This window comes from Lepidochelys kempii, chromosome 1, assembly GCF_965140285.1.
Source record: "Lepidochelys kempii isolate rLepKem1 chromosome 1, rLepKem1.hap1, whole genome shotgun sequence".
Taxonomy (NCBI): domain Eukaryota; kingdom Metazoa; phylum Chordata; order Testudines; family Cheloniidae; genus Lepidochelys; species Lepidochelys kempii.
In genome coordinates this window covers 77,185,284-77,473,641 of record NC_136380.1, presented here as the reverse complement: position 1 = coordinate 77,473,641, position 288,358 = coordinate 77,185,284, and the positions used below count along the sequence as shown (strand labels likewise).

General features: G+C 39.8%; 1 long non-coding RNA gene across 2 annotated transcripts; it reads left to right on the top strand.

Annotated features, from left to right (window-relative positions):
* Window positions 1-59,035: 59,035 nt before the first annotated feature.
* LOC140903845 (uncharacterized) lies at window positions 59,036-166,950 on the top strand. 2 transcript variants are annotated; one of them, XR_012156373.1, is made up of 4 exons: window positions 59,036-59,093; window positions 73,217-73,263; window positions 159,816-159,959; window positions 166,726-166,950. It is a non-coding gene; the product is annotated as an uncharacterized LOC140903845 (long non-coding RNA). The 2 variants fall into 2 exon arrangements; XR_012156354.1 differs by having other exon boundaries at window positions 166,869-166,944.
* The last annotated feature ends 121,408 nt before the right edge of the window (window positions 166,951-288,358 follow it).

Sequence of the window (288,358 nt, the reverse complement as noted above, 5' to 3'; positions counted from 1 at the left end):
CAACAAGGGCACACTGCTGACTCATATCCAGCTTCTCGTCCACTGTCACCCCTAGGTCCTTTTCCGCAGAACTGCTACCTAGCCATTCGGTCCCTAGTCTATAGCGGTGCATTGGATTCTTCCATCCTAAGTGCAGGACCCTGCACTTATCCTTATTGAACCTCATCAGATTTCTTTTGGCCCAATCCTCCAATTTGTCTAGGTCCTTCTGTATCCTATCCCTCCCCTCCAGCGTATCTACCACTCCTCCCAGTTTAGTATCATCCGCAAATTTGCTGAGAGTGCAATCCACACCATCCTCCAGATCATTATATCCAGTGGCATCATAATGACTGCCACTGGAAATCTTACATGGGTTAAACTCTGGATTGGTGTTGTATGTGTTGGTTTTGTTTGGAATTTAGATAGCAGGATTACAAACACTTTAGAAATACCTACAATAGATCAGTGGGCGAGAGAGCGAGCGAGCAAGCAAGGATTGTTCATGTGAGTAAAGACTGCTTCATTAGGCCAATGGTTTTAGCTATGGACATATGGATTGAAAATGCAATTACTGTGTGAGATTTTTCTCTGCATGAAACAGTGGTTTGAAGTACACTTAATATTTATTGCATTTTATTTACATAACTGATTTCACACATTTTAATTAAATTAGCTTTGTTTTTAGATGATGCTCTATTTTGTAGCCTCTGACAATGGAGATAGAGCAGTAAATATACTTATGACTTTGAAACTACCCCATTTCTGACTGCAGTTTTGTTACTACTATGGATGACTTTCACAACAGGAACACAGGCCAATTTAGAGTCCAGGCACCAAGCAATTTGAGATCCACCAGCTTTATGCAGTAATATAATTATTCCCTCGGAGGCTCTTAATTGTATTCATCACACCATGATTTCTGCACAAATTAAGCATGCATTTACTGCTATATATAACTTGCTTTGCAGTTAACATTCTGGAAACAAATTTCAAGGAGATAGAATTTTGAACTTCGTCATCCCCTGAAATCACCAGATCCACAGCTCAAAAAAGTCACTTAGACTGACTGTAAGGTCATTATACACAGAACTATTAAAAGCTTCATACTGAAAGGAGGAACAAATATTTATTAAGCTACTTTTGTGTATACTTAGTTTTCAAATAATTTATTGAGGAAATCTTCAGTTATTTCATATTTTTAAAGTCAACATTTATTAGGGAGACATTTGTATAGTATGAGAAAGATAGAATTGTTAATCTCAAAGTCATAAATGATTCCAGAAGAAAGCATTTTTGAAACACAGTAACAAAAAAAGCCTTGACAAATATTAAAATATGCCCATAGTGAACCATTACTTTGCTAGTTTTATAACATGCATTTGTGAAGAAGTGTTTCTAACATAATGCTTAGCACTCAAATGGAACTTCAAAGCATTGTGTATGCAGCTAACTGAAAGCAGTATAAGATCTTCAGGAAGCAAAGCAGCACAGAGTAAATTTCTGTGTGTGTGCATTTTAATTTTTAACAAGTGTATACATTCTGCAGTGGATCTTATTTGCAGTGGACAGGAACTGACTTTTGAGAGTTAGGCTTAGCAAACACTGAGACATGAAACATAGAAGAGAAGGAATAGTCACTCATTTTCTTCTTGGTTAAAGTGCCAAATGTTTATTTTTTTGAAGAACTGCAACAAACTCTTATCTAACTCCATAAGCCTATAATCTGTCAAATGTAGGAGATTGGGGCTTCATTTTTCTGCCTCATTCATTGTGAATACATTCTTTATTATTATTTATGTATGTATTTCTACCATACTGTACACACAACTGACACTCGACAAGCAAATCAGAGATTCTTGCCTCGAAGAATTTACAATCTAGGTGTAACTGGGCACAGACTCACCGGCAGCACCCCCTGTTGGTCGTCAAAGGAATTAGCATTCCAGCCCCCAGCGTGCCCTCTTCAGGCCCGTGTCTTGCCTTGCTGCTGGCTCCTGTGTCCCTCCCAGGACCCCAGTGCCCCTTTCACTGGGTGCTGCCCCCTGGCAGTACCCCACAGTTCTGGGTCTCTAACTCCCAGGGGAACCCCCCACCCACTATCCCTACCTCACCTCAGTCATAGACTCCTGCCAGTCACCAGCTAGCCCCCGTGCTTTGGGGCAGACGGCAGTATGAGACACTCATCACAGGCAAGGTTGGGTTTGGACCTGCTGCCTCTGCCTACCCATGGCTGCCCCTGCAACTCCCATACCTAATAGGCCTTACCAGGCCTGCAGCCTGAGGCTTTCCTAAGCCAGAGCTCCCTGGCTCCCTTGGCCTATCCCCAGCCCCCTCCAGATACTTGGTTAAGCCCCTGCAACCAGGCCCTTCTCTTTCTCAAGGCAGAGAGAGACTCTCCTTAGTCTTCTGGCTCACAGACTTTATAGAGCCAGCTAGGCCCTGATTGGGGTGTGGCCCGCAGCTGAGGCTACTGCCTCAATCAGCCCTGCTGCCTTCCTTTTACAACAGTCTTCTCTCAGGGCTGTTCTAAACCACTCTGGGCCGGAGCGGGTGTCCACTCCACTCCACTCGGTAAGATGTAAAATATCAAGGAATGATAAACAAATAAGAGAAGGGCAAGATGCAGAAGGAATAAGAATTACAAGTATAAGGAGCTCACAGACTAGATCCTCCCATGTTTGAGCAGTGCTCAGTGCATCAGGGGAAGAAGGAATATAGATGATTTCCTGCCACTTTTCCATACCCCTTATCCTGGGATTGTAAATAAAAGGAGTTTTGTGGATTCCTTTAAAGCACTGAGGACTAGCTGGTCAAAACTTTGAATTTCCATTCTGTAGGAAATTCCAGTGTTTTGAACAAGTTTAACAAAAATTAAAAATTTAGAGATTTTCCACAAAATGGAAATATTAAGCATTGTGTTTTTGAAAAACTTGAACCATTTGATTTCCGTTCACCCCCTCAAAAAAACGTTTAGCAGCTGGAGCAGCCTGGAGTCAGGGGAGTTGTCCACTCTGAAGCAGGCAGACTAGAAGGTTTGAGAATCTTAACTCCAGGCAGGGCAGGAAACCCTGAGAGACCTCGCTCAAGATGAGGCTGTCAAAGCTTCCAGGTTCTAGGGTCTCTGCCACAGAGGAGGGAGACTAGATACTCTGAGATCCTTATCTTGAGCTGGGGCTCGTAGGACTGCCAGACTCCTAGATCCATGGCAAGGATCCTGGAAATTCTAGGTTCCCTGGCTCCAAAGCGATTGGCATGGCAAGGCTGTCCTGGCGACGCAGACCCTAGAAGCCTGGCCTCCCGAGTAGACCACCAGGCAAGCTGACATAAAACCAGGCAGAAAATTTGGGATATGACAAATCAGCATTTTCCTGATCAACTGCACCTAAGATACTTGTAGTGCTATATAAATTATACAGGTTATTGCTAAAGGCCAAGAAGTTAGCAAGATTCAAAGAGGGTTTGGGCATCTGTATGGGTAACAAGACTTAATGCTAGTGAGTTAATGTTAACAAAAAAATTGGAAGAGATATAAAACTTCATGCTTTAGCGCTTAATACAGACTCTAACTATGAATTGTTTATGGAGGGAAGGACAGAGTATCTCACATCTGCCTACAGCATGATGTATTGCATCTTTTCTGAAGCATCTTGTAGCTGCCACTATCAGAAGCAGAATGCTGGATTAGATGGGCCATGAGTCTGATCCAATACAGCAATTCCTAATTTCCTGCTATTATTAATAATAACTGATTATTATTAGCAGTAGTTTTTCTACTCTCTGCTTTCTTAAATTTTTTTCTACCTGCCCCATGTTTACTTTTTAAACTCTTTCTGATTTCATTTTATTTGCACCCAATGAAATTGGTGAGATTTGTCCAGTTTCTTTCCTAAAATTAACCCATTCTTTATTCTTGTCATAACTGCATATAGTGCAGTTAAATTAATGGAAAAGTTCAGGTGTATTGCTAAACTAAGGTCTTTTCAGTAAACAGATTAAGAGTCCTAGAGTGTGTAATTGCACTACAGACATAAAGTTAGAGGGTCAATTTCTATTCTCAAACACAAATCCAGGACCAGATTATGTCAAGGGCAAAACTCCTACTAATTTCAAAGGAACCAGGGTTTAGCTATCAGCCTAATGTAAACAAGAACAGATTTTGACCTAGAATCTTTGCCAGCCGTTCATATACCTCATCTCACAATATCCCAAAGGGAGCACCTCCCTCACTGTTAATTGATATAAGAATTATTACATGGAAACTGCATGTAAATGACTTGGGATATTATATCAGAGCCAAGAGAGCCTTTAATTGAACATTTCTCTTTTAGTCCCTTCGTCAACTTTGCATGTGTGAATCCTGTATCCTTGAAAATCATATCAGTGTTCCTTCCTACAATATAAATGTGAAAGAGATTACCTTATTCATCTAGCTACAAACACCAAAAAAAATCCCCTAAAGCCCATTTCATGTACTAGGCGTTATGCCATCAGTTATTAAAAATGCAGTCCCTAACCATAAAACAAAACTAACTGCAAATTCTATCCAGCATACCATGCCTACCTAGCAAGCATCTATTAGCAAACAAAACTGTCCACCCCTTCAGTCCCCAAAAGAACATCCTCTCACCAACCTCAATCCTCCCTGTATGTCTGTTTAACCAAATGGGCTTTTGTAGATTACCTCAAAAGTTAATAAATTTGGGCTATTTTGGAGCAAAAGGGGAGTGAATTACAAAGATCCCATGGAGGTTGCTGTTTCAGCATTTCCCTCTCAAGCAGGACTACCATCTTGAATGACTTCACTGAACCTAGTGGTATTGCATGGGAAAAGAGGTGCATCTTGGGTAACCATGTTCTAAATGATTTAGGGTTTTAGAGGTCAGAAAGGACACCTTTACCTACTCCTGGAAACCAGCAGGCAGCCAGTGAAGAATGTGGAATCCTGGTTTCCAGGTATCATAGTAAAACACTACTATTAACAAATAGTTGGCCAACAGTATTTGCCAGTAGTTTCACTTTCTGGATGGATTTAAGGCATAGCTCTGTGAAAGACAACAAAGACATGAACCATGGCATCAATATCTACATCTAAGAGAAAAATATCTCAATCTTTTGACAAAGCAAATATGGAAAAAAGCAGTCCTGATCCTTGAAGCTGTTTGATCATTTAAAGCAGCTGGGAATCTAATCTGATCCCCAACTGGTAAATGTTGGTAGTAAATGGCCATACAACCTCGAATGGAAGGGCTGTTTATAATAATAGCTATATCCTCCAATTTGAATGAGGAATTATGTCTCCTTTTCTGTTTGTACAGTGCATAATCCAACAGGGCCCCAATCTAGATCAGAAATTTTTGATTCAACTGTAGCATAGATTGAATAATACTCCCCTCAGTTTTATATGGATTAAGTCGCAACCATTTCACTCATCCGTGCACCACTCTCACTCAGATCCTGAGAAATTCTTGACTGCATTCTTTGGGGTGAAATGGAGCTGAAAAGGTTTGGTGTTATCATCCAAATGAAAACACTGTCTGTAGACCATATCTATTTCCTAAAATCTTGATCCAATGCCCACTGAAGTCAGTACATGTTACTGAATTGGGCCATAACTCCCCTAACCTCAAATACAACTGATTCAGAAGGGTCACAGTGCAGAACCCTGCCATACCACACATGAGGTTCCTAATAATTATATGTTTAATTTGGTATGAATGACCATATAATGATACATCAATGGTAAATGCAAAAAGGAAAAAATGGTTTATTGTGGCAAATGATCTAAGGTAGTATAAAACGAAGTACAATTAACATATTGTAAAACAAGAATGTTAATAAAATATAAAATGTTAGATTGTCTCTATTTCCCCCTTAATTCATTATTAAAATTGCAAAGGAAGGACATGAACTGTGGATTTGTACGAAAAATATAGTATATAAATTTTCTTTGGATAATGTAATTGTTATGTTATGTATATTAGAAAAAATAATAAAAAATACATTAAAAATAACTTGAAAAAATTCAAAATGCTTTGCACATACCTCCCAAAAGTATTGCAACTTACAGTTTTTCATGTTTCCTTTTTCAGTTATGGATTGTTGAAATCTGACCCCAGTACTGCCGTTTGTCTCGTACCTGTAGTTTGATGTTAAAATAATCATAGAATCATAGAGCTGGAAGGGACCTTAAGAGGTCATCTAGTGCAGTCCCCTGCACTCATGGCAGGACTAAGTATTATAATAGTAATATAATATAGTAAAGTTCACACGATTCTAGAAGTATGTCACACATATCACTCTGTCATTTAGTAATTGACATAATGAAAAAGTGTCTATGGAAAATGTAGGAAGGGGATTTCAACAAGTGGAAATAACTGTGCAGAAGAACCTGTAGGGACAGACTGTATGGAGCAAGTGGCACTCCCAGCTGTAGTCCCGTTGTGTTGCAAGTACAAAGTCACTTCTCTACTACTACTAATAAAAGAAATCAAATATTCTTGGCCTTCTAGGTATACAGTAAGCCAGGTAAACATAAAATCTTCTGAATTTCTACTTCTCATGAAAGGACTATCAAGGTTACCATCCAAGATTCTCTAAGAATTTTGATAGTCACTAAGCTATAGTTTGAGAAATATAACTGAACAAAAATGAACCAATAGGATTCTGTAATATCAAAAGAAGAGTTTGTTGGCACTGTGCGTACAATACTAGAACAGCATCCTGAGTATAAATATTAATGCTGCTAGTGATACATATACACAACAGCCTTAATGAGAATTTCTTGAGACATTGGGGCACTGTGTGTATTAATCCAAGTTATGTCCTGAGAACAATAAATGTTTTATAACATTGATAATAAAGCCTATAGAAGGGGAGGGTGTGAAATTATTTGCAGTAGCTATTTAATCCTCAATGGACCTTGCTGTGTATCAGTAGTTTACTCTGCTGGCATGCAAGAGACCCATGATCAAGACAATCCTTTTGACTTTCACTTCCATGATCAATGAGAGGTGCTCCTATACCTGGAGAGCCCTGCCATACTTCAACATTGTGTGAGAAGGTATCAGATGCTAAAAGTAACTCAAGAAACTGAACCAGTGACCGTCATTAATTTTAAAGTAACTAATTTACCCGCTATCCTTCTTGAAGGTGACTTGGTATAATACAGCTGGGACTGAGTCCAGGAAACTTCAGTAATAATATTTAACGGGGAAAAAAGCTAATATCAATGATACTGTTAAAGAATTACTGTATGAACAACTATTGTCAGCTCTGAGGGTGAAATCCTGGCCCCAATAAAGTCAATTGCAAAGCTTCCAGTGACTTAAATGAAGTCAGGAATTCAATCTAAATTATTTTGTATATTGAGGAAAATCCAAATATGTCTAATTTTTTATGAGAATTTATTTATAATCAAGCTGAAAACATATAAGGGTTTTTGTGATGCTTAGAACAGTTGAGATCTTTTATGCCATTCCCATGGCACATGGCCTGCCAGCCTTTACAGGACATATGCATTTGGAGTTTCCCATTGAATTAAACCCATGCATGTCTATTATCAAGATAAGAAAGATAATATATATATTTTTCTGGCTGTCTCAGAATGAATTATGTTGTTTATACTTTTTTCAGCCATCAAAATCAGTGTCCAAAGCTCTTAAACTGCTGGCTTCTTATTTTTTGTACTTTCCACTGAAACGTCTGTGCTGCTAACTTTAGAATGTTACCAGGCTAGAGACTGTAGTGGTTGTTCCATTTCTTTGTTTTCTTTACATGACCTATGTTTGTGTCCATGACTTCAAAGACATGACATGTATTTTTGAGAGAAAATAATGGCGGGCAAAAGTCACTCATGCCATCACCTTAGTTGCACAACAAATTATCAGAAATATTTTAAATAAAAAGGCATTTTTGCAATTCTTTCAGTCTGTTGATGCAGATTTCTCTCTTCAAAGAATAGACAGATCTGGGATATTACTAGTTTTTAAAAAATATTTATTCATAAAAGCTCAATTGAAATGAAGAGGCTTATTTTCATTACGACCTCTGTCTTTTACCTGTTCGTCAGCTGGGATGACTAAAACATCAGGATTGAAATCCTGGCCCCACTGAAAACGCTGGCAAAACTCCCATTGGCTTCAATAAAGCCAGCATTTCACCCTAGGAAGTTAAGTGACTTATCCAAGCATGCATTTCTTGCTAGATTTTCTGACTGACTCAGTATGAATTTAGAACACAGAATTTGCTTTCCTCTCAGTTCATTTGCTCTAACTAATAAACCACCTCCTCTCCTTGGGAACAACTCCTGTGATATGACAAAGATAGTTACAAGGAATTAAAAGGCTCATCAAAACTCTGAAATATATCCACAGTTGTTATCAGACTTTAAAATTCATGTGTGAAGAGGAGATATAGGAGATATGATGGCTCTTTATCTACTGCCAGGCTGTTGCAGTGCCAATGATTGGCTGACTCTTGTAATTCACAGGTCTGTTGTCCTGATATGAATTGTGTTTGATTCCATTTTCCTATTTTGGCACAGATTGCAGTGAGCATAACATGGCCTCCCGTGTAGTAGCCAGGACTAAACTTCAGAACCAAATCCTGGTGACATTTAAGTCACTGGGGATTTTTCAAGTGAATTCAATGGAATCAAGATTTGAGACTTGATTATCCACTTCATTACACCAGTTTTATGCTGGAATTATGTCAGAGTGGAAACTCAGGCCTGTGGCCTTTAGTGATTACAGGTTTCCTGGGAAGAACTGCCACAATGCTGCTATGAATAGTAGCTGCAGCCTTTAAACTTAATGTGTGATTCATATGTGGGAATGTTAGCTGTAAGGGCAGTAAAGAAAACTATTTAAGGCTGATGACCATATTATAAGTAGATTTGAAATAAAAATTTTAGGCCTGATTGTGCAACACTGGTGAGCACAGTGAGTAGTTTCACTGAACTCACAGGACTATTTGACACAAGTGTGTGTGAGTCACAGTTGGGGTCTTTGTGGTTTTAATAGATCTGGACTCTTATTTTATTTTGCAGGTAACTGCCCTGATCCGGATGATTTGCATATGCAATGTAAGGGCGCAAGATGTGCATTCATAAAACCATATGGGCACAGTTTTGATGAACGAATGGCAGGCAGGATTTGCATATATCCACAGAGGACTGAAAGAAATAGTAAAGAAGTAGTTAGACTATGGGGACATTGCCAGTTTCATTTTGTTGGCTATACAAAGCATAGCAAAGCAATTCATATGCTTTAGTGTTTGTGAAGAATGCATGGTGAAGGTAAAGAGGGTGGTAGGTGTGGAATACATGAAATCTTCACCCACACTAAATAAGTCTTCATCATGATTTAAAATTCATATTTTTTATTTGCAATAGAAGTTCCATCTTCATTTGAAAGCCTTTCCTAAACAAAACATTGCTTAGTTCAACACAATTTCCAAGCCCAACAATGCACATATGTAAGGACCATTACGAATTTCTCCTACTTGCCTCATTAGGCTCACCACTCAATAGAGATCAATGACTCTGGTGTGAATTGACAAAATGTGCATTTTATCTTTTGCTGGTGCCCTGTGTAAAGACAGAGGAAAAATGTTTAGCTTACTTTTATTTTCTGAACCATTTCGACTTTCATTTCAGAAAGTGTTATCACATTCAGCTGCTTCAACATACTCTCTGCTTCACTAGCAATCTGTTAGTGATCTTCTCCTTTCATCTCTCCACAGATATATCCTAATGAAATCATTATGGCTGAACTGCTGGTTTTCATCCTCCTTTACTCCTTCAGTATATGGTGGTAATGATCTCATTTTATTTTTTGATACACTGACACTACAGCTGTCTTATTTTGCCAAAAAATGATTTTATGTATTTTATGTTTATTTAAATAAATATATTTAATTATTCAAATCACACTGCTAAATAATCCTGCTCGATGTGAAAACATTTGATTATCAGATAGGGGATAATGACATGGCTGCTTACATTTGTTTTGTTGTGTAAATTACAAGATGTTAAACAATAATATCCTGTACTACTATGATTAAAAAAATAAGGATGGTTTGATTATTTGAAAAATTGTGCCATTAAACGGGGAATGTGTGTTTTGAGATATGTTTTTTCCTGACTCTTCAGACATTATATCCCATAGTCAGCTCCCTCTATCCAACTTTTTCAGCTCATAAGACAGTAATTCTTCCACTATAAATCTCATTTTAACTTTACTGGTCCTAACCCTACAGTGGGAGTTTGGTCTGAGTAAGGACTGAGGCAGGATCATGCCCATATTATTTATTAGAGGATGTCACAGTACTGAATGTGGAGGTATATCTTTCTGGGAAATAATTAGTGTCTCATTATGCAGAAGACATGTGGAATGTTTACACATATTTTGTATCTTATGTGCTATTTGTGACGTGCTCCCTCTTCCCAAGGTATTGTATGTGTAACCCTTCTGCCGAGTGGAACCAATATCCTGTGTTGTGTCCTTTCCATTGACACAACCCAGAACTGGCTCAAGCCCCCACCCAGTAACTTGGGAAAATTACACACTGCCCCATGGCACCTCTGGGACGCAATATTTCCCCACTCGCAAGCACAGAGTCTGAGTGTAGAAAAGAAATGTTTAATGAAAGGAGGGAAGTCACCTGACATTAGTTTGTGAATACTGCTTGTGGAATTTTCCCTCTCATAAAACTGTGAACAGGACACCCACCCCAGAGTGCACGGGGCAGTGCCTTCTGCCTCATGTTCTTGAGTTCTACAACCAACAGTTCCTTTTCTGTGCCCCTCTCTGCTCCCTCACTGCACCCCACTCACAGTGGTTGTCCTTGGTCAGAGAGGACCCAGGGTTCAGAGGCACATCTGTGTGAGTTCACCTCCCACCCAGGGAAGAAGGCACGTTACTTGCTCCACCATCTGAGCACTTGCTTTGGCTGGCTGCTCTGCGCGCCACTGCTCCTCTCCACCTGGCCACCCCGCCAGTCGCTGCTCCTCTTCACTGGATGTCCCACCAGCCACTGCTCCTCTCTGCTGGCGATCTCTGTTGTGACCTCTGTACATCAGTCTCTTAGTAATTATCAGCTCTTAGCAGACTGGGCAGGAACACAGTCCCACCACAATGGATTTCAGCTCTGAATGAGCATTTAGAATAACAAAGAGGTTCCTAATGAAGCCTGTTTAGCTCTTTCTTTGAACAATGGTGAGGAACAGGTTAATCCAGTCTGGGGAGAACCCTTGGGGAGGGTCCAAAGCCCCAGGTCAAGCCCAGTTCTGCTCCCCTTATTCATACAATAATGACAACATTGGTAACAGCATTTAATTTGGGGATTGGTACTGCTTTGAGCAGGGGGTTGGACTAGATGACCTCCTGAGGTCCCTTCCAACCCTGATATTCTACGATTCTATGATTTCACTACCCCCGCATTCAGTACTAAAGTGATTTGTAACCCAACACCAGCCAAAGTTGATTACTTTGAGCAACACACCACTCTATCCGCTGGATATCTAAGCAGAGCAGGAGCAAACTGTATTTACATGATCACACCTAAAGTCTCTCCCACTGCCAGCTAGCTGTCAGGAAAGAATTCATTCAGAGCCTGCTTACATATGTAACATTGCCCACAGTGATGTCCAGTCTTTTCAGACTGAGGGCCAAGCAAACTAATTCAGAAAGGTCAAGTAGACACAATCAAGGCTTTGGGATAGATTCTCTTGCCTGGTCTGTTCCCTTTGTCCCACCCATAAAACCCTGCTGGAGATTCCCCTCTAATGGGATACAGCCAGTGAAGCTAGCTTCTGCACCTCCCTTCATGCAACTCTGGTGCAGAGGGTTTGTTAGGTGTGGGAAAGAACCTGTCAGGGAGTGGGCAGGGTGAGTGGCTAGAATGAATTGCACTTCAGCTATCCCTGTTTGGAGTCCACAGCTAGGAAGCACAAGTTAGAGCAGTTCCTAGACTGCTCTAAATTGCTCCAGGGCTGGGGCAGGAAATCAAGGAGTCATCACTGGTTGGTTCTTAGATGCTCCTGTGTTTTTCTCCCTCTCCTTGACTGCTCTGGCTGTGCAAGGGAAAAGAGCCATCCTTTGTTAGGCAGCCTGCCTCACTCCCATGACTCAGGCAAACTTAGGTGAGCACCTATCTTGCTTTCCTATGGGTTCCGACAGTCCAGATGAAAAGCGGACAATGGAGCAACGAAAGGTACTTGCCTATTTCTCTTGTGATGCTGCAGACAACCACCAGAGGAGATGCTGAGCACTGCACCAGGGAAGGGACAGCAGCTGCTCACACCACTCTGGGATAACATCAGAGCTGCCTTTAGAGCTATAGAGTTGGGAGCTACCACCTCCCCATAGTAATGCTCCTAATTCAAACACTTCTATTTAAAAATCGCAGGGTATGGCTCAGGGAAGATGCTTTCACTTCATATCAAATACAAATATTCTCCTTAGCATAGTTGTCCAAGCAGGACACAATTTAGAGTCTCTCGGGCCAGAAGTCCCTCTCTCCCCCACCGCTGGGTCATAGCTCAGATACTATGTTCAATAAAGAGAGCAAATGTATTCTGAGCACTTCTTGCACTCAGTACTAGATTTTAACTTCTCTGAGTTTTTATTTCAGAGTAATAATATTTTAGATACTTTTAAAGTTCTGATCCTACGGTCCTCACTGGACATGACTGGAAGGTTTACATAAGCAGTGGAGCTGGGTGAAATATTTTGGCCAGAAAATGTTCACCAAAAATTCAGCTCATTTAAAACATTTCACAAATAAGTGTCAATTTCACCAAATTGTTTCCTTTTTGGGGTGGGAGAGGGGAACCCCAAAACCAACCAACCAACTAAAAAAAAAATTCTGAAAAAATCCCAATGTTTTAATGTTTTTAAAACAAAATGTTTCTAATTTTTTATTGAAAATACTTTTTTGAATTTTAGTTTAATTTTCCTTTAAAGGGGTTTTAAAAAACAAAGACCCCTCCCCCCAATCACTAAATAAAACATTTACTTTAATGTGAAACACATTTTTTTCAAATTTTTTTAGTTCATCAAAAAATTCAAAACATTTTCATTTTGGGTCAACCCCAAACACTTTTTTGTTTTTGATTGTCCAATGAACCAAACAAATTGGTAATTCACCTACCTCTAGTAAGCAGTATTGCCAATCCCAAGAGTTCCAGAATAATGAGTCAGGCCCCCAAAATCATGTTTTATGAAAATGTGTGGTCTTTTTACTTGTCTACAACTTTTGTAACAATTCATGTTCAGTTTTTCAAGCTTTTCTCCACAGTCATGAGGGCTAGAAATGGACTTTATTTTTTAAATGAATGCTCAGATTCTTACATAATTACAGGGCTCAGCTTGGGCTTTAAGAAAAACATCACTACTTCTGAATTATCCAACACTGTCATCACTTAAGCAGAAAGTATTAATTATATCATCTGAACAACACTGTGAATGACAGATAAGAGCAATGTAGATCAGGACTAAACTCTTCTCTCTGAACCATATAGTAGATCTAAATTCCAATATTTTACTCTCCCTACATGTGCATTTCCCACTGATGAAATATAGAAGTGATTTCTTCCAGTATTTCCCTGCCACCAGGTTACCTCTTCCATCCCTCCTTCTGCTTGTTTTTACTTTTGAATCCATCATTTTGTTGTCAATTATCACATTGTATCTATAGCAATGCTTGGAGTGGAAACTCCTTTCCACAATTGAAATGTGTCAGGCTGAAACAGCAGCGTATGTTAGTAACTAGAATAATATTGCTTCTCTGTGATAAATTTCTCATAATGCCTGATCAAATCAGTGGACGCTAAGGAACATTCAAAGTGACTTAAGAGAGTTCATTCTCTTTACTCTTGTTCTGCCACGAGTTTTCTTTCTGTAGATTATATTATTTCTGATTCATTCACTTATTTTTTGTCTTTGAAAAATGTGCTCAATTGGATGAGTCTCTGAAAGCTCATCACCAAAACATTCATTTCAAAATCAAACCTTCCTGCCCTCAAATAAAATTACACACCTAAACATGCTATTCGTACAACACCTCAGGCAAATGCCGAGGAGAGCTGAGTCTAGCCCAGTGCTCCGAAGGTCAGCAAACTCGGACTCTCTCACAACAGTGGAATTCTAGAACTGAGGGTCCCCAACAGCTGTAAACTCTAATCCCACAGTTGTGTAAATCTGGCGAGCTTTAGTTTAATCACAAGCGTATGTGGGAAGAGGGCACATGGGAAGAGAGCAATTGTTTAAAACTGTTATATGGGGCCTATTGTTTAATTATGTTTTATTGTAAATTAACATTTCTCTCACTGCTGCCCTTTCCACTCTTGTAAGGAAGTTCTCTTACCCCGAGCTCATCAGTTTGTTTTCTGCTTGATTCAGGCATGCTGTTTACCTTACATATGTCATATACGATTTTTTTGCTGGGTGATATCTTATAACCTAGCAGATATTTAAGTTTCTGTTACCAAAAAAGGCTGGAAAAGTCTCACAAACTCAGGTCTTTTAAATTAGTTGTGACCAACAGTATAAAGAGATGAGCAGAGTAGCAGTTCTTCGCTGATGTTTTTTCAGCACCTCAGCTAAAACAGAGCTGAACATAAGTACACATGTTTTGGCATTTGAAGTCTGTGGGACTCTTTCGTTTTACACCATGGCAATTTCCAGTGATTCCAGTGGAATTAATCCTGATTTACGCTAGTCAGTGGGAGAAGAATCCAGCCCTCTGTTTGCTAGGGTATATCAGTTGCACACAGATGCATCACACTTCCCATGCCAGCTCAGGTCAGGACACAGTCCCCTATCTTGCCTCTAGCAGTGGCTAACAATTGATGCAGGTGGCCTTGGAGGAACCTTCTGTTTCAGTCTAATGGCTGATGTGAAATGCACCACTCTGTGCACAGATGGCAGTAATGGGGGAAAGAGAAAGAGAGCCTACCTTAAGCACCATCTCCCTGATGCTAATACAGGGATAGCGTGGCTCTGTGCCCTCCCCTATTTACAGCCCAAATGAAACTTGTATCTGAAAGTTTTCATATTTAGCTCTGCTACATACTTTTCCAATCTCTGTTTCCTGAAGAAATAAATGAAGGACTAGATCAGGGATTGGCAATGTTTAGCACATGGCCGGTCAGGGAAATCCACTGGCGGGCTCGGACAGTTTGTTTACCTGCAGCGACCGCAGGTTTGGCCAATCGCAGCTCCCACTGGCTGCGGTTTGCCATTGCCAGTCAATGGGGTCTGCGGGCAGAGGTGAAACTAAGCCGGTACACCCCGGTACGGTGTACTGGGAAAAGCCTGGGTTTGGCTTTCCTAGGCGCAATTTAAAGGGCCTGCAGCTCCCAGCAGCAGCTGGAGCCACTGGCCCTTTAAATTGCTGCCAGAGCCCCGCTGCCAGAGCCCTGGGATAGCAACAGCGGGGCTGGAGCAGCGATTTAAAGGGCCCGGGGCGGTAGCGACGGCCAAGCCCTGGGCCCTTTAAATTGTCCCCGGTGCCCTGCCACTGCTTCCTCAGGGCTCCAGCAGGTTCCGGGGATGATTTAAAGGGCCCAGCGCGGTAGTGATGGCTGGAGCCCCATCCCCAGAGCCCTGCAGGGGCAGGGCTCTGGGGACAATTTAAAGGGTCCAGGGTTCCAGCCGCTGCTACCACCCAGGGCCCTTTAAACCCCTGCCAGAGCCCCAGGCTGCCGCTGTTACCCTGGGGAGGGGGAAGGAGGCACTTGTCAATACAAGGTGGGTTGGGGCTGGCTCTGACCTCCCCCAGCCCCGCCCCTTCCGCCTGAGGCCCTGCCCCTTCCAGGGGCCAGAGCCAGCCCCAGCCCAGCCCCATACCAGTAAGTCCCTAGACTTACTTTCCCCCCTGGCTGCGGGAAGCAGTGGCCAGCACATCCCTTGGACCACGCCACTTCCCGCAGCCCCCATTGGCCTGGAACGGTGAACTGCTGCCAGCAGGAACTGTGATCGGCCAAACCTGCAGATGCTGCAGGTAAACAAACCAGCCCGGCCTGCCCGTGGATTTCCCTGACAGGCCATGTGCCAAGGGTTACCAGTCCCTGGACTACAGTGTGCCTGGGAGAGAGTGCTAAAAGAGCCCCTAACCCCTTATCCCGTGTGTGTGTGTAATTATCCTATCTAGTGTAAATGTGGATGTTCTCACTGATCTTAAAAATGTCTAATCCTTTTTTTATAATCTTACTAGACTCTTGGCCTCACTGATACCTTTTGGAAATAAGTTCTATGTGTAAAATAAAACTGTGTCCTTTGATCAGTTTTAAATTTGTTGTCTTGCAATTTTGTTAACTGTTTCCTTATTCTTGTGTTAAAAGAGGATAAAAAGAATGTCTGATTTACCTTCTCTTGTAGATTTCATTTTTAATACCTTTAGTGTCCTCTCCTATTCATCTTCTCCCTAAATAGCACATTTTTTCCCCCAGTCTCTCCTCATATAAAAGTCTATGTTTCTAATTATTCTTGTCAACCATTTCTGGGCACTCCTTTATTTTGCTCTATCCTTTTAAGAGAGGAAGACCAGAAGAGAACTCAGTGAGCACATACCATTGATTTGTTTAATGGCATTAAAATTCCTTTTTGTATTTTTCACATTTTTGATACTTTCCCATTTTCATGATTGCCACTCTAAGGTATGTTTACTCTGAAATTAAAAACCTGCAACTGGCCAATGCCACCTGACTTGGGCTTGTGGTGCTTGGGCTAATGGGCTGCTTAATTGTGGAATAGATGTTTAGGGTCGGTCTGGAGCCCGGGCCCTAGGAGTTTGTGAGGTGGGAGGGTCCCAAAGCTTGGGCTGCAACCTAAGCCCAAAAGTCTACACTGCAATTAAACAGCCCCTTTTCCCAAGTCAGCCGGCACAGGCCTGTCCCGGGTGTCTAATTGCAGTGTAGACATGCCCTTAGAGGTTTTATTTAATTGTCCATAATGACACCCATTTTTTCCCTCCTGAGTTGTTAGTTAATTTAGAAACCAGAGAGGTATATAAGTAGCTCAAACTAGTCCTACCAATTTGTGGTAAACTGTATTTATTGACACTGAATGTTACAGTTGATTGAAAATGGTATTCCTGTCTAGCGGGAAATTCAGATATTTCAACCTTTTTTTACTTCACCAATTGGGACAAAAGGTCAAAACTTTCCACAAAGTTAAAAAAATTGATTCAGACATATTAAATCATTTAGTTTTTACATTTTGATCAAATCAAAATATTTCAATATCCCTTAGTTGAAACATTTCAGTTTGATTTGGCAAAGTGAACTGCATCCATCTGAGTCTCAGTGGTGACTCATGGGAGTTCTAGTTTGGGTGCTTCATGCCCCTAATCTTACTTACAAATAGGGTTCCTGACCTTACTGCAGGTCTATAATGCATTGCAGTCATTGGACTTCCATGGTCAGCCACAGGAAGGGTCACAGTGTATCATAGGAGATGTAGTATGACCAGGGAGCCCAGCCCTAGAAGAGAACAGGGCCATGAAATACCAGCAATACAACGTAAAAACATTTGGCAAAAGTGATATTTGCCTATGGAAAATCATGATTTTTTTTGTGTGTGTGTGAAAGAGCTGAAGACCCTAGTGAGGGCAAATAGTCTATTTATTTAGTGGTCTCTTTAATACTTTGGAAGGGCTTCATTTGGACTTTGTGATTTGGCCAGAGGGTCAAGCCACATGAAGACCTCACAAGGTCAGCTGGCAGCCTGCAGGGGGCACCAAGGTGAGAAAAGGACTGTGATACCACACCCAGCTGCTCAGAGACACTCCAGAGGTGAGTGCCCCATTACACCTTTCTACTGATAAAAGTTTTGTCACTGATACAGAGGATGCTTCATCTGTAGTTACATTAAATACCTTTACACCAGTGCAAAAATCTTCATTCTTGGTAGAGAAAGGGGATTCCTGAGAAGAGAGACCTCACTCCATGTCTTTGTTTTGTGTTTTAGTATAGACGGTGAAAATCATGATTTCTGCTCCCACCTTTATCAGCATATGTAGCAACAATCAATGCTTCTGGATCAGAAACATATTTACATTTAAAAATGTCAGTTGTACAAGCATTCAACTTGATTGTCAGGGGTGTGATGGTAAGTGGGTGAGCTGCATCTTAGACCTATTTTTGTCCCTCTCAAGTGCATTCCTATTGTGATAGGCCTGGCTTCCTGCACCTCACTCTGGTGGAACCAGGTAGCCCGACCACTCAGACTTTTGTACCATGACTGCTTTCTTGTTAGAATTAGCTGGTGGTGACATGCTTGTTACTATTTCTGATTCAATCAGCAATTTTGCATGTACAACTATTATCAAATTTACATAACTAGTACAATTAGTTCTAGACAGGGGAGATCACCAGCTAGCACTAGTTAGCTCTATATGTTGTATTTTGTATCCATGACAACTTATTAGAGAAATGAGTAGAATAAGTAAAATATTGCAATGATTAGTTCAGGAGAATATAACACTGTACAAAACAAGAGGTAAGAAAACATGATTCTGGGCATGGTGTAGTGGAAAGCAGACTTTATTGAAATAGGGCCTGGTTCTGTAAGCAATACTTGGCTTACAAATCAGAATTATGTAGTTGAATCAGTACAGTGTGTACAGGGTTAAATCCAATTTAATTTACTATTCCAAGGAGTGCCACTGACTTCAGTAGGACTACTTGTGCAAGTAATGTGAGCTAGCTTGGTCCATAGTCTCCTCCCAATATACATGCATACTCTAACACCCACAAGTACAGTTGAGCTATATTACAGATAACATATTCACATTTGGACTAAATTTTGCAATTTTAGATTTGGGTATTATTAGTTTCGTTCATCTAGGCATATAGCTATTATGTCCACACAATATGCCAGGATAGAGTTTTAAAGGGGTGAGGCTCAGAATATGTTGCCTTTTTAAAACTTATCCTGTACTAATTTTGCCTTAGGCCTGCTGTGTCAATTCATTCATTCCCTTTTATTATGTTTCTGCAGATAGAACCTCAGTAATTGTAAAGCTTCAGCATTCACAATTATTGTGATCATTCTAGTAGCTGCACTGGCAATGATGCTCTCATTTGTTAGCACTGTCTAACAATAGCGATTTTGGTTAAGCATTCTCTGCAAACTCTGGCATTCTAGAGAATCTGTCCCTTCATTAATACCATCTTAATTAAAAGCAATCCCCATAGTTTACTGTGATGGTTGTGGCATGTTTATAGTAGAACTCAAAGCTGGCTATCATAAGTTGGGGGATAGTCTTTAGTTTTCTTTCCTTTCATTCTTCCATGGTCCTTCTGGACACCTACTACAGTTCATTATTTCTGTAGCCACCAACACATGTTAATCAGAGCTTTGTAAAACATAACCATTTTGATTTGTGGAGGTTTGTGCAAATTTTCCCCTCCCCCTAGCTCATGAGTTTGTTTCTTCCTAATTTCATTTTAGGTTTCAAGTAGCAGCAGAGAGGGTTCTACTGATGTATAATTGATGGCCAGTTTCTTGACCTTACCCCACAGCCTCCACTTTGATTATTAAAAGATGGTTCCACATTCTAATTCACAATCCTGCTGACATTGCTGTAGTGAAATGTGTCATTTTAAAGAGTGGCAGCTGTGGATTTAGCAACATGCTGTACACAGATATAGAATAAAAATCATAAGACATATTCAAAGTCTCTGGAATTGTGCAGCCAATAATGGATTCATAATCAGTAAAACCCTGCCTTAAAAATGTTTCCTTTGCCACAGGGGGAATCAAATCTGAAGATTCAAAAGAGTTTGAAGGGGCAGTTTCCTTTTGAAGCCTTAAGAGCATTCTAGGCAAGTGGCCCATTTAAAGATTCACATTCTACAGTGGTTCATTTAATTGATGCCTCCCTGTTGGTTATACTACCACCAGGAATTGCTGTTGAAGCATGTACAGCTTTATTTCTGGTGACAGGATTAACAAAACTCTTCTTAATCTAGTTGAGTCTGATTAATAGATACTGATGATAAAGTCTCTTTTTCCTTGTCCAGCCCCCAACCTCAGTATCCTGCAATTAACTTTCTTTTTGCTGCAGCTTGATATTGACAACTAAATCAACTTATTTACAATTTAAGCAAATAAAAACAGAACAAAATCACTTTAAATACAAAAACTGTTTAAATGCTGGGTGACAAAGTGCAAGTTTAGCCTTTGCTAAGGTCACAATGCACGTATTTCAGTGAAATATTTTCCCCTAAATTATATGTATATATATATATATAATTTATATGATCATAGGAGTGATATGCCAGCCTGAGAAATTATAGCATGGTTTTCTGAGACACAGTTTGAAAAAGGCTATTTTGGTCAAATTAGTGGTTAATTAACTCCTTATATATCTACTATTATACAGTTTAAAAACACAAAATCCTTGAAGTATAATATTGGAGATGCGTTGCTCCTAAATTTTTCTTAACTTAGATGTAGTAGTTTACTAAGAGACATGGCAAGATATATCTACTCAAAACATTTCTAATATACATACCTGCGTAAGAGGATATGAGCACTTAGGTAGTGTTTGTGCTAATACTAATTCCACAACCTTAAGACACTCTGGTAACTTCTCATTTCTAATCCTATACATTGAAATCCTAACTATCTATATCTGTATCAATAACTAAGACCATGATTTTGTCCAAGATTGGGGCTCCATTGTACACAAACACAGTAAGAGATAGTCCTTTCCCCAAAGAGCTTGAAATTTAAATATTCCAGACAGAGAAAAGATGGAAGGGGAACAAATACAGAAGTGATTTGCCCAAGGTTGTGCAGGATATCAGTGGCAGGGCTTGAGGTCTGTGCACTTCACAGTTTTATCCACTAGACCACACTTCCTCTCTCAGGTTTAAAAAAATAATCAATAAAAGGCTTAAACATTCATTCAGAATTCTAAGGGTGCATCTACACTTTGAGCTGGAGATGTAATTACCAGTTTGAGAAGACATGCCCATGCCAGCACTGATCAAAATAGACTGTCGGTACAGGTGTGGAAATGGTGGGAGGAGCTAGCACCCTGAGTATTTACTCTCCTGGAGGTTAGGCGCCACTCAGGAGAGCTAGCCTCCTTACTGCTCATGCCAGTTCAAATGCACACTATCATTAGTGTCCTAGCTCAACGTGTAGATGTACCCTAAGTCAACTCCCTTCCGAAATTTCTAAAACATTGTCCTATTTTGATTTAGCTACATAAATAACAGAGAATGACTGGAATGACAGATAAATCTCTGGCATATATCTATGTGTGCCCTTCAAATGGCCTCATTGTTCTGGCTTCACTTGGGTCCAGCTGTTACTCCATGATTTCCAGCACAGAAAGGATCTTTGTGCTCATCAACTCCATTTCCACATGGAATTGGATGATCAGCTACCTCTGTGGTTCAGTTCTCCGTACCCAAGAACTGGCAGAGAGCCCTCCAGTGGATTGGGTTTGTCTAGCAGTTGTGGGACAGGCCGGGGCAGAAGGGAAAGGACTGGGGTCAGGCTTGGGAAACAATCATCACCACCCAGATAGCAGGGAAAAGTAGACAAAAAGGTAACGGAGCCTGAGACTATATTAACGGTTCTGCAACATCCTCTGTACTGAAGAAATTGTGGGAGAGTTGGACAGGAGTCCCGGGGAGGGGGCGGGCAATGGGGAAGGTGTATCATTCCTGCCTTCTCAAACCCATATGTAAAGTGTTGTGTAGGATGAGGACATCATAAGACAGCCAGTTCAGCCTGGCATGACAGAGTGGTGTGACTTGTACCAGTAGTTAGTTGTCAGGCAGCTGATTTCTAATTTCAAAAATGAACAAAGGTAGAGGACTAGTGGGCCATAACAGATTTATGGCATTATTGAGTGAGCTAGCTGACGGGGTCTTTGCTTATATGCAGGGCTCACTGCCTTGTCCTTGCTGGACTGTTGTATATTGAATAGAGGTTGTTTTGCAGCAGCATCTACACATCCAGAAATGAAAATAATCTTTTTATATTATCTGTGGTATTTGGATCTTTTGTCTCTCTTGGCGTTTTCTTCCAACCGTCCATTAGCTAATACAAGTAGGATTCCTTCCCTGCCTAAACTTTAGTAGGTCAGTGTGCCTCTTGGCTTTTCTAGGAAGCAATCTGGGGGTTTTCTAAACCAAATAACCTCAAGTTGAGCAATAAACATTTTTAAAGTGTAAGTACTGTACCACTGCTGTCATTAGAACCTCAAATGTACATGGCTGTGGCTATCCTATTTCCAATACAGTATGAAATTATAGATGCTTCCCCATAATATTGATTTATGAGACCTAGCAATAAAATAACAATGCAGATGGTTTCTAGTTTGCTGTTTGGGCACCTCTCACAGTTAGCTTTGCAGCGTGGGATAAACTCTAGAGAGAGGTGTGCTACATTAGTATCAGAGTCAAGCTGACGTTTCAGGGTCAGTGAATAAATATCCTAAACACCCAAGTATTTATTCTTGAGCAATTTGGTATATACTGACCTTGACTCTACATCACTTCTTATGTTTGCCTGTATTTTCTGTACAAATCACAGCTTGCTGTAGTCCAAGAACACTATTGCTACTGTATTAAAATAAATTAATCAATGCTGACTATATAGCTTTCCTTTTTCCACTTTTTTTAACCAGCTGTTACATTGTTGAAATCAACTAAGGACTTTGAACCATTTAAAAAAAATAAACATATATATTTGGTATAATTTGCTAATCTGTGTTTGAAAAGTTGAGGCCTCATAAACATGGCTAAAAATAGTCAACATTTGGTTCAACATCAAAATCAATCAGTTACACAAATCTGCATTCAAGTCTTGAAAAGCTAATGTCTGGCTCACCTTCTCCAGTAGCGGGAGCAAGTCTTGGAGGTGCAAAATTCTGGATGGATATTTTTGTTGTGTAAGAACCAGAAAGGAGGCTAGCTCCCAATCCCCACAGATCCCAAGATCTCCATCCACATGGAGGCCGTATGTTTCCATGCTGGCTGGGGGGTCCCCTTGCCTACCGTATGCTTCCTGATAGTGAAGCTCTATTGAAGCTGCACTTCCAGGGCTTTTCTCTGGCCCCTGCTCCTGGAATCATGCATAAGGGAGAGGGGGCAAGGAGGGCTTCCTCCATGGTGGGGCTGTATTACCTTCTGTGTGGAGGAAGGAAAATGTGCATCCTCACTGATCCCGCCCTCATCCTCCCACCCTTGCCTGTTGATTTTGGAATCCATGGACAGTCCTTTGCAGATGCCGGGCTAGGGGGCCTGATATAATGGAAGCACCTGGATCTGTTCTGCATGGGATCAGGGAGATGCACCCACAGAGAATCTCCTTTGTATGTGGATCTCAAGGATACAAGCCAAACCATTTGAAAGGTACATTTTTGGTATGAAACATAGGAAATGACATACAGCTTCCACCACTATTAACAAGAGGAGCAGTCACAGTAAATGTAACAAAGACAATTCACTCCCAACTATCATGTCAACAAAATTCCTTAAAAGATAAGATTTAGTGAAGACTTGTGGAGGGACAGATGATGATTTTGAGCTTCTATGGCAGGCACTGTTAAACAGGTTTTTTGTACGATGTATTTTTGCATAATGTCTAATAAAGCAGGGCCCCGCCCTAGTATCTGTGAAAGATGCCAGATTGATCTAATTAAATGCTAAAGTCCTGTATTTCTCCATAGAAATAAGTGTTATATAGTGGAAATAGTAGCAATTCAAGCTTCCCACACTGCTCCACCGGTACACTTTACCCTGTTATGGAGGACCTCTCTCTCGGGGTAAGAATGTATTGACTCAGAGGGCCAGCTCTTGATCCTTGTTAAAGTTCTTTTGTACTGCTCTTGCAGCATAATGGGGTTTAAAACTGCCCTAAGTAGACCGAGGTTACTAAGGATTTCCTCATAACAAAATAGCTGCCTTTTTTCCTCTTGTGTACCCTGGTGTAGGATGCAGGAGGGGGCATGGCTGGAGTGCACTGTCCTTTGGCAATAGCCTATAAGACTATGTTACAATCCTGGAAAACTTAGAGCAGCCCTGAGACTGCTGTAAGTTATCCCAAAGTCAAACTGGCCTTAGGCTGGCCCCAGGTGCAGGGGAGGTACATAGATAGATAGAGCAAATCCACCTTTGTCTTCCATGTCCTGTACACCAATGAGTCTGTAGAGTGAAATCCCCGTCCTATGGAAGTTTTGCCAATGAACCAGGACTTCAGTCTTCATGTTTATTCAATCCCTGTATGTTTATTCAACACTGTAGGTATGTGCCAAAAGACTTTGGGTTCTATTGCACTGCTAACAATAAAAGGAAGCCATGGATTTATGTTGTCTTACCCCCATTTCTTCTCTATGCATACAGACATAATGACCCTCTCATAATCCAGCATCCATTACTCAAACTGAATCAACTCTGGCTGAATGTCATCAGTCAGATATAATACGAACTAGTACTGTGCTATTCAGCCTACTACAGGATAATGGTTTCACCAGTGAGCCAGCCAGCTCCCCTGTTCTAGTCCAAACACAGCAGCAATCAGCAAATCCTGAATAAGTTTATCTGCCCATTTTTGTCACTGTTGGGCCTTCCTAAGCCTAGAACACTATGGTATGAGCATTAATCTGTTACATCAAAAAGGAGTTAGCTGCAGCACATCCGATGCCATTTGCTACATGGCACCTAACTCTACATATTATGAGTTTATCTGATCTCTGGGTTGGTTATAAATGTATCAGACTCAGAATGTGAGGTTTGCACCTTGCCTTTTAAGCATTGAAATAGTTGCTTCTCACAACCTCTTATTTATCTATCTTTTCAGATGGGAAAACACTTTTCTGTGAATTGATGACTACTTATTTTTCAGCTAAAGTAAATACAGGTCTATATCTCTTTTCATTTGTATGAGAAGCTGACACATTCTGTCACAACATAGCATGAGTAAATGTGAAAGTGACAGCTTCCTGGCAAAATTTTAAAGAGATAAACATCTATTTTTGTTTAAACAGCTACTAAAAAATTCAGACGCTTTCCCAGCTGAAAGGCTCTGGGATGTATGAGTGGTGCAAATTGGTAAATGAACACACACTAGTACACTCCCAAAGTTTATTGTTACCTCTACCATTTTCACTGATTTTATGCATCCTTTAGTATAAAGAAGAGTCTCACTGAGGAAATAAAGTAATGCACAAACACCTCTGGGAAAACAGGAAGCAAATCAATATTGTTTTTTAACAATTAGACAAACACATTAGAGAAATGCTACTAAATAGTGATGGGAATTTGTTTCCTTTAACAATATAAAATTGAACATTCTTGTTTAAGTAAAACAAACCAAAATACTGGTTGGGCTACAGTCTAGTGTGCTAGCGGGTTCATATAACCTATGATTTTAAAATATTATAGACTAAAGTCATAGGTGTCAGAAGCATTTGGATGACACTCTTTAAATATCTGGTTAAAGGAAAGGAAAGGAATACAGACTCCTTGAGGAATACCAGGAAGGAGGAAAAGAGAGAGGTGGGTGAAATTATGTGAGCGAGTCCGAGAGAGAATGTAGAGTGGGGGAAAGAGGAAGAGTCACTTTGGGGGTAAAGGAAGATAAGAACTACACTGATTGGAAGAAGACAAGTAGATATCAGAAAACTGGAGATCATAACTGTGAAAGGAAAAGAAAGTAGACTATCAGGAAGGGAAGGAGCGAGAAGAGGAACTGGGGAGAATCATAGAATATCAGGGTTGGAAGGGACCTCAGGAGGTCATCTAGTCCAACCCCCTGCTCAAAAGCAGGACCAATCCCCAATTAAATCATCCCAGCCAGGGCTTTGTCAAGCCTGACCTTAAAAACTTCTAAGGAAGGAGATTCCACCACCTCCTTAGGCAACGCATTCCAGTGTTTCACCACCCTCCTAATGAAAAAGTTTTTCCTAATATCCAACCTAAACCTCCCCCACTGCAACTTGAGACCATTACTCCTTGTCCTGTCCTCTTCTACCACTGAGAATAGTCTAGAACCATCCTCTCTGGAACCACCTCTCAGGTAGTTGAAAGCAGCTATCAAATCCCCCCTCATTCTTCTCTTCTGCAGACTAAACAATCCCAGTTCCCTCAGCCTCTCCTCATAAGTCATGTATTCCAGACCCCTAATCATTTTTGTTGCCCTTCGCTGGACTCTCTCCAATTTATCCACATCCTTCTTGTAGTGTGGGGCCCAAAACTGGACACAGTACTCCAGATGAGGCCTCACCAATGTCGAATAGAGGGGGACGATCACGTCCCTTGAACTGCTCGCTATGCCCCTACTTATACATCCCAAAATGCCATTGGCCTTCCTGGCAACAAGGGCACACTGCTGACTCATATCCAGCTTCTCGTCCACTGTCACCCCTAGGTCCTTTTCCGCAGAACTCCTGCCTAGCCATTCGGTCCCTAGTCTGTAGCGGTGCATTGGGTTCTTCCGTCCTAAGTGCAGGACCCTGCACTTATCCTTATTGAACCTCATCAGATTTCTTTTGGCCCAATCCTCCAATTTGAGAGATAGGAGAAGAATGATACTGAGGTAATGGAGGGAGAGTGGCAGTTAGTGGAAAATGGGGAGAAGAGAGAAATTGCAGGGGGAAAGAGAAGGAAACACAGGAGAGTGGAAATAAGAAACTGGGCAAGAAAGGAGGATACTTGGGGGAAGACACAATGTGGGAAGAGGGTAGAGACAGTAAGTTTGATGGGGAAGTCAAGGAAAGGCTAGAAAGATAAATGTGAAGAAAAGGACGGTGAGTTTTTGGGAGGAAAAGGAAGAAAATGATTGGAAAAGAAAACACAGAGATTAGGAGAGAAAAAAGTTAGAATGATAGGGTAAGAAATGGAAGGCAAGAAAATGGGAAATGAAGAAAAGAATAAAATGGGGAGATGGAGGAACAGAGAGATCTGTTTAAACCCAGTGGGTTTATGGGATTTTAAGGTCAGTTATAGTCAGGAGGCTGTGAAGAGAATCTGCAGGTGGATTGTATCCCAGAAGTGGGACCATAACAAATTGTCTCCCAATTTGAGTACTGATTCTAGTGTCTTTTGAAGAGGAAGAAGCATTTATGCAGCACAGTCCACCCTGTGAGATATGTGTTATTATTCCCATTCTTCACATGGGGATCTTGAGGCAGAGAGACTAAATGAATTGTGCAAGGCTACAGAGTATGTCAGTGGCAAAGCCAGAATTAGAGCTTTGCTTCCAGACTCCCAACCCTGTGCTGAGTCTTTCAGATCAAATTGCCCATATGTTATACTTATTGGTGCTTAAATACATTGCATTCCACTTGTCAAGATTCCTATAAAGCACACAGCAGTAGGAATGTTGGGCTTGGATTTAAATATACCATATCTTCAATTTCCATCAATTGTTTCTCACTTAACAATAGAAGACAACTCTCTTGTAAGCATCTGCAGTGTCAGTACTTCCATTAACAAAGAAGCCACTTTATTATCAACATACTGTAGATTCATTTTAATGTGTCATTTGCACTTCAAAGTCACAAAACTTTTATTATGGTAAATCAATTAAAACTATTTCTCATGATAATTTATCTTCTACAGAGTTTATCATCTCAGAGAATGCAATATTTCCCAATTTAACTTCCAAGACAAACGTGATATAATTTGAATGCCTTTTACTGAGCTTATTAAGCATAAAGATCACAGAAATTTCAAATCCTGAAAGATAACTGTTTCATCTGTGATAAAATGGAAGTCACATTTTTGTAGCTTACTGGAGGTAGTGGGAGACAATATGCTAATTAGTAATATAACCTCATTTACTGATTTGGTATGTCTCTTGTTTTGAATGATAGTCTGTCTAGAATAGATATCCAGTCTGATATAAATGTAAAAAGGAAATCAAGTGAAGCTACTGTATATGCAATAAAGATGTGTGTAGCGTTCTTATCATTCTACTTTTCTCTGGGGTGTGTGTGTGTGTGTGTGTGTGTTGGAATCCAGGAATCTCCTTAAAATAAAGTAGTTTCCCCCCTAAGATCTGCTCATTGAAAAGAAGGCTATTTATATGCATGGTTCATGCCCACATTTTGGCCTTAAGGAGCGACATATGGGTCAGATTACCAGCTAGTGTAAATTCACATATCTCCAGTGAAGTCAATAGTTATGCTGATTTACTTCAGCTGAGAATCTGACCATAATTATAACTTCTTTAAACTTCACAATCAAATCTATAATACTATGAGGCAAAATCCCTCTTCTAGATTGTTTCTTTGTGTGACTCAGAATGACTATTACTTTAAAATCAATATGCTTGTAAAATAATCCTACTAATTAAATAATGTGGAATTTTCATTGACTTTCAGTGGGACTTGTGCTCCTAAATTACTTAGGTGCTTTTCAAAACCTCACCCTCAGTTAGCACACATTGCACCCCATTTAAAGGTGTTGGTTCACAGAAATACACAATAGGAGCTTAATAAAAAATAAAATCTACTCCCTTAAAATTAAAATACACAAAGCAAATGAGGAGCAACAGTAGTCCCTATATTCAGCAATCCCTTTCGGCCTCTGTCATTTCCATTGGATTAGCAGTAAATAATTTCAATAACATCTAGACCAGGAGAAGGAAGAGTTGCTATTCGATAGTGTGTGTCATTTGATTGCCTGTCACTAGCTCCTCACAGTTCACCAGAGTAGCCTCTGATACATAGCAGATCTCAGCTGGAGTAAGTGCTGTTGTCTAGAGTAAAATAAGTGGGAATTATGTGCTGCTATATGGGCTAGTATGGAATACAAATGAACTGTTCTGGGACCTGACATACCCTCTTTAAAAAAAGAACCAGATAAATTATTGGAGGATACGTCCATGAATGACTATTAGCCAAGATGGGCAGGGATGGTGTCCTTATCCTCTGTTCGCTAGAGACTGGGAGTGGGCCACAGGGGATGGCTCACTTAGTGATTGCCTGCTCTGTTCATTCCCTGTGGGGCACCTGGCATTGGCTGCTGTCGGAAGACAGGATACTTGGCTAGATGGACCGTTGGTTTGACCCAGTATGGCTATTCTTATGTTCTTATTCTCTTTAAATCCCTGACATGGCCTATCTTTGGTGTCAGAGTAACAGCCGTGTTAGTCTGTATTCGCAAAAAGAAAAGGAGTACTTGTGGCACCTTAGAGACTAACCAATTTATTTGAGCATAAGCTTTCATGGGCTAGAACCCACTTCATCAGATGCATGGAGTGGAAAATACAGTAGCAGGTGTATATATACACAGTACATGAAAAGATGGGAGTTGCCTTACCCGACTTGGTAAGGCAACTCCCATCTTTTCATGTACTGTGTATATATACACCTGCTACTGTATTTTCCACTCCATGCATCTGATGAAGTGGGTTCTAGCCCATGAAAGCTTATGCTCAAATAAATTGGTTAGTATCTTTGGTGTCTCTTTCTTGCAGGTTGGACTACACAGTAGGTGCTTTTTCTATATGTGGAATTTCTCTAAATATTTCATGTGGAAAGGATTTTGCTTCAGAATTGCCCTTTTGTACACTGGAAGTAGAGTACTGTTGAGAGTCCTTGCATATATCTTGTTATACAGCCCTTATGCCTGGAACAAACTAGGTTCTCTGTCTATACTCACAGCTGAACTCTTTCAAGAACTGAGCTCAATAGACCAGCTTTTGCATCACCAAAATCCAAAATGGCTTGAGAACAGAGGTAGTAGACTCTCTCTCAAAAGTACAGTAGAATATTTTTAGTCTGAAATTCTGGCTGCAAGACTTTTTGCTCATTAGTTAATTTAACAAATACATGATATAAAATGTATTAACAAAATATTTGTATGAAGGTGCATGAAGATATAACTAGATGTACTGGGATGAAATTAAAAAAAAAAGAAAGTTTTTAGCATGAAAAAGTGTTGTAATGGTGTGATTTATTAGGCTGCAGTATAGTCTCCCAAGGGAAGTGGTAGAAGCCTCATTAAATAATGGAAAAACTCACATCTCCTGAGTACCAGATCTTAAGGGAATTAACACAAGAAAATGGAACAAATTTAATCTAGGCTAGAATTGGCCAGTTCCTTTTGCCATTATTGTATTCCCAAGGCAGAACAGATATACAGCATTTCCCCACTATTTGTGCCTGCATGGCATAAACATTATGAAATGTGTTCCAAAATAATTGCCCTTGATGATGATTGTTACTATGCACAGTGACCAGTTTAACAGTAGGAATATTGTACTTTAATTAATCATTCAACCTCCCTAGGCAATTTGTTTCAGTGCTTAACTACCCTGATAGGAAGTTTCTCCTAATGTCCAACCTAAGCCTCCCTTGCTGCAATTTAAGCCCATTGCTTCTTATCCTATCTTCAGAAGTTAGAGAACAATTTTTCACTCTCCCCCTTGTAACAACTTTTTATGTACTTGAAAATTGTTGTCAAGTCCCCTCCCAGTCTTCTGTTCCCCCAAATAAACAAACACTATATTTTCAATCTTCCCTCTTAGGTCATGTTTCCTAGACCTTTAATTATGTTTGTTGCTCTTCTCTGGACTTTCTCCAATTTGTCCACATCATTCCTGAAATGTGGCGGCAAGAACTGGACACAGTACTACAGTTGAGGCCTTATCAACATGGAATAGAGCAGAAGAATTACTTCTTGTGTCTTGCTTAAAACACTCCTGCTAATATATCCCAGTATGATGTTTGCTTTTTTTTTTCAGTTGTGTTACACTGTTCACTGATATTTAGCTTGTGATTCACTACAATCTCCAGATCCTTTTCCACAGTACTCCTTCCTAGGCAATCATTTCCCATTTTGTATGTGTGCCACTGATTGTTCCTTCCTAAGTGGAGTACTTTGCATTTGTCCTTATTGAATTTCATCCTATTTACTTTAGACCATTTTTCCAGTTTGTCCAGATCATTTTGAATTTTAATCCTATCCTCCAAAGCACTTGTAACCTCCCCCCAACATGGTGTCATCCATACACATTATAAGTGTACTCTCTATGCCAGGGGTCGGCAACCTATGGCACGTGTGCCAAAGACAGCACATGAGCTGATTTTTAATGGCATGCTGCTGCCTTCTGGGTCCCAGCCGCCGGTCCCGCTCAGTGCCCACTGCCGAACACAGGCTGGGACCCCGGCAGGCAGCAGCATGCCATTAAAAATCCTGCCCGCCCCGGCCTGCTCTCCTCCCCCCACCCCAGGGCAGGGTGAAGAAGTTTGGTCCTGCCACCTGCTGCTGCAGGGCAGGTGTCAAGTTCCTCCCCCACTCTGAACTCTAGGGTACAGATGTGGGGACCTGCATGAAAACCTCCTAAGCTTACTTTTACCAGCTTAGGTCAAAACTTCCCCAAGGTACAAATTAATTTTATCCTTTGTCCTTGGAATAACTACTGCCACCACAAAACTCTAACTGGGTTTACTGGAAAATGTAGTTTGGACACGTCTTTCCTCCCAAAATCCCCCCAACCCTTGCACCCCACTTCCTGGGAAAGGTTTGGTAAAAATCCTCACCAATTTGCATAGGTGACCACAGACCCAAACCCTTGGATCTGAGAACAATGAAAAAGCATTCAGTTTTCTTACAAGAAGACTTTTAATAGAAATAGAAGTAAATAGGAGTAAAGGAATCATGCCTGTAAAATCAGGATGGTAGGTACCTTACAGGGTAATTAGATTCAAAACATAGAGAACCCCTCTAGGCAAAACCTTAAGTTACAAAAAAGATATACAGACAGAAATAGTCATTCTATTCAGCACAATTCTTTTCTCAGCCATTTAAAGAAATCATAATCTAACGCATACCTAGCTAGATTACTTACTAAAAGTTCTAAGACTCCATTCCTGGTCTATCCCTAGCAAAGCAGCATACCAACAGACCCAGACCCTTTGTTTCTCTCTCCCTCCTCCCAGCTTTTGAAAATATCTTGTCTCCTCATTGGTCATTTTGGTCAGGTGCCAGCGAGGTTACCTTTAGCTTCTTAACCCTTTACAGGTGAGAGGATTTTTCCTCTGGCCAGGAGGGATTTTAAAGGGGTTTACCCTTGCCCTTTACATTTATGACAGCAGGCAAGCTCCTCCCTCCCCTGCTGTGCTGCGTGCCTGCCCCTCCTCCTCTCCCTCCTTGCCAAGGATCAGCTGATGGCCCTTGCAAGGGAGGGGGAGAAGCAGAGCTCTCGCTGCTCCGGGGAGGAGGCGGAGAGGAGGTGGGGATGGAGCCTTGGGGAAGAGGGAGTGGAATCAGGGCATATCCAGCCCCCTGCTGCCAGTCTGGGGTCCCGGCCGCCAGCCCCGCTCAACCCGCTGCCAGTCTGGGGTTCTGGCTGACAGCCGGGGTCCTGGCCGCAGGCCCTGCTCAGCCTGCTGCCAGCCTAGGTGAACGGATCTCCAGGCTGGCAGCGGGCTGAGCGGGCCGGTGATGTAAAATCAGCATTTTAATTTAATTTTAAATGAAGCTTCTTAAACATTTTGAAAACCTTGTACTTTACATACGACAATAGTTTAGTTATATAATATATAGACTTATAAAGAGAGACCTTCTAAAAATGTTAAAATGTATTATTGGCACACGAAACCTTAAATTAAAGTGAATTAATGAAGACTCGGCACACCACTTCTGAAAGGTTGCCGTCCCCTGCTTTATGCCATTATCTAAATAATTAATGAAGATATTAAATAAAACTGGACCCAGGACCAATCCCTGGGGGACCCCACTCGATATGCCCTTGCAGATTGACTCTCAACCACTGGTAACTATTCTCAAGGAATGGTTTTCCAACCAGTTATACACGCACCTTATAGCAGCTTCATCTAGGCTGTATTTTGCTAGTTTGTTCATGAGAAGGTCATGCAATTCCATATCAAGAGCCTCACTAAAGTCAAGATATACCATGTCTACCACTTCCCCTCTATCCTCAGGGCTTGTTACCTGTAAAAAACAGTTATTAGGTTGGGTGATTCTTGACAAATCCAAGTTGACTGTTTCTTATAATCTTATTATCTTCTAGGTGTTTGCAAATTGATTGCTTGATTATTTTCTCCATTGTCTTTCCAGGTACTAAGGTTAAGCTGGCTGGTCTGAAATTCCCCAGATAGCCCTTATTTCCCTTTTTATAGACTGGCAGTATATTTGCCTTCTTCCAGTCCTGTGGAATCTCTCTCATCTTCATGAGTTTTCAAAACTAATCACTAATGCCTCAGTTATCTCCTCAGTCAGCTTCTTGAGTACTCATAGATTCATAGATTCATAGATATTTAGGTCAGAAGGGACCATTATGATCATCTAGTCTGACCTCCTGCACAATGCAGGCCACAGAATTTCACCCACCACTCCTAAAAAAGACCTCACACCTATATCTGTGCTATTGAAGTCCTCAAATTGTAGTTTGAAGACCTCAAGGAGCAGAGAATCCTCCAGCAAGTGACCCGTGCCCCATGCTACAGAGGAAGGCGAAAAACCTCCAGGGCCTTCCAATCTGCCCTGGAGGAAAATTCCTTCCCGACCCCAAATATGGCGATCAGCTAAACCCTGAGCATATGGGCAAGATTCATCAGCCAGATACTACAGAAAATTCTTTCCCGGGTAACTTGGATCTTACCCCATCTAAAAACCCATCACAGGCCATTGGGCCTATTTACCATGAATATTTAATTACCAAAACCATGTTATCCCATCATACCATCTCCTCCATAAACTTATCGAGTTTAATCTTAAAGCAAGATAGATCTTTTGCCCCCACTACTTCCCTCGGAAGGCTATTCCAAAACTTCACTCCTCTGATGGTTAGAAACCTTCGTCTAATTTCTAATCTAAATTTCCTAGTGGCCAGTTTATATCCATTTGTTCTTGTGTCCACATTGGTATTGAGTTTAAATAATTCCTCTCCCTCTCTGGTATTTATCCCTCTGATATATTTATAGAGAGCAATCATATCTCCCCTCAACCTTCTTTTAGTTAGGCTAAACAAGCCAAGCTCCCTGAGTCTCCTTTCATAAGACAAGTTTTCCATTCCTCGGATCATCCTAGTAGCCCTTCTCTGTACCTGTTCCAGTTTGAATTCATCCTTCTTAAACATGGGAGACCAGAACTGCACACAGTATTCCAGGTGAGGTCTCACCAGTGCCTTATATAACGGTACTAAAACCTCCTTATCCCTACTGGAAATACCTCTCCTGATGCATCCCAAGACGACATTAGCTTTTTTCACAGCCATATCACATTGGCAGCTCATAGTCAACCTATGATCAACCAATACTCCAAGGTCCTTTTCCTCCTCCGTTACTTCTAGTTGATGCGTCCCTAGCTTATAACTAAAATTCTTGTTATTAATCCCTAAATGCATGACCTTACACTTCTCACTATTAAATTTCATCCTATTCCTATTACTCCAGTTTACAAGGTCATCCAGATCCTCCTGTAGGGTATCCCTGTCCTTCTCTAAATTAGCAATACCTCCCAGCTTTGTATCATCTGCAAACTTTATTAGCACACTCCCACTTTTTGTGCCCAGGTCAGTAATAAAAAGATTAAATAAGATTGGTCCCAAAACTGATCCTTGAGGAACTCCACTGGTAACCTCCCTCCAACTTGACAGTTCACCTTTCAGTAGGACCCATTGTAGTCTCCCCTTTAACCAATTCCCTATCCACCTTTCAATTTTCCTATTGATGCCCATCTTATCCAATTTAACTAATAATTCCCCATGTGGCACAGTATCAAACGCCTTACTAAAATCTAAATAAATTAGATCCACTGCGTTTCCTTTATCTAAAAAATCTGTTACTCTCTCAAAGAAGGAAATCAGGTTGGTTTGGCACGATCTACCTTTTGTAAAACCATGTTGTATTTTGTCCCATTTACCATTGACTTCAATGTCCTTAACTACCTTCTCCTTCAAAATTTTTTCCAAGACCTTGCATACTACAGATGTCAAACTAACAGGCCTATAATTACTTGGATCACTTTTTTTCCCTTTCTTAAAAATAGGAACTATGTTAGCAATTCTCCAATCATATGGTACAACCCCTGAATTTACAGATTCATTAAAAATTCTTGCTAATGGGCTTGCAATTTCTTGTGCCAATTCTTTTAATATTCTTGGATGAAGATTATCTGGGCCCCCCGATTTAGCCCCATTAAGCTGTTTGAGTTTCGCTTCTACCTCAGATATGGTGATGTCTACCTCCATATCCTCATTCCCATTTATCATGCTACCATTATCCCTAAGATCCTCTTTAGTCTTATTAAAGACTGAGGCAAAGTATTTGTTTAGATATTGGGCCATGCCTAGATTATCCTTGACCTCCACTCCATCCTCAGTTTTTAGCGGTCCCACTTCTTCTTTCTTTGTTTTTTTTCCTATTTATATGACTATAGAACCTTTTACTATTGGTTTTAATTCCCTTTGCAAGGTCCAACTCTACTTGACTTTTAGCCTGTCTCACTTTATCCCTACATATTCTGACCTCAATAAGGTAGCTTTCCTTACTGATCCCTCCCTTCTTCCACTCCCTATATGCTTTCTGCTTTTTCTTAATTACCTCTCTAAGATGCTTGCTCATCCAGCTTGGTCTACAACTCCTGCCTATGAATTTTTTCCCCTTTCTTGGGATGCAGGCTTCCGATAGCTTCTGCAGCTTTAATTTAAAATAATCCCAGGCCTCCTCTACCTTTAAACCCATAAATTCTTCAGTCCAATCCACTTCCCTAACTAATTTCCTTAATTTTTGAAAGTCAGCCCTTTTGAAATCAAAAACCCTAGTTGCAGATTTATTTTTGTTAATCCTTCCATTCAGTTTGAACTGAATTAGCTCATGATCACTTGAGCCAAGATTATCCCCTACAACCATTTCCTCTATGAGATCCTCATTACTCGCCAAGACCAGATCTAAAATGGCATCCCCTCTAGTCGGTTCAGCAACTACTTGTTGAAGGAATCCATCAGCTATCGCATCTAGGAAAATCTGAGCCCTATTATTATTACTAGCACTCATCCTCCAGTCTATATCTGGGAAGTTAAAGTCTCCCATGATCACACAGTTTCCATTAGTATTTACTTTATTAAAAACATTAAAAAGGGCTCTATCCATATCCAAATTAGATCCCGGTGGTCTATAGCACACCCCAAGCACTATCCTAGGGGAGGCTCTAATAGTTTTCTTCCCCAATTTAATTATTGCTCGAGGATGTATTTCATCAGGCCCTGCTGGCTTGAAGACAACTAACTTGTCTAAGTTCTAACTTGTTCTTTTTCTATTTTAGCCTCAGATCCTTTCGTCGCTCATTGTCTCATTTTCACTGGCATTCACTAGGTTAGATGGCCATTGCTACAAACCTGAAACAAAAAAGTCATTTAGCACTTCCATTTCCACATTTTCTGTTATTGTTTTTTTCCCTTCCAGTTGGTCAATGGGCCTACCTTGCCCTTGGACTTCCTCTTCCTTCTAATGTATTTGTAGAATATTTTCTTGTTACCCTTTATGTCTCTAACTAGTTTGGTCTTGTTTTGTGCCTTGGCCTTTCTAATTTTGTCCCTACATACTTGTTTTATTTGTTTATATTCATCCTTTGTAATTTGACCTAATTTCCACTTTTTGTAGGACTCTTCTTTTGAGTTTCAGATTATTGAAGATCTCCTGATTAAGCCTCGGTGATCTCTTACCATACTTCCTATTTTATCTACCCCTGCATAATTAGCCTAGCACACATGCATTTAACAGTCACTCATTTAGGACCTGCTTCTGCAATGAGAACAGGAATGAGCCTTTAGGGAGCATTTCCCAGGGGAAGCTAAGTATCTCCTAACCACTACCAACTCTTGCTGAAGTCAATGATATTTGTGTTTGCTGAGCATAGAACAGGTGGTGGTCAGCACCTTGTAGGCTCAAGCTATCAGTCCTGATTCCCATTGAAGTGAATGGCAAAACTCCCATTAACTTTATGAGACAAGGATCAGAATTTTAAACAGATAATGGAGCTGAATCTCCCTTGTGTAGCTTCGGCATTAAACTCTACTATTATGTCCCTGGGTTGACCACCCAGCTTGCCCTCATTTTGCACAGCTAAAATTGCAGTGGAGAATCAAGCCTGGTCTATATAGTGTCATCCCATATTTAATCTCTTTGAAAAGTAAAGACTCAAGGAAGACTACTCATACATATTCTTTTTTCATCTGTCAGAATATCTTTCAAGATATTTGGAGTAAAGTGTGTAAGCCTGGCTATTTATTATATTGCCTTCTGAACATGTTATTGAAATGTTACTGGAACACTACACACTGATGGTTTCATGCAGCAAGATTACAGTGGATGGCATTTAAGAATATCATCCTTGCATTATTATTTTTAAGACTATTGATTTTTTTCTAATAGCCTCTGAACTATTTCTTCAGTTCAGTCGTGTTTCTTTATTCTCTAATTGCAGAGAGCTTACTGACTATTATGCTGTTCTTTCTCTCTCTCTACTGTTGACATTTATGTAAATAAGGGACTGTTTGCTGGGTTTCAATATATAGTGTCTTAAACCAGGAAAGCCCATAATAAATATGAAACTAGAACATTCCTTTTTGTATATACATCTGCAAACTTTACTGCATCTCACTAAGTATATTATAGATTCATTACATTACTTGGCTCACATTGAAGTCACCTCAACTTTTATTTTTATTTTTTCTGCCTGGTGTATGAATAAACGTTGGCTTCTGTTAGGTGGAATAATTGGAAAATATCCAGCATCTGCATGTAATGTACGGAATCAGGAAAATATTAGAGTTATCATCCTTACATATTCATTTTTCACATTTGTGTTTCACATATTAAGCTTTTTGGAGGGGGGCAGCATAGAGCCATATGAAAAGGTTCACAGGGAGACAGGAAACTGAAAAATTATTTCTCACACCAATGTCAACTGGGAATAACTCCAGTGATGCCTACTGATCTACACTGATGTAAAACTAGTGGGTGAGTAGAAACCCCAAAACCTCTTGCTATTTTAGGTTTAGCAGATTAGTGGAAATTAAAGTGCCCTGGGTCCAACTATTTTGTGCAGAAAGAGCTGAAAGGGTGGTCTTCTACACAGGCTCCTGAGGGTGACTCTGGACCCTGGGTGCCACTTCAAACATCCGCAGGGACAGCTGACTCTATGTTCTCCCATCTGTGCTGGAGGAATTCCCAACAGGACAGTTAAACCAATTTTTTGCCCGCTTTGGTCTGCCAAAGTGTTCTTATAAGTGCAACAGGACCTCGTATCTGGTCTGAGGAGTCAACATAAGTAGGGCAATCACGATTCTGTATTCCTTACATTTCAACAACTCCCATAGATTACTAGCAGGTAGAGTGGTGTCATTGATCAGACAACTAAAGGTCAAGGTACCATCACTTCAGATATACAAACACAGATTAGGTAAGACATTAGTGGAAATGATACAGTGAGTGAGCCTGCAAACTGAAGAGGGCCAGACTTTGAAACTTCCCATGTAATTATTTTCTATGCCCTTTGGTGCCTTGTCCTGCCATCATTCTACAAAATTCTTTGGACTTCTCAATTAATAGCAAAGGCAAGATCAAGCCCATTAATGTTAGTGCCTGTATTATAGGTCTTGAGAGACTTTCATGCAAAACAAATGATTAACTTTCCATCAACATGAGCCAAATGTTACATGTCCTATTTAACTGTTATTGATATTAGTTATTGACTTTTAGCTGCAACTATTGCTGGCATCAACGTTTCTTGAAAGACAGCATTATTAGTATCATCCAAAGCATCAACAAATACTTAAGGTCTGTCATACAGTTGGGGGTGTGATTCCCAGACTGAGGATACCTATTTGTGCTAACTCTCATGGAGCTACCACACTAAAAATAGTAGTTTCTCCATGGTAACACAAACATCAATGAGTGGGGAGGGCCCAGCCACTCCAACTACAAACCCAAGTCCGCAACCAGGACGATAACTAGCCTGAGCTGCTGCCCTTGGTACCGTAGCTATGCTACTGTTTTTAGCACACTAGCTCAATGAGAGCTAATGTGAGTATGTCTGCTTGAGCTGGGAATCAGATCCCCAGTTCCAAGTGTAAATCAACCTTTTGTTACTTGGTCAGCTATACTAGAAATCTTTAATTCACCAGCATGAGCAGTGGTGTAAAAAGTCAATACAGTTAAGATCAATCATGTCATATCTATTGTTTGGGTGGATATAGAACTGAACATAGATTTGGGGAAAAAAGATTCACGAATAATGTATTTAACATTGACACTATTTGTAAACCCTCAAATAATAATTATTTATCAAATGTTTACTTGAGGTGAAAATCGGACTTCACCAATTAAAAACAGAACCAAAGATGCCTGGATCCTTAAGGGTTTTCTTCTTTAAATTTAAACTTTGCTTACCAGTCTCTTGAGATACATCTTGTTTCTGAGGACCCTAGTGAATAGTTGGAAATTCATACATATCTAATATTAGTCAGATCATCCTATGCAGTAACCTTGCTAAAACAATTATGCAGACTATTTATGTAAATATGAAATAGGAATTACATGTTTTTATTTAGAACATTGGAAAGACTTGCAAATTATTTAAATTAAGTTGACCTGCTTTGGGGTGATTTTGAGCAATTTATTTACAATATACACTGTAGCAAAAGATATTTATGTTTTCATACTCAAATCAACTTCAGCTTGGTTAAGATTAGAATGGTCTTCAGAGGCCAGAACGATGATGATGATGGCGATGGTGATGATAAAAATATTTAAAATGGTTTGTCTGGTTTAGAGATGAGTTAGTTAATATTTTATTACAAATATTTTCTACCTAAGAGATCTGGCAAAATCAGGAATTTTGTTGTTAATAATACACTGCACTTCTATAGCACCTTTTAGGATCTCCAAATGCCTCATCCATTTTACTGAATTTAATCTGCACATGTAGATTCCTTCACATTGTTGGTCCACATGAAATAGGCTATGGAACCCATTCCAAAACACTTTGAATCCAGTGGCATTCACATGTCTCTGGGAGGAAGAGCAGGATGCCTTTGCAGCAGCCCAACTGCAAAACTACTAGCTATGGTTTGTAGCCTATCATTTAAATCAGCTTTTGTACCAAAGACTGGAGGATAGCTAATTTGACACCAATTTTTCAAAAAGGCTCAGGCAATTACAGGCCAGTAAACCTAATTTCAGTACCAGGAAAATTGGTTGAAACTGTAGTAAAGAACAGAATGAACAGGTATGTAGATGAACACAATATGTTGGGGAGGAATCAACATGGCTTTCGTAAAGGGAAATGATGCTTCACCAGTCTATTAGAATTCTTTGAGGGGGTCAACAAACATGTGGACAATAGTGATACAGTGGATATTGGATTTTCAGAAAGCCTTTAACAAGGTTCCTTACCAAAGGCTCATAAGAAAAGTAAGCAGTCATGGGATAAGAGGGAAGGTCTCCTAATAACTAATAATAATAACTCAGTAACTGGTTAAATGTCAGAAAACAAAGGGTAGGAATAAATTATCATCTTTCAGAATGGAACAAGGTAAATAGTGGTGTACCACCGGGAACTGTATTGGAACTAGTGCTGTTCAACATATTCATAAATGATTTCAAAAAAGGAGTGAACAATGAGGTGGCAAAATTTGCAGATGATACAAATTACTCAAGATAGTTAAGTCCAAAGCAGACTGAAGAGTTATAATGAGAACTCGCCAAACTGGGTGACTGGACAACAAAATGGCAGATGAAGTTCCCTGTTGATAAATGCAAAGTAAAACACATTGGAAAACATAATCCCAACTATACATACAAAATTATGGAAACTCAATTAGCTGTTATCACTCAAGAAAGAGATGTTGGAGTCATTGTGGGTAGTTCTCTGAAAATATCTGCTCAATGTGCCTCAGCTGTCAAAAAAGTTAACAATGTTAGGAACCATTAGGAGAGGGATAGATAATAAGATAGAAAATATCATAATGGCACTATATAAATTTATAGTATACCCACACATTGAATACTGAGTGCAGTTCTCGTCATCCCAACTGAAAAAAGCTATATTAGATTTGGAAAAGTTACAGAGAAAGACAACAAAAATGATTAAGGATGTGGATTAGTTTCCATATGAAGAGAGATTAAAAAGACTGGGACTTTTCAGCTTGGAAAAGAGACAACTAAGAGAGGATATGATAGAAATCTATAAAATCATGATGGGTCTGGTGAAAGTGAATAAGGAAGTGGTTTTTTTTTTACTCTTCACATAATATAATAACCAGGTGTCACCCAAGGAAATTAATAGGCAGCAGGTTTAAAACAAACTTCTTTGCACAACACACAGTCAACCTGTGGAATTTGTTGCCAGAGGATGTTGTGAAGGCCAACTATAATGGGGTTAAAAAAAGTACTAGATAAGTTAATGGAGGATTGGTCCATCAATGGCTATTAGCCAGGATGTGCAGACATGCAACCCCATGCTCTGAGTATCTGTAGCCTCTGATTGCCAGAAGCTGGGAGTGGCTGACAGGGGATGGATCACTTGACGATTGCCTGTCCTGTTCATTCTGTTAGAAGCACTTGGCATTGGCCATTGTCAGAAGATAGGATACTGGGCTAGATGGACCATTGGTCTGACCCAGTATGGCCGTTCTTATACTTTAATGTACCTCCAATGAGAAGCCACACCAACACGGATAACCCCTACCTGTAGCTGCCCTTGTTAATATCTACTGTCATGTCAACAAAATCTTGTGGTCAATACTGTCAATGATAATACCTAAAAGGATCAGCATGAGGGAAGAATACTTGGCATAGGGCTATCATCAACTACAGACACCATCAGTTTCTGTATCTTTTCCAGACTTGAAGCCCAACTGGAAAAGGTCAAAGAAATCCAATGGCTGCAGGTGGGTATCAGAACTATTTTGCAGCCATCTGCTCAATTGTTTTGCCCAAAGGATAGGTTATTGACATAGCAATATCCAGAGAGTTCATCAATGTCAACATACAGTGTCTTGATCAGAGTCCTAACTGCCAAAGTTGGGTAAGGTAATCTTTCATTAGTGTCCATAGAACCCTATTGCAATTTGCTAATATGAGCCATAGAACTGTGAAGACATTATGCAGGCATGCTTCTTAAAGTCTGGAAAATTAAAACGTTTAATTTTTTTTTCGTTCTCCTCATTCCAATGTTCTCCCCTCATCTCACAGAGATAGAAATAGGCTTATTTTGGTTCTTTTTCTCATAGTAGGCCAAGAGGCTAAGCTAACACTTCTTAGCTTTGCACCATTCATCACATGTTTCAAAGACAAAAGATGTATTTGTGCCTGGCAGGCATAGTTTTATGAGCCAGGCAACTAATATGCCTCACTTAACCGTTCTGTCTTTTGCTTCTGCTGTGTTCACATACTCCGAAAGAGCCTATACCTCTGAGGTCAAATTAGACAGCAATATCAACTAGAAGAAATCAATAGATATATCACTATATATTATTTTTTGTTTTTATCCTAAAATACCCTATTGGTTCATTTCAGCAAGACTTGTGATGTGATTGATTCATGAGCATAACAACTTAAAATATGAAGCAAGAGTAACTGAAAATATTTGTTAAGATAATTTATCTGATGGGAACTAAATGCTTAATATTATAACTCTGATGACGGTGATCAAGCAACGGGGAGGGCAATTACACTGTCGTGGATTTTAAAACGTAATGTGATTATTTCATTTCCGGTAAGTTAGTGTTCATTATTGCATGGAATGCCCACAAACTGAAAAATCTAAAAACATTATATCATTCCTTACTGTCCAATATTCCAGTGTGTTAATTATTAAGTTAATTGTAACACTATGGGATATTTTCATTTATAATGCACCCAATTTAAATCAAATAATTCTGTTTTATCTGACCTGATTCCAGAGTCCATTTCGTTCCTTTAGTAAATTAATGCTGCTCCTTCAATTCCTTATAATTCCTTTACTTCCATTTCTAACAAGGTGATGTTTGCGAATCTAAATTAGAAGTATGCCAGTTTATATGAGTTGATGATCTTTCCCAAATACCCATTTTTGCCTGTACCTTAGCAAGTGCATTACAATCAATTTTTAAGCTCACGTGAGGGGAAGAACAACCCTTGAATCTTCCCTTCTGACTGGCATATGTTATTCATATTAAAAGTTTTAAGAACCTCTCTTTAAGGATATTTCTGCAGAAACAATGTCATTAATCATTCCTATGTGTTAGGGTTTACAGTATAACCAGGTTTCAGAGTGGCAGCCATGTTAGTCTGTATCAGCAAAAACAACGAGGAGTCCTTGTGGCACCTTAGAGACTGACAAATTTATTTGGGCATAAGCTTTCATGGGCTAAAACCCACTTCATCAGATGCATGGAGTGAAGAATACAATAAGCAGAATATATATTATAGCACATGAAAAGATGGGAGTTGCCTTACCAAGTGGGGGGTCCGTGCTAACGAGCCAATTCAATTAAGGTGGAAATGGCCTGTTCTCAACAGTTGACAAGAAAGGGTGAATACCAAGCGAGAGAAAATTACTTTTGTAGTGCTAATGAGGCAAACCCATCCACTCCCAGTCTTTATTCAGGCATAATTTGATGGTGTCCAGTTTGCAAATTGTTCTTGGAGAGGCTCATACTGAGGGATTTGCTCTGACCATTTTAATGGTGTGATTCGTCAAGGAATTTATTCTAAAACTATCATAACCTCACTGAAACAACTTTAAAATAAAATAATATAATTCTGATGTTTTTTTCTTTTTAAATAAATCTTTTCTACTGAGACAGTCAAAAATTAGTAAATTGAGTACCTTAGCTTTCCACTCTTGTTGGAAAAATGCACCAATATTGTATGTACTATTGAGAAAGTGGCAAGATTCCCATTTAATTTTGATGAGCTCTGAAAGTTGAGATAAGAAACTACAAGATAAAATGTGGATTGAAATAGTGAGTATACTATGCAAATTATGAATGGTAAATTGGACAGATTGATTAGATCCTAGTCGGTGGAATAGATTGAAGAACGATGTCTGGCAATGAAATTTTTTGACAGGTGTCAAATAAACTGAACTATTTTATAAGTGAGATAATTTAAAGTATTCATTGGCCACGCCTTTCCTTATATGTTTTATCTATTATACTTCTAGTGTAGATTGGGGTTTATATATTTAAATGATTGGATCATCTTTATTTTTTAGAAATTCTGGCCTTTTGGCTGTTATAGGTCCCACAATAACAACTCTGACACTGGGTTTTAACCAGTTATTATTACACTAATTCATTATTTATTACTTATTTAGTTTAAACACTGTCAAGGTTCCTCCCCCACTCTGAACTCTAGGGTACAGATGTGGGGACCTGCATGAAAAAACCTCCTAAGCTTATCTTTACCAGCTTAGGTCAAAACTTCCCCAAGGTACAAAATATTCCCCCCGTTGTCCTTGGACTGGCCGCTACCACCACCAAACTAATACTGGTTACTGGGGAAGAGCTGTTTGGACGCGTCCTTCCCCCCAAAATACTTCCCAAAACCTTGCACCCCACTTCCTGGACAAGGTTTGGTAAAAAGCCTCACCAATTTGCCTAGGTGACTTGTCATAAATATAAAGGGAAGGGTAAACCCCTTTGAAATCCCTCCTGGCCAGGGGAAAGCTCCTCTCACCTGTAAAGGGTTAAGAAGCTAAAGGTAACCTCGCTGGCACCTGACCAAAATGACCAATGAGGAGACAAGATACTTTCAAAAGCTGGGAGGAGGGAGAGAAACAAAGGGTCTGTGTCTGTCTGTAGTCGTCTTGGCCAGGGACAGAACAGGAATGGAGTCTTAGAACTTTTAGTAAGTAATCTAGCTAGGTATGTGTTAGATTATGATTTCTTTAAATGGCTGAGAAAAGAATTGTGCTGAATAGAATAACTATTTCTGTCTGTGTATCTTTTTTGTAACTTAAGGTTTTGCCTAGAGGGGTTCTCTATGTTTTTGAATCTAATTACCCTGTAAGATATCTACCATCCTGATTTTACAGAGGGGATTTCTTTATTTCTATTTACTTCTATTTTTATTAAAAGTCTTCTTGTAAAACACTGAATGCTTTTTCATTGTTCTCAGATCCAAGGGTTTGGGTCTGTGGTCACCTATGCAAATTGGTGAGGCTTTTTAGCCAACATTTCCCAGGAAAGGGGGAGTGCAAGTGTTGGGAGGATTGTTCATTGTTCTTAAGATCCAAGGGTCTGGGTCTGTAGTCACCTAGGCAAATTGGTGAGGCTTTTTACCAAACCTTGTCCAGGAAGTGGGGTGCAAGGTTTTGGGAAGTATTTTGGGGGGAAGGACGCGTCCAAACAGCTCTTCCCCAGTAACCAGTATTAGTTTGGTGATGGTAGCGGCCAGTCCAAGGATAACGGGGGTAATATTTTGTACCTTGGGGAAGTTTTGACCTAAGCTGGTAAAGATAAGCTTAGGAGGTTTTTCATGCAGGTCCCCACATCTGTACCCTAGAGTTCAGAGTGGGGGAGGAACCGTGACATGACTACAGACCCAGATCATTGGATCTTAAGAACAATGAACAATCCTCCCAAAACTTGCACCCCCCCTTTCCTGGGAAATGTTGGATAAAAAGCCTCACCAATTTGCATAGGTGACCACAGACCCAAACCCTTGGATCTGAGAACAATGAAAAAACATTCAGTTTTTTACAAGAAGACTTTTAATAAAAAATAGAAGTAAATAGAAATAAAGAAATCCCCCCTGTAAAATCAGGATGGTAGATATCTTACAGGGTAATTAGATTAAAAAACATAGAGAACCCCTCTAGGCAAAACCTTAAGTTACAAAAAAGATACACAGACAGAAATAGTTATTCTATTCAGCACAATTCTTTTCTCAGCCGTTTAAAGAAATCATAATCTAACACATACCTAGCTAGATTACTTACTAAAAGTTCTAAGACTCCATTCCTGGTCTATCCCCGGTAAAAACCAGCATACAGACAGACACAGACCCTTTGTTTCTCTCCCTCCTCCCAGCTTTTGAAAGTATCTTGTCTCCTCATTGGTCATTTTGGTCAGGTGCCAGCGAGGTTACCTTTAGCTTCTTAACCCTTTACAGGTGAGAGGAGCTTTCCCCTGGCCAGGAGGGATTTCAAAGGGGTTTACCCTTCCCTTTATATTTATGACAAACACTAAAGCTCATTGAATTATTCATCAGATGATCCATATTTCTGCAAATCTATTCTATGATTTTTTTCATGACTTTCCCTTTTTTCTTGTTTGCAGTGTTGTTGTAGCTGTGTTGGTCGCAGGATATAAGAAATATAAGATAAGTGAGGTAATATCTTTTACTGGACCAACTTCTGTTGGTAGAAGGGACAAGTTTTGAGCTTCACAGTAGCTCTTCTTCACGTCTGGAGAAGAGACCCACAGTGTCTGGGCTAAACACAGGTTAGAACAGATTATTAAGCATGTGGGTTCACACATGCTTTAGGAGACTACTTAAAATGAAATGGGCAGTTAAGCCTTAGCAGGCAATAGAGTATGCTAAAAATTGTTACAATGAGCCATAAAACCAGTGTTGCTGTTTAGTCCATGTTATTTAGTGTCTTGCAGAGTTAAGCTTTTAAGTTCCCAAATTTGTCTTGAGAAGGTGTTCTGTGCAGGTTTCCTTTGAGCAAAAGGATTGAGAGGTCAGATATGGAGAGATTGATTGGTGAAAAGTGTTCACCCATGGGTGATATGGTATTTTTGTCTTTCATCATTTTTATCTGTGTGTTCATTCAAGAGTGTACTGATTGTCTGGTTTCACGCACATAGTTATTGTTGGGGCATCTGATGCACCATGTATTTTGAAAGGAGTGTTGTGGGAGTGCTGGTCACTGAAGCAGTGGATATATTTCTGCAGGTTTTACATTTGTTTTTCTGGCAGGCTCTGGTGCTGCTTTGAGTTGATGTGTCCTGGTCTGTGGGGAGCTTGCATCTGATGATGAGTTTGAGGAGGTTGGGGTTTGTTTGAAGGCCAGGAGAAGAGATTCAGGAAAGATTTTTTTTAGGATGTAGTCCCCATCAACTATGGGTAGTAATTGTTTGATGATGCCCCATATGGGTTCTAGTGTGGGGTGGCAAGTGATAACTAGGCGTGTGCAGTCAGTGGTGGGTTTTTTTCCTTCATTGAAGCAGTTTCTCCTGGGGTGGGCCCATTCCATGATGCAATCTATTTCTCTGGTGGAATGTCCTTGTTTAGTGATGGTGGTTTTAAGTGTGTGTCAATGTGTATTCCAAACTTTATGATTGGAGCAAATTTTATGGAATCTAAGTGCCTGGTTGTAAATAACAGATTTCTTGATGTGTCTGGGGTCGTTGCTAGATCTTGGAGGTAAGTGTGCTGATCCATGGATTTCTTGTATATAGTCATTATAGGATTCCTTTGTTGAAGCCGATCATGGTGTCCAGAAAGTTGATGCTGTCGTGGGAGTGTTCCAGAGACAGTTTGATGGGAGGATGGTGGTTTTTGAAATTGTGTTGGAAATCTGAGCAATTTTTTCCCCTTTTAATATCAGTTTAAGAACCAATCTATGTAAAGTGAGTATTTTAGACACCTCACAGAAGTGTTTCTACATGAATCCTTGTTTATAACAGATTAAAGCAGAGCTGTCCCACAACAGCTTCTGTGGGACACACACTAGTGTGGGATGCCTATCAGTAATTCTTAAAGCTGTCTGTCTAATTCCATAGATCTCCACATGCTAGCAGTGTTATAGGCCACCAACTTTATTCCTCTTATCCAATTGCTGCTTCCTCTTACAGTCTTCACTTCCCTAAGTCTTAGCATGGGTTTACTTATTTACCTTACTTTTTTCTCTGTGGCAGTCTAACCTATATACATCATCTGTTTCAGTTCTGCTTCCTTGGTCAGAGTCTGTTGTTCTTTCCTTTTTGCTATGGAAGAGCAGGCTATGGTTTAAATCCATTCTGCATTGCAAATTGAGCATTATTAGCAGCTTGTTCAAAACCACTGAACAAAAGAATAGAAATGTAGTAATTTTTTCTGTTCCTGGACATTTTTCATGCCTTGTAATGGTACAATTCCACTATTAATTAGTAATATTTATTTTTAAATATTACTTTTAAGTAGGAAAACTTGCAAGAACCCTAACTTTCATTTTTTTAAAAATAAACACCAGAAAGAAGTCTCCTGACCTGGACAGAAAGTGGTACGTTTTTAGGGTATTTCATGGAGTTTTAACCACCTGGCTGCCATGAAATCAATGTGTGTGTAATGGATGAAATTCTAAAACTCTTTGAAAATGTATCCCCAAGCATATAGCTCATCATTGCTATTATGTAAAACATAGTGAAGCGGTGATTTGCCTAGTAAATTGAGAATATTACAGAGTATACAGTAAACACACATATTCATAGGAAATAATTTTATATTTTAAAAGAAAAAGCAAAATTCTCACTGGTAAGCCACAAAAATCCTATCTCATGGCTTTGATGCAGAAAGCTGTATTTCACTAGTGCAAATATGACTTTTTAATCTACTTTCACAGGATTATAAAGACATACGGTACTCAAATTTGGCCAACAATGTAGATTTAGTGAAAACAATCTCTTATAAACCTTAGATTAAGACATTTCTGCATTAAAAAAAATCCAGTGGAACTATTTTTTTTAGAAGAACAAATACATATTCTATCCATCCATCCACGTTGGAGCCGACCACTATAGCCTTTGAGTGCCTGTACATGAGGACCAGAAAGTGAAAGCTGATTAGAAACTGACCAGTCTTTTTTACTATCCAAGCCTAAAGCAAAAAGTAACCAAACAGCATTAAGTAAATTAGGGGACAAATCTTCTGGACTACTTAAGCCTGCATATTCAGAGGTACCAGTTCTGTTCTGTTGTGAGAGATGTGAGGGAAATGGAGTGACTATTCAGGAAAAGTTCACCATGCACCATGGAGTAGTGCTTCAGGCTTGTGCTTTCTGTGGGAATGGAGGGTGCGGGGAAGGGGTGTAGAAGGAATGTAGTAGAAAGGGAGAGCCTGAAGCATGGGCCTGGTGCAAGGCCTGAGGCCTGAACCAAAGTTAGCAAAAGTTATGCTCTGAGCAACAGTCGGGTCCTGTCAAAAGCAGATGCTTGCCTGCAGGTCAGTATCCGGTACACGAACTCGGCACCAGTGTTGCTAGCATTGCTAAAACACACTGAATATGTAAACACGTTCCAGCAGGCCAGCACAAGAACACCCCAACCGAGCACATGATACAATGGTTTAGCAAAAGTGATGAATGGTGACATTTTGTTTGAAACATCAGGAGTAAAAGTACAAAAACAAGTGGTGAATAGGAATGTCTTGTCTGAAATATCAAGAAGAAAGTACCAGGGGAAGGTAGAAACATGTCATGAAATGCATAAGATGATACGTAAGTTGTTTATCCCAGATTGTTTGCCTCAGTCTATAAATGTTGGAATACCTTGCTTTAACCCTTCATCTGACTTGCGGAGTGGAAAGTCCCAACACTGACTGAGCTGGTCCATTGTCACTGGCATACATGCGTTAGTGTATCTGTAACCATTGCGCTGGGGCATTAGCACCATGCTTCATTGGCAATAAACCTGGCTGGGTGCCTTTGCTACTATATCAAGTCTTGTGGTCTTACTGAGCAGTTTGTTTGGAACCTGCTGTATGGGTTATCTGGTCAGAGCCAGTACAATGCACAGAAAAACCACACGCATGCAGCTGAACATCTGAAGACAGAGGGAAGGAATGAAAAGTGTGGGAATTATCTGCATTAATTTTATGAATATCTGTGGTCTTAGTGGATATTGTGTTGCTGGCTAAGGGATAACTAAGAGTTAAATCTGGTTTAGTTAGCTTTGGTCTGCAGGAACTGAAAGTTAATGGTGGTAGACTACCCCAATTGCCAGAACCCCACCAGAAAATGGAGGTGATAATTTCTTTGAAGTTTACCTCCACTGATGTGGAATCAGGGTCTGGTTGGTCCCACAGGAGGGTTGAGATGTAGTGCATGGGGGAAAGATTCCAGCTTGGAATCCCAAGGTCTTTAAGGTGCGAACTCTCAAACAAGGAGCTTGCAAAAAGCTGAACCTCAGAGAAGAGAGAGAGAGCGAGGTTCTGCAGAAAAGCAGGCTTCAGCTTGGTCCCTAGGAGAATGGGAAGGGGTACCAAGGCTAAGTCAAGCCTACTTACGGGCATGAGGCAAATGCCAAGTTTAGACCAGGAAATATGGTTTAGTTTTTTATCGTCTTAATCCATTTCTCTCTGTTTGTCCCCATACTGAACAAGTAAATGATACTTATTTTAAACAAGCTGTTCTCTGTCACTGCATTTTAAAACTGGTTACAGGTCCTGGAAAGAAGTCTGCTGCAGGGACCAAAGCCAGTTGGTAATGCAACTGATAACGGGAGGTGCTGTAGCCTGGTATTCTACTCTAAAAGTGGGATATGTTCAGGAGTAGGCCTGTCACTTGAAAGAGGTATTCTTTGAGAAGATTGAGAGGTCAAAGATACAGCTCACCCTGAACTGTACACCAGAGAAGTGAAGGGGGATATTTAATAGATCTGCAAACTATGACCCCTGTCCTGCAAGCACTTATGCATATAGGTAATCTAATGCATGTAAATATTTCCATTAAACTCATATCCAAAATGTTTGTATGAGAGTGTGTGCAGGATTGGGGCATACAAAAAATGAATTATATCTACTTGTAGAGCCTATATCTTAAAGATGTTGTGGCTCAGCTGTGTAGGTGCTCTGTGCCTTGTCTCTCTCTTGCGAAGAAGGATTCACAACCCACTCATTGGTTCCCTATGCAAACCCTCTTACAAAAATTTTTGAAGGGGATCAGAAATTCAAACTCTTAGTTTTAAGACTCTGAGAGTCTCAGTGTGTGTGTGTGTATGAGAGAGAGAGAGAGAGAGAGAGAGAGAGAGAGAGAGAGAGAGAGAGAGAGAATATATATAAAACCAATCAATTAACAACTAAAATTCTGAATAAATGTTAACTTGCTACATTCTGTACGTGGTATTATATGACTTCCTTTTTTCTTGAAATCTTGTAATGTTGTTCAAATATATAAAATGCAAAGCAAGAATATAGAATGAGACTATTTTTCACACAGTGCACCATTCTAATACCATCACTAACCACCTGATATTCATTTTCATGATTCCCATTGTGGCAGACAACCTCCTTGAAGAAAGAAAGAGAAATTGTTTTTACTTCCTAACTTCAGTTTTAATCAATGCAAAACTCCTAGTTATGACCAAAACTTCTTATCATGACATAATTCTATTCTTAAAATGTCATTTTCATTTCCAGATATTGATAATTGGAGTTAGATAAGAAACTTTACTTTGCCTTCAAGCATTAAGAAAACGTCTCGCATTGCTAATCAATTATCTCTTCATCATTAAAAAATGTGAGTTCAGGAATGAGAGAAAATGACAGAATATTCTATGTGCATACAACAATGTATGTGTATATGTCTATAAAACTGTATATTCTGTCTTTCTTTTGCAAACTATAACTCCAGAGCATTTAATTACATCCTGTCTGCAGGAAGAGAGTAGATTTTTCCTGCAGGAACCCAGGGTGAAATCTTTGCCCCACTGATGACAAGAAGGCCTGTCATAAATATAAAGAGAAGGGTAACCACCTTTCCGTATACAGTGCTATAAAATCCCTCCTGGCCAGAGGCAAAGTCCTTTTACCTGTAAAGGGTTAAGAAGCTTAGGTAACCTGGCTGGCACTAACCCAAAATGACCAATGAGGGGACAAGATACTTTCAAATCTGGAGCGGGTGGGGGGTAAGGTTTTTGTTTGTCTGTGTGATTCCTTTGCCGGGAACAGATCAAGGATGCAAGCCCTCCAACTCCTGTGAAGTTAGTAAGTAATCTAGCTAGGAAATGTGTTAGGTTTTCTTTGTTTTGGCTTGTGAAATTCACTGTGCTGAAGGAAATGTGTATTCCTGTTTTGGTGCCTTTTTGTAACCTAAGGTTTTGCCTAGAGGGATTCTCTATGTTTTGAATCTGACTGCCTGTAAGATTATCTTCCATTCTCATCTTACATAGTTGTGCTTTTGTCTTTTTTGTTCTTCTAATAAAGTTCTGTTTTTTAAGAATCTGATTGGGTTTTTTGGGTCTTTAAAATCCAAGGCTGATTTGTGCTCATCTTGTTTATTCTCAAATCTCCCCAGGAAAGGGGGTGTAAGGACTTGGGGGGGTATTTTGGGGAAATAGGAACTCCAGTTCTTTGTCTAAATCACTTGGTGGTGGCAGCATACTGTTCAAAAACAAGGCAAAATTTGTGCCTTGGGAAAGTTTTTAACCTAAGCTGGTAAAAATAAGCTTAGGAGCTTTTTCATGCAGGTCCCCACATCTGTACCCTAGAGTTCAGAGTGGGTAGGGAACCCTGACAGGCCATATATGCTGGGCATTCTTTTGTATCAAGAAGCACATTTTATTAAGTATGCTAATAAGTTTCAAACTGGTTTGTGTAAAAAGAAAATGTAACCCCCCTTTTATTTTGTTCCTCAGCTCCTTGGCAATTGTGGCTGAATCTTAAATGCTGATTATATACAATGTATATTATTAAGGAGTTATGAAAAAATCATATCAGATGTACAATTGCAAGTCCATTTCTCAACAGTAAAGTCTTAACTTCTGTACTAAAATTTTAATGATAAATCTAAGACACATGCATTGCTGATGCATTTCCCTTGAATAGGCTAGAGTGAGGGAGAAAAAAGGACTATGATTTGGTCAAAATGTTCTGTATTTTCATAAGTCATGTTAAATACTCAAAAAAATAGTAAAACATTTTACCATAGTGTGGATAGGTGATAACAGCATTAAGAAAGGGGGAAAGCGCCACCTATTGATCACAGCCTGTAAGTTGTTTAATGCTCTTTGGTACCTGTTGTAATCATGGTTAAAATGATCACAACCTACATTTAGAGCGCAGATGGCTATTATAAGTTAATATTTTCATGACTCACTGCTGAAGAACTTACAGCATATAATTTATAATATTCAAGAATAAGATCCACATAGATATGGATAGGCCATAGAATATATCCTGAAATGAAACGCAAGCTTTCGTTTCAATTCTAAGGGTGCTTGTCTTTATGATGAAAAAATCACAAGAAATTCAACAGCATTTTTAATATAATGTTCATTAAAATGAATGGAACATAAGGATACACCTAATGCAGAATCTTGTGTCCTAGTGGATACGCTCAGATGCTTTCCGTACAAAGAGGATAAATAAACTGCTTATTTTGGCTTTGGTGGAGAATGGGGGTTTGTCACAGATATCAGAAGAGTCTGTAACAAAGGAATTCAATCTTTGTTTTAAAGGTTATTACGTGAATACTGCAATATGATTTAAGTATGCTTCAGACCTCTTCAGGATCTATGGAATTTGTCTATTATTATTATTATTATTATTATTATTATTATTTTCAAATAGGTGTTAATGATGCACATATTGTGACTTTGAAATCGTAGGGTTCAGTAATGAATAGTTCATTGACTTCTGTTCAATGAATTGTGTGGAAATTCATGGACCATGCAGGGAAAGAGAAAAGGTAACTGTTATTTCAAACGAAGATTTTATGTCCAAGTGGCATTGTGAAAGATTGACCTTCATATGAGATATTGCTGTTCTTGCATTACCACCCGATATCAATAGAACACTGCTTTTAATCTACAGAAAGGGTCCTGTTATCCTCTCAATGCATGGGGGATTATCATGCTTAACTCTCCAGCACATCCAGAGGCAAAAAGACCTCACAAGTCTCTATTGCTATGGTGAAGCAATTTCTTGAACATTTATCAAATGTTTTAAAATGCTGGCATTGAAAACTTCTTTAAAAAAAAAACAGACTGTACAAGACCTGCACAGTATTTGATATGTGCTCGGTAAGGAATTCCTAAGTTTTCAATATTAGTAATTAGATTAAAATATTCATGATTTTCTTAGTTAACTATATGATCTTTTCTCAGTAATGCTCATCTTAACCATATGATCTCTTCTCAGTAATGCTCATTTTAAGAGCTAAGTAATTTGTGTCATAATGGAGGAGTAAACGTGATATTTATACAGGATTCTGGCATCGGGGCACATCTATTTTACAAAGTATATTCATGATAGTGATAGTAATTTGTTTATCATTATCTGTTTCACTAATCCGTAATTGTGATGGTGTGTCTTTTACTAAGCCTGCATTACAGAACTCATTTTTGCTTTTCCAGATCAATAAGGTAACTGTGGATAACTATTTATATATATATATATATATATATATATATATTGCATCTGCAGAGTGGAAACTTTTAAATATTAAAAAAGAAGAATTGCAGTCCATATTTCATCTTCTCTTACAAGACAGGAATGACAGTATTAAGATGCACGTTCAGGATAGCACTCTTTCTACTTTGAACGCTGTCAAGAACAAAGTGCTTTAGAGACTTAAAATAAATCTAGGTACTAATCCATTGAATTTCTGACAACAGGAGCCCAAGGTTTCCATGCACTTAGCTGAGTACTGCATAAGAGCTTGTGCATTATTTATGTCCACTAATGGTGTTGCAATGCTCTTTGTGTGAAGCAGTGACAGTGCAATCTGCTAAGATAGCTGCTGCTGTGGACAGAGCCATACATTTTCTTGAGCTTGAGTTTTTGACAGAATACTCTATTAATGCCAATTCTGCTTAAGTAAATGCTGAACAGAGGTCAGTTGTTCCTTTTCCCCCTCTCTTATTTTTTAGGAAAACAGTGCCATGAAACTGAAAATGATGTTCTGGGCTTTGCTGAATTTTGCCACACAATGGTAACTGATAAAGGTCAGTCTAGTTTGTCTACTTTTGTGATTTTGTGTGATGATCCACAGATTAAATAGGAAAGCTTTTAGCATTGGAAAAGGGGGGTGCTATTAATTCCAGTTTCATTGTCATAATACTCTTCAGTGGATCAATAGAATTAAATGAGCTGAGATATTAGGAAAATATTGTGAAAAGAAGTATGGTTGTGTTATCTGACCAAGGTTAGGATAGTAGAAAATAAAGAATCATCTATACTGGGCTGTCAATAAATCATAAGACTGATAAGTAAAATGTAATAGGGTGTAAAAATCATAAGCCTTTAAATAGTTGTAATATCTTTCTTTTGCAATATAAATGTTTTCCTAGCAATTTACAGAGGAATTGCTAACTCAATTTTTAAATTGATTATTTAGAAACAAAACAAAACATTTTCTGATAGAGTACCCTTTAAACAATAATAATATGTCCTGATTTTAATAATATTAATTATGTTAAAATTATAAGGATTTCCTGCTGTCCTGTGACTTTTAGAAGTGTCTTCTTGGAACGCCTGGCATTAACACCATGAACATGCTCATCTTCCCACCTCGCCTTCCTCCTTGTGCACATTGCTGCCTGTTGCCTCTGCAGTTTCCATTTCATCTGTGCTGCTGCTATCGCTGGTAAACAGTGCCCTGTTGAAAGGGTGTGTACCATCAACAACACTGTGGAACTGACTAACACTGTGGAACTGACTAAGTGAGGGCCTGATTCAGCTCCTTATGGGATCAACTTCCATTGACTTCATTGTGAGCTTGAGCAGGCCACCTGGTCAAATGCTCAAAGTACACAACTGGAGGAAAAGAGAGTGGGGTGGCGAAGGAGAAAAGTATATTTTTCTTTAGTCTTTTCCAGGAAAGGTATATTAATACCTAGCTCTTTTCATCATCAGATCTTAACATGCTTTGGAAAGGAGCTCAGTATCGTTACTCCCATTATACAGAAGGGGAAACTGAGGCATGGGGCAGTGATGTGACTTGCCCAAAGTCATGCAGCAGGCCAGCGATACAGAAGGGAATAGAACCCTGGGCTGCTTCATCCCTGTCCAGTGACCTACCTACGAGACTACACTGCTGCCTACAGTGGTCTTGATGGTTGCTTGTAACAACAATAAGTGTGCAATTTTCAGATGGAAATGGAAATGTCATGTTAAGAGTTCTTAAAATAAACAAAACACAATGAAAAAGTTTAGCTGATATGTTTAGCAGTAAGGCTTTCAAGGTAAAGAATTGAGGTGGGAGAGGGAGTACCATGAACTGGGGAATTGGTTATGTAATTTCTTTAAAACAAAGTGGCCAAAGCTTTCTTCCACCCAATTTTTTCCAGATATCTGGGAGAAAGGTCAGCCTACTTCACAGAACTGTCTAACATTCCAGGCTCCAGTAAACTCCTCAGTCCAAAGTTGCTGAGTACCTAGTGGGGAGGAAAACACTGTAAATCATAGAATCATAGGAGATAAGGGTTAGAAGAGACCTCAGGAGGTCATCTAATTCAGCCCACTGCTCAAAGCAGGACCAGCGCCAACTAAATCATCCCAGCTAGGGCCTTGTCAAGCCAGGCCTTAAAAACCTATAAGGATGGAGATTCCACCACTTCCCTAGGTAACTCATTCTAGTGCTTCACCACACTCCCAGTGAAATAGTTTTTCCTAGTATCTAACTTAGACCTTCCCCCACTGCAACTTGAGACCATTGCTCTTTGTTCTGTCATCTGCCACCACTGAGAGCTCCACCCTCTTTAGAACCTCCCTTCAGATAGTTGAAGGCTGCTATCAAATCCCCCATCACTCTTCTCTTCTGCAGACTAAATAACCCCAGTTACCTCAGCCTCTCCTTTTAGGTCATGTGCCCCAGCCCTCTAATCATTTTCGTTGCCCTCTGCTGGACTCTCTCCAATTTGTCCACATCCTTTCTGTAGCGGGAGGCCCCAAACTGGATGCAGTACTCCAGATGTGGCCTCACCAGTGCCGAATAGAGGGGAATAATCACTTCCCCCGATCTGCTGGCAATGCTCCTAGTAATGTAGCCCAATATGCCATTAACCTTCTTGGCAACAAGGGCACACTGTTGACTCATATCCAGCTTCTCATCCACTGTATTCACCAGGTCCTTTTCTGCACAACTGCCGCTTAGCCTGTCCATGGGATTCTTCTGTCCTAAGTACAGGACTCTGCACTTGTCCTTGTTGAACCTCATCAGATTTCTTTCAGTACAATGCTCCAATTTGTCTAGGTCACTTTGGACCGTATCCGTACCCTCCAGCGTATCTACTTCTTCCCCCAGGCTTAGTGTCATCCACAAACTTGCTGAGGGTGCAATCCATCCCATCATCCAGATAATTAATGAAAATGTTGAACAAAACTGGTTCCAGGACACACCCCTGGGGCACTTTGCTTGATACTTGCTGCCAACTGGACATCAAGCTGTTGATCACTTCCCATTGAGCCTGATGATCCCACATACAACATATCATACTCCCCCTTTCCCACATACAACATATCACTGATGTGGTCCTCTCCACAATGCAGTTTTGGAGGCTGCACAGATATTAGGAGTTAGTAGAACCTTAGGGCAATAGAAATGCTCCTTTTAGAGGAGAGGAAGAGGGACATTTCCAGAAGTCTCATTCAAGTTTAAAAGGTCAAACATTTTAGCTAATAATGACGGAATGTCCACCCTAGATCAATGATCAAAAATAGATGGCAGAAACATTTTCTCCTATTCACTGGATGTACCGGATACCCTATTTTCCCACTGCTGTTTGGAAGGGAGGGGTCCCAAAATTGGAAAAGGGGGCAGCAGTCCTTCCTACCTCTCTCTCAGTCTTTTTTTCATATGTGCAACCTCTTTAAATTTCCTCTCTGACTGTGTCAGCAGGGAAGGGCTTGATTCCTCTGTGGGATGCATTGATTATGCGTAGCCCTTCCTCCAACACTATTCACATCAGTCAGATTGCCATATATGGCAATTTTGCTTGGAGGGGTCTCACTTTGCCATGTAATGGCATGGACAACATGCAGGATTCTTAAGGAGAAATATCCATTGGCACAGGGGTTAGCCTCTGAAGCTCTCTAGATAGGAAGGTTTATTGAGTCTCCCCCGGCTACCATCTGAAGAAATAAATTTAAGCTGCTGACTACCCATACAGTGCAATCCGGCACTCATTTGAATCAATGGGAAAATGCCACTTGATTTCAGTGGTGCAGGATCAAGCCAACAGCAGTTAAGCTGGGAACAGTGGGAATGAAAATGAGCAGTGGCAAATGGGCATAAAATTAAAAATCCCCACAAAAAGTACATGCAATACAAATTCCTGCTTCCTGTTGGTGAAAGAGTTCAAAGATAAAATTTGGGGGCAGAGAACCCCTAAAAGGGTGTTGTTCTGTTGATGTCTTTAGCTATATCAATTGCAAATGTTTACAAAAATTGTGCTCTGAGGTATGCCACTGAAATCTGGAATACTTCAGCTGCCTGCAGGGAGGTTGGGTAGGGATTGTTTCACAATATGCCCCAAATAATTCTCTATATAGGTAGGTGCAATCAGGCAGATTCTTAGTTGGTGTAAATTGCTGTAGTTCCATTGTTTTCAACAGCTAGTTTTCCCCACTTGAAAATCTGGCCCATAGTACAGTAGAACCTTAGAGTTATGGACACCTTGGAAATAGAAGTTTTTTGCAACTCTGAAATGTTTGTAACTCTGAACAAGCTGTTATGGGATGCTCCTCAGGTAGGACTGCTCAGAGTGGGGGCTCACAGGAGCCTGGCGAGTGGGGACGTGGACAGGCAGCTGGTTCTGGCACCCTGGGGCACCGCAGTGTCAGTGGGTTTGTGGTGCAGGCTGTGGCCCTTTAAACTGAGCTGCTCTGCCAGAGCCCAGTGTGCAGAAGCTCGGGCTCCAGCTCCAGCAGCTGAAATTCCGGGCCAGGTTTCAGGAGCAGCTCTGGAAGTTTCTTTCCAGGGCTCTGAGCTTGCAAGCTTGTCCCCTTCCTAGCCAGGGGCAGGGAGAGGGGAAAACAGTGTTCACCACCTCCTACCTGTAAGTGATTACACCTTGTGGTGAGTAGGAGAGTGGGGGTGGGGACAGGCAGCCCAGATGTGCTTACCTTTAGGATGCAATACAATTACAGTACTGTATTTGCTGGTTTGTTTGTGGTTGGGTTTTTGTTATTTTTTTTGGTCTCCGCTACTGCCTGAAAGCTTACTTCTGGTTCCCCATGTGTCCGGTTGACAGGTCAGTTGGTAACTCTGGTTTTCATGTCTTTGAGGTTCTACTGTATCTAGAATAATAGGGAATAAAAACAAGCCCTATTCAGGGCTATTATAAAACAGTTGCTCTATTAGTGCTGGCAAATCTGACATAAATCTTGATTCTTGGTATGAAAATTCACTTCAGTTTGAAGCTGGGTGTGATGAGTCTATTGCCTGAAGCAGTTTCGTTTTTATAAAATTTGGAAGGTTGGTTGAGCCCATTTTAGTTATAAAAGTGTCAAGAAAGTTGTTAGTGGTTTCAGATAGTTGTTTCACTCATATCACTGAAATACTTCAAGCCTTTTAGAGCTCATTTGAATTATAAACATTTTCCAGCTTCTGCAGTGCAGAAGCCATAGAAATTTGCTCTCCCAGCTTGCTGATTCAGCAAGAAAGCAGCAGCTCAGTAAAAGCCTAGGTTAACATTTGTTATGGTTGTTTATTTCTGCTTGGGATCCCCCCGTCCCTGACGTCCACCAATATGTACCCCTGCCTGCAGTGGGAAGGCCTGCTAAATATCTTCTGAAGAGTATTATTCCGTCTACCACTGCCAAAGAGAAAAGGTAGGCACACAGCAAAGGTAGGGGATAGGGAGAAAGGTTTGTATGAGGAGGGCCCTCAAAAAGTTCTGGTATTTGGATAACCATGGAAACTTTCAAATATTCACCTGAAGTAAGAGCCAGATTCTGTGCCAAGGAAATGGCAAGTGTGGCTTTAAGGGACCTTTGTGTCCCTTGAATTCTGGGCAACTTAGACCAGCCTTAGCCTGGTATGGACATCTATGGGATGCTGCTCTGCCAAGAACAGTTGTGGTGCATCATGCTCCAGTGATTCTTGCTCCCATACATGGCCCACCTCTATTGCCCCATCCAAGGGGTGTGCAGGAAGGCCACATAGGATTGCTTAATCAGCTGCATGCCAGTAGGGGAACCTCTTTATCTGCCCCTTAGTGGGTCCTTTATGCCTCTGGAGAGATGTAAAGGAGCTACAGTGGGGGACAGAATTCAAACACAAATATTCTGATATTTCTCTGTCACTCAAACTTAGTTTTAAGGAGTTCTTTCAGCCAAAACTTAGAGGAAAAACTGAGCCCCAAACAAAGATTTCAAGCATAAATGGTTTTGTCTGAATATTGAATTACATGGCCTAAAATTAGTCACTTATTGGGTTTGATCCTTCACCGTGCTCATGTGACTCAACAGAGGCTTTAGGCAGTAGAGAGTGACATTTGGAATAAATGGACACAAATCAGATGTCAAGAATTATAACATTCATAAACCAGTCGGAGAACACTTCAATCTCTCTGGTCACGCAGTTACAGACATGAAGGTCGCTATCTTAAAACAAAAAAACTTCAAATCCATACTCCAGCGAGAAACTGCTGAATTGGAATTCATTTGCAAATTGGATACTATTAATTTAGGCTTAAATAGAGACTGGGAGTGGCTAAGTCATTATGCAAAGTAGCCTATTTCCCCTTGTTTTTTCCTACCCCCCCCCCCCCGACATTCTGATTAAACTTGGATTTATGCTGGAAATGGCCCACCTTGATTATCATACACATTGTAAGGAGAGTGGTCAGTTTGGATGAGCTATTACCAGCAGGAGAGTGAGTTTGTGTGTGTGTGGGGGGGGTGAGAAAACCTGGATTTGTGCTGGAAATGGCCCACCTTGATTATCATGCACATTGTAGGGAGAGTGGTCACTTTGGATGAACTATTACCAGCAGGAGAGTGAGTTTGTGTGTGTGGTTTTTGGAAAAAAAGGGGGGGGGTGAGAAAACCTGGATTTGTGCTGGAAATGGCCCACCTTGATTATCATACACATTGTAAAGAGAGTGGTCACTTTAGATAAGCTGTTACCAGCAGGAGCGTGGGGTGGGAGGAGGTATTGTTTCATGGTCTCTGTGTATATAATGTCTTCTACAGTTTCCACAGTATGCATCCGATGAAGTGAGCTGTAGCTCACGAAAGCTTATGCTCAAATAAATTGGATAGTCTCTAAAGTGCCACAAGTACTCCTTTTCATTTGGCAAGAAAGTCATCCAGAGGATGGCCTGATCTCTATTTAAATTGTGAAGGGGAAAACAAGTAGAATGGGTGAAAAAGTGCAGCAAGTTGCAAATGTGTGGTACCTTCTGTTCAAAAGCATCTTACACAGATTGTATGGAGTGCTTAAATAAATGTACTGTAGTGTTTATAAAATAGCTCTTTAGTCATTTCAAAATATTGGGTAAATAAACATTAGGTTAAAAAAAATGAACACAAACATATTCATCCGAGAAGCTAAAAGATTTGGCACTGTTGGTGGTATCAGGGGTACCTAAGGAAATATTCTTTACTGGTAGTTCTACTTGTGGCAGTCCTTCTTCTGCAGCCTACCACAGAAAAGAATCCTCATGCTGGGAACCAGATTATGTCTGGCGCTGTGTGGGTGTGCAATGAGTGAAAGAGGGTGCAAAGAGCCCTGTTTCTATTTCACATCCCACCAAGGGGCCACCATTATTCTTCTCTGTGAATATAAAGGTCAAGGTCGTGTCGGCACTGCTGGAAATACTACATACTCCAAAAAGGGTATGGGACATGGACACAGGGCCTCACCAACATCTACATCAGAAGGTGGACTGTATCTGATGTGGAGGAGCACACACTCCAAATCTAAACCATGCTCTCCACAGACAGAATACCTCAACTGGTACAGTGCCCTAGGTACACATCATCACTCTCACTGAGCATTATAAAGGTAAAATAGATTCTGAAGTGTTAAAGATACATCTATCAAGTAGCAAGGAGGCAATTCAGCTGTCTTTCTACAGTTGCCTTAAATACAGAATACATAAAAGAACAAAAATATGGCCATACACATGGGGCAGCTGGATAAGAACTTCTCATGACTGTGTTCCCAGACATCTACTGCGTACTTATAGGCTTAAAGAAACTGTGCATAGGGTTTTTAAACATGATATAGGAAAAGTCATGTTTAAAATCATGTTAAATTAAAAATTACCCATAGCTCTGAGATACTATGGTGGTAGACAACTATTAATTATAATAAATAGATAAGAATGGAGGGCTTGATTATTCCCCAACACAGAAGACATATTTGCGGCTGTGGAACCCACTGCTATTGTCACTGAACCCATATGAGAAGGAGAAGCACATAATGTGCCATTTACAACTGCTAAGGTCCCGGTCTTGACTGGAAGATTGACAAGCATTTCTGAGGCATAGCAGCTGATTATGCTCAGAATAACATAATGGTGGGTCAGGACCAAGGCCGTCATGCCACATGGTGGCTAGGTGCATCACAGAACAGGAATAAAGAATACAAATGGAGGGAAAGTTGTAGAGAAAAATGTCAGTGCCAGCTGCAAGTGCCATCTGTGATAGCAGAAATGGCGGCAGAGGTGCTGAGTACAAGGGTTTCCAATGTGTAACTTCCCAACTCTTCCTTCCACTGTTGCTGAATAGTTAGTACATCCAGCAGGCAGTTCTCCTGTGATAGTGAACATACGTGGCATTTCTAATGTAAATGGTTGAGTTCATTAGTGTAAAATGGCTGCACTGGAGTCAAGCAGTGGAGAAGCTGGTTCAGAGTCTTTCAGGTGTAGAACTTCAGATTTACATTTCTCAAAACTTGAAGTAAAATACAGCACAGACTGTTAATATATAGCAGATGCACCAGTGTCTTGAGATGAATACATTATAGACAAGAAATCATATTTATTCCCATCACAATAAAAATGTATTTTACACCTGCTCTTCCTGGTTGCACCTGTGGCATGTTCATTTGGGTGGAACATGGGAGACTGCCAGGTTCAAAACATGCTGTGTATCCTTGTTCCCTTGTGTGAGGTTTTTCTTTTAGTTATTCTTAAACTTTTCACATAGATTTTCATATGCAATCATTATATTCAATAAGCAAATTGGTATTAATATAGTATTGAAAACCCAGGAAATTCTAAAAGTTAAGGTGGAATGCTCAACTTGATCTCTACCTCTGTTGTGCCTTAACGTACAGTGGCCACTCTTAAAAACCCTTCAATTCCCTTTGAAACTATATAACATTAAGTAGTATTTACATATTCAGTATGCTGGGGAATAATACAAATATTACAGCACCATTAGCTAGTTGCAAAGAGAACTTTATGATATTTTAAAAGGCATCCACTGCATATATTCTCTTTATATAATTCTATATTGTTAGTTTAATAATACTGTGGGCTATGTTGGACATCCTTTAGCTATACTTTAAATAGTCCCATTGACTTTAGTGCAACAACACGAGGAGTGAGGTATGACTCTATGTGACTAAGGGTTCACAATGTGGTCCTATATATTTTTTTTAAAGTGTTCAGTGTGCACTCCCATCCTGGAGATGGTGTATGCCTTTGTTTTTGGGTGTCTACACTGTAAAAAGGTGTGTTCTTAACTCCGGTTGGTTGCATTGGGTTCAACCACAGGCATCTTTAGGCTTTGATTCAAGCGGCTAATCTGAGTTAAAAACAATTGTGCCTTCACTTCTATTTTAACCTGAGTTAGCTAATGTGGGTTAGTTTTCCCAAGTTAAGGACACACCTATTTTGCAGAGTAGACATATCCTTTGTCCTTACTGTTTAGGATAGTCTAGCACGGCTAGCAGAGCGGTAATTTCCCCCTTGAACTCTGGGATTGTGGCTGTTCCTTGTGTTCAAGAGGGAAGGCAAGTGCTCTTTATGCTATCTAAACACCCTTAAACCGAGCCAGTCAAAATCTAGCTCTCTCCAACTAGAATGATAATATGACTTTGTTTTCATTGAGAAGATGAGAAATGATATATATTATTGCAATAGTTCAGAATTTTTCCAAAAGTTGGTGTGCTTGTGTTATACAGAGACCATGAAGTGGTTTGAGGCCTTTTGTCTGACATTATAAAACATAGGTATATAAAATGGATAAAAAATGAGTGAGGCAAAGATGGCTGTGAAATTTCAGAAAAGAACAATCTTCTATCATTGTTTTGGAAAATGTGTAGTTTATTATTAATGTTTAAATCCGCACACTTATGTCTGATAGTTTTTTTCTTTAGATGTTATAACTTGTAAATTGAGGAACACCTACATTTCTGTGAAATAAGGAGAGGGTCTATTGTAGCAAACACTAGTCCTAATGTAGTTCTCATGGGTCCAACTGGAATTACGTAAAGATGTAATTCCACTTTGATTAGTGGTGGTCAGGAGTTCTAAAACGTTTAATTTGAAATATCCACTGGAACAAGGAACTTACACATTTGAAATTTTATCTAGGTTCCTATAATGTCATAGAATCATAGAATCGTAGGACTGGAAGGGACCTCGAGAGGTCATCTAGTTTAGTTCCCTGCACTCATGGCAGGAGTAAGTATTATCTAAACTGTCCCTGATAGGTGTTTGTCTAACCTGCTCTTTAAAATCTCCAGTGAGGGAGATTCCAACCAATCTAGGCAATTTATTCCAGTGCTTAACTACCCTGACAGTTAGGAAGTTTTTCCTAACGTCCAGCCTAAACCACCGATGCTGCAATTTAAGCCCATTGCTTCCTGTCCCATCCTCAGAGGTTAGAGAACAATTTTTCACCCTCCTCCTTGTAACAACCTTTTATGTATTTGAAAACTGTGATCATCTCCCCCCTCAGTCTTCTTTTCTCCTGACTAAGCAAATCCAATTTTTTCAGTCTTCCCTCATAAGTTATGTTTCCTAGACCTTTAACCATTTTTGTTTCTCTTCTCTGGACTTTGTCCGATTTGTCCACATCTTTCCTGAAATGTGGTGCCCAGAATGGGACACAATACTCCAGTTGAGGACAAATGAGCATGGAGTAGAGCAAAAGTATTATTTCTCTTGTCTTGCTTATAACACTCCTGCTAATACATCCCAGTATGTTGTTTGCTTATTTTTTGGCAATAGTGTTACACTGTTCACTCATAATTAGCTTGTGATCCACTATGATCTCCAGATCCCTTTCCACAGTACTTCTTCCTAGGCAGTCATTTCCCATTTTTATGTATGCAACATATTGTTCCTTTCTAGGTGGAGTACTTTGCATTTGTCCTCATTTGCATTTCATCCTATTTACTTCAGATCTTTTCTCCAGTTTGTCCAGATCATTTTCAATTTTAATCCTGTTCTTAAAAGCACTTGCAACTTCTCCTATCTTGATATTGTCCGCAAACATTATAAGTGTACTCTCTATGCCATTATGTAAATAACTGATGAAAATATCAAACAGAACTGCACCCAGAACTGATCCCTGCAGGACCCCACTCAGTATGCCCTTCCAGCTTGACTGTGAACCAGTAACTACTATCTGGAAATGGCTTTCCAATCAGTTATGCACCTAGGGTTGACAGCCCTCAAGGATTGGCCTTGAGTCTCCAGGAATTAAAGATTAATCTTTAATTAAAGATTATGTCATGTGACGAAACCTCCAGGAATATGTCCAACCAAAATTGGCAACCCTATATGCACCCACCTTATAGTAGCTCCATCTAGGTTGTATTTCCCTAGTTTGTTTAGGAGAAGATCATATGAGTCAGTATCAAAAGCTTTACTAGGTCAAGATATACCACATCTACTGCTTCCCCCCATCCACAAAGCTGTCAAAGAAAGATATTAGGTTGGTTTGACATAATTTGCTCCTGTCAAATCCATGCTGACTGTTACTTATCACCTTATTTTCTTCTTGGTATCTGCAAATTGATTGCTTAATTATTTGCTCCATTATCTTTCTGGGTACTAAAGTTAAGCTGACTGATCTGTAATTCCCTGGGTTGTCTTTATTTTCCTTTTTATAGACAGGCACTATATTTGCCCTCTGGAATTTCTCCCATCTTCCATGACTTTTAGTAGATAATCAATAATGACTCAGATATCTCCTCAGTCAGTTCCTTGAGTATTCTAGGATGTATTTCTTCAGGCCCTGGTTACTTGAAGACATCTAAGTAATTTTTAACTTGTTATTGTTCCCTACTTTAGCCTCTGATCCTACCTTATTTTTACTGGCATTCACTGTGTTAGAGGTCCAATAGCTACTAACCTTTCTGGTGAAAACTGAAACAAAGAAGTTATTTTACACTTCTCCATTTCCACATTTTCTGTTATGGTTTTCCGCTTTTCATTGAGTAATGGCTCTATCTTGTCCTTGGTCTTCCTCTTGCTTCTAATGTATTTGTAGAATATTTTCTTGTTAGTCTTTATGTCTCTAGTTAGTTTAATCTCGTTTTATGCATTGGCCTTTCTAATTTTGTCCCAACATACTTGTGTTGTTTGCTTATAACTTGACCTAATGTCTATTTTTGTAGGGCTCTTTTTGAGTTTCATATCATTGAAGATCTCCTGGTTAAAAGTGTGTGTGGGGGGAGTGTTTCCTGCTATACTTCCTACCTTTCCTATGCAGTGGGATAGCTTGGTCTTGTGCCCTTAATATTGTCTCTTGGAAAAATTGCCAACTCTCTTGAACTGTTTTTCTTCTTAGACTTGCTTCCCATCGAATCTTATCTACTAACTCCCTGCATTTGCTAAGGTCTGCCTTTTTGAATCCCCTATCTTTATTGTGCTGCTTTCCCTCATCTCATTCCTTAGAATCATGAACTCCACCAATTTATGATCACTTCACCCATGCTGCCTTCCACTTTCAAATTCTTTACTTGTTTCTCCCTATTTGTCAAAATAAAATCTAGAACAGCTTCTTCCCTAGTAGCTTTCTCCACCTTCTGAAATAAATCATATCCTCATGAATGTCACATTTGAGCATCAAGCTTGTGATGTTAAAGAGTTACTCTGGATTATGTTGCTATGGGTCACTCTAGATTTAGCTGTTTTGATAATTGGAATATTATTTCTTTGACCTGTGAGCACTTCATGTATTTCATACTCAAATGGCAGGACCCATAAGAAGAACAACAATATTTACGTTCTCAAGCTGTGTGCCATAGCCCAAAAGTGGGCTGCCTCAGACATATTTATTACTTTCAATAAAGAACTCTTTCATAAATCCAGGTTTTTAACAATAATTAGAATGTATAGGGTAAAATGCTGGCATCACCAAAATCAATGGTAAATTTCTTATTGATTTCAATGAAGCCAGATTTTTAGCCCACCATCTGAAAACAGAGTAACTGAGATTATTTTAAAAGAAAACAAAGATAGTTTCATTTGCCAAGAAACTTTATACTCATAAGAAATATGGAAGAGGAATAGAAATCTTCACTCCTTCCTTTTATTAAAATTATTTAGAGAAATAGGTAGAAGACTGTTCTGTTAATACAATGAACATCATTCACCAAAAATTCAACTGTAATAGTGTAAATTCGTAACAAATGTTCAAACCAGAGCAACTACACACCACTATTTACACCACTGACATGTGATATACTCTGAATCTGGATATACAATGTATTTCCCTTTTATAATAGTCTCTGAGAGATTTACTAGCCATTAGAGCCTTTCCCCAGATGTATGCTCTTTTCATGTTACTACTTTCCTAACAGCCACAGCCCATTGGTTGTCTATACATAGTCTGAAAATGATTTTCAGTTTTGTTCAAAGGCCAACCATTCTAATAATAGAACCTGGAAAAAAATGTGTGTTTTCCCGTATTTGCTTTATTAGGTCTTTTTTTAAATAAAAAACTCTTGTATAAATTATTTAGGATTTGACCTACTTGGTCAACATAACAAGGATATTTCTAGATAAAACTTAAGATTGCCAATATTATGACTAGTCAGAATGTGAGGAGTTCAGAGATCCTTTCAGATTCCTGACAAGTTAAGGCTTTAGCGAAACTCTAAATACGTTCGACCCATTCAACATGCTTCAAAGTTTGGCAGATGAAAAAATATCTTGGAATACATTTTCTCTTGATGTATGCATGTAACTTCTGTGGAATTAATCGAAATTACATACCAATAAATGATCAGAATACTCTCCACGGCCAAAAAGCAACTAGTTCAGATTTCCTGATTTTGTTGCTTCCAGTTCCGGTGTGTCACTATACCCAAGAACAAAACATTGGAAAGATACAGTACTAATGGAGTAGAGCTAACACGTGGACTTATTTATTTCCAGATAGTATTATCTCCAGCTTTTTCGAAGTTGGATTTGCTTGGTAATTGCACAACAGAAAAGTGTACATTATTCTTTCTAATCCTCTTTTCTCATCCAAAATTGTCATAGCTTTTTATTGGTGGAAAACACATGAGTTTCACTGTCCTAGTTTGTTAAGCAGAGTTCTTTTTATTATCCTGATACCTGGTGCTAAGATTTAGTTCTAGAGACAGGTAGGCTGCACCTTGTTCTGGAAGGCAGCTGCAAGCTATTGAATGCTAGCTCTTTGGTGAGGTCATATCTTTCATTGGACCAACTTCTGTTGGTGAGAGAGAGACAGGCTTGGTAAGCTTGAAAGCTTGTCTCTTTCACAAGCAGAAGTTGGTCCAATGAAAGACATGACCTCACCCACCTTGTCTCTCTAATGTCCTTGGACTGACATGGCCACAACAACAACACCGCATACCACTCTTTGGATGGCATGTTGAATTTTTCAGTGTCGTACCTTTACTTCCATGCATATTTCTCTTTCAGTTAGTCTGACTAAACAAAGTCTAAATATACTTTTTTTTTATTCTGAAAGAAAACCCAAATGTGAAAAGTTTGTAACACTGAAGTTAAGGATGGAGTTAAAGGTGAGAAAGTTACTTTGCAGCAGTTTCGTAGTTGATAACAGAGCAGTGTGACTGTATTTAAATCATTTGTTTTAAATTTGGAATTATGACATTCTATAGCTAATATAACCTCTGGGTCATCTGGGGCAAACTGTAGCTATTTCTGTAGCTGCCTCGAGTAAATATTGTTCCTTATATTCAGCTGCACTTTCACTAGACTGCCTTCTACAGTACTATTTCTAATAGTTCCCATAAGTACAGTATTTACTGCTGCTTAACGACATCCTGCATATAACTTTACATAATCTACCTTGATAGAGTTATTTTGGCAGGCAACTTTGTTAGAAGTGGTTTTGTGTTTACCACATTGCTGTTTCATGAGGTTTCCAAGAAAGAGTTATAAGCTTTTATTGCCATTCTTTTCAGGTGTTTTAACTGGCACAGATCCCACAAGGATATGCAGAAAAAAAGACAGATGCTTGTTTGTCCTTTTTTTATTATTGGCTGGATTGGAAACTTTTAAATATATTGGTCAAAAGGAATTCATTCACTATATGGAATAAGTGCTGTTCCTTTCCAAAGCTTCTATTTCTCTTCATCTTTTGCCCTCACAGTCCTGCCTCTGTCATAACTTTTGAATTATGTTGCCTGTATCTATTGTATAGCAGGGCCTGATCTGCTAGTTCAATCAGTTATTTGATAATCAGAGGTAGCAATAATTGTATGCATTAATCAGTCATGTTGCCATTACGCTAAATGTCATTTTCAAATATCATTGTGTCTGCTTTCTCCTTAAATAGGGAACTATTTTTAGAAAGTAAATAAACTTAACTGGGAAATTGCAACATTGCAGATAGCTTTTTGTTTGTTTTTGCTGCCTGTTTACATCATTGATGTGGATCATAGGCAGGACAAATAAACCCACAAGGAATTTTTTGGAATAAATATGAACAAACATTTTTCCCCCAAATATTTTACCATACCCAACTCTTCCCCAATATCTATGGAATATCTTCAGGGATGTCTTTTGATAATTTCAGTTTCTATTGTATATGACCAGATGAATATATTTCAGTATCAGTAATTACTGTAAAATGCACAAAATGTCATTCAAAAATATGTATCAGGCTCACCTGCTTTTGCTGCTTTTTGGAGCTATTTTATTGGAAACATATAAACTGTAATGAGTGAAACTTCTTAAATGATGGCACTGCTTTACCCTAAAAAAGCAATGAGGAGTCTGGTGGCACCTTAAACACTAACAGATTTATTTGGGCATAAGCTTTTGTGGGTAAAAAAAACCCCACTTTCTTCAGATGCATGGAGTGAAAATTACAGATACAGGCATAAATATACTGGCACATGAAGAGAAGGGAGTTACCTTACAAGTGGAGAACCAATGTCAACAAGGACAATTCAGTGAACATGCATGTGGTCCACTCCCAATAACTGATGAGGAGTTGTCAATACCAAGAGAGGGAAATTTCCTTTTGTAGTGAGCTAGCCACTCCCAGTCCCTATTCAAGCCCGAATTAATGGTGTGAAATTTGCAAATGAATTGTAGCTCTGCAGTTTCTCTTTGAAGTCTGTTTTTGAAGTGTTTTTGTCGAAGGATGGCTACTTGTTTTTGTAGATACAGATTAACATGGCTACTGGACTGCTTCATCCTGAAGATTAAAGGACAATAGCAAATATTTCCATGCTCTTAGTAGTTATTTGATAGAATATGAAACAATTGGCAGATTCAACATTTTGCATTTTCCAAATAAATGGAACAATGGCAATGATCATCCAGCCACATGCAGGAGGTACATTAGAGGCCACTAAAAAGTCAACAGGTGCCAATTATTACCATATCCACAGATATGGCCCATTCTAAGTATAGGGGAATAATACAATAATTCATATATTGCTGATTTGTTAATGGCACCACTGTGCATTCACACATTCATTAAATGTGTGTGGTATAATATTCCACAATGAAATGCTGACATATAAATGAGCACAAGTACATTTCAAAGTTAGCACTGAATTAAGATGGAAATGGGATGATCTATATGTAGTCTCTCCTCAGTCTATTTATGCAATTTCCATTCACTTCAATTGCTCTTGCACAGGTGAATGGAAGGAAACCTACAGATATGGCCCTAATTGCTACTTTGGTCTAGCTGCATGCTGGCTAAATGAGAAAGCAATGCACTGGTTTATATTGTGACATCTCTACTTGCATTAGGAAGGGCTGGAAATAATATTAATTTTGAATTTAAGCCTGGAAGAAAGAGATCATTGGAAACCCTCTGGAGAAGTGCTAAGGACCCTGTAATGTAGTAAACAATCAATTCCATGATTGCATACCCTTCTCTGGGTTACAGCTTAGGCAGACCACGTGTGGTAACAACAAAAAACACAGGCTGTGTTCCTCTTTCGGACTCAGCTCAGAAAATCACTTAAACAAGTTTCAGAGTAGCAGCCTTGTTAGTCTGTATCCCCCCCGCCCCCCCAAAAAAAGGAGTACTTGTGGCACCTTAGGAACTAACAAATTTATTTGAGCATAAGCTCACGAAAGCTTATGCTCAAATAAATTTGTTAGTCTCTAAGGTGCCACAAGTACTCCTTTTCTTTTTTCTTAAACAAGTGTTTAATTTCTATTGAATCCAAGGTGCTTTTTGGTGAAGCAGGGCTTCTGAGAGCTCGAGAGCTGCAGGGTCTGTGTGTATCCAACATCCTCAGTGAAGAATTCCCTTTGTGTTGACTGAGACACCCTGCGTGTTCTCAGTTGTGAGAGTCACTACCGGTCTAATGCTCCAGGGTGCTACCAGGTCCTGTGAGATGCTGAGCATGCTGAACTTCCATTGAAGTTCATTCTCAAAATCAGTAGTCCATCCATAGATATACTTTCTGTATGCTTCTGCTTTAGTTTTCTCCTAGTCCTATACTCTTCTGGTCCCCTTAAGTAGAAGTTCCATTGCTGAGAACCCAAATTGCCCAAAACACATAGGAGCTGATTCTCATTTATACTGAGGCCCCGTTACACTTTTGGCTATATAAAGGAGCCTTAAAGTGAGAGTAAATTACTGCCAGAGCAGTGTAAAGGGGCCCCATTGTAACTAAGAATGAAGCACTTAGTCTCCCGTTGATACACACCAAAAAAATAATGATCCCTTGGCCTCCTAAACTATTTTCTTCAAACCACTCCAGTGAAGGGAAGATGTTACTTCTAGAATGGTTGGCAACATTTTGAAATATATAAAGATAAGCAGTGAAATCAAACAAATTCAAGAATACAGACTTAAACTCACATGTATATAGAGTACATACACAATAAAGAAGTAACGAGGCATGCTGTACATTCATCTGTACTAATAAAACTAAACTACATATCAATGTATTGGGCTTTTGGAATAAGATGCACAAATGAAACCACAATAAGGACAAAAGGGGAATTAAAGGGGAGACAGCCTACCAAATCCTTCTATAGGGAACAGTCAGTTGTTGTACAGCAGACAAAATCAAATGCCTGCACAGTCAAAAATCAATGAAAAAGGTAGTCATGCATATCTTGCAAATGTGAAAAATGAGGCACAAATTATACAAAGAACAATGGATTTCAATTTGAGATTGGATTTGAACATTTAAAATGTTTTCAGCTCTTACTCTTGACTCAGGGGTCACTCCCACATACCGTGCCAGCCAGGAGAATAAAACTGACAAAAGAGTATCTTTTGAGTGCAATACTTGTAAGAGTGTCTGATCACCCTGAGCAGCACCTGGGTTAATATCTGTAGCAGCTGTCCTGATCTCTATGGTTTAAGCTTTTAGCTAACTTTAATTAAATAGAACCTTTGGTGTACCAGGATCCATATGACTGGGACATGAATAAAAGAAACAAACAGCAGAGACCGGCATATGGTTGAAGGCATATACATCATATGATTTTTTTTTCCGGTGACTATATTTTAACATTCATGAGCAGTAAAAGAGCTTAAAACAGAAATAGAATTGTCTCACTGGACTTGAAACTTTGACTGCTACTGAGGTGTGTTTTTTCTTTTATTGCAGCATGCATACTAAAAGAAAAAAAAACCTATAGGTATTAATTGTCATGCACAATCTGCAATGTTTAAATGGGCCCTGTGGATTTTGGTCTGAAACCAAACCAATCAGTTACAAGCTATTTTTCTCTTCTGTTAGATGTTCTATTGCAATATTTGCATAAATGTAACCATGCTGTCCGTCTTTTAACTTTCACTCAATTAATTATGCTCCCAGCCCCCTGCTGATGGACAAAAATGAGACTTCATCTGCAAATAGCTTCAGCAGTTTACATCTTATTAAATGCCAAAATCTAGTTAACAGTTTGAGAATTCTCATGTCAGACTTTTCAACATGCCAGTTTTAACACAAAACTCTTCTTTTTTTTTTTTTTTAAAGGAACTCACTGCTCCAAGTCAGGGAGAGGAAAATGCAATGGGATAAAGGTAATGGACAGATAAGAATTTTATACAAATTATGTACTTAGCATACGTGACATAGTCTGAGTGTGGTTTAATTGGTTCGCCTAATAATGAAACACATTGAAAAAGACTACTAGTTGACAACAAAATGGTCTCTGCAAATTGCAAACAGCTTTAGTCTACAGTATCACCTTTTATAATTTATATAAAAGTCTGTGCAAGCCCTGGAATAAGTAGATTACATACTACAGCATTCCTTAAAAAATCACTTTTCTATTACTCTTTGCGACAGGTTTTACATTTTGCATCAAGCATCTGGTGCTTTCATTTTCCAGTACATAGTGTTCTGTTATACTTTATACCATGCTGGGTTGTTTCTTGATTTAAAACAGCAAAGGGGAAGCAATGTAATATGTGTATATGTTAGAGACAAAGAACCAGAAGTATGCCATGTTCAAAAATAAACTAAAATATACTGGTTCACTCTGTAACCGTGGCCAGGTCACTTAACTTCCTTGTTCTTTCATCAGCCCATCTATAAAGCTGGATATAGTCAAGATCTCACTGAAAAACAGATGCTACATCTGAGTTTTAGCTATCTCTTATGAACATATGAAGAAAAGATCTAGTCAAATTTCCCTTAAAGTTTAAAAGTTTCTTTTATTATTGTCATTAGATATAACTACTCCTTTATCAGTCTATAATTTATTGAAATTCACCTGTGTCTATAAATCTGAAACACACAATTGAACAAGTGGCATATTGAAAATGTAACTTGTATTTCACCATTATGTAGCATTCTACCAGACTGTTCTTACTATGATAAAGTCATTTCAGGTACTTCTTGTGATAATTTGATACTCAGCATCCAACCTGAAAGCAAGGGTTTTTTCCCCAAAACTTTCTGACGTATTATCTGGGTTATTGTGACATATTGTGTCATGTTTGTTGTCTCATGTTTTAAGCTAATGTGACGAGCTGAACCTGATGTGATGATTTATGACAGAAATATCAGAAATTAAGAAAAAGAAATACAATTCATGTCCAATCATATACCAATTATCAGCTCTTGTAAAAATTGCCAAAATTTGTCATGTGGGCTTAATCAAAAAGAAGAAAAAAATCCTCTGTATGGTAATTATTTTAGTTTTTTAATGAATTATTAATAGAAAATAATTAATTATAGAAATGTATTTATGCAATTTCAATATCAGCTCTTTTCTTTTATTTTATAACCAATTTTCATATAAGCTTTAGTGGATATAAATATTACAATAAGATTTGGGGGTCAAAGACAGCAAATAGATTGTAGCATCCCCAACACCTCCTACTCACCCATACCCACCACAAAATCCTAGATATAATGCCCATTGGGGACCTGCTGCCTGCAGGAATTCATTTCCCTGGTAGTACTGAGAAGGTACCAGCAGCCTGCCTTGCATTATGTAAATGGATGTCCTCTCATAGTCTGATGATGAGGCCCATAAGGTATATGCTGCTGTTTTGTATGATGTTGTTATTGCCGTATTCCAGTGTTTGTTATTTGTATTAGAATAGTGCCCATGATGTGTCTCATGCATAATAATTTACCCCAAAGTGCTTACAATCTATAAAGACAAGGCACAGATGTATGGTGTGGGAGAGTGATAAGCCTTTAAAAATAAAATCAACTATCCTCTTTTTGCCTCTTTTATAGCTACTACCCGTCAGCAAATGTGTTGTGGATGTTATAATACAGATGAGTATTGAGGAGTTATTTGAAAGAGGAGGGAGTGATAACCTTATAGTCTAGTTCAGGGAGAGTGTTCTGTAGTCATTGGCTAACAGACATTGTAGAAGGAAGCATGGAGCTGGTTGTAAGAAATGTACCACCAATAAGAGGCTGGGGCTAATATCACTGGGAGAATGGGTGCAGGCAACACAATAAGAGACAGCAAAAGGCCAAATTTTTAAAAGGGCAGCCTTTTGACTCAGCCTTCCTTTGCTGATTCAAGCACTTGCACATGTAAGTCAAGTATTCTGATTTTTTCCTGCATTCCTTTTGCTGTGAAAAAGGCAGGAGCAAATTTGTATATATACTATTTAAATAACAGCCAACTGTCATCCTTTTCAGAAACTTGCTGAATTAAAACAGAGAGTGCCCAATGGAACCCTCAAGTATTCCAATGCAACTCTAGACTGTTTGGACCACAGCACTATCATTCTTTAAGTTCCAAACACTTAATGGTTAAATTATCTTGAGTACCAGCTTATACATACACATTTATTCAAGTATGAATCACTGAAATACACACACAGAAACCACATAAATTAAAATACAGTAGAATACCAATTGGTATATGATTTGAACACATAGTTGGTCATTTAATCATCTAATACACAGCATTTAAAAATTTTCTTATTGTGTCATACATAAACTATATAATAATCCCTCCTGTTCTCTGTAAGTGGTTGTCCAACTATGTAAATAGACCACAAAGTCTGTGGAGGACTGGCTGCTCACATGATATTGTTTCCATCTGCTCAATAGCTTTATAACATAGCTACACATATATTAAATGGTTTCATCATATTATTTTTCCTTGAAAGCAAATGCTGCTGTTTCTACAGGGATGTTAACGGGATCAAAAGTGGGAGGGGCAATGGTCCACAAAACAATTATTCTATTAAGGTGGGTCCGCATTATGAGAATTTTCAACTTCATCTCATAACAAGTTGGTTAAGTATAACTCTCTTATCTTACCAATGCTTGGAACTGGACTGAGGATCTCCAGTTTATTCTCACATTGCATATGTTTACCCCAGATCTACTAAGATGCTCTCACAGTTATAATGCTTTTTAGTCATTTGCAAATATGCCTGCAGGGAAATACAAAACTGTACTATTGCTTCTGCCTCTAGAACTTCTTCATTGTTCTTCATTGTTCTCCTACCATCCTGATTACGGGAGAGGACTACTTTTCTGAGAGATCAGGGAAACCAGTTTCAGCATACCTCACACAATAATCTCAGATGATCCTCTCCCATATCTCTCCTGTCTGTATACAAGATATACAATGAGAAACCCTTGCTGAAGTTCCTGATCTTGGACATTGAGTGACACATTACATTACAATTCAAAGTCTGTGTGGACTTTTATACCCCCTGTCAGTTTGGTGTGGTTCAAACAAATATCTCAAACCCTTCAGTATGAAAATCTCTCAAGAGCAGATTGCTTCTGTTCTTTCTGATTCTACCAGGTCATAAATAGCTTGGTCAACTTTTGGTTCCAATGCTTGTGATGTCATGGGGTCTGATTCTCCAATGCCTTATTATAATTCATATTATTTTATTTATTTGTATTCCTGTAGAACTTATCATGGACCAGGACCCCATTGTGCTAGGTGATATACAAACACAGAATAAAAAGATGGTCCCTACCCCAAGGACTCTATAATCCAAGTATCAGACAAGAGGAAACAGGTGGATACAGTCAGAGAGGGAGTGCCAGTAAATAATGAGGCAATGTTGAGCGGCTTACGAGGCAGTGGTCTCTGGATGCCAAGCTGTTTGTAGGCATTCTGGTAAAGGAGAATTTTGAGACAGGGTTTGAAGGTGATAATCAAGTTGCTTTGCAGACGTTTATGGCCTTCTGCAAGGTGTAGTCATTTACACCTGTGCAGAGTAAGTATGAAATGCTACTATTTTGATTTGGCAGCGCTTTATACATATTTTGTGCAAGTCTGAATGACAACACAAGGTGCAAGCCAACAGAGAATCATGCCCAGAGCAAAGATGTGTGGAACTGAAATTTGGACTTTGGGGTGACTGTTCCAGTAGTCTCTTTTTTCCCTCTGGTAAATCCTTGCTATCTTCTCTAAATTTTCCCTTCACTTTTTTAGATATCTAGAGAGATTGCTTCAGCAGTAGGTATTATAACAATCACAGTTATCAAAATGTCCAGTAAAACACACACAAAAGCAAATTCTCCTTTTAGTTACATTACTAGCTTAGAGTAACTCCATTAAAGGTAAAAGTGGATGGCATAGTGCTATACGGTTATACTCCAGATTTACAAACTTGTATGTGTAAGAGCAGAATTTGACCCACTGTATCTGTACCATATTGTATATTGTATCTTAGGAAGTTCGCTCATTTTAGTCCTAATGTTTCTGATGTATACAGAAGCATATACTCCCAGTAGTGCTGTCTGTATCACATACATCCAGTGTTCCACCACTATGATCATCTCATGATTGATTTCAATGGGAGTGACGTGGAAGTAAGGTGTTACTCACTTTAAGGGTGGCAGACATGTGCCGTTAGGGTAGAACATGTTTTTGTTCCATTCCTGACCAGTTCAGGGAGCTAGAACCCACAGGGGTACAAGTAGTGACTATGCTTCCCAGCAGGATTGTGGCCAGTCCCCGTGCAATAGCACAAAAGATAGCTCTTTGGTCCTCTCTGATATCTGCCCCTGGGTAAAGTCTTCAACATTTGATCAAACAGGTTTGAGCAGTATGTGATGGTACTTTTCATGTTATGAACCAGCTTTAGGATCCCCTAAAAAACAAATTACTTTATTTGATACTTATTTTAGGTACTTATGCAACTAATTGAAATGTGAAAATTGCAGAAGCTCACTGAACTGAATAACAACAAACTAAAATTAGTGAAAGCATGCCTAGGGCAAAACACAGCTTGTTACATCTGCTTTAACTTTCAGCTCAGCTCTTCAGCTCTCTGATAAATATGTGACCAAGAAAGTTCTTGTCAAGGTTCCTCCCCCACTCTGAACTCTAGGGTACAGATGTGGGGACCTGCATGAAAAACCTCCTAAGCTTATCTTTACCAGCTTAGGTCAAAACTTCCCCAAGGTACAAAATATTCCACCTGCTGTCTTTGGATTGGCCGCTACCACCACCAAACTAATACTGGTTACTGGGGAAGAGCTGTTTGGACACGTCTTTCCCCCCAAAATACTTCCCAAAACCTTGCACCCCACTTCCTGGACAAGGTTTGGTAAAAAGCCTCACCAATTTGCCTAGGTGACTACAGACCCAGACCCTTGGATCTTAAGAACAATGAACAATCCTCCCAACACTTGCACCCCCCCCCCTTTCCTGGGAAATGTTGGATAAAAAGCCTCACCAATTTGCATAGGTGAACACAGACCCAAACCCTTGGATCTGAGAACAATGAAAAAGCATTCAGTTTTCTTACAAGAAGACTTTTAATAAAAATAGAAGTAAATAGAAATAAAGAAATCCCCCCTGTAAAATCAGGAAGGTAGATATCTTACAGGGTAATTAGATTCAAAAACATAGAGAACCCCTCTAGGCAAAACCTTAAGTTACAAAAAAGATACACAGACAGAAATAGTTACTCTATTCAGCACAATTCTTTTCTCAGCCATTTAAAGAAATCATAATTTAACACATACCTAGCTAGATTACTTACTAAAAGTTCTAAGACTCCATTCCTGGTCTATCCCCGGCAGAAACCCAGCATATAGACAGACACACAGACCCTTTGTTTCTCTCCCTCCTCCCAGCTTTTGAAAGTATCTTGTCTCCTCATTGGTCATTTTGGTCAGGTGCCAGCGAGGTTACCTTTAGCTTCTTAACCCTTTACAGGTGAGAGGAGCTTTCCCCTGGCCAGGAGGGATTTCAAAGGGGTTTACCCTTCCCTTTATATTTATGACAGTTCTAACCAAAATCTACATTTACAATATTATTTCTGCTACAAAACATGCCATGACCTTGCCATAATTACAGCATTAACGTGGCTACTCTCTTTTGGCACAAATACAAATAACTAACTCGGTGGAGGTTTAAAGACAAAGCCACCATCTAAGGCATAAGCTAGAATATTTGTATGATAGCAGGAGGAGATAGTACAGAAGACAGGAAGTGCCCTTTACTCATTCTTTAGTCCCTCAAAGGCTCAAAGGAATGGTGGAATTCTCATCTTATTGGACGTTTAAAAAAGAATAGACTAAGCATTGAAGATATGTCACATTCCAACAGAGGGGATGTAGTCAGTGGTAAGGAGGCATATCCGGAAAGAGAATGCACCCTAGCAACCCCTGACCACTGTAGGCTGTTGGAAACTGGAATAACTTAGAGCAGCCTAGACTCTGATTGGAAACAAGCCTGGCAAAGATCATCTTTGCACCAGGGGAGCACAAAGGGTAACCTAAAGCTACTTCTGAGAATCTTGATGATAATCATAGAATATCAGGGGTGCAAGGGACCTCAGAAGGTCATCTAGTTCAACCACCTGCTCAAAGCAGGATCAATCCCCAATTTTTGTCCCAGAGCCCTAAATGGCCCCATCAAAAGGATTGAACTCACAACCCTGGTTTTAGTAGGCCAATGCTCAAACCACTGAGCTATCCCTCCCCACTGTGTTATGAATCAAAATCCAAATACGAACACTACTGACATTGGGGCATCACACTCCAGATCTGAATCTGAGCTTTCCCAAAACATGACATGTTCCTATTCAGCCCATTATAGAGTTAGCTCTGTGCTGTGAACTGGGATTTGAACTGCATTAGGATCTCAGGTTTAGTTCCTGGATTTTGGTTTGGGCCCATCTCTCTTAAATGAACATTTGGGAAATATCCTGCATTGGCAAAGGGACTGAAAAATATGACTAAAAGATTTTTCCCATCTTTAGGTTCCATGATTCTGTTTCTCCTTCTTATATATGCTTTAGTTCATGGTTTCTGTGCCTCTTCTTTCCTTTTTTATTTTCTTCATTTTGTTTTTTTTTTCCTTCCCACCAGCTAACAAGGTACTCGCATTTAATTCAAAACACACTTCACTTAAAGATCACTTATATTATAGGCAGAGCTAGTAGCATTACCTGTTACATAGGCTGCCCAACACTTGCCATTATGAGATCCTGTTTTCAGTTGCTCATAATTTTTTCCAAATTTTAACCATTTAGACTGAAATTTCCTATGCTGCCTCATGCTGGGTTTTTTGTTTGTTTGTTTGTTTTTTGATGATGATGCTGGGCAAAATACATTCTTTTCAATGTTAAAAAAATTCTCATGATCTTTTAAGAGAAAGGGAATGGAGTGCATTGTGACTGGAGGGAGGGGACTCAAAGGACTGTCAGACAAGACAATCAAAAATATCCCTTCTGGAATTAAATTCTAGGAATCTCTGAAAGACAGAGAAACTGTGACTGAATGTTGGTGAAGGGGGAAGACTGTGACTGGCTGGCCAAGGAAACTGGGACTGGAAGTTATGGGGGGAGACTGGAAGATGGTGAGGGAGATGGGATGGTGAAGACTGGGAACCAGTCGGTTCAGGATGGGTTGGGCTAAGATTGGATGAGAAACTGGGAAAAGAGGAGGAAAATGGGATTGGCAGGACAAGGAGATTTAGACAAGGAACCAATGGGGTTGGGGAGTAGGGAGACAGTTCTAACAGGGAATTGGGTCTGGCTGGGCAAAGAGACTTGGCAGAGGAACTGGAGAGGGGGTATTAGGGGATGAGGAGTTCACAGAGGGAAACTGAGGCTGGGAGCCAGTGGAAGTGGACAGAAAAAATCGATGAAGAGCTGAGAGAGGGAAATGGGACTAGCTCGGCAAGGAGACTAGGGGCTAGTATCTGGGAGGAAGACACCGGGAGTGGGGAAAGAGTGGGACTCAGACAGAGAGTCCCAAGGGGGACACTAAGTTAAAGGGTGACTTGATCAGAATCTATAAGGATCATCATGCAGAACAGAAATTTGACAATAGAGGGCTCTTCAATACAGCAGATAAGGATATAATAAGAGCCAATGCCTAGAAGTTGAAATTAGACAAATTCAGACCAGGAATAACGCACAGTTTTTTATCAGTGAGGGTAATTGGCCACAGGAACACTTTACCATGGGTTGTGGTGGATTTTCCATCACTAGACGTTATTAAATTAAGATTGGATATTTTTGAAAGACGTTATTAAATTAAGATTGGATATTTATGCACTAGTTCAACCACACCTATTGGACTTGAAGCAGGAATTATTTTAGGGAAGTCCTACAGTCTGTGTTATGTAGGAGGTCAGATTAAATATTCACAGTATTCCCTTCTGGCCTTGAAATCTGTGACTAGGACTAGCTGTGCAAGTGAAAATGGGATGGAAAGTCTGAGGAATGGGGATGTGGACTGCGTAGACAAGGAGAATGGGACGAGGGGTCAGAATTTGGGAACAGACAGAATTGGGAGAGGGACAGGTTTGAAAAGACATGATCAATTGATTATAAATATCATAATGCATAAGTGCAAGGGGGCTGAATTTAGGTTACACAGACAGCCTTAATTCTGGTATTTCCTAACTTTTGAGTGCTTGACTTTGCAACCTTAATAATCTTCCTGTAATGTGTGTATACATAATATAATATTTAGATAGCAATGTTACTAGTAACAATCTATTGTTTTGGTTAATATGGCACTTTCATTTTAATCCCTTGCTTCAGTGCAAAGAACATTCCCTTTTTCTTACTCTCAGCACAGTAAAGACCCTTTCTGGAACTTATTAAGGAAATCAATTCAGCTGTTTTAAAAATAGCTGAATATGACAAACCAGCAATTTCCATCAATTTAAAAAGAAACAGAGATTCAAATTTACATTCTGAAACTCAAAAAAGCTTTGAATTGCAAACTCCAAACTAAGCGTGCCTGTATTTAAAAAGGGTAAATGGGATTACTTGGTCAACTCTAGGCCTCTAGGCTTGACACAACTCCTAGGCAAAATCATGCAAAAGTGCATATTGGATGCAAACAGTAAAGAATTCAAGGTTTGGTAGCAAAATTAATGTCAATCTACGTGTTATTGTGGAAAATATACTTGTTATAATTTTTTTATGAGAACTTACCTTGGAAAGTGGTAGATTCATTATCACTTTAAGACTTGACATTAAGATTGGATGTCTTACCAAATGACATGCTATAGCTCAAGCAACAGTTCTGGACTTGATGCAGAAATTGATGGGTAAGATTCTTAGCAAGCTACAAATTTAAATATTATTGAATGTGTAACACCAACTTGGAGAATGCCAACTCTTGGAACTCTAGAATGAGCCTCTGGGGGTACTACTATATGTACTGTAACAATAATGCCTACTAGAGTCTACTGACATTATTTCCCAGCAAGTTTGGAGTAGAGGATCAGGACAGAATGGGCTAGAATCTCCTGCTCAGGCCTGTAGGGTGATATGGACTAGCAGTTTGCTGGCCCAACGATGAGCGAGGTCTGCTCAGCCCCTCTGGGGGAAGGGATAACCTGACTCAGGGACAAGGAGACTAGTTTTTAGTTTCAGTTTTGAACTCTTGAGTTTGGAAGCAGAGAGAGAAGCAGCCCATGGCATCTTTAATTAACTCCCTCTCCCCCCAAAGAGCATATTTAAACTGCTGTGGGATCTAGTGCATGAGTCAGGCAATTCTAGTGCTCCAGAGACCAGTGTCCAGACTGACAGTGATCCAACCTGGCGCTGACTACTGAGAGCCAGCTGAGACCTCCATGGGACTCCAGACCAGGAGTCAGGAGAGTATCCTACTCCACTCAGGGGCAAAGACACTGTAAGATTACCCATTTTGTTGTTTAAGTTGCCCAGCACTCTTCTCTGGATTCTACCCCAGCTTACTATCTGCCCAGAAAGGTGTCAGGGAGGGATCTGGGGGTTAGGAAGAATGTGAGTACTGAGAGGTGGGAATTATGTTGATTTGTTAATGTTTAGTATTTATTAGTTAATCTAATCCCTTTCTTCCCCAAATCCTGTTTATCTGTTCAATAACTCCCCCTCACACACACACACACACACACTTTGTTATTATAATTTTGTGGTCTGTCATTTCTTGGCTTGGGTTTGTGTTAAGATACTTTATTGTTTCTTGTGTACTGGCCTTTATACTCCTTGCCAGCAGTGGAAGTAGCAATATTCACTTTCTCAAAGGATGGCAGCACTTGTGTCTCAGGCACAGTGAGGAGTTACCTTGAGTGGAGGGCCCAGGCATCACAAAAAGAACTGAGAAAGCAGACCATGTGAAGTGAGGGGCCACTACAAGTTGCAACCACCAGAGAGGAGGTTTGAGCCACAGCTAGGGGAAGGGCTACAAATGGTTCTTTCAAACTTTGTTTCTGGTGATTTTGACTTCACTCAATCTAGTGGAGAAAATAAGAAATCAATGTGCCTGAGGGAGCAAATGGTCGATGCAGTTTAAAGAATTCAAAAACTTTATAGAATTGCTGTGTACTTTCTTTATCCTTGGAATCTTAAATCCAAATGGCCTGATTTTTCCTTTCCCTTGCCCCTATGGACCCATTTTCACTCATGAAGCATCACTGCAAAGTCAGAATGAGAACTACTATTCTGCTGTGGTATCATTTTACACCTACCGGGCCCTCAGATAAATGACTATGGCCAGGATCCTTCATTATGTTCTGTGTGGGTGGATGTAGTGGGTCCCTGCATGGATGCACCTGGGCAGAGCTCATTGAAGGATCAATGCCTGATGAAGATGTGAGGCAATGGACACTTGTGCCCAATATTTTATTTTCTCTCTTCCAGTAGCCTTTCCAGTTCACACGTGACGTTTACTTAAACAATAATTGTCTAAGAGTTGATTTTATTTTTCAGTTTAATCATCTGCTTACAGCAATGCTAAAATGTTTATCTATGGAAGTTTTTAAGATTGACTTTTCTAAGTATTTATCTGCCAATTGGTAAAGAGCTGTTAAACGTAAAACTACTATATTTTAATTAGTGAAAAGCAATATCTCTGTACAGGAGACATAGGATGCCCTTACTCTATGTACTTTCATCAAAAATTGTAGTTATTCAAGAACACATAATTAGCTTGTTTTAATCTTATCTTTTTCAGAGGCATACCACAGTAATTGGCTTTCTTTCCTGTCCTTTTTAGTTAGAAGTTTGCTAAAGGATCAATGGAGAATGCATTTTTCTATTCCGCAGCATCAATTACTGTGACCCTGGGTGTAAATTTATTGATTTTTCTTATTAGAACATTATCACCAGTTATTCACAGCATGGTGTTTATTAATTAGTAAGGAAAATAAAGATTCATTTGTGAAATATTTCCCTTTTAAGTTCTCTACCTAGTACACACATAGCTGTGTGAGATCTGCTAATGGCATTCCGCCTTTATGGATTAGCATGCAATATTTCATATTCATTGTTCTGCTTATTTCTCTTGTCATCCTGAAATAAGCTATAGCATCTCTAGTTGTACTAAGCAAAGAATTATATGAAAAGTTAAGGACCTGATGCACAGAAATTACCCCTTTTGCTGCCATGCAGAAACTTTATGCACATTCTGGATGATAGCGGTAATGGCTACTTCCTCGCACGAGATACACAAGGAAAAATATTTCCTTTCCTACAGTCATGGACAGTGAAATTAGCTCCTGTGCACCATTTTCTTTTCCTGGATAGAGTCACTGCTCACCCTGCCAGATATTCTTAAAGAAGTATTTAGGCAGCCTCTGCTCAAGAAATCAACTCTTTACAGGTTAACTATTTTCTAGTATTCAATTTTCTTTTTAAGAAAGACCAATGAGAAAGTTGTGCTGATACAACTCTGGAAGTTTCTTGAGTCCAGAGAGTTTCCTTGCATCTGGATAATCAGACTATAGGGCTGCACAGGATGTGAAAACTTCACTGATTGCATTAGATTAAGATCTCAGCATAGGCAAAGATAAGGTGACCATGCTGACTGTTGTAAAGCCATCACCAGCCTTGGATAACATTCTCCATGAGATTGTGTTGAGATTTCAGTTGACTCTAAGAGAGATTGATCAAGACACTTGTAAAAGGTTCCATTTCTATCTTTTTGGGGAATATTCAGAAGGAAATTACTCCTGTACCTTGAAGGATCTCTCATATGAGGTATCTGTCATGTGTATCCTGTTCAACATTGATTTTGCTGTTGGGAGGGTCATGGAAGAAACATGGATTACAGTGTTTTCAATATAAAGACATCCAGACCTACCATGTCTGTATTGGCTGGCGCAGTGAGATAAATATCCCAGTGAATAGCTGAGCTTGGATGAGGGCTGGTTGTCTGAGATTCAATCCAGAAAATATGAGTTGGTAAAAGCAGCTGCAACAGTGACCACCATTCATAATATAGTATACACATATTATTAGTTTTTGTATTACAGTTTAATATGAGTAGGGTATAATTTACTGGTTTAATATGTGGGAATTTTTTCTTCAATTATTTATTATTTTTGTGGAAATTACAATTGATAGGCTGTTGCTAGATGCAGAAGATTGTACTAGATTAAGCAATAATCTGTGTTGATATCAGTTCCTATGTTTCTCTTGATAGGTAGAGAATCATATTGTAAAAGATAAAATGATTGATATTTTAAATAGGTTCCAATTAGAATCCAGACATCCAGGAGTTTATCAGTCTCTCCAGAACTTTTCAGATTAACTCATAGTCACTAATTTAAAGGGCCCATATCTGGGGCTTTTTCACAACATGAATGTTGAAAATAACTGAGGTCCTATTTTACACATGGGACTAGCTTTACATATTTGAATAATCCCACTGCACTTATGTATGTAAGTGTCTGCAGGAGCTGGGCTGTTGATTGGAACCTGGGTGCAAGGTCGTAACATTCTGTGCATGGAGAGGGGATGAGGCAGGGCTGAATTAGAAATGAAGTCTTCAACTATGGCCTCAGATTGGGAGACTGGGTTGTACCCCTTCAGCCCCTTGTACACTTCACCTTTGCAGTAGACAGTATGTAAATAGATATTAAATATTGGTGTGTTGAAACAGCGACACATAGCAAGTATTCCTTTAAAAGTACTACTAAATGAGTGGAGACCATTTGAAAAATTAACTATCTCCATTCTTTATATTTAATTCTCCAGATCTACCTTATAAAAACAATATCCTGAAAAATATGTTGTTAAAATAAATTGATTTCAGTTTCTAAGGGTCCACCCTGCACATCAACAAAGACACATGAAAAGTTTTGTGCACTTCTATCAGTTTGGTTGCCCAGTTTAAACTATATTTAATAAATAACACAAAACACATTAATCTTCATTGGAATATTGTCTAGCAAAGTCCACCTAAAGAGAATTTTTACAAATGAGTTATAATACTGCTGAAAAACAAATTTTATAATGGAAACACTGGACTTTACATTCAGCAGCACAATTGGGCACTGCTGTAATAAATTATCATTCATATTACTCCTATCATATGCTGAGACTGTATAATTCAATTTTGAAAGCAGTTTATGATATCATCAGAACCCTCTGATGGAATCAGGTTCCATATATTATTAGATATGTTAGCATTAGGGTTACTATTGTCTGTATATTTTCCACATTATGTTTTGCTCAGTTTACTAATCAAAATAAGTTGCTTGTATAGACCTCTGAGGGTCAAAGCTAGCCGTATTCTATTACATACATCATTACCAACATTGATTTTTGAACTGGATTTTTATTTTTCCTTGCTATTTAAATACATTATTATTGATGATTATGTAGAAAGCAAATGGGAGATGATGTTGATTTCCAAACGAGTCTTATTCATACAGTGGAGTGAGTAGTTATAACATTAAAATCTCCATTAACCTCAACAGTATTATTATTGATGATTCTATAGAATGTAAATGGTAGATGTTGATTCACAAAATCCAAGTTTATTCATACAGTATAGAGGGTAGAATTACCACAGTAAAGTCCATTATCCCCAGTGGTTATGCTTGGGTATATGTGTGTATGTTCTCAAAGCTTAGTGCTTGTCACAGCTCCTATTGAAATAAATGTCTAAACTACCATTGAGTCGATGTTGAAGGATCAAACCTTCAGTGTTCATGTTTTGTGTTTCCACTGAGAAGTCTGTAGTTTTATAGTTTTATAGCTCCCACTCACTGTCCAGGGAACAGCATATTCATGGCCAAGGTTGAACAAGCCTTTACACAGGTAATATTCTCCTTGGAAAGGACAACATGATAGTCAGTTACTTCACATGTGAGCTTTGACATCTGACCCTGAGAAAATATCCACTGCCCCAGTCAGAGAATGGGTTCAGTGATGGTTTTACAACTTTGTAAAGATCTGTACGAATGGTAAGTAGACTATCCATCTTCTATCCCATTGTGCACTGAGCTAATTGTAAAACCCAACATAAATTCCTTATTCTCATTTACTAAGGTACCAGTAGTGTAAAATGGCCTTGAAATGTGTGTAAATGTAAGGGACATATGAAGGTATAAATAAGAATATGTCCCAAATCTACAGTAGTAGTCTCATTTTTTGTTTGTTTATGCCAAAGTCCTAGTCAGGAGTCTGTAGGGGATCTTCCCAGCACCTTGCATCAGTTTTTTAATGAAATAATTGGAACACTCATTTTTTTCTTTATTTTAATGCAAATCTTTCTACAGACCCTGGCTTTCTTTCTCATCTGAGTGAAAATGGAAGCAAATCAAAAGATTCTGTGATATCCATGGAGAGATTTAGGTTTCTTCCCATATGGAGGTAGTTGCAAAGCCAACATAACTTTCAGTGCAATATAGCACTGTATATTCATCAATGACATTCCCGAGTTTTAAATTTGGTATTATGACACTTTACTAGAAGTACTGGCCTCAAAATAAAAATTACTGCTAGGGGACTAACCAGTGGATGGATGCAGCTGCTAAGTAATATATTTCTATCTGTAATTTACAGATGATCTAAACATTACATTTTCTCCCTCTTAAATCAATGTAGTTAAAGTGGAAGGAGAGACTAGAATGGATATCTCATTTGATCATTTTTTTTGGTACTATAGGTATGTATTTTTTTATTGTTGTAGGCTCAGCAGAGTGAGTTGCAATTAATGTTCTCATAAAAATGGTTACAATGTAGATTGCGGCTACAAGCATACAGATTTTCTCTACAAATTTAGCTAGCTAGAAATCAAAAAGCTCATAAAATCAGTGACCATAAACACAAAATACAGATAATCTGCAAAAAGATTTAATAAAATCACAACTATCTGTGAGATAGGTACAGCAGTTTTTATGATGGGTAAATAAAGGCACAAAGAGATTAAGTAACTTGCCAAAAGTCACACAACAAGTTGCTAGCAGACCTAAAATCAGAACCCGAGGGCTTGATTCTGCTTATTTATTTACACTGGGTTTACTCCTGGTCTACAACTGTGTGAAAGAGATTCAGGATCTGATCTGATTCTAGTCTCCTGCCGTAGCCACTAGATCACACATTATATTTGATAGCATTGAGTATATCTGTACACATAACCATATTCCATTGTTAGCGTGCTGATGCCATCTAACATACGTTGTGTTCAAGTAAGGCTCTTCTAGGAGTTCTGAAGCTGCATTTAAAGCATTTTCTGGGAAAAATCAGATTATTTAGTAAGGATCCTTTTCTCCCTGCTGAATTTGAATATATGCAGCTCCAGGTATGTGTAATCATCTTCATTCTCAACCAGCTGACCAGGTGGGATGTGACAGATACATGATAGCTACCAAAAAGGAAGTTGCTGAAGTACAAAGACACTTGGTCAAGGTTTAGTTCAGCTGCAGGAACTCACTCAGGTACTGAGATATTTGCAGGCTGCCATCCCATTCACTCAGCCATTGCTAGAGTATAGTACATTGTGCTGATTTTTGAATGCCAGCACCATTAACAAGTGAGCTAAATCTGCAGTTTAGTACAATCCTTGTTTGAATAAAACTATTCTTCTTATATGAGCAAATAATAAGGGAATTCAGTTCAAAACTAGGTCCTAATCTTTGTTCGAGCCAAATAACTCAGTTAAGCAGTAAAGGGCCAATCCGTTTTTATCATTCAAGTCAATGGGAATTTTTGCCACACATTTCAGTGAGAACATATTGGGTCAGCAATCTGGGAATTAAGATTTCCTTGCAATGTCCAGAATAACTACATTTGTTTTAGAAAAGGGAACTGGGGGAAAAATAGATGAATGTCTGATTCTGTCTATGAATACAATGTTTATGCCACATAGTTTTGGAAAAATTATTCAAGAACAGTTCATCCCAGGGAAAATATTATCCCTGGATGGCTGCCAAGGTCAATTTCAGTTTGGCTTATCTGCTTTTCTACGTGTTTGTCATTCAGTGTAGACCTGCACAGGGGGTTACTCTAACATGCACATTTGTCTGTTCAGAAAAGGTTGTTTGTTCTGGAATCAGTGTTCTTTACTTACAGTACTCATTTACACTTTTGTCTGTTGTGCCTCCTGAAGAGAGACGATCCTTCTCCTATCACTTATCGCCCGAGGCAAAAGACAAATGCAGCTGATATCCTTTTGCTGTCTTGGTCGTAAGGATTGTTTCTTCCCTGTGCTTTCTAGGGAATTAGAAACGACACGGGAATTAGAGCAATAGGACCACCTCAAGACACGGTGCAGTGGGCACACATTCTCCTACCCAAAGCTCTAAGAAGGTCTGTGATTCCCAGAAACACAATGCCTCCTGGAGATCTCCCTGGAGCAGAGAAATGCTTCACTGCCCCTAACATGGGTCAGTGAGTTCCAGACATGTTCTGGCCCTATATATATATATATCACTGTAACAGTGCATGCTGCTTTACTATCACACAAGCAAACTGGGACTTACAGGTAAACCGTTACTACCAGTAAACCACATAAATTGGTGGGATCACTTGTGGACTAAGACCCAGATTCACAATGGGACTAAGGTTTCAGAGTAACAGCCGTGTTAGTCTGTATTCGCAAAAAGAAAAGGAGGACTTGTGGCACCTTAGAGACTAACCCATTTATTTGAGCATGAGCTTTCGTGAGCTACAGCTCACTTCATCAGATGCATGCCGTGGAAACTGCAGCAGACTTTATATACACACAGAGATCATGAAACAAAACCTCCTCCCACCCCGCTGTCTTGCTGGTAATAGCTTATCTAAAGTGATCATCAAGTTGGGCCATTTCCAGCACAAATCCAGGTTTTCTCACCCTCCACCCCCCTACACACAAACTCACTCTCCTGCTGGTAATAGCCCATCCAAAGTGACAACTCTCTTCACAATGTGCATGATAATCAAGGTGGGCCATTTCCTGCACAAATCCAGGTTCTCTCACCCCCTGACCCCCCTCCCAAAAACCACACACACAAACTCACTCTCCTGCTGGTAAAAGCTCAACCAAAGTGACCACTCTCCCTACAATGTGCATGGTAATCAAGGTGGGCCATGTCCAGCACAAATCCAGGCTCTCTCACCCCCTCCTTTTCCCCCCCCGCCCCGGGGAGACACACACACACACACTTCAAATCCAGACTCCAGCGAGAAACTGCTGAATTGGAATTCATTTGCAAATTGGACACTATTAATTTAGGCTTAAATAGAGACTGGGAGTGGCTAAGTCATTATGCAAGGTAGCCTATTTCCCCTTGTTTTTTCCTACCCCCCCCCCCCCCGAGACGTTCTGGTTAAACTTGGATTTAAACTTGGAGAGTGGTCACTTTGGATGAGCTTTTACCAGCAGGAGAGTGAGTTTGTGTGTGTATGGGGGTGGGAAGGTGAGAAAACCTGGATTTGTGCTGGAAATGGCCCACCTTGATTACCATGCACATTGTAGGGAGAGTGGTCACTTTGGATGAGCTTTTACCAGCAGGAGAGTGAGTTTGTGTGTGTGGTTTTTGTAGGGGGGTGAGGGGGTGAGAGAACCTGGATTTGTGCAGGAAATGGCCCACCTTGATTACCATGCACATTGTAGGGAGAGTGGTCACTTTGGATGAGCTTTTACCAGCAGGAGAGTGAGTTTGTGTGTGTATGGGGGTGGGGAGGTGAGAAAACCTGGATTTGTGCTGGAAATGGCCCAACTTGATGATCACTTTAGATAAGCTATTACCAGCAGGACAGTGGGGTGGGAGGAGGTATTGTTTCATGATCTCTGTGTGTATATAATATCTGCTGCAGTTTCCACGGTATGCATCCGATGAAGTGAGCTGTAGCGCACGAAAGCTCATGCTGAAATAAATTGGTTAGTCTCTAAGGTGCCACAAGTCCTCCTTTTCTTTTTGCGAATACAGACTAACACGGCTGTTACTCTGAAACCTGTCATTATGCAAGGCACTGCATTTAGCCGTATGGAGTGGAAATCTATCAACTGCATGAAAAAACTTGTACAGATACAGACAGACATCATCTTCCTTTCCAAATGCAAACAGATGGACATCGTACCAAAAGGACTGAAGGTAAAAAATCCATTACAATCTACATACCACACAGACTATGCTGACAGCTTGTGCCACACGCTCTCAAAGAAACTGCGGAATCACCTGATCAACATCCTGTACAGCAAACAGGGAAAGATTAAGAATGAGCTCTCAAAAATGGATACTCTCATAAAAAACCAGCCTTCCACACAAACTTCCTCGTGGCTGGATTTTACTAAAACTAGACAAGCCATTTACAATGCACACTTTGCAAAAAGAAAAGGAGTACTTGTGGCACCTTAGAGACTAACCAATTTATTAGAGCATAAGCTTTCGTGAGCTACAGCTCACTTCCTCAGATGCATATCGTGGAAACTGCAGCAGGCTTTATATATACACAGAGAATATGAAACAATACCTATTCCCACCCCACTGTCCTGCTGGTAATAGCTTATCTAAAGTGATTTCCAGCACAAATCCATTAATTAACTATTAATTTAGGCTTAAATAGAGACTTGGAGTGGCTAAGTCATTATGCAAGGTAGCCTGTTTCCTCTTGTTTTTTCCTACCCCCCCCGCCCCCCGATGTTCTGGTTTAACTTGGATTTTAACTTGAAGAGTGGTCAGTTTGGATGAGCTATTACCAGCAGGAGAGTGAGTTTGTGTGTGTATGGGGGTGGGGGGGATGTGAGAACCTGGATTTGTGCAGGAAATAGCCCAGCTTGATTGTCATGCACATTGTGTAAAGAGTTGTCACTTTGGATGGGCTATCACCAGCAGGAGAGTGAATTTGTGTGGGGGGGTGGAGGGTGAGAAAACCTGGATTTGTGCTGGAAATCACTTTAGATAAGCTATTACCAGCAGGACAGTGGGGTGGGAATAGGTATTGTTTCATATTCTCTGTGTATATATAAAGCCTGCTGCAGTTTCCACGATATGCATCTGAGGAAGTGAGCTGTAGCTCACGAAAGCTTATGCTCTAATAAATTGGTTAGTCTCTAAGGTGCCACAAGTCCTCCTTTTCTTTTTGCGAATACAGACTAACACGGCTATTACTCTGAAACCTGTCATAATGCACACTTTGCTTCTCTACAAAAGAAAAAGGACACTAAACTTTCTAAACTACTACATGCTACAAGGGGCCACAGCAATGATTCCCTCAACCCACCTAGCAATATTGTTAACCTATCCAACTATACTCTCAGCCCAGCAGAAGCAGCTGTCCTATCTCGGGGCCTCTCCTTCTGCCCCTCCACCCCCACGAACTTGATACAGTTCTGTGGTGACCTAGAATCCTATTTTCGACGTCTCCGACTCAAGGAATATTTCCAAAATACCTCTGAACAACATACTAATCCACAGAGGCCTCCCTACCAACACTACAAAAAGAAGGATTCTAGGTGGACTCCTCCTGAAGGTCGAAATAGCAGACTGGACTTCTACATAGAGTGCTTCCGCCGACGTGCACGGGCTGAAATTGTGGAAAAGCAGCATCACTTGCCCCATAACCTCAGCCATGCGGAACGCAATGCCATCCACAGCCTCAGAAACAACTCTGACATCATAATCAAAAAGGCTGACAAAGGAGGTGCTGTTGTCATTACGAATAGGTCGGAATATGAACAAGAGGCTGCTCGGCAGCTCTCCAACACCACTTTCTACAAGCCATTACCCTCTGATCCCACTGAGAGTTACCAAAAGCAACTACAGCATTTGCTCAAGAAAATTCCTGAAAAAGCACAAGATCAAATCCGCACAGACACACCCCTGGAACCCCGACCTGGGATATTCTATCTATTACCCAAGATCCATAAACCTGGAAATCCTGGGCGCCCCATCATCTCAGGCATTGGCACCCTGACAGCAGGATTGTCTGGCTATGTAGACTCCCTCCTCAGGCCCTACGCTACCAGCACTCCCAGCTACCTTCGAGACACCACTGACTTCCTGAGGAAACTTCAATCCATCGGTGATCTTCCTGATAACACCATCCTGGCCACTATGGATGTAGAAGCCCTCTACACCAACATTCCACACAAAGATGGACTACAAGCCGTCAAGAACACTATCCCCGATAATGTCACGGCTAACCTGGTGGCTAAACTTTGTGACTTTGTCCTTACCCATAACTATTTTACATTTGGGGACAATGTATACCTTCAGATCAGCGGCACTGCTATGGGTACCCGCATGGCCCCACAGTATGCAAACATTTTTATGGCTGATTTAGAACAACGCTTCCTCAGCTCTCGTCCCCTAAAGCCCCTACTCTACTTGCGCTATATTGATGACATCTTCATCATCTGGACCCATGGAAAAGAAGCCCTTGAGGAATTCCACCATGATTTCAACAACTTCCATCCCACCATCAACCTCAGCCTGGTCCAGTCCACACAAGAGATCCACTTCCTGGACACTACAGTGCTAATAAACAATGGTCACATAAATACCACCCTATACCGGAAACCTACTGACCACTATTCCTACCTACATGCCTCCAGCTTTCACCCTGACCACACCACACGATCCATCGTCTACAGCCAAGCTCTGCGATACAACCGCATTTGCTCCAACCCCTCAGACAGAGACAAACACCTACAAGATCTCTGTCAAGCTTTCTTACAACTACAATACCCACCTGCGGAAGTGAAGAAACAGATTGATAGAGCCAGAAGAGTTCCCAGAAGTTACCTACTACAGGACAGGCCTAACAAAGAAAATAACAGAACGCCACTAGCCGTCACCTTCAGCCCCTAACTAAAACCCCTCCAACGCATTATTAAGGATCTACAACCTATCCTGAAGGATGACCCAACACTCTCACAAATCTTGGGAGACAGGCCAGTCCTTGCCTACAGACAGCCCCGCAACCTGAAGCAAATACTCACCAACAACCACATACCACACAACAGAACCACTAACCCAGGAACTTATCCTTGCAACAAAGCCCGTTGCCAATTGTGCCCACATATCTATTCAGGGGACACCATCACAGGGCCTAATAACATCAGCCACACTATCAGAGGCTCGTTCATCTGCACATCCACCAATGTGATATATGCCATCATGTGCCAGCAATGCCCCTCTGCCATGTACATTGGTCAAACTGGACAGTCTCTACGTAAAAGAATAAATGGACACAAATCAGATGTCAAGAATTATAACATTCATAAACCAGTCGGAGAACACTTCAATCTCTCTGGTCACGCAATCACAGACATGAAGGTCGCTATCTTAAAACAAAAAAACTTCAAATCCAGACTCCAGCGAGAAACTGCTGAATTGGAATTCATTTGCAAATTGGACACTATTAATTTAGGCTTAAATAGAGACTGGGAGTGGCTAAGTCATTATGCAAGGTAGCCTATTTCCCCTTGTTTTTTCCTACCACCCCCCAGACGTTCTGGTTAAACTTGGATTTAAACTTGGAGAGTGGTCAGTTTGGATGAGCTATTGCCAGCAGGAGAGTGAGTTTGTGTGTGTATGGGGGTGGGGGTGGGGGGTGAGAAAACCTGGATTTGTGCTGGAAATGGCCCACCTTGATTATCATGCACATTGTAGGGAGAGTGGTCACTTTGGATGAGCTTTTACCAGCAGGAGAGTGAGTTTGTGTGTGTGGTTTTTGGAGGGGGGTGAGGGGGTGAGAGAACCTGGATTTGTGCAGGAAATGGCCCACCTTGATTATCATGCACATTGTGAAGAGAGTTGTCACTTTGGATGGGCTATTACCAGCAGGAGAGTGAGTTTGTGTGTAGGGGGGTGGAGGGTGAGAAAACCTGGATTTGTGCTGGAAATGGCCCAACTTGATGATCACTTTAGATAAGCTATTACCAGCAGGACAGTGGAGTGGGAGGAGGTATTGTTTCATGATCTCTGTGTGTATATAATATCTGCTGCAGTTTCCACGGTATGCATCCGATGAAGTGAGCTGTAGCTCATGAAAGCTCATGCTCAAATAAATGGGTTAGTCTCTAAGGTGCCACAAGTACTCCTTTTCTTAATGGGACTCAGGTACCTACAGGACAGTTGTAGGTTCTATGGCAATCCACAAAAACACCCTCTCTGCCACCTAACTCTGTAGGCACTTAAACTCACCTAAGTTTTTGCTGTAGAAGTCGTATAGGCCACCTACGTTTCTGTCTCTGGGTGTGTACACTGCTCACTTGAGCAGATGCCTGGACACCTGTTTTTTGCCTAAGCCACAGTGAAATCATCAAACCAGGAGAAGACAGGCATCATACCACATATCTTGCATACAGGGCCCAATCCAGAAGGAGTTCTCAGGGTACACATAACCCCTAAAAAACAGCCCACTGAGGCATGAGGATGGATGACCTCTCTCCTATCCATTACCCCAGTGCTTAGGGAGCTCAATCAAAACTCCCCTCTGCCTGAGGAGGAGAAGAAATCTGAACAGGGTTTTCCCATCTCTCAGGTGGGTGCCCAGACTAAGGGGCATTCTGCTGTGGGGTGGAGAGGTGCTTCATTCTCCCCTGTGGATGCAGTTCCACTTTTTATATAATTAAGTAAGAATTTGGCCAGAGCGAAAGTAAGACTGATTCAACAGTCCAGCGGTTAGGGCACTCACGTGAAAGGTGCAAAAGCACTGTTGAAATCACTTCCTCTCATCAGGCAGAGGGGGAAATGGAACTGGGATTTCCCACTATTCAGGTGAATACCCTGAGCCACTGGGATAAAGGTTATAGGAAAAACCTTCCTTGTTTTGTGTGGAGTTAGGTATGAGCTGCTGCTGATCTTGCAATAAATGGCTTAGGTGCCTGACTCCAGGAGAGGATTCCTGACTGTGGATTCGAAGCAGAGATATGCGCTTCCTTGCCACCTGGACTTAGGTACTGAACTCCCTGAGAGGCAGGGCTGGCTCCAGCTTTTTTTGCCATCCCATGCGGTGAAAAAAAAAGAAAAGAAAAAAAAAAACCCGATTGAGCTGCTGCCAAAGTGGAAGGGAGGGAATGAAGGACTCGCCGCCGAATTGCAGCCGAAGACCCAGACGTGCCACCCCAATAACTGACGTAGTGCCGCCCCTTTCTGTTGGCCGCCCCAGGCACCTGCTTCCTTTGCACCTGCTTCCTGGAGCCAGCCCTGCTGAGGGGCCAGGGGGTAGGACACTCTTGTTTGTATCTGCTATCGAGTAGTTTAAGGGGCTCCCAGCCGAGCATGGTGGCTTTGGGGATCCGATTCTCAGGTTCCTCTCTCTCCCCAGGTGTGTATAGGAAAGCTCAGACTTTGCATGATTCCACTGGGTGGCTAGATGCCTAAAAGTTTGGTGCTGTAATCCCTAACTCCCTTTGTGGATATGTGTTGAAGGGCCAGATTTTTAAAGGTATTTAGGTGTCTGAAGGTGCAGAACATCGCCCAGTGAGATTTTCAAAAATGGCTAGGTGCCTAACTCCACAAGAATTGGGCCTTTTGGGTGGAATTTCTTAGCATGTTCTGTCTCTGCTCTCATTAAAGTAAATGGTAAAGCAGAATTAAGCCATCACTGAACACTTTGAAAATTCCAGCCATAATTAGCACACAACATAGCAAAGATAGCTTGTCAGTGGTTGATGTAATTTACAACAACAGAAATATATGAGATGGGCTTTTTGTAATGTACACATTTTGTTAGCTCCATCCTGTTTACAAATATTTACATTTAAGGAGAATGCCCATAATGGAGGGGGTGGAGGGTGACATTGGAAAGTGATTGAGGATGGATTTGAAAGAAAAGGTGAAGTTGCACTGTACATGTGGGCAGAAAGATTTTCCATTATAAAGGTTCATCTGTGTTTCCTATCATGGTGGCCGGATGTTTTGGGGAAGTTAATCAGATAATAGCTTTTGTCCATGTTGAGCTTTAAAAATGCTTAGGTGGAGAAGAGTTAATTAATCCTAGGGCTGAACAATTTTGAATAATTTTTAAAAATTAGAAAACTAGACTGTTGTTAATTTCCTTTTTAAAAATTTGTTTTATCCATGCTGTGGCAAACATAGGGATAAATATATAAAGAAGAATCTGTATTGTGCTGGATCAGCCCCCACACTGACAGTTCTTTTGACTAGAAGAATTGTCTCAAGCAGGTCATGACAGTCCCAGAATGCTGGGTAGAATTGATTGCTTTTTTGTAGGAGGTCCTGAATCCTTCCATATTTTGCTGTCAAGCAGGGCAGTCAGAATCTTTAATCCTTGGGCCAAATTCAGACCTTGTGTAAATGGATGAAAAGGAGTTAACTGAATGGAATGAATAAACTGAAAGTAATCACTGAATTAATGAGCTGGTGGCCAAGTAATTAGCTTAATGGAGTTCAGCCATTTAAAACCAGGGCTGATTTTAGCCCATTTTGTTTAAGGAATCCTCTAGAATGAAGTTAAATATATAAACACCAAAATCAGAATATAAATTAATACCAGTTAATTAAATGTTTCTGATGTAGCTGGTTATCTTACTTATTTCCTTGGTGGTTACCTTTTTGGTATCAGTGTTTAAAAATAATTGAATGATTGATTTTCCTTTTAATAGGCCCTTTCCATTCCCCCTCACCTTCTCTTCTTCCACACTGGATCTGCTTCAGTTGCTCTGGATGGTCTTTGCATAAAGCAGAAGCTTTTGTTTGAACAGCACTGTTGTACCACTTTGTCTTTTACCTACTTAAACAGTTTCTTTGGCTTTAAAAAAAAAACCAAAAAACAAAGCAATTGTTTAAAGTAGAGTATGTACACTCCCCAGGGGGAAATGACACAGGAAAGAACTACAGAAACTGAGGCATAAAGAGAAACAACAATATATGAATACATGCGAGTGCTTTTTCCTCTCAAAGTAAATTTCACAATAGTTACATGTGCCTTTCAGCATTAGCAGTACACTAATCCCATTATCATAATTTATTAACCAGATCTTTTGTTCTATGTAGTAATACACTGTGTTTCCATGCTGTGTATTTTTTATCCTGTGACCTAATTTGCTTAAAAGGAAACTCTTATAACTCCCTTGTTATAATGAATAAAATGTTAATGAAGAACTACAGAGAAATCCCCTTTGCATTAGTTCCTTATTCCCAGGAACATCATCATAAATTTGTTTGCCTGGTTCTGACAATGGTAGTGATGTTCAAGCTGTGGAGAAGCATAGTAACACTAAATGGTTCTGATGGAAAAGTTAAAGATATTCAAGGCACTGTCATCAGGGATGGACTATGGGAAGTTATCTTTTGGAGGGGAACTTGATGGATTTGGCCTGCATCCAATTTTTTTTTTAACATTTATTATCTGCATTGATAACTGCACTGTGAGATGCCTTTTCAGAAAATGTAAATTAAAAAAGAATCATGCAGGAAGGGCTTTCTGCAGCATGTGGAAGATTGTAGATTAGTGCACTCAGCCACTGCATATTAGTTATACTGTTCACTAATTTCCAAACATCATGTAAAGGTAGGAGCATTAAATTTAATAACTCTAAATCATTAAATGTTTGCATTGACGTTATATACTGGTTCAAAACTATATTACTTACTTCCTTACGTGCTACCAGAGATTTTTAGCTTCCATGAACTTTGAGAGTATCTGAAACATAACAAAAATCATGTGAGATGGTGATATTCCATTTAAATAGTGCACCACTCACTAAGAAACCAAATATACGTTAGTAATAAATTGTATTGTGTCTACACTAGTTAATGTTTGTACAGAATTTTTAAAATGTTAATCTTGATTATAAATTATATTTATTAAGGACCTGATTGTCCCCTGACATGGGATTTGCCAAAGCAGGGAGGAAAATAGACCACTGGAATCTATGAATAGATTGGGGCCCCCGATCCCTAAAGATGGTAGAGTCTCTTTTTACTCCTTCCTTGGGGCTTGGGGACCCACCTCAAGAACCATGAGTTGTTTGGTCTCAATGTCTCCACTTATTGGTCAGGAGTCTTACATGACCCGTGTACCATAGTATCACAAATATTTAGGGATTTATCCTCAAAACACTCGTGAATTTGGTAATTTTATCATTCCTATTTTTTAAAGATGCAGAACTGAGGTGGAAAGATGACATGACATGTCTAAGGTAACACAAGATGTCTGTGGCTCAGCTGGGAATGAATGCAGCTCCCCTATGTCCCAATCCTGTGCTTCAACCTCTGTATCTTTTTATTGCTCACTTCTTTGGGTTTTCTTTCCATTCCCCTCTGAAGATAAGAGGTTTATAATTTTGAACTGGAGGAAGGACGAAATCCTGGAAGCCACGTGGAAAAAAAAATTAGACTCTGTGATGAAACAGCAGTCCTCCAGATCTTGGAGTGCTAGCATGAAGAGCTGGCTCTAATTGGAACTATCCCTCCTACCTGTGCACTGCCTCTCACACCCAAGAGAAAGGGTTTGTAAGGCAAAGAGATAATGCTGCCTGGAGCAGCCTGGACTTCCAGGTAAATTTCTACTCAAAAATATGCCAGTCTCAATGGGGGTCAGGCTGTAAGAAACAGGGGCTTGCCTGGCTCCATTCCTTCCTTTCTTCGTGGCATCCCAGCTCTGTTACATGGGCTTGATCCAATAAAAATCTGTCCATTGACTTCAGTGGGTGCTGGATCAAGCAAGAGATTCTGTGAGTTCGGGGGAGGGAGAAGAAGAGCTCATGAAGCAGAGTGACTGAGAACCCCTCCTTTACTTTGCGGGGAGGGAGGGGGTGATAGTTCAGTGGTTTGAGCATTGGCTGCTAAACCCAGGGTTGTGAGTTCAATCCTTGAGGGGACCATTTAGGGATCTGGGGCAAAAATCAGGGTTTGGTCCTGCTTTGAGCAGGGGGTTGGACTAGATGACCTCCTGAGGTCCCTTCCAACCCTGATATTCTGTGATTCTGTGACTGCTCTCCCTTTTCAGCAAAAGTGAAAGAAATGGTCTAGCTCTTATATGGTAGATACCAGATCCACAAAAGGATTTAGCTGCCTGTCATATTAGGCACTTACGTACAACATGTAGGCACCACTGAGATCCTCAAAACCCCTGCTGAGCTGCTGCCTAACCCTATAGGCACCAAAAATCCCTCAGCACCTAAGTTCCCACTACTAAAGTTCCGTAAGTGCCTATGTTTCTGCACACAGCTGCTTTGATCTAGGCACCCTGATGCCTGTCTCCAGTGTGATTCTCACATTAGGTGTTCCCTTGCCTGTATTTCATTTGTATGGCACAAAATGGCAGGAGATCTCCTTATGACCTTTAGATAGGTGGTTAAAGCACCCACCTGGGATGTGGGAGACCTTGTTTCAATTCTTCCCTCTGTCTGAGGTAGAACAGCGATTTTAACTTGGGTTTTCCACCTTTCAGGGAAGTGCCCTAACCCCTAGACCAATGGGTGTTCTGGGGTGGATTTCCTCAGTCTCTTCTGTTGAAGTTGTTCCACTGTGTATAAATAATTTAAATATGCATTGGGGTAGAGAGGGAGTGAGAATCACTCTATAATCCAATAATCATGGCACTCACCTAACTCCAGGAGACAGTTATTGGCTGAGACTCTCATGCAGAGATAGGCACATCCATCTGGCCTGGATTAGGTGTTTAACTCACGTAGAGTGGTTGGTTTAGGCCATAGCCCACTCCTTGGAATTTTTTATTGACTAGTTTAGGTGGCTGTCCAGTCAGCTGGCTGAATGACATCATGCATTGTATAAGGAGCGTGAATACCTAATTTAAAGCTGTGGGTTCCACTGGGGTGTGGGGTCAGGACACCTGAAAATTAGGTATTGCATGAACCTTATCTTCTTTTATGTCTAAACCAACAAGTAGATATATGCTATGAAATACAGGATTATATATATAATATATATACACACAGTACTTTAAAATATATCATGCTGCTATCACAAAGCTTTCCTAATGACTTCACACTTATCACAGTCACTGTCATAAATATAAAGGGAAGGGTAAACACCTTTAAAATCCCTCCTACCCAGAGGAAAAACCCTTTCAACCTGTAAAGGGTTAAGAAGCCAGGATAACCTCGCTGGCACCTGACCAAAATGACCAATGAGGAGACAAGATACTTTCAAAGCTGGAGGGGGGGAGAAACAAAGTCTCTCTCTGTCTGTGTGTTGTTTTTGCCAGGAACAGAAAAGGAATGGAGTCTTAGAACTTAGTAAGTAATCTAGCTAGATATGTGTTGGATTCTGTTTTGTTTAAATGGCTGATAAAATAAGCTGTGCTGAATGGAATGTATATTCCTGTTTTTGTGTCTTTTTGTAACTTAAGGGTTTGCCTAGAGGGATTCTCTGTGTTTTGAATCTGATTACTCTGTAAGGTATTTCCATCCTGATTTTACAGCGGTGATTCTTTTACTTTTTCTTCAATTAAAATTCTTCTTTTAAGAACCTGATTGCTTTTTCCTTGTTCTTAAGATCCAAGGATTTGGGTCTGTGTTTACCTATGCAAATTGGTGAGGATTTTTATCAAGCCTTCCCCAGGACAGGGTGTGTAGGATTTGAGAGGATTTTGGGGGGAAAGACGTTTCCAAGCGGGCTCTTTCCCTGTTATATATTTGTTAGACACTTGGTGGTGGCAGCAATGAAGTCCAAGGGCAAAATGTAAAATAGTTTGTACCTTGGGGAAGTTTCAACCTAAGCTTGTAAAAATAAGCTTAGGGTTTTTTTCATGCATGTCCTCACATCTGTACCCTAGAGTTCAGAGTGGGGAAGGAACCTTGACAGTCACATTTCCTGCTGCTCATAAGCATATCTATTTCTTGCTCAGAATAGAAACATGCCAAGTCTGAAATTCAGGAATCACAAAGCTAACTGCTGTTGATATAAAAAATCTTGAATAAAATCAGTTACCTCACTGACTCAGTTATCACAACTGAGCACTCTCATTGACACAGCATCTGCCCAAAGATCTCCCCCAGATGAAGGGGAGTCTTTATCTTAAAAGGAAAAGAAAGGAGACATCAGAATCTCTTTACTCATGGACATCAAGCCATGCCAACTCTGTCATAGCTCCTTGTTGACCTTTTTGCCCCTTCCATGGTAATCACAAGGAAGATGCTAACATCTTGTTGGGTAACATGTCAGAAAGTATTCTGAGGTATAGCCAAGGGACTTCCATTGACTTTAATCAGAATTGCAGAACCAAATGCCTTTTCACTGTTTTGCAAATGTGGTGTAAAGTAAGCTATTATCATACAACAGAGTTAGAAGTAGAAGTGCCCCTTAGGATAAATATATTATCGGCTTAGAATCACAGACACAATACTTAATGTTACACTATATAGTATCGTCCTACAATATGGGCTTAACAACCCTATCAATGGCCTTTGAACAAGCTATGGGTTGCAGCAGAATGTTTGTTGTTCAAGGTATTTCTCTAATGATGAATAAAAACATTCATTGTGTTAACTGGTACTTGCATGCATGCTCCTGTTTGTCATAATCATCCTTGCATTGTAGGGCATGTCTTAGATTCCTTTTTATTTAACCCCTGACTGCTTGTGCTAAATAATAATTGTATGGGAGAGAGAACAAAAAGCTTCCAAATGTGTGTGTGTGTGTATATATATTTGAGATTTATTACCAGGATTTGTTATGCAAGGCCTACTTGACAAGAGAAGTAATGGTAAATTTCATAATGAATTAATTTTGTTGTTGTCTGGGTACCATGCATGATGGTAAAATATAGATGCATAACACTTGATATTTTTCTAACTTACGTTGGTTAGTTGTCTTCATTTGAACTATGCTGACTTACATCAGCTGAAGATGTTGTCTTATATTTGGAGATAACTTTGTTTCTGCTTATCGACGTCCTGCCTATATGTCATACACTGCTATAAAACATACAGATACAGACTTGTCCAAGACATACTAAACACTTATTTTACAACACCATAAAAACATTCCCTATTATTCACTGTGAAACTGCACATAGCTAGGGAAAATGTAATTGTGTAAGATATGCCAGCAGTTCTATATTCATTCTGCAGTCGCAACAAAATATAATGTAGAGATAGAAGCTGATAAATACATAACAAAACAAAAAGAGAAGAGCTAATTAGTAAGGAGCTGTAAAATGGCATGGGAAGAGTATAAAAAATTTTGTCACTCTGAACAACGATAGAGGCATGTACAATGCACTGGGGAATTTTGTAACTGGCATGGCACTTTTTTAAGGTGGTCATCTTGTTCCCTTACAGATTTTGTTTGGCTCACTGTTAAATTACTTGACATTAATCAAACTTTTCTTTCATAGGTCTGGCTTCACAAAATAAAATAAAAGGAGTTTGATTTCATGCAAACTCCTCAGCTTTCAGAATTGTAATAGAGTTTTCTAGGTTTTTTTTTTTAACTGAAACTTTATTTTTAAAGCATTGTATGTGTTAGTTTAACCTTGATACATATACTTAGCTGGAGGCTAAGAAAAGAAAGGTTCACTAAATGACTGTTATTAATTAGCTTTAAATCTGATGAATAATACTTTACAACCTCTTTGACATACGGTAGGGGGTGCAGCAAGTTTGGCATAATGCTTTCACTTAATAAACACCTGATTAGCATTGTTTAACAGGTTTGGATTGCATGAAAATGGTAAAATGGCCATATTCCGTCTAGTTAATTCCTCATTAGCAGCCTTATATTCACTGTGTTTGACAGTCTGTATACCAGACTTGACACAAGTTGACCTCTTGGAGGGGCCTGTTCATCACCTTCAGTCTGTCATAAATGGAGTCAGTATAAATGTCAACATGAATGTGTCATCACCAGAGATTTTTGAGAATTAGAATCCATGGTATCAAAAAGGTTATTTTCCCAACCTTATCATTACAGACATGATGATATTATATTGAATAACAGGTAAAAATGTAGAGAGATAAGCTACAGTAAAATGCCTGGGTAGAAACTTGTATTATGACAGACATTTTGAAGATAAATTTTCCATCAGGTAATTCATTTAAAAAATACAAAAATGAATACTAACTTGTAAGAGCAGTTTTCTTAAATACTAACCAAACGAAGAGATATTTATTGAATAGTATAAAGTAAAGGCAGCTTTCTGAATTACTGTGAGTTATTCTGTTATTTCCTAATACAGTTTGCACACATGCAGTATACAATATTCTAATATATACCCCTTCATTTCTCTAAAATTGATTACTCACTTGACTACTAATTGGACCTATAGAGTTTGATACTCCACTGCGGGGAAAGAGGCAGTGAGGGAGTCAGTCATAGCTCCCTGATTTTCAGCCACATAGCCCAACTTGCATTTACACCACCAAAGAATCAGGCATAGAAAAGACTTGCCATGCCTTCTTCCCCTCTCCACTCCTGACCTGGTGACCACAAGAACTGGCACAGGAGATAGAGATACTCCCCCTGTGTAGTGGAAATTCTCCATTGCAGTCTTCCACCTCCTTTAATATTCACTGAGTGGCACAAAGAGAATTTGGCAGAGCAGGAAATCCTACACAATATTTAAGATATTTTTAAGGAGGCATTAATTTAAGAATTCTGTCATACCTGATAAATTATTTCTGTTCAAAGTCTGATACAATGCCTCTTTTCTTCTCTCAAGTAACAAACTAAAAGTTGGTTTGGTGACAGGTGGTATTCTTTTTATTGTATTATTTACATATTTGTAAAATGAGATATAGAGAATGCAACTATTTGTTTTAAATTCTCACAGTAAATTTGGCATAATAACCCCTGCCTCCAAAGCATTGCCTCCTGAAAACCGATCAAATGGTTTCAGAATTATCTGATGTCTGTTAGATGTTTTCCAGCCTTCTACCGAAAATAAAAGATTGAGCTTCAATAAGCCTGTGAGACCCAGGAATAGCCATTCTGATGCCACACTTTGGCAATCTTGATACACTCTTGAGCGAAGAAAGCTGGAAACAATTGACTGTGTGCATAAATCTATCCCTTCAACCAGCACTGGATCACTTTTAGTTTTGTATTCCACCATGGTGTTAGTCACTGGCAAGAGTTCAGTTTGTGCCATACAGAACATATAGCCTGTCCCTTGTTCCACTTCAGTATCCTTACCTGCCACTTCAAATGGCAAATGTGACAAGTCATCTGCGTTTGTATATGTGTTGGTACTTTTGAACTCAATATTCTAACAGTGAGCACCTCAGCATATCATGTATCTCTGTAATTGTGCTTCAGCCATTACTGTTACTTTTTCTTTGGGTTAAAAATTGAAATTGGAGGCTGATGATCTGTATCAAGAGTAAACCATTTGCCATGTAGATATTGGTGAAACTTTTAAACTATCTAGTCTGAACCAAGAACTTCTATGGAGAAGCATAATGTGCTAATTTTATTGGCAAAGAGATAAAGTAGTGTGTAAGGATCCTGTCAGATGCTATAAGCTTCTTGACCTCATCAAAAGTTTTGGTATGCTGCATGGACCAACTCCTCTTGTGTCCATCAAGTTCATTCAGAGAATGTAACATTGTTGCTATATTAGGCAAGAGCCTATGACAACATCTGACTATCACCAGAAAATAATTTAATTGTGACACATTTTATGGTTTGGTGCCTTTAGCGGTGTGGTCACCCTGCTACAGTCAGAAAGGGGTTAAAAGCAGCCAAGGGAGGCTGCTTGGGTAGTCAGCCACAGGTTTGGCTGATCCAATTAGAGCACAGCTGGCCCTGATAAAAGGGCAGGCTTAGAGGTAAGAGAGAGACTCTTGCTCCAGCTGGGGAGCAGAGAGGATAAGGCTGCCTGGGAAAGCAAGCAGGGTACCTGAGGCAGAGTAGGGCTGGGTAACGGCAGGCAGAGCTGAGGAGCTCTGGCCTGGTGAGTCTCCAGGCTGAGGCCTTGCGAAAGGCCAAGGGAGGTACTAGGGCTGCAAGGAGGTAGCTGGGGCTAGAAAGGCAGCAGGTCCACCCCCCTTACCAGTGATGAGTGGCCATTACAGACTGCAGTTTGCCCGTGAGAGAAGGGGCTAGGTGATGACTGGCAGTAGCCACTGAGGCAAGGTGGGTATAGGGGGTTGGGGTTCCCCTAGGAGGGGAGACCCAGAGTGTGGGGGCACTGCTGTGGAGCAGCATCTCAAGGTAAGGGGCACCAGGATCCGGGGGGGGGGGGGCGGACATGGGGCCTGAAGTGCTACAAGTGGTGGTGATCAGGAGAAAGCAGGTACTGGTAGGAGGACACTGGTAACCAGGAGGTGCTCCAAGGCTGGAATTGACCTAATTCGTGGATGACCAGCAGGAGGTACCATGGTGGTGAGTGCATGCCATGTTACAGTGCCCTAAGGATTGTTTCAGATTTGTTGTGGTATTTATGCAAGCCATCTTTGTCAATAGTGTGGCCACGATATGTAAATGAATCATTGAAAAATTAACAGTTTTCTTATTTGCCTTAAGCCAATACTCAGAAAGCCTCACAAGTGGCTTTAGGCGGTTCTTAAGGTGCTCTTTGCCACTACCTCCAATGGCAACTATATCATCCCAGTAACACGGAATGGGTGGGTGATGTTTTGTGACCTGCAATGTGCAGGAGGTCAGACTAGATGATCATGACAGTCCCTACTGGCCTTAAAGTTTATGAGTCTATGAGAATGCACTGTAAGGCTTGGTCCATGGCTCTCTGCCAAATAGCAGATAGGGATGCTATTCCAAACATTAGCCCATTATAGAGAAGGAGCATGTGTTAACGGTGAGGTACTTCTTGTCTTGGTCTCAGTCTCCATTTGTAAATAAGACTAGACTAGGTCAGTCTTATATAGATAGATAGCTAAGTGCCAACATGGACTATCCTTGACTGTGTGCCACATTGTACTCACACTTACAATTACCAAACTTTTAAACTATAAATAATAACCTTATTCTTTAATACATACTTATTTGTTAATGTATGCATCTTAATGTTTTGGTCTACCACACCCACCCCCTTTTTTACTAATTTAATTAATTTTATTTCAGTTTTCCCCCTCTTTTCAGGTAATGGGGGCAGAGCAATGTTTTCCAGTGCTGTGCTTGATAATAAAATAGAGCAGTTCAAATTCCTTTCATATCAGATATATTTTTAGTATTTTCAGGTCTTGTTCCAACCAGCTCCTCAATCCAATATTGGAGCTCCAGCCATCTTCATCCATGGCATGCAGCTGAAAAATGTGGATCAGTTCAAGTGTTTAGGGAGCACCATCTTGAGTGATGGTTCCCTTGATAAGGAAATTGCATCTAGAATTAGTAAAGCCAGCCAGGCACTTGGCCAATTCCAAACAAAAGTCCTTAACAAACACAACATTCATCTCTCCACCAAACTGAAGACCTACAGTGCAGTAGTCATAACATATCTCCTGTATGGTTTTGGGACATGGACTCTTTATAGATGGCACATTAGACAGCTTGAGAAATTTCACATGCACTCCCTCTGATCAATAATGAGCATTCACTGGCAGGACAGAGTGACCAATACTAATGTCCTTGAGAGAGCAAACACAACCAGCATTGAGGTAATGCGATTGAGAGCACAACTTAGGTGGACCGCACTTGTCATCAGAATGGAAGACCACCGTCTCCCAAAATAGATCTTGTATGGGAGCTAAGTAAGGACAAAAGAAAGAAGGGTCATACATATAAGCGCTTCAAAGATAACCTGACGAACAGTCTCCAGTGGTCTGGCCTCAGTCTCAAAGGACTTGAGTAAATGACAAAGAACAGGACTCAGTGGCTGTCTCTGACAAGATCAATATGTACCAGTGTCAAGGTTCCTCCCCCACTCTGAACTCTAGGGTACAGATGTGGGGACCTGCATGAAAAACCTCCTAAGCTTATCTTTACCAGCTTAGGTCAAAACTTCCCCAAGGTACAAAATATTACACCCGTTATCCTTGGACTGGCCGCTACCACCACCAAACTAATACTGGTTACAGGGGAAGAGCTGTTTGGACACGTCCTTCCCCCCAAAATACTTCCCAAAACCTTGCACCCCACTTCCTGGATAAGGTTTGGTAAAAAGCCTCACCAATTTGCCTAGGTGACTACAGACCCAGACCCTTGGATCTTAAGAACAATGAACAATCCTCCCAACACTTGCACCCCCCCTTTCCTGGGAAATGTTGGCTAAAAAGCCTCACCAATTTGCATAGGTGACCACAGACCCAAACCCTTGGATCTGAGAACAATGAAAAAGCATTCAGTTTTTTACAAGAAGACTTTTAATAAAAAATAGAAGTAAATAGAAATAAAGAAATCCCCCCCCCCTGTAAAATCAGGATGGTAGATATCTTACAGGGTAATTAGATTAAAAAACATAGAGAACCCCTCTAGGCAAAACCTTAAGTTACAAAAAAGATACACAGACAGAAATAGTTATTCTATTCAGCACAATTCTTTTCTCAGCCATTTAAAGAAATCATAATCTAACACATACCTAGCTAGATTACTTACTAAAAGTTCTAAGACTCCATTCCTGTTCTGTCCCTGGCAAGAGCAGCATACAGACAGACCCAGACCCTTTGTTTCTCTCCCTCCTCCCAGCTTTTGAAAGTATCTTGTCTCCTCATTGGTCATTTTGGTCAGGTGCCAGCGAGGTTACCTTTAGCTTCTTAACCCTTTACAGGTGAGAGGAGCTTTCCCCTGGCCAGGAGGGATTTCAAAGGGGTTTACCCTTCCCTTTATTTTTATGACAACCAGGTTTGAGTGGGATTGACAAAAAAGTCTCCAAGCTGCATATGAAAGGTGCCACAGAGCTGCATCATCAAACATCATAGATAGAGACTTCCCATACCCTCAGTGTGGCCAACTCTGTGCATCAGGATTAGGTCTTCAGAGTCATATGCAGAGCCATAGATAAGAATTGTGACAATATCATTATCATCAGTGATGGACCAATATTTTTAGTAGTACTGATTTCTTTGCAACTGTACCTCTTGAAATAGTCTCTGATAATCCTGCTATGAAATTACAGAAACAGCAGACCCTATATCAAGCTTCATTTTAAGTGTTACTCCTTTCACTTGTAAAGAAATACAAAAAATACTTTGTTTGGTGTTTTCTAAGTTAAAATTTTGAGAGATGCTATAACAGTTTCAGTGGATTCTGTGTTGTCATTTGTAAATTGATAAATCTGAAATCACCTGATATTGCTCTTGTGATATTGTTGTGCTTTTTGCACTGATCTGCACATTTCTGCCAGTTTGTTGAGTTCATAGAGAATTTGTCCTTGACCAAATATCATTTGCACATTTTCATTGTGACACTGTTTACCACAACAAAAGAATACACTTCTGAATTGTTGTCCATGCTGTGCTTTCTACTAGTTTATTTGTTACACATGACACTGTTGCAACTCTCTGGCATCTTTAGTAGGAGTCTCTATTGATATAGCAATTTCTAGCTCACATTTTTAGGGTTAAATTAGCTTTAAAATTGGATTGCTTCATTTTTCATTGCACACACTAACCAGTCCTCTAATGCAGTGTTTCCCAAACTTGGGACACCGCTTGTTCAGGGAAAGCCCCTGGCGGGCCTGGGTGGTTTGTTTACCTGCCGCGTCCACAGGTTCAGCCGATCACAGCTCTCACTGGCCATGGTTCGCTGTACCCAGCCAAGGGGGGCTGTGGGAAGTGGCATGGGCCAAGGGACGTACTGGCCGCCACTTCCCACAGCCCCCATTGGCTGGGCACAGAGAACTGTGGCCAGTGGGAACTGTGATTGGCCTAACCTGTGGACACGGCAGGTAAACAAACCGGCCAGGCCCACCAGGGGCTTTCCCTGAACAGGCAGCATCCCAAGTTTAGGAAACACTGCCCTAATGCATCATTGAAGCTCTCTCCAAACAATGTTCTCTTAATTTCCTTAATTCAGCCACATATTCAGAAATTGTTTCATTTTCTTTTTGATTCCATTTACAAATGCAGAAACACTGCAATCACCATGGGTTTTGGGAATAGGTGATTTTGTAGAATTTCCAGTCTCCACAAGTTTTAGACCCTATTACACTCAGTAAAACTTTTTTTCTCATCAGTTAGTCTATTAGCAATTATATACTGTTCCAGCCTCTTGATATAGGTGGGCCTCAACAGAGCTATCATGCAAGTCCATTCTCCCTCAAGAGACAGACCTGTAAACCCCTTTTTTTGTGTTTTCTCTAAACAAGCATTTAACTCTCAGTCCCAAACTGGCTGAAAGCTGCATTTTCCTTTGGTTTCGCTTTCATTCGGCCTCTGCAGGAACTCTGCATTTCACTCTATTCCTGAATTAGGAATCCTTATTGCCAGTTTTTGTGTCTTTTTGCTTTTTACACTACAAAGGTAATGTGAAGGAACCACATAGGACAGTGGATCCAAATAATCATGTTTGCTAAACAGATATGAAATGCATACACTGCTGCTCTGGAAGTGTTCAGAAGGCCATTAAAGAGTTCATAAACTATTTAAAGAAATAATTCTCAATTTCTGTATACTGCAGGGCCTCTAGGTGCTTCTTTAACACAAATAAAAACAATTATTTATTAAAACTACTCTAGCCTGTCTGTATCACTTTTCCAGTAGTATATCTGATTTCACCCTTATCAATTTGTCTTCATCACAAATTTCAAAATAAAAATTATTCAAGCAAAGTAATGTGGTAACAGCACAATGGGTCTAATCCTGTTCCCACTAATGTCAGTCACAAATCTCCTATGGACTTCAATAGAAGGAGAATTTGACTACTACTTAAATGGGCTTCTATCCAAATCTCTTACTGACTTGGTTGGGACTAGAAACTAGTATTTAGCACATACAGTTCAAGTGACTTCCCCAAAGCCATAGTAGCATTAGGTTTAGATCACAGGAGGTTCTGACTTCCAATCTGTAGTTAGTCCATTATAACATGATTCATCATTTGTCTATGATTAGAAACTGTATGTTCAGACTTTGTTGTTTCCTTTTTGAATAATCCTCATATAAAATACGACAACAAAACAGATAAAACAGGCAAGAAAATATCAAAACCTAGACATGCAACACTCAACATACGAACAGGGCCACTTGCATGGGTAAGGATTAGTTGAATGAGTTTTGGTCCCAGTTCAGTAAAGCACCTGTATTCAGAAAAGTACTTAAGCACTTGTTTAAATCCTATTGGGTGAGAATCTCACCCATGTTCAGGCCCCTCAGTAAAAGGGCTGGAGCAGCAAAAGGGGATGGCAAAATCTTCAAACCAACTGCAGCAGAATTCTGCCAGTGAAGGAGCTGAAGAACACTGCCACAGACTGTCCTCCAAGGACCCCTCACAAGCCCTGCTTAGCAGGGCGGAGCGAGGCCAGAGGTGTGTGTTGGAGCCTCAACATGTGGCAACATGTAGTCATAGCAAACCATAGGCTGTTCTCAGTTACACCAGGGGCTGTTTCAGTCCCTGGCAGCCCCAATATCAAAGGAATGAAAAGGAAGTTTGAGCTGAGAGTTGTGCCAGTGACATCAATCAGCTAGATGTGACACTTACAGTGTGAGCTCAGCACAGCTGAGAATCTGGTTCACACATATGATTTAAATGGTATGTGGTCTGGTAAGCTGATAAATAAATATATATGTTCCAGCTACTTGCCATTTAAAGATGTTCATGAAATTTAGCCAGTGAAATTTATCAGTGTTGATAAATGCAAAGTAAAGCACATTTGGAAAACTTAATCCCAACTATACATATAAAATGATGGGGTCTAAATTAACTGTTACTACTCAAGAAAGAGATTTGGAGTCATTGTGGATAGTTCTCTGAAAACAGCCTCTTAATGTGCAGTGGCAGTCAAAAAAGCGAACAGAATGTTGGGAATCATTAAGAAAGGGGCAGATGATAAGACAGAAAATATCATAAATCCATGGTACTCTCACAACTTGAATACTGCATGCAGATGTGGTTGTCCCATCTCAAAAAAGATATATTGGAATTAGAAAAGGTTCAGAAAAGGGCAACAAAAATGCATAGGGGTATGGAACAGCTTCCGTATGAGGAGAGATTAATAAAACTGGGACTTTTCAATGTGGAAAAGAAATGATTAAGAGGGGATATGAATGAGGTCTCTACAATCATGACTGGTGTGGAAAAATAAAGAAGTGTTATTTACTCCTTCTCATAAGACAAGAACTAGGGTTCACCAAATGAAATTAATAGGCAGCAGGTTTAAAACAAAATTAAGTACTTATTCACACAGTCAACCTTTGTCAGAGGATGTTGTGAAGGCCAAGACTATAACAGGATTCAAAGAAGAACTAGCCAGGAGGGGTAGTGATGGTGTCCATGGCCTCTGTTTGCCAGAAGCTGGGAATGGGCGACAGGATATGGATCATGTGGTGATTACCTGTTCTGTTTATTCCCTCTGGGGCAATAGGCATTGGCCATTGTCGGAAGACAGGATACTTGGCAAGATGGACCTTTGGTCTGACCCAGTGTGGCCATTCTTATGTTCTTATATAGTAAAAGATGGGGACAGATTCTTGGGCCTTTGCTTTCTGTCTACCACGGAGCAAAGGCAAAAGTGGTTTCTCCATTGGCCTGTTAAGGTTGTTTTCACATATGTTGGCATCCCACAGCCCACAAGGGGCAATTCCAGCCAGTAACTGCTGGAACATATGGATGGTGGGGTGATAAAAAATATTCTTCTTTTTTTCTCTTTGAGGGCAGAGAAGAACTGAGGCTCATTAATAAGAATCTTTTTTTTTTTGGCATATTCTGTCTTAGGGACAAGGGCCAAAACATGATCAAAGTAAAAATCACTTAATATATAAAATAAAACCTACCTGTGGTCAAACACTTTCTTTATATCCCAGGAAATCATCTCTGGAGTGGGCAATGTTTTGGACAGTTTAATAATGTGGCCCAATATCCTCACATCATCAATATCGTCTATATTCTTTGTGAATCCAACGTGACTAGAGGAGATGATGTCAGGAATGTTCTATTTGGTGGGCTAAATCCTGCTCACTTTACCCATGCGATTATTCCCATTACTTTGATTGAGATTATTTGTCTAAGTATGGTGGATAGGATATGGCCTAATATATGTAAGAGGTTCACTCAATATTTTACTCTGAGCCACATGATGTTTCTCAGTTCTGAGAATATGATTCCCCACTGTGTATGGAACCACCAGCGACTTCCCATCAGGACATAATATCAGACTCAGGAGCCACCATCAGGATTTCAGAGCAGAATTTTGCCATTCAATGTAAGTTGATTGAAGATAGGAGTCAACAAGGCAGTAAATATTGCTAGAACATCTGAAATGGTACGTGCTCAGCTAGAATCAGCCATTCAGATTTTAAATACTGTCCCTTAATTTTGGTATGGCTCAGTTTTAGCTTACTAGCAGACTGGTAGCAGAGCTAGGAAGAGAACATAAGTCCTTCTTCATCTCAGTCTAGTGCTTTCAACAGCAATTCACACTTTCTCAAAGTCAATAGGAGCTGCAGATGCTCAGCATGTGACTATAACCACAGTCATTCTTGCCAAAGAATGTCGTGAAGGCCAAGACTATAACAGGGTTCAAAAATAACTACATACATTCATGGAGGATAGGTCTATCAATGGCTATTAGGGATGGTGTCCCTAGCCTTTGTTTGCCAAGAAGCGGGGAATGGGCAACATGGGATGGATCACTTTATGATTACCTGTCCTGATCATTCCCTCTGAAGCACCTGGCGTAGGCCACTGTTGGAAGACAGGATACTGGGCTAGATGGACCTTTGATCTGATCCAGTATGACCATTCTTATGTTCTTATTCACATGCTGAAAGATAAGCTTATGGTTAAGTGATTTCCAGGATTGGGGCCAGAACAAGTTGGAGCGCTAAGCTCTGTAAGCTTTTGGAAACAATCATGAAGAAAACTTGGTGGCAGCACCACCAGGACTACAAAGACAGTTACTGTGCCTAGTGAAATATAATACTAGGGTTAAACACAGACAGATGCCTTAAGCAAGGGCTTCTGACAGATAACAGTCATGTGGAAGAATCACTTGAGGCACAGGTTTATTTAGTCACTTCCACTTTACAGGTGTCAGATAAGAGGTTGACCTTTTGAGGATTGATTTCAATGGAGCTATGCTTATTTGCAGCAGCTGAAGATTGGGCCCCTAATTTTTAGGTGAAAGAGAGATGATTAAGATCAGCCAGAAGATTACTCATAGCTAGATCCAGCTGAACTTTTAATTCAAAACTATTTTTTTCTGATAAAGAATGGCCTTCTTCAAAAAAAAAAATCACAGAAAATTTCCATTGTCCTGAAAAAGTACCTACAAATATTTCAGCTTTAGAAAATTATTTTTTTTCCAATTTTTAGTTTTACAATTGCCCCCCCCCCATTTCTCCTTTTTCCTATCATCAGGCTGCCAGTGGCAAAACAGAAACAAAATAAAGAGGAAAGTAGGGTGGGGGGTGGAGAGGAAGAAAAAAAGAGGAGAAAAAAGGAGAAAAAGAGATTGGTGGGGGGACCCTAATTTAAAACTGGTTTCTGAAACAGAAATATTTTCAGTTTTTCAATTTAGTGTTTTTTCATCAAAAATTAAAAAAAAATTGAAATTTGTCATTAAAAATACTGGAAACATTTTGTTCCAAAATTCCCTGAAACATGCTCAACCTTTTTTATTAGCTCTATTCACAGCTATGAGTAAATATTATCTCAATATTGCACCTGCAAATAGTTGTATTTGCAGGTTATTGTGCCCATAAATTACAACATTGGATTATATGATTATGGTACATACTTGTATCCACAAATCATGCACTTAGATAAGTACATTCTATCATTTGCACTAACCATTATTTGAACACTTATCTGTGGGGATGAATCTGTGCCCATAGTATTACTTACTTACTTAAAACACACATAAATGCACCATAGTCCAAAACAGAGCTGATAAAAAGGAAATATTGAAATTGAAATAACTTGTAAATCCTGTACAATAGGTTGTTACATTAAGAGGTGTAACTAATTAAACCATCCTTATTTTTATATTTATATTTTATGCTTATGTTATAAAATTTGGAAAGATGCTACATATAATTTATATTTAGCAAAACATACAAAACTTAAATAGTAACATGCTAGCTGCATGTTGTCCAGTCAAAATATATAGGTAACTTCCTTTTCCTGTGTTTTCTTGTTAAATATAAAATAATCTCACAAAATAGAGGAATACTATAAAATGCAGTAAAAAAAAAAGTGATGAAGCTAAAAAGACAAATATGTTTAACATTTAAATTTAAATTGGCTTAACAATTCAGTTTGGATTTCTTGAGATGCAGGTACTGTGTATAAAATTGAAGTATATTGCACACAATGTAAAACAAACTTAAGAATGGAATAGATTTTTCTATTAAGTTTATATTAGATTCAGGAGAAAGTATTTATATATAATGATAAGTTGAACATTTATGTATGTTTTTATTGTGGGATTCCTTTTTAAATATCCAAAAACAACATGAAAAGTCCTTAAATAAGGCTTATCTTTTCTTTTTGTTTTGACAGTTCCTTAATAAGTCAAGTTTTCTAAATCTAATATAAAATGTCAAATTGGCAAAACTCCATTTACTGCAACTGAACTACGTTGACTTACATTGGAGGAGGATCGGGTCCAATATTTTTCAAATATATTGAGCTTATCCTGTTTTCCATACCCAGTATGTGATATTCTTTACTATTCTTTCATTGGTTGATTCTTTCTCCAACTACTTTCATACTGTAAAGAAAAACTTTATTTTCCCTAAACTCTTTACATGGAAAACATTCTGAAAATAAATATCCAGTTACTCTTTCAGCAGCGCATTGTTTTTAATTATTTTATACATATGCCACATTGTACTGTGGAAGTGCAAAAAGCCAGACATGTTGAACGTATGTTGTGTGTTGCCTTTAAAGTACAAAAGGCAATAGTTCTGATATTAAACTCCTCCCACAAAATAATAACCGTCAGTCTACTAGGAAAGAAAAATATTGAAATCTTACAGAATGTATATCTTGTCATTTTTAAGCACCAGCATTAACTTACAGTACAAAGTTATTTTGGAAGACATTAGAACTTTTTTCTCTAAAAGGGAATTAATGTAAAAATTCTTTACTATTATTTCAGTAAGTCCTGCTTTAATTTACAAAATAAAGTATTAAACATATTCAGCATTTAATACAAATAGAATTCAGGTTTCACTGCTGTGATTTTTTTTTCCCCATGAAGTCTGTGGTCATCCATCGTGAACCCAAAGCATGTAGGAAGACATAGGTAGAAGTATATTAAATCTGACAAATGACCTCCCATGTGCAAAGAAGGAAATAAAGATTCATTCTCTGTGTTTGTGAGATCATTTTGATGAAGGGAAGGCTAATTGAGGATGACATATATTCTAAATCTAATTCAAATCAGCATTTTTACATGAAGACTCATCACATTTCCAATGGTACTCTCTACTATAAAACAGCTTAGTAAAGACATTCTGAATTTGATTCTGGGAATATTTTTAAATGCTTCATCAGAACTGACACTTTTAGTGGTAATGAGTTTCCAATCTTGGTATTAGTATAAACTAGATACCTGTGGTATTTTACATCTTTTATAAGAAGAAGCATTTCTCCATAGCATAATTAAGTCTCATGTTTCAGAGGAAATTGCAGCTAATATGTGATTATGTTTAGGAAACATGTGGGAAAAGTGCAACACAGGATTTCTTACTGTAAAAGCAAATCACCTTGAAACCATTATGTTAAATTATGGACTTGTTCTGTGGCATTCAAAAAGTAATCATATTTCAAGAACAAATAGCATTACTGTTGCTTTAAATTTAAGAAAAGGTAATCTAACTGTGTCTTCCTCTCAACTTAAATGCTACAAACTCTGCTTCAAGATCATTATTATCTTATTAACACAAACTTAGTAGCTCAGCTCCATCAGAAGACCATCCGATCATCTTACACTCTTCCTTTTCTATTATAAATACTGAAGACTACAGCTTTGGATATGATACACAGTAAGAAAAATCGTGATCATTCATATCTTGCAGAAAGGTGAAATTTCATCTTGAAGACATTTATGCAATTAGAGTATAAAAACTCAGTGTGCAACTTTATGCCATGCATGAGTAGGATAGGACGTTCCAGCTTTTGCTACCTTATTACCTGGCCAATACTTTGTAACCATCTTAACTAAGTTCGTATGCAAATATTGATATGCAAGTGGGAATGGTGAAAATATTGGAGATAATAAGATCTTTTGTTTTTAGTACTTAATTTCCACTCATACAATGATCATTCAAGTTTCTTTCAGTCACTGAACATTACAAAAATAAATTTACTTTTATTTTAGATAGTACTACTTCAGGGATACCCTTGTACCCAAGAATGGGCACATCTATTATATAACCTGTTCTAGAACCTGCTGCCTTGAAAATTACTTCACTTTAAAGGTATGCCATTAGTTTGGGACATTTTAAAATAAAATGGTGACAAAGCAGATACTAACACTATTAAGGTTCTGAAGTTTCACATCTTGTGTTATATACTAACAAAACTAACACAAGACAAGTATCTTTAAATAATGCAACAGCAAGATTCCCCTTTGTGGAATATCTTCTTGAGAACTCCACTATAAAAAAACAAGTACCTCAGAATTATTTGAAAACAATACATTATAGAAATGTGTGTATCAAGGGCCTGTTGAAGTCAATGGGAGTCTTTCTGTTGACTTCACCGGCTTTCAGAACTCGCGGCAGCTGCAGACCCAACTATGACAATAAAAGCCCCCATCCCCTTCTAATAGTTTCCAGTTCCTCCCTTTCTGCCTGTGATCAGAGCCATGAAAACATCTCTCTTTCTAAACTTTCCCTTGATGTGTAACAAAGTTGAGTGTTTAGCACCTTGCAGGAATAAAAACCTAGAACATGTCACACCCTCAACTCCTGGGGAATACAAATAACTTTGAAAATTTTGAAATATTTGTGAAAAATGTTTTCTATTTTTTGACCTGCTCTAGCAGGGACAGTATTAGGCTTCATACATGTGGAGACGGACCAAACAGTAATGTGGGACCCTTAGTAAAGAATGAGCTGCTAAAGGCAGCTGAGCTTAATAAGGCTGCTTGTGTCCATAAGGACCTTCAGACATATCCCTCAACTGTAATTGCTATGCGTTGGGTGTGGAATGAGTCAACCATTGGGGGATCTCACTCATAACCATGGTGTGCTGTCTTCAGGGGTGATTGAAGGGGGAGGTATAGCTCAGTGGTTTGAGCATTGCCCTGCTAAACCCAGGGCTGTGAGTTCAATCCTTGAGGGGGCCATTTAGAGATCAGGGCAAAAGTTGGGGATTGGTCCTGCAGGGGTTGGACTAGATGACCTCCTGAGGTCCCTTCCAACTCTGATATTCTGTGACTTTCCTGCCTCTTGGATTCCAGGACAAGCCCACAGGGTCATGGATGTCCTCTCTGGGGAGAAAAAAGCCAAAGGCAGCAAGGATACTGTATTTTTGGCAGCAACTTAACAGTTCAGGAATTGGCTCCTGTGTATGCTGTAGAGGGGAATATAAAGGTATTATGCTGGAAGGGGAACATATGTAACAAGGTTAGCAGACTCAAGTGCCTGTGTAGGAATGCAAGGCTCTTCTCCTGAGTCACTTAAGATTTATGTCTTGCCTCAAGATCTGGGAATTTAGTTTTGATTGATGGTATATGGATCTAATTAGCCCCAGCATACAAAGGTAGTAAGAGGCTAGGGATCTAAGGGTATGTCTACACTGTAATTACAAACCCACCGCTGGCCTGTGCCAGCTGACTTGGGCTTGGGCTAAGGGGCTGTTTAATTGCAATGTAGACATTCAGAAATCCCAAGTTCTAGGACCCTCACAGCATCCTAGAGCCTGGGCTCCAGCCCAAGCACAAGCATCTAAACTACAATTAAACAGCTCCTTAGCCCGAGCCCTGCAAGCTCAGAGCCAGCTGGCATAGGCCAGCTATAGATTTTTAATTACAGTGTAGAAACACCCTAATAGGCTAGGACAGAGAAAGTACTGGATAAATACAATAAAAACAGACAACTCAGGGTCTGATCCAGAAGTGGAGACATTGCAGGTATAGCTTTGCAAGCCACAGAAGTGAGCCTCCAAGTCTGAGTCTACAGACTGGGGCTTGTGGGGCTTGCGCTACCATGCAAAAACAAACAAACAAATATGTTGTGTAGATGAGCATATCTTTTGCAAGATGTACCACAGTAAGGAAACCACACTTAGCTAGATCATCGCAGTCCCAATAACAATAATACCACTTTTTAGGATTACCACATCCTTTAATTATATCTCTAAAAGTGGTACAGTGTACCACCATGGAAGATAAGATGATTGACTATTAAAGCCTGTCTGTCTAGGTCCATATGTGGCCCTTCACAGTAGAGCATCTGAGTGTCTCACATTTAATAATGGATTTTATCTTTGCAATACCTGTGTAAGGCAAGGAAGTACTATCCCCATTTTACAACTGGTGAACTGAGGCACAGGATAGATTAATTAGGCCAAGAATTTAAAGAAAATGACGATTGATTCTGGGTACCTATTGATTAATAGGTGTCTATCTTGAAACACCTTAAAAGAGTGTAATTTTCATAGGATGGGTGCTTAGCACTTTCTGAAAATAAGAGTGCTCTAAGCATGTCAAATTTAGCACTCAAACACACTAGTCACATTTGAAAGTCTACCTGAGTGACTTGCCCAAGGTCATACAAGAAGTCTGTAGCTGAGCTGGGAATTGAACCCCGGACGCCTTTTGAGTCCCCCCTTAGCACTATTCCACCTACCCAAAATAGTAGTAGTTACATCTTAGGCAGAGATAATCTTTTAAAAGAATTAAACCTATCCTTATTTCCTACAGTATAATATGATTAATATAGTATTAATAATAAGATGCAATGTATACATGTGAACTCAGAGAAATATGCAAAAAAGAATGAACGTTTATTCAATAAATGGACAATGAGTTTAGTTTAGGGAACATGAATCCTGGATCTCATCCCAGCTTAGCCTCCTTAGCAGGATTCCACTCATGCTGAACAAATTAAGGGAAACAAGCACCAGTTAGTGGATATTCACTGGCGACAGGAGAACATTTCAAATTACACTGGGGGTGGTTTCTGCAGATATTTCCTTACCTAACCACTTACACTTTTGTAGCCTCCCTGATTCATTAACAGCAACTCTGGATAATGTGAAGGTGAAAGTTCCTCTGTAATATATATCTTAGGCTGTTCTGCTTGTAATGATTGTGTTGTTCTTTTAAAGCTTCATTTATTCTTGACAGAAACAATTATGTGAAATAATTATATCAAAAATGAGGCAGTATGCAATGTTCAATTTGGAAACTAAAGAGCATTGTTTGACTGTTGTTACCTAGATAGAACATTCCTCCAATAGTGAATAAAAGCCTACTTCGATAGGCATCTTGCTTTTCGTACTGTGTTATTTTATTCACATATAGTTAACGCAGCTTGTCAGTTCAATGTGCAGAAATAATGCAAGTATAACTCCAATGTAAAAAGGAATTGTGGACCAAGATAGTGAATATTTCACTTACAAAAATGAAGAGCTGCCATGAAAGTTTTCACTGTCTGAACAGATGCTGCTTCATAGGATTCCTTAATATGAAGTCTAAAGATATAGAGTGAGCTTATACATTGCATAAGCTGGTTGATCCCATACTTCAGATATTAAAGGAGAAAGAACTACCTTCTTTTAACTGTCAAATATAAGCATAGTAAACATAATGAAAACACCAAGAGCTACCTCCATCAATGTGTAGTGGAGAAGAACAGGTTTCACTGCTTTAAAAAACGGCAAAATGCCTCAAATCCCTCTGCTCTCCTGATGTATCATTAATTTTTCACCTATCTTAAAAAGTGCTTGTATATAGTGCACATCTGCTATATTAGAGCAAGGGGCTAGCCCAAATCTACTTTACAAATGCAATAATTAAGAAAATTCCCCATGTCCAACAAGGACCAAAAAAGACCGAATGATTGCTGCCTAGAGGAGCTAAACATTAGCAGTGAAAGTAAGCACCATTCCACTTGGCTTGATTGGGGGTTGAGTCACTGGCAGTGTGCAGAGTATGCCTCTGTTAATTGAGCAATATCACTAGAAGTACTGAAGGGAAGCTGACAGTGTAGAAAAGATGTTCTCTGAACATTTAAAAGTTTAAAAAAAAGCTCATTTTTGGAGTTTCACTTTCTTTCATATTAACTTCTTAATAATTCTCCTTCCCTCCCTCAAATTAGGTGTTTTGGGGATTAATGCATGGATGTATTTGAGGCACGCAGGTGCTGTAGTGAAGAGTACTATACAAAAATAATACACGCATAAGATTTTAAATAATAAATAAAATATTAAGTATTTGCTAGAGTCACCAGTGAAATTAGGGTGGTCAGTACTTATTTGTAGATGGTCCATCAATCTGGACTCAAGCATGATCACTCTAGCTGGTCAAGCATTCTCTTGGCTCAACATCGATATCTGGATTGGAAAATACAATAGTTAACTTACATTTTTCCCACTGCAAAACATCTGTTCTCTTTATAAAAAGGAAAAATGTTCCTAGTAAAACCCTTTGCATTGTGAATTTTTTTCTCATGTTGAAATCCATTGTGACATGTGTTATCATTAATCATTAGAGTTATTAGCTAACTTTCTCCTTTCCTGCCTGCTGACTAGGAAAGCAGTTCAGAAAGGAACATTGTTTACCAGTACTGAGAGCCAAATTTTTATTTTTAATCTTTTCCTTTCTCAGATATTTTTAAAGCTGTATGTCCAGGGAAGTTAATGGACTAGATGCCGTCATGCACTGAGAAGAAGTTGGTGCTGGAGAGGGACTGGAAGGGCATCAGGGAGACAGATCCCTGATCTGGTCCACCTGCCTGATCTGGGCAACCCCAGCTCAGCCTCAATTTAGAGCTGCTGACAAAGAAGTATAAGATGCAGAATTACCTTAGGATCCTTAATGGACCCTGCCTGCCTTTTGTACATCCCCAGCCAACTGCTTTTATGCCTTGTTGTTGGATGTAGCTTACCGTCCTGTCTGCAGTGTGTGCATGGAGAACTAGTGCAGAACAATAGCACCAGTGGGCATTCCTGAGAATTCTGCCTGGTTTTTATTCAAGAAGAACAAGTATTGGAGAAGGCAAAGCTGTCCCACTCCACCTGCACATATGCAAGCAGAAGGCAGAATCTAGCCATGTATGAGTTTCTTGGAGAGCTCATGGTGACACCTTCCCCAGTTTCATTGTTTGTTTTTAATAGATGTTTTCTCAGCACATTTCTCTTCGCCCCGCTACAAATGTTAACATGCTGGATTCAGAAACTTCATTCTGAGACCCCCATATGTTGGGCAACTGTGAAACACAGAGGAAAATTGATGGCTAATGACTCCCGTGTGCTGTATTTTCTCTTCATTGTGATGTGACTTTATGGTGCCATAATATGAATCGATAACAATAGTTTGGGCACTTATTTTAATGTTTGCTGTGCTCTTCTGTAGTTAGGAGAAATTGTATTTTTAAATTCTTACATAGTGCAGGTTATTAAAACTCTCCATGTGAAGGTGCAGAAGTTGAAGAGTTTTTAAATGAAAATCACCTTGCAGAAGCAGTTATAATGGCATCAGCAGGTACAGTTATCATAGAATCATAGAATATCAGGGTTGGAAGGGACCTCAGGAGGTCATCTAGTCCAACCCCCTGCTCAAAGCAGGACCAATCCCCAATTAAATCATCCCAGCCAGGGCTTTGTCAAGCCTGACCTTAAAAACTTCTAAGGAAGGAGATTCTACCACCTCCCTAGGTAACGCATTCCAGTGTTTCACCACCCTCTTAGTGAAAAAGTTTTTCCTAATATCCAACCTAAACTTCCCCCACTGCAACTTGAGACCATTACTCCTTGTCCTGTCCTCTTCTACCACTGAGAATAGTCTAGAACCATCCTCTCTGGAACCACCTCTCAGGTAGTTGAAAGCAGCTATCAAATCCCCCCTCATTCTTCTCTTCTGCAGGCTAAACAATCCCAGCTCCCTCAGCCTCTCCTCATAACTCATGTGTTCCAGTCCCCTAATCATTTTTGTTGCCCTTCGCTGGACTCTCTCCAATTTATCCACATCCTTCTTGAAGTGTGGGGCCCAAAACTGGACACAGTACTCCAGATGAGGCCTCACCAATGTCGAATAGAGGGGAACGATCACGTCCCTCGATCTGCTCGCTATGCCCCTACTTATACATCCCAAAATGCCATTGGCCTTCTTGGCAACAAGGGCACACTGCTGACTCATATCCAGCTTCTCGTCCACTGTCACCCCTAGGTCCTTTTCCACAGAACTGCTGCCTAGCCATTCGGTCCCTAGTCTGTAGCTGTGCATTGGATTCTTCCGTCCTAAGTGCAGGACCCTGCACTTATCCTTATTGAACCTCATCAGATTTCTTTTGGCCCAATCCTCCAATTTGTCTAGGTCCCTCTGTATCCTATCCCTGCCCTCCAGCGTATCTACCACTCCTCCTAGTTTAGTATCATCCGCAAGTTTGCTGAGAGTGCAATCCACACCATTCTCCAGATCATTTATGAAGATATTGAATAAAACAGGCCCCAGGAATGACCCCTGGGGCACTCCACCTGACACCGGCTGCCAACTAGACATGGAGCCATTGATCACTACCCGTTGAGCCCCACAATCTAGCCAACTTTCTACCCACCTTATAGTGCATTCATCCAGCCCATACTTCTTTAACTTGCTGACAAGAATACTGTGGGAGACCGTGTCAAAAGCTTTGCTAAAGTCAAGAAACAATACATCCACTACTTTCCCTTCATCCACAGAACCAGTAATCTCATCATAGAAGACGATTAGATTAGTCAGGCATGATCTTCCCTTGGTGAATCCATGCTGACTGTTCCTGATCACTTTCCTCTCATGTAAGTGCTCCAGGATTGATTCTTTGAGGACCTGCTCCATGATTTTTCCGGGGACTGAAGTGAGGCTGACTGGCCTGTAGTTCCCAGGATCCTCCTTCTTCCCTTTTTTAAAGATTGGCACTACATTAGCCTTTTTCCAGTCATCTGGGACTTTCCCCGTTCGCCACGAGTTTTCAAAGATAATGGCCAGTGGCTCTGCAATCACAGCCGCCAATTCCTTTAGCACTCTCGGATGCAACTCGTCTGGCCCCATGGACTTGTGCACATCCAGCTTTTCTAAATAGTCCCTAACCACCTCTTTCTCCACAGAGGGCTGGCCATCTACTCCCCATGTTGTGATGCCCAGCGCAGCAGTCTGGGAGCTGACCTTGTTAGTGAAGACAGAGGCAAAAAAAGCATCGAGTACATTAGCTTTTTCCACATCCTCTGTCACTAGGTTGCCTCCCTCATTCAGTAAGGGGCCCACACTTCCCTGGCTTTCTTCTTGTTGCCAACATACCTGAAGAAACCCTTCTTGTTACTCTTGACATCTCTTGCTAGCTGCAGCTCCAGGTGCAATTTGGCCCTCCTGATTTCATTCCTACATGCCCAATATCATGAACCAATCTGTGTGCCATATTCTGCATATTCCTGCATATTCCTGGAATCCAATCTGTGTGGGTCTCTAAGAACTAATTGGCTTTATAGTCTGGCTTTATTCTCAATCTAGATCACAGAAAAAGCCTTTCTTATATTTTACTGGGGAACAAGTATACTAACCATGAACAACTGACACATATTTAAGGTCAAAAAGCTCAACCTTCATTGTGTACATTTTCCAAGTTGAAATCTATGCATCCTCAATGACTGCATTGCGGATTACTGAATAATCTACAGCCTTTTGTAGATTAACTGTAAGTACTTCTAGGTTACCACTTCTGATGAAGACAAGGAGGAGGCAGAATCACTCTCTTCAGTCTCAGAATCTTGGAGAGAAATTTATGCACCGAAGTAATCAGAGTTACCTTCAGGATGAATTGGGATCTTTCAGCTAATGTTTTTAAACTCCTCTTAATGAAAGTTCTTCCTCTTGCTTCTAATAATACAATTATTTAAGTTAAATATAAGCTTTCATAAATAATTAATATCTTCATTTTACAAAGGTGGAATTTGAGGCACAGGGTAGGTCAGTGACAGTATCAAGAATGGGTTTCCGCCATTGCTCCAATTTCTAGACCATGCTGCTTCTCTTAAATATCTCACTTGGATAAGATGTGGAAATCCTCAAACAAAACTAGAACCAACGATGGCAGAAATATACACTACAAAACATAGGTAATAAAATTCACAAGGAAGTATAATTGCAGTAAAAACAACACTCTGTTTCGACCATCATCCATCCAATAACATCATTTTCAATCTAGAAGAAACATCGTCCAAATTCTAGACTTCCCTTTATTCAAGGGACACCCCTCCACACAAACATATTCTCCACCCTCATGTACTTCCCTCTCCAGCCTGTACTAAACAATAAGTCCCAGTTTTGAAACTAAACTCACAAACATGTAATTATATTTTAATATGATGAATGCCTCATACAACATAATAAAGGTTGTAACTAGAGCCTCCTCCCATGTAGAGTGGAATTATATGAAGGAAGTGGATTTCAGCAGCCTGTAAGTGTTATTACAGTTCAGATGTATGCATTTCTATCAACAAGATCTTTGACTCCCCACAGTTATTACACAACATCAGAGCAGTTAACATCATCATTTTCTTATCACTTTCAGTTTTATTACCCTCTCCCCACTTTTGTTTGGTCATTCTCCAACTAACCATTGCTGTGTATAATTTTCTTATATTTTTTTTTCCTTAGTTTTGTTTCCCTTTTGATTTTTAACTCTATGTTTCGGAAGAAAAAAATATTGAATCCATAAGCGGTGTCAAATACCATATTTTGTTTTTTGTGAACTCTATTGAGATGTCCTACCACATAGGTGCTCTTTTATATCAACATTTTGTTGCTACTTTTGAAGAATACCATACAATTGAGTCTATGCGAAGTTTTCTGACAAGAAATCTAGGATAAATTATACCTGTTTGCAAGATTAGAAATGCTACGGCAAATCCTGACATTTGTATAAATTAAATATGTATCATACTTATAATAATAATAATAATTAATTAATAATTGTTTCATCAGAACTCTTTTTATATGTTTAAAACTGACTATTTTTGATCTAAATTAATCTGTGAAAACTATCTTTCCCTTTTGTAAATCCTGTAAGTATTATACTGAACTACAGATAATATTAAAGATACCTTGTAAATATTTAGGCCAAATATGGAGGTATCCTGTCCATTTTTTAACAGGACTGTTATATTTTTATGCTAAACCTTTTGTAGCCATAATTACTCATCTATTTATTTATATTATGGTAACCTTCAAAATGTGGTAGTCGTGATGTAAACAATTAAGGGTGGCATTCACAAAGGTACTTCAGCATGTAACTCTCATTGATTTCAACACTAACTGTTCACCTCTTATTCAGTGTCATATTTTGCCATCATTACAGTTTGAAGTTGGCTGGTGAATGGGCAGCGGAAAAGTTCCAAATGCATTTCTGGCTTGATTCTGTGCTCATTTAGAGCATCGTACATCACAGGTAATGCCACTGAAGGCAATGGACATATACCCGTGTAGAACAGGTGTCTTAGGGGAGAAACAGGCCCTCCAATTTCAGGTGGTGATCTTGTCAGGCCTGTTACTGCACACACTAGTGGTTCACACAAGTGGCCATTAAAAACAGGTATCATGAAGTTACCTAGATTATCTGGAGGATGTGTGAGGGTAACAAAACAGTAGACTCTGTTTGAAAGCATTAGGAGTAACTCAGTTCAGCTTACCAGTGTAGCATTTTGTGAATCTCTTTATTAACGCAGCATAAAAAGATCAAAACATCTTATCAGTTAATACAAGTGCATCAGCTTCAGTGGGCTCACAACCACATGAGAGGACATTTTTGCTCATTGTATATAAGCAAAAGCCTATATTTGAACAGGCATATTATTTTCTGAGCAATTCAAGATGTACAATTTAGGGACAGTCAGACCATTCTCTAAATACTTTAGATTCACTTCAATGTTGAAAGCATTACGCTACATGAACAAAGGTCTTTCTGGACATTTATGAAAGTGACAGAATAAAAGGAGAAAAACTCACTGCCATTTCAAGAAAATTTAAGGAGAAAAAACATTAGTCATTTATAGCTTTTTTTTCTGCTAAAGTAGAAGAACAGTCTCTGAAGCCCTTCTTAATCTTTCAGATCTCCCAGTCAGATTAGCTGTGCTTGTTAGATGAATGACTCTACCAGAATGTTTTATCTAAAGGCAGTTGTATGGACTAAGCACTTATAACATTTACTTTAGTCTGTAATAAGCGTTTTGTAAATTAATCTTCTTATTGTGGTGTAATCCACAGTGAAGTTTTTGTTCTTCCCACACTTTATTGCCAATTTGGCAAGACTTCAGTATGAGAATTAGTTCTGGGTTACATAACACAAAACCTAAATATTTCCTTATAATGCAAAGTTATATGATGCTGGTATATTCATGGTTACAGCTCTTTATGTTTCACATGATGCAATTACAGTAAGGTGAAAAGATACATTGTGTTAAAAAAGAGCAATGGTTTTAATTTAAAAGCCTTTCCTGTTTCATTACTTTTTACTCTTTTGTAGATCAACAGAAGAGTGAAAATTAAATTTTACGGACTGAGTGTTAACTTTATACATGATACAGTTAAGGGTTTACCATGGTTACATAAAGCCCATCTGCAGCAAAAGTTAAAAAAAAAAAAGACATGTGTGTTCTACATTAAATAAACATATTCCATATTAAATAGTGGTTTGCACAAAGGCTTTTTCACTTTGCATTTGGGGCCCCTATTTTGATATTTTGAAATGTTATGAATGTGTCTTGAGTGTTGCAATCCACTATTCTGCCATTCCATCATCTGAACTGCACAACCATGTAATGGCACGTGATGTAAAACAGGTTTAGCTCAGCACACAATTTCAAATGCACGACATAGGATCATAAGTATTGCCACAAAGGAATAGAGAAATGGTCCTTCTACTCTGGTATAATCTGCTGTACGTTAATAGTGTGAAGACATATGAATTACAGTAATAGAGCAACAGCCACTTTCTACTTTCAATATTTCAGGCAAGGAAAGTACACTGGTTATTAGTCTGTACTGTAAAACTAGCACAGGTTATCCTCTAGAATTCTTGAAAGGGAACCATTCCATTGCTTTAGGATTACTTCAGAAAACAGAACACTCTCTTTCTTTAACTGGAAAATGTTTTATACATTGCTTTTTCTATTACATTATCACAGAAATATTAAGTTATTTACATGGATGAGTTATGAGAACAATATCCTGGATTCCTTGGGATAGCCATTTAGCCAATCTAGCTGCAGCTAAACAGATCCAGTATCTCCTGAAATCCTTGTGGCCATATATCTTAGTAGGAATGGCTGCTGATGAAGCTGCACCTTAGATAGACTTTTCCTCTGTAGGAGGAATGCCGAATGTATAGGATACATGAATGGAACCATTTTTTCATTTGAAGGCAGTAGTTTGGTGACTCACATGAGTGATGCAGGTATTTATGTGTATCTGAAGGCTGGTTTATCTGCTTGGAAACTTTATACTAAATGCATTTGCTAAAACTGAAGAGATATCACAGAACAGACACTGAGACAGTAACTAATATAAAATTAGATGGTAAAAGTGCATTGCTGATATTAGCAAGAAGAGTAAGACTGAGGACAAAAATTACCTTGCAGAACAAAAGAATGAAAATAAATCTATCTATATATAGAAAGAGATTTTCTGAAAGTTTAAGACTACATGGAGCCATGTAAATTTTTGGCAAGGGTTCTTTTGGATCTCTCCTAGGTTATTCTTAGTATTTCATCACATTACTACTAAAGCACTCATACTAAGTGTTGGATATGTCACTTGGTTTTAATTAGATACTCTGTTTGTGAAATCTGTGATCAAAAATAAGTGTTTTGTTAGTTTGAATATGGATAAAGGTCACTCATTTTTGGTAACATGATATATCTAAAGAGTCTATCAAACATGCAGTCCACTGGAGCCCTGCCAACCTGCTGGTAATTTAAAATTTAAAAAATATGTTATAGATGTTAAGAATTAATTCTCTCTAATAATGGCAACAAACTTATGAATGCAGAATTAGATTGATAGATTAGTGATATGATAAAGTAAAAAGTTAAGGGTTACATTAAATCAATGTAAATTATTTATTCATAATTTGTCTGTTTTAGGTTTTTACATAACACTTATCTCCATGGTTTGTAGGCGTTCTCAGTGTGGTGTGGTATGGTATTTCTCACTGCAGCTGGAAGGTGTAATTTCCAGGTTAAGAAGACATACGTTTAGCTCTGACTGAGCTAGAGAGCTAAAAATAGAAGTCTAGCTGTAGTGACATAAGCAATGGGACAGGTTTAGCTACCCAAGTACATACCTAAGGTCTTGGATGGGATCGTACTTGGGTGGATAGCCCATCCCACCACTTGTCTTGCCTTGGCTACACTTCTAGTTTTAGTGTGCTAGCTTGATTAGAGCTAGTGCAGGTATGTCTCTTTAAACTGTATATTTATGCCTTCCAGAACCATAAGAACACGCATACTGGGTCAGACCAAAGGTGCATCTAGCCCAGTAGCCTATGCTGATAGTGGCTAATACCAAGTGCCCCAGAAGGAATGAACAGAACAGGTAATCATCAAGTGACCCATCCCCTGTCACCCATTCCCAGCTTCTGGCAACAGAGTCTAGGGACACTATCCCTGCCCATCCTGGCTAATAGCTATTGATGGGCCTATCCTCCATGAATTTACCCAGTTCATTTTTGAATCCTGTTATAGTCTTGACTTCACAACATCCTCTGGCAAAGAGTTCCACAGGTTGTCTGTGCATTGCATGACGAAGTACTTCCTTTTGTTTGTTTTAAACCTGCTGCCTATTAATTTCATTTGGTGACCCCTCGTTCTTGTGTTATGAGAAGGAGTAAATAACACTTTCTTATTTACTTTCTCCACAGCCTTTTCCAAATCCTTTTTTTTTTTTTTGAGATTGGGCGACCACATCTGCACACAGTATTCAAGATGTGGCCCTACAATGGAATTATATAGCGGCAATATGATATTTTCTGTCTTATCATCTATCACTTTCTTAATGATTCCCAACATTCTGTTAGCTTTTTTGACTGCTACTGCACATTGAATGAATGTTTTTCAGAGAACTAACCACAATGAATCCAACATGTCTCTCTTGAGTTGTCATAAATATAAAGGGAAGGGTAAACCCCTTTAAAATCCCTCCTGGCCAGAGGAAAAATCCTCTCACCTGTAAAGGGTTAAGAAGCTAAAGGTAACCTCGCTGGCACCTGACCAAAATGACCAATGAGGAGACAAGATACTTTCAAAAGCTGGGAGGAGGGAGAGAAACAAAGGGTCTGTGGCTGTTGGTATGCTGCTTTGCCAGGGATAGAACAGGAATGGAGTCTTAGAACTTTTAGTAAGTAATCTAGCTAGGTATGCGTTAGATTATGATTTTTTTTAAATGGCTGAGAAAAGAATTGTGCTGAATAGAATGACTATTTCTGTCTGTGTGTCTTTTTTGTAACTTAAGGTTTTGCCTAGAGGGATTCTCTATGTTTTGAATCTAATTACCCTGTAAGGTACCTACCATCCTGATTTTACAGAGGTGATTCCTTTACTCCTATTTACTCTATTTCTATTAAAAGTCTTCTTGTAAGAAAACTGAATGCTTTTTCATTGTTCTCAGATCCAAGGGTTTGGGTCTGTGGTCACCTATGCAAATTGGTGAGGATTTTTACCAAACCTTTCCCAGGAAGTGGGGTGCAAGGGTTGGGAGGATTTTGGGGGGAAAGACATGTCCAAACTACGTTTCCCAGTAAACCCAGTTAGAGTTTGGTGGTGGCAGTGGTATTCCAAGGACAAAGGATAAAATTAATTTGTACCTTGGGGAAGTTTTAACCTAAGCTGGTAAAAGTAAGCTTAGGAGATTTTTCATGCAGGTCCCCACATCTGTACCCTAGAGTTCAGAGTGGGGGAGTAACCTTGACATGAGTGGTAACAGCTAATTTAGACCCCATCATTTTATATGTATAGTTGGGATTAAGTTTTCCAGTGTGTATTACTTTGCATTTATCACCATTGATAAGGTATGTCTAATGTAGACATACTTTAAATGCAAGCGATGCAGTGGTTTACCAGGTTTAAAAACAGAGCCAAATTTTGTACCTTGTGGATGTGTTCCTCACTTACTGTTTCACTATGTTCTGACTGGTAATATCCCCCATGTGGACAACACCATGCAGATTATTACAGCTAACAGCAGTACTCTGCTTTAGAAGTTATGTCTTAGATGTTATACAGTACCTATTACTGTATTATCTAACCGTGGGGTGGGGTGAAGTGTATAATAGTATTTCCGTGCAACAGCCAGAATTGGACCCATAATATGAGACGGTTATACTGAAGCCACTGGATTGTTAATAGTAAGAATAAGCCTCAGAACTGCAACAAGCAATATCTCAGCCTGCTAAGCTGCATGGAACATAAGAACATAATGGCTATACTGGGTCAGACCAAAGGTCCATCCAGCCCAGTATCCTGTCTACCAACAGTGGCCAATGCCAGGTGCCCCAGAGGGAGTGAACCTAACAGGTAATGATCAAGTGATCTCTCTCCTGCCATTCATCCCCACCCTCTGACAAACAGAGGCTAGGGACACCATTCCTTACCCATCCTGGCTAATAGCCATTAATGGACTTAACCTCCATGAATTTATCCAGTTCTCTTTTAAACCCTGTTATAGTCCTAACCTTCACAACTTTCTCAGGCAAGGAGTTCCACAGGTTGACTGTGTGCTGAATGAAGAAGAACTTCCTTTTATTTGTTTTAAACCTGCTGCCCATTAATTTCATTTGGTGATCCCTAGTTCTTATGGGAACAAGTAAATATCTTTTCCTTATTCACTTTCTCCACACCACTCATTTTATATACCTCTATCATATCCCCCCTTAGTCTTCTCTTTTCCAAGCTGAAAAGTCCTAGCCTCTTTAATCTCTCCTCGTATGTGACCCATTCCAACTCCCTAATCATTTTAGTTGCCCTTTTTTGAACCTTTTCTAATGTCAGTATATCTTCTTTGAGAAGAGGGGACCACATCTACACTTCGTATTCAAGATGTGGGCTGTCATAAATATAAAGGGAAGGGTAACCAGCTTTCTGTATACAGTACTCCGTCCTTGCCAGAGGCAAAACCCTTTCACCTGTAAAGGGTTAAGAAGCTAAGGTAACCTCACTGGCACCTGACCCAAAATGGCCAATGAGAGGACAAGATTCTTTCAGATCTGGAGGCGGGGAACAAAGGTTTTGGTCTGTCTGTGTGATGCTTTTGCCGGGAACAGATCCGAAAAGCAACCTTACAACTCCTGTAAAGTTAGTAAGTAATCTAGGTAGAAAATGCATTAGATTTTCTTTTGTTTAATGGCTTGTAAAATAAGCTGTGCTGGAGGGAATGTGTATTCCTGTTTTGGTATCTTTTTGTAACTTAAGGTTTTGCCTAGAGGGATTCTCTGTGTTTTGAATCTGATTACCCTGTAAGATATTTACCATCCTGATTTTACAGAGGTGATTCTTTTACCTTTCCTTTAATTTAAATTCTTCTTTTAAGAACCTGATTGATTTTTCATTGGTCTTAAGATCCAAGGGTTTGGTTCTGTGTTCACCTGTACCAAGTGGCGAGGATTATTATCAAGCCTTCCCCAGGAAAGGGGGTGTAGGGCTTGGGGGGATATTTTGGGGGAAGACGTCTCCAAGTGGTCTCTTTCCCTGTTCTTTGTTTAAAACACTTGGTGGTGGCAGCATACTGTTCAAGGACAAGGCAAAGTTTGTACCTTGGGGAAGTTTTTAACCTAAACTGGTAAGAATAAGCTTAGGGGGTCTTTCATGCAGGTCCCCACATCTTTACCCTAGAGTTCAGGTTGGGGAAGGAACCTTGACATGGGTATACCATGGATTTATATAAGGGCAATAAAATATTCTCCATCTTATTCTCTTTACCTTTTTTAATGATTCCTGACATCCCGTTTGCTTTTTTGACTGCTGCTGCACACTGCATGGACGTCTTCAGAGAACTATCCAGAATGACTATTCGTTCCCATGATGTGTTGTTGGGAGCTGCTAAAGGAGACATTAACATTTTGACCTTTTATTAGGTTCAGGTAGATCTCAGCCAAGGTATGGGATGGATTAGCAAAAATATGTGGGATGAAATACTGCCTTATTCAACCAAAGGCTTCTTTCTAAACTTGGAATGCTGGAAAAGGATTGTGACAAAGAGAGGGTGCACCTGAAAGGGCTGGTGAACAGATGAGTGGCAGTTCTCTCTGTGGCATGTCTTGAGAGATTGGATACTTAAATCTTAATTACAAAAAACAATAATAATCAGGTATTAAAACCCTGTAGGGAAATTGAAAGACTCAGGAAGAGAATCCCAATAGTGAAAATCTGCTCTATGTAAATTTAATTGACTCATATTATCCAAATAAACCAGATAAATTGGAAAAATCTGTACCTGTAAGAAATTGCAGAGTGATTCTTCTACAGAACAGATGCTCGGAAAAGACAGAGGATGAGATTTTAAACCTGACAAAATTCAATGGCCATTTAATGAAGAGATAAATGCCACACCTGACCAACTTTCCTAAAGTGATCTGTAATACAGCTTCAAAAGGGAAAGTTCCTACTTTTACTTGTCATATTCAAAACATGCAGAGATGCAATTACTTATTATTGGTTGGGACTTAATCCTATCATGTAAAGTTGAAAGAAAGCCTTCTATAGAAATCACCAAGTCAAGCTGATGGAACACAAAAGTTCCTTAAAAAGGTGAAAAAGTACTTAGCTGAAGGTATTGAAAAAGATACTATACACAAAGAGGGGTATGATAGTATTGTTACTTGCAAGTGAGCTGGAGTGGTCAGCGACTGATTTTTGTGGCTGCTGTAGAACAGGAGTGTAAAACAGACATCAGTTTAGAGGAAATGATTTCCTACTTAAATAGAGACCAATTTTAGATTTTTCAGTAATACTAAAATAGTTCTGTCACACTTGATTTAGAGTTTAACTAACAATGACAGTTTTGTCTTTGATACATACTGACTATTTCTGCTCTGCTGTACATGAGAAATCTAGCAATAAAAATAAAGTTTACAGATCAATGAGACCAAAAGTGGTATTTGGAGCACATCAGAACCATCATGCGCTTTACTTTTTAAAACTATTGAAAACAGCTACAGTAAAAACGATAAAATGTGGCTATAGAGTTGTTGAAAAATGACCACTGATGTTGGGTGCCTCATCTGTTGGAATCTGACTTGAGACACGTAATGTCTCAAAAAAACAAATAAAAAAACCCAAACAAAAAACGCCATCCCTAAAGCTAAGAAACTTACAGGTCCCCAAACTGAGGCCTCCAAACCAGTGACTACAATATTTATATTTTCCCGCTTAGATTACCCCCCGGACCCCAATGATTAGTTCGGATTAGCTTTCCTCTTAAAACTATCACTAGGACTTTTCATTTTAATGTATAATTCTTTCTGGCAACAGACTGTGGTGTTTCTCACACATTATATTTGCTTGTTTCATGAAATGTAAGATCATCAACACAATCTGCTCCCTTACTGGCAGTCTCAACAGAGAGGCCAACGTTTGAGTGGACGTGAAAAATAAGTTACATTTCTGTCACATGACTGCAAATAATATGAGATATCTATAATGTCCTTTTAGTTGATTTTTTTATTAACATTTATAACTTTGAGTGATTTCAGAGTAGCAGCCGTGTTAGTCTGTATCCGCAAAAAGAACAGGAGTACTTGTGGCACCTTAGAGACTAACAAATTTATTTCAGCATAAGCTTTCGTGGGCTACAGCCCACTTCATCGGATGCATAGAATGGAACATATAGTAAGAAAAAAAAATATATATATATATATATATATATATATATATATATATATATATATATATATTCACATACAGACAACATGAAAAGGTGGAGTAAGAGGCTAATTAATTAAGATGAGCTATTATCAGCAGGAGAAAAAAAAATTAGTAGTAATAATCAAGATGGCCCATTTAGACAGTTGACAAGAAGGTGTAGGGATACTTAACATGAGGAAATAGATTCAATATGTGTAATGACCCAGCCACTCCCAGTCTCTATTCAAACCCAAGTTAATGGTATCTAGTCTGCATATTAATTCAAGCTCAACAGTTTCTCTTTGGAGTCTGTTTTTGAAGCTTTTCTGTTGCAAAATTGCCACCTTTAAATCTGTTACTGAGTGGCCAGAGAGGTTGACGTGTTCTCCTACCGGTTTTTGTAATTTATGATTCCTGATGTCAGATTTGTGTCCATTTATTCCTTTGAGTAGAGACTGTCCGGTTTGGCCAATGTACATGGCAGAGGGGCATTGCTGGCATATGATGGCATATATCACATTGGTAGATGTGCAGGTGAACGAGCCTCTTATGGTTTGGCTGATGTGATTAGGTCCTATGATGGTGTCACTTGAATAAATATGTGGCCGGAGTTGACATCAGGCTTTGTTGCAAGAATAGGTTCCCGGGTTAGTGTTTTTATTGTGTGGTGTGTGGTTGCTGGAGAGTATTTGCTTTAGGTTGGGGGGTAACTTTGAGTGTTAATACTCATATTTATGACCATTTCACTTTTGATGTACATACCTGTTCACTTTGATGCTAGATTACTCAAATTACTATTACTTCTCTGCTCACTTTCATCATCTTTGCCAAGTTTCAGCCTACATACATCTTTCTTCTTTGTGTTTCATCACTATGGGACTGATTTTTTTTATTTTCTGCATAAATAGAACCCTGGCTTCAATGAGTTCCACATGTGGAGAGGCTGCAGGATCAATCTCTGTTAATATGCCATTTTTATCTTTTTAATTAATTTATTTCAAACTTGTATTTTGACTATTATAGAATTTGATGAACCAACTGACAGATACCCTTTAATCCTAGCATTAGGATTGTATTGGGTCCAAAATTAGATTAACTTTTTTCTGGAGAGGTCCATTTCCTTTATAATGTGCCTAAGTAGTGAACATAAGCTGTGTGTTGAAAACATTGTGGCTCTTGGGGTTTTGAAATGTGTCCTGTCTCATGTAACACATCAGCTGTCATTGTAAAGCCATCATTTTTCTTTTTATACAATGATGAATTTGTGCCTTCACCTGTAGACTCTCCGCATATAAATTTCCCACTAAACTCAGTGCAAATTCAAAGTATGGGGCATCTACCAAATCATGCTTCCGTGTTCTATGCAGATTGAAAAGGAAGGGACTGATTGAGTCTCAGGGTAATCATATGTCTATGCAGCCAATGCGAGTTTTGTCATTGACTTTAATGGAAGCTGGATTGGGTACTTCTTTGGGCAATATTTGAGCTGTTAGAAAAATGGTGACTTGTCTTTTTAACTAAATAGCATAAGCCAGGAGATAACAAGCTGGGTATCAGAAAAGCAAAATAGACATTTCTCCAAATATAACAGTGCAAATGCAAATTATGTATCCAGATTTTTAAGCCATGCACTGTGTTATCTAAGCAACAATGAAAAACAAAGACAAAACAGTTTGCATCAGAAACATATTGAACAAATAACAAATGCAGTTCAAAGTAGAACCAAATGCAGTCTTTGAAGTTAAAGTTTTGAACATCACGAAATCATTAAAAAGGCCACCCACTGATACAAATTCTAAATAAAATTGAGAATTTTACTCTCTAACAACTAACAGTGCATTTAGAGACTATTTAGGGAAAAATCATATCTCTCAGAAAATATGCCAGGCCAAACATTGCAAAAAAGTAAATACATTTTTGAAGAACTGTAAAGCAACAAAGTCATTTTTGGATTTAGTTCACTTTGTTCTCTGTAATGAATATGTATTCTTGTTTGGCTTTAATTAGCTTACACTGTTCCTTCACACATTCTCATTTACAAATCTTGGTAAAAGATTACTAGATTTTATAAATCGCTATAGGCTTCACAAAATATTTTTAGGGGTAGATTGTGACTTTAGGCAGAGCCCTGACCTAGCAGTGGGTGTGTAAGGTGTACAACCCCAGAAAATATTTGTGACTCAGAGAGACAGCTCTGAATCACAATTCCTTCACTGTTTCCTGTGTACTACAGGGGGAAAGGGATTTGCTGCTGTCCCTTGGTGTTGGCTTAGCTATTCTGAGCAGATGTATCCATTAATTAACCTTCCCTACCCACCTGCTCCTGGGAGATGGTAAGTGGGTGAATACCATTCTATTCTATTCAGCATAGGTTCTTATACTGCTCTCATCACTATAGTATCTGAGTACCTTCCAGTAGTGCATTAAGTGACATGACTACACATCTGTCATCTGTTATTTGTTCTCTCATCATCTCCCCAAAGGGAGAAGCATGTTTAGTGGCATGTCTTATTTTGGTGTTTGTTTTTTTTTTTCCTTTCCCACTCCAGCACGCAAGATCTGGGTTTTTAGCTCCGAATCCTCAATGATATTTAGACTCCTAACTTTTCCCTTGATTCCAATTAAATTAACGGAAGCTAGGCGCCTAAATACCATGGAGATTCTAGACTTACTCCCTTGTGTGGGAGTGTAGTCTGAGTCAACTGTTGACAGTGTTTGATGATTTTTAAATTATGCAATAAACATTAACTTATTTAGATTTTTGAGACTGGCTCTTGGGAAATATCAACTTTTTAATAGCAATGACTGTATGCTTGAATTATCCCTGTGTTCTCCAGTGATGCAAAGATGACATTATAGTATTACTTGGTTAAAAACTAAAAATACGTTGCAGGTATTTAGTAGCTCTTGCACAGAAAATACAAAACATAGTGTTTGTTAACTCAGGACCTCATTGTGCAATCCTTACATTGGTAAATACTCACATGAGTAGTCCGATTGACTTTCCAAACAGCAGATCATCATTGAAGATTTTGCCAGACCTCATTCTTCTATATTGAGTGAGGTGATTTTGGAGAGTTCCTTCTTATTCATGATTCATTGAAGCAGGACTGTCAAACCATGCTCTTGACAAGGATGAATCATGTGATAGGAGATTAGAAGTTCACACCGCTGCCTCTACGAGCACTACACAGTCACTCTGCTGCTAGTTTTAGAGTTTTGGTGGCTGCCCGCTAATGGGCAGCTGAGACGGGACAAAGAGTTAACATATTATATATTGTATTGGATATTATGTATATGTTAATCAATATATTTATATAATATAAAAGTCAAAATGAAACAACTTGGAACAACACTATTGAAACAAACAAGTAGATGGTCCCAAAATTTTTTTCCAGGTTTTTTGTTTGGTTGGAAATTTGGGAATGTTGGCTTTTCATTGTGAACTGGAATGAAAAAAAAATATTTTGATATGTCAGAATTTCCCACCAAATGGAAATTCCAGCTCCTGACCAACCCTACTGCTGGTCACTGCAGAGCAACTGCAATATCTCTGTCTCTTTCAGAAAGCCCTTAGCAGAAGCTCTAGAGCTACCATACTGGCTGGTAGGGCCAAGAAACAGCAGTATGTAGGTTGTGGCTGCAGCAATCCATTTTCTTGCAGGATGTAAAAATCAGCAAAGGGAAGAGGAGCAAAGGGAGTCTGGAGAAGTGGAAAAGAGGGAAATTCTGGAGCAGGAAGTAGGCTTAGCTGGCAAAAGGAAAGAGGGCCACTTTTCCTTGGGGGAAGGAGGAATGAACCTTGGGGGACCTTGGGGGAAGGAGTGGAATGAAAATGGATCTCGGAGCACAGTGGGGTTTGAGAACCCCCCCAGCACAGTAGAAAGTGCGTGCCTCTGGCTGTAGTTGTTCCACGACTAACACTTAGTATTTTTGTAATCCCTCATTATCCAGTTATTCTTTGATTCCTCCATTCAAATCAAGTGAGACCATGATGATTTTGTGGTACATTTTATTCATTTTAAATGGTTATTTAGGTATTTTTTTGTCACTGTTACAACACCCAGTGCTATAGCACTGTTAATAGCAAAATGAAGATCCATGTGTCAGACAAGCTTTTAGAACGAGAATTTCTTTAACTAGACCATAGATAGTTTTTGAATATTAAAGTAACCTTATCTGAGAGTCTTAACAATACAAAGGAGACCTATTGGGAAGTAGGTTAGCCAAGCTATTTTTTAGCATAATGATCAAAATGCTTTGAAACAAGGGAGTGTTACCAGGCCAAATGGATTGGCTTAAACATATTCGACACATGCCACAAGTTCACATAATCAGCCTGAGGCAGTGGAAAACTTAAAAGCTAGTCTGATGGTGTTTCTTACAAATATTCTTTGAATTTTATTACTTGTCTCCCACATGAGGCGTAATAGTTTCAATGTTCTAATTAGTACTTATGTATATTGCTATTACTTTGTGTCTTTAATCACATTATTAAGTCTGTTATGGAGATTCCTTATAGAATCACACTTTATAATAGTGTTTCTAATTTGAATATGTCTTTTTTTATGTTGCCTGAATCTGAAACATCATAAACTCTTTTTATGGGTCCTTTGATAGTAGTCACTTTCCTGCTTTATGCTTGATTAGAACATACAGTACTAAGTAATAAAGAAACTTCCTGAAGCTTTGGAGTTTTAGTACCAAAACATCCCAACTTCCTCATGCTTTTTTTTTTACCTCTGACATTAAGTCAAATAAATATATCCCTCTGTCCTCTTTAAGTTATTAACCAGAAAATATAAAAGGAAGAAAAATATTTCGGTTACTTTACTGTACACAATGGGGGTGGGTGTTATTTCATCCAAGGAATATATTAAGAAATTGTCTGAAAACACTGAGATAGTCTGATCAATTTTCACATAGTCAAAAATGTATGCGTATAGTAATTGGGATGCATTTACTAAACTTGGGGAGGGTGTTAAAAGCACCAGTGAGAATTGAGAACTAAGGAATAGAGGAAGAAACCTAGAAAGCTTAGAAGTATGGGATCAAATGGAGTGCTGTTGTAAATGGGTCTAACTTTACTGAAGTCATTTAGAATGCATTTACTTACATCTGGGCTGAATTTGGTCTATGAAGAGAAAATTAAGTGAGATTCAACCTGGGAAAATGCACATTAATACACGTGGGAGACAATCTTTTGAAACACACACATTCAGTAAAAGAGATATTTTTACAAATCAGTTGTGCCAATAAAGACTCAGAACAGCTAGTAATCAGAAAATTAGATAGAAGGTTGCAATACACAATAGGGGTGAAAAGACAATGATATTTTGGACAGCATAGATGGAGGCATCTCAGCATGGATTAATTAGGTGATAGTTTCTCTTGATAGACCTGATTTAAGTCCATTGAAAGCAAAGAGAATTTCCGCTGAATTCAATGGGTTTGGGTCAGGCCTCAGTTTTCAGTTATGAAATCTTACCTAAAATATAATATATTGTTTTGGGCATCTCACTGTCTGAAGAATGTTGACAAATTGGAAGGCATTCAAAGAAGAGCAATAAATGTGATGAATGAGGTGGAAAGATGGATTAATGAAGGAAGTTTAGTGATCAGAAATGAGCATTATTTGGACAAATGATGATGGTTAAGGGATGGAATACAGACACAATGTTAACCAGTTAGAACTATGAGGTGGAGGGTGTTAGGCTGGTACAAAGGCCACAACCATGCATGAAACTGATCAAAGGAAAATGCAGGCTGCACGTCAGAAAATAATTTGTATCAGCTAGATCTGCTGATTTGTGGAATAGTCTCCTAACAGAAGCAGAAACATGCAGAATGACCCTTTCTAAGCAGGGATTTGAACAATATAACCTATTTACTAGCCATGTGCAACTTTCCAGGCTACTTTTGACAAGCTTCATCTAAATGGCTGAGGATAATTTTGGGGGATTTTCTCTACTTTTCTGAACTTTGAAAACAAGAGTGGCTAAAACAGAGAAAGTATTGTTTTGAGGTTTCCCCCTTTCTTCCTTTCTCTGTTTTGTGAATGGTTTCTGGGGGGGGGAAGCACACATAAATAAAAACATAAAAGTACTATTATGGGCTTTTCCTTCTTGTTTTCTTTGAAACATAAGTAAATAACCATTTAATAGTGTTATATTGGCAAATCAATTCCTAGTCCCTATAGATATAGAGAGATATATGTTCTTACACTTTGCTATCTCTGATAGTTCCTTCATCACACATACACTCCTTCTGTCAAAGTACAGAATGAAATCTCAAGGCAGTTAATTCTCTCTAAATATTTCAGGTCAGCAGTTCTATTGTATCAGACCCTCACAAAACATTTAGTAGTGCTACATTATCCTCTCCAGATTGCACCAAAAATCTTTTCAAGACTCTTCTGCTGTACTTCCAGATTTGGAATCCTCATCAACATCAGTGGGAGTTCTGGACACATAAGAAGAGCAGAATAGACGAAGACATCTACTATGCAGATTCCAGAGGCAAATTTAACCCTTACATTTTTTTCCAGCTTGGAAACTCCAGTTTTCACATACCCTTTGATCTTCAATTCATGGTGAATCCAACAGGGAAATTTAACATTTTCATGGTCAATCTACACTGTTAAAACTTACAAGCTTTGGAAGGCAGGAGTTAAGATATTTCAAGGTCTGGTAGTGGGATACAGACCCTTTTGCAGCACAGATTTTAATCCAGCTGAGTCAGTAATGTCATTGCCCTTTGATAGCTATTCAGTGGCCCATGTGAGATGGGCTCATAGTCTTCCCACAACATGAAAACCATTATAACAGTTGACACTAATTGTCACCCTTCTTTTGGTAGTCTCAGCAGACAAAAGGACTGAATGAGTAAAGAAGCTGAATTAGCCTCTCATCCTTCTAGAAATAGTTGAGGTGTAATGAAGGGTTGGAATGAAATAAATTAATCCTGCCATTAACTGAGCTGTATATGTTCTGTCGATGGAGATCAATTTTCATGTTTAACAATCCAGCAATTTTGACAAGTATTAAAATCACTAACTTTATTTTTTTAAAGGTCCTATTTCCAAATGGGAATCCTTGTAAGACCAAACATTCAAAGCTAATTTTCACAGTTAGGCATGTGTAATTAAAATATACCTGTTCTACCAGGATCAGAGATGCTGAAGTGAACACATGCTATTTCTGCTTGTGTAAACAGTTTTTAAGAAGGAATGTGACAACATGCTTGCTTCATATGTGTAGCAGGTATGAAACAAGGACTCTCCAAAAACACACTTACTATTTCAGAATATTAGCCAAAGTAAAAAAAAAAAAGCTAAGCTTGAAGATAGGCACAAAAGAAAGGTAATATATTTTCTTATTGTAATATTCAGGATCTCAGTCTGGTCTCACATTGATGTAAATGAGGAGTAACTCCACTGAAGTTACTGGAATTGCATTCAACTGCATAAAATTTGTGTAAGTGTGATGAGAATCAAGCCCACAAGCTGTTAAATGAGACAAAACAAACCACATATACTAAAGTTTCAAGCACAGTCTTTCTATTGCCTTCCGTGGGTATTGATTCAATCCTAAATTAGCAGATACTAGGTTTTCGAAATGCAAAAAATGTAGATGCTGAAGGCTATGTGAGAGTCATTAACTGGGTATGCTGCTTTGGAGAGCAAGTTTAGGGCTGAATGAATGCCACTTTGAAATTTGGTCCTCTATTGTGTACATACGGGATCTGATCTTGATCCCGGTCACATCAATGTTAATGTCTGGTAAAGCTATTTAAATAAGTTACATTACTTTGAATTTACACCCATGTAACTGAGATCAGAATTTGGAGGGTGTTTGAGAAACAGCAATAAGAATGACACGGAGATGTAAAGAAATTGGGCCAGTTTCTCTTCTCCTTAAAAACCAAAACAAAGAGAATTATGATTTTAAGTTGTACCTTACAGGAAAGTAGAAGAAGTTCTGGAGGAAGTTGGGTGGCGATAAATAGAAACTTTATAAGATTATTTTACAAGGTATAAGTGGTTAAACGAATCCACATTATATTTTTAGAGGAGGTGTTTGGGAGTACAGTTCCATGTATCTAGGCCAGTATTACTTCTGAGTATTTTATTGTTATATTATTACATTTCTCAGCTAGTCTAATTTCTTTCTGGTTTATTATAGCACGAGATAGGTGGCATGTCACAGAAAGGGCTTCTGGAATGTCATTTTGCTGGATTAAGTGCAGGAACAGACTAGTGAGGTGAAATAACTTATAACAATGGGTCAAAGATTTAGCCAGATTTCCTCTATGTCATTCATCACAGGACTGAGTTCAAAGGTTCTAGGTTCATGACATAAAAAATTCTTATTGTTTTCTACTGTCCTCATACCTTTTGATTCCAGATGTGTTGTACACAAGTTTAGTGTTTTCATAGCACCAACTCTCTCAGACACAATGAATAAAGGCCAGTCATTGTTCATATGGTGTGTTCATCCAATAACTCCAGGAACCAGTGAGTGGGAATGGAGCAGTCTCACTGATGTTTATTTGCCTCTGTGAGCAGTCAAGTTACAGCCTGAGCCACCCCACCCATTCAGCCAAAGAAAAGTCTTGATGATTAAACCCTTTCCAGTACTGTCAGTAGACAATGGCAGTCCAAACATTAGCTGGTAGGGGTAGCTTTAGAAACTGCCAAAATTATCCTTATGAAAATGGACTTGTAAAAGCTACCCAAGTTTGAGGGATTCCATGGAGCTTCTCTGTACAACCATCTTGTCATAAAGAACTCAGTGTCACCTGTTAGGGGACTAAGAAAGATACTAAGGTGAGGTAGTAGGGATAAAGATGTAATTACACACACACACAAATACGTATGTGCCTCTTCCTTCCATTTCTCTCCAGAAGGAGATACTCTTCATAGAACCACTTCCAAATTGCTTCTAATTTTCTGCATACTGTTAGTATTTCATTATGTTACTTCACTAAACAAATATTGTAACTGAATATTTAACAGTGTTAACAATAGCACTTAGTATTAAAAATACAAATGAGGAAAAATTATTCAGTGTTTCACACAGTACAGATATTTATTTTAAACCCTGAACCACATTAACAATCATGGTTCCCATGGGAATTTTTGTTGCCCTCCCCTAGGACTACATCGCTAGAAGAATAGGCCTGCTACCCCATCATCTCATATGCCTCTCATTATTATCTGATTGAACACAAATGCATAATTATTAGGGCCTGGATCCTCAACTGCAGAAGTGGAGTGCACAACACAACTCAGGATGGGGCTAGCTGTGGGCTAGGCTGGTGCCTCAATAGTTAGCCTGGCCCCAGGGATTAAATAAGGAGAAGTGTGGGATGAATTCAGCTTCCTCTCCTCTACTAATTGCAGGGGCAGCATTCCTTCTCGTCCTGTTTCCTGTGGTCTAGAACAATTAATTGCTCCCACTCTGCCTTGCTGACAGGCACTGAAAGTGGCTGCTGTAGTGACAAATCCTAGCCCTCAAAGGTGGCTGTGCTGACTGCCCTGCCCCCAATCACTACTCCCTGCTCCCCTTGCTGATTCACAGTTACTAGAGAACACCTCATGGGAGTAGAGAGGAGACAGCAGGAAAAAAGATGGTGAGAGAGCGCCTCCCAGACACACATCTTCCCAGGGATGCTGGGTGGAATGGGGGGAGGTGCATGCTCATCATTAGTCCTGGCCAGAAACACCCTGTAAATCATGATAAATAGATACAGGCTCCCCTTGAGTTCAGAGGATGAATTTAACCTTGTGGAGGGGGTCTACACAAGGCCTGTGTATCTCTTAAGATGCATAGGGACTTAAATGGGACTTAAGTGGTGTTCAGCCCTTTCATAGGCTCTCTGCACATGAGTAAATTTCGGTCAGAGCAGAAACAGGCAGATTATGGCTGACCCCTGCATAAGAATGCAGGCAGCAGGAAATTTTCCATACAAGTGCTTCTTCACTAAGGCATGAACTGGCCCTAAGGATTATTTTATATAGATCTTGTTTGCAAGTACACTTTATTGAACATGTAAAACATTGGATTAGTCCATAGCAGGGCTAAATTATTGGAACATGAGCAAGCCACAGAGGTTAATGAAAATATAATTAGTACTGCTTGTGCTACATGCAGTCGAAAAGAGGGTCATAAATTCTATTAATCCGTCTTCGTTCGGAAACTATTGACCTGAAAGACCATAATAGACCTGGTCTATCGTGACTGCTTAGTTAAAGTGCGTGTAGACTAAGTTTTGATTTGGGGGAGGGGCGAGAGAGTGGAATAACAAAAATTGCTTTGCATTTTTAGTAAATAATAGAAGAACAGAACACAAAAGGGATCAACCACAAATACTTGATGCTCATACTACAGTGATGGACATGTGATTGATGGACAGTTAGAGAAGAAGGCAACTAAATAACATATGAAGTATATAAAGCAGGGATCCCATCGTTAAGTCTATATAGTTTAACAATTATATAGCACTGCATACTTGTAGGGTGCTGTGTAAGTATACTCTTTCACTGACTCAGAAATGGGAAGACAGTGATGGTATTGATACTATTATTCCAAGACTCTTTAGTTGTTGTAAGTCCTAATCTGCCAGATACGCTTCTAACTAGGAGAGGAAGCACTGCTTTCACAGGATGTTAAGTATAAACATTTTTATTAGTAGAAGATTCAGATAATAATAGGGCAAGGCCATTTAATAAATTACATTTTAAAAGAGTTGCTGCTTATTCTAGTGCACAGGAATTAATTCCTGCCACAAATGTATTACTGTTTACAGGCTTTTTGGAAGAGCTATCAGTTCTAGTTAGGCTTTCATTGTACATATCACTTTCCTATCTGCTTTTGCCTAATTCCCTTCTAACCTATATATTAGGGATTCCCTTCACTAGCATTCTATATCTCAAGTTAGTTGCCTGCCAATTAATTTGAGGTAACTAATACATTTGTAAAGGTTAGCGTGGGCCCTCTACTAATACTTGTTCAAGAGCAATGATAAACCACAAACATTTATGTCACAGAGCAAACGTCTGTGGTATGTCCACACTAGGCTTTACAAATGTGTTAGCTACCTTGAAGTAAAACACTCTCGTGTAGACACACCTTTAAACCTCTTCTAGCATAGAAAACAGTATAGCCCTGCAATGAAAATCATGAGTCAGGCCTTTTTTAAAAAAAAAATCATTCTGCTACATTTGGGTCCTGTATTCTAGCTTTTCTCTGCAACCACAAGGGCTAGAAACTTGTTTTCATTAATAGGAAGCTATGGTTCTCATATAATTCCATTACACCAGCAGCTGGGGCTTTACGCAAAACAGGTTGTGTTTAGAAATGTGTTAGCTAGCAGAGTTCAACATTAATGTAAACAGGATTTACACCTTTAAAAATGTATTAGTTTGTTGTGGTTAACCAGAGGAAGGAGTAAATAATTTGCAAATTAAATCATCACTATAAAATGTAATAAAGATTAAACATATCCCAACGGAATCATAAAATGAAAGTTACAAGTTAAGGTGCAGTCATGTTGCACTGATCATTATGACTTGTACAGTGTGAAAGCAGAAAAATTGTAAAATTTATGACAAGGCAGAAATCTGTCCACACCGGAAACTACTCTCACTTCTAAGCCATTGTCTTCCCCACTTGCTTTGGCTGGTACCCAAAATGAACAGTAGTGTGAATCATTGTCTTCCCAATTGAAACCTATCGTAAAACTTAAATGTCTAGTAAGCCAAATGAATTTCTGCTTATGCACTCAAGCAGTCCCATTGAAATGATCAGGAGTATTTAGGTTAGCAAAGTAAGCAGGATTCAGTTGTACATCGTACAATCAGGCTTTCAAATGGTTTATTGGTATGAAATATCTCTTCTGTCTTCCTACATTGAAGGAACCACAACAATCATAGTAAAAGTCAAACGACGACAACACATGTAGGTGGACACAGCAATAAGCCTTCTGAGAACATAGGAAATGATTTATGCAAGCCTTTTCTATGCAGAGCTCCCATTGTCTTCAATGGAAATGCCTCCAATGGGGTATTGTAGGACAGGCCCTATCCCATTATAAGTTGTTTCTTAATCAAATAAATAAATAAATATATCATAGAAAAAGACTAAGGCCTAAATTTGTAAGAGTAAAAACACCCAGTTCTTATATGGGTTTTTAATTAATATATTTCAGAGTTGTTTACGAAGGAGGTCAGCCTCATTTTATAGAAGAGGAAACTGAGGCACCAGAAAGTGACGTGCCTAAGGTCATCTAGCAGCTGAGGCAGGAATAGAATCTAGCTCTCTTAAGGCTCAGTCCACTACTCAAACTAGTAGGCCACACTGGAAGTGAAAAGTGACTTTTAATTTTGGTGGCCTATCTGGGGATACCTTTAAAGACCCTGATTTCATTGAACAAATATTCAGTGCTTTCTGAATGTCAGGCCCCTTTAAGGCGCCAAGGATTAAGACAGGCCAGCCAACAGTCAGTTTTCAAAAATTTAGGCTTATATATTTTCATGGAGTAATAAACATTTTGGGGGCTGCGGAATCAATGAATTGTCATAAAAGAAAATTTAGGCCCTGATCCTCCATGTATTCAGATAGACACTGCACCTGTGCAAAGCTCCATTGAGGTCATTAGAGCACCAGGTGGGCAGTAGGTCCATCCACAAGCATGTAGTCATAGGATTGGAGCTTTTCATGGGGAACATTTTGATCACTAGTAATGTAATGCAACACAACCTCGGTGAGGTTAGAAAGCCAAAGACAGTAAAAATGTAGAGAAAAAAAAATCCAGACAAATATTTGCCTTTCAAACACAAGTCTACTTATATTTATTTGCATGGGTGGTAGCATCTAGTTTCCAATATACAGACAATATAAACTACAAAATCTTCAAAGTTAGACTATAATAGGGAGAAATTATTCCTTTTTTCTAATTGTCACAATAAAAAAATTAAAACAGTGTCCTGAAGAAAAGTATAATGTCAATAATCTTTAGCAGCATCTAAATAATTGCAAACATTATTATATTTTATTTAAAAAACCTTCTGATTTTCAGATTAACCAGCTGATATACAAGTGAAATGAAAACTGAAACAAGGAAACATGCTGTTAATTTATTAAAAGTGGATTTAATGCTTTAGTAATTTTCTAAAATGTCAAATTGCTTTAAAAGACTTACTGCTGTTGTAAAAATAAACTCTGCAGAAACTCTACCACTAAATAGATCCCAGGTGAGTTCACAATACTTAGCTTTAGCAGAAGGCAGTGTATAGTGGCAACTCAAGTCTAACTCAAGAATCAAGGTGAGATTCATCTTAGAATACTGCTAGATAAAGATTTGTACTAAGTTTGTCCTCATAGTATTAAGATAAACATTTGTGTAAGTTTCAGAGTAGCAGCCGTGTTAGTCTGTATTCACAAAAAGAAAAGGAACCTTGTGGCACAAGTACTCCTTTTCTATTTGTGTAAGTGTTTGCAGGGTTAGACTATAAACAACAGGTGGATGAAACAAATGTATTGCAAGTCTTAATTTTGCATCATCCCAAACTGCATCTCAGATTTATTCCTGAGTTAGAATATAGTTTAATTATGTTTGATTACCAGTTTAAAATGCCCTCATGGTACTTAAGTACTAAAGATATGTGCATAAATGTTGCAGAATTGGGCCTTAGATTGTACACTCTTTGGAGTAGAGACTTTATTTTTGTCATAAGTTTGTATAGTGCAGTGGAACTCTGCCCTCGCAGTGCTACTGTAATGCAAATGATAATAATAGCCTTACACAGTAATTTAAAAGCAGGTTGGACACTTTATAACAACTATAAAAGCAAACATTTTTGATATGTATTCACAGTTATCTTCACTGAAGGGGAGAGTTTCCTAGCTAGCAGATTTGCCCTTGAGGTGCCACAAGCACTTAGCCCTGTTTCCTTCCTTCCTTATCTGAGGGTTTAAAGAACGTAAATGCATATTTCAGCTTTCTTTTTTCTTTCTGTCTTTTTGTTTTAAACCTCTTCATCCCCTTTTTTGTGCAGACAGTCAATAGCAGATGTAAACTAATGTAAATAAAGTGATTACTAAAATCAAAAGCTTGGCACTTTTTCTTAAAAATCTCAGCTTTCTTAAAGAGCTTACCCTTTCAGAACCACAGGCCTGGGCTTAAGAATCTAGAAAAACAGCTGTGAGCAGGTGCTTGCGTAGTCTGCCATAATGGAACCAAATTCTATGGCAAGCACCTCTAACTCTGCAGCAGTGTTAATTTATTGTATCTCCATAAACCACCCTTTATTACCATCCATCCCTTCCACATCTGACTATGGTCTATAGTTGGAAATACTTTTTATGTACAATTTGTACATTGTCAGCAATGATTATCGTTGATAATGGATTGTTTTGCTGTGACCTCTGGACAGTGCAGATCCATGGGCCTCAGCAATGTTGTTTTGACAGTATGGGGGCAGTCATTCCCAGAGAAGGAGGAAACTTGTAGTCACCTTACCCAATTCACCATATCGGCTTCCCAGGCTTTAACTCCATCTCTATTGTCTAGGCAGCCTAACTATCCAGCATAGACTTCTTGCTCCCTCTCCTTCCTTGTTACAAATTGAAGTCCAGCTCTGGCTCCCTGACCCCACACCACTGCTGATTCCATAGAACAGTGAAGGGAGTGTGCAGTCCGATCCATTTAATTCCACCTTATGGGGAAAGATGCAGAGCAAGAATCAGCTGCAGGCATGGCCCACAGCATAGGAAGACAGAAAATAAAATGCCAGGCAGACCTGGCTGCAAGTAAAACAATGAACTCTCAAGCAAAAATGCTTAATTCTGTGCTATCCTGAAAATATGCCATATTTCATGGCCACACAACCATAGAGTCTATGGGATTTGACTGGGGCAGTTCACACTTGCCAGAGCCATTGGTTCAGGTTCTTTGCTAACTCATACAGACAGTGGTTTACAAGTGGGTCACATTTTTGAAGTTATCTTTGCAAGCACAAGGGCTAGACATTTTCTATTTAAATGACAGCTGAGATTCCAGAGCATGATTCTGCAGCAAATGGTGGAATCTGTAGAAAATTCTGGAACCATGGATTCATGGAATATCCAGGTCCCTTGATCCTGGGGAAGAGTTTAGAACAATGTTCACAGTTAAGAACATAAGAATGGCCATACTGGGCCAGACCAAAGATCCATCCTGCCCAGTATCCTGTCTACCAACAGTGGCCAATGCCAGGTGCCCCAGAGGGAGTGAACCTAACAGGTAATGATCAAGTGATCTCTCTCCTGCCATCCATCTCCACCCTCTGACAAATAGAGGCTAGGGACACCATTCCTTACCCATCCTGACTAATAGCCATTAATGGACTTAACCTCCATGAATTTATCCAGTTCTCTTTTAAACCCTGTTATAGTCCTAATCTTCACAACCTCCTCAGGCAAGGAGTTCCACAGGTTGACTGTGCTCTGAGTGAAGAAAAACTTCCCTTTATTTGTTTTAAACCTGCTGCCCATTAATTTCATTTGGTGATCCCTAGTTCTTATATTATGGGAACAAGTAAATAACTTTTCCTTATTCACTTTCTCCACACCACTCATGATTTTATATAACTCTATCATATCCCCCTTAGTCTCCTCTTTTCCAAGATGAAAAGGTGGTGATGCCAATCAGGCTACTGTATATGGCAGTAGGGACTTTGCAAGCTCTCTACTAGCTACAGGCCTGTGGCAGAGCCAGCTGCTTTCCTGAGCAGCCACCGTGTTCTCTGGCCACAAAGAGGGGCACCATAGTAGCATGAGAGATAGTATGGCACAAAGGACTGAGCAAGGATCAATCCCAGCTTTGAATATTTTGGCTAAGTAACCTGACAAAGACCACAGAGAGAGTCAGCATCAAATTTTAGGGTCTAAAGTTAGACATCTAAATCCAGAAGTGCAGATTTATCAAGGAAAGGGTAGCAACACTAATGCATAATGGACATAGGGTGGGCTCTGAGATTCATATGTGCTTACCCAGCCTGCTAATCATCTTCACCAACTCAACTGACATGTGGCTCTTTGGGTATGCCAGTCTTCTCCAGTTTACCAAAACCGGGACAAAACATCTGATTTCTGTAAAACTGAAAAGACTAGGCCTTGCAAACAGGGACATTCCTAGTTTCAAGGAGACAGAGTTAATCTATTTAGTATACACAAAAACTGAGATTACGTTCTTCATTTGCAGTAATACAAAGAAGGGCCTGACCATAGTGAAGAAGAATCAGTGTGTGTGTCTTGGCACAGGTGTGTGAGGTGTGATGGTGGGCCAGGAGTCTATTTATTCCAACCGTGAAATATTTTACAGCCACTACCCTTCACCCATTGAGAGTGCATTTGTAAAATGTTTCATGAGACTAGAGTAAAAATACTAAGGCAACTCTCCTCCTTAAGTACCAGATGTGTGGAGAGTGGCTTTGGGTTTTGCACACATCCATCCCTTGTCTGTTTTCAGATATATATTTAAAAAAATATTCTAAGCCCTGGTCTACACTAGGACTTTAGGTCGAATTTAGCAGCGTTAGATCGATGTAAACCTGCACCCATCCACACAATAAAGCCCTTTATTTCGACTTAAAGGGCTCTTAAAATCGATTTCCTTACTCCACCCCTGACAAGTGGATTAGCGCTTAAATCGACGTTGCCGGCTCGAATTTGGGGTACTGTGGACACAATTCGATGGTATTGGCCTCCGGGAGCTATCCCAGAGTGCTCCATTATGACCGCTCTGGACAGCACTCTCAACTCAGATGCACTGGCCAGGTAGACAGGAAAAGAACCGCGAACTTTTGAATCTCATTTCCTGTTTGGCCAGCGTGGCAAGCTGCAGGTGACCATGCAGAGCTCATCAGCACAGGTGACCATGATGGAGTCCCAGAATCGCAAAAGAGCTCCAGCATGGACCGAACGGGAGGTACGGGATCTGATCGCTGTTTGGGGAGAGGAATCCGTGCTATCAGAACTCCGTTCCAGTTTTCGAAATGCCAAAACCTTTGTCAAAATCTCCCAGGGCATGAAGGACAGAGGCCATAACAGGGACCCGAAGCAGTGCCGCATGAAACTGAAGGAGCTGAGGCAAGCCTACCAGAAAACCAGAGAGGCGAACAGCTGCTCTGGGTCAGAGCCCCAAACATGCCGCTTCTATGATGAGCTGCATGCCATTTTAGGGGGTTCAGCCACCACTACCCCAGCCGTGTTGTTTGACTCCTTCAATGGAGATGGAGGCAATACGGAAGCAGGTTTTGGGGACGAAGAAGATGATGATGATGAGGAGGTTGTAGATAGCTCACAGCAAGCAAGCGGAGAAACCGGTTTTCCCGACAGCCAGGAACTGTTTCTCACCCTAGACCTGGAGCCAGTACCACCCGAATCCACCCAAGGCTGCCTCCTGGACCCAGCAGGCGGAGAAGGGACCTCTGGTGAGTGTACCTTTTAAAATACTATACATGGTTTAAAAGCAAGCATGTGAAAGGATTACTTTGCCCTGGCATTTGCGGTTCTCCTAGATGTAGTCCTAAAGCCTTTGCAAAAGGTTTCTGGGGAGGGCAGCCTTATTGTGTCCTTCATGGTAGGACACTTTACCACTCCAGGCCAGTAACACGTACTCGGGAATCATTGTAGAACAAAGCATTGCAGTGTATGTTTGCTGGCATTCAAACAACATCCGTTCTTTATCTCTCTGTGTTATCCTCAGGAGAGTGAGATATAATTCATGGTCACCTGGTTGAAATAGAGTGCTTTTCTTCAGGGGACACTCAGAGGAGCCCATTCCTGCTGGGCTGTTTGCCTGTGGCTAAACAGAAATGTTCCCTGCTGTTAGCCACAGGGAGGGGGGAAGGTTGAGGGGGTAGTCACGTGGTGGGAGGAGGCAAAATGCGACCTTGTAACGAAAGCACATGTGCTATGTATGTAATGTTAACAGCAAGGTTTACCCTGAAAGAGTGTAGCCACTGTTTTATAAAATGTGTCTTTTTAAATACCGCTGTCCCTTTTTTTTCTCCACCAGCTGCATGTGTTTCAATGATCACAGGATCTTCTCCTTCCCAGAGGCTAGTGAAGCTTAGAAAGAAAAAAAAAACGCACTCGCGATTAAATGTTCTCCGAGCTCATGCTGTCCTCCCACACTGACAGAGCACAGACGAATGCGTGGAGGCAAATAATGTCAGAGTGCAGGAAAGCACAAAATGACCGGGAGGAGAGGTGGCGGGCTGAAGAGAGTAAGTGGCGGGCTGAAGAGAGTAAGTGGCGGGCTGAAGACAGGGCTGGAGCTCAAATATGGTGGCAGCATGATGAGAGGAGGCAGGATTCAATGCTGAGGCTGCTGCAGGACCAAACCAGTATGCTCCAGTGTATGGTTGAGCTGCAGCAAAGGCAGCTGGAGCACAGACTGCCACTGCAGCCCCTCTGTAACCAACCGCCCTCCTCCCCAAGTTCCATAGCCTCCACACCCAGACGCCCAAGAACGCGGTGGGGGGGCCTCCGGCCAACCAGCCACTCCACCACAGAGGATGAATGAAAAGAAGGCTGTCATTCAATAAATTTTAAAGTTGTAAACTTTTAAAGTGCTGTGCTTAAAGTGCTGTGTGGCATTTTCCTTCCCTCCTCCACCACCCCTCCTGGGCTACCTTGGCAGTCTCCCCCCTATTTGTGTGATGAATGAATAAAGAATGCATGAATGTGAAGCAACAATGACTTTATTGCCTCTGCAAGCGGTGATTGAAGGGAGGAGGGGCGGGTGGTTAGCTTACAGGGAAGTAGAGTGAACCAAGGGGTGGGGGGTTTCATCAGGAGAAACAAACAGAACTTTCACACCGTAGCCTGGCCAGTCATGAAACTGGTTTTCAAAGCTTCTCTGATGCGTACCGCGCCCTCCTGTGCTCTTCTAACCGCCCTGGTGTCTGGCTGCGCGTAATCAGCAGCCAGGCGACTTGCCTCAACCTCCCACCCCGCCATAAACGTCTCCCCCTTACTCTCACAGATATTGTGGAGCACACAGCAAGCAGTAATAACAGTGGGAATATTGGTTTCGCTGAGGTCTAAGCGAGTCAGTAAACTGCGCCAGCGCGCCTTTAAACGTCCAAATGCACATTCTACCACCATTCTGCACTTGCTCAGCCTGTAGTTGAACAGCTCCTGACTACTGTCCAGGCTGCCTGTGTACGGCTTCATGAGCCATGGCATTAAGGGGTAGGCTGGGTCCCCAAGGATAACTATAGGCATTTCAACATCCCCAAGAGTTATTTTCTGGTCTGGGAATAAAGTCCCTTCCTGCAGCTTTTGAAACAGACCAGAGTTCCTGAAGATGCGAGCATCATGCACCTTTCCCAGCCATCCCACGTTGATGTTGGTGAAACGTCCCTTGTGATCCACCAGAGCTTGCAGCACTATCGAAAAGTACCCCTTGCGGTTTATGTACTCGGCGGCTTGGTGCTCCGGTGCCAAGATAGGGATATGGGTTCCGTCTATAGCCCCACCACAGTTAGGGAATCCCATTGCAGCAAAGCCATCCACTATGACCTGCACATTTCCCAGGGTCACTACCCTTGATATCAGGGTTTGATTGCATGGGCTACTTGCATCACAGCAGCCCCCACAGTAGATTTGCCCACTCCAAATTGATTCCCAACTGACCGGTAGCTGTCTGGCGTTGCAAGCTTCCACAGGGCTATCACCACTCGCTTCTCAACTGTGAGGGCTGCTCTCATCTTGGTATTCATGCGCCTCAGGGCAGGGGAAAGCAAGTCACAAAGTTCCATGAAAGTGCCCTTACGCATGCGAAAATTTCGCAGCCACTGGGAATCGTCCCAGACCTGCAACACTATGCGGTCCCACCAGTCTGTGCTTGTTTCCCGAGCCCAGAATCGGCGTTCCAGAGAGTGAACCTGCCCCATTAGCACCATGATGCATGCATTGGCAGGGCCCATGCTTTCAGAGAAATCTGTGTCCATGTCCTGATCACTCACGTGACCGCGCTGACGTTGCCTCCTCGCCCGGTATCGCTTTGCCAGGTTCTGGTGCTGCATATACTGCTGGATAATGCGTGTGGTGTTTAATGTGCTCCTAATTGCCAAAGTGAGCTGAGCGGCCTCCATGCTTGCCTTGGTATGGCATCCGCACAGAAAAAAGGCGCGGAACGATTGTCTGCTGTTGCTCTGACGGAGGGAGGGGCGACTGAGGACATGGCTTACAGGGTTGGCTTCAGGGAGCTAAAATCAACAAAGGGGGTGTCTTTACATCAAGGAGTATTTCAGGCAGGACTTCACGGAGGGTTCCAATAAGAAATGGTGCACCTAAGTTATTGTTCTTATGGGAATAAGGAGGTTAGCCTGGCCTCTGATTGATACATGGCTAGATTTACCTCACTGCACCTTCTCTGTGAGTGACTGCAGTGTGACCTAGAAGAATGAGTCCCCTAGACAGGGGAGGGGGGGGAAGCAAATGAGTACAAAACAAATCTGGTCTATTTCTTGTTTTGACCCACTCCATCTGTCTTTTACATCTTTGGCTGGCAGCAGACGGTGCAGAAGGACTGCATGCCATCCACATGTCATGGCTGCTCAGCAGAAGATGTTACAGTACGACTGCTAGCCATCCTCATCTCTTGCCTGCCTGGCAGAAGATGGTACAATACGACTACTAGCAATCCTCATCTCTTGCCTGTCTGGCAGAAGATTGTACAGTACGACTGCTAGCAGTCCATATTGCCTGCCCGCTCACCATAAGACGGTTCAATAGGACTGCCTGCAGGACTAAAGAGAATGACCTGGTCAAGTCACTCCAAATTTAGTCCCTGCACCCATGTCTGCCCAGGTGCTCCCAGCCGACGTGGCCAGGAGCACCTCGGACACGACGAAGACGACTACCAGTCGTATTGCACCGTCTGCTGCCAGAAGGCAATGGGTTGCTGCTTCTGTGTAGCAAAGCCGTACCACGTCTGCCAGCACCCAGGAGACATAGGGTGACGGTTACCTGAGCGGGCTCCATGCTTGCCATGGTATGGCGTCTGCACAGGTAACTCAGGAAAAAAGGCGCAAAATGATTGTCTGCCCTTGCTTTCACGGAGGGAGGGAGGAAACGGGGGCCTGACGATACGTACCCAGAACCACCCGCGACAATGTTTTAGCCCCATAAGAGTGCTCCGTTGTGACTGCTCTGGACAGCGCTCTCAGATGCCCGATTGTTTGCCATTGCTCTGACGCCGGGAGGGGTGACTGAGGACACGGCTTACAGGGTTGGCTTCAGGGAGCTAAAATCAACAAAGGGGGTGTCTTTACATCAAGGAGTATTTCAGGCGGGACTTCACAGAGGGTTCCAATAAGAAATGGTGCACCTAAGTTATCGTTCTTATTGGAACAAAAAGGTTAGCCTTAGAAGGTTGGCTGGCAGCAGACGGTGCAGAAGGACTGCATGCCATCCATATATCATGGCTGCTCGGCAGAAGATGGTACAGTACGACTGCTAGCAGTCCGTATCGCCTGCCCGCTCACCATAAGACGGTTCAATAGGACTGACTGCAGGACTAAAGAGAATGACCTGGTCAAGTCACTCCAAATTTAGTGCCTGCGCCCATGTCTGCCCAGGCGCTCCCAGCCGACGTGGCCAGGAGCACCTCGGACATGACGATGACGGCTACCAGTCATATTGCACCGTCTGCTGCCAGAAGACAATGGGTTGCTGCTACTGTGTAGCAATGCCGTACCGCATCTGCCAGCACCCAGGAGACATAGGGTGACGGTTACCTGAGCGGGCTCCATGCTTGCCGTGGTATGGCGTCTGCACAGGTAACTCAGGAAAAAAGGCGCGAAATGATTGTCTGCCCTTGCTTTCACGGAGGGAGGGAGGGAACGGGGGCCTGACGATATGTACCCAGAACCACCCGCGACAATGTTTTAGCCCCATCAGGCATTGGGATCTCAACCCAGAATTCCAATGGGCAGCGGAGACTGCGGGAACTGTGGGATAGCTACCCACAGTGCAACGCTCCGGAAGTCGACTCTAGCCTCGGTACTGTGGAAGCGCTCCGCCGAGTTAATGCACTTAGAGCATTTTCTGTGGGGACACACACACTTGAATATATAAAACCGATTTCTAAAAAAACGACTTCTATAAATTTGACCTTATTCCGTAGTGTAGACATACCCTAAGTACAAAATATTTTCTTTTTCTAGACTCAGATACACCATAGTAGTGCTAACCACATGAAAGACAGAAACAATAGCCCTATTTGGTAATGCAAGGCCACTCTGGTAGCTGAATTTTGGGAAAGGAGAGTTTAAGAACCAGGCAGACCCTGTCTCTTATTTTTGGAGTTTGGTTAATTTGTTCTCCGACTGAAGAGACAGAGATTTAGGACCAAAACTGTGGACACTGCATCCAGGAAGGCATAAGGATTATAATCTATGTGCTACACATACTAGACCCAGAGGAGCAGCAGAGGTCAAGCTGGCAAGGAGCCTAGCCACAGATTTATAGCAGCGCACCTTTTGAACTGAGGTGAGATTCACCCTGTCAGTTTCATAATAAGCCCTGTTATTCTGGGAAGGGAAGTTTCGATGAACTTGTTTAATGTAAGAATCACTTCCAAACTCTTTTTTTTTTCTTTTTGAAGGTTTAATTTTTCATTATTTGTCCTTTGTACACATCTCCATGTTTTTGGGTCTGGGTCAGCACTGAAACAACAGAAGAGAAAGTGTTTTTATAGTTGCTTTCTGGACTAATAAAGAATAAAATATGATGGAAATCTTAGGACAAAGTCTGTTCTCTTGAGTTTTTCAGCGAAAGGCCACACTCTAACCTAAGGCCACACTTAGACAAATGTACATTTTTTCATATGAGTAGTTCCACTAAGTTCAATCAGACTAATGTGAATACATTTATGTTTACATAATTAGGGTCCAAATTCCGTGTATAAATTGCTAGATTTTAATCTCAGTTACAGCAGTGTTAATCCAGATTAACTCCACTGACTTTTTTATTGAGTAAAACTGGATCAACACTAGTGTTATTGAGATAAGAATCTGGCCTGAGAAGTTCTAGTATTTGGATAAGCTTTATTTGAATTTTTGCATACTTTTCTGACATGAGTATGCAGACATTGTAAAGTTTGCCTATTGCAATTTATGGACTGACATTTTTCTTTGTGAAAATTTTATAATTCAAAAACTAGTGGTTTGGGCCAACTCTTCTCACATTAATAGCAAACTGAACATTTAAAAAAATAAGAACATTTGCAGCTGGGTTTTATTTCTTGGACCTTTTCAACAATTGTGACAATTTAGTGAAAACTATTAGAACACATAACATTGTAAGGGAAACAGTTTAGGAAAGCTAGTGTTTTCTTTAATGTTGTCTAAATTTTAAATCTCTCTCTCCTTCGTGACTTCCGTCACTTGATAAAAACTATGTTTGAGAGATTTAATTAAGCTGTGGAACACATACGTGGTATCAGCTGTTTGGCTGCAATTTTAATTTCTCTGCATGCATCTTATATAGATATAATATTTTTATTGTTTTTAAGCCATCACATTCTTTTTTACCACTTGCCTAAAGAAATAAGTCAGAATTATTGAAAAATGAAGTTTGAGAGATGGTTATTTTCTTATCAGTTCATACAGCTCTGCATCAGAGCAATAATTTCATTATGAACTTGCTGCCTGAGAGAGGTTTCCTGCCAGCTTGTTCCTGCCAGCACTCAGCCAAAGCCTCAGTCTGGTCACTGGCAATAAGATTTCTCTTTGTAACAGAGAAATTGTCAAGAATGTAGAAGTAAATACTTTAATGCACACAAGCCACCTTTCACAATTCAGCAGTTGCTAACTGTCAGACAGAGAAACCTTATTTTTTCCCTATACTTATAGTACGAACCTATGATCAATAATATTTTTTCAGTGGCAACTGTGGTATATTCTACTGTGCAACACTTCATTCTCTTCCCACCTACATCATCTATTCTGAGTGGTGTCCCAATGGGTGTTCCATATCAGAATCAATACGCACCCTGGCACTTCTGATCAGAGACTGTCAGCTGTGTCTGCGGATCTGCGCCTTTACCACAGGCACCCTTGTACTTTAGTGTGATGGAACATAGGTAGTGGGTGGAGTTCCTTCTCAACTGCTGGTAGCTTCAGACAGAGCATCACAGTGTCCATTAGCTAGCTACAGACTTTGCTACCTCTCCTGTTTATTCTTTTATTTTCTTTCTTTGGATTATTATTAATTATTATTATTATTATTATTATATTTTATTTTATTGTTATTCATTATTTATTATTTAGTACAAGTGTGTGTGTGTGAGAGACAGAGAGAGAGAGAGAGAGTTCCATTCTCTTAATTTACGTGATCTGGATCTTTGTTATTTTTTTCTCAGACTTTCATCAGGAACCTAGAGAATGGGTAATACCCAAGACCCTGGGCTTCGAACCCTGCCAGACCTGCGTAAATTCTTTCCACCACATCGACAGATGTTCAGGTTGCCTCCTCTGCCTTGGAGAGACCCACATATACTCCAAATGTAAGATCTCTAAGATTTTAAAAGCAGTTCAAAGGAACAGAGGGAGGAAAAACTAAAAGTCTTGTTGATGGACCCATAGGGTCCAACTCTCCCGCTGTATCTTGGATCTTGTGGCTCCAAGAGCACCAGCAATTGTCTCTGCTGTGATGGTAAGAAAAGACCCCAGGACTCCTTCAGAACCATCCATACTCTCAAAGATGAAAAGATCCCTGTTCTCCATAATGGGATAAGAGAAGGAGAAAGTCACTCCCTTGGTCTGGATCTCTGCTGAGACTCCTGTCCTCTCCAAGACTGGGACCATGGCACCAGCCAAGAAGACCATGCCATGTACCCAAGAAGCTGTCAGGTAAACAACCTAGAGCAGCACTGGAATCATTACTGGTCTCAGTGTCTTCAAAACACAAAGACTCCAGAGCCAAGCTGAAATCACTGTTGGTACTATCTTCTGTAGTCAGTTATGAAGGTTGGTACTGTTTGTTATGCCACCCAACGTTCTGACTCCTGAGGTTCCCTGTTCAGAGTCCCCAGTACTGTTATGATTCCTATTCGTTGAAGACCTTCGAATCCTGGAGAAGGCAATGAGAAACACTGATGCCAACTCACCTTCTGACTCTACTTACCCCATAATCCTACCATCTTCACCTACAGTGACTCACCCTGCAGTACTGACATGATCAGCAGTCCCACACAAACTTTTAGAGGGTACTCAGAGATGTTTCCAGTTAGTACTGTCACAACCACTGGTACTGTCTCATTAACCAACCAGCTATTGACCTTTTGTACCGATGCAATTAGAGGAATCTCTCCAGACCCTTGTACTGACTAAACTACCTGTATTAACACCACTTGCCCCTCTGAGGTGTCTGTACAAGGTTGCTCTACCTTCCAGCCTCCCTCCTTTGATGTAAACCTTAAGGAAGAAACTCCCAGCAGGATATCTACCCAGCAGCCCTGACAAGGACAACCTTTGGGACCTGCTCCTTCCCTTATGTGCCACCACAATGGGTTTATTGGCAATGTGTTCTATACTATCTTGTAAGAGGGCACATCTAGAGCAACAACCATTGCCCTTGGCCCCTGCTTCACCGCAGTGTCTTGCAGAGAAGCAAGAGCCATCTGAGAGAGAAGAAACACCACCTTCCCCTCTTCACCAAATGAGGTTGACATGTCTCCCCCACCATCTTACAATGGTTTTGCTGAACCCAAAGCTCTTGGTCACTTCCCTGTTTGTGAGGTGATGGCAGGAAATAAATCAATGGAAACATGGCCCATCTGGCCGATAGAGAGTTGATGCAAGCAGACAAACAAAACTGCTTTCACTCAAAGCTTCTACTTTAATTAGTCTCCAGCACTTAAACACATCCACAACAGGTTAGTAAAGCACCCCAAATTAACCCCAGATTCATATTTATCCAGGATCTTGAGATGTCTTGAGTGGATTTCTGTAGCTGTCCAGTGACCAGTTTTCTATCTGCAGAGGAATTTGAGAGGTGTCCAAGTGTCCAAATGTTCAAGTGTCCATCGAGCCCAGATTTCTTCTTCTTATACCCAATTTGTTAGTATTACATAGTTTGTTCATCAAGAAAACTACTGAGCAGAAGCTAAGTGAAGTGTGGAGTTTTCCAGCCTGTCAGGCAGGGAATTTTCTAGCAGTTAACCAGATGCATTTTATGTAGCAATAGTTAACTATTGCCAGCCTTTCCATCTTGCGAAACCATATGCTTCGGAAAAAGCTCAAGTCAGGAGGGCACAGGTTCGTGTTTACTCCTCGTGATCACTCACTTCCCCCATCCCCTCTTGGTCTATTAAGTTGTGCTAAGGCTTCAGAAACAGCCTTTCTAGCTGCTTTCAGTAATGAACATAACAATTGGTATTCCAGCTGCAGGCAGTGGTTTAGGCACGTTCCTGGGCTCTGGGCTATCAAAATTTCCCCCCTCCTACAACATGAATCATTTCAAGGCCTTTCAAGACCCTACATAGAAGAGAACTTACCTACTGTGTTAGAGGAAATACAGGAAACACAACATTCTCTGTTGGACATCCTTCATTCATCTCCTCAGGGCAAAATAACCTTGCCCATCAACAATATTCTGCTGGTCCCAGCACATACAGTGTGGCAAACTTCATTTACCCTACTGCCTATATGCAAACAGGCTGACAAAGAATACCACATCCCATCCAGAGGCTGGGAGTAATTTTTTATCCCACCCTATGCCCAACTCCCTGGTTCTTGAGGCCATTAACGAATGGAACAGGCAACATTGGTCCTGCTCAATGCCATCTGACTACGGGCTAAAATTACTGCAAGAGTTACTCCTCAGCAAAAGCTGTCTTCAGCATCTTTTCAGTTAAGAGTAGCCAGTTACCAAGCCCTGATGGAAAAAATGTGATTTAATACACTTTTCAATGTTTACATCTTTTATTGAACAGCAGTTTTAGGATTAGAAGGAACAATTTCAAGCTCTCACAACAAAAGGCCAGACAACTGCCAAGGCATATCTCCAGGCCTTGTTCGATGCTGCTGATCCAGCTGCATGGTCCATGGCTATGGCAGTAATCATGCACCAAGCTTCCTGGCTGTGGTCTTCCACTCTCTCCTGGGAAGTATATAATATAATATGTCCCTTTGAGGGGCCCAAGCTGTTCAGTGATGCCATAGACTGGACCCTTCATTCTCTGAAAGACCCTGGGCAACACTACAATCTCTGGGCATCTATGCACCTATGCACAGGGAGAAAATACAGTAGGTCACAGTCAGCTGAATGGTGTAGCCCAGACTACAACTTTCCCATAAGAATGGCTGAACACCCCTAGGAAAAAGCCCACGTTTACTAAGAAAGGGCCATCTTCTACAGCTACTTCCCAGTCAACAAAATCTTCAAAATGACTATTTTGAGCTGTTGGCCAAGGGTCAAAAACTCTTTCCCACTCCAGATCCCATGCTGCACCTATCCTCTCTCCACCTTTTTTGGCATCATCTCTCTCATTTTCTACACTTCTAGGAGCTTGTCACCCTGGACAGATGGGTCCTGAAGGTGATTTCCACAGGTCACTCCTTCCATTTCAGTTCCTTTTCATTCCTCCTACCCTCCACCCCTCTTCAGGGACTCTTCTCACCAGGGTCTCTTGAAACAGGAAGTACAATCCCTCCTAACACTGGGGGTGATCAAATCTGTCACAGTGGACTTAGTCGGAAAAGGGTTTTATTCCCAGTACTTCCTGGTTCCAAAGGAAGAGGGGATGGAGATCTTTTCTGTATCTCAGGAATTTGAACTCATTGTCCTATGTCATTGGTTCAGAATGGTAAACATAGTAATGGTAATTCCCTCTATGGACCCTGGAGATTGGTTTGTCTCCCTCTTCCTTCAAGATGTTTATTTTCATATCACCATATAATCTTCAAACAAAAATTTCCTACATTTTTGGTGGGAAGGGACAACTACCAGTATTGCATCCTATCCTTTGACTTTTCCATCACTCCAAGGGTGTTTATCAAAGTCCTCTTGGCTGCTGCAGTCCATCTTCACCAGATGGGAATAATTGTCCTTCTTAAACTGGATCATTGGCTCCTGAAAGGTCACTCATTTCTTGAGATACACATAACAACCAGCATGGCCCTATCTCTGTTCCACTCACTGGGCCTCTGCCTCAATGCAGAAAAGTCTACCTTCTCACCCACTCAATGTGTAGACTTCATCAGCGCCTATCTGGATTCTTCCACTTCCAGAGCATGCTTGCACAAGGACATATTTGCCACAATGTTGAACCTTGTTTCAATAATAAAACAAAGCCCGCAAACTATAGCAAGGGTTTGCCTGCAACTACTAGGCCATATTATAGATGGTACATTTGTGACACCCTTAGCAAGACTACACTCTTGGTATCTTAAAGTTACAGAACTGTCTATACCCCCAACAAGCACAGTCTATCCAAGTAGGTGTTCTTATCTCCAATGGTCCTCGATTCTCTAACTTGCTGGAAAGATACATAGAAGGCATGTGGGAGTTCTGCTCTTGCAGCATCCTCTCTTGGGGATCATCACTACAGTTGCCTTCCTGATATGCTGGGGAGCACACTTCCAAAACATAGTTCAGGGCAAATGGACCCCTCAGGAGATGATCCTCCATATCAGCATATTAGAGCTCAGAGCAATTACCTACACTTGCCAGAACTTCCTACCCCACATCAGAGGCCAGCCAATCAGAATGATACTGGACAACAGAGCAGAAATATATTGTATCAATCAACAAGGAAGGGCAAGATCCCAGTACTTATTAATATAATCCATAAAACTATGTAATCTATGAATATCACACAGTAAACAGATCTCAGTGATGTATCTGCAGAACACAGCTGCATACTCCTCAGCATGTATTTCCACGTCAACCACAAATGGAAGCTGAACAATGAGGTATTCCAAGAGATATGTTTTGCCTAGAGCCATCCAGAGATAGATCTCTTCATGACACCTTCCAATACAAAGTGCAAACAGTTCTGCTCTGGGGAGGGCACAGCCACAACTCAACAGGAGATGCCCTAGTCATTTGCATATCGCTATACATTTAACCCCTGACCCTTTACTGCTCAAGGTTATAAACAAATTTCAACAGGACAAATTAGTAGTCATCCTCCCTCATACCATTGTGTCCAAGAACCAGGTGCGGTTCCCAGATCTGGTTTGCATGTCTCTGCACCATCCTCTCCACCGTCTTCAGACGCAGGGGTCAGGATCCATCAACCACCACAACCTCTCAGCACTTCACCTCTAGGCATGGCTACTAAATGGCTCTCTGATAAAGAACAATCCTGCTCTCCTGAGGTACAAACAATATTGTTTAATAATAGAAGACCCCTGATAAGCAACACTTAGCTGCGAAGATGGAAACACTTCCAGACTTGGTGTAGCCAGTGATCTATATCTCCTCTTAAGTCTTGTCTGACACACATTCTCAATTACCTGCTCAAATTAAAAACCACAGGCTTATTACTAAGCTTATTACTAAGCTCCATTAAGTTTCAACTAGATGCCATCACAGCTTTTCACACCCTCATCAAGGGGTTTTCAGTTTTCACTCACCTGATCACTAAAATGTTTATCAAAGGCCTGTTCAACTTCTTCTCTCCTGTTAAGGAGCCAACTCCACCATGGGACATCAACTTTGTCCTCAGTGCTTGGAGAAAACTCCCATTTGAACCATAGGGAAATGTTCATACATTCATTTGTCCCTTTATACCTTATTTCTCAGACCCATCACCTTGGATTGGATGGTAGGGGAGCTTGGAGCCTTGATGGCTTACCCATTGTACGTGGTGTTCTATTATGATAAGGTGATACTACATCCACAACCTTGCTTCCTACCTAAAGTTACTTCAGAATTCCACATTAATCAGGATAGTCACCATCCTACATTCTGTCCCAAGCCTCACTTTTCAAGAGAAGAAACAAAGCTCCATTCATTGGATGTAATAGAGCTCTTGCGTTTTTTCTAGACAGGCCTACACCCTTTTGGGTGTCACGTAGGCTTTTCATCTTGATTGCAGATTGAATGAAAGTACGTCCAATTTCCATCCAAGGACTGTCAAATGGGTTGCGGAATGCATCTTAACTTGCTATGGAGCCTTGAGAGTTTACCTACTTCCAAGGATGATTGCTCATTTCACCAGGCTCAATCTAACTTTGTAGCCCTATTGAAAAACATACCTATCTCAGATATCTTCAGGGCAGCGACCTGGTCTCCAGTGAATGTTTTCCCAGCACTATGCTCTTGTGCATGCTTCCAGAGCCAATGCATGTTTCAGTGATACTGTTCTACAGTTTGTACTGAATTCGCTTCCTCGGCACCCTTCTCCATAATTGGGCTACTGTATGAGAATCTCCTGATGTGGAACACCGATAGAAACACTACTTAAAAAAAGGAGAGTTCACTTACTTTGTACAGTAACTGGAGTTCTTCTGATGTGTGTGTATATGAATGCTCCACTCCCTGCCTGCCTTCCCCTCTGCCTTGGAGTCTTTCACTGGACTTTCATTGTTGAAAAGGAACTAGAGTGGTGGCAGGTCCACTCCCTCCTTATATATCCCTGTACCAGTAAACCCATAGGGATACACATCTTGAAGAACTCCAGTTACTGTACAAGTTAAATAGCCTCCCCTTCCTGATCTAGTGTTTTTCTTCCTTATTTAAAAAATGTGTATTATCCTTTATCTCAAAGAGATCTTATAAGTGATACATGCCCTGGCTCTATACAGATTCATGTGGTATGTGTGCTATATAACAGAGTTTGTAGACTACACTATATTGTAGCTTTGAAAGTTAAGCACATTTTTGATGCATAAGTTTTGTTTAGGATGTCAGTAAGATAAACCAATCACAGGGGCTGAGATTAAGCACTTTTTTTTCTGTGGTGCACTTGAGCTTTTGATGGCTGCCAAAAAGTACAAGAGGCTACCTGAACATTTGGTTCCTACTGTGACAGTGTGTACTCTTATGGTCACCCTTACAAGTCTATGATAAATTTTGTACAAAGTATGCCTTGTGAAGTATCATTTGAAAACTCAGATTCTGCTGAGAATTGTGCTTCTGGTAAAATATGTGTGGCTACATTATATGTAAAATTATGACATTCTGCTGTATAATGCATGTTCCAAGTCTGGGGAAAGAGCTTCAGACCAGTTCTCCAGAAACAAAAAGATAGCCAACACCTAAGACATGTGTCAACATAATCAAATGAACTATCACCTGTTTAAATGGCTATTCTTTGACAGGAAGAAGGGTGTGAGTTTAAAATTTACATCTTGACAAAAGAACAGACCTGCTGTCACCTGAACCCCAGCTAGAGAGAAGGAAAAGATATAAAACTGGGGAGCAGAGGCCGCAAATCACCTCTCTCCCCTTATCTCCACTCAAGGCATCAGCAATGTTTGAAAGACAAAGGAAGCACCATTGACCTGAGGGGGTGGTCCTGGCTGAAGGTATCCATACAGACTGCTGCAAGCATATGGTGAGAGAAAGCTTTTGCTTTAAATTCACTTAGCTTGTTAAGTTAGGTATTAGTTTTGTTTTACCTTTTATTTCTTTGTAACCAGTTCTAATTTTATATCTCATTACTTGCAATCACTTAAAATCTATCTTTCTGTCATTAATACACTTGTTTTAATGTGTTTGGATTGAAGTGTTTGGGAAACCTCCATTTGAAATAATAGGATTTGTGTATATCATTTACTATTAATTAAATGATGGACTTTCTATGAGCTTGTATTGTCCAGAAGGGTGCTAGGCAATGCAACAAGCACACTTCTGGGGACAAGTCTGGGACTGAGGATTTTCTGGTGTCTCTCAGCAATGTAATTCAGGAGTGGCTGGCTAGGAGCACTCATATAATTCAGAGACTGTGTGTGAGGAAGGCCAGGAGTGGTTGCTCTCACAGTGAAGCAGTGTAAAAGGAGAATTGAGGGGATATAGCTGTTCAGCAATCCAGATTGTACTCTGGGGAATGTCACATCAGCAATTATGAGTACACACCGATTTTCTCAACGCTGTTAAATAAAAATTTACCCAGCCTTAGTGGAATTCTCAAATGACTGATCACTAGATTCCGAAGTCACTTCTTTCTCAGTGCTTTATGCAAACTTTTGGAAAAGAGATTAGTTCTTCCAAAATTGGACCGAAATGTTGGCTCATCAAAGCAAGTTAAAGAATTAGTTAAGTGGTATTTTGCAGATAAAGTTCAGATGGACTTTCTTCTTACCGTTAGTGCTTACAGACATCTATGTAAAATAAATTGTAAATATCTAATGAAATGTTAACTTTTTCCAACTAGCGAAACATTGAATCTATATTTATTGGAATCAGATTCACAGCAATATCACACAAGAAATACACCTAGGAATTAATTTTAACTGTGGCAAACACATGAAGCAGAGTTCTTGGGAAAAGCCAAAGGCCATAAACATTTTCAGATTTTCACACTTGTGTCTGTCCAGAATAATAAAATATAGGCCTGTGTCCAACCACCGTTCAGAATTAATATATATTATTAAGGTATATAAAGCTAGAATATTTTAATCTATCCCACAATTGTAATATTTAATCTGGTTATCTAAGATTCCTTATTTTTATTATTATTAATATTAATTATTATTATTATTATTATTTATTAGGAATCCTGCAGTTTTCTCTCTTTGGCCTTTTCATTGAGACCTTGAAAACTAACATCATGTCTGCTATGAAGGCTCATTTAGGTCTGATTATAATCAGACCTGCACAGTGCAAGTTAGGAGGGAAAGCGTTCAAGGAGCCTTCTGTCTCTGCCCATTCCCCATGCCTTAGTACAGGGGCTAGGGATAAGCAAATCACTTGTGCTCCCCTGAGCGTAAGGACTGTGAATTTCCCAAGATCTAGAAGGGAGCACATGCTACATATTCTGGAAGAAGGACTCAGTAGCAGTGCTCCCTTTCTATTGCGGGACACATTGTGCCACCTCCAGACCACTCTGCTCTGTTCTGTGATTTAAAGGCCCAATTTAGCCCTAAAGAGTCCATCACACTTTTTGTAAGAGCAATGGTTCTGATTTGCTCCAGTGTCATTGGTCAAAATTTCTCTTCCATCTACTGTTGTGCAGTGTGAAATGGTTGCTGCCCTCTAACTCCAGAGATAGGTAAAGGATACTATTCATTAGTTGTTAATTGCAATTGAACTTTTATCCTTTGTGTAGACTGCAGCTAATCACAAGGGAGCAACATAATCACACAAACCCAAACTAACCATTACGTTAAACACTGTCCCCATTAGGCAAAGTTCATTTCTAAGCTCCGAGGATCCACAGCAGTATGGACCAAATCTATAAAGCAGCCATAGGCACAAAACCCACAATTGCCAACTAACCTGGACACAAGGCATCTGGATTAGTGTAACAACCCTTAAATTCCAAAGACACAGGACTCTTCCACTGAGCTGAAGAGAAGTAGTTCTGGAGTAGAACTCCAGTAGTTGTTAGTAGTAGCAGGGCTTTCATCTTTTTTCTGAAGGCTGCATCTACCTAATATAGTGTGACTTTTACCCCTCCACCCCTATGTGCTGCTCATCCTCACTCCTGAGGTGGATGCTATAAGCTTTGGCTAAGCAAAATTCTCCTCAAAGACATTTTTGGGCATGTGCACGCTCACATTCACATACACACACACAGGCAGGAGAGTTCTTCCCTGTTAATCTGCAGATGACACACTTTTCCTAAAGGATTGTTGACTAGATAAAAAAATTCCCTTTAGAATGCTGATCTGCTCCTCCTCATTATATTCTTTTCTTAAAGGCCTCACTCTTAATTCAGCTCCTTCTGTGAGTAGAACACATTAATATTCTTAAGATTACAAAGAAGGCATTTTAATACATCACACATCCACCTAATTAAGAGCGAACATTTCACTTTATACAAATTAATGTAAAAAAATAAAGTTGCAATGGTAAATTGTGTGGTTTATGTCATTTGGAAGTTAGTTTTTTTATTAAATTGGAATTTCAAAAGCAACGTCACCAATTTGTGTGTGTTCCTGGCTGAGTTTTCATGGGGTCTGGCATGCACAAAGTTTTGAAAAGCCCACTGTAGAATTCTGTGTGCTGAAGCTGAACTGCAATCCAGAGCATTAGCAAGGTCATTAAGGGTTATTCCTCAATCCTCCCTTCTGAGCCACTCAGCCTTTTCAGCATTCTTACCTGTTGTTGCTGACACAGGTCTCCCAGATCATGGGTTGTCACAATTGCTAGTCTCAGCTGACTTGAAATGTTCCAACCATCTGTACACATTTCATCGTTTCATGCTTCAACCTTGTACAGTTTGCATATACTTATGCATCTCCTTGCGGCCTAAAATTTCATTTAATAAAACTACTGTCACACTGCATATTGCTTACATTTCATGCCCACAGCTGTCATTTATAATTTTCACTTCAGAGGCCACACAACAGTTTTTTGAGGAATCTTAAAAATGTGGGAAAAACTAAATTATATATCCTCGTTAATTCAGTACTATATTAGAAGTCATGAGAAGACCACTTTTTCGGGTCCTCACTCCCATTTTCCATCAGGCCACTTAGAAGTGTAGAATTGGTGGACTCTTAAAGAACTGGTAAGTGTTAAGAGCTCATGATATCCAAGGTATCAATATGAAATTCAGCGGGCCTGTTTGTAGATTACACTCAAAATACAATTGGAAGAGTGGGAAGATCCTTCAAGTTTCATTTACAAAACTGACCACTGGTGTCATTAAGAATTAAGAAAAAAGAAAAATGTATCATCTTGGACCCCACCCTTGAATGAGGCAGAAGAATCAAGAGAGGTCCGGTGGGCTAAAGAAAAGCAGGAGGCTCCAAAGAGAGGAGCCAAGAGAACACTAGAGAAGGAGACCAGTCCTTTCAGAACAGAGGAATGAAGTCAAATAGGACCCTGAAAGATTAAAGAGAACAACTCCCACTGGCATGAGGCGACAACAAATTCTTGAATTAAGAGTTTCAGTTTTGAAAGTTTCAGCAAGAGACAGATAAAAGAAAATGTCAGAGAATATACAAGGGCTACTTTTGGGGAGCAATGTGAGGATCAGAGGAGCTTGTCTTAAACACACACCTCAGTTTGTAGATTCTTTATATTAATGGTATATATGAAGACAAACACACTTTTAATTTGATTAGTGAAAATAAGACAGATTTCTGCATTTCCCTAGTGATTTGCATGATTGATTTAAAGAAATCAACAACCCTAAACTAATCCCAACTCCCTTCAATCCACCCCAGCTGTTATAAGCCTGTGACCAGGGAACCAGAAATACAGATATTTGTATATGCTGCGCCTGTTGTATGCTGATTTTATTTGTATTCATTCCTTTAACAGTACAACCAAATGCATTTTACTTGATAACTTTTTATGCAGATCTTACAACACATTTTTCTACCACATGTTGGAACATTTGTGCACACATACACACAAAAATCCCATCTTTATGTTTGAAATTTATGGGAACACAATTAAAATGAGAGGGGTCCAAAGGTATCAAGATAATTACATTTTTCTAATCTTACTAAACAAGATAAATTACCTGCAGGCCCTCTTATAAAAGATGAAATCTTCATAATAAGTGAATTAATCAAGCAGCAGCTTGCTACTGCACATGCATTTATAACAGGAATGATTCAAAGACTTATTTTATGGGGAAATTAATGGAAACAGGCTTTTCATTCTTCTGCACCAATTGAAAACCTCAGCAACCAGCTGCCCACTTGTCAAGAAAACAGAAAGAAGCTGGAAACAAAGATAAATAAAAACACCTTTTTCCTGGCACTTTTGAAGAGAAAAAGCAGCTCTCATTTACAGCAGCCATCTGTTTGTTATTTAATATGGGTGAATTACATGCTGTAATGAGTTTGTTTCTGCATCACTCAGTGCAATGGAACACAAGTTCACTCTCATAATGTGCAGCAGTTTTTAAAAGCTAATCATTTAATTGGACACAATAGTCAATGACAAATGGAGATGTAAAAACTCAGCCAGCTGTAGAGTGAATATGTAATCATTGGGAAATCATATTATTTTACATGCATGAAGACGCTGCTTTTGGTCAGCACCAGAGATTTTGAAGAATTGAAGAAACATGATGAAAAGCAGCATTTCAAAATTATTGTTCATCTATATTCGGCCACATTCAGGAGCATGCTGTAGCTGCCATTAAGTTTTGGTATCTCAAATCATCTCCAGATTGGTTAGTAGTGATTCCCAATTATTTGTTTACATTTGTTTGCAACATTCATGGTTCAGTATTGCAATTCTTGCTATTTCCTGGGTTAAGATGTATCTGATACATTTCTGTTAAAGCTGCCTCCTAATTCCTACTTATTTTCTGCTGTAGTACACAATATCACATGCAAATAAACAGGAAGAAAGTAGGGTTGAGTTCCCAGAGATAGAAATTAGTTTAGGGAACCTAATTCTAAATATTGCTGCATCCTGCAGTGAGTTATTGCAGAGTTTCTATGACTTTACTTAGAAGCAATGATATTTAAAAAAACAGTATTTCCTACAGATTCTGTAGGTTCAGCATATTTCAGCTGACTTCAAGTGAAGCGCAACCTGCTCAGCCTCTTTTGGGCAATTATTTGGTGAAATTCTTACCTGACACGGATGGTCTAAACATTCTCCTCCCTTTGACTATACTGAGATTAAGAAAAGCAGGGTCAGTTGGTGTCAGTCATCTCTTGATGAGGTGGCCAAATTAATCTCTGGTATAACTCCATTGATATTGGAAGAGTTACACTGGGGATGAATTTGGCCCATTTTATTCAGTGGCCTCAGATACAATAGGTGAGATTATTTTGTTTTCTAAACCCAGCTTCAAGTCAGTGGGGATTTTCCATTCTGATTGTCCCCATTCCTAGAAGGCATGTGAATAGGGAGGTTTTTTGTGGGATACTCCCAGGTGCCAAATGCAATTTAGACAATGTGGCCCAGTTGTCCTTTGCCAATTAAATGCTATCTATACAAGGTCTGAACTGTATAATCTTGTTAGAATTTATATTTAATAGGCTAAACTCTACTGAAAACACAAGATAAAAATATAATTTGTCATGAAGTCTCCCAAAGGGAAGAATTCATAGGGTATGCAGGAGAAGTGGTGGAAGGCCTTGTCGCACTATCTGGAGTCACGATTATGAATGTCTACATCAGTGCAGATTGTAAAAAACAGGGCAGACACTGCAAACTGGTGGTATGTCCTATAATTAACTTTCACCAAGCCAGTAACAAATGTGAACTCCTGGATCACTATAAAACTCTCACCATGGAGTCACAGACAGTCCCCTTAGGCTTTCTATTCTCTTTTGCCACCTAGGCAAGCTGGACTTAGTGATAAATGGTCAATTACACCAAAAATTACAAAACATTCATGTTGTTTCCAGTCACAAGAGAGCAATTAGTTCCCTAGTTCTTATACCAAAGACAACGCATTTAGGCAGTCCTAAAATATACTATCTCAAGGTTTATTAACCAGGAAAAAAATATGAGAGAGTTATTAACAAGCAAACATATACATACAAATGTGTTCCAATCTAAATCGTAAGAGTGACAGAGTTGTAGTGATCTGTCAATTCAAAATGTATTTCAGTGTGGACCCACGGGTAATCTGAAAACATGGTGGTCTCTGCCTTCGTTTAATGTCTCTGGCCCTGTCAGAGTTCAAACAGCAAAGACATGAAAAATTCTTATGTGATTCTATTCTTTTATATTTAATCTTCCAGTCTATGAGACGAGCCCTCTTGCAGGTAGCATTTCTGAGGTGTGACAGGGCTATTCACCAATCCTTTGTGTTGCAATGCTCTTTACTGGCCAGTTAAATCCTGATAGGCCTCGTGAATGCATGGGGAAGATGATTCCCATGCCTGGGTTCACAAATTCAGAGCAAACTTTTTGAAGTTATAAAGCAACAAGTGAGATGAATGTATACAGCAACTTACAAGCATTTCATAGATCCTAAACATTAAATACATTCTTAATGGACTAATACCTATTTTGAACAAAACTAACATACAGGTTAGCTAGTTTGATTTCCAGCTATGAGTTTGCAAGTTCTGAGCTAATTCCTATGGCCTTGGCCAGAACTGTCACTTGATTTATCTGCAGCACAGGCTTACACACTGCTTAAGTCCCACTTAAAACCTATTGTAAGGTCTGAAGTGGAATTTAAGTGATGTAGTCACAAATAAAGGAGGAACAATTCAGTTTATTTCCTTTTCCAGAACTGTAGAGGATCCATAATACGCAGAAAGGAAAATGAATAGGCCTAATTCTCAGCTGTGTTGATGAATAAGGAATAAAGTAGATATGGAAGTTTAAAAATCCAGAAACAGAGAAAGAGAGAGGGTGAAAACCCAAGTGCAATATGTGAAAGTAAAATGGATTTAGAAAGGATTTCCACATACAGAGACAGCATGCAAAACTTCTTGACTATGCTAAAACAGCTACCCTGCAAATAAGATGAAGAGAAATGCATTGTAAATTAAGAAAACATTCAAAGCATGCATCACAAATATGATTTGTAGGAAACAAATTGTCACATATTTCCTAGTGAATGATTAACAGCTAAGTAAGCAGAACAAATCATAAAGTACTCTCCACTAGAGTTCAATCACTGAACTGACACATCTAAACTAACAGGCCAGTGAACTACAAATACCTTTAGAATGGAGAAAAGAACTTGAAAATATAAAAAAAAAAATGAAATTAGTTAGAACCCATGACAAGATTAGAAAGAAAATATTACTGTTTATTAATAATGTTATTGTTCATAAGTAATGTCAGGTCATTGTTTCTCAAGTGACACATTTCAAAAGATCAAATTAAAATGGATTAGTTAACAAAAATACCAAATTGCATTCAGCCAAATGATAAAACAGCTTTAAAAATGCCCATTACTGTATGTATATCATACTAAATAAATACTGAGTGTGAAATTTATTTACAGGGAGTAAATATATTTCTATTAAAAACAAAACAAACTCTTCACATTCTATATACATTGAATAATTTTTCCAGACATTATCACCATCAAGCCATTTAATCATAGTTTCTGTACAATATTGTTCAGAAAGAGAAGTAAATTGGGAACAATACCAACAGATTTGACATCCAAACACAAATCTATTTCAGGATATGAACAGCAAGAAGCTTAATGTACTGATCCAAACCCCACTGATGTCAATGCACTTCTTTTCATTGAAGTCAGTGGACAAAGGCCTAAATGAGCAGAACTATGCAAGTATGTCCCATGAACATTTTTGTTTTGGGGGGGAAACTACCATGAGTGCACAAAGAAAGTTCATATCAGTTTGTAACTGCCTCTATTGGTATTCTCCATTTTAATTATAGGAAATATTTCTGGAATCAATAATACCAATAGAACCGGAATGAACTTTTTAAGTGCACACACTGTGCAGTGTAAGTATGTGTGTCTAAAAGGAGGCAATTGTCCTAGAACATTTACAATTGACCCTCAGTTACAACCACCTTGGGAATGTAGGTTGTTCGTAACTCTGAACAAAACATTATGGTTGTTCTTTCAAAAGTTTACAACTTCATACGGCATTTAAACTTTACTATGCAGAAGAAAAATGGTCCTTTAACCATCTTAATTTAAACGAAACATGCACAGAAACAGTTTCCTTACCCTGTAAAATCTTTTATTTATAAAAATTTATTTTTTTAGTAGTTTACGTTTAACACAGTACTATACTGTATTGGGGCGGCGGGAGGGGTTAGGTTCTTTTTAATCTCCTGCTGCCTGACTGCATACCTTATGGTTCCAAATATGGTGTGTGGTTGACTGGTCAGTCCATAACTCTGAGATTCTACTGTGCATTATATCACAGATACTAGCCTTTAAGGGCTAGGTCCTAAGAAAACCTCTCCCAGCACTGTTGTCATCTTCCTCACAAAGTGCTCTGCACTGCATTTCTTTAGAGTTGTATGGGGTGTTGGAGGCTTCCTTTAAGTTACGTATTATAGTCAGTATCACAACTAATGCCTATTCCATATTTAGCCCTATTCCTCAAATAACCTTTTTCAAGTTAAATGGAACTCAAACCACAGTAGCTTCCATAGGATAACTTTCAAATGCATGACATAGGTCAGGGATTGGCAACCTTTGGCACGCGGCCTGCCAGGGTAAAATCCCCCTGGTGGGCCGGGCCAGTTTGTTTACCTGCCGCATCTGCAGGTTCGGCTGATCGCAGCTCCCACTGGCCACAATTAGCCGCTCCAGGCCAATGGGGGCTGTGGGAAGTGGTGCAGGCTGAGGGATGTGCTGGCTGCCGCTTCCCTCAGCCCCCATTGGCCTGGAGCGGCGAACCACGGCCAGTGGGAGCTGCGATTGGCCTAACCTATGGATGCAGCAGATAAAGCGGCCCAGCCCACCAGGGGGCTTACCTGGTGGGCCGCGGGCCAAAGGGTGCCGATCCCTGATGTAGGTTTTCTTGTTTTTTTTTTAAATAAACCTTTCAGAATCAAAACACGTATTTTGCCCAATGTATGAAAAATGACACCCTCTCCTTTTGTTTGAGGTCCTCCATATCTCTCTTGCAGCATGGTAAAGAGATGCAGTAATATAATAGAGTTATGTTTTATACCCACGTGCTTCCAGGCACCACCTGGTAACTACTAGTTACGAATCTTCTGCATTGATTTTTGATATATGAGAATGTAGAAATCCAGAGGACATCTCTTGGACTGTTATCCTAGAGTATGGGACTGTACAAACACCATCAGAAATGGAGTGAGTTGGCTTGGGTGGCATCAGTAATGGTGTGATGTAAGCAATTAGATTGAGGCAATGTAGGAAATTTAACCTTATTCTTATTGCAGTCTTAAGCAATAGTGAACTTGATGCCCTTATTCTATGACCCAATCATGCCCAGACTGAAATGAATGGCAAAAATGCTGCTGTCTTCAAATCAAATGGCATAAAATTCCTCCCTGATCTTGATTCACATTGTTAAACTAACACTTTATTTAGAACAATTCATCACAATTGCCAATCAGTGCCTGAAATTACTTTGAGATTGCACAGTGGATCAAAACTGAGGTGGTGATGGCAAAATTGGGTGTAGAAATTTACACAGCATTTGCCCACAAGTCTGGCTCAAGCTACTCTAATAGGATCTCACTTTATGTCTCACTACACCTGGTCCTAGGGCAGTGATGAGGCTGTAAGGGAGTGCAGGCGCCAGTCTTTAGGTACACCTACAGGAGTTAGGGCAGTGATCAGGACCCTGGTCTATGTATGGTTGGTCAGAGGGATTAAGTGTACGAGATGGTGCAGGCTGTAGTATCCTAAAGAGTAATATAATCTGTGCACTCCTCCATGCACAGAGGTGATCATTCCTCAGGCTCCACCAATGAAAGTACAGCTTTGTCCACCACCCAACTTGACATGCCTAAGGGCTTGTCTACACTTCCCCACAGCACAGAGGGTGTGAATAGCAGTTTTCAATGAAGTGCTATTGTCAAGGTTCCTTCCACACTCTGAACTCTAGGGTACAGATGTGGGGACCTGCATGAAAGATCCCCTAAGCTTATTCTTACCAGCTTAGATTAAAAACTTCCTCAAGGTACAAACTTTGCCTCGTCCTTGAAACCTATGCTGCCACCACCAAGCGTGTTAAACAAAGAACAGGGAAAGAGCCCACTTGGAGATGTCTTCCCTCCAAAATATCCCCCCAAGCCCTACACCCCCTTTCCTGGGGAAGGCTTGATAAAAATCCTCACCAATTTGCAGAGGTGAACACAGACCCAAATCCTTGGATCTTAAGAACAATGAAAAAGCAATCAAGATCTTAAAAGAAGAATTTTAATTAAAGAAAAAGTAGAAGAATCACCTTTGTAAAATCAGGATGGTAAATACCTTACAGGGTAATCAGATTCAAAACATAGAGAATCCCTCTAGGCAAACCCTTAAGTTACAAAAAGGCACAAAAACAGGAATATACATTCCATTCAGCACAACCTATTTTACCAGCCATTTAACAAAAGGAAATCTAACGCATTTCTAGCTAGATTACTTACTAACTTAACAGAAGTTTTGAAGAGCATTCCTGATCTGGTCCTGGCAAAAGCATCACACAGACAGACAGACCCTTTGCCCCCTCCCACTCCAGCTTTGAAAGTATCTTGTCTCCTCATTGGTCATTTTGGTCAGGTGCCAGCGAGGTTATCTTAGCTCCTTAACCATTTACAGGTGAAAGGGTTTTGCCTCTGGCCAGGAAGGATTTTATAGTTCTGTATACAGAAAGGTGGTTACCCATCCCTTTATATTTGTGACAGCTATACTGTAACTCCTCTGTGTGGATGCAGTGTGGATGAACTAAAAGGTTCCTAGTTCTTATTAACCTAGTCCTCTTTAAAGAGGACTACATTAATGTGAACTAGAAACCTTTTTGTTTGTGTCTGCAGTGTCCAAATGTGGGAATTACAGTGCAGTCCTTTTGTGAACACAGCTACTCCCAACCCCTACAGTCTAAACTGGAGGGCAGTGTAGACACAGCATAAGTGGCATGATTTTGCCCTTTTTCAGCTGTAAATTTCTTCCACAAAACATAATAATAAATATTTTTAACTCATCTTCTGACAATGTTGCGGTTCATACAAGCCTCAAGGCAAATCCTTTTTAATCTTTCTGAAATCCAGAGACAGCAAAAAGGGATTAACTGAAAAGTTAATATGAAACAACAGCGTTTTGTTATTAGAAATTCATATAAAAATGGAAGAAAATGGCATTTATAGTAAAATTCACTTGCCGTGCAATGGATTTGATTATGCTAACTTGTTCATTGAGTTTGGAGTTGGTATGACACTGGGGGTGTCTCAAACTCCTAGGACACCTTTTAACTATGTTCCTAGATAATATAGTAGCACCTAAGGTCAGATTTTGCAAAGCACCTGAAGATGCAGATAGGCCGCTGGTGGCATTTACCAAAGCACCTTAACAGGTTAGGTGTCAATCAAAAGCCAGTGGTCCCCAAACTTTTTACTTCGCATCTCTCTTACCCCTGTCTGTGGCCCCTCTCCCCAGAGCTAGGTCCAGGACTGGGCCATGGCTCCAGGAGGGGAGGGACATGCACATGGGTAAGGACCACAGCTGGGGCTGGGAGCAGAGCCACGAGGTCCTGTAACAGGACACTGAGTGCGGGGCCAGGAGCAGAGCCTCAGGCGTGGAGCTGGCAGCAGCCAGGACCCCAGGCGCGGAGTCAGGACTGGCGTCCCAGGAGCAGGGCCGGGAGTGCTGGGACCCTGTTCACGGGGCCAGTGACCAGGACCGGGACAAGGACCAGGACTGAGGGTGCTGCAACTCCCCTCGCACCCCTAGTTCCCGCACCCATGAATTAGAGTAAGCAATCTAAAATTTAAAACCAATCTGACATTTTCCATATAGGATAGAATTGTATTAGCCATATTCTACCACTTGGATATGCTGCAGGGAAGTCCACACATAGCTCAAAACTAGCAAGGAGATATATGGCCTTCACCTGCTGTTCATTACCATGATAGAATTAGCAAAATGAATGGAACATTTTGGCAACATGAAGCAAAACAGCAGGTGATATAATGGAAAAACGGATATCAAAATGCTGCTAGAAAAAAGGTGAAAAGACTATTTATTCCTACATTCTTTTACTATTAATAATTACTATTATTATTTGTTTTATAGTAGTGCCCAGGCTTCCCAATTAAGCAGAGGGCCCTATTGTGCTCTTTGCTGCACAATCATAAAACAGAAGGAAGTCCCCACCCCAAAGAATTTACAGTCTAACTAGGGGCAAAACGTGACAGATGAGTGTGAAACACAAGATGGGGAAGGCGGAGGAAGGAAAAGGGTAATATTGATGGGAACACATGGATTTGTAAACTCCATAGACTTACTGCTGTTGCCTTTTTTTGGGTCAAATAAATGAATCAGAAATACTGAAGAACCACTTGTCTAGCAAGAAGATAACTTCTTAAGCCTTATTTGATCACAAACTCTCAGTGGACAAAATTTTATGTTCATATTAAAATATATATCATGTTATATTGCAGTGCCTGTTACCCTGCATCATGAATCTGCAAAAGAAATAGAACAAATCTGTTCTTGGAAACTCAGCAGTAATGCTTTATGGTATTTGCACTGACATTTCACAGACACTATAGACTCAATTGTATTAGGTCTTTCAATACCTGCTGCAAACTGTAAATATATGTGTAAAGTATTCTATCTACTGGTATTGTATGCCATAATGTTACTTTACCAGGAAAGACGTATCTTCTACTTAGGCATCAGTGTGTGACTCCCACTACTTTTAAGGTGAAATACCTGGCATGAATCTGAGGACAGAATCTGTAATGACATAAAAAACTGTCTAGTCTTGGGTAAGTTCTGTACCTCTGTTAGCAAGAACTTCATCAGCAAGGACCCAAAGTAATTGAAAAATTACTGAAACAAAGAACTTGTAGTAAAAGATTCCCAAACATCCACCAACCCTATCTTCCTGCCATGTGATGGGTGCATCTCACTGTTCTGCGAACATCTCCAACTTCATTTATAATCCTGTTGTACCTAGTTCTTACAAGGACACACAGTTAAGAAAGGGCTCGAGCCTTTCAACCTTGTAGCGGCTGACAAAATACCCAAGGACTACTCCCTACCCCCACCCCCCCGTAGTATCAGCCACCCCAAGGTGGGCAGAAGTAAGGTCATAGCCTTGTCTCTCCCTTAATTGTCCAATGGAGCTAGTTGGTTGCAATCGAACCACTGAATTCTTCTCAGAAGTAGTGTCCAGTGAGTGCACTAGGCTCTTCTGGAAGCATTGTGTCTTCCTGAAGCAAAACAACTCCTGGAGCTCCCCCAAGGTTGGTGCCCTCAATACCTTCATGTTTGTGAGAATGCATTTCTTTCTCCCTTAAACTAATTAGGACAGATGCTCAGCTGTAAATCAGTGTATTGCCATTGAAGCCTACTACTAAGCACGTGTCCCATGATTATTTACTCAGACAACATCAAGTGACTCAGTTCCACATCCCAATAACCCTTTGGGAAAAGAATGCTCTTTGTTATAAATTAAACCTCCCCAGATTGTAATCCTGATCATATACTATGTTCCATCTTTCCATATAAAGCAGATCTGTATGCTCCCCCTGAGGTGCAATGGCAGGAATTAGTGATAAGATTAACCCTCAGTATATTATATCAAGAATAACCAGATATCTTTGACACTCATCTTCAAAAAGACATACCTTTATTATGAATTTACTTTCACAGCTTTATCTTTTATTCCACTAATAATCTCAGGAGGATTTTAAGCAACAGCTATTAAAGTTGGACATTTTTAAATCAGCAGGTCTGAATAACTTGCATACAAGAGTTTTAAAAGAGCTGGCTTGAAGCTTGCTGGATCATGGATGTTGATTTTTCAATAAAGCTTGGAACACCAGGGAAGTTCCAGGAGGCTGGAAGAAAGCTAAGGTTGTGCTAATATTTTAAAAGTGTAAACAGGATGAATGGGGTAAGTATCAGCCTGTTAGTCTAACTTTGATCCTGGACAAGATAATGTCAGGCTGATATGGGACTTGATTAATGAAGAATTAAAAGAGGGTAATTCCAATCAACGTGAGTTTATGTAAATATATCCTTGCAAACTAGCTTGATATCTTTTTTCATGAGATTAGAAGTTTGGTTGATAAAGTTCATAGTACCGATGTAATATAAAACATAAGAACTTAAGAACGGCCATACTGGGTCAGACCAAAGGTCCATCTAGCCCAGTATCCCATCTTCCGACAGTGGACAATGCCAGGTGCTTCAGAGAGAATGAACAAACAGGTAATCCTCAAGTGATCCATTTCCTGTTGCCCATTCCCAGCTTCTGGCAAAGAGAGGCTAGGGACACCATCCCTGCCTATCCTGGCTAATAGTCATTGAGGAGCCTATCCTCCATGAATTTATCTAGTGCTTTTTTAGAATTCTGTTATAGTCTTTTATATACTTGCACTGGAAGGCATTTGACTTGTTACTGCATGACATTTTGATTAAAAAACTAGAAAGATAAAATTAATATGGCACACATTAATTGGATTAAAAACTGGCTAACTGATAGATCTCAAAATCTCAACATTGAACAGGTGTGTTTTTAGTTGGGTACAGCAGGGATCAGTTCTTGGCCCTTGTCATAAATATAAAGGGAAGGGTAAACCCCTTTGAAATCCCTCCTGGCCAGGGGAAAGCTCCTCTCACCTGTAAAGGGTTAAGAAGCTAAAGGTAACCTCGCTGGCACCTGACCAAAATGACCAATGAGGAGACAAGATACTTTCAAAAGCTGGGAGGAGGGAGAGAAACAAAGGGTCTGTGTCTGTCTGTAGTCGTCTTGGCCAGGGACAGAACAGGAATGGAGTCTTAGAACTTTTAGTAAGTAATCTAGCTAGGTATGTGTTAGATTATGATTTCTTTAAATGGCTGAGAAAAGAATTGTGCTGAATAGAATAACTATTTCTATCTGTGTATCTTTTTTGTAACTTAAGGTTTTGCCTAGAGGGGTTCTCTATGTTTTTGAATCTAATTACCCTGTAAGGTATCTACCATCCTGATTTTACAGGGGGGATTTCTTTATTTCTATTTACTTCTATTTTTTATTAAAAGTCTTCTTGTAAAACACTGAATGCTTTTTCATTGTTCTCAGATCCAAGGGTTTGGGTCTGTGGTCACCTATGCAAATTGGTGAGGCTTTTTAGCCAACATTTCCCAGGAAAGGGGGGGTGCAAGTGTTGGGAGGATTGTTCATTGTTCTTAAGATCCAAGGGTCTGGGTCTGTAGTCACCTAGGCAAATTGGTGAGGCTTTTTACCAAACCTTGTCCAGGAAGTGGGGTGCAAGGTTTTGGGAAGTATTTTGGGGGGAAGGACGCGTCCAAACAGCTCTTCCCCAGTAACCAGTATTAGTTTGGTGGTGGTAGCGGCCAGTCCAAGGATAACGGGGGTAATATTTTGTACCTTGGGGAAGTTTTGACCTAAGCTGGTAAAGATAAGCTTAGGAGGGTTTTCATGCAGGTCCCCACATCTGTACCCTAGAGTTCAGAGTGGGGGAGGAACCTTGACAGCCCTACACTGTTTAACATTTTTATTAATGACCTGGAAGAAAACATAAAATCATCAATGATAAAGATGACACAGCATTGCGGGAGTAGTAAATAACAAAGAGGACAAGTCACTGATACACTTGATAAATTGGGCACAATTGTGCATTTTAATATTGCTAATTGTAAATGCACACATATAGAAATAAAGAATGTAGGCCATACTTACAGAATTGGGGACTCTGTCTTGGGAAGTAGTGACTCTGTGGCCTGCAATGTAAAGGAGGTCAGACTAGCTTATCACAATCATCCCAGTGCAATGCTGTGGCCAAAGGGGCTATACAATCCTTGGATTTATAAACATGGGAATTTTTAGTAGGAGTAAAGACCTTATACTACGTCTGTATTTGGCTTTGGTGTGACCTCTGCTAGAATACTGTACCCAGTTCTGGTGTTCACAATTCAAGAACTTGGAGAGGATTCAGAGAACAGCCATGATTAAAGGATTAGAAAGCATGCCTTACAGTGATAGACTCACAGAGCTCAAATATTTAGTTTAACAAAGAGAAGTTTAAGGGGTGACTTGATCACAGTCTACAAGTATCTACCTGGAGAACAAATATTTAATATTGGGCTCTTTAGTCTATCAGAGAAAGGTATAACGTGATTCAATGGCTGGAAGTTGAAGCTAGACAAACTCAGACATTTTTAACCATGACAGTAATTAACCACTGGTACAACTTACCAAAGGTTGTGGCAGATTCTCCATCACTAACTATTTTTAAATCAAGATTGGATGTGTTCTTTTAAAAAGATGTGTTCTAGGAATTATTTAGGGGAAGTTTTATGGCCTGTGTTTTACAGAAGGTTAGACTAGATGATCCCAATGCTCCCTTGTGGCTCTGGAATCTATGAACCTTTTACTACGGAGGAAAGGTATACAGAGGAAAGAAATATATTAAATCAAATACTTAATTGCTTTTGAATATTTTTATATTACTGTGGTAAACTATAGATAAAATTGTGACTGACCTTAAATGTAGTCTCACCCTCACCCCAGCTCTCCCATGTGGCCATATTAGGGCTCCTTCATTGCAGATCTTGGGGGGGAGGGGAGAATGGAACAAGGGCTTCAGATCCTATTTTCTTCCACACAAGCAGGTGGGTGAAGAGGAGGCAGAGAGGAGAGGGGTAAGGAGTAAATGGAGCTTTGGCTCCACTCCCCACAATGTGGAGGTCAGCACAGCTGGCAAGTGGGAGGTAAGCTATATACTGTAGAGAGCTATAGTAAAATAACTTCCCCCAGAGGCAAAGAGGAATTAAGGGAAAAAATGTGATTCTCTCTTTCCCTAACACAGTGCTATGCCTAAAGGCTGAATCTAGCCCTCTGTGAGTAGAATGTTTAATCTCTCAGCTGCTTTGCCTTTGGATTGTATTAATAAATTTCAGTGATGGAAGTAAAGCATGCAAGATGGTTTCTAACTAATGTGATTACTGCTAACAGTGGGTGAAATCTGTCTTATTTTAATATTTACCTCAATACCTACAAATAAGGTATGGTCAATAAACAGAAGATAAAAACAACAATGGAAAAATCACACAGATGTTAACAGGAAGAAGGGATAGCAACAATAACAGCGACAAAAAGAAACAAAAGACAGCAGAATCAATATATTTGGTGATCTCAGTTTTATGGCTGAACTTTTGGGTTTTGAGCTAAATTTCAGCAATTTCACATGTCCATGATTTTAATGAAGAGATGATATAGACTCCAGTAACTTATGGGGTTTATCTCATGCATGTGAGTGCCTCATAACTTATTAGCACCAGAAGCCATAATGAGTTATGTCACAGTTCTCTTGCATAGTCTCCAAAACTTGTAACTCACTACAACCCACAAGCAATTTCATTTATTTAATGCCCTTTTCAGTCTCACAGATTTGTATCTAGGTTTTGCTAATTTTTCTTACGCTTGCTGTACGGTGTCCCTAGTGGAGCGTGAAAACCAAGATGTGACTATAACGCCTTGAATATATCACTGAAATGAATGTTCTGTTTTGTAACATTAACAGTACAGTCTTGCAAAATGCTTAGCATCCTCAGCTCCCCACTTAAGTTAATTGGAGACAATGGTACTCAGCACTTTGCAGGATCTGGCTCTGAAAGAACAGGCTACGAGTTTTCAAAAGTATTTCCATATTTCCTAAGTCCATACTTAGGGTTCTAAATAAGTGACCTGATTTTCAAAATGGCTGAGCAGCCAGTAGCTCCCACTGACTTCAACAGGAGCTTCAAAGTGCTCAGTGCTTATGAGAATCCCTTAAAAGAAAATCATCTCAAAAATCACCTGTCAGGGATGGTCTCTAGGTTTATTTCATCCTGCCTCAGCAGTGGTGGCTGGACTGGATGACTTCCCAAGGTCCCTTGCAGCTCTACATTTCAGTGGGCCTGTCTTCTCTACCGGGGAGACACTGCAGAGCGGGTGTCAATTTAGTGGGTGTAGTGAAGACCCACTAAATCGATGGCAGAGCACTCTCCCGTTGACTCCCATACTCCAGCTCCGTGAGAAGAGTAAGGAGTGTTTCTCATCGACTCAGTACAGTGAAGACACTGCGATAAGTTGACCTAAGCTCCTTCAACCCCAGCTATGTTATTCACATAGCTGGAGTAGCGTAACTTAGGTCGACTTACCCCAGTAGTGAAGACAAGCCCTATGAGTCTGTGACTGATTTAATAGCATAAGGGCATGATCCAAAACCCACTGATGACAATGAGTTTTCTATTGATTTCAATGTGTTTTGGATTGGGCCCTAACTAAATACCGATGAGCCTAATTTTGGGCCGCAATTCTTTCATCCTGCTCATAATATTTTGGGAAGTGATACATGAAGGGGGAGGGATAGCTCAGTGGTTTGATCATTGGGCTGCTAAACCCAGGGTTGTGAGTTCAATCCTTGAGGGGGCCATTTAGGGATCTGTGGCAAAAATTGGGGATTGGTCCTGCTTTGAGCAGGGGGTTGGACTAGATGATCTTCTGAGGTCCCTTCCAACCCTGATATTCTATGATTCTATGTCAAATGCATATCTATATTATGAGGTTTACTATCCTGAAGCAATACTGTACATTTAAATTTAGTAGGAGCATGCAAAACCTGATAAATTTCCTACATACAAGGAAGTTAGTCTGATTCTGCTCTCATTAATATTGGCTGTAAATGAATGTAGCTGCACTGACCCTGGTGGAGTTACTGCTGACAGGTGTAAGTGAAAAGATAATCAGGACCAGGAGATTCACCTTTTCTTTAAATCCTCTATGAAGATAACCAGACAGGGTGTTTTTCACAGTGTTCATCATTGTGAAGAGAAGAAAAGTCTAGCCACAACTCATATGGAATTGTAAAGATCATTTTAGATGTGATCCGTTTAAATCAAATCTTACACTATTCTACTAGCACAACATTTTATTTTAAAATGTTATATTTTGGATCTTTTGTTATTTTTTTTTCTATTTAAGTTAGTAGTTTAGGAAAATAAGTTCCAATTTGTGGAACTAAAATTGTAAAAAAAAAAACTTTTTAGCACTTAAAAAAAATCATTTCCCCATTATCTGAAATTTCCTACCCTTCTCATTTTTATGTCTTTGATGTGGTATTTTGTCCTACATTTTAAAGGGCAAGAGCCCACAGGTGGCTTTTGGCAGTCTAAGAAGTATGTTCCAAAGGATGTGCAAGGTCTAAAAATATTACTACAGGCATAAAGAGGTTTCATTTCAGTTTTCATCTGTAAATACAAAATGACTGGTGCACACAAGTAACAGGTAGCTCAGAACCATGGCTGTCACATTGTTGTGCCTTTTAAGGGTCCAGATGTACAAACTTGACTCATGCTGGTGAGCTCTTACTCAAGTGGCCCTATTGAGGTTGTTCATAAACACTCCCTAGGCCTGAGTAAAGGTTGCACACGCTGGTTTTCTGAATGGAATATGCATGCCTTAAATAATGATCCTTCTATTGCTTAACTAGAACATAATTTTAATTACATAAAAAAAGCAAAACCACTATGTACGGAGAACATTATTAAGGTTGCAGAATCAAGCATTCAGACGTGTAAAAATACTGGAATTGGGGTTACCTGTACAACCTTACCTTTACATCCTGTATGTACATATTCTGATGCTGTCTTTAATAGTGGTTGTGTCTTTAAAGGCTATCCTAAAACATATGCACACAGGGCAGAATTAAAGTTGTATGATCAGTCTTCATTCTGTTGATTCCTAAATTTAAGTTCTTGGCAGTGAAACCTTGATAACATTCTATAAAATAAACTTTAATGTATTTTTCTAGATTCTTTTTTAAAGAGAAAAAGGTAAATACAAATTGTATCATATGCACCTATAACTATCCTACATTAACAACAGGGCTTCACCCTGCACCTCTGGTACAGGCCACTTTAGCTAAAGGTGTAACTACACTAGGCAATAGCAGAAAAAAGCTATTATCCTCTGTGGACTAGCTGTTAGTGGGTGACATGTAATATGCTGAAAAGAAGGTTTCATATGCTGAAATTGCCTTATTTTACAGACAGTAGAGCCAAGTACAAATTAGTAGATTCTTTGCAAGAAGCAGCATGGCAAATATCTGAGACTCGAGTATGCCATATTAGAGATATTGGTTCCATTCCCCGTTTAAGTTACCTCACAGTGAGGCAAAAACAAGGTAACAAAATTAATAGCACCAGTAAGTAGAAGTGAGTGTGGAATTCATGTTTTCTTGGTTCTGAATCCAGTGCATCTTCCTCTACATCAAACAACATTTTTATTGTGGAGGGATGGTCAGTAGCAACAATAGAATTCTTTAGCCTGTGTCCTATCTGGAGGCTTAGTTCACGTAACAAGATGCTACGGCGGTGCATGCCGAGTGCTAATAGATTGCTGCTAGATTTTGGTAGCAAGCCAGGAACTAGCTGTAGTGAACAAAATGCAGATGACAGCTTTCAGGAATTTATAATTTGGCCAAATCGGAATAGATTTTTATAAGGCCAGCCAAAAGCACCTTCCTGATCACAGAACTATCCACCTGCTAAATGTCAGAGAATTTTATAGTGGACAGTGTTCGGCAACCTAAATATAAAGGTCACTGCTGTTCCCTGAATAAGGCTCTGATTCAGGAAAAAAAAAAAAGTGCTTATTTTTAAGCTTTCCTGAATGTTGATGAACTTATGCACAAGCCTAAATGCTTTGCCAAGTCAGGGCCCAACTGACTATATTTGCAATATAGTCTATAGAGACTAACCAATTTGTTTGAGCATAAGCTTTCGTAAGCTACAGCTCACTTCATCGGATGCATACTGTGGAAAATACAGAAGATGTTTTTATCCACACAAACCATGAAAAAATGGGTGTTTATCCCTACAAAAGGTTTTCTCTCCCCGGGGGGGGGGGTGTTGTAGCTCACGAAAGCTTATGCTCAAATAAATTGGTTAGTCTCTAGGGTGCCACAAGTACTCCTTTTCTTTTCACAACACCCGTACAACAACCTGCACAACTAACACACTGCTCCATTTAATCTTCTGCATGATGGCCACCCTTGCCTCACCCCCATTACAGTACTTATTACTACATCAATACCCTTGTTCTCCTTTTCTTTTTGCGAATACAGACTAACACGGCTGTTACACTGAAATGCGTGTTGTAAAGTTAGTTATAAATATTTTAAATGGAGGTACAACAGTGGCAGAGAACTGTTTAAACTGAACTTTTATTGAAAAGGCTGCATTTTTTCTATGTCAAAGACGTTTTTTCAGCATTACTCATATTTGCCTCTGGGATGAAATTTTGTAATTTTTTCTCACCAACAGTATTACACTTCTATTTCTATCTTCCCTTAAGATATTCTGTTTGGTATAGAAAAGGGACAAATCTAATGCAGTCAGTACCAAATATCCTTGGAATTTCTAAATATTATACATGATACTTTTCTAACTCAAAAAGTGTTACAGTTAATTCTGTGTTAGATCTTGCCTTCATACGAAAAGAGAAACTGATCACAGAACTAAAAACTAATGGTAGCTTAGGTAAAAGTGATCATTACCTGATCACATTTATAATGCAGAAACAGAATAAAGTCCAAGCAAAGATCTATCTATCTATCTACTTGTTGCTTTAAAAGGGTCAATATCACAAAGCTGAAAACAATTATGAGCCAGATCAGCTGGAAAGAGGAATTTATACAGAAAAAGGTGAATCATAATTGGGCATTGCTTATGCATACTTTCCTAGATGTTTATGCATACTTTCCTAAACTGGTTAAAAAACTGACCTGGTTTAAAGGTGCAGTAAAGGCAGATATTAAAAATAAGAAGAAATGATATATAACAAATGGAAGAAAGGGGAAGATGAAGGTTGAATATAAATCAGAAGGTAAAAATAGAAAATTGATAAGGAAAGAAAGGGACACAAGAAGAAATCTATGACTTCTAGAGTGAAGGATGATACATAGGCACACATTAAATGGATGAAAAGCTGGCTAACTGATAGGTCTCAAAATGTAATTGTAAACAGGGAATCATCATTGAGAGGGAATGTTTCTAGTGGGATCCCACAGGGTTTGGTTCATTGGTTCTACACTATTTTTTTCAATGTTAAACAAAACAAAATTATCAATGATAAAGTTTGCACATCACACAAAAATTGGGGAAGTAGTAAATAATGAAGAGAACTGGTCACTTATATTGATCTGGATTTCTTGATACTGGATGCAAGCGAACAATATGTGTTTTAACAAATCTAGAGTAAGCCATACTCACCGGATGGGGGACTCTAGCCTGGGAAGCAGTGACTCTGAGAAAGATTTGGACTTGTGATGAATGCTCAGCTGAACATGATTTCCCAGTCTCATTTTATGGCCAAAAGGGCCATACAGTCTTTGGACACATAAACAAGGGAATCTTGAGTAGAAGTAGAGAGGTTATTTTATCTCTGTATTTGGCACTGACGCGACTGCTGCCGGAATACTTTATCCAGTTCTGATGTCCACAATACAAGAAACACGTTGAAAAGTTGGAGAGTGTTCAGAGAAGAGCCAAAGAATGATTAAAGAATTAGAAAAACATGTCTTATATGATAGACTCAAGGAGCTCAATCTAGTTAGCTTAACAAAGAGAAAGTTAAGGGGTGACTTGATCACAGTGTATAAGTATCCACATGGGAAACAAATATTTAGTAATTGGCTCTTCAGTGTAGCAGAAAAAGGTATAACACAGTCCAATGGCTGAAAGCTGAAGATAGACAAATTCAGACTTGAAATAAAGCATATATATATTTACACCAAAGTATTTAACCACTGGAATAATTTACCAAGCATTGTGATAGATTCTCCATCACTGGCAATTTTAAATTCAAGATTGGATGTCTTTCTAAAAGATATGGTCTAGGAATTATTTTGGGGAAGTTCTATGGTCTGTGTTATAGAAGAGGTCAGACTAGATGATCACAGTGGTTTCTTTCTGGCTTTTGAATCTATGAATCTATAATAAAAATATTGCAGTGATTAGAATGGAATTTTGCTAACTCGTTTGTTATGTCTCAGAGCATATGGCACGTAATCATACTCATAGATTCAACTTTAAACATAATGATTCTTCAAGAAACTGGTTTATTGTGGTGATTCCTTATTGTCTACCATGTGTGCTCAATTAAAATGGATTGGTCGGTTGGTGTAGATGTAAAACTCATACTGGTAAAGTGATTTCATATTACAAAGACATACCTCTCCTATTCCTTCTCAACTCTTATACCAGGGCAACCACAGGATTAAAATGATGGAAAATGCCCCACACTACCATGTCTGCTTTTCTCAAAATTTTCTGTAAAAAATGTCAATTGTTCATTTTCCCCACTTTCATTCCCTTTTTTCTTTTTCTCCCTTTTGTAAAGGGCAAACATTTAGATGGAGGGAAAAGGGACTAAAACCCCATTAAATATTGGAAATCTTTGAATGAAATGAAAAATTTCCACATTTTTTTCCAGAAAAATGGTTATTTTTCCATTGAAAACTGATTTTGAATGCAAAATGTTTAGCAGCTTTAGTAATGATCACTCTCCGAATATCAAAATACTTTCTTAGGAAGAGCATATGCAGCAGTTGTTTGTTTTTTGAAGGTCATGTGACATTTATACCAAATAGCTATAAATGTACACATCATTGCAATGCTGAGTGATTTCTATTTTAAATCCAATGTTTATTTTAACCTTGAGCTGCCTAAGACCTTTAATAAGGAGCTTCAAAGCATTTTTAAAATCATATCATTTTTAAATCTTACTCATTTAAATGCAAGTGCCTTAGAAGCTCAAACAGTGTTGGTTGTTCTCATTGAAGTTTATAATGCCTTAGATATTCAAATCAGCTTTATGCCTTCCATTTGTTATGCAAATCTGCAAACTTTATATATCACATGGTTTATCTACATTAATACAGCTTTCACTAACAGGACTTACAGGAATAGACATATATACTTAAGGTGCACATTTTTACTGCCTTGACTTATCATAAAAACATAAAAAATAGTGTGTATTGCTTTACTCTAATCAGACTCATTTTTATGTGGTTGTTGAAAGCCCTTTTGCATTCCAGTCTATGTCTGGAGGACTGTGTATAAAACTGATTCAGAAAAAAACAAAGTGTAGACACCTGCTGGCTTATAATACAAATACTAAAATATCTTAGAGCCTGTTGAAAGGAGAATTGGAACAATATGTCATTACTGAAAGCTCACTTGCAAGTTCTAATGTATTATAATGAAAACAGTATGACAAACCTAATGAGACAGTGAAGATTTGGGTAATTGTTCCTACAATGTATGGTAACTTTTCCAGCCGTTATTGGCAAACATAAAACCTAATGAGATTTTATTAATTTAAATGCAGTACATCTGCAAAACATTTCCTTAGTTGCATTCTCCTCTGCTAATCTTCCTTCCCACATGTACTTGATCCTTTTAAGTTAACTGTTCTATATAGTATACTTTCTAAACAAAACATTCAAAATACTTACTATAAATGTGCATTAACTCTTTTTTGGCATGCTTACCTTTTGTGAGTACACTTTTAAAATAACTGGATAGACTATAGTTTCCCCCAGTATTCTCTCTTCTGTATGAATATTTGAATATTATAACATACATAATCTATGTTTACACAGGAAATGTATGAGCAATATCTTTATATGAGGCCCCATACTGCCACTGTTGCTTACATTACTTCTCAAGTAGTATCACTCAATTAAATGGGACTTCTTGCAGGGTAAATATTACTCAGTGTGAGGAAGGGTAGTGCAATCAAGCATTAAAACATTGATTATTATTTTTGTATTAGCTTGCCTGCAACTCAAATTAATACCACAATTATTTATTGGGAGTTTTCCCTTGTCTCAATAAAATCAAGCAGTTTTGAGGAGGTTTAAGTAAATGATCTGTGAATGAGATGTAAACAGTTTAATTGTCATGTTTAAAGGTTCATTCATTACTGTTAAAATGTAATTGTTGTTTGTTTTCTACATGCTATATTTGGTATTGCATCTTTTTTCTAGTTATAGTGGCATAGAAGGATGATGGGAGAAATCTTGGCCACGCAGTCTTGAGAAAAGAATATTTCTGGTTGAAGATACCCATAACAAACTCATGAAACAAAATGCAATAGAGCTGTCATGAAGTTCAAAATTATATTGTCTCTGGTAGAATAACTGGAAAGAGATCATGTTCACTTTCCCCTTGGATTTTGCAAGTCATTTTGGATTGACAGTATAGATTTTTATTACAGTTTGTAAAACTTCGTAAGCAGTGAAGCCCTCTACTTCATCTTTATCCATTATTTGTGAATACAATTGAATATTACTGCACTAGAATATTTAAAACTGTGCTGAAATTAATCAAATATCTTCCATCAATTGTACATCAAAGTCATCATAATTGAGGGGAAAAACAATTGAGTAGGTGTGGATTGCTTCTTGGTCCTACTCTATTTAACATTTTTATCAAAAACCTGGAGGAAAACATAATTGTCATTAATAAGGTATGCATTAATAAGGTAACACAAAAATTGGAGGAGAGGTAAATAATGAAGAGGACAGGACATTGATACAGAGCGATCTTGATCACTTGGTAAGGTCAGTTCAAGAAAACAATATGTGTTTTAATATGGCTAAATGTAAATGTATGAATCTAGAAACAAAGAATGAAGGCCATACTTACAGGATGGGGGACTTTATCATGGGATGCAGTGACTCTGAAAAAGATTTGGAATCATGGTGGAAAATCAGCTGAACATGAACTCCCAGTGTTCATGTAGCCACAAAGACAAACAAAGTTCTTGGATACACAAATGGGAATCTTGAGTAGGAGTAGAGAGATTATTTTACTTCCATATTTGGCTTTTGTGCAATTGCTGCTGAAATTGTGTGTCCAATTTTGGAGTCTGAATTTCAAGAATGATGTTAATAAATTGAAGAGGGTTCAGAGAAAACCCTTTAAGAATGATTAAAGTATTAGAACAGTATTATCAACCTTCTTGGACTCAGGACCCATTTGTAAATGTTGCTGGCCTGTGGTAACACAGTTAATAGGTTGGACCCTGCCCCCCAGGAGAGAGGAGAGGGATGACCTGTTGCAACACAATAAATAGTGTGAGGGAGTCCTTGGGGTGGAAGTCCTTGGATAGCAGAGCCTGTCTATACTCATCCTGCAATGGTGGCTCCTATGTATCTGGTCCTGTGGAGCTATCTGGACTCATTTCCCCACTTGGGCTCAGAGAACTGCTCAGTTTTTGCCCTGCCCAACCAAATGTGTGTGCATGGCATTGTGACCTGGAACATGAGCTTGCAGCAACACTCACTTACCTTTGTCTTATTCAGTCCACCCGACATCATGACAGAGGGACGGCTGAGCCAAACCTGAGTAGCGCTTTGACTCTGGAGATCACAGGGCCCAGACTGGAGAGCCAAGACCAGCCAGCTCATGGAACCAGAGCCATAGGAGCTGCCACGATCTTTTGAAACATTCTGGTGACCCAATTTTGGGTTGCAAACTATGGGATGAGAAACCCTGGATTAGAAAATATGCCTTATAGTGATAAACTGATGGAACTCAATCTATTTAACTTAACAAAGAGAAAGTTAAGGGACATTTTGATTACAGTCTGTAAATATCCACATGAGGAACAAATATTTAATAATTGGCTTCTCAGTGTAACAGAGAAAGGTATAGCAACACAATCCAATGGCTGAAAGTTGAAGTTAGACAAATTCAGACTGAAAATAATGTGTATTTTTTTAAATAGTGAGGGTAATTAACCATGGAAACAGTTTATCAAAGGTTGAAGTGGATTCTCCTTCACTGGCAATATTTAAATCAAGATTGGATGCTTTTCTAAAAGATATGGTCTAGGGATTATTTTGGAGAAGTTTTATGGCTTGTGTTATACTGAAAATCAGACTAAATGATCACGAAGTGTCCCTTCTGACTTTGGAATCTATGAATCAATGAAAAACATATTGGGAAAAAAGGAAAAGAGAAGGCCCAAAGTCTATGGGAATTCCGTGTGCAGAGTACTTACAGCACTGTTTTCTGAATGAGTCCCTCATCAACTCATCTTATTTTATTCTTATTGGAATCATATCTGGCAATCTTCATGCTTAGGGCAAGAGTCTGCCCTGGACGTTGTGGCCACACAGTGAAGTAATGGATACCAAACTATCTCTTTACTTCCCTGCACAAACTAACTGGAACTGTAGGTCTGCATATAGGTTCATTGTACTTTCCCCTCAGCAAAGCTAGGTGGCGGGAGGCGGGGGGGGGGGGGGGAAGGGGAGGAGATACAGAATATGAATGGGATGGAGAATTGGTTCAACTCCTATACTGTGCTTGCCATCAGAGTTGAGTCATTACACAAGGAGTGTGAACTAGCTGCTGTTATAGATGGCATGATATAGACCAGAGCAAGAGGGAAGTCACTTCTAGGATGGTATAGCAATGCACCATTCCTTATTATGGACTGTGCCCTTGAGACATTATAGCCCTTATATCTTTTTGCTAGTTTTCTCTTTCACTGAGTTTCACCTCAGTGTTCTCTCTCCGCCAAACTTACCCCTTCTCCTAACTGTTCCAACTGTCACCCTGGCCTTAAATAGTCTTCTGGCTGGTGGACATATGGGTGGTAGACCTGTGGTCTGCCATCCCTCTCCAAGTCAGATGCCATCAGAGGATAACTGGTAGGTCCTCTTCCCTATTCCATGCTTTCCAATTGGTGGAAATCTGGGTTATCCTTTTAGTCTTGGTATCGACTGCGTCCAGTTTTGGTCCCACGCTTTAAGAAACATGTGGACAAATTAGATAGGGTCAAGAGGAATGGTCAGAAAATAGGGAAGAAAGATTGAAAGAATTGGATATGTTTAGTCTGAATAAGAGAAGGCTGAGGTGAGGGAGAGGGTAGAGCACACACCTGATAGCAATCTTCCAATATATACCAGGCTGTTATAGAGAGGATGGAGATCAATAATCCTCTCTGTCCAGAGTTGGATAGGAAGCAGTTGGCTTTGTTTACAGCAAGGGAGATTTAGGTTAGATATTTGGGAAATCTTTCTGATAATAAGGTTTTTTAAGCACTGGAACAGGTTACCTAGGGGCGGTAGTGGAATCCCTGTCATGAGAGGATTTAAAATAAAAGTTAGACAAATATCTCTCGGGGGTGGTCCTAACTCAAAGCAGGGTAATGGATAGATGACTTCCTCAGGCTCCATTCAGATCTATATTTCTATGAATCTGTGATTCTAGTCTGAAGCATTCCAGGTTCCTGTTGAAGCAAGTGATAATTGGAAGAGTGTCAGTGGAAGCTTCTGCAGGCTTTGAGTCATATTGTTGCTAATTGGGCAGAATATCTATCCTCAGTGTATGTGGAAGGGGATGAGGTATACCTTTGGCAAACCTGAGAAGACTCATGGTAGAGGGAAGTGGGTTAAAGAGCCACTTCCAACCTGAAAAAAAGGGAAGAAGCCAGCCAGCAACCACATCAGAGACAAAGGAGAGGTTAATAGGCTACTGGGCAGCACCTCCCCATCCCAAACACTGCATAAAATAAGAGGGTCCCAGAAGCCTGGTAGGAGAAAGGCAGGTTTTCAGGTAGGGAGAAGCATGACAACCTTGCAATTTTCATGCAGTTCACTTCAGTTTCCTATAGAATTTGAATTTTTGTCAACTACAAGCAAACAGCTGTGACTAGAATGTGTTGGTTTTGGTTCACAAAATCTTAAAAGAACTGAAACCAGAAGACCAGACCCACAGTGACCAAACCTCATAAAGTGTTTAATCAAATGAAATTCTGCTGGCCTGCAACTATAATATAAACTGACACTTCTTACCTCCATCCACAATATACCATACATCTCTGCTGTCATTTCTTAACATACCTCCATCAACCTGCCCTCCACTAGTGAATCCTACTTCACCACTCCCTTTGTGCCCCAATCTTCACTGCTATTTCTTTCATTTATTTAATAGACTGCATCTACTCAGAGGTTGGGAATGTTAGTAGTAGTCCCAGTGGCAATGTATTAGCAGACATTAGATGAGATGATCTAAAATACATGCTAAATGCAATTCATCACATGGTTCTATAAAGTATCACGAGGATATCACTGCTACTTATGGAATGAGTATGGATATGACTTTTCATAATTACATCCTATTACACTGCACAATACAGACCTAATGATTTTTGTATACACCAAAGATTTTGTATATTGTAGGGATTTTTTGTTACTTATACACAATAATTGTTCAGCTAGTTTGGACATTTTCTAGTCTTCTTCAGAGTTTTATAAATCAGATTATACTATTTCATGCCAAATATCAGGCCTTATTCCTTCCTTCTGAGACTTCAGTAGACATTTTGCCTAAGTAAAGACACAGATTTGCTCCTTCCTAAAGTATGTGTGCAGTACATTAACAAATACTGAATACAAATGGCCATATATTCTCCTTGTTCCCAAAACTCCCATTTTTATATAAAATATTTGTGTCTATACCTATCCTCACACTTGTCCCATATTGGTGAAAATATGTATTATTTTCAGTCTTGTTTAATATCCCCTCCAGAAAAATCCCTATTGACTAAACAGATGTACCTTCTGTACATAATAAAATGTCTTTAAAATGTAATATTTTGTAATTCTTATTTCCTTGACCTTTATTAGAAAGTAATATAGTTTTGTGCTTACCAGAAATGACCTACCAAATCAAGAGCAGATGATCACATGCTTCAACCAAGACTTCAAAAGGGAAACTAATTTTTTTGTCCATTTACTGTGAGACTTGTCATGCTTAATCCACATGCAGTTTTTATGGGAGTTGAATAATGTGTAATAAATTCATAGATTGTACACCACTCTATCCCAGAATAATCAATCAAAAATGACAGCTGATTGATTTCTTTTGTAAATGAGAACATACTTATTGTTTAATTGATTTCTGTGCTCTTCAAAAGGAGATTTGAAAGTCATATTTTTAAATGCACCTCAGCTGCATTTCTAGAGTGGTTTCTTAGATAAATACAAAAAAGTGACTTTTTGATAACGCTGGTGTCTTTTTTCCTCCTTCCCTTATAAAAATCCAGGGATGTTTACAAGAAAGTTATTCAGTCAAACTTACAGCCAGCAAGGATAATAACACAATTAGAACATTTGTTGAGAGGTTTCAGTTTTAAAAGTTTAGGAACATTTTCCTCTTAGATACAACTTCCAAACTTCAGACAAAATATTTATTCTGAATGAACTGTTGAATGCCTGTTATAGCACAAAAAAAAAGGTGAAACTCTCCCCGGGGTCCTATGATTGTAAAACTTAGGTACTATAACAAGCAAGAAACAGATGGTTCCACAACACAGAAGCATTTTAAAATAAACATTAATACAAGCAGAGATAAAATTCTTAATAGGAATGCAGTTTTAATCATGTTAGCTGTTGTTGACATTGCTACTTAAAACTGCTTCATAGATTCTAATAGGGAGAAAAAAACTAATTAATGTGGGATATGATGAATGTATGGCATTAACTGTATTATTTACAGTAAATAGTCATCTCCTGAAAAAATGAGTATTATTTTGGTTTCATGAAACATAGTCTATAAATATTTTTAATTGTTTTCATAATTTTTTCAGTCTGCTTATTACTAATGTCTAGCCATTTGCTTGTTCTAAAATATGTTTGCTGATTTATATGTCATGCTAAACCTTAAGTATCTTCTATAAGAAATGCTGCAGTTCTTTGGTTCTGAAATCATAAGTGCTTAATTGACCATTTAAAAAAGGCAGGCTGTTTCTTTAGAATCAACTCACATAGATGTAAGAAGGCCAATGTTTGTTTTTTCTAACACACTTTAACATCAATATAGGAAAGAACGGACTATATTGGTATATTCTGAGGGACACCATTTGAGCACCAACTAGAAAGTCAGATTTGAAATCATTCACTGTGCTGTTTCTGTTTATTTCTCTCTCTTTCTTTGGATGAACAGCTCCATCATGGATTCACAAAGAGCAAAATAAATCTATTCATCAACCTCTTTTCATAGGCTATGAAGCAGATTAAATTTTAGGCTGCTGCTCCTTATCTTAGTACATCCCATGGTGAAAAAGATACTACCCAACTTCTGCTTTCAGACATTACCATTAATATTTTTTTTAAAATGTACAGGTGCCAGTGGCTACTTGCTGAAGCTGTACTTTAGATTAGATATGCCACAATAATTGTGTGGCAAAATACAACTGGAATACCTTGGTTTCTTCACAGCTGGTTGACAGTCCAAGTACTGGGATGAGTACATAAATGTGTTCATCCAGTGCACTCAAACATGACACATTCAAATATTCCAATAGAAACCAAGTTTTCTGAAGTAGTTGCTTTATCCATGTAATTGGTCTATAATCTGTAAGAAGTAAAAGGAAACCCCACTTCTGTGACACATAAGGCCATTTACATATTGCAAGAAGCATGGATGCTGGGAAGGTAAGGGCACATTATGTGCCTCGATGGGCTCCATACTGCATTTGGACTGAACATTTTGTAATTTTCCAAGTAGTCCATTCATCTCGTTCCCTCATTGTGGTTCATTAAGATACATGAATGGTATGAAAGATTCTACTATGCTTGTTAGTAGTGGCTGAGTGAAAGAGATTTTCAATGACGAAACCAAGGTGAGTTGTGAGTTCCAACATAAACATTCATAGATACAACTGCTGCGTATTCTCTATAGAACTCATATTTATGCAGAGCTGCTGTCTATCCCCCTGTTTTACCTGGGCCTGGAGTTGCTGAAAACCTTAAAACCTTAAAAGTTTCTTAAAACCTTGGCTTAGAAAAAAAAATGAGTGTTTTAGCTCAAGTAGTAAAAGCTTATTCTTAGAGCTGGGTACATTTTTTTAAAAGAATTGTTCATCAAAATAACGTTGGCCAAAAAAAGAAAAGTTGGGATTTTTTTTCAAAAACATCAAAATAGTTTGTTTCAGCTATTGCCAAAATAAAACCATTTCTAAACATTTTGGTTCAACTTTTATTTTCAAAACTAAGTTTCATTTAGGAATGGAACTACATTTACAAATAAAAAAAAACAAAAAAGTGTGAAAATACCTAAAATGAAAAAAAAAGAAAAGAAAAGAAAAACAAAAATATTTCAATGAAAGAGAAACTGAATTTACTTTTTTTGATTTTTCACTTTGACACCCAAACAAAAAACAAACAAAACAATTGTGCAGCTCTAGTCATGCTTTTAGAACCAGAGGTCCTGGGATCAGTTTCCCCTTCTGTCAACCAAACTAGAAGTACCATGTTACAAGCCCATGGGCCACAAATTGTAATGCAATGTCGCTGGGTGGTTTGCAGGAAGCAGGGATTGAGCCGGTGACCTCTAGGTTTAAAAGCATGGGAGTCTACTGCAAAAGCTGTGCAGGGTCAGCCACTAGAGAAGGACAGAAAGCATATTGAGGCTGGGGGAGGGGATTGTGTTTCATCTAACTGAGATTACTACATCTGAGACCATGTCTCTTAAGAATGCATCAGTGATACCATTCTAATAAAACACTCCCCCGCATCAAATATCAAATCTCGGGAGAAAACAATGTTGTAACTGAGGGGCTCAAACTCTCCCGGGGAATAAAAGTATTAATGTTACACTACAAATACCACAAATAGGGTCTGAAACTCCCTGGCTAAGTAAAAGTCGGGCTGTGATGCTGTTGGACAGTAGCTTGGCAGCAGCTTAGTCCATGAAGTGACATCAGTGTGGCTTCACCTGGAGTAAGCTTCTACTGAATGCCAGTAAGGGTATCACAATATGTCTCCAGATAAGCTAGAAAACATGAGAAATTGTTGTAGTTAACAGTATATTATCATGTGGACACTGACTGACTTCACCAGCATCTCAGTTTTATATAGAATTATTATGCAGCAGCACTGGATGCTAATATCAACAAATTAATCACCAAATTGGAATATTCAATATGCTGATTTTAACAACACTAAACTCATTACATTAAATGAAAGGCTCAACAACATTACATCTTTTATTGCACACATACACTTTTAAAAGACCATTTATTAAGGTTGCACTCATAAATTAGGAAATGCCAGAATTAAGGTTGGCCCAATTGTGCAGATGCATTATAATACTCTTCAATTACAGGATCACATGCTCTTTTTTCCACTGGACCCCAACATCATTCATCTATTCAATATTTTGTTTTCTCTTAATTGTCCCATGCTTTATTTACTGCACACTATGTAATCCTTATTCTGAAGACAGAATTAATGTCTTTGTGGGCTTTTTTATGAAGCTCATCACCATAGTATCTGAATAAGTTACAAATATTTATTTATTTATTTATTTATTTATTTATTTTCACAACTCCTGTGAGATCAGATGATCCTGGGAACTTAGGCTCAGAGAAATTAAGGTAAAATATCCATTAATTCTGGATGCCCAATTGAAGACACCAAGGTCCTGATATTTCAGAATACTGATCATCATATAGCCCTATATGTTCCAATTAAGTTCCCATTAAGTTCAGAAGCATCTGTGACATTGGCAAATCAGGTTTGTGGAGTCTGCACATCAGACCCCAAATGAGAAACTTGCAGTGATCAGCTATGAAAGTGTTGGTTTAAGTGACTTGTCTATCACCATATAGGTATGGCCCTACCAAATTCATGGTCCATTTTGGTCAATTTCACGGTCATAGGATTTTAAAAATCATAAATTTCATTATTTCAGTGATTTATAGCTGAAATTTCACGGTGCTGTAATTATAGGGGTCCTGACCCAAAAGGAGTGGGGGGGTATTGTAGGGAGGGTGTGCAGTGCTGCTACCCATACTTCTGCGCTGCTGCTGGTGGCGGCGCTGCCTTAGAGCTGGGCAGCTGGAGAGCTGCGGCTGCTGGCCGGGAGCCCAGTTCTGAAGGCAGAGCTGCGGCCAGCAGCAGTACAGAAGTAAGGATGGCATGGTATGGTATTGCCACCCTTACTTCTGCTCTACTGCCTGCAGAGCTGGGCCCTCAGTCAGCAACCACCACTCTCCAGCCACCCAGCTCTGAAGGCAGCAATGCGGAAGTAAGGGTGGCATGGTATGATTTGACACCCTTACTTCTGCGCTGCTGCTGGCGAGGTGCTGCTTTCAGAGCTGGGTGCTTTCAAGGCAGCGCAGAAGTAAGGGTGGCATTACTGCAAGCCTCCTAAAATAACCTCATGACCCCCCTGCAACTCCCTTTTGGGTCAGGACTCCCAATTTGAGAAACTCTGGTCTCCCCTGTGAAATCTGTACACTATAGGGTAAAAACACACAAAAGACCAGATTTCATTGGGGGAGACCAGATTTCATGGTCCGTAATATATATAGGAATTCTGTGAAAGATATTGAGACAAAATTCAACTCTCCAGGGTTCCATTCAACTCCCTTAATCATGAAACCGAAGAGAAAACCTAATATGTAATCATGTAATTAAAGATTATGTCATATTGAATATGCACACAGAAGTCAAATTAAAGATGCACAGGCAACCTTAATTTTGGCATTTCCTAAATTTTGAGTGCTTGAGTTGGCAACCTCACAAATGTTCTTTTAACGTAGTTTGTATGTGTGTAATTTACTAGGTTTTTAAAAAGGAAAACACAAAACCCAGAAATTCCATCATATATCATTATATTGACACCTGCTGGTGATAAGTGGCATTGATATTTCATCCATTCACTTCACAACAATTGTTTAAGAAGGTGGTGGGTGGGCCAGTAACATTTGGGACCCACAGTTCTATGTTGAAAGCCCTGTTTCCATCAGGGAAGGAGTGCCTGGGGTTGAGGGACGACAAACCTGAGCACTGGGGGGGGTTAATTTTCTGTTAAAGTTTTGTGACCTCCAGAGAGACTTTTCCTCTCTGCCTAGTGGAGCTGGTTGAAAAATTTCAAATATCAATTTCTTTTAATGACAAAAGGCACACATTTTATATGAAATTTTTCGTGACAAACTTCATTTTTCAGCCCCCTCTGCTGAGGAGCCATGGCTGGCCCTGAGGAGCAGATGCGGAACTTTACTGTCTCTGGGTCTCCAGGAATGCATTTTGATGGAGATAGGGAGTACAGACTGTCTCGCCACCTCTAACCTCCTCACTGTACTGTTTCCCTTTTTCTCCCACCTCAAATATCCCTACTCCCTCAATATCCCCACACACGATCAGGGAGGTTGGTGGAATTTGGCGGAAGTGCATCCTTGCCCCTTTTTCAATAACTTCCCGATATCTGCAAACTGTTATCACATTAGCAACCCAGACATTAAAACTACTTTTAAAAGGGAGCGAGGTTGGTTAAGGGCCATAACTCCTATCAGAAACCATTTAACAGCAACACATAACACCAAGTTATGGGACACTTCTTATACCAGAAAGCCCACACAGTACATTGCCATTGACAATGACATATTCCTGCCTCAGCAGGTAAAGGAGTCTCCCTCACAAAATAGTACAAAAAGGAAGACCTAAATTAGGACTTTATGCTTCTCTCACAAACACAGCAGGCACCACACACCTTTCCTACATACATATGTCAATGCTGAATATGTGTCACTGTTTCTCAGACAAGTAGCAAAGGCAGCAATATGCTAAGTAATATTGGTTGAGATCCTGAGCTGTGCTTAATGCTTTGTGCTGAAACACTGGTGGATTCTGGCCAGGAACCCAACGTATCTGAGCTGGGTGATTCATCCTAGTCCAAGGGGAATCCACTGAAGACACAGGGCCAGGATAGAAACTTCTCCACCAAATCTCATCACTGCTGCCTACACAGGGAAATGTGGCCTGAACAAAGGGGGAATGGTCAGAACACGGCTACACTGTGCTGATGTTTAACTACCATCTTGCCCCTTTGGAGCAGTTAGCATCTGAAATAAGTTATAGCAGTCGTTACACCCGGGGACTACTCTACACATAGCAGGCCCAGGTTTGGGGCAGTAGAAAGGTGAGCTATACACCACCTTTGCACAATAAACCCATAACTTGTGCTGTGGTTGCTCCTTGGCCATAGCTGAGTATAAACCCCATTATTAAAATGACTCTTCTTAACACTTACAGCAATACATTGTGCTAAAATATAGAAGTACAGTGAAGCAGAATAGAAAAGCATTAAAAAAAAAGGCTACTAGGTACTGCACATTTGTATTACGCTCATGAAGATTTGTAAATGATTGGATGCAAGTTTGATATCACATCATGTACCCATCTTAGACACACAAGTATTGTCCCTGCAATGAATGCGACTACTCACAGAAGTATGATAAAGAGGATTTGGACGCTAGTGTGCCTGCCTGGAAAAGCTAACATTTTCTTTAAACTGTGGATTGAAAAATATAACTGAAGGAAAAATTACTCAAATGAAATGAAATGAAATGAAAGCATCACTTTAACTAGAATTAATCTAGTACTGCTCATTCCCAATACCGTAGTTTCAGTTCACCATTGTTAAAATGAGCAGTTGTGTTTCTCTTCCCTATTTATTAGAAATTGTTAGCAGAATTAGGAGTTAAATTCATTTCTCACTAACTAAAGGGTGCTATATATATATTGCGAGTTTCCTGCTGGATGTACATGTAAAATTGCTTCTTGAACTAGCCTTGGCATTTGAATATTAAGACTGAAAGTTCACATCTGTATATTTAACAGTCCTATTATCTTCTGAATTAAATATAACTATAAAGATGCCTTTTTACTGGTATTAGGGACCAGTTTTCTCGTGCACTTTTATGTGAAGCATATTGAAAACTGCAGGGTTCGATTCAGCACAAATGAGCAGTACTCCACACCGAGAATCATCATCAGCACTAATCACAGCTGAGCAATTAGATGTGGGTTCTTCTCCCCAGAAAAACATATATGACTCCTGAAAATATCTTTGCAAAAGTAGAAAATTCCTGCTTAAAAATATTGTATACTTTTTGACTTTTCATAAGCAAAATTATTTTGAAATGTACTTAAAGGGTGAAATTTTCAGTTGTCAGTGCCATTCATTGAAATCTGACCTGGCAGCCCCTCTATCAGGATAGACTAAAGCTAAGTGGTAAGCAATGTACCAAGTAGGAAACTGGGCACAGCCCCATGGAACAGAAGCCACCACTTGGAGCTACAAGGAAGGCTTGCTGTGAACTCCCCCCATCCTCAGGATCTCCAGGACCCAAGCACTTCCAGGGATAAAACAGAATAACACAAAATCCCTGAAAAATAAAATGAAAAATTATTTAAAAAATTAAAAGAATTCCAGGGGCTCTGCTTTTAGTGATAGACTCATGAAGATCAGTCTTTTTAGCTTAAGAAAGAGAAATTCGAGGAATGACTTGGTTACAGTGTCTACATGGGGAAGAAATATTTGATAGTGCTCTCTAACAGAGAAAGTATAGCACGATCCAATGGCTAGAAATTGAAGCTGGACAAATTCAGACTGGAAACAAGGCACACATTTTTAACAGAGCAATTAATCACTGGAAAAAAATTATTAAGGGTCTTGGTGGATTATCCATGACTGGCAATTTTTAACTCAAGATTGGATCTTTTCCTAAAAGATATACCATAAGAATTATACGGGGAAAATTATATGGCTGTATTATACAGGAGGTCAGGCTAGATGATCACAATGATCCCGGCTGGCACTGGAATTTATGAATAATAAAAGGTAAACAGCTAAAATTATGTTGTTAACTTTTCAGTACTGCACAAAAAGTAGCTATTGGTTAACTGATCATGTTAACAGATTTGTCACTAATAGTGTCTATAAGTTTAGGGAAGTAGAACTTGGAATATGTAGGATAGGTTATCTGACACTCATAATGTTTCATATTAGCCGTCAGATGAAGCTGAGTATCAAATCTAGGCCAGAATTAGAGGGAAGTTTTTCCTAGCAATTTATTTCTTTGAACTATGATTATGATTACAATTTTTATGAAATATTGAAGTCTTCCTGAGACATTTTTGGACAATGTGGAGTTAAAAATGATCATGTTGTTTCATAGAATCATAGAATATCACGGTTGGAAGGGACCTCAGGAGGTCATCTAGTCCAACCCCCTGTTCAAAGCAGGACCAATCCCCAATTAAATCATCCCAGCCAGGGCTTTGTCAAGCCTGACCTTAAAAACTTCTAAGGAAGGAGATTCTACCACCTCCCTAGGTAACGCATTCCAGTGTTTCACCACCCTCCTAGTGAAAACGTTTTTCCTAATATCCAACCTAAACCTCCCCATTGCAACTTGAGACTATTACTCCTTGTCCTGTCCTCTTCTACCACTGAGAATAGTCTAGAACCATCCTCTTCGGAACCACCTCTCAGGTAGTTGAAAGCAGCTATCAAATCCCCCCTCATTCTTCTCTTCTGCAGACTAAACAATCCCAGTTCCCTCAGCCTCTCCTCATAAGTTATGTGTTCCAGACCCCTAATCATTTTTGTTGCCCTTCTCTGGACTCTCTCCAATTTATCCACATCCTTCTTGTAGTGTGGGGCCCAAAACTGGTCACAGTACTCCAGATGAGGCCTCACCAATGTCGAATAGAGGGGAACGATCACGTCTCTCGATCTGCTCGCTATGCCCCTACTTATACATCCCAAAATGTCATTGGCCTTCCTGGCAACAAGGGCACACTGCTGACTCATATCCAGCTTCTCGTCCACTGTCACCCCTAGGTCCTTTTCCGCAGAACTGCTGCCTAGCCATTCGGTCCCTAGTCTGTAGCTGTGCATTGGGTTCTTCCGTCCTAAGTGCAGGACCCAGCACTTATCCTTATTGAACCTCATCAGATTTCTTTTGGCCCAATCCTCCAATTTGTCTAGGTCCCTCTGTATCCTATCCCTGCCCTCCAGCGTATCTACCACTCCTCCCAGTTTAGTATCAGTGTATTTAGTTTACATTTTTAAAAATTCTGTGTACATCGCAGAGTGACAGATGTGCTTATATGCTGCAGAAATGTGCTTCTGAGTGACAGGAGCCTTGAAATGTTATTTATGTGTTTTGCTCCAAATATCAAGGACATGATTTAGTAGGAAGCCATCATGTTAACACCATTACTAGCATCTGCACCATCATGTATAATCCCATACTGAATAGGACCATTTACCTCTTAAACAGCCTGTATAGTGTTTCCACATTCTACATATTACTTTTTCACATGATATCAAAAGTTAAAAGGTTTCCTATTAAAAGCATTATTCTCAAGACAAGAAACACATTAAATGATGAGAGTTCTGCATCGTAAACATATATATATATATATATAGCCAAAAATTCTGCTTGCATTTGCTATTATTAAAATGAATGTCAACACAGAGGAAAGTATGTTCGTGCTGTCAGAGGGTGTATGCTTAGACTACATCTGAACATTGTTTTGCAGGGAGAAGTGTTCGATGATTTGATCACCTGTCAAAAGTGTCTCTGTGAAATGTCTTGCAGAGCCTTCAGTTCTCTTTCTGTTACCATCTGTGAAGCAAAGAACAAAGCCCCCCTTGCTGGTAAAGTATGCTGGAATGGAAAGATTTCACAGGCATCCATTTGGGGCTTTTGTTGTCCATGTGGAATTCCTCTCCTTCCTCCCTCCCACCCCATCTACTACCACCACTTTTTTATTGTTCTTGTCAAGCCAATATTTTAATTTAAAATATCTTTCAGAAGTTGCCATATTGATTCTTTCTTTTTTCCCATCATCATGACTCTGAGAACAATTTGCACAGATGTGTTCTTAAAATAGCAAATGGTACAGTGTGTCACAATAGAATGTTTTAAGCTAAATCACAATTTGCTGTATATTGTGGATATCTTTAAAATAGAGATTAGCCCTAATAAAGGAGGTTACCTAAGCATTCCCTTAGGAAATTGAATTTTGTGTCTTGCAAAACTAATAATGAAATTTGATCGTCAAAATTTACCAATCTCAGGAGATCCACAGTAAACTGTTGTTATCCCTACAGATGTCCTGTGTTTCAGCTTGCCCCAAACTACATGCATTAAAGAGCAAGGCATTCCTGGTGTCCTTGACTGCAGCTGACACTGAAACACCTCATGGTGAGGGATTTGCACACAGTCGTGATATCCTATCTTACTGAAGTCAATGGCAAAATTCTCCATTGACCCCAGTGGGGCCAGGATTTCACCTCATGTTGGGAAAATGTATTTTAGCTAATGATGACAGTTTTCAAAGAGGACAATGATTAATTATATGTACACAATGCATTATATTATCTGTTACCCATTTTAGGCCTGAGCGACTGTAACACCAATGGACCCCGGTCGTCGTCGGGCAGGATCAAATCTGGGACCTCTGGAGCTAAATGCATGAGCCTCTACTGCATGAGCTAAAAGCCACCTTGCCCTTAACTTCTAAGTGGTCTCAGTGACAGAGTACCACACTCAGGAGGCGTGTGGGTTACAGAACAAGAAGTAATGGACTCAAGTTGCAGTGGGGGAGGTTTAGGTTGGATATTAGGAAACACTATTTCACTAGGAGGGTGGTGAAGCACTGGAATGGGTTACCTAGGGAGGTGGTGGAATCTCCTTCCTTAGAGGTTTTTAAGGTCAGGCGTGACAAAGCCCTGGCTGCAATGATTTAGTGGGGGATTGGTCCTGCTTTGAGCAGGGGGTTGGACTTGATGACCTCCTGAGGTCCCTTCCAATCCTGATATTCTATGATTCTACACAACTAACCAGAACTGCAGGGTTTCCAGTTAGGAGGAGAAATTGATGATGAAGTCAGGTACCCTTGATACAATCTCGTTTATTTACAATGAATTTTCAAAGTCCTGGTTCCCTGAACACAAAATGAACCCCAAACCTCTTGTAGCCAGAACCACACTGTTCTAGTCCAGGCTGTGCCAGAATGTTTCTCTGTACTTCTCTTCTTGTCTCCTACTCTCTCTCTCTCTCTCTCTCTCTCTCTCTCTCTCTCTCAAACAATACCCAGGAAGGATGGTGGTTACACATACCTATTACAATGAGGTTTATCTTAGCCTCTAACGTCTGCATCTGTAAGTCCCGTACCTGTGGAACATCATTGAGGAAGCTTCCATTGAGTCTGGAGAGGAGGGGGAAACTGCTATGGGGGAAATATTCATATCATGCCCTCTACCCCATATCCACCAGATTTTATTCCTCTGTGCTCATGAAAGTGAAGATTATGGTCTGATCCTATGTCACTATTTCCCAGGATTGGCCCCAAACATTGTAGACACACTAATCCCAATTTCCAAGCTTTGGTGCCAACTGTCCTAAATCTGTAGGCAGGAACCAGGCGTAGGCACCTAATAACTGACTTGGTAACCAAACTGCAGACTTAGTCACTTAAATAGAAATTTAGATGCCTAACTTTAACAATGAAAGTTTAAAAACCAGACCCACTATTGTTGATAGTCTTTTAAGATCATTGCTATACAATACCGTGAATTTTTAACAAGGGATGTAACACCAGAAAAGAACATACTACATGATTCCACTGTCTGAATGCAGACACCTTCAGGATTTTTAAATGTAAAATCAACATTCAAATAGGATTCTCTTTATTTAAATAGACTTATTAGAAATTTAAAGCAGATGAAGATGGTTTCAATGAAATGAATAAATAATTAAGGCAAATCTGTACACTTCTCAGAAATTCCATATTAAGAACTAGGAGAAGGGAGACAGCCTTGTGACAGATCTGTCCCTTTTTTATAGCTAAAGGTAAAGATATATTTTTTTTTTATCATTGATGTTCTTTTCAAGTTTACTTGATCAAACCACAAACTAAAAAAATGCTGCCAGATAACTTACACTGGTAATAATCATAACCTTTAATCACACATAAAAAGAATGATACAATACTGTTTATTAAAAAATGTGGGGTTGGTTTGAGAGGCAAATTTTCATTCTTCCAGAAGTTTTAAGCTTAAGGTTGTGATATACAATAACAGATTGCATTTTACAAACTGGTCACTAGCAATGCATTGTCAGCAGACCTAGACAATAATCCTTGAGTGTTGTAGGACTGGAGCCGTTAATAACTGTGCTTGTTAGTTAAAAGCTGGCAAAGCCTCAAGTATTTAAGAGGATTACTGCTATAAACCATATTAATTTTTTTTTACATTCAAGGCCCCATTCATGAAGGGCTTTTGCAATAGGAAGCAGCTACATCAAAACCAGATTCCATTTTGATAAATGACTAAGGCCTTGACCCTTCCAACACATAGCTTGGGATCTTCAATAGCACCTAAGGGAATTGAATGCCAAAGAGAATTGGGAACCTAACTCTGTTAAAGCACTTTTGAAAATCTCACCCATAAAAACATGCTTAGCTTTACTCCTGTAGTAGTCCCATTGAATTCAGTAAGCTTATGTTATGCATGTGCCTAAGTGTAGGTTCCTTGAAAGTCGGTGGGATCCTCCAGCCCTGGTTTAGGTGCCTGTGTTCCCTATATAATACACAGGGAGAGATAGGCACCTCAGAATGGTATCCACAAAGTCCAGCATGCTGCATACTAGGTGGAAAGCTGCCTAAACTAGCCAATGGTAGCTGTGGAGGACAGAGGTGGGGGCTAAGCCCTGCCCCTCTCCTGGAGATATGAACTTAAGTCTGGGTTGCAGGCAGGCACCTATCTCTGCTTGCAATTCCTCTCCTACTGTTAGCTGTTTTTGCATGAACGGCTTAGGTGCCTGTCTGACTCCATCCAAGATGGTTGGGGGTTTGGGGGCAGTGGAGGTGAGAAGGAGAAAGACAACCTCCCTTATAGCCATTAGCCCACTGATTAGGGTATTCATGTTGAATATGGGAGACTGCTGTTCAGTTGCCCAGTCTGCCTGATGAGGAAAAGGGATTGAACAGGGTTTCTTCTTCATGTGATAGCACATGTCCTCCCACTTCAGCAGTCTGCTCACCCGGTGCACGAGAGTCACAGTTTTTTCCCTACGTGGTACCCCTCTCAGTGGTATATGCATCCTCAGCAGTCTCACACTGCTGTTAAAAGAGCAGAGCCACCGTGGATCCCCCTCAGTTCCTTCTTATCGACTGTGATCGGTAGTCACAGAGTCACAAGTCACAGCTGTTACTGCAAGTTTTTTCTCCTGCAGCGGGATTATCTTTCTTCTGCCAATAGTCAGTTTGTCATATATGATCATATAAGTTAATGTAGGTTTATTTTGTTTTTGTTATTTTGTTCTTTTGCCTTTGGACATCGGATCCATATACAAAGGATACTGTTGCTTCGTACTGAGATTTGCCTCAGTCTCTGGGTTTAAGCCTTGTGCCAGCTGCAAAAAATCTATGCCAGTGAGTGACTCTCATTCTAGGTGCCTAAAATGCCTCAGTTTGGGTCATGTTCAAGACCACTGACAGATCTTCAGGGACTTCAAAGTCTGAACAAAGAAGAGAGGTGAGACTGTGTCATATCCTCATGGCAGCTGCCCTGAGTATACACTTTGAATCTTCCTGCTGTGGCAAACACCAAGTACTTCTACCTCAATTAGGACTACCCCTCCAGACATTGCATTAGATAGTCATTACTGATCCCCTTCCCTGGTGCCAAGGAAGAAGCACAGAAGATTGGAATATCATTCCTCATGGACCCATGCTCTTCTAAAAGGTCAAATCCATAGTGTCAAGTCCTTCTGTGCATCAACAGCAGTATCAGGGAAATCTCTCAGTACTGACAAAGCCAGAATCCTATGCAGCATCAAGGGACCTGCTCTGCCTCTTAGTATTCAATTCTCTGATTGTTCAGGAGACATGCTGGCTGGTACCAGTTGATCCTGAGGCCCTGGCTAAGGACTTACCTCTGAGACAAGTTCAGCCCTCAGTACTGTAGTTGGCTAGCTCTTCAGAGCACCAAGCGCTTCCTTACCTGGTGCAGTCCAGAGGTAAAGCCAGCATGCTGTCCTGGGAAATGAATCTCCAAAGAGTTGCTACTGGACCTTTGCACCAACTGGTACAGCACCTCCATGGTCAGGTGACTCAGGGTCCTCCTTGGAGTCTGAGGTAGGTTCCTATATAACCAAACTCCCAAGATAGATGACACTCACCTTTGTAATGAGAATTCCACTCCTGGTACCTGTCAGATTTCTTGAGATGATCCGGAGATACATATCTTGGCACAGTCATGGCTGGGGACCTATGCTTTACCTATGGCTTTCATAGGGCTTGTCTCCCACTTCCAGATTCTTCCTGATCCTCCTTCATATAGAATTCCTAACAGACACCAGGCTAGTTCCCATCATGAGTCCCAAGATATTATCCCCAATACTGAGGCCAATTCTGAGCAGGAACCTCAAGAACCTCAGATTTTAGAACCTCAATTCACCTTAATGCAGGAGGCTCAAATTCAGTTTCATTTGCACTCCTCCTCATCACCTGATGAAATTGTGGTGTCTGGGGATTCTTCCCCTGTTCAGGATGACTACAGGACATACCAGGAGTTAGTAAGGAGAGTAGCTATATCTCTTGATATTTGGATTGACCTGGTTCAGGAGAGTTCCCATAGGCTGGTGGACACACTGGGTTCATCAGGACCTTCCAAAATAGGACTACCTGCAAACAAGGCCATTGTAAAGCCTACAAATCTTTGTATCAAATGACATCTTCTTTTCTCTGACTGCTAAAAGAACTGAGAAAAGGCACCATGCACTTTCTCAAGGATATGAACATTGTATACCTGTCCTTCACAAGGTTTCTTAGTTATCTCAGCAGTGAATGAAAGAGCATCTCAGGGATGACCTTTTTCTACCCCAAAGGATAAAGACAGGTACAGTCTCTTTTCTGTTTGGGAGCTGCCAAACACGTTTCCCCTCAGAAACTCTGGGAAGTTTCTGTTCACATTACATCTTGATTCACAAGGGCAAATGGAGGTCTCAAACCCATCCTAGACAAGCAGAATTTGAACAAATATATAAGGAAAATAAAGTTTGCTTGATCTCCCTAGCTTTCATCTTACCTCCGTTTATCCTGGTAACTGGTATTCTGCCCTCGACTTGAAGCATGCATATTTTCATATAGTTATCCATCAAAGCCACAGGAAGTTCCTGAGATTACTGGTCAACAATATCCATTATCAATGTACAGTCCTGACCTTTGGCCTGTCTGCAGCTCTGTGCAAATTTACAAAATGCTTGGTGGGGGTAACTCTAATCCTAAGGAGAGCATATATGCAACTATTTTCTTATCTACACACCTGGCTGGGTACGAGGTTGCTCCATGCTCCAAGTGGAAGTCAGTTTAACCCGGATCCAATCCCTCTTCAATGTTCTGGCCTGTTGATCAATGAGAAAAGTCAATCTTCTTCCTTGTTCAGTGAATAGAATACATAGGGGCAATCATGGATTCAGCACACAAGCATTCCTGCCACAAGCTAGGTTCCAGCCAATATTACACATTTCTATAGATCTCAAAGCCCTTCTGCGCAAAACTATAAGGAATTGCCTCAGGCTACTATGACTCCTTCACATACAGGGTTCTGTATGCCCAACTTCATCTCAGAAAGTTTCAGGGCTGGTTGAAGGCAGTGAATGCCCTGTCTCATCTCCCATTGGGCATGCTGATCAGTTTACTTGCAGGAGTCTTAATTTCGTGGACTGGTGGATAGATCCTGTCAACATGTGCATGGGAGTTCCTTTTGCCTCTCCTTTGCCCACAATGACTCTGGTTACAAATGCTTGTTCTCTAGGTTGGGGAGCTCCCTTATGAACTCAAGGGCTTTGGTCACATCAAGACTTAGCTGTCCAAGTAAATCTATCAAGGAGCAATATATCTTTGGGGTTTTAAATCATCAGTGCAATACATATCAAAACCTTCTACCTTACCAGTATTCAGAACACTTTGGGAGATTGCCTGAACAGTTCATTCAGCAGAGATCATGAGTGGTCAGTCAGACCAGATGTCATGACAATCATTTTTCAGGCCCAGCAGGACGGTTCTTTGCATAGACCTATTTGCTTCTCATCTCGTCAGAAAATGGCATCTCTTTTATTACAGCGCTGGTTACAGTTAGGGCTCCCTGATGGATGCTTTCCTACTCCCTTGGAGAGACAAGCTGCTGCCTGTCTACCTTCCTATTTCTTTCCTTTCTGAGTTGTTATTCAAACTCCATGAGTATCATGCTTGTATGTTCTTCATAGCACTAGTTTGGCCTCACCAGTATTTGTTGTCTAGTCTGCTGAACCTCTCTGCCAGGGCTCCTTTAACATGACCTTAAGTCCCTGATCTGATCTCTCAAGACCACAGTCAGATGTTACATCCCAACCCTTTCACTCTCCATCTCACAACCTGTATTCTCCATGGTTAATGCCTCAAGAGATGTGCAAAACATTCACCTTGGTTCTACAGTCATGGGTTAGGTTAACTCCGAAACCCTGCATTGAACTGTTTGAGAGTCACCTGAAGTGGAATGGACATGTCCAATCACTCAGAAATTAAAAAAAGTTACTGACCTCTTCTATAACTGTTGTTCTTCAAGTTGTGTTATACGTGTCCATTTCATGACCCACCGTTCTTCCCCTCTATCTGTCTGTTAAGAAGGAGCGCAGAGGTGTGAGCATCCTCCTGTCCACTTTATCATATGTCTTTTCTAGATCTATAAAAGTGCAGAAGCTATCCTCTTGGTACTTTAGTCACTTCTTATCACTTCCTGAATTCTATATATGGTATCTGTGATTCCTTGTCCTTTCCTAAAGCCAAATTGTTCTTGTTCGAGAAGGGGTTCTACTCTTTTCCTAATCATAGCACCTAAGAGGTGTTCCAGTATCTTCATCCCATGCTACAGTATGTTTATCTATCAACAGTTTCTGCATTCATGAGTGCTTCCTTTCTTATGTACTGGGACTGAGATAGACTTGTATCCATCTTCGGGAATTCTCTTATTTTGCCTTATGGCTTCAATCACTCTGCTCATTCATTTTATGCCCTCTTGCCCAAGACTTTCACAATGATATTATCCACCATCACTTCATCAGGTCTTGCTTCCTCACTATTCTTCATTATCTGGACTGTTTCTCACCTCTTCCTCTGTTATGTCAGACTCAGACACCACATAGGGATCATATGTTGGCAACTTCACCCAAAATGGGTTTGATTTATTTAAGAGACTCTGAAAGTATTGTTTTCATTTCTCCTTCACTTGTTCATGCTTGGGAACTCCACCATGGGGGTGAATTTTGTCCTGGCTGTATTGTTGAGTCAGGGGAAAGATTTTAAGTGGACTATGTCTGCTCTATTCCAGAGACCAGCTAAAGAAAAAGAAGCTTATATAGCCTGAAAATTAACCTTCCATGAAAACTGGTGGATGGGGGAGCAGGATCTTCACCAGCCCCAAGGCTGTCTGCATATAGAGCTGGATGCTTCTGCTGACTTTTACAGAGTTATTGTCTTTGCGGTATTGTGGCCCAGAAAGCTGTATTTATTTTATACTAACTTTGTCTTTACAGCTATTCCTGATACCAGTGTATATATTTAAATTAATGAGGTCTAGTCTTTTATTCCTTTAACTTTTTAAAAACATATAACTCTAGTTCGGCCACAATTTACATGGTGCCATCTTTGGCTTTTTTTAGTCAATTATTTCCCAGTAAGGGATTTTAATTGCTGCTCTGGTGCCATGGGATTCATGCTCAGAGGAAACTTCTTTCACTTGTAGCTTTTCATGTTGACATTACACACCACTTATCACTATCAATGTCAGAAGTTAAAGTGCATTAGCATCTGTAGCATGTTTTTTTCCTTCACCCTCAGAAGGGTCGATTCTGCTTGCTGGGGCATCAAATTACCACCTTTTCCATCACCATCTCTCCTCTCTCTCTCTCTCTCTCTCTCTCTCAGGAATGCAACATTAGGAATAAAAGCAGCAATGTTGTTTTTACATCTTGAATCAAGTAGAGAAGATGGAAAGGAGCTCTTTTCCAAGTCAGACTTTCTAGTGTCCCAGTAAAATATGGTAAAATAATATTTGCCTACTTGCAAGAGTAGCAGCATCTTATTATTTAAAATGTTGCTTTCTTGCTTTGCTTGAGCTTCTCAGCAAAGAGATCACAGGAATTATTTGAATGCCTGTATAGCATTGTTCAAGAGTTACAAAATCTGAAACTAGTATTCCAAAACATTCCACAACTGCTACAGCACAGCTCTGTTAAAAAGCATTAGCTAATACATAATTCCAAACTATCCAGAGATAAGAACAACAGTTTTACCTGTCCGTTTTTATGCCAGAGATTCTCAAACTCTACAGCAAGACTTTCCTGATGGGAAATAGAATACTATGTTTTTGAGGCCAAAACAATCGAGGGGATTAGGGTGTTATGAAGAGAGAGGGTCCATAAAAGTTTTCCTGCCCTAAGAAGTAATTAGCAGAATGAGGAAGCTGGAGAACTTCTGGCTTATGCCTTCTGAAAAATTATTTGCAAAACCTAATAGTTTCACTTCAGATATCTTTGTGTGAACATTTTCTTTAGTTTTGGATATGTGTTTTGCTTTGAGAATTGGATTCCAACCTAAACTCTCAAAGTGTAACTCAGTAGAAATAGTCAAATTTCACCTGGTTGGAAACATGAAAAACATGAAATTTGATTGATCTTGAGCCATAACTATAAGCTAGGCTCAGATTTGCTTAAAAGTTTCACAAGCATTAGTGTACTTTCATCAGCTTGACTTTCTAGTTTCTAACAAAATCCAAACAAAGTGAGTTTTGCATGGTTTTGAATTTCACTTCCAATATTTTGCACAGATCTGAATGCAGTTAATACATGAATAGCGTATACTGCTTCTCTGTCTAGCTACGTAATTCACATGTGCCCATCATTCTGATGTCTGGGTCCCCAAATTCCCCTTCAGATTTAGGGGAAAAAATTCAAAAGTGTCTCAATGGGAACACCTTTAGGCAAATACGCATAAATAAAGGCTGTATTTTGAAAAATGATCCTATACATGTGCCGTGCCAATTTTGCAATCAAATCCACAGCAAAAAAAGAAAACAAAATGTTGAGAATTTGTGGCATAGTCAGTTTTGTTTCGTTGTTCCATCCCTTCACATACTTGAAATCACTGAGGCTTCAGACATCCCCACTGTCAGCTGGCACATTTTTCAGCTCACTCTTCATGACAAATTAATGGATGAACAGAACTGAGAGACTTTTGTGCTAGTGTTAAAATAGTTTGTGAAAAGCTCACTCTGGTTCTAATCTTTTCTCTCTGAACAAAAAAAATTATGTAAAGCTGCTATTTGAAATCAATCTTCATGAATAGCATTGTGATAGAAAGATTCATAAAATGTTCTTTTTCTTTCACCTGCAGAAATCAAATCTCTCACAGTGTATTGATAAATATACTTAGATGCACATTGCAAATGCAACTGGATTTTTTGTCCTGCAATCTAATTTCAAAAGTTATTGATAACTCCATTTAAAACAACATTAAATTCAATTGGAATCAAAAAGGTGGATGGGGGAATGGACGGGTAGGCATAGTAGATTAATAATGTGACCTTTCACTTCTGAGTCTGAGGTCAAAACTGATTGAACCAAAAACTTGAATAAGATAGATGGCTACAGTTTAATTTAATCTAAAATGGTAATTTTCCACTGTATTTGTAAAGGCAAAACCCGTATATTTATACTCTTCCTAAAGTGTTTTAAGAATGAAAAAATATAGACACTTAATTGTACTACAATAAAAATATTTTTTGCATGTCTGTTCCTGAAACAAACCCTATAACTTAAGGCTCCAGTTTATAATAATTTAGGAACCTAATCCCCACTTGAGGTGCCTAAATGCAAAACTTGGTCACCACTAAGATCCTCAAAACACCTTCTCAGCTGAAGCCTAACCATGGAGGCACCTAAAATCCCTTTGCACCTAAGTTTCTCCCTCTGACCATGTATATTGCTGACTCAGTCCTGAGAGTCCGAACTTATCTCATGCAGGAGCGGCACAAGCGCCATAAAAATGGGTGGGGGGGCCCAGGCACCCAAACTGTGGCCTCGCTCTGCATGCTGCACTACCTCCCAAGGTCCCATCCCCACACCACCCCTTCTCCCCAAGACCCTGCACCACACCGCGACTTCCCCCTGTGGCCACCTCTATTACAGCTCCCCTGTTCTCATGTCTAAGCCCCAATGGGATTCTCAATTAGATGAAACTAAGCATTGCCCCTCTCCCAACATCTGACCCTTGGGGCTCAGTTTGGTAGGTGTGAATGTGCATGCCTAACTCCACACATAACGGCCAAGGGTGGAGAGGGAGAAAAAGAAGGTGACAGGGATCTCCATTACAATTTTTATCCAAATGGCAGTGGTCTCATTTACAACTGTTAGTGCAGTGGTTAGGGAACTCTCTCTGTATATGGGAGATCCCAGTTCAATTCCTCACTCTGCCTGCTGAAGAGCAGGGATTTGAACATGGGCTTCCCATGAGCATCCTAATCATTGGACTTCAGAGGGGGAATTGAATGGGGGTCTCCCATATCCTCAGAGAGCATGCTAAACAGTGCTGTATAGATTATAAGGGAGGTAGCCACTGTCGTTCTTGCAAGAAAGGACTTTAGACAGCTGACTCCAGGAGACAGATTTCAGAGTAACAGCCGTGTTAGTCTGTATTCGCAAAAAGAAAAGGAGTACTTGTGGCACCTTAGAGACTAACCAATTTATTTGAGCATGAGCTTTCGTGAGATACAGCTCACTTCATCGGATGCATACCGTGGAAACTGCAGCAGACTTTATATACACACAGAGAATATGAAACAATACCTCCTCCCACCCCACTGTCCTGCTGGTAATAGCTTATCTAAAGTGATCATCAAGTTGGGCCATTTTCAGCACAAATCCAGGTTATCCCATGGAAAAGAAGCCCTTGAGGAATTCCACCATGATTTCAACAATTTCCATCCCACCATCAACCTCAGCCTGGTCCAGTCCACACAAGAGATCCACTTCCTGGACACTACAGTGCTAATAAACAATGGTCACATAAACACCACCCTATACCGGAAACCTACTGACCGCTATTCCTACCTACATGCCTCCAGCTTTCACCCTGACCACACCACACGATCCATCGTCTACAGCCAAGCTCTGCGATACAACCGCATTTGCTCCAACCCCTCAGACAGAGACAAACACCTACAAGATCTCTGTCAAGCTTTCTTACAACTACAGTACCCACCTGCGGAAGTAAAGAAACAGATTGATAGAGCCAGAAGAGTTACCTACTACAGGACAGGCCTAACAAAGAAAATAACAGAACGCCACTAGCCGTCACCTTCAGCCCCCAACTAAAACCCCTCCAACGCATTATTAAGGATCTACAACCTATCCTGAAGGATGACCCAACACTCTCACAAATCTTGGGAGACAGGCCAGTCCTTGCCTACAGACAGCCCCGCAACCTGAAGCAAATACTCACCAACAACCACATACCACACAACAGAACCACTAACCCAGGAACTTATCCTTGCAACAAAGCCTGTTGCCAACTGTGCCCACATATCTATTCAGGGGACACCATCACAGGGCCTAATAACATCAGCCACACTATCAGAGGCTCATTCACCTGCACATCCACCAATGTGATATATGCCATCATGTGCCAGCAATGCCCCTCTGCCATTTACATTGGTCAAACTGGACAGTCTCTACGTAAAAGAATAAATGGACACAAATCAGATGTCAAGAATTATAACATTCATAAACCAGTCGGAGAACACTTCAATCTCTCTGGTCACGCAATCACAGACATGAAGGTCGCTATCTTAAAACAAAAAAACTTCAAATCCAGACTCCAGCGAGAAACTGCTGAATTGGAATTCATTTGCAAATTGGATACTATTAATTTAGGCTTAAATAGAGACTGGGAGTGGCTAAGTCATTATGCAAGGTAGCCTATTTCCCCTTGTTTTTTCCTACCCCCCCACCCAGATGTTCTGGTTTAACTTGGATTTAAACTTGGAGAGTGGTCAGTTTGGATGAGCTATTACCAGCAGGAGAGTGAGTTTGTGTGTGTATGGGGGTGGGGGGGGGTGAGAAAACCTGGATTTGTGCTGGACATGGCCCACCTTGATTACCATGCACATTGTAGGGAGAGTGGTCACTTTGGATGAGCTATTACCAGCAGGAGAGTGAGTTTGTGTGTGTATGGGGGTGGGGGGGTGAGAAAACCTGAATTTGTGCTGGAAATGGCCCACCTTGATTATCATGCACATTGTAGGGAGAGTGGTCACTTTGGATGAGCTATTACCAGCAGGATAGTGAGTTTGTGTGTGTGGTTTTTGGGAGCGGGGTGAGGGGGTGAGAGAACCTGGATTTGTGCAGGAAATGGCCCAACTTGATTATCATGCACATTGTGTAGAGAGTTGTCACTTTGGATGGGCTATCACCAGCAGGAGAGTGAATTTGTGTGGGGGGGGTGGAGGGTGAGAAAAGCTGGATTTGTGCTGGAAATGGCCCAACTTGATGATCACTTTAGATAAGCTATTACCAGCAGGACAGTGGGGTGGGAGGAGGTATTGTTTCATATTCTCTGTGTGTATATAAAGTCTGCTGCAGTTTCCACGGTATGCATCTGATGAAGTGAGCTGTATCTCACGAAAGCTCATGCTCAAATAAATGGGTTAGTCTCTAAGGTGCCACAAGTACTCCTTTTCTTTTTGCGACTCCAGGAGAGAGTTCCCAGCCTGAATATAGGGGGTTGACCCCTTAAGAAGGCAGGGTTTATGGCTTACCCCTCTCCCTGGCACCTATTATTCGCTATCTGAGGCAGATCCCCACCTAGTGTGCTGGTTTTTGAGGATCCCATTTTTCTGTGCCTATGTCTTCCCATGTATTATACAGTGAGCCTGGGTGCCTACCTCAGGTTCTGTAGATTCTACTGAGTGGCAAGGTGCCTCAGAAATTAGCCACTGCAATGCTCAGTCCTTTTGTGGAATTGATCCTAAGTGTCCTGAGAAATTAATATGATGTGATTAGAGCCAGATTACTCTGAGGTTGCAAATTCAGAATATAATTAAACAATATATTAAAACAATCTACTGAACAATGCAAAAGATACAGTTTTGGTATTTAGATTAGCAATGACAACCTTCCAGCTAGTGTGACTACAGGGATCCTAGACACTTAACCATCTGGTCTTTCCATGTGTATTCCAAGAATTGCTTGAGTGACAACTAACAGATTTAGGAAACATATTTAGCAAATAGTGACCCTGTAGGTGACAGTGTTCACATTTCCCCTTACAAAAGTCCCCCCCCCATTTTTTTCCTGCTGCTTGTTCTGTCAAAGTCAATGTAGGCAGAAATATCTTCAGGAAAAGCCACTTTCTCTTACTGTTTGCTTGGTACGAAATACAGTTTTCCTATGGAGAAAGTTTTCACTATTCACCAAACTACTCAAAAGAAATTTGAGCTACCTTCCAAGAAAAAGAAAATTGAGTAGAAGGAAATATTTCTGATGGTAGGTTTCACATGATTAGTATGGCTAAGAAAATCTACTTATTCCATATCAATGTGCCTAGTACATGTGTCTCGATTTCTGAGATAATCTTGTAGTGAATCCATTGCTGCATATGCACAGAAATTACATCACAGCTGTAATGCACACTTCTAAAAGCACAGGCTCTGACCTACCATGCAAATTTAAAGGAGACCCTCCAGTAGCTTTCATAGTTTTAAGAATTATAGCCTCTTGGGGCTGGTTTACAAAGAGGATATCTGGTCACACTTTATTATAGTTGCATTTATTAATGGTTTATAAAAGGTTAATAAATAGATAGATGTTATAAACATGTTACAAACACAAGACTGTAAGCACGTTGCTCAAAGGTGAAAAAGAATTATAACAATTTCTTATAAGTAACATGTTGATCTGTTGGACATAATAATCTATAACAATTGATTAGCCATTTATTCAACTTTTATCAATCATTCATTATCCCTTTATAAATGGAACCTTATATAATATTAACTGTGACTGGCCAATTTGAGAATTCATTCTGCTTCACTTCATACTTAGGAGAATCATAATAATTATAATAATAATAAAATAATAATAATAATATAGGAAACACTTCACACTTGAATACAATCACAGTACTCTGTATATCAATACAGTACAGTACTCTGTATATCAACTTACAAGAAAGATGAATACTGTATCCAACAGAAACTGGAGGCATATTTTCGTAGAAAGTAGAATTTGGTAGGGTCACTGAGGTTACTGTACCTACTCTAGCAAAAAAACAGCCAAACAAAAAAAAGGTGTCTCCTTAGATCTTTAATGATTGCAAGCACTCAAGATTTCAAATGAATGTCTTATTTTATAGAAAGCATCTTTAGCAGCAGTTTGTCAATGAAGTCTTTTGATTGATTTCAATGAGTGTTTTGGATCAAACCCACTATGCTGAGACAATACTCAGAGGAAAGAGCACTGACTGATTCATTAAAATCACAGCCCAAAATATCTTGGGGAATTTTCCAATCCAACTATTAACCAATCTCATCCCTGGACAACTTGTAAGATTCAGTCAGATCCCTGGCCATGGTGGCCTGGCTGCAGGCCTGGCTGCAGTCAAGTACACCAGAATATTTATCGAACAAAGTAAATAATTTGAAAACCTGAAAAACATTTCTGAGGACATGAGTTCCTGGGTCCAGATCTAATGCATCTGAGGCTGCTGAGGGAATTGGCTGATGTGATTGCAGAGCCATTGGCCATTATCTTTGAAAACTTGTGACAATTGGGGGACATCCCAGATGATTGGAAAAAGGCAAATATAGTGCCCATCTTTAGAAAAGGGAAGAAGGAGAACCCATGGAACTACAGACCAGTCAGCCTCACCTCAGTCTCTGGAAAAATCATGGAGCAGGTCCTCAAGAAAACCATTTTGAAGCACTTGAAGGAGAGGAAGGTGATCCAGAACAGTCAACATGGATTCACCGAGGGCAAGTCATGCCTGACCAATCTGATTTCCTTCTATGATGAGATAACTGGCTCTGTTGATATGGGGGAAGCCGTGGACAGGCTCTGTTGATATGGGGGAAGCCGTGATATATCTTGACTTTAGCAAAGCTTTTGATACGGTCTCCCACAGTATTCTTGCCAGCAAGTTAAAAATGTATGGATTGGATGAATGGACTATAAGGTGGATAGAAAGCTGGCTAGTTTGTTGGGCTCAATGGGTAATGGTCAATGGCTCAATGTCTAGTTGGCAGCCGGTATCAAGCGGAGTGCCCCATGGGTCGGTCCTGGGGCCTATTTTGTTCAACATCTTCATTAATGATCTGGATGATGGGATGGATTGCACCCTCAGCAAGTTTGTGGAGACACTAAGCTGCGGAGAGAGGTAGATATGCTGGAGGGTAGGGGTAGGGTCCAGAGTGACCTAGACAAATTGGAGAATTGGGCCAAAAGAAATCTGATGAGGTTCAACAAGGACAAGTGCAGAGTCCTGCACTTAGGAAGGAAGAATCCCATGCAAGACTACAGGATGGGGACTGACTGGCTAAGCAGAAGTTCGTCAGAAAGGACCTGGGGATTACAGAAGATGAGAAGCTGGATATGAGTCAGCAGTGCCCTTGTTGCCAAGAAGGCTAACGACATATTGGGCTGCATTAGTAGGAGAACTGCCAGCAGATTGAGGGAAGTGATTATTCCTCTCCATTCGGCACTGGTGAGGCCACATCTGGAGTATTACATCCAGTTTTGGGCCCCCCACTGCAGTAAGGATGTGGACAAATTGGAGATAGTCCAGTGGAGGGCAATGAAAATGATCAGGGGGCTGGGGCACATGACTTACAAGGAGAGGCTGAGGGAACGGGGAATATTTAGTCTGCAGAAGAGAAGGGTGAGGGGGGATTTGATAGCAGCCTTCAAATACCTGAAGTGGGGTTCCAAAGAGGATGGAGCTTGGCTGTTCTCAGAACAAGGAGTGATGGTCTCAAGTTGCAGTGGGGGAGGTTTAGTTTGGATATTAGGAAACACTGTTTCACTGGGAGGGGTGAAGTACTGGAATGGGTTACCTAGGGAGGTGGTGGAATCTCCATCCTTAGAGGTTTTTAAGGCCCGGCTTGACAAATCCTGGCTGGGATGATTTAGTTGGTGTTGGTCCTGCTTTGAGAGGGGGTTGGACTAGATGACCTCCTGAGGTCTCTTCCAACCCTAATCTTCTATGACACAAAAAGGGGATTGAGATAAAAAACCCTTAGACTGGTCTTTGACAACACAATCATTACTGGAACAGCTCATTTCTCCTTTTAGCTTCTCTTTAATAGACACATGGCATGGAAAAGATTCATGCTCTTACCGGTTACAGAATATAGTGGTAAACTCCAAATGTTCTTCTTCAGTATCGTGTGCTAGTAGAAATTCAATATTGTATAAACTTGCTCCTGTTCTATCCACTGTTAGTGCTAAATCATATGCGTGCACACACACACACACTGTCTCCAATTACCAGCTGAATTGTGTCACTGGAAGTAGAAATTCCTGAAACTTTGTGTCTAGAATTTATGCCTCAGGAAAATCTTGGCCTACTCAACAGTGGGATTACAGCAACCTCTGTGAATATTTCCTAAGATTGGGCATTAAAATGAGAGACAATGAGAGAGGGTATGGTGAAGACATGGTAAGAAAGATAGAGAAGACAAGAAGTAAGAGAATCAGAAATAACAAGAAAAGGAATTGGAAGGGTAAAGAAGGTTAACGTGGTGATGCATGATGGGAGAAAAGAGAACTGGGAAAAGAAGAAATAAAAAAGGAGAAATGAAGAAAATGCAGTCAGTGGGACAGGGCATGGAGCTATCATTTTATTTGTATGTGAAGTGATATATACATCTCTGGCACTGTCTAAATAATATTAAAAATATACATGTGTCTCACCCTGAAACAAGATAACTGCAATCAGCACCATCTCACACTCATATAATTTGGTATCACAAAATCAGTTAATTTGAAATACCTTTTTTTTTACCATTGACCAGCAAATTTTTCCTATCAGGCTTCAACATTCCTTGCTACTAAAACTTTGTTTTTCCTCTGTGCAGGTCTGGACTATTAAGCATTTCATGTAATTAGTTAGTGTTGTCAAGCCAACACAAAGCAATGAAATAGCTGGCTGGCTGCCCAATAGTAGAAACAGAATAGTAAAATCTTGCATGCAGAGATGGGAGAAGAAGTTAAACCAAAAGACAAATCCCCTACTGTTGGCTCAATCTCAATTTGGCAAACCTGGAAGTTACAGAGAGAAAATGAAAAGCAGGGATGGATAAGAAAAAGACAAAAGTGTAACTGTCAGTGCTTGGATGGTGGATGCTGTACGTGATATAGCATGTAGTAATGATAAATTGTTTCCTTCTGATTAGAAGTTCCTGAGTTTACCATAGCTTTGAGAGACATACAAATTCCAGGAAATCATATAAAATGGGTTTGTACTGGGTCAGGGTATACAAGATAGAAATTGTAGAAGCCAATCTATCTCTGTATCCCAGATGGTGAATTTGGTATGTTAATTTTGCAAAAGGTGATTAAAAGGTGGGATAGGCATTTTCTAGTTAATAATAAATCAAAACAAATAAATAAATATGTACTTCACAGAACTTAATTCCATCTCTTCTGTTGCTCTGTTTACTGAATTTCTTTTAATTCTCTGGGACTATTGTATACTGTTTTCACCTATTCTTGACAAAGTCTATCCTGAAGGCTTGTAGATTTTATAACTCTTGTAGCCATGGATTTAAAACACTTAGGGTCAGATTCTGGGTCCTTTCATGCTACTCCAGAAGCATAAAGGTGCCACACTGGCCTCTGGAGGAATTTCCCTGATACAAGCGTGCAGGAATATTGGGTGTGTTGGGGCAAAGTACACAATACTACATTACCCCTCACATCACCAGCCTAGGAGTGTGCTGGAGATGGGACATGACATACTGGGGGCAGGAGGATCAGAGTTACTGGACTGTTCTGCAATTCATGACAATGTCTCTCCTGTGTATGCCAGCAGTGCAGTTTTGGTGGATGCAAAGAGAAAGGACAGAGTTTGTTATGATATGTGTAGCTGACACAAAGTGACACTACTGCTCTTTCATTCATTTTCAGCTCAAATTGTTGTCTTTCCAATAACAGAGTTATTAATTCTGGACCAGATTATGAACCACTTTCTCACATGAGCAATCCAATGATTGCTGGGTAAACCTGTCCAGGAGAGAGAAATTAGAATAGCTTGTCAATGGGGCTGTATCTGTGAATAACCTTTACCAAGGAGAGTACAGGGTGTACAGTTTAGCTTTTAGTGTTCTTCCTGGTCCTGCTGAAATGAATGAAAGCCTCCTGTGGTTCTGCCTTAATTCTCCCCATCCAACCATCACGAACCTTTGCTGGAGCTATGTTCTTGCCTTTGCTGGCACAGTCATTGCACCTATTTTACAAAAACTGGCTACACCAAGCTTCTATAAAACACTTCTTCTGAATTCCCCCTACTTTAACACATCATCCACATTCCTTGCTACCTGGCATTTTCTTAGAAAATTTCCACCGTTGTCTTATTTTTGCCACTGAATTCAATTTTTGGAATTTCACAGCAGTTGCTATTCTCCGTTGTTATGTGAGGTGTAGCTCATACAGTGATTGGATCTGTATTGCCTGACTACATAGGCAAGAAAAAGGTGTCCTTTAATAGACCATAGAATTCATAATGGTCCTCAAGCCTCTTTTAAAACTGCCATCAATCACAAAAATATTTACTTCTCTTTTTTAAACTTATTTTTAATTAAACCACCTATAGAGGAGAGTATGTCTAAAACACTTGACAATTTCTGCATATGTTTTGATTCCTGGTCTCCCTGGTTGCCTTAGCCTGTTTAATAGGGTGAAAGTTTTACCTCCCACCACACTCTGGAGAGTAAGTGCGATCTAGTCCTCCAACAAACCAAGGAGAACACTCAGCACAGGTGCTCCATCATTCCACCTGCTCATTGAAAAGACCCATAGGTACAGTTGCCATTGTGGTGATTTTTTTAAAAGATTTAAATCAGTATCTTCAGTGGTGCCTCTTACCCACTGCCAAACATTTTTCTATCTAAAGATCTGTCCTGCTTATCCAAGTAGAGTTTCCTTGCACACTGCTATTAGTTTATTTACTTCCTTCTTTTAGTGCATAGCTTTCTTCTTTTTTACAATTGATACACATCCTCCTCTATTCTGAGAATTGTTTTTTCCATCCAGAAAGCTTCTCTTTTACACTTTAGCATCTGGAAAGCCTCAAGGGTACAAAAGAGCCAACAGTTTAGACTGTTTCCACATGCTAAAAAAATCCACAGCCCTGAGCAACACAGTTATACCAACCTAACCCCCGGTGTAGACAGCACTATATCAACAGGACGTGTTCTCCTGTTGACATAGCTACCACCTCTTGAGGAGGTGGATTACCTGTGCCAACAGGAAAAGCTCTTCTGTTGGTGTACTAGCATCGTCACTGAAGCACTACAGTGGTGCAGTTGCACGATTGCAATTTTTTAAGTATAGACCTGTCCTCAGTTCGGACTATGTAAATGCTACTCGGTACATCAGAGTGGTGCTGAAGAGTAAGTAGATGCTTCCTCTTCCCAGAAGCTGAGCGTGCTATCTTGACAGTCCCCTCAGCCCACCCCTACCTGATCAGGACCAATATTATTTCCGATCCCTTACATTTTATGTGCTTTTTGGATCATTGACCGTGCACATATTATAGCATCTTCTAATATGTGAGGGGCAACCTTTACACATTCTAACTGCACCATAATTACATTTCATCATAGCAAAAACAAGAATGTAGAATACCAGCAAAAAAACACTATTGTTATTGTTTATTACCATTATAATAAACAAATCATTTTATTATTAGCTTTGTCTCACTTATTCCCTTATTACCATGATTGTTTGGGACACACCTCATTACCATTGTATTACCTAGTTTAACAAAGGGCATAAATGTGAATGAACACCAGGAGCCACTGTTATTAATACTGATGACTGGCACTCAGAATGCCTTCAGGTATTCCACATAAGGTATTTAATGGTGCCTTGATAAACATAAAAACCTAATCTCTAATTTGAATTATGGCTTTGTGAATTACTGTATTGCACAAGGAAGTGTCTCCACTCCATTGGCTTAAGGTATTTTAACTTTGCACTACTAATCTTACATAACAAAACAGATTATTTTTACTCATCATTGCAACCTTTTTACCAGCCTAAACTGACTTCCTTTCAATGCTCCTCACAGCTATCATTTAAGAGTAATAATAGAGTAGGTTTAAAAGAGAATATCCCATCATACAGTGTCTATCTAGTAATTTTCCTCTTCTCACTGTTGTATTTTTAGAAGGATTTTCATTTTCAATTGACTGTTTCAACTAAGAGAATTTAAACTTAAATCTCTATTGTTCGCCTTAGCCTTGATGACATGAAATTGGTGTTATTCATGATTCTGTTCAGCAACTCAGTCATGTTAAAGTATTTTTGTAACTCTAATGCATTTTAAGAGAGATTTCAGTGCAAAGAGATTGAAAGTAGCAAAAAATTAATAGGGGGCTGCCGGGGTGGAAGTCAAATGCAAAATCAATATACCCGATACTCACAGAGTGTTTGAACAGAAAAAGGGTAGTTTGCTCCAGATACAAAATAGCAATAAACCAGGAGTGTGTGTTGCGTGCATGAGTACATGATGGCACAACTCTAGCTTTTCTCTTGTCAGGACCAGACTGCCCAGCTGCTCCAGGGTTCTTCAAATGGAGGCACCTACCCCACCCTCCCACTACTTCCACTCCTCAGCAAGCAGGTTCAGTCAGAGTCCCTCCTACCTCTCAAGACACCCCAAAATAGAGGCAGTGAGTAAGGGGGCCAGGGCTCTGCTCCCTACTCACTGGGTAATGGAACTGACTGGGTGTAGCTATGGGCAAGCTCTAGCTGTGTGCAAAGGGACTCCAGTAGGAATTCTGCCTATTTTAGATAGAATATCTCCCAGAGTTCCCCATGGAATGGTGCAACTCTATAATGCTACCAATGTGGACAGGGTCTAAGAGTATGGCTTCACTGCAACTCGGAGATGTGATAGTCACCATGGATACACAGACTAGTGCTAACTTCAGTTGACGTAGCAAGAGTCACCTCCTATCTACAGTGTAGATGGAGATGCAATCACACCTCCCATCTACAGTGTAGACATTCCCAAAAGGCACAGTTGAGCCTTTACTGTGCTAAAAAACCACATCAATTCAATGGTGTGTGCAGCATTTATGATTATATTTTGAGTACTGAATGCTATGTTCTTAGGGAAATATGCTTTTCCTTTGAAATGTACAGACTGGATACATTTTTTGCACCATTAACTCATGCAGCTGAATGTGCAATAACAAAGCGAAACTGGTGTTTGTGCCTTCTGAGCATATTCAAAAGAAAGTGCAAATAGGAAGCAAGAGAACTGTGGCCCCAGAAATCTCTGCCTGGCATGGGAAATGTGTGCAGAGTGTGGCAAAGAAAATGCACTAAATAGACAGATAGATAGCCAGAGAGGAAGGATGGTTTTGTGGTCAAGGCACAGGCTGGGACTCAGCAGATCTGCCTTCAGATACATAGATCTACCACAGAATTTCTCGGCAAGTCACTAGATCATTCTGTGCTCGAGTTCCCTATCTGTAAAGTGATAGTCTGTGCTCACAAGGGTATTTGCAAACCACTCAGACAATATGATGTTCATGGCCATACAAAAGTAGACTGGCCAGTATCAAGAAATAATTCAGATCTGCAGTCAGAGGCACAGGGAACAACAGAAGCTTTCCACAGATGTTTTGCGTTATGTTTTGTATTTTTTCATAGGTTGCTTCACAGTGCCCCCCTTCCCTCTCCTCCCCTCCCAATGACTCTTCAAACTTCTTCTGGGTCTGAGCTGAGGGTGGAGTCACACATCACGTCACCCTGCTATTTCTTAGGCTATGTTCTAATCTTTCTGTCTTGATAGATAGATAGATAGATAGATAGATAGATAGATAGATAGATAGATAGATAGATAGATAGATAGATAGATAGATAGATATTATCATCATGCTGCATTTTCAGTTGAAATCATCAATAAATGGGAGCCCTCATGGTCTCTCGTATGTTAGTGTATCTCAATGGATATTTTGAGATTTTTAATGCATTATTAAATATTGCTTCATAAGATTCTTGCTTAGCTTGCACACTCTATGTGAATTTTCAGTAGCCATCTAAGGAAGTACTACAAAATCACATCAGTATTACTTTAAATGTATATTCTCTCCTTTGGATGCACAAGTAAAGTCCATGATAATGTGAGCTATGAATAAGCACTTAGTGAAAACTTGTCAGTATATGTCCAAAGATATTTTGTATATTTCTGGGGGAAACGTGCATGATATGTAAGAAATCATGTTTGTGTTTCTCACAAGATTTTGATGGTTAATTTTAGTAACTGTTTGCAGTATGCTAGAATGTGTTTTTGAACTCCTCTTCTTTTTCCACTTCAAAATATTGCATTTATGAAGAAAGGTGTCTGGGACTGCTTGAGCATGACTAAAATGTGGCAGCTGACTTCTTTGAGGCCATTTTTATTACTACACTGGAACAATCCTCAGTAGTTAGTTACTGGTATTTGTAACAATACAGTTCTGCATAAATCCAAGCTGCTAGCGATATGGGCAATAGATCTCTATGGGCAATAGAAGATGCTACCCTGTACCATATTTAAAACCACACTCAGATGCTATTAACCACTTCAGTAAATCAGAAATTCCACCACTTATAAATTGCATTTTTGAATCTGCAGCCAAAAGTAGACATACAAAATTAGTAGTGAAGATAAAATAGACCCTGATTTTCTGTCTAGCTACCATTTTTGAAACTGCACCAATGTCACTTAGCAATTTCACTAGCTTATTTGTATCCACATAACATGCAGTTGGGCATCTGAATTATATGAATGTGCCCACAATTGTCCATGTCTGCAATTTGTGGGGTACAAAAAGAGTTTTTGTCTTTTGGTAATTGCTCCTCAAATTCTTTTTTGGCCTGCCAATAATACTTTGGCAAGTCAAGTGTTGGAGTTTATGCGCCTTTCTATTTTCCTCAGTAAAATTTGACATCTGATTTTTAAAGGATACCTTTTTTGCCTCTAACAACCTCTTTTATCTGCTGTTTAGCCATGGTGGCAATTTTTGGCCCTCTTGCTATTTATTTTTATTCAGGGTATACATTTAATTTGAACCTCTATTATGGTGTTTTTAAAAAGTTTCCACGCAGCCTGCAAACATTTCAAGTTTATGGAGGAGATGGTATGATGGGATAAGATGGTTTTGGTAATTAAATATTCATGGTAAATAGGTCCAATGGCCTGTGATGGGATATTAGATGGGGTGAGATCTGAGTTACCCAGGAAAGAATTTTCTGTAGTATCTGGCTGGTGAATCTTGCCCATATGCTCAGGGTTTAGCTGATCGCCATATTTGGGGTTGGGAAGGAATTTTCCTCCAGGGCAGATTGGAAGAGGCCCTGGAGGTTTTTCGCCTTCCTCTGTAGCATGGGGCATGGGTCACTTGCTGGAGAATTCTCTGCTCCTTGAAGTCTTTAAACTACGATTTGAGGACTTCAATAGCACAGATATAGGTGTGAGGTTTTTTGCAGGAGTGGTGGGTGAAATTCTGTGGCCTGCGTTGTGCAGGAGGTCAGACTAGATGATCATAATGGTCCCTTCTGACCTAAATATCTATGAATCTATGAATCACACTTCTGACTATTTCTTTTAATTTCTGTTTAACTAGCTTCCTCATTTTTGTGTAGTTCCCCTTTTTGAAGTTAAATGCTACTAAGATGGGCTTTTTTAGTATTTCCCTCTCCCACACTCTCTGCCACCTCCAGGAAGTTAAATTTAATTACATTATGGTGACTATTATTGAGCAGTTCAGTTATCTTCATACATAGGAAGCAGTCACTAATTTTGTTTAGAAATTTTATCTTTGCATCCTCTCCTGAGGTAACAGGTACCCAGACAATATGGGACAATTGAAATCCTCCCTATTGTTTTTGTTTTCTATTTTTAAAATCTTTCTAATCTCCCTGAGCATTTCACAATCACCCTGACCACCCTGGTCAGCTAAACAGTAGTATATTCCTGCTGCTGTACTCTTATTACTCAAGCATGGAATTTATTTCCATAGAGATTCTATGGTAAGGTTTGATTCATTTAAGATTTTTATTATATTTGACTCTACTTTCTTTGACATATAGTGCCAATCCTCCACCAGCATGACCTATCCTGTCATTCCTTTATATTTTGTACCCTGTGTCCCATTGATTATTATCGTTCCACCAAGTTTCTGGTATGTCTATTATATCAATATCTTCAATCAATACCAGGCACTCAAGTTCACCCATCTTAATATTTAGACTTGTAGCATTTGTATACAAGCACTTACACAATTTGTCAATATTTAGTTTTCTGCCTTCATGTGATGTAATTGGAAACACTGTAACTCATTTGAAATGTTTGAGGCTATGGTCATGCTTGGACTTTGACATATACCATGGTGTGAACTAAAGGTGGAGAGTGCGTTGTGTCTTTAGCTAATGAATGGGTGTGAGAGTGTTTGTTGCATTACTGCTAGAATTCTAAAAATCTGGGCATATGTCTGTGGCTGGTGTGCTGTTCAACATCCATCACCACAGTACCATTCCTAAACGCAAAGCTATTGGAATTTTTTCCACATAGTTACTTGGGTTGTCCAAGACACAGACAGTTGCCAGTCTCCCTCTTAGGCCATGTCTACACTAACACTTCAATTGGCAAAACTTTTGTCACTGAGGGTGTGAAAAAACACACCTCCGAATGACATAAGTTTTGCTGTCACAAGCACACGTGTGCACTCAGTGAGCTATGGCCACTCATTGGGCTGGTTTTATTATGTTGACAGGAGAGCTCTCTCCCATCAGCATAATGTGGGTACACGACTTCTCTTACAGTGGCACAGCTATGTCAATGCAGCTGTGCCTCTGTAAGTGTAGGTATGGCTTTAGACAGGATGATGGCTCTGATATTAAGCTAAGCAGCAGCACTGCAAAAGCTTAGTGTTAATATGTGAAATCACAGGATGCTCATGTGACTAGGATCTAGCTATTTAAATATTCTCAGTATGGCAGGGCACACTGGATATGGAGGTGGTTAAAATTTGGCATTTCTGGTTTGCAGGAAATTTCAACATTTCAAAAATTGTTGTTGACCTGAATTGGAATCAGAATAAATATTTTCCAAATTTCACATTAAATTGATTTAAAGGAGAATGGTTTCAGAAATATTTCATTTCAGATTTCAAATATTTCTTTACAGAACTCTAATATTTTATTTTGAATTTTATTTTTAATAATTTGTAATTATTCTTACACTATTTCATAACATCAGTGCATGCATACGGTAACATAATATAATAGTTAAAATATTGTGTTTTGTTTTATTTTTAAAATCATTAAGGACAACTGATATTTGGTATTGATTGAAACATTTTATCTTATTTTCTTAGTCAAAGCAGCTCCTGTTTGTGTTGTAATGAACCAGTTTGACACTTGCATTACAACACAAAGAGTAGACCCTTTGATCTAGAAGAAAAGATAAAATGTTTCAATCGGTACTAAATAGGAGTACTAATCTTTATACATTTTTCAGATATAATAATGGAATAGAATAGAACAGTCTATTTCAACTATTATATTATGTTGTTATATTATGAAATGTCAGTAATAGTATAACATGCACTACTACTACGAACATATGAAAAAAATAAAAAATAAAATGCATTAGAATTAAAAATGAAATAACAGAATTCTGAAATGAAATTTCAGAAATCCCCATTAAAAACATCTAAAATGGATATTTTCCATTTCATAATGTATTTTTCAACAAGAATATTTATTGAAATTGATGTACTTTCCAAAATGTTTAGATTCAGATGAAAACAGCATTTTTCACTGACAAACATTTTGATGAAAATTTCTGACAATCACAAATTATAAATTTATCAGTTATTAATGATCAAGTATCAAATAGTAATTAGTAATGATTATTACCCATTATTATTATTAGTTTGAGAGTTGCACATAGACATCCGAGATATGAACCAGGACCCCAATGTGCAAAGCACTGTGCAAACACAGATTCCCAGATGTTGAATGAAGAATTAGACATAGAAGGCCTCTCATCTGATGGGCCAAATTCCCATTTCTTCAAGATGCACATTGGGTCAGACATGGCTATTTCCTGCAATATCCATGGAAGACCTTATGGTATGATTTTATGTATTAAAGTGGGCTGGAACTACATACAATACCCCAGCCCCAGCACGAGTGGGATGGGGAGGGCGCATGTGACAGATGGGAGACCTGGGAAGTGTAAAGGAAATAAAAAAACTCTACTGAATTGTGCCAGACAAGTATGGACTTTTGGGGATAATCAGTGTTAAGTCGATTTCCTGGGGAATTCCTGGGGAGTGGCTAATGAATATTCCACATGTCCATTTATGCAAACAGTCAGTCTTTTGAAGTTATGTCCTAAGGAGAGGTCTATTGTCTGCTGGATACCTATTACCGAAGGCTGAGCTCAAAGGCCCAAGTTGTATAAAGAAACACCTCTTCTGCTCAGCCTTTGTTCTGGTTCTGGATCTAACACGGATGAACTTGTAACCACAGGGAAAACCCAGTTGTGGGTTTTGAAGGACTAAAGCCTACCAGAGAAGTAGGTTGGATTTGGGGATGAGCACTTGTAAGTTTTTCGGCATTTATGTAGGTTCTTTTATTGTTTAAGTATGTTTTCTCTGCAGTGCTTTTACCTTAAGAATAAATGTGCTTGCTTAGCAGCTGCTTACTGGTAATTTATAGCTGCTAGCAGTGCACTGGCCATAGCCCTTGGAGAAAAAGTAAAGCACAGGTGCTGGCCTTTTTAGTTTGTCTGACTTGCTGGAGATATCACAGTGTAAGGCAGGAAGCAGTACAGCCTTAAAATCCCCAGTCAGGAGCAGAGAAACACAGGTCTCTTCCCAAGAGAGGTGATAGCTGAGACCCAGAAGCCTAAAGGGGTGCCCTTGGTGGGCTATGGAGAGGGAAAACAGGTGCAAATGCCTTGAAACTGTGGCACACATTACCTCCCGTTTGATAGTAAGTGCAAAGTAGGATTCACTCCATTCACCATATTTATTTGGATTACCATGTAGCAGAGTTACTCTTTTTCATTTTCCCAGATTTCTAAACTGAGACAATATTATTATTTGTGCAATATTTAAAAATACAGATAAAATGTCAATGTACCTATTAAATTTGAATTATTGATGGATACAACTTTATAATTATATGTATTTGTATTTATTATAGTTACAAATTACTGCCTTTCTGATGGAGCATTTGAGAGTTCTACTCTGTAAAAAGCCTTGACAGTACAGTAAAGAAAAGTTCTGTGTAAAACACAAAACAAAACTATTGGGAGAAAATAAGATTAAGATTTAAATCTCTTCCTCTCTCCTCTCCAGTAACTTTGTTTTACAGTTTATGAGTCCGGGACCAGGAGTGGAGTTCGTGTTTGTTCCAGCCCCCATGGGGCACAGCAGAAGCCATGCCTTCTTTATGGGCAATTACACATCCTTGTGATGTATAATATTTGTCAAAAACAAGAAAGAATTTTGTCATGATATCCTCTTGTCAGAAAATCTCATAAACCTTACATCTATGGACACGTTGTGTTTTCATCACAGTTTCAAATTAATTAGTGAGACTACTTCAAAAGCTTTAATCTAGGCAATGGTATTAAGAAACATGCATTAGACATTTCCTGTTTTTGTGCCTACATTGCTTGGTTTAAAGAGTTCTTTTACATTCATCGAATACTATTGAAGGCCTTAATGCACAATATTGACAGAGTAATAAAAATAGCAAATTACATTTCAGGCTTTGTGCCAACTTCATTAAACTCCCAGTCATACCAAAAACAATATAGAGGACAAAACAAAAGCAGCTCTGCTCAGGCTCAAACATGATCACTACTGAAATGCATTAAGTAGTAACCCTTGTGTTCCTGTTTCATTGAGCAACAACTTCAGAACACTGCAGCTTCAATTGTGTGAATATCCCTCACTTTCCTATTCCCAAGTGCATGTAAGTCAAATTCTATTGGCAACAATCATTTTATATGAATTGGTGGCTTGAATGTTTACAATTCTGAAAGAAGTCAGGACATATTTTTCCATTCTGCTACACAGCCAGAAGCTAGTACTGCTTTTAGTTGAAGCAGTGACCCATAAACCCCATTACAGGATTTTTTTATACTGAACCTGTTGTACATGACAAATCAAGCAACTGCAAGTACTGTGTTTGACTTATTCCATCTAAAAAGCACTCTAAGTACCAGAATATTAGAGCAACTAGAAAAAAAAATAAATCTTTCAAATGGTGCACTTTAAAACAGAACAGTACATCAGAACAGGATAACTTTTAGAGGCAACATTTAGGCATCATTAATGACTTTAACACAGATATATTCATATAGTAATGGCTATAACTATTATGCAGACAAAACAAAAATAATATTTAATAGATATAAAACACAAGAGAAACAACCAGTGTGGTATTAAAACTTTACACAGACAAATGATAAAACTGCACACTATAGATATGTCATCTGGTTATAAAAATATGTGTCCTTTAATATTCCTCATCCACATGCAATTATTTCTTTTATTTCACATGAACTATGCTTAAATAAGGTGAACAAACTTCCCTAAGTAAAGTGTTCTTTGCAGAGTTGTTGTAGCCATCTTGGACCCCGGATACGAGAGAGACAAGAGGGGTATGATAATATCTTTTATTAGACCACAGTTGGTGAAACATATAAGCTTCTAAGCTACACACTATTTAGCGGTGACACTCTAATTACCTTTCCTGGACCTGAAGAAGACCTCTGTGTCATTCATCAACAGAAGTTGGTCCAATAAAAAATAGTACCTCACCCACCTTGACTCTCTAAGTAAAGTGTTCTGAACAAAAGATTGGCACTTCAAATTTAACTCATGCCAGGTCAGATTGGTGTGTTTTGTGAATGAAGTTTATTAATTATAATTATTAATTCTATCAAATGGTGTTTTAAAAAGTTTAAAAATGCATTATTCTTTTTTTGCCTTTAAATATTCTTTCTTTTGTGGATTATTACTGAGGAGAAAGGTGAATGAAAAGAGGATGGTTAATTGGCTCATTAAAAGGGAAATTCTGTTCCAAGTCTAAGGGTCAGCATGAAAAACAGACAAGATGAAGAGAAGAACAGACAAGGAGGTCAGAAGGAATGTCTATGTTGAATGGAGTGTACAGGACCAAAAGGAGAGTTGGAACAAAAAAGTGCAGAGGTATAAGTAGGAGCAGAGCTCCACATAACTTAGAAGTTGAGGAAAAGATTAAAGTTCGTACAAGAGAGAAGCAGGAGCCAGATTCAACAACAGTAGACACATGAGCTTGAGCAGTTGGAGAGGAAGATGTCTTTTACTGGCAATATTTTTGAAGTGAACAAGGTGAGAAAAAGGAAGAAGGGGTTGCTATAATAGAGATGAGAAATACCCCTAGTAACAGGAATGAAGAAGAAAGGATGTTTTATAGAAAAAACTGTGAAAGGAAAAAATGCTACAGGAAGTTGCATAGCACAATGGTGGAGTAAAAAGGAGCATGAGGAGTTGAAGATGACTGCGAAACTGTAGTCCTAGGAGGAGGGGAGGAGGAGGAAGAGGAGGAGGACAATGGCACATAATTCACTATGATTTGAAAAACTCAGGCAGTTATATCTTTTGGGTGAGGGAATCACTAACTCTTAAAACAAGGCAATTTTCATAGTAGGGGACTAAGTAAATACAACTATAAAACAGGAGAAACCCCTCCCAGCAGCCTTGACTTAAATGCCAACAACAGAGCTAGCTGAAGATATTGGAATGACAAACGATAAACAAAACTAATGATTACAATATTAATAAACATTTTCCAGAAAACCTATTTTCAGATATTTTGAAAATTGTTTGCAATTTTCCTGCTTCTCTCTCCACTATTCTTTGACCAGCTCTAGTCCACTAGGTTCATCTATAGCTAGGGTACTACCCAATTCATGGTCCATTTTGGTCAATTTCACAGTTTTAGGATTGTAAAAATAATAAATTTCATGATTTCAGCTGTTTAAATCTGAAAGTTCATGGTGTTGTAATTGTAGGGATCCTGACCCAAAAAGGAGTTGTGAGTGGGGTCACAGAGTTATTGTAAGGTGGGTTGCGGTACTGCTACCCTTACTTCTGCACTGCTGTTGGCGGCAGTGCTACCTTCACAGCTGGGCAGCTGGACAGCAGCAGCTGCTGGCTGGGAGCCCAGTTCTGAAGGCAGAGCTGCCCCCAGCAGCAGCATAGAAGTAGGGATGGCATGGTATCATAGTTCCACCCTTATTTCTGCGCTGCTGCTGGAGGGGTGCCACCTCCAGAGCTGGGTGCCCAGACAACAGCTGCTGTTCTCAAGCCACCCACCTCTGAGGACAGTTGTCGCGGTTCCTTCCCCACTCTGAACTCTAGGGTACAGATGTGGGGACCTGCATGAAAAACCCCCTAAGCTTATTTTTGCCAGCTTAGGTTAAAACTTCCCCAAGGTACAAACTATTTTACCTTTTGTCCTTGGACTTTATTGCTGCCACCACCAAGCGTCTAACAAATATATAACAGGGAAAGAGGCCACTTGGAAACGTCTTTCCCAAAAATACTCCCCAAAACCTACACCCCCTTTCCTGGGGAAGGCTTGATAAAAATCCTCACCAATTTGCATAGGTGAACACAGACCCAAACCCTTGGATCTTAAGAACAAGGAAAAAGCAATCAGGTTATTAAAAGAAGAATTTTAATTGAAGAAAAAGTAAAAGAATCACCTATGTAAGATCAGGATGGTAAATACCTTACAGGGTAATCCGATTCAAAACACAGAGAATCCCTCTAGGCAAACCCTTAAGTTACAAAAAGACACAAAAACAGGAATATACATTCCATTCAGCACAGCTTATTTTATCAGCCATTTAAACAAAACAGAATCTAACACATATCTAGCTAGATTACTTACTAAGTTCTAAGACTCCATTCCTTTTCTGTTCCCGGCAAAAGCCTCACACAGACAGAGAAAGCCTTTGTTTCTCCCCCCTTCCAGCTTTGAAAGTATCTTGTCTCCTCATTAAGAAAAGGAGTACTTGTGGCACCTTAGAGACTAACCAATTTATTTGAGCATAAGCTTTCATGAGCTACAGCTCACTTCATCGGATGCTCACGAAAGCTTATGCTCAGATAAATTGGTTAGTCTCTAAGGTGCCACAAGTACTCCTTTTCTTTTTGCGAATACAGACTAACATGGCTGTTACTCTGAAACTTGTCTCCTCATTGGTCATTTTGGTCAGGTGCCAGTGAGGTTATCCTAGCTTCTTAACCCTTTACAGGTGAAAGGGTTTTTCCTCTGAACAGGAGGGATTTTAAAGGTGTTTACCCTTCCCTTTATATTTATGACAGCAATGCAGAAGTAAGGGTGGCAATACGTTGACCCCCCTAAAATAGCCTTGCGAGTCCCACAAAACTCCCTTTGGGTCAAGGCTCCCAATTTGAGAAATGCTGGTCTCCCCCATGAAATCTGTACAGAATAGGGTAAAAGCACGCAAAAGACCAGATTTCACAGTCCATGACATGTTTTTCATCACCCTGAATTTGGTAGGCTCCTAGCTGCAGCCCATTACCTCAGCATCTTCCTCCAGAGATGAAAGAGAAACAAGGATATGGATATCAGAGGTATATCTGAGGAATATTGACTGTGTTTGGAGGGAGGGGTTATGGAAGGTTGGAAAATATCACTTATTATTGCTTGTCAGTCTGTAAGATATTTTGGTTTTTTTTATTGAGAATTCCTTTTTTTTCTTCTTACACATTTTCAGTAGTGTTTGCACTAGGAATTATTATATATCCTGTATGGTTAATTTATTCCTTGGAGAATTGGGTACACTATACTGTATGCAGAAATAGTTCTCAGGGGCACTGTGACATCCATAGTGACAGCTGGAGGTACTGTGAGACAAACACTCCTAATTAATTAGATCACATCATATTACCAGAGCACAGATGTGGCCATGAAAAAAGTTACTGTCACCACTTCAACTGAAAGATACATTGGATAGCATAACCCAGTAGAAGGGGTATAGAACACATGCTGCATTTTTATTTTCCTGAGAGACTAGCTTTTGAGCTACAATTTTAGGCTAGGACTCAGTCCACAGTGTGTTTCCACCCATTTATGAAAACATACTTCTTCCACAAAGCACCACACAGAAATATAACCTTCAACCTGCAGGTCATGTGTAGCTTGACTGTACTGTTTGTGTGTGATTTGGATTGAGATCTCCTTGAGGTAGGGAACACATCTGTATGACACATCTGTATGGCACAAGGTGGAAGAAATAAAATGGTCAAATACTTGTACATCAGCGGTAACGGGGGAGGGGGTGTAAAAAGCTGGGTGAGATATTTAATTATGATACCACCCACATTGTTAAACTGGCCACTGCAATATGTGTCAGGAAAGAATTTGCCCCCAGGCCACATTAGCAAGTGCTCTTTCCATCGCTCCGGCATTTTGAAGAGGGCTCAGGCACTGACATTGACTGAAACGATGGACATAAAAACAGCAAGTATGCTTCTAATCGCCTAACTGCATGGGCTTGGAATTGCTGAGCTGATTGGTGAATTGATTTTGTCATTTACTGTGGTTTCCAGCAAACATCTCATCGATTTGATAGATGGAGCTGATGCATATTATAACTATGAACTCCGTCTTGGGTGTTTATCTTCAGTACAGTTTTATTCCACAGCTTTTCTGTTCCAGAAAGAAAGAATGAAGCATCACCTTAAAAAAGAGTGGCAGTGTCTTCTTGGCGGCCACACAGCTATACAGCACATAGGCAGTGTGGTTCATTATGGTGCAGGGCTGTGAGTATGACCAAATAACCAATTAGACCACTAGACCATTTGTTGGACCACTTAGCCCAAATGAGCAATTAGACCATACAATTCTGAAAATATAGGCCATTAATGAATATCCTAATTCTCTTACGAGGTAGGTAAGTATTGCTATTATGGATGGGTAAACTGAGGCACAGAGATTTAATGCATCCTCTGTGGACAGATTTCATGTTGACAGAATGAGTCAGTAATAGAACATGGAAAACTTTGTGATGGTTAATTCTCAAAACATCTGGTCCTGATTTATTCTTAAGAAGTTAGTTATACAAAGTAGATTGGCCTGGAAGTTCTGCTTGCCATAGCTATAGGTTTTGGCTCAACTCAGAAGAACCACATAGCACCAGGAGAGTAAGATAAGAACTTTGACCTTATCTACAGCCCTATCTGGACCTTTGCAAAAGAAAAATGTGTATTATGACCATATCTGCTGGTTCCTCTCCCACTGCAACCTGACTTGTTGAAGATGGTACAAAGTTCTTTATAGCTCATATTTCTTCAGTAACTGATATTATAGTAACTAGTTGCACACACCTTTCCCTAAAACCTCCTGCTTAAGAAAATATATTCTGGAATGCAAACATATTTCAACATGGAATATTTTACCCTTTTGGCTCTAAGGACAATCCAGCTCTTACCCCAAGTTACCATTAGACAACTTGGGATCTGACTACACTTCAAGCTGAAGATCCGATTCCCACCTTGAGGAGATATACGTTATCTCTGATTGAGTTTATGTGCTAAGAACAGAATGTAGCTATGGTGGCGTGAGGGATGGGAGGGGCTAGCCTCCCCAAGTACACGTCCATCTGACACCCTACTCACTTGCTCAGGGCAACTAGCCCTCCCACTGCTCAAACCCGACTGGCTGCATGCTGTTATTATGGTGTTAGCTCTATTAGAGCTAGTGTGAGTATGTCTCTTCCAGCTGGTAATTGCACCCCTGGCTCAAATTGCAGATATACTCATAGTGGCACAATGCGCATTATACATATATTTTTAAAAGGAAATGATTTCGGGGGAAGAGGGTAAATACTGTTGCCCAAAGGATCCCAAATTTGTTCCAAGTATGGATCACAATTTGATGGAGAGTGTCTTATGGACCACCTTATCCCCATTCATGCCTCAGAGGATACCTGCCCTCCCATCTGTAATCACATATCAGCATTGTGGTAGAAACAGAAACTGATTATATGGAAAAAAATATTAGTGTATTATTTAATGTAGTTTAGCTGTCTGTTAGAGAAATATAGCAGCTATTTGTTTAGAAACAAAGAGGATCAGTCAGCTCTCTACAGACTAACAGCAAATACTCCATAGACTACCATTGTTCTTACCACTGCACAGACTACGGGTTGGGAACCTCTACTGAAGGCTGACTTGAAGGCTTCACTCAGAGACTAATGTGGCTGTGTGTGTATAAAATGTGAACAATTACAGAAAAAAGAATGCCCCAATGTATCTCTCTCTGCCAGGTGTCAATTCTCTCCTTCCTGCTTCCTTAATTAATGTTAATTTTAGCCTTTAACATATTTGCAACATTTTATAAAAATTGGGGAAATTTACCTTAGAGGAGTAGATTCATAATCCTGCAGGTCTGATTAAATTAAAAACATACTTATCGGGACTCCCTTATGCCCTAATAGCTGCTTTTCTCTGGCTCCCTAGCTCCTATCTGATTGTGCAGTGCGCTGGGATGATGCATAGCAAGCAAAACATTTATTCAAAAACAAACTTTACTGAAACTTTTATAATGGCAGATCCATAGGATTGTGTGTATAGGGACCTAGAAATACTAATGGTTGGCTCAACGGGAGAAATCTAATACTATTACTACTACTAAGCAATTATATAGAGCTTTTAATGTTCAATGAGATTTACTAGTATTAACTACTTAATGCATGGCAGAGATCAGGCGTCTGATCAACCCATGCAAACTCAGGAACTACAGCAGGATGCATGAAGTTGCACCAGCTTGCCTCTGATTGGTCTGTAAAGCCAAATTTAATCATCCACTGGTTAAGTTTTCAAATAAGCACCTTCACCCGTTCTCCCATGCTGCCTCTCACACTGGGGAGGAGCTCCCTATAAACATCTGCAAAACTAACGGATTATCCTTCTTAAGAACCTTCCTTAAACCTTTCCCTTTCCATGATGCCTACCAAAAAGACTTGACAATGACGAGGCTGCTGATGTGCAGAGACCACTGTCTATCATGCTGACCAATAGTGTCTCATGGTTCTCTGTGGCCCCCATCTGTCTGTCTCTATCCTTTTGTTGTCTCGTGTCTTCTACTTAGATTGTAAGCTTTTTAGGGCCAGGATTATTATTTTTATTCTGTGTTTATACAGTGCTCAGCACAATCAGAAATTGGTCCATCATCGGAGCTCCTAAGTGCTACAGTGATACAAATAAAAATTATTATACATATATATAATTTTCTTTCTCTTAAAGTTGCTTGGGCTTCAGCCACATAGACAAAGTATCCTAGACCTGAAAGCCAAAAAAGTATTATAATTGTTTTTTTCATCATTTGAAAGGACTGTTGATGGCACTAATACTAAAGACTAAAGAACAACAAAATTCTTACTGATCTGATTTTAGTAGGTGTCTCAGGGCTTGTCTATATTACCTGCTGGATCGACGGGCAGCGATCAGTCCAGCGGGACTTAGTCTAATCGTGATAAATTGACCACCGAGCGCTCTCCCGTCGACTTCAGTACTCCATCAGAGCAAGAGGCACAAGTGGAGCTGATGGGGGAGCGTCAGCTGTCGACTTACCACAGTGAAAACTCTGCGGTAAGTAGATCTAAGTACATCGACTTCAGCTATGTTATTCATGTAGCTGAAGTTGCATAACTTAGATCGATCTTGCCCTTGCCCCTCCTCCCCCCGCTCCCTCCTGCAGTGTAGACCAGGCCAGAGGATCAGGGATGAAGACTTCCTGACTCGGTGATTATCCAAATTCAGGGAAGCAGTATTGAATGTTTAGACTATGTTGCATAGGTTAGAACACTGGTCTGGGGGTGAAGAGGCCCAAATCCCCTTCTACACTTCTGACTTTGGAAATTCTCAACCAGTTTTGGGTGCCCATATTGAGAAATCAAGATGTCTCATGATGCATGCACAAAGTCAGTGGGAACTTGAAAATGTAGGTTTTCAGTTTCTCCATCTGTAAAAATACAGATAATACTTATTCTCATTTAAAAGGTGTTCTGCAATCCTTAGATGAAAGGCACTATGAAAGTGGATATAATCATTAATATATGATTTTCTCTCCAATAACCATGACATCCAAGATACATTGGAAGTGGCTTCTGAATTCCTTGAATAATTTAACAATTTTAAAAGCCAATGTAATCTTAATCATCTTTAAGTCCAAAAATAATTTTACAAACCATCACTTTGCAATCCTATACAGCAGGCAACCTATAGTATTTCTGATACCATCGGAACACAAAGAGGGATCTCTCATGCAATTTTGCAGTGCATTCTTGGACATAAGTTGTAGAATGTTATTTACATCTAAAAGAAGCAAATTCTGTACAACTCCACGATTGTGTTTACCTCCATGTTTATTTCTTTCCTCTCCACATTTCATTCCCTTTAGTCCATCCAACTTTCCTTTCCACTTCTCTTTCTATGTTACTATCACTTTTTTGTAGTGCCTCTTTCCACACTGCCCCCTATTCTTGATGAGTCTCCCACTTCATAAATGTCAGTCAACCTCATTACTGAAATTCCTCCTTAAAACATATTTCTGCTCTGAAGTTATCAAATGTGAATCCACAAATGAAAGAAATTTAAATGACCAAAAACACCGATCATCCTCACAGAAATAACAAACATAGATATGTGATGAAAAATCAATTTACAGCATGCAATCTTCTTTGGGAAAAACAGGCTCAGTCAAGAACAACTGATGTTTAGTGTTGTCTCCCCCTGCTTCCCATCCTCTTTGCTCACCATGGTCTGATACCATTATCATTGTCTTTAGCCTAATTTAAATTCTACATTCCTCAGAACTTTGCTTTATCTGTAACTGCAAAGCAAGATGCAGGCTGTGAAACATGGGAGAGACATTCACTCTCTAGCTTGCTATTAGTGTAAGCCCTGTGGCCCGAAGCTTTAGAGAGAAGGGAGCTCACCATTCACACCTGTTGATGAAATGGGAGAAGAGAAACCCACAGCTGCTTAAGTACCACAAATGGGCAGGGACTCCACTGGTGAGGGAGTGTTAGAGAGCAAGGAGAATTGATTGAATGAGCCAGGTCTCATTTGAATTTCATTTTTATGTGACACTTTGGGGCATTTGGGTTAAATACAGTTAAGACTAGGGGCCATAAAATGTTGTTGACACTGTTGGCAGATGAAGGGCAATAAATCTGCACCAAATGGGTGTGGGGCCACACTGAGAGAGACTGCATCCAGGAACGGTTGGGTATGGGAGCCTGCATGTGGCCAGGAGAGGGAAAAGAGGTTCTTACCAGTTGCTGGGAGTGCCTTCCTGGTGGTTGGACTCCATTAAAAAGTCCTGGATACCACTGGTCACACTCTAAGAGTTGAACAGAGACTTTTGCAAAATAGTAGACAGTTCAGACTGGTAGCAGTTTTGAGAAAACAGATGAAGCAAAAAAAGTGACAGATGGCACAGAGTGGTGGTTGGTGCAGAGCGAGGTTGCTTAGGTCAAAGACACAGAAGGAACAACAGCCTACCTAAGGGACTCTGGTGTGGGCCTCCCTACACAGCAATTAAATCTGAAATTGTTTCAGCTATGTCTGGTAGTGGAGCCCTCAGAGCAGCTGAGGCAGCACTGACCTGCTAGAAGGGTTGGATTTCTCCAACCCAGGACAGCTAACCATGAGTGGGGAGCTGAGGAGGACAACTACCAAAGGAAGATTGAGTTAGTGTATGTAGTTTCCCAAGTTTCTGGGCGGGGGCTTGAGCTGGTGTTAGTTAAACCTTTAGAAAGAATCCCTAGAAAATTGAACCTGGTCCTTTTTGCTGCCAGTAACACCTGGCAGAAGGGTTATATTAGTTATATGTGGTCTAAATTCTTGCTTTAACTAGTCTGATTCAATAAAGACAGCATAATCCACTGACCTACACTGTGATGTTAGGAAAATCATTCCACCTCTCTGTATCTCTGCTTCTACACCCACTCTTTTTCTTCCCAGAGCAGAGACTCTCTCATATTGTGTGTTTATACAGTGGCTGGCACAACTGGGCCCTGAACTCAGATAAGATCTCTAGGCACTACTACAGTACAATTAAAAATCATACCTGGCTAGCAGAAAGACAGGGAGTATGTAGTTGTGCACATGAGGGGAAATGGGCCGCAGGGAACGGTGAACCGTGGCCACTGGGAGCTGCGGGGGGACGTGCCTGTGGACAGTCAACATAAACAAAATGTCTCATAGCCTACCAGTGGATTACCCTGATGGGCCACATGCCGAAGATTGCCGAGTCCTGAGCTAGACAAACTGGAGGATTGAGCCAAAAGAAATCTGATAAGATTCGACAAGGACAAGTGCAGAGTCCTGCACTTAGGACGGAAGAATCCAATGCACTGCTGCAGGCTGGGAACCAACTGGCTAAGTGACAGTTCTGCAGAAAACGACCTGGAGATTACAGTGGATGCAAAGCTGGATATGAGTCAACAGTGTGCCCTTGTTGCCAAGAAGGCTAACGGCATATTGGGCTGCATTGGTAGGAGCATTGCCAGCAGATCGAGGGAGGTGATTATTCCCCTCTATTTGGCACTGGTGAGGCCGAATCTGGAGTATTGCATCCAGTTTTGGGTCCCCCACTACAGAAAACATGTGGACAAATTGGAGACAGTCTAGCAGAGGGCAACGAAAATGATTAGGGGGCTGGGGTACATAAGTTACAAGGCAAGGCTAAGACTGGGCTTTTTTAGTCTTCAGAAGAGAAGAGTGAGGGGAAATCTGATAGCAGCCTTCAACTACTTGAAGGGGAATTCCAAAGAGGTAGAGCTAGGCTGTTCTCATGGTGGCAGATGACAGAACAAGGAGCAATGGTCTCAAGTTGCAGTGTGGGAAGTCTAGGTTAGATATTAGGAAAAACTATTTCACTAGGTGGGTGGTGAATCACTGGAATGGGTTACCTAGGGAGGTGGTGGAATCTCCATCCTTAGAGGTTTTTAAGGCCCAGCTTGACAAAGCCCTGGTTAGGATGATTTAGCTGGGGTTGGTCCTGCTTTGAGCAGCGGGTTGGACTAGATGACCTCCTGAGGTCTCTTCCAACCCTAATCTTCTATGATTGTATGTTTCTGACTCTCATTCTTCCTCTTTGTCTGCAATTTTGCCTGATAATATGAGTACTAAAATAAATTTGTTCTGAAAGTGGTGAGGAATGTGTCCACAGAAAGGTGTTATTCCCTCACCCAGAGTCTCAAGCAATAGTGCTTTTTTTTAAAAAAAAAATCCTTTTCGTTACCTCATTATTCATAATTTTGATTATCCAGCTAATTTTTAACGTTCCTCTGTAACACCAAAACTTGAATCTTCTGAGTCATCTCTTAGTGTCCCTTTTAAGTGTCCAGCTCTCACATTCATATGTAGCACTTCTATGGGAATGGGTCATTTAAAAATGCACTTTACATCATAAAATGTTCACACGAAAGGGTGGGATGAGTTACCAGGTTTATTTGCAGAACATGTGCAGTAAATGGTTTTATTTCTGAATGTAGAAAAATGTTAATTCTTTTAGATTAAGTATTATGATTAATCTTCTATCAAGAAAGCTGAGATGAATACCAACAAGATGACTAATTCTAGTGGTAACAGGTAGAGGCTTGGCTTTAGTAGTCAGGTAGACATATTTATGCACAGAAATTTACAGCTAAATCTTTAAACTGGGAAGAAGTAGCTTATTTTCTTTAACTATTCAAAATGTCTCTCTCACACCTTTTATGCCATATTAATAATAATTAAGAAAGAGAACCCGTCTATGTGAAACAATGATGAGTAGGTACACTATTTTAGATTGCATCATCTCAATTGAGTGATATCAATGCTATTATATGTTGAGTTTCCTGTCTGTCTGTAGAAACACTTACCAGCCCAGGGCAACAGTTGTCTTAGTTGTCCTCCTCTGTGGTAAAGACACTTTATTATAGAACTGAAATGAACTGAAATGATCAAAGTAGTTTATTTTAACTAAAAATTGCCACAATCAGAATAAGTAATTCATCTCACATCTGTAATTATACAGCAGGGAAAGAGTTTTGGAGCTATAGTATGTTCTCAAAAGCAGAAACTGTGGACTTCTTTTTGCCAGTACTTCCCAATATAATACGAGCAGAGACCGCAAATCAGGATCACTACCAAAGTCACCCCAGCAATATAAATATAACCCCTTTCCCAAATATTAACTCTTTGGCATAATTCTCCTTAAGGGGTTTGTTCTAACTTTTCTAAAATTAAACAAATTTTCCATAGTATCTTCTAGAAGGCAAAGTGAGTGCATTGGTTGCATGGAAATTGGCCCAAAGAACTCTACATCAAAAAGTGGACTTCATGTTATATAGAAATGCAATAAAGTAAATGTAGTATCCCTAGCCTCTGTTTGCCAGAAGCTGGGAATTGGCAACAGGAGATGGATCACTTGGCGATTGCTGTTCTGTTCATTCCCTCTGAAGCACCAGGCATTGGCCACTGTAGGAAGACAAGATACTTGGCTAGATGGACCATTGATCTGACCCAATCTGGCTGTTCTTATGTAAAGAAAGATATACTCTAAAACATGCAAGACGCTTCAATTATTCCAACCTACATTACTTCTCACGTCTAATTCTCAGATGCAATATTTTTGGGGATGGATGGGTAGATTATTTCGGTTTATGAATATACAGAATATATCCCTGGTCCGACTCTAAAAATCTTAGGGAGTTGAAGACGCAGCAACAGGAGCTTCTTAGGGTTAATACTAATATAGAGGAAATTAAATATGAACCTGTTGTATCCTTGGGGGCAGCAGTTTTAGGAAGAAATCACTTGAGACACAGAGAGCTGTGAGCCATGAAAGCAGCCATTTATTTTCACACACTGAACTAATCAAACCAGTCAAAACTGGCTGGGCTATCCCCTAATCATCTAACTCATTTGCCATGGCAACAACAAGGTGCTATTACCACGACAACTAAATACACAACATATTCCTCCCCCCCTTGATAAGAACATCCCCTAAATAAAACAAACGCTAAACTAGAGAAGGAGGGTAGACTGCCTCCATTCCCAGCTAAACCCAAGGGATTGGGTTTGCCCTAGCTAAAGATCTAGCCATTGAGGAGGTCTTCTGTCTCTAGGTGGATTATGGCAAACTTCTCATGTTGTTGCACCCTAAAGTACCTTGGGTGCAGGCCTAACAGTGGGCTCAGGGTTCGTAGCACGAACGGGTGAGGAGGTGGTATCAGCTTGTTCCGGGCAAGGGGGTATCTCAGCCGCCAGCAGTAATGGAGAAGAACAGTCAGGAACAGGTCATGATTCGGTGTCTCGCCAGAAGAGGTGAAGTCAGACAACTCAACTGAAGATGTGTCCTGAGGATTGGCATGACTTGGCAACAGCTGATCTACATGTCGCCGCCAGCTGAGATTCTCTGCAGTCTGGTCTGTGTAGGAAACAGGTCCTGTTTGAGCGATGATCGTGGCAGGGACCCATTTAGCTTCAGAAGTATAATTCCGAGCCAAAACTGGCTGTCCCGAGCTAAAGGTTCAGTCTTTTGCTTTGGGCGCACGTCTGATGTCTTGATATTGCTGCTGACTTTCCACAATTTGTCTGGGTTCAGAAGGTTTCAGCAGATCAAAGCAAGTGCGCAGCTGTCATCCCATCATTAGAAAGGCCGGGGACGCCTTGGTCATAACATGACATTTGTTTCTGTAGGAAAGTAAGGTATCCAGACGCTTTTGAATGGAGTGTTGTCCCCCTGCTGATTTCAAAGCTTGTTTCATTGTCTGCACAAATCTTTCAGCTAATCCATTGGTGGATGGATGATATGGTGCTGAAGTGATGTGGTGTATCCCATTTGCCTTCATAAAATTTTGAAACTGCTGAGAGATGAACTGTGGTCTGTTGTCACTCACAAGTTGTTCTGGCAGACCGAAATGACTAGAGTCCCCGTAGTTTTTGGATAGTACTCTCTGCATTAGTGGACTGCATTATAGAGACTTCTGGCCATTTAGAATGGGCATCTACCACCACCAAGAACATGCTTCCTTCAAGGGGGCCAGCGAAGTCAACATGAATATGTTGCCACGGGTTTTCAGGCCAGTCCTATGGGTGTAGGGGTGCCCACTGGGGTGCATTCCTGACACCCTGACATGACATACAAGCTCTTGCCTTCTCTTCAATAGCACTGTCCAATCCAGGCCACCAAAAATAGGTTTGTGCAATTTCCTTCATGCACACTATTCCACAGTGACCAGAATGTAGCTGTTCTAACATCTGTGATCTCAGTGGTGGTGGGATAATGACATGTTTCTCCCCCACAACAAACAACCAGATTAGATCGATAACTCAGTCCTTCTGGACGTGTAGGTAACACGGTCGGGTGAGACCGGAGAGGTTTGTCGAGATTTTCCATGCATAACTTGGGACAATCCTGGGTCAACGCGAGTTGCCTTCTTTATCTGAGTAGCAGTGATGGGTGTATTCTCTATTTGTTCAAAGTAGTATAGTATACTACTTTGGTATAGTAAGCTGCGTAGCAGGGAGTAGGTTTTAGCCCCACAACACTTAAGAATATTGGCACCTTCTTCTCTTCTGTAATGTCATTTGCAATAAAAAAAGGCTCAAAATGGTCAGTATACACATGCACTATATTCTCCTTAAAAGGTTCCAGTGGCCCTGTAAGTGTAGCCATGGTTTTAGTTTCAGGTTTCACAGTCAGTGCCAACAAGCCAATTCTCACCCCCTTCCAACAGCTAAAAGATTTTGGTAGGCTTTTTTTTTTCCTTTCTTTTTTTTAACCTTGACTTCTACTTCCTTCTGTTGCTGGGGGAGCATAGGGATCCCATCCTCGTTGCCACTTTGTTGTATCCTTGGGGGCAGCAGTTTTAGGAAGAACTCACTTGAGACGCAGAGAGCTGTGAGCCATGAAAGCAGCCATTTATTTTCACACACTGAACTAACCAAACCAGCCAAAACTGGCTGGGCTATCTCCTAGTAATCTAACTCAGCTGCCATAGCAACAACAAGGCAACCAAATACAGAACAGAACCAAAGTGAAATTTCCTCATATTATCAAAAATAAAATATATTTGTTATAAAAAAAAGTAAGTGGAAGAAGAAGAGATACACACCTGAACTTTTATGGGCCCATGTTTGTGCCTATTGCCTCAGAGAAATGGTTCATGAAGGTTTATCCATGTGAAAATATGACCCTATAATAATGTTAATAGCAGGAAGACAAAGTAATCTGCTGCATGAGTGCCATTCAAATACGTTAAGGTGGCTTCTCTGATACTTTTAGTGAGTCCAAGAGTCCTAAAAATTTATCCTGTTTTTACTATGTCTCCTTCCTTTTAGCCAAACATTTTGTCCTTCTTCCCACTGTTCCTTCACTCAAAGAATTAGTTTCTTAAAATCATACACAATGGGAATAAAAATATCAACAAGGCATAAGTGAGAAGCTCACATTATGCTAGTTTATCCATATGGTCCCAATCCAAAATCCATCAGAGTCAATGGAAAGGCTCCCAATGACTGAAAGGGAATTTAGAAAAGGATCTCGAGTGTATGTAAAATTCTAGTAAGTATATCAGGGATCGGCAACCTTTGGCATGCGGCCCATCAGGGAAAGCTGCTGGAGGGCCGGGCCACTTTGTTTACCTGAAGCATCAGCAGGTTCAGCCAAACGCAGCTCCCACTGGCCGCAGTTCACCGCTCAGGCCAATGGGGGCTGCGGAAAGCGGTGGACAGCACATCCCTCGGCCCATGCTGCTTCCCGCAGCCCCTATTTGTCTGGAATGGCGAACTATGGCCAGTGGGTTCTGCGATCGGCTGAACCTGCGGATGCTACAGGTAAACAAACCATCCTACCCCACTAGCGGATTTCCCTGATGGGCTGTGTGCCAAAGGTTGTCGATCCCGGAAGTATATGAATGCTTTTTCTCAATAGCTATTATTTGTGCCTTCTGCGAAACATCCTACAGAGATAAGAACCTAATTTTACTAAATCTTGGACAAGAGAAATTACCCTGCATTTCTTCAAAAAATTTAAGGAGTCCAGTGACACCTTGAAGACTAACAGATTTATTTGGGCATAAGCTTTCGTGGGTAAAAAAAAAACACTTCTTCAGATGCATCATGCAGCAGTAACACATTTTGGGCTTATGTTTGTACACATTTTGATTTTATTCTTTCTGCCCAATTCATCCAGACACAACTTAAGAACAGCCATATTGGGTCCATCTAACCCAATATCCTGTTTTCTGACAGTGGCCAATGCTGGGTGTCCCAGAGGGAATGAACAGAACAGGTAATCATCAAGTGATCCATTCCCTGTCACCCGTTCCCAGCTTCTGACAAACAGAAGCTAAGGACCACCATCCCTGCCCATTCTGACTAATAGCCATTTGTGGACCTATCCTCTATGAACTTATCTTGTTCTTTTTTGAACCCTGTTGTACTTTTGGCCTTCACAACATCCTCTGTCAAGAGTTGCACAGGTTGACTGTGTGGTGTATGAAGAAATACTTCCTTTTGTTCGTTTAAAACTGATGCCTATTAATTTCATTTGGTGACCCCTAGTTCATGTGTTATGAGAAGGAGTGAATACCACTTTCTTATTTACTTTCTCCACACTAGTCATGATTTTATAGACCTCTATCCTATTAGCCCTTAGTCATCTTTTCCAACCTGAAAAGTGCCAATCTTATTAATCTCTCCTCACATGGAAGCAGTTCCATACCCCTAATAATTTTTGTTGCCCTTTTCTGAACCTTTTACAATTCTAATGTATCTTTTTTTGAGATGGGGCAACCACATCTGCATGCAGTATTCAAGATGTGGGCATACCATGCATTTATATAGAGGCAATATGATATTTTCTGTCTTATTATCTATCCCTTTCTTAATGATTCCCAACATTCTGCTCACTTTTTTGAGTGCCGCTGCACATTGAGTTGATGTTTTCAGACAACTATCCACAATAACTCTTGACTGGTAACAGTTAATTTAGAACCCATCATTTTATATGTATAGTTGGGATTATGTTTTCCAATGTGCATTACTTTGCATTTATCAACACTGAATTTCATCTGCCATGTTGTTGCTCAGTCACCCAGCTGTTGTGAGATCCTTTCGTAGCTCTTCGCGGTCTGCTTGGGGCTTAACTATCTTGAGTAGTTTTGTATCATCTGTAAATTTAGACACCTTACTGTTTACCCGTTTTTCGAGATCATTTATGACTTCCACAACATTACCTGCAGTACCTCTTAAGCAAGGTCTATCGCTACCTTAAAACATACTATTCCCGGAAGGTAGAATTTCTGTGAATAGGACATTGTATGCAGGGCCGGATTAACCCAGGGGCTTTAGGGGCTGCAGCCCAGGGCATTGGGCTAAGGGGGCACTGCGATCTCTAAGCCTCTAAATATCCGGGACACTAAAAGTCCAGTGGTGCAGCAGGGCTCAGGCAGGCTGCCTGCATGTTGTGGCCCCACACCACTCCTGGAAGTGGCTGGCTGCTGGCACTTCTCTGCAGCCCCTGGGATGGAGAAGTTCCCGACCAATGGGAGCTGCAGGGGTGGCGACTGTGGGCGCAGGCAGCACACGGAGATGTGCTGTCCCCCTCCCCCGGGGGTGTGCAGAGACGTGCCAGCAGCTTCTGGGAGTGGCATGGGGCCATGGCATACAGGCTGGCAAACTGCCTGAGCCCTGCTGTTCAGCTGTCTGGGAGCCACCCGTGGTAAGCGCCCCTTAGCCAGAGCCTGCACCTCGCACCTCCTCCTGCACTTGAACCCCCTGCCCCAGGTCAGAATCCCCTGCTGCACCCAAACTCTCTCTCAGACCCTGCTCCCCCTCCTGCACCCCAGCCCCCTGCCCCAGGTCAGAATCCCCTCTCGCACTGAACCCCCTCCCAGAGTCCACACCCCGCATCCTCTCCTGGACCCCAACACTCTGCCCCAGCCTGGAGCCCCCTCCTGCACCCAAACTCCCTCCCAGAAAGAAACTAATATGACAGCTGTTCTAAGGTAAGAAGTAGACTATTTTGAATTAACTTAACAATATTCAACATGTTTTAGGACTGAAATGTAACCACAGAACAGCTTTATGTTAATTAAAAGGCAAGTTTAGTATAGCATTAATAGCCTCAATGCCATAATTGTGATCATTATGTTTTAAATTAGGAAAAAGACATGTATACTGGGGCCCCACAAAATCTAATAGTCCCGGGACCACTGGAGAGTTAATCTGGCCCTGATTCTATGATATGCTGAACGATAGATGTTGTGATATACTTTTATTATTTATATTGCCATAGGCATTAGGAGCCCTATCATAGACCAAGACAACGTTTTGCTAGGCAAACACAAGAAGGAATGACCCACAGATTTTTTTAGTCATACTGTGCAACTCCCTTCATGTATCTTTAGGAAGGTTTAGACCTGGGACCTTCAGTAGAAGAGCATAGACTTTTACCACTTGCTCTAAAAGGAAAACTTGCTTAGCTGGCAGCAGTATTTGTCTGTTATCTTCTAGTGGACCAGCTCTTGCAGGCTTCTGACACACATTTTGCCAGTATATTATAGTAATATCCTTCACATCTGGGTCCATATGTTCTCCTATGTACAAACACATACATGGGCAAGATTTCAGAAGTGACTAGTGATGGTGAGTGCTGGAATTTTTGTCCAATCTGGCGTTCCTGAAAAGTGCTTGATTTTCAGAGTGGATGCTCAGCACTTTCTGAAAATCAGGCCATAAGAACATAAATCCATTTGGGGTTTTCACAATCTGGGCACCCCAAAACTGAAGCATCTCTAATCTCTTGTCAATTTTGAAATTCTTGGCCTTGAAATGTATAGTTCCATAAGCTATTTACAGATATTATATTTTATTTATTTATCTAGAATTTTCATTTGTTCCTATACAATTCTGTAGGCAGACAACTAAAATGAAAAAACCACATTTATTAGAACATATTGAATATACATTAGAAAAATAATCTTACAAACTGAACCAGCAGCAGAACAAACACCACTTCATCAGTCCCTTATACACACTGATCACCTCCACCCTCCTTATCCTCTGAACTCTCCCCCCAAAATTTTGGAAAAACAGGTGATACTTGTTACATACTCTGAAGTCACCAAAGCTTGGTCTGTAGAAGGAAGGGCAGAAGTGAATTCCAGATATTGCAAGATATGTAAAATAATATCTTGACATTCGTTTGTGAAAGAAGAGTCTGCTGCATTGGAATCTATTTTTTAAACTAATCCTATTACATAAAAGATTTGATTAAGTAAGAATATTTTGGTTAATCAAAACATGTAAAGAGCTGTCTAGGATCAGATCACTGCAGAATAAAGCTCTTTTGATCAACACCTTAAAGGTAAATTTTCAAAGCAGTGCACTTAGATGTAGCCGTGTTACTCCCATTGAACTAAATGGGTGTTACATGGCCAAACTCGCATGCACCACTTTCAAAATGAACTCTATTAACTGTGCACCCAGATCTTGTAGAAAATGCTGAAACTTTGTGTTAAAAAGTTGTAGATTGTAAGCTTCGCTGGGCAAAGACTCTTCCTGAATAACCTCTATACAACACTGTGCACTTCTACAGTTCCTATTCATGCCCTGTGAAATTCATCCTATCCTGCATGAAAGAATGCCTTATTTAAAAAACAAAACAAAACAGTGTTCACTGGAAATCCTATTACAGAACGAGTTTTAAATGAATAGCATGAAAGACCTGGAAATTAATAAATACTAATAAGAACTTGTTAATAACTTATATTATTGCATCTTGACCATCAGGATACCTATTTCTTCACTTTTTATCAAGTTAAGGTACAGGTGGTGGTATAGCATTGCTTTCACAATCATTTTTAATTTGCTTTCAGGAAATGTTTAAGGACTACAGTATATTTGAACACACAAAAGTTGTACCACTTTAACTATGCTGGTATAATTAAAGTGGTATAATCCCCTAATGTGGACAGAGTTATATCAGTATAAAAAGTGCCTATACTCGTATAGCCTTTTTCCATATAAGAAGGGGCATAAGGTATATTGGCTGTCTGTATGGGAAAGTTATAGTGGTAAGAGCTAAGCTGTGAATTTAAACCAATGTATTTATATTAGTATAAGTCCCTGTGTGGACACTCAAGGTACATCTACATTGCACACATACATGCATAACTCCCCCTAGCATGGGTATAAATAGCAGCGTAGACCTTGAGGCAAGAGGTAGGCAAGTAGATTAAAGACACCTCTGAAGGGTATGAGTATGTATCTGAGTTCATATCCTACAAGGTTCTCCACTCGTCCAAGCTCTGCCTCCACATCTACACTACTATTTTTAGCAGTGTTGTGTCCTGCTGCCTTCCCACTGTTCTAATCCTTCCCTGTCACAGGGAAAGATTCCAGCAGTGGGGAAAGGCTCTGACCGCTCCCCCTTGTTGAAGCCTTTCTCTGAAGTAGGGAAAGGCTCTGTCAGTGGGGAGACAGTGGAGAAAGCTGCTTCACCCACTGCGAGAGCCTTTCCTGACTGCAATGAAAGGCTCTCACATCAGGGAGCTCCTGAAACCTTTCTCCATTGCATCCCCTCAGCCAGAGCCTTTCACCAACACATATAGCTACATACCTCAATAGGGACACAGCTTGTTTTTCATGCAGTGTGCAGATATACGTACTCTACATGCTTCTGCCAGTAGTGTGTATTGTAGGTCTAGCCAGTATTCAGATGTGAAAGTGACTTTTTCCTCAGTTGAGAAAGGTCGCTTTGGCAGTTGCTCTTGCACTGAATAAGAGCCCCTCAGGAAAGTTGTACCTGTATAACTATATCAGTTTAACTATACTAGTGTAACTGATAAAACTTTCTCATGTAGACAAGCTCAAAGGCACTTTTATACTGTTATAACTGTGAACAATTATATATATAACACATATATAGGGATAGTAGAGGAATAACTGTATTGGTTACAAAAACAACCCCATACCCTTAACCAAAATATTTGTACTGGTTCAAAATCTGTGCCTAAACCAGGCCTTTGGGTTTGATCCTGCAATGTGCGAAGCATTCCATGAGGTGTTGAGTGTGAGTTGGTGGGTGCTTAGCACTGAGTAGGCTTTAGAGGACTTTTTTCAGAACATTCTTTTGGGGTTGTTCTAATCCAGGGGTTCCCAAACGTGGTTCGCGGCTTGTTCAGGTTAAGCCCCGTACCTGCAGATGCTCTGGTAAACAAAGCATCTCGTGGCCTGCCAGGGGCTTCCCCTAAACAAGCCACGAACCAAGTTTGGGAACCTCTGTTCTAATCTCTTAATTCAACACATTTCAGAAGTAGCAAATGCAGTAGCAAAGGGCAAACATTGGATTTCATTTTGAGTTTAGACTTTTCACATTCTACTTTACAGCAGCTCAAGACCACATTTTTGATCATTTAAATTCAACCTCCTTTAAACTATTCTTCTGTTTCCATAACTTATCATCCTATGTGGCTTTTAGAACCTAGTCAGCTGAGTTTTATTGAATTCTGACTTTGATCTAGTAAGACTTATTTTAAATCCATCTTCTGTTAGTGCTGCATTCTGAACCCAGTTGAACAGTTACATGTTGCTACAGATGAGAGAGCTCCTTTACAGCCTATAGTTCAGCTTTCCTTGTTTCCTCCCCTCGTTATGCCTGCTTTCCTACAGCATTGTAAATGGAAGGATTCAGCAAAATGGTTGACCAGTATAGAGAAAGAAAAGGTGCTTTTTCACTTTATCTCTCTGCATCTATCAGATATATTTCTTTTTTGTCATTTCTATTTCCCAATTTTCTCTCTCTCAAGGAATACCTGTGGTTTGAGGTTTTTTTTCCCTCCAGGATATATTATTATAGCTTGCATTTTTCCAAGATGAATCCATTTTACTGCTCATATTTCTAATATTTCTAGCTCTTATAACATTATTTCTCTGTCATCACTATAGCACGGAGCCTGTTTGGTAATTATGTAAGATCATATATAGAATTGTGCTAATTCAGGTTATTTATTGCTTCTAGTTTTAGCAGACTTTTCCAAGCATTCAACATTATTGGCTCAGGTATTCTTCTGATGCACTTACAGTCTGTTGTTCAGCTGTCAGGGGCTACTTGGGCTTGGTCTGAGTTCTATTTATAAGTCCAGACAGTGAGAGTTGCTATGGGACATAATAGAGCAGATGCTGTCCATTTTTCCTGTGGTTTGCCTCAGTCATCTGTGTTAGGACACCTTGTCTGTATCTACCATTATATGTCACCACTAAATTTAGTAGATACACTCTGTATTTTCACTATTGTGTGCACAATATTCTGAATTCTTTCAATATTCCATTACATTATCAGGTTGAGTTTTCTCACAATAGTGCTTACACACCATCCAGATACTCTTTATTTCTATAACAATAGTGCATAGAAGGCAACCAAGATCAACATCCCATTGGGGTATTTGTTTATATATATATATATATATATATATATATATATATATATATATATATATATATATACATATATACACACATAGAAAGAGTCTGTCTTTGCCCCCCCAAAGTTTACAATTTAAATACACAAGACAGAAAAAGATGGAAGGAAAAGAATTATTATTCCTGCTTTTGAGATTCGGAACTGAGGCACAGAGAGATAGGCTCTGGACTAAGATGATCTAATCAATGCCATTACATTTTATTAACAGCGACAAGACAAGGTGGGTGAGGTAATATCTTTTATTGGACCAACTTCTGTTGGTTGTCTCTCTAATATCCTGGGACCAACAGGGCTATAGCAACCACTGCATACAGCAAACCAGAAGATCAGTTACTCAGACAGCTCTAGTTATGAGTGCAGAGAAAGATATGATTTGTCTTTTTCTCCTTTATATGATTAAGCAGACTAACATATTCTGTTACACTCTTCCTCTGTCTTTCACCCTTATGTTACCTCTGTTGTTCACCTCTTCCTGGTGTCTTTTCCACCTCCTTATCTGCATCTCCCTTGTCTCTTTTCACTTTCCCCAATTCTTCCTTTCCTGAAGTCCTTCCTTACTCATTGAACCTTTCAGAAGCTTCTCTACTGGAACCGTTGTCCTCTATACTCTGCACAGCAACAGACTGCTAAGAGAAATGGACCGCCAGTATCACTTTGCTGTGAGTAAGCCTGAGCACAAAGTCCTCAGCAAAGTGAAAGTTACCAAGCAAGACCTAGACTTGGCCAAGTCATTAATCCTTTGGCCTTAGTAACTCTGATGATGACTGCAGTTTGAAAAGAGTGAAGGGGTGAAATGTGGATTGCAGTAAATGTGTATCTGGTTCGATATCTATCTATCTATCTATCTATCTATCTATCTATCTATCTATCTATCTATCTATCTATCTATTCCATTTCCTACCACAATATGGCAAATAATCATATCCTTACTCTCCTCCTTCTTTTCTTCTGTCCTCATTTGATGTTGTGGAGCTTGCAACTCCTCCTCACTAATGCCAGTGCTTCTTTCATCTCCTCCCCCTATTCCTTTGCCATCTTTACCTTCCTCCTGTTCTCTTTTAATCATATGTTCCATGGAGCTGCCAAGGACACTAAGATATATCAGTTACATTTGGCAGTACAGGAGATGAGTGACTGACAGACTTATTCAGTGTACTTGACAAAAGTGAGGTGGCTAAAGCTTTCCCATCCCTCTTGTACATTATAGGACAATTAAATACGAAGCTATTGACTCTTGAGAAAAAAATAATTAAAACTAGGAAATTGATAATAGTTTAAGAGCTCCCTGTGGTCATTGCCTTCCTTCTAATGAAGTTCTGTTCAAGTCCCCACCCTGAAAAGCACTCATCCAATGACAATCTCTGTGCAAGTGAATGAACATATGATAGCTTAGCACTTTTGTTTTCACTACCTGTTCAGGTGATCAGTATGAGCATAATCTGAGTGCTATGACTAATATCAATTCAATTGGGACAAAAGTATAACAGCAGGGAAAAGAGATCAGTCAGTTTCCACATGAAAGCCCAAGATACAAGGGCACCTTATGGTATGTGCAAACAATTCACTATACAATTTCTGGAGAGAGTAAACTGGCATACTGTTGAATACTCTTTTCCTTTGGGTAAAATTTTAATTAAAAAAGCAGCCTGGATACAGATTTTAGATTTTGACTATTCAAATAGTGGAGAAAGCTGTTTGAATTTTAAAATCATTCATTTTTAAAAAATACTGTGATTTGCATGTCTTTAAGAATGTGTTTAATATGACCAGAATTTATAAATTAAGTGAACCCTGAAGTTCATCATAGTAGCTTTATCTGTGGTTATGGGTTACTTTCAGCAATTACCCACCTCAACGTGAGGGTTTAAACCTACTTTAATCTGTGAGTGTTCAGCCCCCAAGATCAACTGCGATAGAGAGGATATCAATAGATAGGGGATCCCATGGTGCAGAACAGAGATTCCATAGTACTCTTTCTCTAATCATCACTTGTATTAACAAACTAAACAATATACACTCTACAGTCTTATAGAAAAGAGAGCGAGAGAGAGAGAACAATACAGCATGCATAAGATTTTCACCACTCATGCCAGGCCTCATGGAAAAATCTGAAGTATTAGTCCACATCCTCATCACCAGAGGTCATTGCCCTGGTGCCTCCCTCCAAAAATTCACCAGCCAGGATTCAGCTTTTAACACTGACACCCACTGGGGTTCATTCATATTTATGAAGGTTTTAACTTTTTTTCCTTATTTGAACTTCCACCCCCACACACATACTTTTGGGGTGCCCCATTTTTCATAGGCTAACTCATTTCTTCCCATTATACATATTAACATTTACATTACCTTACCACCATAGTAACTAACTGTAAGGAAGTTTATAACATTTCACCTTGGTTACCAACGGTTATCTTGTGGTCTCTGCTGTCTATGCATAGACATTATTAGCCAAACTCAGCAGTTATTTTCAAAACATCCACATATCACAAACATGGACACAAGCTCAGCAGGTTTATTACTATCTTACTTATACTAACATCCTAAATTGTAAGGCTTAATTTGGCTAAGCTACATATTTTACAGGTCTGTAGGCCCTGTGTTACTACATTAATTCTTATATTTGCCTTTATATCCAAATAAATCCTGAAACCTTTTACCTTTAGCTACAACACATTAAGCAGACATATTGTAAGGGTGCAATTATGCTTCATGGACCACAGTGACAAAATATCTTGTCATGCAATATTTGGTTCTGGGACAAGCAAAGATGGCTGTATGTCACCTTTTTGCTGTCTCAGTCTTCAGGTCTGCTTTAACTTACAGCAGCACAGCACTTTAACTTACAGTGGCACAGTGACACATCCCTGATCATGCCCTGGGATCTCTATTCCATGCAACAGAAATCCACACCTATCTAGTAGGGTAGTTTTATGGACCCCTTGCACAACTGGCGTAGTGCAAAGAGGTCATATTGGAACCAAAGTTCTGGCATGTTACCTGTATTAGTGTGCCAGCAGTTCTGAGTGCCCATTTGCCATATATTATCAGTTTGTGCACACAGATGCTTGTTTTTATATTCACAGAATCCATTTGTGTGTGCAAATTGAGTGTACATGGGAGTTGTACAGGTAAATTATTATCCAGGAAACAAATTGTGCAAGAGCTACTTGTGTAACTGCATGAACTTATGTTTTACCTTGTTAACATTGTCTTTCTCTTTCTGATTTTATTCATCGTGCTCACTTAGGCCATATAAGATCCTTGCAAGACATGCATACAGTTGGTCACTCACTATATGTTTGTACAGTGCATGGCACAAAGGGGATGGAACCTTTATCCTGACTGTGGCCTTTGGGTGCTGATGCAATATAAATTAGAATGAATAATAATAATTTTATGCAGATTGATTATGCCAAACACCTGCTTGTACGGTGACTTGAAAGTGTAAAATTTGTGCTCACTAATGGAGATATATAGCTGACATGTCTTAAGATTTGACTCCATGTGACTATTGGAGTAATTGGAGTATTTTAAATTAACAACATTAAAATACCTAATATGATGTAACACAACAAAGATATACCTTACGTACGATTATCTACTATGAAGAAACGAGTATTACTTCTTTCCATCCTTCCATGTAATAACAACATGAGGTACTCACTAAGTAGATATATTCTTTCTTCTTTTTTACCTAACCACTCCTTGGCATTCCCCTTTGTTTTCCCGGCAGTACCTGGTATTCGAGAGCCTAGAGACAAAATAAAAGAAAGTGCTAGAAAATACTTCATCGGAATGTTGCAATGAGTTTTGGCTAAATTAATATCTGTATTTACATAATGTTAGTAGTTACATAATCATAGTGAACAGGTGTGTAACCATTTTGAATTCTATCTGATGGTGCAGTGCTCAGTTTCTTTCTGAGTTGACTAGCTAATGATTCATAAATCAAATTCAACACCAGATGCCTTTTTTGGATGTGCTTTAGTCAAAGAGAAGGTAATAGTCTCAAAACATGAGAAAGTGGGTGAAATTCTATGGACTGTGTTATATAGGTCAGACTTGATTAGTTGTAGGCAACCTGCGGCCTGCAAGGATGTACTGGCCGCCTTCCGCAGGTCCCATTGGCCAGGAACAGTGAACTGCAGCCACTGGGAGCTGCGGGCAGCTATGCAAATGTAAACAAACTGTCTGGCGGCCCACCAGTGGATTACCCTGACGGGCCGTGTGTGGCCCATTGGCCGAAGGTTGCCCACCACTTGACTTGATGATCCAATAGTTCCTTTTGTCTTTAAAATATATAAATCTATGAAATACCTATTCTTTCCCATTTCACCCCTAAAAAAAGAACAGAAAAAGATTAAAAAAACACGCACAATACATTTGGGCCAAAACATTTGAATGTAGGTTACTAAAGTCAGCACTCAACTCCATAAGTAGGTGTGTAAGTAAGAGGCTTAGTTTTCAGAGAAGCTTAGCACCCATGTCTTCCATAGATGTCAGTACGAGCTATGAGTGGTTAGCACTTCTGAAAAGAACAAGCAGCTTATGTTGGAGTCAGCTATGTGGATTTACATGTCTACCCTGAGCCACCTATGTTTAAAAGTTCGGTGCTTTATTTTTATTTTTTGAAATTATAACGGAATCATATTTACCAGTGAATTCCATTGTGGAGTTTCTAGTTAGAATATGATATAACTCCATTCAAAGAAACAATTATATTTTAAGGGACCGGTTGACGAAAGTACATTTAACATACAGTATACATGCAGTACTCCAACCTGCCACATCCCTCCACCATAAGATAAAACATCTGCAGTAGGCAAGGTGGTATTTTCTCTGTTGACACTAATAAAGTATGTTTTAAAGGGGTAAAATGTATAGCATTAGAATAAAAGACCAAATAAAATTAGATGTTAATTGTATCTTCAAAAAGCACCGTAATCATAGTCTCTGATTAAATCTTAGCACCATCATTTTGAAATATTTTCCATGTAAGTATGAGTATAGGAAGACACTCTAGATCTTACTTGTTATTCTTTTTAGACAGTGCTGTTAAGAAAACCTTTTTCCACAATGGAAGTCTACCTAGTCAGAACTTTGTCTGTTTATATAAATTACACACACACATAAACTAAGCATATAGATTTATGTTTTGCATGACCCTTTTAACTCTCTGTACTTGCTGTAAGTTGTATATTTTTCCATAGGAGCACTGTAACTCATAAGAAAACGACTAATACTGAAAACTCAGTTAAGTCTCAAAAATAGGCATTAGTTCTCAGCCATAGCACTCCTTTTGGGAAATCAAAGTTTTTATTGCGAGATAAATTAATGTTTCAGATGTATGAATACAGATGCTGTTTGCAAATTTGTCACTATCTGTCTTCCAGCAGGAAGAATTTATACTGTATACAGTAATGGAAAACAGAAAACTGCGTATTTCACTAAATTGCAGCTGTGTATGGAAGATTTATATGGTTGTTTTTTTGTCACTGAAACATGTTGGTCTAGAGTATTTCACTTGAGTGTTGCAAATGGAACTTTATTTTAAAGTTATTTTATACTTTTTTCAAAGAATACATAAAATACATTTGTTACACAGAGAAGCCATACATAATAACTAAGTCTTAGCAATATTTTATTCCAGAAAAAGACAGTTTGCATGAAAAATCTTGATCCTTTAACTTCAGCATAGCAAGACCTTCTCAGAGTTTCCAACCTACAAGCTATTTTCAAAATTCCTAAGTGTCCACTCAATGATCTATTAAATGTTTTACAAAACATATATACTATTGCTATGTTTGCAATGTCAAAAGCTATGAATCAAAGTAAGTGACAAAGTTCCAGCCTAATTTTTACAATCAAATCCATTTATACTTTGAATATTCACAAATACATAGAATGCAGCACCCCGATGGAAATTTCTTCTTTGTGATTATACAGTTGCACCTAATGGAGTCTTTTTTTTTTCTTTAGTGTCAATTCCTTCCAGCAACAAGCCTTCGAAATAGGAGCTAACATTTTTTCAACTGTGAAGTATTGGATCCAATTACTCCCAGCAACTAAAAACAGAGTTTATTTTAATAGGATTTGCAGTAAAACAAGGCATACAAAATCAGATGCATAGGCAAAGAATTTTTCATCTTTAATCATTAAGCTACCCGTACAATTTGAGCCCTGCAGTTATTTCATTCCCAAAGGAGATCAGAGTTTTAAAGAATTCAGGGGATTAAACATTTGTGTTTGAGTGAACATACTAAGTGTTTTTGTGTCTGCTATAATTAAAACTATATTTCAATACTTTATTTTAAATACGTACAATGCACTTTCATTCTAAATGATAGCTTCGTAACTTTTCCTAGATAGAGGGCATAAAGGGCAGCTGTGTTACATTGCCATTCTTCCCACCGATGCCCCAGTATGTGTAGTTTATAATGTATTGTTACTCCGTGTCAATATGCAATTCAAAGTTAGCTCTTTTTTCCTAGGTGCCATCAAAACGCTATACCCCATAATCTGTTATTTCTGCAACAAAAGTATTCTGAGAGATGCGGGTCATCAGGAATATGTGAACTTTTGGAAAACTAAGTGAGTTATATATACATAACGTACAGCATTTGCCAAATGCAGTGTTTTTTTCCCCATGCAATGTAAACAGGGACTAAAAAGCTATACAATCCATTGGGGAAAACATTCAAATTACACTAATAATATTGACAAGGATTGCAAATTCAACAATCAAATAAGAAGATACCCAGCTGCTGTGGGAGAACTGGGTAAGGCATTATCTCACCCTATAAGCAGCATACATCTGATGGGCCAAACATGCACTAAAGCATAAAGCAATTCATGAGGATTAATGCTTCTTTTAGAATGAATACGCATGGTTGATGCATAGTTGATCTATTTGGTAAGCATGGATAATTAATCTTTTTTTGTGTGTAACAAAGATGTGCCAGTGTCCAAGATGGCTTGCTGAGACCTAAGATTAGCTGTGGTAACTGTCAGGTTGCAAATATGTCATTTCAAGGTTTTTTCAGTGCTTTGGAACCTTGGCATAGGATGGTTGTCAGTGTGGCCCGGAGATCAGCTGCTCTGCACACGTGGCAGAGCTATGAGAGAAATTGTAATGATTTCATATAGTTTGAGGATCAGGGAGGCCGGTCAACAATATGGCCCATTACACAGGAATAGTTGTTGTGGTACATGCTGTAATTTGCAACCCATCAACTGGCGTCCTCCACAATCTTGATTTGCCTTTCTGCCATTACATTAATCAGTAGGCTAAATGGTTATCCTGATCCTTGCAGTGTTTTAAGGTTTTTGGCAGGGTGATCACGTACTGGTAGCCCCAGGAAGGATTCCTGTCATCCCATCACAGTTTACATGCTCAAGGATCTCATGCACATCCTTGGTGCTGTATGTCACAGTGGAGAGAGGTGACCTTGTTCAGGGCAACATGCTTGATAGCAGCTTTTGGGGTCAGCGAGCTAGTACCTGGGTCCATTAGGGACTCTATGGGAAGAGCTTTGGAACTGTGTGATATACAATGGCATGAGCATTCAGTGATATTACACATGTGAAGGTCAAAGATGGATCAATTCAGCCGGGGTGAATCTGTTATCCTCCAGGAGTGTGGTGAGGCTGTGGTCCACCCCGTTTAGGCTTTGAAGGCCTACATGGTGATACGGCGGAAGGGGGAAGGCCCCCTATTTATGCACAGTAATGGAAGTCCCCTCACAACATATCAATTTGTTACCGTGTTGAGACAGGGGCTGATGAGGGTGGAGCTGCCAACCCATGAATTTGGTTCCACTCATTCAGAATCAGGGCAGAACAGCAGCAGCACTGCTAGGCTATTCAGGCAATCGGACGTTGGCATTTGGATGCAAACTGAACATATGTAAGACCTCAGATGGTAAGTCAGCATGAATTTTTAATCTCATTACAGATGTTGGAGGACCGGCCACGCAACATGGTATGGATCTGCAGACACAGTACTGTCTTTTGGGCACATAGGCACACATCCAAGTTGCCCGAGCGTTCACAGCTGGGCTTCAGTGGTGAAGCAGTACTCAGTTGGCATGCAAAGAGGGGCATGTTATGGGATCAATTGATACTACTGCTGTATGCTGTGCGGGCTGGTCAGCAACCACCAGTTATAATTGTGGTACACCTTGGGGAAAATGATTTGGGAATGCTCAAAGAGGTGGAATTAATGCTTGGAGCAAGGAGGGATTTGAGGCTGATCCTTGAAAATTTTCCAGGAGTTACCATTGTATGGTCAAACATGCTTCAGCACATGGTCTGGTGGGGAACCATGAGCCCCCCCACCAGTGTGGACAAGGCAAGGAGGTGGCCAAATTCCTTGGGACCCCAGGAGGGGCATTAATTTCACATTCTGCATAGTATATGGGGCACCAGAGTTGTTTCAGGAGGATGGGATTCACCTGTCAGACTTGGGTGCTGTCATGTTTTTGACTGATATAAAAGAGGGAGTTAAGAGATGTCTGGGAACCTGACTAGGTTTGGAGAGGAGGCACTATAGTTACTATAGTGTACTATTTTAAATGAAGTCTGTGGATTTTAAATGAAGTTTTGCCATTGCAAAGGTACTTTCTTTCAAATTTAGGCGTAAATAAATATAGTTATAAAAGTAACTGGATATATAGAATACTATAACATTATCCATTAGTTGATATAAAATGGCTATATATCTTTAAAAATATGTCCTTGAAACGCATAGTGATACAATTTTTATTACAGCACCCAGAAGTATAAATACATGTTTGATCTGTAGACTAACACTCCAGTGTAAAGCATTTACAGAATTTTGCCCTCCACTACCTCACATATGCAAAGAAGCACAACAACGTTAGGACTATCCTCAGACAACTCCCCTATCTAAGTGTTCTAATCTAAAATTTCCTTCCTATGTTTTCAAAGCCATCCATAAACAAGCTGTAGTTTATTTCATGTCTACACCCATACCGCTAGAGTACTATCAACTCTGTTCCTCTATGTAATCTTGCCATTACTGATGAAAGACCTTTCTTCCCAGTAGCTTTTGTCATCTGGAACAATCTTCATATATTTTTTTACCTCATCAATTCCCCATTTCATGTCTCAGCTAAAACCATCATCTTTTCGCCCTTGTCAATTACCTTTTGGTTTCTCTTATATGTCCTGTTATTTAACTTGATAATTGTACCTTTATCAGTAACCGTCTAATTTTTTAAGAGACAGACAGGATGGGTGAGGTAATATATTTTATTGGAACAACTTCTATTGGTGAAAGAGACAAGCTTTCAAGCTACAGAGAGTTTTATTCAGATCTTCTTCAGGACCTGTCTATATACTATTTCATATGTATTTTTCCATATATAATGCTTTTGTTTAAATACATATGTATGGTCCTATCATCCCCTCTTGCAGAAAAACCAGTGAACAGGGAAAAACTTAAAACAAATACTTATGTCCCTTTGGGAGAGAGATTTATAGATGTACAAAAGTGAGATTTTAGCGCCATGTAGGCTCCACTTCCCCCTTCCAGCCTACAACGGTACAAGTCAGTACCTGTCCTAGTTCTCAGCAAAGAGTCTGGTACAGGGCATAGTTTTATACAAAGTCTAGTAGTATAACTCTGGGAATTTCTAAAGATATGAGTAAAATCCTGACCCAATTGAAATAAATCGCAAAACTCCCACTGTTTTCATTGGAGCTAGGATTCAGCCTAGCTTTCTAAGCGGTCTTTAGATTGCAGTAAGAAGAGGGAAACATTGAAAAAGGTAGATCATTATGATCACATGTATAATGATAATTATATTATGTGTTTAGATATTGCTCATTTGCAAATTAGTTTTTAGTTTGTTCTCCCCAATTTTATGTCTCCATTTACACTCAAAACCTTATTAACATGTTGTGCATTTTAATAGTTAAATTTAATTTAACTCTCTACTACTGTTTATATTTTTAAATCTGGAATCTTAATAATAGAGAAGATAATTGCTTAGGTTTTTTTTGTTTTGTTTTGTTTTGTTTTTTGTTTTGTTTTGTTTTGTTTTGATCACCACAGCCTCTGCTGTGAATAAATGTTTTGGGGTAATTTTGTCTTTCGAGCATCATAAACAGTAACAAATGCTTTTTGATTCACTTACAAATTATAAGAGAAGAGCCATGAAAATTTCCTAACCTTTTCTGCAGCTCAATAAATCACAAACAGACAAGAAAGTTAAGCACTGCTTCAGTGGAAAATCAGCAGACAGATGTAGCACACATTCCCCCCAAAATAATTCAGAACCTGTTTCAATTTATCAAATGCCTACTTTATCTGTCAAAACAATGTCCTTTCTCAAATAAAGGGCATTGTTTCTGCAACAAGAAAAAGGTTCTGATGTATTGTTATCTGCAAATGGATGGTGGAATAATGGAACAACAGGCAGTGTTTCAAACTAAGAGATCAAAGGGCAGAATGCATTACAAATCTTGTTAAAATAAATTAGGTTAAAATCATCATTTAAATAAAGACATTTATAGTCTTAAACAATTTCTATTTAACAGATCTGAAGAAAAATGGGGAAAATCCTGTTTATTATACAGGTTACCCAGTATGAGAATTTCAACCTCCAGATAAGCCAAGATTTTAAGAGCTGTGATGTATAAAAGCTAGTATTTTGTGCTGATGCTACAGAATTTTGCAATTGTTGAAAACATATTTGTAACCCCTTATTTGACTCTGTCATGTATTTTCATGTAATCAGCAGACTACACCAGAAATATATGGATAAAGGAATGCTTAACATTTACAATAATTATCAAATATTTGAAGAAACAGTGATTTTCTTCATACAGAAAACAATCATTTTTCATCCATAAATTGAAATATTTCAAGATCACTTTGTTTTGTGGAATTTACCTAATGTATGATTAAAATAACTTTCAACCTTCTTTTAATGTTTGTTCCCCAAAATCGTAAGAAATCATATTTCCAAGAAAATGCTCTTAGCAATGAAGACACTTTAAAATCCTTATCTTCTTCAATTTAATCATGAAATTAGTATAAAGTAATAAAAACAACCACCAGAGTTTAAAGAGGTAAGCACATTTGCACAGTCATTTGTGGTTCTATTATCTAGTCATTGTAATGCTTATATATTTTCTTTAACCTCAACATGTCAGATATTTATGATGATTCCTGCAGCCAGCTTGATCTTGAGCTGAACTGTGACAACTTTGTACTGATGTATCTGTCTTCTCCATGATTGCATGTGGCTCTCTCCTTATATTCTTCCATTTTTCAGTTCTTTTTATGCAGCTGTGACCTTTGTCGTGTGCTGGGTTTTTCTTCCTGCAACAAATCTATAAGAGCACAGACTCTTTTTATATTCAATCCATCTAAGCAATAACAAACTGATTGACAACTTCAGAAACCTGTTCATTTGTGATCATTTAATGAGATCTCCAGAAGTCATCGATATTCCCTTTTTAAATAAATGTCATACTTGCATAGCCATTAAAGCTTGGGTAGGTGTCTTAAGCCTGGTATTGACCAGCTATTTAATATCAGCTACTAAAGGAAACTACATGATCAGAATCATGATTGAGTAAAAAGAATCAATTTTACTTGAGATACTGTAATCAGAGTACTGTCCACTCTTCTTAGTTACACCAATTTAATACCAGTGCAATTCCATGGACTTCAGCTCATTTACAACAGTGCAAAAGCAGAGTCAGGCCCAGAGTCTTGACATCTACAGTACATAGCTAAACGCTCAATCCTATACGACTTTACTCAGGTGGGTAAATAAATGTTTATTCATGTGTATAGTGTCATTGAAGTCAATGGGCCTAAACCTACACCATTCAGACCTACAGGAGAGTTTTGGCATGACTTCAGTGGGAACAGGATGAGGCTCACTAAGTGAATATGAGAAAAGAGAAAGGGTTTCAGGATCAGACTAAGATTCTCAGATCAAAACTCATAGGGCCATATTCAGTGGTATGCTCTGGCTGCTTTGATCTGCTCCAGTGATTCAAAACAACATTAACCTGGCTTAACTAGCCAGTCTTCTTCTCCTCCTTCTTTTTAGCATACACATAATGTGCCTCAGGTGGCATGTGACAAGGATTCATCACTGAATGTGGTCCACTAGTTGGATCATTAGCTTCCCTATTCTGGGCCGGGTCCTGACGGGGAGCACAACATGAATGCTGATTTATGCCTCCCAACTAGCCAGTTAAGAGGGTTTTAGGATTGTTTGGCATTGCCAAATTACAAAAACCAAAACAATAAAAACATACAGCCAGAATGCTCTGGTGAAACTACCCTAAAAATCTTGAAAAAGAGCTAGCAAAATATTATATCAGCAAATATTAAAGACTTACAAGATAACCCAGTTCTACACACAACTTATTTCCAAGAAATAATTGACAATAGATTCAGAGAACCACTGTTCTCTGAATAAAATGGAGTACAGAGTTGCAAAAATGAGCCAGCTTAAGTACTTACAATGTAATATTGAATGGGCAGATAAGTTTTTATGACCCATATGTACACTTAGGAAAGAGATTAACAGTAAGAGGTTAGGCACTGCTACAGAAGTCATTTTGATTTAACAAAGATGTTCAGTAGATATAAGAAAAATAAAGAGGACTTAAATAAAAATTTATGAGAAAAAAGTATTGGTTCGAAGAATGTGAAGATAAAACCAAAAAGCTCTGGAGAAAAGGAACCTTTCTCATGAAGGTTTTGTGCATCAAAACCAGCCACAGAATCTAAAATAAATCTGTTAATTAGGACCCAGACCTAGATTCCATTGTAACCAAAACCCTTACTGAAGTTAATGAGGTTTCAGATGCATAAATAATTTCAGCCTGGGACATTATACATAGATACAAGACTGACAAAACCCATACTGAGATATAGAGCCATGTTCATTGATGACTCTGGCTTCTTTAAGCTGCTCTGGTGATGCAAACAACTGCAAAATACAACTAGAGCAGCAGAAAGCAGCTGGTGAACAGCATCATCAAAGCTAGCTAAAACCAATGTCATTGGAGAGACAACAGTTTAAAAGTGCTGTAACAGAGCAGATAATCAGCCCTGATTTTCCTTTCAACTTTACTTCAATTGAGCTGATGGTGCAGTTAGAGGATAATTTGACCCAGTTAGCCCAAATTCTCTGCTACCTTGCACCCTGTGTAGTCATTTATAGCTGGGTCAAGTGCTACCATTGGTGTGAGTGATTGGATAATTCGGATTTGGAAGCACTTCAAATCCATTTACACAGAGGTAAATGACTGCACAAGTTGCAAGGTAGAAGAGAATCAGAACTTCAGGTTTAGGATATACAAATTATCCTATTTCAAACAAAAAACATGTTTTCAAGCACTGCTTTTGTCCCTTCCATATATTCCCTGCAGTGCTTTCAAATTCATATTTCAATGCTGATATATTTTACATAAAGCAAATATACAGAAATAATTATTTCAATAATATTTCCATTCAATTAACTGCATCTTTCTTTTTCTTATGAAACAAGAATTTTATTTCCTCAAGAGCAGCCCATAATGAGAACATATCAGTAACAATCAAACAGATCCAACAAAGCTCTTCCAATACCTTTTAAAAATAAACAGTTTTAAATAAAAGTGATCATGAACATAAACAGTGCTTTCCTTTTGAGAATGACTGTTGACAGAAAAAAAGATAAAAACATATCATTGGTTTGAATTTGTAAGGAAGTTAAATAATTCAGGAAATGTTTTATTCACTGATAGCAATAGAAACAAAACAAAACAGGATCTTGCTCTTTACAATATGAAGTAATGTAAGAAATAAAATATATGATATACAGCAGATTTGACAAAGTTTTTCCTAACCGTAGTGAAATTTCATAAGGTGGTCAAAAACCACATTGTTATCATCACTTCCCAGCAATACAATTCTGCTAAATTATCTTTTAGGTTCTAAAAGTTATTTGCACTGTTTACAGAGGTGAAAGGAAAATTCAGCCATGTGTATCACTTCTTGTTTTAAAATAGGTGGTTTGTGGTTCACATTTTCAACATTTTAACTGAAATTCACGGGAAGTGGGAATCTCAAAACCAAAAATAGATACATACTTTATTTTCCCTCCCTATCCTCTTGATTTTCAGGCTTTGATCTCATAATCAATCACAGAAGCTATAGGGACACAGTTTAATCTGGAATTCCCTCAGAAAAATAAACTGCAAATAAAGACCTGTGCTGAGTTACTAAGAACTAAATCATGAGCAGTACTTACATGGCTGCTCAGTACACAGAAGGGAGTAAACTGTCCCCTCAAAAAGAAAAGGAGTACTTGTGGCACCTTAGAGACTAACCAATTTATTTGAGCACAAGGTTTCATGAGCTACAGCTCACTTCATCGGATGCATACTGTGGAAATACTGAAGATGTTCTTATACATACAAACCATGAAAAAATGGGAGTTTACCACTACAAAAGATTTTCTCTCCCCCCACCCCACTCTCCTGCTGGTAATAGCTTATCTAAAGTGATCACTCTCCTTACAATGTGTATGATAATCAAGTTGGGCCATTTCCAGCACAAAGTTGCGATATTACAACAGAAAAACTTCAAAACCAGACTCCAGCGAAAGACTGTTGAATTGGAATTCATTTGCAAATTGGATACAATTAACTTAGGCTTGAATAGAGTCTGGGAGTGGCTAAGTCATTATGCAAGGTAACCTATTTCCCCTTGTTTTTTCCTCCCCCCGTTCCTCAGACTTTCTTTTTAAACCCTGGATTTGTGCTGGAAATGGCCCACCTTGATTATCATACACATTGTAAGGAGAGTGATCACTTTAGATAAGCTATTACCAATAGGAGAGTGGGGTGGGGGGAGAGAAAACCTTTTATAGTGGTAAACACCCATTTTTTCATGGTTTGTATGTATAAGAACATCTTCTGTATTTTCCACAGTATGCATCCGATGACGTGAGCTGTAGCTCACGAAAGCTTATGCTCAAATAAATTGGTTAGTCTCGAAGGTGCCACAAGTACTCCTTTTCTTTTTGCGAATACAGACTAACACAGCTGTACTCTGAAACCTCTCCGATCAAAATCACTTATGCAGCTGTATGGGGATGGGTTCACAATTACAGTCATGTACCCAAACTGGGGCTCCATTCCCTTATGTTATTCAGCTGGGAAAGACAAACCTACCCATTTCAAGTTTTTTAAAAATGGAGCAGATACTTGCAGTCCATTCAAGTTGCAGTGGGGGAGATTTAGATTGGATATTAGGAAAAACTTTTTCACTAAGAGGGTGGTGAAACACTGGAATGCGTTACCTAGGGAGGTGGTAGAATCTCCTTCCTTAGAGGTTTTTAAGGTCAGGCTTGATAAAGCCCTGGCTGGAATGATTTAACTGGGAATTGGTCCTGCTTCGAGCAGGGGGTTGGACTAGATGACCTTCTGGGGTCCCTTCCAACCCTGATATTCTATGATTCTATGTTTTCAAATTAAACCCACCCATTTTTTTCCAAAGGCAAAATTAACTGTGCCATTATGTAGATCTTTGAAAAAAATCTATAGTGAAAATAACTACTTAACAATTTTAAAGTGAAAGAATTCATAACTAATTAAAAATATGTTATTAATGGTTTCCACTTTGGGCTATTTTACAGTTGTTCTCCACTTGAGATACAGATCAAAATGCAGAAAATCAGACTACAGAGCTTCATAGTTTAGAGAGAAAGGATCTTTGAACCACTCTCTTAGAGATTTCGGGCCTGATTTTCCACTTTATCATATCAATTGCATACCATTGTAACTCTATAGATGTCAATGATGTTACACCAGCTTAAAAACAGTATGACAGAGTGGAAAATCAGGCTTTTTGAACTTTTATTTCTTGTAATGGAAAACTACATTCACCTCTTGCATATTATATAACAAGGCTTTGGGTTTTTTATTTTTTGCTTGATAGAGAGGATGTACAATTTCCTCGTTGATAAAAAAATAAGAGAAAATGTAAGGGAAAACAATACTTATAATCTAGAAAGAGAGGTGCACACAGCTGCTTGATATAAAATAGCCACTTAGGGATGTACAGCTGCTTGGCTGTGCTAAATTTAAAGGACACCCCTGTATTAGGGAGCGTTATTAGAAATCTAGAAGTCACCAGGGAATAGACATTTTGGAACATAGTGTTTTGGTGTTGTCTACCACATTACATTAGCATGTTATATTACTAATTTACATTTGTAATTATTGTATATTTTATTCGGAAAAGTGAACAAACATTTTATTGAAATATATTGCTAGTGATATTTTGTTACCTACATAAAAATATTGTCAGAACCATGTGATGCAGTTCAAAGCCATAAGATATTGACAGGATCATACAAACTGGTCTCACTCTGCCTAGTGCCATGTACATCCTATTAACACCCTCTGGAGTTTAACTGGGGAAACTACATTCTTCAGATGGCACAAGGCTATGGCCTCAACCATTCCTTTACCAGCTAGGAAAGCTTGCTCCCCAAGGACATGTGAGATTATGCTGCACATTTCCAAGGATGGCTCTAAACCATCCTCTCTCTTGCTTCCCATGCTAGTATTACAGCTGTGCTCCTATGCTTCCCCAGGCACTCAGTTTGACATCTTTATTCCTAAAGTAAATTTATATGTTACTACGAAGCTTATCTTCCTACTTCGATTGTGTCCTCTCCTCTCTGGCTCTCCTGTCTACACCGCATAAAACAACCATTTGGTGTATGCAGTAAAGGTTCTTCACAAAATAGCTCCACCCTACTGACCTGATCATGTACCTTACTATGTCACAAAAAGAAAAGGAGGACTTGTGGCATGTCAGAGACTAACAAATTTATTTGAGCAGCTGTAGCTCACGAAAGCTTATGCTCAAATGAATTTGTTGGTCTGTATCCACAAAAACAAAAGGAGGATTTGTCGCACGTTAGAGACTAACGTGGCTGCTACTCTAAAACCTTACTACATCATTAACCTGTCTCCTCTGCTGCACTGATCAAGTCAATCTCCATTGCCAGTTGGATCACATTTTCCATAACTGCCTTTATTTAAAAAAAGAATATTTGAAACATGCCTACATTTACCATGCCTGCTTATTATTGGCCTTATCTTCCTCCCTACATTCTCTCTGTTGTATACTCCATGTACCTGTCTAGTTATTTTGCATTGACAGGTTAGACTGGTCTGCTGACTCACTTGGCAAGTTATTCTTAATTTCAAAATCAGAAAATGTCATTTTAAAAAACTGAAACAACTTAGAAAAAAGTATAATAATTCTATGAAAACTTTAGAAAAAAGAAAAACGGGTCTGTTCTGAAAACTAAGGACATGAAATTCAAGTTTTTTGTGATGTTTTGTGTGTGGATTTTGGACTAGCTGTATTATTTATATTATGGTCATGTCCAGATGCTCCAGTCATGATTAGGACCTCATTTGTGGAACGAGTTTCTGACAGACACATCTCAGCATTCACATGAAGCCCCAGTGGCAGAAGGTGGTATTATGAATGGGTGCTGGGGGCTGCTTATGTGGTGTAATTTAGGATGGAGTGGCAAGTGGGCAGCCCAAGAATGAGATTTTCTGATTTTTTCAGTTTAAAAAATCTCACCAAATTACTTAGCTAATCAATCAAAATTAGCAACTGAACCCCCCCAACCCTTCCTCCCCCAAAAGTTGAAGATGACAGAACACATACACACACAAAGAACAGTGTCTGAAGCTGACAATAATGGCAGAACACCAGGAACTAGCAGGTCAAACAGGATGAATCAAAATATGAAAAACAAAGGGAAAAGGTTACATTTTGCATTTATAGTTTTTGTAGAAAATTTTGAAGACAAGGAATAACTGAAAAAAATTATCGGTTATACAAAAAAAAGTTTTAGAAGAAAAGGCCATTTTTACATGAAAACATGTTTTTATTTTTAAAATTTTGACTAGCTATAAAAATTAATATTTAATCTAGCCCTCTGGAGCTCCTTCCTGGGTTATGCAGTTCCACACTGCTCCTTACTTCAGGTTGTTGCTTAACGCCACCATTGAACTCACAGTATTTGAGAAAACATTGGAGAAATAGAATATTGCCACAAGATAAGGCGCTCCTGAGGCTACTGTTCATAAATGCTGGTGCAAATAAGGATACACTGATCCTTTGACAATGTCCTGTTACAATTACTTTAGTTCTATTATGTTTAAATGATTGATGTAGATTTAATCATTTTACTCTACAGATGGTGATGCAGTGGAGTGATACTATAATATTACAAATAAGTTCATTTATTTGGATTTTTAAACAAACTTAATGTCAGTGATGTGCCCCTAAAATTTCAACTTGGGGCTGTTTCAAAAAATGGCTGCCTCAGTTAGCACTACATGCAATATTCCCTGCATCATATACTCTTCTCCCTTCACACAGTGAGACTCTGGATTTTGCCTAATCTCTTCTACACTAGCAACGATATTGCTCAGGGGCAGGGCTGGCTCCAGGCACCAGCAAAGGAAGCAGGTTCCTGGGGCGGCCAATAGAAAGGGGCGGCACTCCGTCCATCATAAGGGAGGCACGTCCGGGTCTTTGGTGGTAATTCGGTGTTGGGCCCTGCAGTCTCTTCCTTTTTGGTGGCACTTCGGTGGCTGCTCAATCAGGCTTGGATTTTGTTTGTTTTTTCCTTCGCCTTTTGGGGCAGCAAAAAAGCTGGAGCCGGCCCTGCTCAGGGGTGTGGAAAATCCACACCTCTGAGTGATGCAGTCATAACAACCTAACCCCCAGTGTAGACCAGAGGTCAATTTACAGTAAAACACAGGGTGCCCTGGCACAGAGTCCCCCAATGAAAGGGGGCACCAGGGCCGGGCAGCTGCAGAGGCAGAAGCTTGGTCCTGCCGGCTCCTGCTGCAGGCTCCGCACCTACCGGCAGCCAAGCTCCCACTTCCCCCGCCTCTTCCCCTGAGTGTGCCTCGTTCCCGCCCCCACACCCCGTGCTTCCCCTGCCACCAAACCGCTGTTTGCCAGTGTTCCGGGAGGGAGGGGGAGGAGCGGGGCCGCAGCGTGCTCGGGGTAGGAGGCAGAGAACAGGCAGGGGCAGGACCTTGAGGAAGGGGGTGGAATCGGAGTAGGGCAGAGCAAAGGTGGGGCCCCCGCAGTTTCCCTACAAATACTCCCTCTCAGCCCCCTGCCGTGAGCCACTGGGCAGGGGGCTGGGAGCACGCCCACAACCCCAACCCCCTGCCCTGACTCTTGCACCCCCCACCCCCATGCTCTAACTCCTGCATCCCCCGACATCCTGAGCACCAAATGGGAGTTCCTTCACCCCTCCCCCCCACATTCCCATCTGTACCCCCACACCAAACGGGAGCTGCCCCAGGTAAACGAGGAGAGGCTGAGGGAACTGGGGTTATTTAGTCTGCAGAAGAGAAGAGTGAAAGGGGATTTGATAGCAGCCTTCAACTACCTGAAGGGGGATTCCAAAGAGGATGGAGCTAGATTGTTCTCAGTGGCGGCAGATGACAAAACAAGGAGTAATGGTCTCAAGTTGCAGTGGTGGAGGTTTACGTTGGATATTAGGAAACACTATTTCACTAGGAGGGTGGTGAATCACTGGAATGGGTTACCTAGGGAGGGGGTGGAATCTCCATCCTCAGAGGTTTTTAAAGCCAGTGCTTGACAAAGCCCTGGCTGGGATGATTTAGTTGGTGTTGGTCCTGTTTTGAGCAGGGGGTTGGACTAGATGACCTCCTGAGGTCTCTTCCAATCCTAATAGTCTATGATTCTCTGATTCTATGATTAAGCACTCCACACTCCAACCTCCTGCCCCAATCCTGAGCCCGCTTTTGCACCCTAACTTCCTCCCAGCCCCTGCACCCCCAGCCCTGACTCCTGCACTCCCCTCATGCCCCCAGGCCCTGACTCTTGCACCTCTCTCACACACCCCCAGACACTGCCCTCCCTGACTCCTGCACCCCTCCACACTCCCAGCATCCTGCCCACCCTGACTCCTGCACACACACACACACATTCCCACCTGCACCCTTCGCACCAAATGGGAGCTGTCCAGGTAAGTGCTCCACACCCCAACCCCCTGCTCCACCCTGAGCCCCCTCCAGCACCGTAAGTCCTGGCCAGACCCCAACATTTTTTTACATTTTTTTAATAAAACACTCTATCCAAAGTGCTTTACAAAGTTAACTAACGGTACAAACAATATTTGGAAAGATAATCAAGTGGTCCGCCGAGACCCTCAGCGATTTTCAAGTGGTCTGTGGAAAAATAATTTAGACTATAAGAACAATCAAGGTACCTCACTTTATTTTCATTTACTTCCTGTTACTTATACGAGGAGGATGAAGAAAAAAAGAATGAAAACCGGGGGCGGCGGGGAGATAAGAGAGAATGTTCCTTTTCTTGGTTGGGTCCCAAGGAGGGGCCCCAAAAATGAAGCTGAGCACAGGGCCCCACTAACTCTAAATCTGCCACTGGTTTAGATAGCATTATGTTGATGGAAGGGCTTCTCTCATCATCATAGCTACCACCTCTTGGGGGGACGGAGGGGGAAGTGAGGGGGGGCATGAGCTGAAAGTAATTGAACAAAACTGTAAACTCTGTATATGATGGAAACCACTTCAAGGCTGTATCCCCCATATCCCCTAGTTCCAGCATCCCTGCCTCTCAGGGAGGTGGAGTACCTATGCCAAGGGGAGAAGCCATCCCATCAGCGTAGGTAGCTTCTTCACTGAAACATGACAGTTGTACAGCTGCAGCCTTTTAAAGGTAGACAAGCGCTTAGTTTTTAATTCACAGGTATTTGCACCTTCTTGAGACTTGCTTTGTGTTTTTAACCTCCAAACCAAACTCAGAGCAAACCTCACACGGAACTGCCAAGTTTGGACTGCTTTCCCTATGAAACCACAAGAAACTGCAAATTTGGTGGAACTGTGAATCAACCCACATTTGCTCAAAAGTGGGCCCAAGTTCAGTTGAAAACTCAGATTTCCTCTTCAGCATACTTATAAGTGCTAGTGAAAAATTCTCAGATTTTACATTCAAAATCATGTGTGGTTACATCTGCTAGCTTCACACATTAAAAAAAAATATTTACACAATTATACTTTAGGTTTCTTATTTAACCACTAAAGTCCTAAATCAGATGCACTTTTTTCCAGAACCTAATATTATTTAAATGTAGCCTTTGTCTCTTGCTTAAAAAAAAAAAGTATTCTCTCATTGAACTCAATGGGAATAATGACATTAACTGAGCCCTGTATTAGATAAAATGAATGGGATGGGATACGATAGCTAAAAAAATTGCCTTTGAAATGAATGGGATTTGATAGCCAACCTCTCCACATTAGAATGAACAGTATTCAAAAGCAATATAATTCCCAATAAAAGCAATTTATTCCCATGAAAATGAATGGGATTCAATAACTAACATATCTATTCAGATGTGACAGTTATTGAATCCCATTCATTTCAATAGGGAGTTGAATGGCCAGATTCATTCATTTTCATGGAGATCTATTTTTTATCAAGTCACATGAATTTATATGGGAATTCGTTAGCGGATATCTTATTAGTTTCCATATGGATTAATTAGCTACAATACCTTTCAGTGATTCTCTTGTTAAAAATTCCCATACATTTATGGGAATTTGACACAATATTATGATTTTTTTTAGTAGTACTTTCATTACATTTACATACCTCGGTCATGATTCTGCATAGACTTATGTGTATGCTCAGCTTTATTCATGTGAATGGTCCTATTTAACTCAATGAGAATACTCCCTTGAGTAAATTTAGGCACATGCAAAGTCTTTGCAGGATTAGGCCTTAAATACTTTGATTAAGATTGTCCTTGATCTAGCCATGAAAAAGGGTGGCACACAATTCCTTCCCTGTTTCTACCTCTGAAACTGGCCCAGACCATTAGCAAACTATTAGACCTTTCTCAGCCATGTTGGTGGTGAGTGGAGTCAAAATCTCCCCATTCCCTGATCTTTATCATCTACTCCTCACCCACCTGTGCACGTGGAGGAACGTTCCCGGACATACAGCTCCTGTTTTCCCCCTGAGCACCAGGAGATGCAGGGAAACTGGGAGGCCACACAGGGCTATGGTGGGAGGCTGGCAATTTTAAAATTAAGAAGTGGATGTTTTTTTTAAAAGATATGCGCTAGTTCAATCATTTTGCTCTAGGAATTATTTTGGGGAAGTTCTATAGCCCACATTATGCAGGATGTTAAATTAGATGATCACACTGGTCCCTTCTGGCCTTGAAATCTATTAATCTATGACCCTGGATGGCCAGGTAATCTCATGCCACAATAATGTTATGTCACAATCTGCACCAAAGGAATTAAAACCTGTAAACAAATTATGCAGGCATTAGTTTTTAAGAAATAATGTAAGAGATAATGAAAACATCTTGCATGGATTTCATGAGTTATTTGGCTTGATGTAGGAATTACTGTGTGAGAAACTATGTGGCCTGTATTATACAGCAGATCAGACTGGATTATCACAATGGTCCCTTCTGGCCTTAAACTGTATGAAATTATATTTTCACAGAAATCCTTTGTGTTGAGAGCTGACAATAAACAATGGGCCCCATCCTGCAAGATCTTGGCCCACTTGGGCTCTGACCAAAGCCCACTGACTTCTCTGGGCTGTGGGCATGGCCCCTTAAATAAGCAAATAAGAAGGGAAAGTGATATCATAGAAGGGTTATATAATCTAAATGAGTCACATTCAAACAGGAATATTTTCCGTATTATTGAACACTGTGAAGGCTGGCATATATTAAATATGAAGGAGATGGTTGCCTCTATAAATTGGTCAAATTATTAGCATACCATGTAGATCAAAAAAGGACTTCCACATAGTATATCTACAACTTGCCAAATCTTATAAAAGCCTTTCTCCTCCCCACCCCCTTCAAACTTTGCTATTTCCACTGCACGCTTCTGTAAAGTTAACCTATTTGGAAAGGGTTTAAAAACTCCAAAAAAAACCCCAACACAATGGGTGTGACCTTCACGTCCCCCCACATACTCTGGCCTCTTCACACTGGGTAAGAGCAACAAATTGTGTATTGTGTAGGTGACCAGAATTATTTTTGGAGTTGTGCTCATTAACACCAGTCCTGGACTGGATTTACAGTCTCTGTGAAAATTTGTCTTTTAATTAATAGTTCTTTGTTTCTTTCTTTTCATTAGAAAAAATGAAAAAAATGTGTGAAGAAGGGTGAAAACAGTACTTATCCCATGTTAAAATGTAATTAGAAACCCCATGGAGGCAGTATGTCCATATCTTGAAGGAGGGAGTGCCTCATGTCAACTAGCAGCAAACCATTGTGTTCCTTGTGAAGAGATATTGACGGAGTCCTGTCCAGTCCCCAAGTTTCCTTGGCTGTGCATTTAATTTATTTTGAGAAAATATCTTTTGCTTATTTATACCCTTTGAACCATGTTCTTTCTGTATGTAATTTTCTTTTTAAGTTAGATTCCTGAAAAACACAGGACTCTAGCACATTTAGTATTCATATGATGGATCTCAAGGTCTTATTCAGAGCCTGGTCGTGGCCTGACAACTGCACAAACAGGGAACCTCACAAATAGATCGCCCCTTGCCATGCAGAAGGGAGATACAGTTGTCTCTCCGACAGCATCCCCCATTCCCTCACACTCTATGGAGGTTGTGAGGTATGATAATCTGAAGGAAGGGAGGAAATGGATGTTTCCCTTTGGAAACATCTGGCAGATTTTTCTGTGGGAGTTGGAGATGAGGCCTTCAGACGTTAGACAAGCAGTTTGAATGGAAATTTGTAAGAGAAAGCAGTCTGGAGCAACTTCTTAATCCTATGTCTATGTCTAATCATATTCTCTCTTAAAACAATACTGTAATTCTTGACTCTAAAGCTACCTAATGTTTTAGAATGTTTACAGAGTATAACAGTAAGAAGGTTTTTTGTTTGTTTGTTTTTGTTTTAATTAAGGGAAATGTTTAGCTCCAGGAAAAAAGTCGAAGAGAAAGGCAGGAGTAACAATAGAGCAGCATTAAATGTAGCTATGGGGGGGGGAGGTCAAGGAATAAAATAATGCCTTATTGTATAAGATCTGTAGACGAGACCAACTTCAGAACTTTTCTTAATTTCAGGGTTGTTTGGATTTGAATTCTGATTCAGGCTCATTACAGAGATGCGTCTGAGCTGCAAAGCTGAACTCTGGAAGTTAGAATTCAATATTGTGATGTGAGTCCATTTTTAGTTAAAATGACACCTTTTTACTCAATAGTTTAACTTCCTTTGTATATTTTGAGCCATATTGCCTTACTTCACTTGATTTTTTTAACTGCTCTTTACTCTTATAAGCACTGTAGAGCTAATACAGCTATGAGAGAAGGAGTTGCTGAGTTTCTGCGTAAAACTTTAATTACTGATGATAATTCTCCTACCAGAAAAGACCCAGCTTTACTTTTAGATCCTTTTAGACAATTCAAAAATAAAATCATTTTTTTGTTTTGCTTCTAAATAGAACAAATTTGATTTGGAAATCAGAGACAACAACAGGGACAATGCAACTTTGACAAAGCCATTTTTTCAGAGTGTAACCACACATTGAAATGTCATTTTCAGGTCAGTGGTCACTAAGAGGTAACTCCTAGACAACATGAAGCCTACATGTTCATTTTCAAACAAACCTGATATTATTTTTGATGAGCATACAAGTTTGGTTGATAAAGGTAACTGTGTTAACATAATCTACTTAGACTTCTGTAAGACTTATTTCTGCGTGACAGCCTGATTAAAAAAATGACACTGCACAAAATCAATGTAGCCCTTACTAACTGGATTAAAAACAGTATAGACAGATCTCAAAAAGTAATCCTAAATGGGGAATCATCATATAATAGTGGGATCATGCAAGTATCTGTTCTTGGCTCAATACTATTCAATACCTTATTCAATGATCTCAAAGAAAATATAAAATCATTACTGATAAAATTTGTAGCTTCCCCCAAAATTAATGATGTGGACAGGTCAGTTAAAATACAAACCTAGATTGCTTGGTAAGATAGGATCATTTGTATAACATGTTTTAATATAGCCAAATGCAAGGTCCTACATCTAGTAGTAAAGAATGTATGTCACACAAGATGAAGGACTGTAGCCTGGAATGCAGTGAAACTGAGAAGGATTTAGGGTTCTCTGCAAATAACCAACTGAACATGAGCTCTCAGTGCAATGTTGTATCTAAGAGTGCAGACACCATCCTTGCCTTTAGAGATAGGGGAACATCAAGAAAAAGTATGGAGGTGGTATGACCTCTGTATACACCATTTGTGGGGTCATTATTAGAATACTGTGTCTTGTTCTTCGAAAAACAGACTCCAAGGAGAAACTGTTGAGCTTGAAATAATATGCAAACTAGATACCATTAACTTGGGTTTGAATAGAGACTGGGAGTGGCTGGGTCATTACACATATTGAATCTATCTCCCTAAGTTAAGCATCCTCACACCTTCTTGTCAACTGTCTAAATGGACCATCTTGATTATCACTACAAAAGTTTTTTTCTCCTGCTGATAATAGCTCATCTTAACTAATTAACCTCTTACAGTTTGTATGGCAACTTCCACCTTCTCTGTATGTATGTGTGTGTATATATATATATATATATATATATATATATATATATATATATATCTTTTCACTATATATTCCATTCTATGCATCCGATGAAGTGGGCTGTAGCCCACAAAAGCTTATGCTCTAATAAATTTGTTAGTCTGTAAGGTGCCACAAGTACTCCTGTTCTTTTTGTCTTGTTCTTGTTTTCACTCATGAAAAATTTGAAAAGGTTTGGAAAAGAGCCACAAGAATGAGTCAAGGTTTGGAAACCATGCCTTAAAATGAGACACTTAGGAAGCTCAATCTATTTAGCTTATCCAAGGGAAATTTAAGAGGTGACTTAATTATGTACTATAAGTATCTTCATGAGGAAGCAATTTCTAATACTAGACAGCTCTTTAACTCAAGCTCATTATCTCAAGGCATAATGAGATCCAGTAGTTAGAAGCTGATGCTAGACAAATATGAGGAGATATGAAGCACAAATTTTAACAGTAAGGGGAATTAATCATTCGAAGAATTTGCCTAGGTATGCTTATATTCTCAATCACTTGCAGTCTTTAAATCAAAACTGAATATCTTTCTAAAAGTTATAATATTGTTCAAACAGAAATTATTGGCTTAGTGCAGAGTTTACTGAGTGAGGTCCTTTAGCATGTGTTTTGTAGAAGTTCAGACTAGATAGTCATAATGGTCCCTTCTCTCCAAAGGGCAGGTGAGAGAATGTGCTGCCATACCAGCACAAGAGAAGAGGAAGGAGAGAGAATCATAGAATCATAGAATATCAGGGTTGGAAGGGACCCCAGAAGGTCATCTAGTCCAACCCCCTGCTCGAAGCAGGACCAATTCCCAGTTAAATCATCCCAGCCAGGGCTTTGTCAAGCCTGACCTTAAAAACCTCTAAGGAAGGAGATTCTACCACCTCCCTAGGTAACGCATTCCAGTGTTTCACCACCCTCTTAGTAAAAAAGTTTTTCCTAATATCCAATCTAAACCTCCCCCACTGCAACTTGAGACCATTACTCCTCGTTCTGTCATCTGCTACCATTGAGAACAGTCTAGAGCCATCCTCTTTGGAACCCCCTTTCAGGTAGTTGAAAGCAGCTATCAAATCCCCCCTCATTCTTCTCTTCTGCAGGCTAAACAATCCCAGCTCCCCCAGCCTCTCCTCATAACTCATGTGTTCCAGTCCCCTAATCATTTTTGTTGCCCTTCGCTGGACTCTCTCCAATTTATCCACATCCTTCTTGAAGTGTGGGGCCCAAAACTGGACACAGTACTCCAGATGAGGCCTCACCAATGTCGAATAGAGGGGAACGATCACGTCCCTCGATCTGCTCGCTATGCCCCTACTTATACATCCCAAAATGCCATTGGCCTTCTTGGCAACAAGGGCACACTGCTGACTCATATCCAGCTTCTCGTCCACTGTCACCCCTAGGTCCTTTTCCGCAGAACTGCTGCCTAGCCATTCGGTCCCTAGTCTGTAGCTGTGCATTGGGTTCTTCCGTCCTAAGTGCAGGACCCTGCACTTATCCTTGTTGAACCTCATCAGATTTCTTTTGGCCCAATCCTCCAATTTGTCTAGGTCCTTCTGTATCCTATCCCTCCCCTCCAGCGTATCTACCACTCCTCCCAGTTTAGTATCATCCGCAAATTTGCTGAGAGTGCAATCCACACCATCCTCCAGATCATTTATGAAGATATTGAACAAAACCGGCCCCAGGACCGACCCCTGGGGTACTCCACTTGATACCGGCTGCCAACTAGACATGGAGCCATTGATCACTACCCGTTGAGCCCGACAATCTAGCCAGCTTTCTACCCACCTTATAGTGCATTCATCCAGCCCATACTTCCTTAACTTGCTGACAAGAATACTGTGGGAGACCGTGTCAAAAGCTTTGCTAAAGTCAAGAAACAATACATCCACTGCTTTCCCTTCATCCACAGAACCAGTAATCTCATCATAAAAGGCGATTAGATTAGTCAGGCATGACCTTCCCTTGGTGAATCCATGCTGGCTGTTCCTGATCACTTTCCTCTCATACAAGTGCTTCAGGATTGATTCTTTGAGGACCTGCTCCATGATTTTTCCAGGGACTGAGGTGAGGCTGACTGGCCTGTAGTTCCCAGGATCCTCCTTCTTCCCTTTTTTAAAGATTGGCACTACATTAGCCTTTTTCCAGTCATCCGGGACTTCCCCGGTTCGCCACGAGTTTTCAAAGATAATGGCCAATGGCTCTGCAATCACAGCCGCCAATTCCTTCAGCACTCTCGGATGCAACTCGTCCGGCCCCATGGACTTGTGCACGTCCAGCTTTTCTAAATAGTCCCTAACCACCTCTATCTCCACAGAGGGCTGGCCATCTCTTCCCCATTTTGTGATGCCCAGCGCAGCAGCCTGGGAGCTGACCTTGTTCGTGAAAACAGAGGCAAAAAAAGCATTGAGTACATTAGCTTTTTCCACATCCTCTGTCACTAGGTTGCCTCCCTCATTCAGTAAGGGGCCCACACATTCCTTGGCTTTCTTCTTGTTGCCAACATACCTGAAGAAACCCTTCTTGTTACTCTTGACATCTCTGGCTAGCTGCAGCTCCAGGCGCGATTTGGCCCTCCTGATATCATTCCTACATGCCCGAGCAATATTTTTATACTCTTCCCTGGTCATATGTCCAACCTTCCACTTCTTGTAAGCTTCTTTTTTATGTTTAAGGTCCGCTAGGATTTCACCATTAAGCCAAGCTGGTCGCCTGCCATATTTACTATTCTTTCGACTCATTGGGATGTTTTGTCCCTGTAACCTCAACAGGGATTCCTTGAAATACAGCCAGCTCTCCTGGACTCTTTTCCCCTTCAAGTTAGTCCCCCAGGGGATCCTGGCCATCCGTTCCCTGAGGGAGTCGAAGTCTGCTTTCCTGAAGTCCAGGGTCCGTATCCTGCTGCTTACCTTTCTTCCCTGCGTCAGGATCCTGAACTCAACCAACTCATGGTCACTGCCTCCCAGATTCCCATCCACTTTTGCTTCCCCCACTAATTCTACCCGGTTTGTGAGCAGCAGGTCAAGAAAAGCGCCCCCCCCCCAGTTGGCTCCTCTAGCACTTGCGCCAGGAAATTGTCCCCTATGCTTTCCAAAAACTTCCTGGATTGTCTATGCACCGCTGTATTGCTCTCCCAGCAGATATCAGGAAAATTAAAGTCACCCATGAGAATCAGGGCATGCGATCTAGTAGCTTCCGTGAGCTGCCGGAAGAAAGCCTCATCTACCTCATCCCCCTGGTCCGGTGGTCTATAGCAGACTCCCACCACTACATCACTCTTGTTGCACACACTTCTAAACTTAATCCAGAGACACTCAGGTTCTTCCTAGCCTCTCTGGGTTGAAAAGATAGAGGTTGTTTAAATTGGGAGAGATTGGAGCCCCTCCTTCTCCCAGCAACTAGGAGATGGGAGCGCTTCTCTCAGAAGTAGAGAAAAGAGAGGTAAGAGAAGAGGAGGAAGTGGAGGAAAAAATAGTAAGGGCATTCTCTCCGTTAAATGCAAATAGAGTGGCAATAAGCCTTTTTGGCAAGGATTTGCTGCAAGAATTGCCCATCACCACCTTTGGTATTTCTGGGTATTTTGACCACTGGATATGTGACCCAGATGAATGTCTCTATGCTGCACTTGTAATTTTTGTGCCACTGAATTATGGTACTACGTCATTGGAGTCTCTAGTATTAGGAAATAATTTGAATTTCGTTTTTTCACTGGGCACAAATTAGCCTTAATTTTTAACAAAATTTATCAATCTTACTATATCAATGTCCCTGCTTCAGAATTCCTTATGGAAAATAGAGAGAAACCATCAATAAATGTCCTCTTTTTGAAAGTACTTGTCTTTTCCATTCCTAGCTTTTTGAAAAGCATGAGACACTGCACCTACATAGATGGCAGAGTGTACTCCACAAGCACAGAAACACATTTTTGTTGTTGAGCTATGCAGCCTTGCACACTGACTAACTCGCATTAGAGTCTGCCCCTCTGTTAAAGAATTCAGCTTTTTGAGAGGCTTCATCATTTTCACTAATGGAGAGATGATTTTTTTACACATTTGTTCTGTCATCATTTTTGTGGTTTGATCCACTCACTAACTGAAGTACAAGGACATTTGGTCAGATACACCACTATACATTCTTTGTAGTACATGTTATTGTTCATTAAATGGGAGACGATATTTTTTCCTCTAATAGGGTGATAAAATAAAACACATATTTGGGGGTTGAATTACATGGTCACAGTTACCACAAAAGTAATTGCCATTGGGTAGCTGTGCCACTGAGGGTCTAGAGTGATTAACAATGCACTCTGAGAGTATACTTTTGTCTTTTAAGTTGGGCTTCTTCCATAAACCATCAGGAGAAGATCTTTAAACAAGTTATTAAGGTCAGGGTTATTTTGAAGAATGGTCTAATGTTTCCTTATAATTACTTGGATTCCACCTAGCTATTCTTTAACCTAGTGACATGGCTAATAGAAAGTTATTTGTTTTGATGCAGGGTATTCCAATAAGAGCTCCATTAATGTTTTTTTCCTAACTCCAGGCTTATTCTAGACATTAGGGAATTGTACTTTAGAAAATTACCCTATTAAAATAAAACTTCTCTTTCAACCCATCAGACCTTTTCAATAAAGCCTTTTATATTAGAGAATTGCTTTAAAATAAAATGTTATTTAATCAGTAAAGCATGGCTTTAATTAAACATAGTGATTTTATTCATTTATTTATTTGGCTTACATCAAGG